The 223,813-nt window shown below is 45.9% G+C and overlaps 5 protein-coding genes and 1 long non-coding RNA gene across 22 annotated transcripts; 4 read left to right on the top strand and 2 right to left on the bottom strand.

Annotated features, from left to right (window-relative positions):
• Positions 1 to 14,006: 14,006 nt before the first annotated feature.
• LOC150059493 (uncharacterized) lies at positions 14,007 to 39,360 on the bottom strand. Of its 6 annotated transcripts, none has more exons than XR_016536371.1 (6): positions 39,237 to 39,354; positions 36,273 to 36,314; positions 34,942 to 35,167; positions 29,259 to 29,351; positions 14,208 to 14,331; positions 14,007 to 14,123 (listed from the first exon to the last, which is right to left on the bottom strand). It is a non-coding gene; the product is annotated as an uncharacterized LOC150059493 (long non-coding RNA). The 6 variants fall into 6 exon arrangements; XR_016536372.1 differs by having other exon boundaries at positions 39,287 to 39,354; XR_016536373.1 differs by lacking the exon at positions 34,942 to 35,167.
• A 360-nt stretch (positions 39,361 to 39,720) lies between these two features.
• On the top strand, positions 39,721 to 87,057 carry Snx9 (sorting nexin 9). The gene is made up of 18 exons (XM_090337909.1): positions 39,721 to 40,031; positions 55,262 to 55,348; positions 59,302 to 59,376; positions 61,831 to 61,959; positions 68,310 to 68,475; positions 69,713 to 69,857; positions 70,633 to 70,717; positions 73,572 to 73,697; positions 73,778 to 73,895; positions 75,995 to 76,125; positions 78,758 to 78,861; positions 80,295 to 80,398; positions 81,350 to 81,427; positions 82,116 to 82,192; positions 83,152 to 83,241; positions 84,581 to 84,695; positions 85,303 to 85,394; positions 86,852 to 87,057. The coding sequence occupies exons 1-18, from the start codon at positions 40,020 to 40,022 to the stop codon at positions 86,897 to 86,899; spliced, it is 1,782 nt and encodes a 593-aa protein (XP_090194035.1). The 5' UTR covers positions 39,721 to 40,019; the 3' UTR covers positions 86,900 to 87,057.
• Positions 87,058 to 100,791: 13,734 nt separating this feature from the next.
• Positions 100,792 to 177,395, top strand: Synj2 (synaptojanin 2). Of its 6 annotated transcripts, none has more exons than XM_090337903.1 (27): positions 100,792 to 100,970; positions 122,857 to 122,943; positions 126,467 to 126,737; positions 131,428 to 131,653; positions 136,132 to 136,215; positions 141,771 to 141,832; positions 144,509 to 144,605; positions 146,847 to 147,019; positions 148,242 to 148,323; positions 148,984 to 149,133; positions 149,207 to 149,372; positions 150,960 to 151,151; positions 152,079 to 152,160; positions 153,391 to 153,450; positions 154,807 to 154,999; positions 157,041 to 157,199; positions 159,779 to 159,935; positions 160,885 to 161,002; positions 161,965 to 162,183; positions 162,264 to 162,342; positions 162,708 to 162,876; positions 163,597 to 163,764; positions 166,852 to 166,986; positions 168,784 to 168,896; positions 169,740 to 169,848; positions 171,516 to 171,700; positions 173,686 to 176,185. In XM_090337903.1, exons 1-27 carry the CDS (start codon positions 100,847 to 100,849, stop codon positions 174,436 to 174,438), a joined length of 4,413 nt encoding a protein of 1,470 aa, XP_090194029.1. In that variant the 5' UTR covers positions 100,792 to 100,846; the 3' UTR covers positions 174,439 to 176,185. The 6 variants fall into 6 exon arrangements, with proteins under 6 accessions (XP_090194029.1, XP_090194033.1, XP_090194028.1 ...); XM_090337907.1 differs by lacking the exon at positions 173,686 to 176,185 and adding an exon at positions 177,231 to 177,395 and having other exon boundaries at positions 100,793 to 100,970; positions 153,391 to 153,531; XM_090337902.1 differs by having other exon boundaries at positions 100,793 to 100,970; positions 153,391 to 153,531.
• Positions 177,396 to 184,364: 6,969 nt separating this feature from the next.
• On the bottom strand, positions 184,365 to 216,150 carry Serac1 (serine active site containing 1). 5 transcript variants are annotated; one of them, XM_090337901.1, is made up of 17 exons: positions 211,378 to 211,561; positions 210,630 to 210,724; positions 209,826 to 209,862; positions 208,321 to 208,457; positions 207,037 to 207,126; positions 204,571 to 204,702; positions 202,125 to 202,246; positions 201,125 to 201,253; positions 199,757 to 199,870; positions 197,986 to 198,148; positions 195,098 to 195,248; positions 193,880 to 194,021; positions 192,904 to 192,998; positions 190,966 to 191,063; positions 188,528 to 188,710; positions 185,787 to 185,930; positions 184,365 to 184,996 (listed from the first exon to the last, which is right to left on the bottom strand). In XM_090337901.1, exons 1-17 carry the CDS (start codon positions 211,437 to 211,439, stop codon positions 184,860 to 184,862), a joined length of 2,031 nt encoding a protein of 676 aa, XP_090194027.1. In that variant the 5' UTR covers positions 211,440 to 211,561; the 3' UTR covers positions 184,365 to 184,859. The 5 variants fall into 5 exon arrangements, with proteins under 5 accessions (XP_090194027.1, XP_090194026.1, XP_090194025.1 ...); XM_090337898.1 differs by lacking the exons at positions 184,365 to 184,996; positions 211,378 to 211,561 and adding an exon at positions 215,564 to 215,924 and having other exon boundaries at positions 185,144 to 185,930; XM_090337897.1 differs by lacking the exons at positions 184,365 to 184,996; positions 211,378 to 211,561 and adding an exon at positions 216,019 to 216,150 and having other exon boundaries at positions 185,145 to 185,930.
• LOC150059490 (cx9C motif-containing protein 4) lies at positions 211,681 to 213,234 on the top strand. 3 transcript variants are annotated; one of them, XM_090337616.1, is made up of 2 exons: positions 211,681 to 211,766; positions 212,646 to 213,234. In XM_090337616.1, the coding sequence occupies exon 2, from the start codon at positions 212,818 to 212,820 to the stop codon at positions 213,022 to 213,024; it is 207 nt and encodes a 68-aa protein (XP_090193742.1). In that variant the 5' UTR covers positions 211,681 to 211,766; positions 212,646 to 212,817; the 3' UTR covers positions 213,025 to 213,234. The 3 variants fall into 3 exon arrangements, with proteins under 3 accessions (XP_090193742.1, XP_090193740.1, XP_090193741.1); XM_090337614.1 differs by having other exon boundaries at positions 212,640 to 213,234; XM_090337615.1 differs by lacking the exon at positions 211,681 to 211,766 and adding an exon at positions 211,773 to 211,898 and having other exon boundaries at positions 212,640 to 213,234.
• A 91-nt stretch (positions 216,151 to 216,241) lies between the features above and the next one.
• On the top strand, positions 216,242 to 221,655 carry Gtf2h5 (general transcription factor IIH subunit 5). Its single transcript, XM_090337613.1, has 3 exons — positions 216,242 to 216,334; positions 217,080 to 217,152; positions 220,959 to 221,655. Exons 2-3 carry the CDS (start codon positions 217,118 to 217,120, stop codon positions 221,137 to 221,139), a joined length of 216 nt encoding a protein of 71 aa, XP_090193739.1. The 5' UTR covers positions 216,242 to 216,334; positions 217,080 to 217,117; the 3' UTR covers positions 221,140 to 221,655.
• The last annotated feature ends 2,158 nt before the right edge of the window (positions 221,656 to 223,813 follow it).

Genomic DNA, 223,813 nt, shown 5'->3' with positions numbered 1-223,813 from the left:
CAACTCTAAACAAGGCAAGGAAGACATCAGAATGGCTGTTGCCAACAGGACTAACAAGACCTATATTTATTAGATGCTTCTTTTTTGAGACAGAAGAATGCTTTCTTGAAGATGACTCTATATGTACACTCTATACGTTATGCAATGAGCATGCACACATGCATGAGCATGCAGGAGGGCTGAGAGCATGCCCTCATAACCATGCCTCCTCCTCAACCTCTTAGTCAAACCAAGAGCATGGAGGAGAGGGAAAGGATCAGGGTATGTGTTCCCACACATTGACACCCTGCAAGGGACATGACCTAGAAGCCAGACCCATGACTGACAGGATCTTTTCCAACCTTCTACTGGACTTCCAATAAGCCAATACAAAACATTCCTGATTGCTCTCCAGTTTCCTTATCTCGGGGAGTAAAAGCACTTGTGGAAATAGCAACAGTCTCAGGAAAAGGAAGTGTTGCCCAGTAGGAGTGTTTGTGAAGGAAAGGAAAGGCTGGTCTCAAGATTCAGCATTTCTGAATTTAGCTGCTGGAGGGAGTAAACTCAATTTTCTTAAACTCAGTGGGTACCTCTCTGAAAATAAGGTTAAAAGAGTCATCTCACCTCATGTATTCATGTATCTCGAATCTGGAATAAAAAGACTTTAAATCTGTCTACAAGTAATCTGGTAAGAGTGAATATCTTCTGGCAGTAATCACCTCAATCATCTCCTGCCATGCAGTCAGGAAAGCACGACATGGAGAGAGACCCAGCAAGCTGCCTCTCTCTGCATACTGATGGGAAGAGGGCTCCCTGGATGACTGGCTTCCTACAAGCCCATAAATATATTTGCTTGCAATCACAAATGGCCATCCACAGGAACCAGAAAGGTCTGCTAAGCACAGGGGTTTGGGTTACAGTATCCACAATGGCAGCTGGCTCCTCAGTATCTACCTACCCCCAAAGAATCCTGCAGAGATTGAAATGGAGACATTGTAATACCATATTTCTGGGTGGTTTCAATGTGAACTCCAGGTGAGAGCCCTGGTTACTAGAGGTGCGAGGTGATGCCTGGGGGCTCCTGGAAAGGTGATTCTCTCTCTCTCTCTCTCTCTCTCTCTCTCTCTCTCTCTCTCTCTCTCTCTCTCTCTCTCTCTCTCTCTCTCTCTCCCCTCTCCCTCTCCCTCTCCCTCTCCCTCTTCCTCTCCCTCTCCCTCCCTCCCTCCCTCCATCCCTCCCTTGCTCTCTCTCTCTCTCTCTCTCTCTCTCTCTCTCTCTCTCTCTCTCTCTCTCTCTCTCTCTCTCTCTCTCCCTCTCCCTCTCCCTCTCCCTCTCCCTCTCCCTCTCCCTCTCCCTCTCCCTCCCTCTCCCTCTCCCTCTCCCTCTCCCTCTCCCTCTCCCTCTCCCTCTCCCTCTCCCTCTCTCTCCCTCCCTCCCTCCCTTCCTCCCTCCTTCTCTGCCATCTCTCTTTCTCAGTAGTCCTGAGTGTTAGTCCTTCTTTCCTCCTTGATAGGGAAGAGAATGTCCCTAAATTTAAAAAAAAGACCAACTAGACTTCGTGAACACTTCTCTTTGCATATGTGGACCAATAAAGACCACCAATAGACTATTTGGCATGATTTTAAGTTTGCCTTTTTATCTCTCAAGGATTAAAGAACCTTTTCCCGCTGTTCACTTTAACTCACCCAGATTGTCATTTAACAGTGTCACTGACTTAAGTGTGAATGTGAGAGATTTAAATGCAATTGCATGAAAGACATTTTGCATCCTAAAAAGAAACCACTACTTCCGAATGATTCTGACTTGGAATTCCCAGGAAAAAATGCAGCTCCATGCTTTGAATCCCCAAAGTGTCTGCTCTCTCAACCTGACCCCTGCGATCATGGCTACAAGAGAGAAATTGATGTCTCTACAATTATCACATCTACTTCTCAAAAGTTACTGAGGAAACAGGGGTAGGAAGTTTACCTGCTACTATGGGAAGATAATATGGTTGAGTCACACCCACAAGATGGTTTTTTTTTCCTTTGAAACTAGACTTTTGTTTCAAGGATGACCTTTGCTATGCTATATAACGTCAGTGGACTGCAAGTCCACTGTCACAGTCACATCCATGTCTTCCTCCTGGCACAATTTCTATTGCATTTCATATCACTGGCGTGATTGAAAGGAGCTACACTAGAAAACATACACCCTCTGTAAACATACATCCACTCTATAAATTGTGAAGCCCCACACAACTATAATTCTCCACCTTGCTTACAATCCAGGATACCACGTCAAGGCACAATGACTTGGTCATCACACTCATCTCATTCTCCCGTTTTTCAGTGCTGATGTACACTTTTCTGTGACTCTCGAAATGTATTGTTCTTCGAAAGCTGGACCTTGAGAACTGGAGTCACTTCTAACACCACTGTGGCTTCTAATACCACACACAGAGATGGCAGATTCTCCAGCATGCAAGTCAATATGCCTTGAAAATTGGGCCCTGGAGACGCAGAGTCAGGTCCCTAGGGGGCAACCTAGTCAAATACTTGGGAAGGATCCGCTTCTAACCAGTAGAGGGCAACGATCATGGAAAGCAAAGTATTTCCAACAGAATGAAGTCCTGCCGATATACAAACCAAGGCAAAGCTTCAGCTAATTTTGACAGGCATTTCCTTGGATTTTAGCATAATGGCCTTGTGTGTCATTCTATCCCACAGCACAAGACTAAGTTTTGGACTAGCAATTGATCTTCTACACCCAAACCCCTCCCTAGGAGGCAGCCAAAACTACTTTTATAATAAGTGGTTGCTCTAGTCAAAAGCAGAGGGATAAAATGGTAATAAACAGGATGATGAAGTTCAGAAAAGTGAGCTGTGAAGCACAACACAGAAGCAACCGCAGTACCTCAAAGCATCCAGTCATTACAACAGCGACTGCTCACACCCACAGGCCTGACAGTCATGGGTCTACCTCACGTTTCTTACCCATCCTAGGAAGCCAATCCTTGGCACAGTGATGATCCCACGTAATTACATGGGAGAGGCAACATTAGGATTCAGACTCAAGGGTCTGTGCCCTCAGCTACTTCTCCCAATCACCATCCGTTCATTCAGTCACTCATTCAACAAATATTTATGGATTACTCATTAGAAACCCCACCTACCCTTGCTTCCAGTGGTACACTGATAAAACATTAAGATGATAAATGTGGCCAGTGAGCAAAGGACTGAGTGAGTGGATTGCAAGTGTTGTACCTCCAATCAGGTGAATTAAAAGGTACCCAGCTGTAATATTTGCTTAAGTCATACTGCTAATTCCCCCCCAAATCATGGAGAGTAATAAAAGCACAGTTACAAGGCAGACATGATGGTTCGTGCCTATCTATAGTCGTGCGCATTGGAGTTTAAGCTACATGGTGAGAGTCTATCATAAGAATAAATAAGTAAATACACAAATAGTTTACAGTTCAGTATGACATGACAGTGATAGGAAGTGGCTCTGTTGATAGTTTTAATGGCACTATTTATTTTCCCATGTGACAGAAAATCATCCTAATGTACCCTGTATACAGATGTGGATGGGGCTTCTTACACTGTTTTGTGATGCGTATCTACAAAGCCACCTGGAAAATGGGCCCCTGAAGGCTGAAGAGAAGGAACAGGCAAAGGAGAGCATGAGGTCTTGGTGTGGGGCTGGAGGGATTTCACATGCACTGGTATAAGAAGAGGGGGAGGCCGGGAGTTTGGCCTAGTGGTTAAAGTGCTTGCCTAGCATGCATGAAGACCCGGGTTCGATTCCTCGGTACCACATACATATAAAAAAAAAAAAGCCTGAAGTGGTGCTGAGGCTCAAGTGGTAGAGCTCTAACCTTGAGAAAGTCCAAGGACAGTGCTCAGGCCCTGAGCTCAAGCCCATGACTGGCAAAAAAAAAAAAAAAAAAAAAAAAAAAAAAAAAAAAAAAAAAAAAGAAGAGGGGGAGCTGAGAAAGGATCCCTGAAGTCCAAGGAGGCTGGTGACAGGACACCAACAGAGACAGAATCATCCCATAAGGAGTATAGATGGCCTTCAAAGACTACGAAGGACATGACAACATTATAAACATGACTTCAACAACTCATTTTTCAGCAATGTGGAGAATGGGTTGAATGTAACAAGTCTGGCCCTGGGTTAAGCAATGAGGAACTTCCTGCCAATCCAGAAGGGAAATGGAAGTCCTGAAGGCTGCTGATGAAGGGGAGGATTCTAGAGCTGTGGATGAAGTAAGATAATCAGATTTCTTGGCTTAATGGCCATCCACGAGTGGGAGAGGTGGGAGTCAAGGATGACTCAAGAGTCTGGGAAGATGATGATATCATTTGCCCTTCATGAGCTCCATAAGGGGCGGGACCTGTGCTTATTACTCTTGCATTATTAGCATAAGGAACAATGACTAACATGTATCTGACCTTCATCAAACATTTATGGGAGGAATGGTTGATGGTTCAAGTGCCCAATGAGGCCGTATAGAATGAATTAGGAGGGGCTACTATGAAACATTAAGCTATTTGTGTGGCACCAGGCTCCAAGGAGAGATTGTCACAGAAGTATGCATTAAGGACACCTTGCATTTGAATCAGAGTATGCAGAACAAAAAAATCAAACATGAAAAGAAATATCATAGTCATATGCTGGGAAACACTAGGGTTAAAGAGCCAATAGAGAGACACTAGCCTTTAGTAAAGAGCTTTTTAAAAAAATGTCAAGAAAGAAGGGAGTTGAGCTGGGTACCAGTGGCTCATGCCTGTAATCCTAGCTACTTCAGGAGGCTGAGATCTGAGGCTCAAGGTTCAAAGCCAGCCCTGGCATGAAAGTCTGTGGGATTTTTATTCCAATTAACCACCAGAAAACCGCAAGTGGTGCTGTGGCTCAAGTAGAGCACTAGCCGTGAGCTGAAGAGCTCAGGGACAGCACCTAGGCCCACAGTTCAAGCCCCATGACCAACCAAAAAAGAAAAAAAGGAGCTGGAGGTAGAGTAAAAAATGAAGGGAATCCCTGGTCTCACCCCTGCTAGGCCCAAATGAAAGAAACATTGAAAGTTTGCTGGTGAATCTAGCAACCAGAAGGTCAGACGTTCCGTGCCTGGCCGGCAGGAGTACCAAGATGCTTCAGGGTGGGGTGAACTCCCACGGAAACTGTGTAAAACTGGAGCTGTGAAAACACAGGCAGTGATTTTCCAGAGCTGGCCAGGATAGGCTTGAAAGAACCAAGTGACACATTTTTCAAAGTCTGCTAGCTGGTTGTTAATATAGCCATTATAATTTTTTTAAATAATAGATAATCACCAAAGTAATACATTGTACTACCATCAAAGATAATAAACACTCATCACTTCTGATTATTTACATTTTACTATTAGCACTACTGTTGCATTATTTACATATGTTCTGTTCCTATGGAGACAAAACTGTGTAGCTTCATGCCGTTGTAGATCTCTTCCCAACTCCACATTTACTGACATCACACGGGTAAATTGAAACGGGCCCTGGTGTGAGCATTTACCCCAGGGGAATTGGCCCAGGCACATTGTAGAGCTTTTTTTCTTCATACCAGCATGCTGTTGAAATCAAGCCACAGGGAGCTACCTCATCCTCCAGAAGGTAACCAACGGTCCAAATTCACAAAGTCACGTCCAAGCCATAGTGGCTTGGAACTTGGCCCATGTGAGTCATAGGAGGAGGGGAAGGAGCAGGGATAGTTCTCAACTTTAGAGGTACCAGTATCGCAGCTCTGTCCAGAGACAGGAGTCAATTCACAGGAGCAGGTATTCGGGAAGCACCAGGAAATGGGTTCAGATGGCCTGGCCTTACCTTCATCAAGACAGAGGCCAAGCTGCATCATTGCTTGGGAGGAGACAGGAAGCAGCAGACAGACAAGACATCCCACTTCCTGATAGGGAGGGGTCTCTGGTCTATTTTCAAGCCATTTCTCATAGCTCTAGCCTAGCTGCTGGAGGATGTGGGGGGCCACACGGGGAGAAGTGGCACCTGACAGCCATGCAATGAGCCATGGGTAGTAAGAGAGATTAATAACAAACAAACTAGAAAAACTAATTTTTAAAACTTTTTTTTTAAATCAGTTGAATGATGTGAATCGCTACTGTATGAGTCACTGGTTGGTTATCCTTGGTGGCTGCTCAGAAGGAATGAAGGAAGCTGTGGGAGCAGAGCACATTGTCTCGAGAGAATTTTTTTTAAAAAAGAAGAAAACCACCCAAGTGGTGTGCTTTCTTTTATCACCCCATGTGGAAATCGTAGGCAACAATAGCGGCACCCACACAGCAGCCTAAATGCGAAGTTTTGAACGGTTCTATATAATCAGATGATTGTATTAGAAGAGCGGATCCAATCTTTTTTAGTTCCTTTCTCAGTGCTGTGTAGAGTAGATTATTTGGGTAGTGTTGGGGACATGTTTCACTTTTGCATCCAGAGAACAGCATGTATGCAGTAGTCTGCAATGCGTCATCCATCCATCACCCCGTCACACTTGGAGCTGGAGAGCAACGTTGAACTTGTGTGTGGAGTGAAGGAAGCCAGGTACAAGGTCTTAGTCATAGTTTTCTAATTATTCTAGCATTGTATCCTATACAGCAGAAAAACTGAAGCATTAAGAAGGGGCGTTACCAGGCACAGTGGCTCTCACGTGTAATCCTAGCTACTCAGGAGGCTGAAATCTGAGGATCACAGTTCAAAGCCAGCCCAGGCACAAAAGACTGAGAAACTCTTATCTCCAATTAATCTCTAGAAACGGAGAAGTGGGGCTGTGGCTCAAGAGGTACAAAGGTGGTAGCCTTGAGCTGAAGAGCACAGGGACAGTCCCAGGCCCAGAGTTCAAGTCCCATGATCCACAAAAAAAAAAAAAAAAAGGCTCTTGACTAAGGAGAAAACAAGAGACTTGACCTATGTAACTGTAACCCCTCTGTATATCACCTTTAAGTAAAAGGATAACTACTTTGTCTTCTTCTTCTTCTTCTTCTTCTTCTTCTTCTTCTTCTTCTTCTTCGTCTTCGTCTTCGTCTTTGTCTTCGTCTTCTTCTTCTTTCATGGGGCTTGAGCTGAGGACCTGGGCGCGGGCCCTGAGCGCTTCTTTGCTCAAGGCTAGCATTTTACCACTTTGAGCCACAGCACTACTTCCAGTCTTCTGGTGGTTAATTAGAGATTAGAGTCTCATGGAATTTCCTGCCTGGACTGGTTTTGAACTATGATCTTCAGATCTCAGCCTCATGGGTAGCTAGGATTCTAGGCATGAACCACTGCGTCCAGCTTGGCTGTATTTTTGAAGAGAGGATGTTTCTTCTATTGAGGAAGATGGTAAAATTCCTAAGAACTCCTCCAAATGTCCCAAACCAAATGGAAAATAAACAGGAACACATTCAGACCTCTTTCAGGCTCACTGCTTACAGAGGAGGGAAAATAAAATTTCTATAACCTCTTCACAGGAATGGATCCCTGAACCAAATGACAATGAGAATTATCATATACACTTTGTACGTGGCAGATCCCAACGTTAATGGTTAACAAGACAAAGAAGTGCCTGAATTCTGAATTCTAGCTTACATGGCATCATTAACCCAAACAGTACATTTCCAGAGAAGTGACCAGACAAAGAAAAAGAACTTTACTCTCTAGGGATGGCAGTCTGGAGGAAGGCAGATAAACCGCAGATAAGCTTGTTAGTACAGCTTGTGATTGCTGATTCCCTGGGTGCCACTTCCAGGCAGAGGGGCCAAGGTCTTCTTCAGAGTCGACCTTTGTCCTCCCTGGCAGAAGGGGGCAGGGCCTGTTCTGTCTCTGTGGCTTGAGTGTGCTGACTGAGGAAACAGCAGGGCCAGGAGTTCTCTTGCTCTGCTGCTTTATTATCTTCACCTCAACCATCCTTATGCCAAAGACGTGAGAGCTGATCTGCCCCTCTGTGCATAGATATACATCCCAGCATAAAACCCAGTCTTTCCTGACGGGTGGTTGATGTTAGCTTGGTGATGGTCTGCCCCAAGCATGATCTGCCATCTTGAATGTTCAGTGGGAAGTGGGCTGTTCTGGTGTAAGGCAAGCCCATGGAAGACCATGGAAGACCAGAATGAAGGGCTGGGGTGGGAGGATGGGGACATAACACACCTCCAGGCCTTGTCTATAGAGTTTTAATCAAAAGAAGCAGGGCATCATGGAAAATGGCCTGCTCCTATACATCTAGTATATAATAAAGAGGGTGAGGCTCCAAAGGGGCCAGTCAGATAAGATCCAAATTAACAAGCCACCAAGAGGACACAGGTGTAGGTGCGTGGCCTAGCGGTAGGTTGCTTGCCAAGCATGCACGAAGACCCGGGTTTGAGTCCTCGGTACCACATACACAGAAAAGCTGGAAGTGGTGCTGTGGCTCAGGTAGCAGAGTGCTAGCCTTGAGGAAAAAGCCCAAGGACAGTGCTCAGACCCTGAGTTCAGGCTCTAGGACTGGCACAGGGACACAGGTGATGTGGGACTCAGATGGCCCAGAATCAAGTCCCACAGGAAGTGAATCCAGAATTCAGTGACTCACCTGGTAGCATCAATCCCAAACTGGACCTCTGGTTCTCCACGAGCCACTCCTTCTCTTTGTACCTGCCTCATGCCGGCAGCCCCACCTACTTGTGCTACATAACTGACAATTCCTCAAAGCATCAAGGTGAAGCAATGCATAATTTCATCCTAGTAAACCGTGGGTTAAGAAACATGCCAAAGGAGCACACCTATAATCCCAGCCACTGGGGCGGCAGAGGAAGGAGAATCCCAAGTTCAGGGTTAGCCTAGGTCACTTAGTGAGATCCTGTCCCAAAATAAGGATTAAAAAAGGAAGGCTAATAAAAGAAATGCAAATCAAAATTCTGAGATTCCATCTCACCCCAGTTAGATTGTCCAACATTGTGAATCCAAACTACAGCAAATGTTGGTGGGAATGTGGGAGAAAGGGAACCGTACTGCACTGTTGGTGGGAATGTAAACTAGTACAACCACTCTGGACAGCCTCTGGAGGTTCCTCAGAAAACTAAACACAGACCTTTCCTACCACCCAGCCATGCCACTCCTGGGCATCTACCCACATCATCACAAGCTAAAGACACTTGTATACCCATGTTCACTGCTGCACTATTCACAATAGCCAAGATATGGAAACAGCACAAATGCCCTACAATATAGACAAAAATGGGGTACCTATACACAATAGAATTTCACACAGCCATTACAAAGGATAATATTGTGTCATTTGCAGGCAAATAGATAGACCTAGAACAAAACATGTTAAGCCAAGCTCAGAGAGACAAATGGCACATGTTTCCTCTCATATGCAGAAACTAGACTTACAATTCCCTGGGACATGATAAATTATACAGGACTCTAGGCATTCACACACAATAAGACCAAAGAAGGATACGCTTAGGGGAGGAACACAAAGGCACAGTGCCTGTGTGTCTCTAATCATATAAAATAATATTTATCTGAATGAATTCCAGTGAATAGAAACAAGAGGGTTTTTTTCTTCGTTGCTCTTCCTTTTTATTCTGTTTGTTCATTTGTCTGACTTTACAGGGACAAGGGAGGGCACAGAATGGAGTGGCAAGGGCAAGCAAATGCCACAATGGTACTTACTCACTAGACACTATGTTGAAAATGAGCTATCCAGCTTGTAGGTGGAAGAGGGAGGGAGGGAGGGAAGGAGTGACATTGTCCAAAAAGAAATGTACTCATTATCAGACTTACATACCTGTAACCCCTCTGTACATCAGCTTTATAAGTACATTTTTTAAAAAGGAAGGCTAGGGATGTAGCTTAGTGCTCGGATGCTTGCGTAGCATAGGTGAAACCCTAGGACTAGTCACCAGCTCCACAAAAAAGAAAGAAAAATGATTGGAATTCTGCTCATGACATTATCAGCATGGTACACAAACTTCCCAACCTTTTGCTGCTTCTTATCCTCCAAATACTGCCTGTATCTAGTACTCCAGTCTCTCAGCGGGCAGGATTTCTAAGGCAGCGGAGGAAGGAAAGCAGATGTCAAGGCTCATTGAGTTCGTCTGGTCCCTCTGGGAAAACTGACATGCTGAGCCATCCCGTTATGTCATAAAGTTCCATGCATACATAATGCAAATTTATACTAGTTTTGTATGTGTTCTGAATTAAGTTAGTGTTAATTCTGATATTCTGGACCAAAAATAATCTGCTGTGGCAGCCCCCACCTCTGCCATGTCTAAAGAATTCCATCACAACCCTGCTCTCACCCAGTGCCTCCTACATTGCAATGGCCAATAGACATCCCAGAATCCAATTATTATATTCATGGAGTCCACTAAGACCTTTTCCTTGGTAAATCTAAATGTCCTTGGTGGAAACAGAAGTTGCAGAAGCAGTAACTAGAATACAGATCTCCTCCCCACCTGCCATGAGCTGGCTCTGCCCCTAGCCATGTTCAAAAGCCGTTACTATAAATACATAGAGGAAGTAAGCTGTGACCACATTGGTTCTAAAAGCATCACACTGGGTTCTCTATGTGGCTTTTGTAAATCAGTTTCAGTCCTTTATATTTCCACCTCACATATACGATAACAAGAGCAGGATTGCCCGACAGAAGAACAGGAAAAACCCCGGATATAGTATCATTTGTCATCCACCTACTTGGTTTGTTTCCTCCTGAGCTGACAGTGAATCACGTGTTGACATGGCAGAATCACCACATGGCTGGCAGGAAATTTGCCTCTGAGGCAGACTCCTAGGATAGGAATGCAGCTGCAGGGAGTGTCCGGCACTTCCTTATGGAGGCCAGTTGGCAAGAAGACTCTTTCTCTACACTGTATGGAATCAAATAACCAGGCACCAAGTTTTTACAGTCTCTGCCTTGCAACACTAAGTTAGAAGGCATTCTGGAAATGCCTAACACCACTTGCAAAATATAATTACTCTCAGAGTTTGCATAAAATGATTCCAGTCTACTTAAAATAGAAACAAAGGTTGTGTATAAACCTGATCTAGATTATCTGCAAAGGCAGAAAGACAGGAGCTATGCAGTGTGCTAGGATCTGAAGAAGATTGTTCTTGACTCAACCATAGACTGGCCCCAAGTCCTGCATCTCTCCACAAAGAATTAGACCTAAAACCCAAGCATTTCACACTCTGACATTCACACGTGCTATACTCGCAGTCTTTCAATGCTCATTTTCACATGGATTTATTTTATTATTTGAATGTCATTGAGTAATATTCCAAAAAGGAAGGATCTGGCCATAGACAGGGCATCACGTAATATCAAGAGCTAGAAATTTCACATCTGCAAATGCACCATCCCAACTCTCCTGCAAAAAGACTGTATTATTTATTCACAAGGAGCTTTGGAAACAGAAGAAGAGCCAGGAAAGCCTGATGTTGCTCCAAAACCCTTATAAAAGGATACATTTCCCCTTAAATTATCCTTACAAAGTATCTTTTAAAAAAGATTTTGTTAATATTTATAGCACATGATGCATTTTCCAGAAGATTTTTTTTGATGAAACAACTAATCAGCTTATCTTTTCACTAATTTAGGAACCAGAACATGTTTTATTATAAGACTTCACCTTAACTTGCTTTGAATCTTGATCTCTGGACACACAACTGACACCTACTGAGTCCTTTGTCCAGCTCACACTGATGGACCTTGTTTGCCATACAATCTGCATCCTGTCAATAGAAGTTGGACCACAGTGCCTCTTCAGTACATGCTTGGCCACTAATTGGCCCTTTTGGAAAAATGAAATGGAACAAAGAAATACTTCCTGTAATCACAGCTGCTACAGAGGTAATGACTAGGCCAATCACAGTTCAAGGCCAGCCCCAGCAAAAGTTAGAGAAACCCTACATGAAAAACTAAAACAAAACAAGCTTCTATACTGCCAGCTAGGTTAGGGGCTAAGGTAGGAGGAGCATAGTCGGAGGTCAGTCCTGGGCATGAAGTACAAGACCCTATCTGAAAAAATAACTAAAGCAAAATTGCTAGAAGTTTAATTCTAGTGGTATAACACTACCATGAAAGAAATTTTTTAAAAAGAGAGAGAGAAAGAAGGAAGGAGGAAGGGAGGTGGGGAGGGAGAGATGGATAAAGGGAAAGGAAAAGAAAAAAGGAAGGATCTAAAATATATCAACAACTCTAAAAATTGAATCGCTCCAAAACTAACCTCCAAAGTAACAACCATCCCATTAAAAAATGGGCCAAAGACTTAAAGAGACTCTTCTCTGAAGAAGAAACAAAAATGGCCTATAGACACATGAAGAAATGCTCAACATCTCTGGTCATAAAAGAAATGAAAATCAAAACAACTCTAAGATTCCACCTCACTCCAGTTAGAATGGCCAGGATCAGGAAAACGAATGACAACAGATGCTGGAGGGGATGTGGCCAGGAGGGATCACTACTACACTGTTGGTGGGAGTGCAAACTCGTTCAACCACTGTGGAAAGCTGTATGGCAGTGCCTCAAAAGGCTAAACATAGAACTCCCCTATGACCCAGCAATTCCACTACTTGGCATTTACCCAACCATCCAGAAACAAGGACATACTAAACCCACTAGCACAACAATGTTCATTGCAGCACTATTCACCATAGCAAAGATATGGAACCAATCTAGATGTCCCTCAGTTGATGAGTGGATCAACAAGTTGTGGTATTTGTACACAATGGAATTCTATGCTGCTGTCAGAAAGAATGACATCGCCCCATTTGTTAGGAAATGGAAAGACTTAGAAAAAAATCATATTAAGTGAAGTAAGCCAGACTCAAAGGAACTTAGGCTCAATGGTTTCCCTCATTTGTCATAATCAGTAGAAACCTTGGGCTCTACTAGCAGAGATTTGCAATAGAGCAAAATCTTGATATATAAGGCCATATAATGTGAAGCTAATTGAAAGGACCTCCAGGATATTGAAACAAAAGCCATATAATGAATGATTGTTGTCCTTAATGTACTATGTTGTCTCTCATCTCCTTTGCTGTCCCTTGGTTATCTCATATTGGTATAGTATCTCACTTTGTTATCTGATATATTTAATTTATTTGTATTTGGATATTTGAAATTTGATAGGGAAGGGGGGAAAACCAAGACGGGTGGGGGTGTGGGGGGGGAGGGAAATGGGTACCAAGACATGTGAAAGGGTATCAATGTATGTGAATTAATGCACCTTCTATCTGGCAAATATCATGTAACCCTTTTACTAATTACAATAAAAAAAAAGACCAACAAAAAAAAAAAAAAAAGAAAAAAGGAAAGAAGGAAAGAAGGAAGACTGATTTCCCATCACTGGATTTACAATACATAAATCTGGATGCTGCCCTAACCATGCCCCATGCCCTACCCTTTGCACTGAGGCCTTGAAAGCCAGTCTCCAGAAAGAAGAGGCAAAGGCTCCACCCCCTGCCCGCCCCCCCACCCCCCCCGCCCCCCCACCCCCCCCCACCCCCCCCCCCACCCCAAGGTTTAGCTCCCAGCCTCTAGTCCAGCCCTTCCAGAAGCTGGCTTCAGCTCAGTACTGGTTTTGATTTTCCCGAGTACTTTTGCTTGTTTGTTTTAACTGTGGATGACTCTGACTCATGTGACTTAAACAGGCCCAGCGAGTAAAAGTTCATGCATTGGAATCAACCCTTTGGAGTTGCTTGGACCCTCCTGAGTCCTGGCTTGGAGCCTGGACTCAGCTTCGATGAGGAAGGCTTGCAGCTTCTCCCAGCTACAGGCTCTGGGTTCCCCGTAGAGGCTGTGGGTAGTTTGGGTATAAGATCCTGTCCCGTTCATTCTGAAGTCCTTAAGTATGGTGAATGGTTTCCTCAACAAGAAAATGAAAGAGACTAATTTCAAAATGATCATGTATTGAGTGCAACATGCTTGAACATGGGGTTTTCTCCTTGGGATAAGGCCACACTTGGTCACCTCTTGAAACCTTTGTTACCCATGCGATTGTTCTGAAAATTTGAAATAATATAGTCAATGCAATTGGCATGTGTCACACACTAAAATAAAACCATTTTTTATTGTTACTATTACATCTGCAGTTAAAACGACCACCTTTCCTCTTCCTCCTTCTCCTCCTCCTCCTCCTTCTCGTGAACATGATGGCTCTTTGTAATCTACAAAGAATTCAAAGAATTCCCTAAATTCAGGGCATACTTGGAGCATCTTCCTTAAATAAAGAGTGGCCTCTGACGGCTTACCTTTCTCACTCTGCTGGAAGCCTGTAACTTCTGTGTTCTGATCAGCTGGTCCATCGTTTCCCTCCTTGGAGGAAAAGCGATGAAGCAAAGCAGCAGAGAGGATGCTCTTGACCTTGAGACAGACCTGCGAAAACAGGAGGCTACAGGTGACCTCGTCCATACCCTGAGGTAGTGGGAGGAGGTGGTAGACACGGTGTGAGTTCTTTTCATGACAACCTCCTCACAAACATGTATTACCACTCTCCTAAACATGAGTCTGCAGTGTGCTTTCCTCTGCCAGCAATTTTCCTACTAGGTCATCATTTTTTTAAAGAAATAAAGTAATTGTTCTTCCCTTAATATTTCTTACTTTATTTGCTTCTTTTAGGAACTGAAATTTGCATTCAATGCAAGTTAAAGGGAACAGTTTTGACAGTTCAAATACATCAGAATCTCAGTTCATACCAGGATTCTGTTTTATCTTTAGAGACACAAATCATTCTAAACCTAAAACTAAAGAGCTTCATTCTAGGAGGGAAAAAAATGGTTTAAAGTATTATGCAAGGACAGGCACCAGTGGCTCACACCTACAATCCTAGCTACTCAGAAGGCTGCAATAGGAGGATGGCAGTTCAAAGCCAACCCAGGGAAAAAAAAATCAGAGACATTTCGTGTCAATTAACTACCAAAAAACAAAAGTAGAACTGTGGCTCAAGTGACCGTGTCATCCTTGAATAAAGAGAAAAGCTAAGGGATAGAACTCAGGCCCTGAGTTCAAGTGCTAGTCCCATGTTAAAGATAAAAGTATGGTCTGGGTTCCCAGAGTTGATTTTTTTTCCTGGAAAATAGTATGAGGCCCCTGTTGTGAGATCCTCAGGTAGCCATCTGGGAACACCTCGGAATGTGCTATGACACTGAGGTCTTTAAGTCACATCTGATGCTGCACAGGGTAGCAGCAGTAGGGACAGGTCAGGACAGATCACTGTAAGGTGATTGACTCATCTTGGCTTAACTGAGAGGCTATACTCACCAATAAGCGCATGTGCTCCCCAAGGCTGCTTGGCCTTTCAGTTTCACTGTATAAGGGAGCCTCTGCCTAATCTACCATACAACCTTCTCAAATTTGTTTCATTTTGTACCTCCAAAGCAGAAGACAAACAAGGAAAGTGTTTGAGAACAGATAACCACGGCTTTGTAATGCCATGACCTTGGGGTCAAAGGTAATGGCGCTCACTCTTCTCTTCCTCTGAGTGTCAGAATCGTACAGCCCTCTCCCCCCAGCTGTGGGTAATGGTTATTCTGGCTTTCTTACTTGTATAAAAACTTAAAGAGAAGATTCATTGGTACCATTTAGACTAAGCTTCCTTCCTCTTCACACTCCTTCTTCCGTGGTGGTGAGTAGGAGGGGAATATGCCATTTCCCCTTTGTAGCCAGAGGAAATACATTTGCAAACAAATTAAACTCAAACAGAAAATTTTTCTTGCCTGCTACTTTTTTTTTTTTACAAGAAGGCTTGGCTGGCCAAGAGAGTAGTGTGTGTGTGTGTGTGTGTGTGTGTGTGTGTGTGTGTGTGTGTGCGTGCGCGCGCGCGTGTGTGTGTGTGTGTGTGTGTGTGTGTGTGTGTGTACACAAAACTTGGGGCTTGAACTCAGGGCCTGGGCACTGTCCCTGAGCTTTTTTGCTCAAGGATAGCTCTCTACTACTTGAGCTATAGCCTCACTTCTAGCTTTTTGGTGGTTAATTGGAAATAAGAATCTCATAGATTTTTCCTGTCCGAGCTGGCTTCTAACAATAATCCTCAGATTTCAGCCTCCTGTGTAGCTAGGATTGCAGTCGTGAGCCACCCAGCACCTGGCCAGGAGAAGGTTTTGTTTGTTTAACTGAGGATCAAAAGAATGCATGCCTACTCTCATCCATGAGAGACCTAGAAAAGGAATTTTTCAAAAGCACACATAATGTAAAAAGAAGTTCTCCACTAAAACATCTAACACCAGCACAAACAGTGACATTTTCATCTAGCAACTCAGGATCAGATGAATTACACTGTTATTCATAGAATCATGGCTGCCCAAAATCTTCTATGGGCCTTTCACACTCGGACAGCAGCAGCAGCAGCAGCAGCAGCAGCAGCAAACACATTCCTTCATTGCTAAATGACTGATTCTTTCCCTTATCTTGTGATATAGAATTCACAGGAGCATCAAATTCATCCATCCATCCACAAACTATTCCAAAGTTCTACTATAATACAAACACCCTGGGAACAAGTCATCTCCAGGTGCTATTTTCATGGCCAGAAAAGTGAATTGCAAAAGAATAGTGTATTCCATCAATAGGAAGGGAGCATGTTTCAGGAGGAAGTAGCCTGGACTTGTATCCTTGTCAGGGCGGGGGTGGCGGGGAGGCAAGAAAAGCTTCCTGAAGATGAAGTGCTTAAGCTGACCCCTGAAGGCCAAATGAGAGGGAGATGAAGACAAAGAGGATGGAGACAGAAGTAGCAGAGCAGCCTGTGAAAGGCTTTGAGCCTCGAAGGTATCTTCCTTGAGATACAGAATGAGAGGCCACGCTAGACACATCTAAGACTGAGGAGGACATGGCATCACTGAGGATGCTGGGGAGGGAAGTGTCCTGGTCTGGAGTTTAGCCTTCTGTCTAGGAGCAAGAGAGGACATCTGGAGAGGAAGAGGGAGAAATAGAGTGTTCAAAGGGGCAGAGGCCGTTGGGACCGTGGAACCTGCTGATGCATTACATATGGAGTGAGATCCAGGCTCGGATAACAGCTTGCAGCAAAGCACTAGGGTCTGAAAGCAGCAAGGGCAGCCCCAGGGCAGGCTCTCTTTAGGCTTGTGACCTGAACTGCTGCTTAGATGGGCCCATACTAGGTTTCATTCTCTGTTGTGACCATCTTGAAATGCTTACCAGTTTTAAAAAAGTGGCAGCCCAGAGTTCTTTCTGCAGTTAGGCCTGAAAAGGAAACAACTGGCCCTGCCCCAGAATAAATGTTTCCTCCCTGTGTATGCAGAATCTCGCCTGACGAATGGCACTTGGACTCCATCCAAGGGCTTCAGATTGTGTATTTATCCCATCAGGAAGGACTCAAGCACAGAGAAGGCTCAAGACACCCAGCGCAGTGTGGTTGGTGACTGAATGTCAAGGTTGTTCCACGGATTTAGTTTCCCTCAGCAGGACAGACACAGAGGACCTACTGTACACTGGCCCTAGACATTAGGACACTGAAGGCATTTTAATAACAAGAGCTTTGAGTTGGCTGCTTGAATAAAACAGGAATTTCCTTCACACAGGTTTCATTTAGCTTAATGAGTCAAACTAAAAATTGCTTTGAGTTCAAGCCAAAGCCAAAGCCAATTGGGTCTGCCATTTGGCCAAAAGAACTTTTTTTTAAAAAATCAACGGTTTATTGCTTCACTTAGTGAAGAATTTCATAAGATGACCAAGTCTCCTGTAACATAAAATTTGCGTTTAGAAGCAAATTATGATTGAAAAGGTTTGGAAGAAAATTTATCAACACATCTATGCTTATATTTCAGAGAGTAAAAGAAAAAAGAAGTCTTTACCAGATTTAACTATAATAAGCAAAGTATTATTTAAGGAACAGTCTATAAAGTCCCTATGATTTTATGTAAAATATTTTATGCCAGGGCCAGGAGTGTGGTCTAGTGGTAGAGTTCTTGCCTAGTTTGCAGGAAGCCCTGGGTTCAATTCCTCAACAGCACATACATAGAAAAAATTGTAAGTAGTGCTATGGCTCAAGTGGCAGAGTGCTAGTCTCGAGAAAGCCCAAGGACAGTACTTAGGCCCTGAGTTCAAGCCCCAGGACTGGCAAAAAAAAAAAAACACAAAAAAACTATCTTATGTCTCCTGATGCTGATGGCTCACATCTGTAATTGTAACTCCTCCAGAAGCTGAGAGCTATGGAACACAGTTCAAAGCCAGCTTGGCAAACAAACCCAAAAGACTCTTAACTCTAATTAACCAGCAAAAAGCTAGAAGTAGAATTGTGGCTCAAGTGGTAGAGTGCCAGCCGTAAGCAAAAAACCTAAGGGAGAGCATGAGGCCCTGAGGTCATGCCCCAGTATGGGCACAAAACATAAATATAAATATAGCATGTCAGGTGATATATATCACCTGTAGGTTCTGATTCAAATAATTAAGAAGTGAGATGTTAGTTACTAAGACTAATGTATGGATCACCATCCTGAATTTCATCTAATGTTTCTATGCACTGACAGCAGCAGCTACAAAGTACTAAACATGAGAAGATAAATAGTAGAAGAAATTTGACAAATGCTCACAAAATATTTCCACGGCTCCATCCTCAGAAGTCCATTAAAGGAAAGAACTTTGAAGCCATACAGTTTTAGGTTTTTAGCTGCCCTAAATATAAAGTAATGAAATACCTACCCCTGTGTTTGTAATGTGTACATTGTAATTATTCAAGTGTAGTCACTGAAAGGAAACTGAATGCACAGATACCTAGGTAAATATTTGTGAATTTCCCCCAAAATAAGCTCTTACTTCTTTGATAAGTCAGCTGGGTTAGAGAGCATCTGAATGTAAGAATTCAGCCAGTAAATCCCTAAGTTTATCCCACATATAAAGAGATATTTGCATGGCATCATGTACATTTTCTCAGGCTGTTACAAACAACAAACAGAGCATCTTAACAGAAATTCATTCTCTTGCAGGTCAGGAAGCCAGATCCCAAATCAGGGCATGGACAGGGTTGGTTCCTTTCAGGATTCTGAAGGTACATCTGTCCTCTGCCTCTCTGGGCTTCTGGCATTTGCTGGACACCCCAGGTATTGCATGGCTTGTTATGTGCTTCAGTCTATGTCTTCACCTTCTTCTCACTGTGTGTCTGTATTTCCCTCTTTGGGAGTATGAAATGGATCCAAAAAGTCACAGAGCCATTCTGGAGTTCAGACAACAGTGTGATAGGATCTGACTCATTTACAAGGCACTCTAAGGCATCAATTGAAGGATTGATAGGAAGGAAACCAAACGCACAAAAAAAAGAGTAGAGAAAATGTTCTGGTCATCTAACTTGATGGGGGCTAAATGAAAGCAGTGGGAAACAAATTGGAATATTAAAAGTTAAGAAGACAAAGAGCCAAGGATTACTAGAGGGAAGGAGATAGTGGAATCTCTAGTTTTCTAGGCCCTGGCTACCCTTATCCTTTCTGAGACTCAGTTTTCCTAGCTCCAAAGAAAGATAAGGAGACCCTCTGAATCTGTTCACAGAATAATTGCCAATCCAAGAGAATAGCCCTGACAAGCATTTCTTGGTGCTCAGGCATGGCCTTTGTCCTGCAGAGACTTAGAATTCATAAAAAAAATAAGTTTTTAAAAGTTAATCTAAATGACATCTTAAAAGTCAAGTGATTTCATCAGATGTGGTTTGTCTGTATAGGAAGATCTATATATACCAAGAGTGGTATATGGACTGGGTGCCAATGGCTCATACCTGTAATTCTAGCTACTTAAAGGCTGAGATCTGAGGATCGCAGTTTCAAAGCCAGCCTGGGGACTAAAATCTGTAAGATAAATTAACTGCCAGGAAACCAGAAGTGGTGCTGTGGCTCAAGTGGTAGAGAGCCAGGTTTAAGCTGAAGAACTCAGGGACAGAGCCCCACCGTTCAAGCCCCATAATCAAAAAAAAAAAAAAAAAAGAAAGGAAAGAAAGAAAAATGGGACCGGGAGTTTGGCCTAGTGGTTAAAGTGCTTGCCTAGCATGCATGAAGACCAGGGTTCGATTCCTTGGTACCACATACATAGAAAAAAGCCGGAAGTGGTGCTGAGGCTCAAGTGGTAGAGCTCTAGCCTTGAGAAAGTCCAAGGACAGTGCTCAGGCCCTGAGCTCAAGCCCAGGACTGGCAAAAAAAAAAAAAGAAAAAAGAAAGAAAAAGAAAAGAAGAGTGGTATATGTACATGTTCAAGTCCATCCAAACCCAGTCTGGCTCCTCATCTACGTTGCTCTGTGGATCTTGGTGAGTCTTTTGAACTCTCTGAGCTTAAGCTTTTCCATCTGTAAAATCTCAGTGATTTCTTATGAATATTAAATGAGATATGTAATATAGCTGAGATGACAGATATCTGCTGTTATTACAAAATTGAACAATTTTGCTTCTCTTATTGTCATCTTTTTTCAGGTACTGCAAAAAAATGTCACCTTTGCTTTGAAACAGAAAGTAAGGAAGCTAGTCCTGGGGAAAACAGATGTCTTCTAGTTTATTTCCATTATACGAGGCTGTTTGGAACATGAGGGTTTTGCAAATTTCATACTATATTCTTATTCATTTCTGCATTTTACTTGGGCTGTAATATTCTCAAGGCTGAGCCTGAAGACTACAAGTAGCACGATGCCAACTCCCAGCCTATCCTGGCCCAGCTCGCTGGGTAACCGGGTGAATCAGCTTTCTGTTCTGTCTCTGTTTATTCCACTGAGAAGGAAGGCATTCGAAATATGACCAACCTCAACAGGATGTTGTGACAGCTAATGCATGAATAATTAGAGAGCGCAGTCACATAGAAAACTCCTGATAATGCTAAATATTATTTTCATAGGGACTCTCAAAAGAAAGAGTTTCCACTAATGACTGTCAGGGTGTCTTGTGAATTTGATTCTTTTCTGGGTGTGCCTCTGGCCTACCAGGGATGGAGCTGAGAGACCATGGCCCAGAATGTGGTCTTTCAGAGCCAGACTTGGGTCTTCTCCAGCAGCATTGAACGGAACACCCTGGTTTTTCTTTTCTTTCTTTTTGCTAAACCTGATAACCCTATGGGGTCCATGATGATGAGCAGAACCCCCTCAGGATGACAATGTTTAGAAGCATGATTATCTTGGTTTTGAGAACACACTGATCTGTTCCTGTGGAGTGAAAACACAGCATGGGGTATATACTTCATGGCAGCACACACATGCAGATTTCTTGCAGTGGGGCTGCCATTTTCTTCAGCCTTCTAGAGCTGTGGCCCACACCATCAGATCTAGTCCACTCTGTATGTCTATGTGTGTTAGAATAGAGTTTCAAGAAGATGAGAAAACAACAGGGGCTGAGACTCACACACTGTTGGAAACTATTCGGTTGAATTTAAACTATTCATGTTTTTCAAGGTCAAAGAAGAACACTCAAGAGTGGAATTTCCCATGTTCAACCTGTATGTACAGGCAGTCATTTAGAGAAGTGAGCACAGAGAACGGGGTGGGGGGGCAATCCTTGGCAGCCCAGCAGGGAGCCACTTCTGGGTGAGGGTGACCCCCAGCTCGGGATGGGCCTGCCTGCCAGACAGCCTCAGTCCAGCTCGAGCATCTTTCCAAGGTAGGGCAGGCTTGCTGATTTCAACACAGGGTGTTTTTCATTTCTTACAAGGTTCTCTGAAAAAGGCTGACTGTGGAAATGAAGCTCTGGCAATGACTAACTATTTTGTGAGACAAAACCATAAGATAGTGAGGACAATGTTTTTAAGGAGGTTTGAAAGTACTGGGGAGTGAGCAAAAGATGGAAACCAAAGAGAAACTAACCCTCCCCGTGGGGAACTATGCCTGGAGAGATGAGGGATGCAAAACATTGTTTTGTTTTGTTTTATGGTTGATTGTGAGGCTTGAACTCAGGGCCTGGGTGCTGTCCCTGACCTTCTTTTTGCTTAAGGCTAGCACTCTACCAGTTGAACCAGAGTGCGGCTTCTGGCTTTTTGAGTGGTTTATTGTAGATAAAAGTCTCAAGGGGACCTTCCTGTCTGGTTTAGCTTTGAACTGTAATCCTTAGATCTCACCTCCTGAGTAGCTACTATTACAGGCATGTGCCATTAGCACCTGGCAGGTTTTGTTTTTCTTGAGGAGACAACAATTATAAACAGAAAAATCAGTCATACTGGCCTAAGGCAGATATAATACACATGATATAGTAACACTATGTGTGTGCATGTATGCATGCATGCATACTTGTGTACAACATAGAGAATCTGAATTTGTCATCCCCAAATATAAGGCATAAGGACTATGTTGAGCTGGAGGCAAATGAAGAGCAACTGATAAAGAAAGAGCCTTTCTGGGGCTTCCCTTATCCGACCAAAAGAAAAAACTTTCGAGAAACCAGAGTTGTCACTTACCCCTCTCCCAAAGGAACTTAGTGGCCATGAAGTTTACAGGAAGTTAGCAACAAGGTGGGTTTGTGGCCTGCAAAAGCCAAACTCCCCTTTCCTTGTTTTGTGCTTTTCTAAAGATTGATTTTCCATTTGTTAAGGCAAATGCCTTGGTTGTAACCATCTTTTTGAGTCGTTCATGACTGTTTTCTCCTGTGTATTGATAAGTTGTTTGCTTTTCTCTTGTTAACATATTGATCATGTGGATTTCTAGGGCCCTGCTGCACAACGTCAGAGGGCAGAGGAACAAAGAGTCTTGTCTCTACTCCAGCAATGTGTGGAGTGGTTCTGCTAGAAGGTTCTAAAGAGGTATAAAAGCCCCAAGATCTACCCTCTAAGTAGATTATGATAAAGAAATGTATGGCAATACTAGGGTAACTATTAAAAATGCAAAAGATAAAAATAGTAAAGGATTTTATACATTTTAATAATAAAAATGTTTTATGTGAAATAAAAAATACTTTACACAAAAGAAGATAGGAAAGGAAAATAGGGAACACTCAGCTGAAACAATTAAGAGACAAATATGAAGACAGAGACAGAAACCCAACCACATCAGACAAGTAAGACTTAATTATATGGTGCCAAGAGAAGCAGGTTAAACATAAACATATAGGTCAAAGCAGAAAGTAAACTGGGATGGTCATATTAATTTCAGACCAAACAAGTACTGAGGTGAGGAGTATTACTGAGGAGAGAGGGGATTATGTTAGAGCCCCAAAGGGCCAAGACACAGAAAACCATAAGCAAACACAGGATTTCTAATAGCAGACAAAAAAGGGAACCAAGAAGCAAGAAGCAGACCCATCCCCAAGTTATGATAAGAGATCTTAATACTCTCTGCTCCAGAACTGTTAGAATTGAAAAGCTTCAAGAAAAATAGAGCTATCAGAGCACATGAACACACCATTCATATCTGAATGACAGTCAGTCCCTTGTTGTAATAGACATTTGTAGAACGTCAATCCAGCCCCTGTAGAGTCACCATTCTCAGGAATGCACATAAAACACAGACCACGCCAGACTGCCTACTTAGTCAGACATATAGAATATTTCAGGGCATACTTTTTAAATGTCTAGGTACTGGAGCTTGAACTCAGGGCCCAAGGGCTGTCACTTAGCTTTTTCACTCAATGCTGGAGCTCTATCACTTGGTCTATACCACCACTTCTGTTTTTTTGGTGGTTAAGTAGAGATAAGTCTCAGCCTGCTGAGTTGCTAGGATTATAGTTGTGAGCCACCATACCCTGGCTCAATGAATTCAAAGAGATCTAAAATTCTAGGGTCTACAAGTGAATTAAGCTGGGGGGGGATCCCCAAATATTTGAAAATTAAATATTCTTATAAATATTTCCTGGGTCAAAGAAGAAATCATAAGATGACTTAGAAAATGTTCTATACTGAACACAAATGAAAATACAACATATCATATTTTCTAGCATAGATAAAGCAATGATTAGAGGAAATTTTATAACTCTGAGTTTGTACATTAGAGAGAAAGAAAGTGAGGCTTAATACTGACCATTCGGGTATCAAGTATCTACCTTAAGAAGATAGAAAAGTATAATCAAACTAAACTCAAAGTAAGAAGAAGAAAAGAAAATTTAAAAACCAAGTATTCAGTGAAATAAAATTTAAATGAAGAGGGCCGGGAGTTCGGCCTAGTGGTAGGAGTGCTTGCCTAGCATGCACAAAGACCAGGATTTGATTCCTTGGTACCACATACATAGAAAAAGCTGGAAGTGGTGCTGTGGCTCACTTGGCAGAGTGCTAGCCCAGGGATAGTGCTCAGGCCCTGAGTTCAAACCCCACAACTAGAAAAAACATTAAATAAAGGCCTTGATCAAGATATATTATAACTACTTAATAATAAAAGATAAACTCACCTCTTTAACAAAACTAAACTAAGAGAAATTTAACAAAGCCAGCAGCTACTTCCCTGAAAAGGTTAGTAAAATTGATAGACCCCTAACAAGATGATCAAGAAAAATAAAGGAAGGAAAGATACTTTTTCAATATCACAGTGGCCGGGTGCAGTGGCTCACACCTGTAATCCTAGCTACTCAAGAGGCTGAGATTTGAGGATCAAGGTTCAAAGCCAGCCCGGGCACACTTACCTCCAATTAACCTCTAGAAAACGGGAAGTGGGTCTTGGCTCAAGAGGGAGGGCAGTAGCCTGAGCTGAAGAGTTCAGGGACAATGCCCAGGCCCAGGAGTAGGGTAGTAGCCTTGAGGTAGAAAGCTCAGGAACAGCGCCCAGGCCGAATTCAAGCCCTATGACCCCCACACACAAAAATAATGATAATATATGCAAAAACTGCTGGCACTAGGGATTCACACCTGCAATCCTAGCTACTCTGAAACTAAGGATCACAGAAAGCTGAAAGCTGAAATGGAAGGATGGTAGTTCAAAGCCAACATGGGCAGGAAAGTCTGTGAAATGCTGATCTCTAATTAATCTCCCAAAAGCTGGAATTGCAGATGAGGCTCAAGCAGTAGAGCATAAGCCTTGAGCAAAGCTTAGGGACAGCACCTAGGACCTGAATTCTAGCCCAGGACTGGCACACACACACACACACACACACACACACACACAAAACACAAAGAACACCTAACACAGATAAAATACAAATCTGAATAGCCCCATAGCTATCACTGTAATTGAATTCACATCTGAAATTTCTCCATATGGCTTCTCTGTTGAATTAGACATTAAAGGAAGAAAGAGTACCATACTAAATATTTAAGAAACATTAAGTATTTAAAGGTAATATTAAACATTTAAGAAATAAATAAAACCTATCTTTTATATAAACTCCAGAAAACAGAAAAAAGCATAGTTTATTCATTTTATGTAGCCAACATAATCCATATACCAAAACCTATAAGACATATCATAAAAAAGTAAAGTTTAAAGCAAAATGACTTACAAAAAATCCTTAAGAAAATTTAGCAAATAACATCCAACTACATAAGAAAACATATTGTTATATTTTACTATATCCTGTACTATAACAATATATACAAGACAAAAACCAAGATGTGGTAGTACAGGCCTGTCATCCAAGCACTTGAGAGCTAAAACAGGAGGATTGCAAGTTTAAAGCCAGCCCAGGCAAAAGAAATTACCTTAAAATAAAATAAAATGAATTTTTTAAAGCAAAAGGCTGCATGCATGGTGCAAGTGGCAGAACATGGTACTTATTAAGTATAAAGTCTTGTGTTCAATCTCCAGTAACACACACACAGACATATCAACAATAACAATACAAATTAATTAAAAGAAATTCATATTGAAAACAGTTTATTATAGAATTTCAAGAATAATTTAATGTTTTCTAATTACAGTGTTGTAGGGTACCTGTAGTTTCACAGCAGTAATTATAGATACTTAGGAGGCAGAGATCTGAGGAACAGGATTCAAAGCTAGCCTGGGCAGTAAAGTCAATGAGACTCTTATCTCCAGTTAATCACCAAAAAGCCAGAAGTAGAGCTATGGTTCAAGTACTAAAGTGCTAGCCTTGAGCAAAAAAGCTCAGGGACAGTGACTAAGCGCTGAGTTCATGCCTCAGGACCCTCACCACAAAAAAAGTATAGTTAAATATATTAACAGAATAAAGTATTTAAAATATGATCATTTTGCATATAAAAATAAATGTAGCCAAGTATCAGTGGCTAATATTTATAAGTCAAGAAACCAAGAGCTGAGGTTAACATTTCAAAACCAACCTGGGCAGAAAAAGTATGTGAGACTCTAAACAAAAAGCCAGAAGTGTTGGAGGGAAATGGGGATCAAGACATGTGAAAGGGTATCAATGTATGTGAATTAATGCACCTCCAATCTGGCAAATATCATGTAACCCTTCTATTAATTACAATAAAAAAATATGAAAAAAAAAGCCAGAAGTGTGGCTTAAGGAGTGCCAGCCTTGAGCAAAAATGCATGAAGTCCTGAGTTCAAGCTCCAGGACCAATACAAAAAACCATTCTTTTCTGAATATTTTCTCTTTATTTTTATTTTTTGTGCTGGTACTGGACTTGAACGGAGGACCTAAGCACTGTCTCTGGGCTTTTTTCGCCTCAAGGCTAGTGCTTTACCACTTGAGCCACATCTCTACTTTCAGCTTTTTGTGGTTGGAGATAAGAGTCTCATGGACTTTCCCATCTAAACTGGCTTTGAATGGTCATCCTCAGATCTCAGTCTCCTGAGTAGTAAAAGTTGTGAAGATTACATGTTGAGCCACTAGTGATCAACCTAGAAAAAAAATAAGTGTAACAGAAAAATAGTAGGAATCAAACAACATTAATTTTAAAATAAAAATAATGGATACAAAAGCTAGAAAGGGGCCAGGAGTTTAGCCTAGTGGTAGAGTGCTTGCCTAGCATGCACGAAGACCCCAGGTTTGATTCCTCAGTACCACATACACAGAAAAGGACAGAAGTGATACCATAGCTCAAGTGTTAAGGCTCTAGGCTTGAGAAAGCCCAAGGACAGTGCTCAGGCCCTGAGTTCAAGCCCCAGGACTGGCAAAAAAAAAAAAGCTAGAAAAACTGAACACTATACAAATCTAGTTACTTATTTAGATTTTAAATTAAACAAAATATAGATAAGTAAAATATAAAGGGTATTTGAGAAAATTTGAATATAGCCTAGGTTTCAGATATTAGGAACACATTATCTTGTTAATTTTATTAGTCAGAGATTATATTAGTTATACAAGAAAATGTCCCTTTTAAGAGTTCAAGTGGTAGAACAAGCTCAAAGTCCCTAAATTCAAAAAAAGAAGAAACCTTCTATCTGGCAAATATCATGTAACCCTTTTACTAATTACAATTAAAAAAAATTTAAAAAAAAAAAAGAAGAAAGAAAATACAACTTTTACTTTTGTTGAGATGTATAATGAACTACTTGAGTTAAATATCATGTACTTAATTTCTCTCAGCAAAGATAAACATGACAAAATATGAATAATTATATCAAAATCATAGCTCTATGATAATGTATTATTTTACTATTCTATTCACACATAAAATTACTGTTCATTTTTTGTGAAAATAACATTAAAAAACACATTGGGGACAGGTGCGAGGCTCACACCTGTAATCGTAGCTACTCAGGGGGCTGAGATCTGAGGATCCAGGTTCAAAGCCAGACCGGGTACGAAAGTCTGTGAGACTCTTAGCTACAATTAACCACCAAAAAACTGGAAGTGTTGCTGTGGCTCAAGAGATTAAGAGCTCAAGGACAGCACCCAGGCCCTGAGTTCCAAACCCACAACTGACCAAAAAGAAAAAAAAAATTGGGAAAAGTAAAATCTTCTTCCTAATTTAACCCTACAAGTCATTTCAGTGTGTGACCCACTTTAGCACCAGCATAAATGTATAAATGTCTTTGACATGTTTTATGTATAAAAAATGACAGTGGTAGATATTATCTCCTTACACACTGAGGAAGAATTGTCCTCCAGTTACTTCCTTAGGAGTCAGTGAAAAGGATGCCAACACTTAGAAAAATAAAAGCAATACTCTAAACAAGTATTTTCTTTAAAGAGGAAGTGGGACTTGAGGACTTGGCATTACAGAAATAAAGGAAGTTGGAATGGAAGTCACTCTCATGAGACAAGAGCTCCAGGAGCTCCGGCAGTACGCGATGCATCCCAGGAAACTGGGTGCTCATTTTTCAATCCGATAGCTTCCTCTTTTTTTTTATCACCACCTGCAAGTAACTAGGGCTGTTATTTATCCCTGCACACACTCATACCTCTCCCTCATTTTCTGTTCTTTTCTGCAGAGTGGCTTTTGACCTTCTCATGAGGGCAAATATCTCACTGCATGTGAAGTGCAGCTGCGAGAGGGAGGAGGAAGAGGAGGGACACATGAGAGTCTAGAGTGGCTAATTCACTCTAGGTACATTGGGAAGGTGGAAGGCTGGATGATAGACATGTTTTTGAAAATGCCAAGAGAGACAGGTGAGAATGGAGGGTGCTAAGCTGAAAGCATCCTATCACTGATTCTCAAATATCTCAAAGGCAGTCATGCAAGCTTTTGGATAGGCTCAGAGGGCCCCAGAGGATAGAAATTTCACCAATGGGAAGTTTCCAGAGAGGCAGATGTTAGCCCTACATGGAGAATGACTTTCTTAGTGATGTCTACAGCATCTTTCCCTCATGTTCCTAGCCACCACTGCAGCTGGGAGGTTCTGGTTTGCCATTATGACCTGGACAAGCTTGAAGGTGTATGATCTCAGAAACTTCCAATGTCCAGACTGTGTTGGCCACCTCCTAATGGAGTGAGTGTGTGACAACTCTCTTTCTCTCAACATATAAGGAGATGATAAAATCCACCTCCCTCTAAAACATCTAGTGGTATACATATACTATATACTCAATGCATGTCAGTTATTTCTATTAGTCTTTATAAAACACTACCAAGAGAAACAGTCATAAGAATAGAGTCCTAGAACTTTTCCATTTCCCTACTGAGACCCATTTACGTGCCTCCCATACCATATGAGGCTCCGTGAAACTTTCCTGTGTTCTGATGTGACAGTTTCTTTTTCTGTTAAAGCTAATTCAAGTAACTTTCAGTTGCTAGCATCCAGAGGTGTTTAAACCCATATACATGAAGAGGAATTAAAATAGGTATAGAAAACAGGGCTAAGGAATGGAGAAGAGCTGGCTGGCACAGAGCCAGTCCTGTGGATGGATACTGCTGGCAGCGGAGCCCACAGTTCCCGTAGGAGATCTACTTCAGACTTCCCACAGAGTACCTGAGCGTATGCAATGAGTAAGTAAGAATCTAGGACATGAGTGGGCCGTAGACAGGAGGAACCCATGTGTCAGAATGTGAGAAAAATTCCACAGACTGGTTAAGTAAGGCTGTGCTGAAAATGGTCCTGTGGTACTTACCTCCATGGTCACTGAGCCCGTATAGTAATGGATGGCTGAAATGACAGTACAAAGGCCTTCATTCGTCTCTATTAGAAATTCCTATTACTTCACCTGTGAAAAGCAACAAGATGGTCTCAACCAGGTGAGATCTGAAAAGATAGGCCATGACAAATTTTCCTGAAAAAAACCATTCAAAGAGGTGAGCCATGCCGTAAGTATTGAAACTATCTCAACATATGCATACTTTCCTGATATAGTCTCAAAATCAGTTAAAGGGGAAACCTTTCTTAAAAGATTAGTATGAGCAGATATTAACATACATTGTAATATAACAAATCAGCCCACAGGAAAGGGGCCCTGCATCTGCACCTAAGCAGAAATGCTATTCTTCACCTTAGTAATTTGAGAAATTGATTTAATTAAGTAGTTTGTAAACGTAAAGGTAACTTCAAATAGCCTTAAAACAGATGGTTTATTTCCAATCACTTTAGAAGATGAAAGCAAATAAAATATAGTATATATCCCAGATGACAAAGACATTAAGAAAAAAATAACAGTAAGGTAAAATGTTCCCTGGCTAAAATGTTCCCTTCCTTGCCTGTGCATAGCTCCTGAGGTATATCCTGCTCTCTAAATATTTATGTTATTTATCGTGTGTGTGTGTGTGCGCGCGTGCACATACACATATCTTTAGTCATTAGGCAGAGCTTCCTTGAGTGTCTCTTCTCTGTCAGATGCTGTGTCAGGTGCTGATTACACCCAGATGTTAAGAAAAAGATCAAGTATTGGAGCTCAGCACATATATCAATTTTTCCTGGCCTGATGCCTGGCGTTGAGGTAAGATTATTAAGTGCCTTCCACACCAATAGACATTCCTCTCACTTGGCTAGTCTGTGATGGAGGTTGCTATTTGAATATTTTATTGGCATTCCATGCACAAAAAAAGCTTAATAAAAATATGTTGGTCTCTTTCATCAGACCCTTCACAAGAGGGATAAACAGTCAAAAGGGTGATCAGCTCTAACTGAGCTGCTCTACAAAGAAAATCATCTTAAAAAGAAAGTAGCAGGCATCTCGTTTTGTTGGCTTCCTTCTCTGCTGTGTGGTAAAACCATCATCTCTTTTCCAATCCTGTGTTTCTGCACAGGCCCTGAATTGTGGAATCTCTCATCTTTAGCAGATATGTTTAACAGTGACTCAGACTCTCCAAAGCTTTTGGTCTTTGGAGAAAGAAGTCCATTGGCGAAACTAATGTTCCATGAGCATAATCTTAGCTTTTCAACTTTTAGTGGGAGAAGTAGGAATAATGATCTACTGTTTCTTTCTAAACACCCACAAGGTAGACAACTCTAAAGCAAGTAAGGTTTGCTTAAATGTAAAGCAAACCAAAATATCCCTCTCTGTTGCATTTACCAAACAAGCTTAAGCCAAACAGGGATCACTGAACGCATTTAAACCAACACTTTGTTTCCATGTACTTAAGTTGTCAAATATTTACTTTGTTTCTGAAGTTGAAACTCAGATTATCATGGTGCCAAACATTTGAAAAACCTGAAATTAGGACAATGACATTTTTGGTCGCAACTTCTTTCATATGTCAATCTAAACAAAATATTCTCTTTGGCCTTAGTATTGACAAAATCCAGTATAGTATTTACCAACTATTTTTGTGCTGGTACTGGGCCTTGAACTCAGGGCCTGGCCACTGTCCCTTAACTTTTTCCACTCAAGGATGGATTTTTTTGCTAGTTAATTGGAGATAAGAATCTCACTGCTTTTCTTGCCCAGACTGGCTCCTCAGATGTCAACCACCTGAGTAACTAGGATTACAGGTATGTGCCTATAGTACTGATCACCAACAATGAGAATATCTCCAGGCATCAGTACCTTCCCGAATCTGGGACCCACTTGTTACTCCAACTCCATTCCACTCCCCTGATTGGCTTCTCCTTGGTAGCCAGTTTCCATGGCCCCGGGCTTGTCACAAGTCACCAGTATTCTTACTTCCCTTTCTTGTCATCATCCTATGCCTTTCCACATTCAAAGAAATACCTTTCTTCTTCACACTATCTGAATAATTCCTTCTTGACTTCCAAGATGGGAGCCGATGGCACCCATTTTGAACCCCCATCCAAGTCAAAATCTTCCCTTTTTATGGAAGGATCAAGAGTGAAGGTGGGGAAGGAGATTCTTCAGTGACTCATCTTTAAATTATAGCTATTATAATTGTATTCTAACTGACCCTCAGGTCATAAATCATTTTGTTCTATAACCCACTCTTAGATCTACCACAGTTGTCATTGGAAAATAAACTAGATATTTCTCTCTCTCTTAAATTCTTTAGAAGTGACTTCTAGAGGCCGGGAGTTTGGCCTAGTGGTTAAAGTGCTTGCCTAGCATGCATGAAGAACTGGGTTCGATTCCTCAGTATCACATACATAGAAAAAAGCGGGAAGTGATGCTGAGGCTCAAATGGTAGAGTGCTAGCCTTGAGAAAGTCCAAGGACAGTGCTCAGGCCCTGAGCTCAAGCCCAGGACTGGCCAAAAAAAAAAAAAAGAAGTGACTTCTAGAATCCTGAAACTCAGGTTCTAAAATCATGGCATTCTGAGAACTCAGACCCTGCTGTCTCCTTAGCACTCAAAACAATAGAAAAAATATAATAAAATATTTTAAAGACACAGTTAAACTTATCAACTCTAGGTACTGAAAATGAAGAAAGAGTTTGATGTCTGAATGGCTTGTAGCTGTGGTCCAATATTAGATTTAATATTAGATCTCCTTGTAGTCCCAAAGGACAGAGGTGGGATTTTCATGCTTATTCAATGGCCCCAGAAGGTCAGTCGCTGGAACCAAGACATCTAAATAAACTAGTATCTTGAATACACTGTTCTTTTGACAGAAATAAGACTAAAATATTCTCCCAACTTTAGAAAGCAACCACTAAGTGTACCCTGGCCCCAGGCTCCAGGACTGGAATTCCCACTGATGAAATATAAAGTTCCAAACATAAACCATGCAGAAGTGTGGAATCACAATTTACAATCCTTTTACTATTATTTGTTTTTGTGCTGGTACTGGGGCATAAATTCAGGGCCTTCAGCTCTCACTTGACATTTTTTTTTTGAAAGGCTGACACTCTACCACTTGAGCCACTCATCTACTTCCAGCTTTTTGCTGGTTAACTGGAGATAAGAATCTCACAGAATTTTCTTCCCCAGGGTGGGAGGAAGAAGAGGGACAAAATCATGAGAAGGGGTACTGGGAGTTTGGCCTAGTGCATGAAGACCCAGATTTGATTCTTTAGTACCACATACATAGAAAAAAAGCCAGAAGTGGTGCTGAGGCTCAAGTGGTAGAGCTCTAGCCTTGAGAAAGTCCAAAGACAGAGTTCAGGCCCTAAGCTCAAGCCCAGGGTTAGCAAAAAAATAACAATAACAAAAAAAAACCATGAGGGTGAATATAATGTAACCCTTCTATTAATTACAATAAAAATATATGAAAAAAAAACATGAGAAGGGGTATCAATGTTTGAGAAATAATATACCCACTACCTGACAAATGTAACTGTAAGCTCTCTATACATTACCCTGACAATAAAATACAATTAAAAAAATATTTTCTTCTCCAAGCTGGCTCAAACTGTAAGCCTCAGCTCACAGCCTCCTAAGTCATGATCCACTAGAGACATGAGCCACTGGAGCCTGGCTCAAAGTTTTCTTTAAAAGGAGATCTTCACAAAAAGGGAAAGTTTTTTGTTAAGCCACTGAGATTTGAGGATTATTTGCTATAATCAATAAGAAGGTATTGCCGTTCAAAAAGGCAGGGATGGCCTGGACCCTTAATGGTGATTAACTGGTTGCTGACAAACCATATTTAAGAAATGGACAGAGTTGAAGCTCCACAACCAACCAAAAAAAAAAAGAAGAAAGAAAGAAATGGAAAGAAGTGAGAGGTATGCAAGAGAAAGAAAGAAGGTAGCTGGACTCTGTGACTCATATCTGTAATCCTAGCTACTCAAGAGGCTAAGATCTGAGGATCAAGGTTCAAAGCCAGCCTGGGCACAAAAGGACCTGAGACTCTTACTCCAGTTAACCTCCAGAAAACAGGAAGTGGGGCTTGGCTCAAGGGTAGGATGGTAGCCTTGAGCTGAAGAGCTCAGGGACAGTGCCCAGGCCAAGTTCAAGCCCCATGACCCACAAAAAAAAAAAAAGAAGAAAACAAAACAAAGATAGCATATGAAATCCCTGTGAAATTAGTAATTACCATCCAATGTCAGTTTCTGTCTGACTCAACTAAACTGAGAGTCTGCCTACAACTATCAGCCACTGCAACAGGTGGTATACTTGTTCAGTGTACGACTAATCCTGGATTGGCCCAAATGATCAGGAACTCAGAGCAAAACAGCAATCTGACAAGGAACTTATCCATATTTGGGGATCTGTGAGAAAGATAAGGAACCTCACAAGAGGTACACAATGCCTCTGCTGCCTTCCTGGGGTGGGGAGGGGTTGTCCTGGAAGACATCAATAGTATCTTTAAGGTTCTTTAATGGTCACCAGATACTGTCAAAGGAGAAAGCTTCTTGAGTAGCTAGAATTACAGGTATGAGCCACCACTACCCAGCTTGATAGGACATTTTAAAGTTACCAGGTACCACAGATAAACAAATTTTTGGATTAGTGGTGTGTGACTTCAGCATAACAAACTCCATTTTGGTTTGGTCTCTTGGGTCTAGTGTAGGAACTCAGGACGAACCAATGACTTCCTATAAATTTTATTTACCATGCAAGTTTCTGAAGGAAGGACACATTTCAGAATGGTGTGGCTATAACCAAAGGTCCTTTTAACTGGTCTCCTTACCATGGTATGTCTGCTCTAGTGTGTACTCCACAAGGCTACAAGATTTACCTTCCCAAAACACTGAAGTTTCCCTCGGCCTACCTCCTGAGACAGAAATCCTCAAGACAACTTCTGTTCCATGAAGCCTTGCTTGGCAGACATGCTAAGTCCCCTCGAGGAATGCAAGAGAGACAAAGTGGGTCCCCTTTGACATGCCCTACATTCTGTCACAGAGCCCCAAGAGGTCTAAGTTCCTTTCTTGTCAGCCTACTTTTCTGCATTGAGTCTCTGGTGATTTTGGCTTCTGAATCCAGGGTCAGTTGTATGAGTACCTGTGACCTTTTGTGGAATTCATTGCTGTGTATTTACATACACTGCTCCTTCTAGTTTGCAAAATCAAATGTTTGCCTGATTTTCAACATATTCCTCCAATTCCACCATCTTTTGAAAGCTTCCTGACTATAAGCAACAACTAACTTGTAGGGGGGAAAAGAATGACTGCTGCCAATGGGTAAGAAGGGCCTAAGGCCAATGTAGTCCCACCAGGACCAGTTAGTTTAACGCTCTTGTGCCATCTCTTAAAAATGATTTTGAATAAACATTCTCATCCCCACCTATTTTCATTTTGTTCTGGCCCACATGTGATGCAGCCAGTTGTGACACCTGTGTATGCTCAGGTGAGAACTCGCATCCCTCTCTGAGCTGCACAGATCAGACATATCTAAGTCCTGGCCAAGTTAGTAGCCAGTTTGCTAAAGCATTTACTTCCCTTTCAATTCAGCCAACCCAGTCAGTCCCAGACCAACCGCTTCTCAAACCCTCTACCACTCCCCAAATTACATTTGTAAAATAGCATACTACCTTGGATCTGGCTGCCATATTCCAGTGGAAGTCTTCTGAAGCTGAAGCTAGCTTCAGGCTGCTAGCCCTGGCTCAGCTGCACTGGGACTGAGGTGACAGCATTGTGGTTTGACTGATTCCCTAAAACTGTTCTGCTTTTACAGCTTTCTCCTTTTTGCTTCTTCACCCACAGGTTCCCTGAAACGCAGGTGCTTCTGCTGGTTCTCATCTCTGTAACAGGATACTTCTGTTTGCAGAAAGGGGCAGAGGACCCTGGCTAAGGACTGTCATTCGAGTGTCTTCTTTTCCTTGTAATTTAAAATGCTAGCAGCACACAAAGTTCATTCTTCCTACCTTTGACTTACCTACAATAGCTCATTTAGCCTCAAGAAATAACTTATTAAAAAAATAAATAAATAGCTTATGGATGAACCAGCCTAGCCAAAAACAAAAGCCAAGCTTTGTACCAAGGGATCCTGTGTGAATCTCTACAGTCAATAAACACAGTCATCACCAGAAGCCCTCAGCTTTTACTTTACAAATATTGTCATGGATAGATAGCATGTAAATAGTGACTGCTTCTAAAACCCATGTCTTCCTAAAGTTATTTACCTAATATTGTTAAAGGTTAAGCTTAGAACTTCTGCAAAGTGTAACAAACTTATTAACTATTTCAAAATCTATAAGACGTATGTTAACTAGTATTGTGATTTCCATATGTTTGCTCATTTTAAAGAAAATCCTGCGTTTTGACACTTCCTTGCAACATCAAAGTTTATTGATACTAACAAACAGAAAATTTGGAGGGTCAATAAAAATTCCAAGCTGCTGGACATAGGAAAGAAGAACTTCCATGTACTAAGGGACTAAAATGAAACACGATGAGGTCAAAGGAACAGAATTATGAAAGGATGAGGGTTATGGAAATAGAAAAGAAGAATGAAATGTCATGGGAATAAGCAAAGGCAGCTACTGGATATGAAAAATGCATACACTAAACCCACTGTATGATAGAATGCTGGGACATTCGTGATAGACAAGCAAAGGCCACTGAGTATGTGACCACTGATGGTTGCTGGGATCTGACAGGACAGCATGCTGCTATGGTTAGGAGCCATACCAATACAGCTTCCACACAAGCTCAGGGCAGCATCACGCTCCTGTAGGCTGGATGTCTGCCATCTCTCTGAAATTCCTACTAACATCCTAACCATAATGTGATCCTATTTGGATCAGATCATTTGTAAGACCAGTGCTCTCATAAAAGAGGCCTTAAGAGAAATGTCCTTCTTCCACCATGTGAGAATATGCCCATTACTGAGGCAGGGAACAGGCCCTCACTGGATGTCTACCTGCTGTCAGACGCTTGACCTTGGACTTCCCAGTTTCCAGACCTGTGAGAGAAAAATGCTTATAATTATGAGCCATCCAGTCTGCAGTGTTCTGCTACAAACAACCCAAGAAGATAGACAGAAATGGGTACAAAGGATTAAGATTAAGAAGCTTTCTCAAGCTCACACAGGTAATAAGCAGCAGAAGTGGGTTTCAGGCTCAGGACTGTCCAGCTGCAGTACCTGGCCATCTGTTCACCATCCAGCCATCAGCAATGGCTGGCCTTTCTGTCCAAGGGTCTGAGGAAGACCCAGACTCCCAGGGACAGAGATGATAATTACCATTAGAGTCGATATCCACTGGAGGAGAATGAGGAGAGTGTTTATGTGTTAGCTTGTTACATGGGATATTTAGCTTGAAACATAATCCTGTTGGGCCTGTGGCTTATATGGTGACGCATGAGCTAGCAAAATGTCCTTTAGTACACACAGATTCCTATTCCCTTCTTTGTGTCTGATCACTGAATGCAAATCTGCTTTGGAGTACAGACACACCAGAGTTTACCTACAAAAGGTCAGACAATCAAAACCATGATCCAGGACTATGTTTCAGGAAGGGTCAGGTTCCTACAGGCTGTGGCTCACTTGAGAAGGCAACTGGGAGACCATGTTACCCATGGCTTCCCTCACCTCTGGTTCAGCGGTCCAGGGGTTCAGATCCACCCAGACCCAGCAAACAACCACATTATACACCTAGGAGCAAATATTCCATGTTGTAGCCTTCCCTAGCACCCTCTGCCATCTGTGCTCCCTCCAGCCTCCAGCCCCTTCCAACCATTCCTTTCTGTGCTTCCCTGGCCAACTTCAGGTCCTAGCAATCAGATTCCGGCTCTGGACATGATGCCACATTGCTTTTGATGAGCCTGTGTCTCACATTCAGGACAGACAAAGAGGACTCACTTGAAGTAGAACAAAAATGAAAAACAACCTATTAGCCAAGGCTTAAACAAGAATTCCTTTTTTTTTTTTTTTTTTTTTTTTTTTTTTTTTTGCCAGTCCTGGGGCTTGAACTCAAGGCCTGGGCAATATCCCTTAGCTTCTTTTTGCCCAAGGCTAGTGGTCTACCACTTGAGCCACAGTGCCACTTCTGGCTTTTCTGTGTATATGGCACTGAGGAATCAAACCTGGGGCTTCATGCATGCTAGGTGAGCACTCTACCACTGAGCCAACCTTTCCAGCCCTGTATCTTTGAATTCTTATACAGAAGTAATACAAGGATAATTCCAGATGTGTATACAGTGCTGAGTGGGGTCTCATTTTTGCCCTGGCCACATAGCAAGGATTATAGATGCCTGCCACTTTTTTCTTGGTTGAGATGGAGAGAGAATGAATCTTAAGACTTCTTGCCCAGGTTGGCTTTGAACCATAATCCCCTGGATCTCAGCTTCCAAGTAGCTAGGGTTACAATGATGAACCACCACGCCTGGCACACTTGTGTTCTTTTTGGATATCTTTTCTAGTCCCTGTGTTTGCTAGATAAAGCATTCTTAACCACTGAGCCATACCTCCAGTGCAGTGTTCTACTGGTTATCGTCAAGACAGTCTTGCTTTATGCCCAGCCTGATTTACCTAGGTTAGGCTTTCCAGTAGCTAGGATAACAGGCATACCACCGTACCCTGCTCTTTGCTGAGAAAACATCTTGTGAACTGCCTGGGCTATTCTTGAGCCACAGTCTCAATAATCTCAACCTCTCAAGTAGCCAGGACCACAGATAACTGTGAATCACTGGTGCCTGCTTCTCTTCCTGCATAGTTTCAATCAGAAGATGGGAGACTGGGTCCCAGCATTTCATACATTTCTGAAAAAGTCCCATGACAAGTTTCTGTTGGGGCCTTTGGCGAGCAGTACGTTGAAGATTGTGCTCACGTGTGCGAGTCCAGTGGAAAGACAAAGTTATAGAACTAGAGCTACTGGGACCAAAGTGATGGTTATTGTCAAGTTTAGTAAGTATTATCAAATTTGTCAAGCTAAGCGAGCCTATGTTGTGTTCATCTTTCTCAAAAGATGCAATGGCAGAGAGGCATAGAGAAACCTAGCATATAACAGTAGACTGGTATAGGCCTCTGACTTCCCTTTTCCTGGATTTAGAGAACTATTACTATGCCATTGCTTTGATTGAGTTCAAGAAACACAACAACAAAAATGCACAGCAAACCCTCTACCACCATTTAAACACTACCAACTGTAATTAGTGAGCTCCATGGAGGCAAGACACAATGTTAAGACGACACAATCCAGAGTATGGGGAGACTTTAGGTATCTACCACAAATCCTCACACATGCTTGGGAAATGCTGAGAGCTCTACCGCTGAGTTGTATCTGTAGCCCAAAACACAAATTTGAAAAATCTCCAAATTTGTATTTCCTAGTCTAATACTGTTGGTTTGGTATTTTCCTCTTTCAACAAACATATCTCTCATTAAAAAGACATGTAATGGGGCCTGGAGTGTGGCCTAGTGGTAGAGTGCTTGCCTTAGCGTGCACAAAGACCTGGGGTTTGTTCCCTCTGAACCACAAATGTAGAAAAAAAGCCTGAAGTGGTGCTGTGGCTCAAGTGGTAGCGCAGCAGCCTTGAGAAAGCCCAAGGACAGTGCTCGGGCCCTGAGTTTAAGCCTTAGGATTGGCAAAAAAAAAAAAAGTAATTCCGTGGGTGAGTGGCTCATGCCTGTAATCTTAGCTGAGATCTAAAAGGACGGACACTGAGCTGTGGCTGGGAGTTGGAGCTAAGAGACAAGGCCCAGGCCCTGAGTTCAAGCCCCGCTGCCAGCACAGCGTGTCTGCCACACCCAGAGTGTGATTCCAGGGGTAGCTTTCAGTCATGAATTTTATGCTTAGGAATCTCGCTGCTCGATTTACTAATAAAACATATCATATATATATATATTGTGTTTTATCTATATTTATACACATTATGTTACACACACACAGAGCTCTGGGATGGGATTCGCTGACCAAACGATGGAACCAATCCCACCTCTTTCCACCTCGGGAAAGCCGTGTGCCCGCGCCCGGGGTCCTGAGCCCTCCGCGGGGATCCAGGCCTCGGGGTGCAGGCCCCAGGCTTGGGCCCCGAGTCCCAGCCGGGCTGCGGCGGCGGCGGCGGCTCCCGAGGCGGGCCGGACGCCATGGCCCCGCTCCCGGCGCTCCCGGGGATCGACCCTGCGGCCCGACGCCCCGACGAGGGGCCGGGGACGCGGGCGAGGACTCGGGCCGGCCGGCGGGCCTGGCCAGCCGGGGAGCGGGGCTCGGGGCTCGGCGGGGCGTGCTGCGCGCCCCCCCCAAACGGCCGCCGGTCCCCCTTCACGGTCCCGCGGGCGCGCGGGAGGGGCCGGGCCGCGGCGCCTCAGGCAGGGCGGCCCACGCGAGCGGCGGCGGCGAGGGGGCCGGGCGGGGGCCGGGCGGGGGCCGGGCGGAGGCCGAGGCCGAGGCCCCGGCGCGCTTCCGCCGGCCGCGCCGCGCACGCCGCGGTAAATGGGAGGCTCGGCCGGCGGGGGCGGGGGCCGCGCAGCCGGGACTTTCAGGAACTGCAGGGCGGGCGGCGGCCGAGTCGCCCGGCGCCCAGCGGCCGGGCCTGAGCGCTGAGGGCCGAGGCGCAGCCACCGCCGCCGCCGCCGCCGCCTTCGCGGTCGCCGTCCGCCAGGATCAGGCCGACCGGCCGCCACGCAGGAGATCAGCCGGCCGTCCCGGGCCGCAGGGAGCCGCCCGCCATGGCCACCAAGGTGAGGGGGCGCGCGGCGCAGGCCCTGGCCGGCCGCTCGGCCCCGCCGCGGCGCGGGGCGGGTCGGGGACGCGGAGGCCGCGCGGAGTTCTCGCGGGTCCCCAGCCGGCGCGGCCCGGCCGGGCCCGGGCGTGAGGTGCGGAGGGCCGGGCCCGCGGGAGCCCGGGCGGCGCGGCCCGGACCCGGCACCTGAGCGTGGGCTCGGGCGGGGGCGGGCGCGCCGACGGGACGGGAAGCTCCGGCCGCCCGGGGCGCCGGCGGAGCGCGGACCCCGCGGTGGGAGGACGCGGCGGCCGCGCCGGGCGGGGGGGACCGCGCTCCGAGCCCCGCAGCCTCCGCCGCCACCGGCCAGGGCTCGGCTTTCGCTCCGCTTCTTTTTCGGTTTGAACGGTTTGGCCGGAGGCTCCCGGGGCTGCCGGCGGCGGGGCCGCCTGGGAGGAAGAAGGTCCAGGCCGAGTTAGGTGGTGGGACCGGGGCTGCGGCTCGGCTCCCCCGCCCCGGGCCCGGCGCCGCGGTCCGCGCCCGGAAGGCAGGGTGTGGGGCACTGGCGGACCCCGGGGGCCTCCGCCGCCCCCTCCCGCCGCCTTTTCCGGGGCGTCTTGGGGAAGCTCCAGGGTCTCAAACCCGGACCCGGGACGCAGGGGCCCGGGGCCCCGTGGGAGGCGCCGCCGGCGCTCTGGCTGCATCTGGAAGGCTGCGCTCCGCGGGTCGCGCTCTCCGTCCAGGCCACCACCCCTCCCCGGGTTACCCTGGGGATCTCCCCGGCTTTGGGGTTGGGTGGTTGGTGGAAGGGTCGTGTGTGAGAGGAATGTCTGGAATCCCGTGGAAAGGGAGGGCGGCCCCAGCGCCGTGGAGTCTGTTGAGGTCTGGCCTCAGACAGATGGTGAGTGTCGTCCGTGGCCGGGTGTAGGGGGCATTCCGGAGGCCGAGCCGCGAGACCCGGGTGAGTGAGTGTGCAGTGGACACCCGGCAGGCAGGTAGGTGCGTGCCGAGCCGCCCCCCGGCGGACGCGATTGCACTGGGGATGCGCCGATCGGAGGTTTTATTAGTGAGCTCCAGCCTCCCCCCTCGCACCACGACTTAAAGCTTTTTTAAAGTAGCTGTACGATCAGTTGGTACGATCATGCCCCTAGGCCAACAGCACGCCTCTCCCCCAGCCCCCTCCCCTCACTCTTCTTAGTTCTGTTCGCAGGACATCCATTGACGTTTTGAATTGCCTCTTCTTCTTCTCATTCGTCTACCATCCTTCCCTGATCCCACCCCAGTACCCTTTTCAAGTACCCGCTTCCGGGTGTGTGTCTGTTTGGATGTGACCTTTGATTTAGCCTTCCTAAGGAATTACGTGGTACAGTGTTTGCTAATACATTTGTGTACACGCTTCCCGAAGTATTTTCATACACACGCACACACAGAGACACACCGATATGCAACTATAATTCTAGCTTCCATTGTAACTTTTGTCTCTCTGGGCCTGACTTGGCATCATTTTTCCAGGCCCTCCCATTTCTTGGCAAATGATGCAATATCATTCTTTCTAGTGGATGAGTAAAATTCTATATGGTGACTTTTGAGAAAAGAGCTAACTCAAGCCAACACAAAGATTTCTAAGGAAATTTGATTTTGAGGTTTATTACCCAACATTCCAGAAATGACCAATTTGCACATCTGTATTGCAAGGTTTTACAAGTGGTTTACAACACCGATGAATTTCATAACAAGTAGTGGGTTGGTGCTGTTTCACTCTGGTCTCAGCTGACACCAGTGTGCTTTGGGTGCAGGTATACGTAATGAAAATTCTTATGGTCAGATTGAAAAGGACAGTGATTCTTGTGCTAAACTTGAATCACCCGTGTCCTTGCTCCACACAGAACCTGTGAAAGCACTTCCTATTTTGTTATCTGAGCCACTCAAGGCAAATTCCTGCAGTTCTGAGGACTGGTGTAGTTCTCAGCTTTCTAATCAATGTGTTCCTCCTGGTGCTTATTTCCAGGATTCTTTTTTATTTTTCCCAGTCCTGGGGCTTGAACTCAGGGCCTGGGCACTGTCCTTGGACACTTTTTGCTCAAGGCTAGCACTCTGCCACTTGAGCCACAGCGCCACTTCTGGCTTTTTCTGTGTATGTGGTTCTGGGGAATTGAACCCCTGGCTTTGTGCATGCTAGGCGAGCATGCTACCCCTTGGCCGCAGTCCCAGCCCCTCATTTCCAGGGTTCTGTGGTAACAGGCCATTGTTATTTGAAGAAAGTGCACTTGTCAGAAGAGAACCCTTCCTCTCTTCCATGTGTTCTCTCTCCTTGGAGGTCTATGTCGGATCAGTCTGAATTTTTCAGATTGTTCCTAGGTTGTGAAGTTGTCGCTGGTGCTCCTCACTGTCCTCACTGCCACCCCTGCTCCTTCCCACTGCCACAGCCCAGTAGTTTGATTTGAGGGTAGGGAGAGTATACTTGGTGAATCATGAGGGATGACTTTTATATAGCATTGTAGGCCCAGGTGACGCTCAGACTTTTCTTCAAGCATCAGGAATGGAAAATAATCAAAATCTGGGATTTTACATCATGTTGGGTTCTCCTTAGCAATGAACAGAATGGCTTGAGTTCTTGTGGGTACAGTTTTATTCTTCATTGTTCTTTCATGTTTTCTGAACTACCATGACTTTTGAGACTCCTGGTAGATTCACAATAGCAAAAGAATAGGTGTTTTAGATGCTTAATTGGGCATTTCTTCACTGCTAAAGCCAGTTAATCAGTAATTGTACATTTTAAAGGATTATCTGGTTTTTGTCTGTAATCTTTCCTCAGACTACTGAATTCAGTTCAAGTCCCTACCCCATGCTAAGTCTCATTTAGCGAACAATGAAAGGTGTGAGTGTTTCATCTTGCCCTCTTTTGGGAGCTTCCAAAGGTGGTATTTTGGTGGTGATAAATTGAGTAAATTGACATGTACTGTGTAGTGAACTTGAGTAAATTGAAGTTTTATTTAGAAGATCAAGTCTTGAGAAAGAAATTGTATCTGTCAAAATACATAAAGCAGTTGCTGACAGTTCCGCCAGAGTCACATGTCTTGGCTAAAATTCTCACATCAGAGTTGCTCTTTGAATACTGCTTTGGACCTTTGTGCACACAGCCACTCTGAGGAGCAATCTGAACAAGGGGAGGGGATATTCTCCTTTCCCCTCCCTCCCCTCATCCTTTTTTCTTCTTTCCCTCTTGTTTCTTTTTTTGAAGTTTTTTGTTTTTGTTTCGTCTTTCTCAGCTCTAGCTCCTAAGCTGTGTATCTGTGTTATACAGATTGGTTGGTTGAATTAGAGAAGTATGGAACATTAAAAAATCTTGGTAGGAAATGAATGTATAACTTTTGGCTATTCTATGGAACAGACTTGTGAGAGCGCACTTAAGCAAAAACATCTTTATATGAACAAAAGAATAGAAAAATCATTTTTATGGGGGCTTAAGGATTAAAGTTGATTTTTCACCATTCATTTAAAGACTGGTATAGAACATGCTTGCCATTCAGTTATCTGTAATTATTTGGTGTTTTAAGTAGAATATCCATGCAGTACTTGTGTAGTCAAAGAAAAATTCTGTGGCACTAGAAAGATGAAAGTTTCTTGAAGAAGGAATAGGATAGAAAGCCCAGCAATTCTGCCATTTTTTTCTTCTGCTGTTTTCTTACTCTTGGAAAGATTTTTTTTTAATGTTTTTTTTTAATGTTTTTACTCTGTTCTTATGTTAACCATATGAGCTTTAAGTCATAGATTACTGAACTCCACACTTAAAACTGTACCTTATGTTTGCTGTTCCTTCCTTTCTGGACTGCTATTCTTGTTCCTCTTCATCTGTGTACCTTCTTTCTACACATTAGAACTCACCCAGAGGTCTTCCTCTTTACTTCCTCCGGAAAGCCTCTCTTGATGTCTCTGACCTCTGCTATAAGGGTCATTCATCCTTCCTGACTGCCAGTCGCCATTGTGTTCTGTGACTCACAGCTACCTTCTTTTGGAGGCTGCAGCCCCAGGAGGCTGGAACCATGGTGCTCACCTTGTTTCCTCAGTAACAGTTTGGAGGAGCAAAACGAAATTGCAGTGAAATTGTTACTCACATACCAAAGGTACATATCTAAAAGGTTTACACACACATACGTGACACACATACATGCACACACACCCCCACACAAAAAGGTACAAAGGTATGTGTGTGTGTATATATATATATATATATATATATATATATAAGTATAGATAGATAGATCCATCCCTATTGCATTTTTCTTCTTTAGTTTTAGTTAGCTTCTTCTTTTTCCTTTTCTCTCTCTCTCTCTCTCTCTCTTTCTCTCTCTCTTTGGTGTTCGTCCTGGGGCTTGAACTCAGGGCTTCACACTCTTACTTGATGTTTTACTAATGGTTGGTGTTCTACCACTTGAGCCACAGTTCCACTTTTGGCTTTTTGCTGGCTAATTGGAGATAAGCGTCTCAGACTTTCTGTCTAGTCTGACTTTGAACTGTCATCCTCAGCTGTGACTATAGGTTATAGGCCTGAGCCATAGTGCCCAGCCTTTCTGTTATTGTTGTTTTTTAGTGGTAAAGAACAGTCTTACTAGCCTCTACTGTTTTACTGAGAATCAGATTTAATGTTGACTTTCATAAAATTATAATAGTTGAAAGCATAGTACTTAGAATTGTTTTCCTTAAGTTTGATCATAATACCTTAGAGAAAGATCAAACAATTGGTTCTCAAATTTTAAAAGAATTGAAGCCATCCACACACTTCTGACATCAAGTAGAGTCGTCTTTTACCCACAACTTATCCAAAAGTGTAGGGTTTCCTGTTTGTCTTTCTGTTGATCATTTCTAACTTGGCTGCACTGTGTCCAGGGAATCTGTTAATAATCAGTACTGTACTTAGAAACCTTTTTTTTTTTTCTAGAAATGTCTCCCTGTGCACAGAAAGATTCTCAGGTTGTGTATTTGCAGTCAGCGTATGTCCCTAAGGTTGAACTAGGATAAATATACTGTTCATATCTATATCCTTAATTTATTTTCTCTTCTTGACCTCTTGGGTCATCTGTCTATTGGAAATCTTAAAGTAGTTGATTTGAACAATTGTTCTAGTATTAGTGTTATCTTACAAACAAATTAGAGTTCTGTCATAATGAAGTAACATTTATAATGACACTTTTATTGTCATAAAGGGAGTTTTCGTGATTTCATTGTGAGTTGTTTGGCATATATATGTGTATACATGTATAGCTTTTTATCCAATCTTTTTAGCTAGATGTTTTTACTTTAAAAAAATCCAATTATAGGCAGCACCTTGACTCACTACTCAGGAGGCTGAGACCTGAGGATCGCAGTTTAAAGCCATCCTTAGCATGAAAGTTCATGAGACTCTTCTCTCCAGTTAACCACCAGAAAACCTGAAGTGGTGCTGTGGCTTAAAGTGGTAGAGCACTAGCCTTGAGCTGAAGCAGGACAGTGCCCAGGCCCAGAGTTCAAGCCCCAGGACCAGCAAAAAAAAAAAAAAAATCAAGTTATATATTTTAATTTATTTTTGTGGTGATACTGAACTTAGTCTCACTTAGCTTTTTCCACTCAAGGCTGGCACTTGAGCTACCATTTGGGCCATTCCTTGACTTGTAGCTTTTGCTGGTTAATTGGAGATAAACATCTCAAGAATTTTTCCCCCTGGCTGGCTTCAGAACAGTCCTCAGATCTCAGCCTCTGAATAGCTGGGATTACAGGCCTGAGCCACTAGCTTCCAGCTCCCATTATACCTTCTTATCTAATCTGACTATCTTCCTTGCTAGATTTTTGTCTGCAGACATTGTGTGTATTGACATAGTTTGGATTCTGGACCTGTCTCACACAGATTGATCAAGGCTCAGTCAGTTCTTGGCTCTTGGGAAGCTTTAATCCTTTCTTTTTTGGAAAGTTTGGGCTGCATGACTCTTTCTCCCAGTCATTATCACTAACATGTCTAACATTTCCAGGTTAAGGTATTACTCAGTGTCCTTCCTCTTTTCCTTAATTTCAAAAAGATCTAAAGGTATTTAACTGTACTCATCTGTCTAATGTAGTTATTGCTTAGTGTTTTAGTTCTGTGCTTTCTACTACAAAAATTAAACACTTTTTTGTTTTCATACAATTAATGTTTGCTTAGATTTACTGCCATTGTACTATGTCTTCGAATAATATCTTTTCTATTTCTTCCCCCTTTTCTTTTTATTATCATCTTTAGATTTACAAAAGGGTTTCAATTCAACCTGTTGCTTTGTTGTTGTTGAACCCAGGTCCTTCACTCTCACTTGCCTTTATTTGCTCAAGGCTGGCACTCTACCACTTGAACCACACAGTTTATCTCCGGCTATTTGACTTTGTTTTTGTTGTTGTTGTTCCTTTTTTAAAATTTAATTTTTTTACTTTGGTTGTTGTTGTTTTTGTTGGTTGTGCAGCTTGAGGGCCTGAGTCCTTTCCCTGAGCTCTTCAACTCAAGGCTAGCATTCTACCACGAGAGCCACAGTGCCTCTTACATGGCAGTTATTAGAGATAAATCTTTGGACTTTTTGTGCCCTGCTGGCTTTGTACCTCAGTCCTTAGATCTCAGCCTCCTGCGTAGCTGGGATTACAGGTGTGAGCCACTAGCACCTGGCTCTACTTGACTTTGAATCTAGATTTTCAGATCTCAGCTAGGATTAGAGGTGAGAGCCATGAAGGCCTGGCTTAACATGTCAGTTTATGGTACAACGCATCTGGATCGGTGCCATCTGTTCCTTCATTCTCCCCCACATTTATTCCAGCCCCGCTCATCCCTTCAAGTTACCAGGTTCCAGTCCCACATATGTACATGGGAATGTTACAACTAGATCTGCCTACCATTCCTCTCTCTCTTCATTTATCTGAACCTCCCCCCCACACCCGCTCAGCTCAACCCCCTTCACACAAAACTTGTTTCAACTTCCTGGTGTTAATTTTGTTGTCAGTTAACTGTTCAAAGGAGTTACACCATTATTTCAGGCAGTTTTTCTTCTGCCTAAATGGAACTGGGATTTCCATTAAGAAAGATTAGTTGTGGGTGATTCTTCCATATGAAGTGTAGTTCACTCTATTCGTCAAAGATATTTTTCTGGGTGCAGAGTTTGAGGGTGACAGCATTTTCTCTCACCACAGTGGAACTCCCCTTGCCTTGTTTTTGGCTGGCTTTCAGATCCACTGCTGAGATTCATAATAATCCACAGCTAGATGAGTGTTCCTTCTTTGGGTTCCAGCCCTCCCCTCTGCCTGATCATCAGACCTGCCCGTGTTTTCTTGTTCTGCTGCTTCAGTACACACTGGTTTGCCCCGAAGCCTTCGGTCTGAGGACAGTGCTTAGGTGAAAACTAGCTCAGAGGTCCCCGAGGTGACGCAAGTGTCAGAAGAACCGTCCTGGGGAGCCAGCTACCTCGTGAGAGGAGGAAGTGGGGTTTGTGCTGCTGGGGAACTGTGCTATGCATTTTAATTCAGGCAGACCCATGGAGCTCATGGCTACTGTAGTGGAGCTCCCACTTCCAGAAAATTCTCCGCAAATTTCCTCCACTCCATTCTCTCTGAAACTAATTAATATGAAGAAATGCAACAGTGTCCAGCGTCCTATCCCCACGCTTCCTTTCCATTCTAGAGAAGTTCTTTGGTTGTGATCTCTAGTTCATATCTTTTCTTGGACCTAATCCACTCTTGTCCATCCATTTAATTTTCACTTTCACTTGTCTTCTATTTTTAGAAATTATGTTTGATTCTACTTTAATCTCCTTTGTCATTCTTGATAGTCTCTAAGTCTGTGTATGTTTTTTCCTAGCTTTGTGTATGTTGATCCTAATATCAGAAGTCTGATTTGGCATCTGTTTCTGCTCATTCTCACTCATGATCCTTGTGATTTTATTTTACTTTATTCCTAAGAACTTCACTCAATGCATTAGATTCCTTCTGATAGAGACTTTGTGTTTGATTATGCCAGTTCCTTGAAGACATTATATCCTTGGGGTTACTTAGTGAAACTGGGGTTTGAATTCAGGGACTTACCCTTGCTAGGCCAGTTTTCAATTACCAGCCGGGCTTTCAAAGCAGAGGATCTTGAAATGTCTTTTTATTTTTCTTCTGTAATGTATTGAGTGTTGGTGCTTCTTCTAGCATATCAGTTGCTTTAAAAGTATTTATATGTACCAGTGCTGGTAGCTGACAAGTATAATCCTGGTTACTCAGGAGGCAGAGATCTGGAAGATTACAATTTGAGGACAAACTAGGCAAAAAAGTTCACTAGATTCCATTTTCAATAGTACTAGCAAAAAGCAGGGTTGGAGATGTGGTTCACGTGACCAGTCTAGCAAGGTCAAGACCCTAAATTAAAAAAAAAAACAACAAAATTAAAACGTCACTGTACCTCAGTCTGCATCTTGTTATTTGATTGGATTCCAAAGAGTCACATGAGCAGACCTTTTAATTGTTTCTATGTGCTGCAAGTGCCTCAGATGCTGCAAGTGACGGCATTGACCCTAGGTATTGATGAGCTACTAAATGTACCAGTTAAATGTGAGCTTAAGTGTGTTTGTAATGAAGATGCAGAGGAAGAGCTTGAAAAGGTCATTGTGTGTGTTAGAAAATGGTTTATGTCCTGGTGGCTACATCTCAAGGTATTTATCATCTTTTACCTAATTTTTTCTCCACAAGATTTTGAGAAGTGAATATTCAGTGCTTTTTGCATAAAAGGTCATTTGTAAATTTTAAGCTGGAGCATACATGCATTCTCCTTACCATTTGAGCATAATTCTAGCTCTTTTTTGTTTTAGTTGGTTTTTTTGTTGTTTTCAGATAAGCTCTTGTACTTTTCACCTGGGCCAGCCTGAACTAAGATCCTCCCGTGCATGAACCATTACATCTAGCTTGTTTGTTATTTTGTTGTTTCAGTAACTTTGTTAAGCACCTACTCTGGGCTAGAAACTATTGAAGTATTAGGAATGTAGCACCAGGGAAAATTCTTGTCCTCAGATAAAAATCTTTGCCCTGGGAGCTTACCTTGTAGAGAAGGCAGATGGCTAATAAGCAGGGTGAGTAAGGAGTGCTCAGCTGGGAGGAGGGCAGATATGGGAGAGGACCCGTGGAGCGTTGAAGGAAGGGGTTGTCCTGCCATTGGGGTCTCTAAGAAATAAAGCTACCCAGCGCTGCCTGGAGCAGATCAGTGGGGAGTTGTAGTCCATGCTCAGCCTGTCACTGTGGTAAAAGCTGTTTCACCACATTGGCCTGCTGGCTTCCCTTCCCGCCTTTCTTTCTCCCTGTTGAGCTTGCCCTTGTTGGCCTGGGAGTTGACACTCCAGTCACTTTGATACCAGATTTAACTCGTACTTTATCCCTTCATAGAACTTAATAGATGATGTCTAATTCAACTCACGCTAGGAAAATCCTCACTGACAAAGCCTCCGAGGATTGATAGACTCCCTCTCTCACATTAGGCATTTCCGAGCACAGTCACTTGAAAAACATTTTCTCTTGTACTTTTTAAGTAGCCTACATTTGTAATATGAGGAGGTGTTGTTGTGATATTTCCATTCCCTCACACAGTTCATGTTGAATTCCCCCCTTCACCATATCCCCTCCCATTCCCCCCTCTCTTCTCACCCCTTTTTCCAATTCTGTAGATTTCATTATGCCTTTCACACACACACACACACATACTTACACTCACATATACCATCTTTGGGTCCACCTCACCTCTGTTTCCTTTCCTTTCCTTTCCCTTCTAGACTTACTCAAGTTACTTTCCTGAATTCTTGATAATGGTCATCATCATTTTGTGTCTCCACAACTGCGTAAGAACGTGGAATATTCATTTTTGAGCTTGGTTTATCTTACTCAACATGATTCTCTCCATTTTATCCACTTTTCCTGCAAGTGACATGAGTGTGCGTGGGTGTATGAGTTCCCGTGTGTCATCGTCAGGCTTGAACTCAGGGCTTGAGCGCTTTCCCTGTGCTCAAGGCCAGTGCACTACCACTGAACCAGAGCTCCACTTCAAGCTTTTGGGGAGGTAAAAGTTTCACGGACTTCCTTGCTTGGGCTGCTTCAAACCATAATCCTCAGATCTCAGCCTCCTGAGTAGCTAGGATTATAGGCATAAGCCACTAGTGTCCTGAAAGGTGACTTAAAAAATACACACACACACACACACACACACACACACACACACACACACACACACACACACACACACACACACACACACACACACACACACACACACACACTGAGGCTTGATCTCAGGACCTTACACTCAGCTTTTTTCATTATGGCTGGTACTCTACCACTTAAGTCAGGCCTCCAGTTTCAGCTTTCTGCTGATTAGTTAGAGACAATTACCTTTTGGATTTGTCTCTTCTGACTGACTTTAACTTTGATTCCCAAATCTTAGGCTTCTGAATAGCTAGGGCTATAGATTTGAGCCCCTGGTGTCTGGCTTGACTCTGTTTTTCTTTATGGTTGAATAATGTGTGTGTGTGTGTGTGTGTGTGTGTGTGTGAAAGAAGGAGGAGGGGGAGAGATTTTTATGCATTATTGGATACCAGTATCCAATGCATTATTGATTCCAGTATGTCTGTTGTGAACAAAGCTACGATAAACATTCAGGTGTCTTTCTTGCATATTGATTTGTTTTCTTTTGGATATATACCCAAGAGTGGTGTGGTAGGATTATTAAAAACTTTTTTGTTATTTTGTTTTTTGATTTGTGTGTGTGTGTGCTGATCCTGGGCTTGAACTCAGAACCTGTCCCTGAGAATGTTTTGCTCAAGTCTAGTGTTCTGCTACTTGAGCCACAGCCTCACTTATTTTCTTTTTTTTTAAGTTAATTGGCAATAAGAGTCTCATAGACTTTCCTGTCCAGGTTGACTTCAAACTGTAATCCTTAGATCTCAGCCTCCTTAGTAACTAGGATTACAGGCATGAGCCACCAGTGCCTGACTTATGAAAAGCATTTTTAAAGATATAGAAGTCTGTTGGGGTGAGATCGTGACCTAATGGTAGAGTGCTTGCCTGCATGCAGGTAGTTCTGGGTTTGATTCCTGGGTACTGCATACACAGAAAAAGCCTAGAGTAGTGGTGCTGTGGCTCAAGTGATAGAACTTAAGCCCTGAACTTTGCTTGGGAACAACGCCCAGACTCTGAGTTCAAGTCCCAGAACTGGTAAAAAAAAAAAAAAAAAAAGAAAAGAAAAAGAGGAGGTTTTATCTGATAGAAGCATCCAGGTCACATCTTCTGGCCATACAAGTATAATTTTATACAGCCCATCAAATCATTGCCTCTTTGAGCTATTTAGTCAGTTTGTCTCTGTCGTTACCATTCTGCTGGCCTGACTGGTGTCCACCTAGGCAGAAGCAAACTGCTCCCACACTGCCTGGTTTGGGCAGATTCCAGATGCATATCCTGGATCAGAGCTAATGGCTTCATAGTTGATAAGGATCATTGCTGCTGCTCGCTAGTTTGTGGAATAAATTCCCAAGGCCTGCCTTGGTAGAGGAGCAGCCGGAGAAGCAGCTGGAATACTAAGAACTGGGTCAGAATGTTCTCATGCGCTTAGAAGAAATGGCATTACCTTGGCCTATGATTTTGAGATTCAGTGACTGCATTCTTCCCTATACCCATGCAGCTTTTTTTTTAACCTGAAATGTATTGATGGAATTTCATTTTACTTGCCTTTAAAAATTCATGTCTTTGAATTTTTAATATATTAAACATTCTGGCATAATTGAGAAAAGTAGAATGTGCAGTGAACTTCCTTGGGCTTCCTCCCAGCCGCAGCGCTGGTCAGCTTCTGACTAGTTTCGTTTCCTCTAGTCCCTTCCCCCAACTCCATCTTTCTCTTCCTTCAGTATTTTAAGCAAATTCCAGGTATTTCATTGTAAATATTTCAGTATTAAATATCTCCAAAAATAAAAGTTAAAAAAAACCCGCATACTTAAAATTCTTGACATCATACTTCCATATTCAGAATCCTTAGCTGGGCTCTGGTTACTCACACTTGTAACCCTAGCTACTCAGGAGGCTGCAATCTGAGGATCCTAGTTCAAAGCCAGCCTAGGCAAACAAATCCATGAGACTGATATCTCCAGTTAACCAGCAGGTTCATTAACTCTCAGGTTCATAGTGTTCTTCTATATCTGAACACATTCTAACTGCAAAACACTAGCATTTACAGCTGTTCTGCTAGCTAGCCACCACCCTGCACTTTGTTCTTATTACTTCACTTCCTGTCCTGTCAAGAGGCAAGGCATATGCTGTTATCCTTATTGTATCCTTGAGGAATTTGAGGGGGAAAGGAATTGAGCCAGTTCAAGGCTGGCGAGATGGGGTGCTAAGGATCTGAACCCTCGTCCCTGGCTCCACAGTGGATGACCTTTCTTTCTCTGCTGGGTGTGGGTCACGAATACCCTGTGTCCTGGAGCAGTGCAGGTGAGGCCTCCCTCTGGAGAACTTCCTATCTGCTGTCCCTGGAGTTTGACATTTGGGTCCTTTCCTATCTAAAACCTGTAGCCTTACAAGCAGAATGAAACGATACAACCGCTTCAATTTGAGACTAGAGGTGAGGTGATTTTCTTAGTCACGGTGGATTTCCGTGTGCTTTGCCCTAGAGGTTGAAAAGTGGATTAGTGACCTTCTAGCTGTGATAAACAAGGGTCAATGTGCTGATAGGAGAGCAAAGAGTCAGTTGAAAATGAAATGTAGAAGGCTGTGTACTGTGGTTCTAGCCAGTTCTGTTTTTGAGTTTGTGTGTGGGGTGTGTGTGTATACAAATTTGGCAGATACATAGATTTAACAGGATACCTTCAGATCTCTCTCTGGAGAGGAGGAACAGTACTAGACTTTTCCAGCTTTGACTTACTTATTTTGCCTGTTATAGAAGTGTTCAGCATAACATGTAGCGTGTTTATGAGCACAGCATGGGAGCTGGAGGAATCGGGTCTAGTGACTTTTGTAACCGTTTGTATGGATTCTGTTAGCCTTCCCACAGGCCCCTTTGAGGGTAGTGTGATCCTGATCTCCTTGCCACCTCCCCCCCCCAGCTAAATGCTTCCCACTGGGAGCACATCTGCCCTACCTCCTAGATGCTGGATTGGAATTAAGGTTCAGTGTAAATGGTAGAGGCGATTGAAAGGTTCAAACCAGAGCAGTGAGTAAATGTTCACAAACATCTAAATGAGTATCCATTTTTTTTTCCAGTCCTGGGCTTAAGCTCAGGGCCTGAGCACTGTCCTTGCATTTTCTCAAGGCTAACACTCTACCACCTGAGCCCCAGCACCACTTCTGGCTTTTTTCTATGTGTGTGGTACTGGTACTGAGGAATCAAACCTTGGTCTTCGTGCATGCTAGGCAAGCACTCTACCACTAGGCCAGACTCCCTGACCTCCATTTGTTTTTTTGTTGTTGTTGTTTTGTTTTGTTTTGTTTGCCAGTCCTGGGCTTGAGCTTAGGGCCTGAGCACTGTCCTTGGGCATTCCTCAAGGCTAGTGTTCTACCCTGAGGCACCGCCTCACTTCTGGCTTTTTCTATGTATGCAGTACCGAAGAATTGAACCCAGGTCTTCGTGCATAGGAGGCAGGCACTCTACCACTAGGCCAAACTCCCGGTCCCTCTCCATTTGTTTTTTACTTGTGTCATATTCCATTTAACCAGTTTAGTAAACAGGAGGTTTAGAAATTCTGTATTTGGGGACTAATTGGGTTTAGTGGGGTTTAGAAAACGTCACCAGGATTCTTAAGGAACGGTAACACAGCAGGTTTCTCTCTGCAACTTGGAGCTTGGCTCAGTTAGCAGGCTGGGCTCCTCTCCAGGGGAAGCTCACTTCCTTCCTGAGGCACCCCCAAGCATTTATCTCCTGACTGCCCATTGCACGGTGACTGAGGTTGATGTGACATGTTTTTAAAAAATATCCCACAACATGACAAGCAGAATTCTATCTGCAGCTGTGTGAGAAAAATACCTCCACGTGATTTCTTTGTCCTTTGTCCTGACTCAGGGCACGCTGGGCTGGCAGTGTTTGCTTGCCTGCCTCTCTCCTTCAGCCCCTCCTCCTCTTGGGCTTGGATCTGATGAGATTTTCCTTTGAATGGCAGACTTCACTACCATTTGTTTCTTTCCAACATTTTATTAGTAAAAATGTCCAGTGGAGAAAGTAGCAATTCTTTTCCATCAAACATAGTAAATTTATTGTCTAAATTCTGTAACCTTTTGCAGTACTTGCTTTATCACATACTTAGTAGTCCATTTATTATCTTTTGTATATTTCAGGGTGGTGTGCCTTCCCGCTTTAAGCTTTTATCATTACTTGTGAATCCTTTATCCCCATTTGAATAGTTTCAGGCACAATTATACAAAAAAGGAGGAATGGTAGTAGTTGGCAGAAGGGCCTGGGAGCTCTTGCCATGTGCTGGGTGCTGTTTAAAGATTTGTGAAGTGAATACAGTTCTGCTCTCCTGCTTACCTGGTCCTGTAGGTACATTTGAATTTGCTGTTTAGACAAATGCTGTGTTACCTGGGCAAGTAGGAGGATGGACTTATGGAGGCCATCTATGAAATATACTTATTTTTGTAAATACTGAAATGGATTAGAAATACGTATTCATTATAAATTGTAAAGCTATGGGGCTGGGAAGGTAACTCAGTAGAATACTTGTCTGGCATGTATGAGCCCTTTAGGTTCAATCCTCAGCACTGCCAAAAAGAAAAAAAGGCATGTGACACCCATTTTCCTGGCAGTGTGTAAAGGAGTACTCATTTCTGCATGGTGAGAGTTTAATAGAAGAGGCTTCTTCTAAAGATGAACAGATTTGGTCGTGTGTCTGCCCCTTACCTTCTCAGTCCCTGCATCACCGAGAGTGTTCCCAGAGTGAGCAGTATCTGAAGTCCTGTTCCATACTCCTAAAAGGAACTCCTCCTCCTCCTCCTCCTCCTCCTCTTCTTCTTCTTCCTCATCTTCTTCTGTCAGTGAAAGGGATGCATGTGGAGTTACTTTCATTGAGCAGATCTCTAAATGCAATGTGGACAGCTTCTAGAAACCATTTCTACTTCCAGGGCTGAGTGAGGGGCTGTGGCCAGGAAGGTGCTGGGCTTCAGGACAACAGGTGACTCACGTGGGTGGCATGTCTTCCGTTCTTTCAAGTCCACCACAGCCCTGTTGGGGTTTCATTTGTAACTCTTTCTTTTCTTTTACCTGAACAGGCTCGGGTTATGTATGATTTTGCTGCAGAACCTGGAAATAATGAACTGACAGTTAGTGAAGGAGAGATCATCACCATTACGAACCCGGTAAGACAACCGGCTGCCTGCCGCCTCCCCTGTGGGCTTATTTTTAAGATCTGAGGTTTTGATAAATGGGTCATTTAACCCACACAATTTCTTTAAAAACCTGTTGCGTATGAAGTAAGTACTGGTGGTGCAGTGAGAAGCTGTTACACAAACAGAAAAGCTCAGGCCTCTAAGGACAGCTGAGTGCACAGCCGAGTTCATCGTGTATTATTTATAGCGGTTGGGGCGCTCTGTGGTGGTTCTGGGGCCTGGTGCTCCGAGCTTTCTCCTAGCACTGTCTCTGGATACATCCCAGACAGACTGACTTTCCTGAATGGCTTGCTCACTGATAGCTCTCTTAGATCTAAGCCTTATCCTTAAATTAGATTTCCAAAAAGCAGTGCATACTAAGACTGGATTAGCTCACCTCCTGGCAGAGTTATCATTGCTGAATTCAATAAAAAATAGTTCCATAGGGGGCCGGGAGTTTGGCCTAGTGGTTAAAGTGCTTGCCTAGCATGCATGAAGACCCGGGTTCGATTCCTCCGTACCCCACATACATAGCAAAAAGCCAGAAGTGGTGCTGAGGCTCAAGTGGTAGAGCTCTAGCCTTGAGAAAGTCCAAGAACAGTGCTCAAGCCCTGAGCTCAAGCCCAGGACTGGCAAAAAAAAAAAAAAAATAGTTCCATATTTCTGTATCTTTGCAAACTATATTTACCCTCATTCTCACATGTATGTATGCTCACATAACTGGATAATAATTCTGTCCTTTCTCAATTGTTACCCCAGCTTCTTTCTTTTGGAAATTTGGCATGTTTCTTTTCATAAAATAAAATGTTTGAATTTCTTTTCTTTTTTCTTTTTTTTTTTGGCAATACTAAGGCTTCAACTCGAGGCCTTACAACTCTCTTACTACTCAAGCCATAGCCTCAGCCCTTTTGCTTTAGTTATTTTAAAGTAGAGTTTTGTGGTTTACCTGGGACTAGCCTTAGACCGTGACCCTCCTTCCTGTGACATCCTACATAGCAGAGATGAGGGATGCAGGCCACTCTTCCTGGCTTGGTGATTGAGAAGGTCTCAGTCTCTGCTTAGACTGGCCTCAAACTGGTCATCCCCATCTCACCTGCACAATAGCTGTGATTACAAGTGAGAGCCATGCCTGGCCTATTCTTTTTTCTTTCTTCCCCTTCTTCCCTCCCAGCCTCTCTCCCCTCCCTCCCATTGGGTTTGAATTTAGAGCCTTCTACTTGCTAGGAAGGCACTCTACCACTTGAGCCATGAGCCATGCCCTGGTCCTTTTGTTTAAGTCTCACTTTTGTTCATGTGACTATGGATCCTAATCATCCTATTTACTCTTCCCATATAGTTGGTTTGACTGCTGTGTACAGCTGTGCCCAATTTTTGTTCGTTAAATGGAGTCTTGTGAACTTCTGCCCCAGCTGTCCTCAAACTGCAGTCCTCCTGCTGTGGGCCTCCCCAGTAGCTGGATGTACACACATGAGCCACTGCGTCTAAGTCTCTTGGATTTCTTTTAGGAAGAAAATGTGGTTCTCATTTTTTAAATCATCCTAAGCCCAACGTCTTGTTAATGTTTTCTGTTACCTTTATGTGATATTGCCTCAATGTTTAATTGTCCTTTTACATGAAACCTTATTGTAAATGTCCTTAAAGTAAATAACAAATTATGAGATAAATTCTCTTTGAAATACACTTCTAAGGACATTGTCCCAATTCCTAGGATGGTTTCACGGCAGGGCTTCTGCAGCCTCTGGTCTGTGTTCCAGAGCCCCTACCTCTGCCTCAGGATCTGTTCTGCATGGTGTCTTCTGGATCTTCTCCCTCTCTTCAGGCGTCCACACCGAGTACTGTACATGCAGGCACACTCCTTGCCTCTCTATAGAGAGTGGTCTGCAGCCCTGTTTTCCTTACAGCATGTGCCCTGCTTGGCAAAGCAATCGTGTTCGAGTCTGGGACTCCTCATTTGTCCTAGCCAGCCTTTTAGGAATCTTCATCCTGCCTTGGCAAGGTTGGCATTACCATGCCGCCTTTGGCCTATATCCCTTACACAGATTTTCATTCTTGTCAGCCATTTGCTAACCCTGTAATGTCTGCAGTGCAGCTTGACCAGACCTTAGAGTTTCCTGCCTGTGTGTGTCTTAGATATCCTTATGTAGTTCCTTGACAGGTGTGTCAGACTCAACTGTCTGTTCTACATACCAGCCCATCTCCTACACTGTACTAATTCTGTTTCTGAATTTTCTTTATTTCTACTGTAGTGCTTCATCCATTCAGTCATTCTAACTAAGACTCTTGATAAGTTCACAGGAAGCCGTTGGTTACTGTTGGTCTTGTTTACATCTAGGCTTTCTTTTCCCGTCAGTCTCTACTGTCAACACCCTGAGTTAAGCTCTAACCTTCTTGTATTTGACTGTCTGGCCTCTCTACTTCAAATCTACTGCTGTCTAACTAAACTCCTCTCTCATGGCTTCTTCTCACTGGTAGTTATATAAAACACTCCACATCTGACCCTGGTCATCTTCAGCTCTGTGTGTGTGTGTGTGTGTGTGTGTGTGTGTGTGTGCGCATGTGTGCGCGCGCGCACACGCAAACACTGTCCGGTCACAGGCACATGAACATGTCCACACACATGGCATACTCATGCAATGCCCACTGGTTTTTGGATATGAGAGTCTCGAGTGTTTGTCTGCTGGGCTGGCTTCAAACTGCAATTCTCTGGTCTCCCAAGTAGTGAGCATTATAGGTATGAGCCACCAGTGCCTGGCTTCATTTCTGTTTTTAATCATAGAAGAGGATAAAAATTCTTGTCTGCTTGAATTTTTAGAGACGTGTTTGTTTTCTCAGGTAAAAATACGTCTTCTAGGTGCTATTATAGTAAAAAAGATAAAAGTTGTGATGTGATTTCTTAAAATAATATGATTAGATAACTATAATGTAGCTTGTTCCAAAAAAGCAAAAGGAAAGATTGTGAATGTCTTCATCACAAAAAAAAGAGGAATAAGTGTATATAGTATGTATACATGCACATCTTAGGGAATGTGGGGAGGGCACAGAATCAGTGGAAAACAGCTGCACTGGACATGGATGAAAGTGAACCACACCACTCCTGGGCAGAGATGGGAGGGAGGCAGTGAGAGAGAGGGAACAGCTAATACTAAGCAAAAAAGAAATGTACATATCTCCTGATAGATGTAAAGGTAGCTCCACTATATATCACCTCTAAAACAGTAAGAAGGGATAAATGCTTGATGATATAAACCTGCCTACCCTGATTTGAACATGGTTAAAATGTCACCTGGTACACTATAAATGTAATTGTGTATCTCGATCAAGGAAGACAAATGTGGTTATCTAGTTACATATACTTATTAACTAACTATAGCATTATTTACAAATCTAATAAAATGTTTTACCCTTTTTGCAGAGAAATGGGGCTCTGCAGATAGTAAATTGAAAAACAGAAATCTCAGTGTAGAATTTACTGTATTATTTAGTCTGATACTATTCCACATCCAGAAGAACCTGGTGGGTTGGGTGGAGGTTATAGCTCATTTTTCCAGTGCTTGCCTAGCGTGTCGGATCCACAGCACTGGAAAACAAAAACAAAACGTAGTAGTTTCAACCAATACCCATGTGCTGCTAGCCTATGCATCAGCTGAATGTCCATGATGGGTGTCCTGGCTGGCAGTCCAATGGTGAGCTGCCTTTGGGTGAGTAGGGAGCAGGGAGCTTATCATTGGCAACTCAAATTAATTCTCCTTGTGTCCTGGGGTTCTAAGGCTCCGAACGCCCTGAACAGTCTCTACCTTATCCTGTAGGTGGGTAGGGAGGGCAGAGTCAGGTGGGTATAAGTGCCTCTGCCCGCAGAGGCACTTTGAATGAGTTTATAACAATTCCCAAAGGAAAATTTCAGCAGGAAATTCTAACCATCTTCTTTTTTTCTTGGTAACAATTAGGATATTGGTGGAGGATGGCTGGAAGGAAGAAACAGCAAAGGAGAGCAAGGGCTTGTTCCCACGGACTACGTGGAAGTAAGGACTCGTCGTTGGTCTTGGTCAAGGAACAACCAGGAAGCAACTTTTCCTTTTTCTTTTTGAACAGTTATGGGGCTTCAACTCTGGGCCAGGGCATTGTCCCTGAGCTCTTCAGCTAAAGGAGGAAGCAACTTAAAAAAAAAAAAAAAATAGGCGGGGCACCAGTGACTCACGCCTATAATCCTAGCTATTCCGGAGGCTGAGATCTGATGATCACAATTCAAAGCCAGCCTGGACTGGAAAGCCCGTGAGACTCTTATCTCCAATTAGCCACCAGAAAGTTGGAAGTGATGCTGTGGCTCAAGTGATCACTGGCCTTGAGGTCAAGAGCACAGGGACAGCGCCCAGGCCCAGTGTTCAAGCCCTATGACTGACAAAAATAAAAATTAAATTAAAATTATATAAAAAGTAGAAAATAAACAAGTACAACTAAAGAAAGGTATTATCTATAGACCCAAGCTCTGAAGAGTAACAGTGATGTTTAGAAAAAGTTCTTTCCAAAGATAGAATCTTCATTTTCCTAAACAGACATGACTATATTTCCTTTGCTGATGATGTATAATCACTGCTGCTCTCTTCTCTTACTTGATACATAATTCACATTTAAATAGATTTTTCTAAAAGGATATTCCTTCAGTTCCCTTCCCTGTTTCCATAGACAGAAAGGTATGTTGAATGGGCTTCTGAGGAGATGTCCTGGCATGAATCCAACATAGTAAGTGCCAAGGATAGTATTACCATATCCTGTAGGAGTGTCCCTCCCTGAACACCACTTAGCAGCAAAACCTTTTCAGTCAATCAACTGCCTAGCACCCCCTGCTGGTTGGCTTTGATCCCTGAAAACCAGTGCTAGGTGCATGGTAAGGTAATCTGAATCTTGAGTGACAAAAAGAAACCAGAGTTGCCTGGTACACCTGTAAATCAACTGCAAATAATTTGAGATTTAAAGCACTTTATTTGGTTCACGTCCAGTAAATGTTTCTGGATCTGTCTGCAAAATGAAGCTGAGGATCAGGATTGAATTTCTGTTATTCTTAATAGTGAGGCTTAGGCCCTCAAGCCCTCCAGAGAATCCAATGAAACCAGTAGATTTTCCTTAGAAAAGTGTGAACATGCATGTGGTTGCAGATGGTGCATAGGCTCTGAGCCCAGCCCTGGTCTGAACTTCACACCCTGCTGAAAGTCGACTCGGTGAGCATCTGGATCTCGTATGGACAAGGAATAGGAAAAAAGTCTGAGGACTTAAGTGAACATTCATTAATTGGCATTAATTTTTATTTTTTTAATCTCTGCTCCTAGAAAGGAATTGTTATTTCAGACATTCTCAGCTTTGCTTATCTTTTAAGACTAACCTTCCCTCACCATCAGAAATGGACAGGTAGAAAATCAGTGACAAATACAGTTGAACTCAGCAGTATTCCATCAACTAGCCAGCAGGATGGATGCCTAAGCATCCCTGAAAGTGGGGCTGTGGCTCAAGGGGTGGGTGGGGCGGTAGCTTTGGGGACAGCACCCAGGCCCAGAGGTCAAGTTCCATGACTGACAAAAATAAATTTAAAAAAATTTAAATATATGCTTTTTTTTTTTTTTTTGGCCTGTCCTGAGGCTTGAACTCAGGGCCCGACCACTGTCCTTGGGCTTTCTCAAGGCTAGAGCTGTACCACTTAAACCACAGCATCATTTCTGGCTCTTTCTTTTTGTTGTTGTTGTGGGTCTTGAACTCTGGGCCTAGGCACTGTCCCTGACCTCTTCAGCTCAAGGCTACCACCCTGCTCCTTGAGCCACAGTCTTGTTCCATTTTTCTAGTGGTTAATTGGAGATAAGAGTCTCAGGTCCTTTTGTGCCCAGGCTGGCTTTGAACCTTGATCCTCAGATCTTAGCCTCCTGAGTAGCTAGGATTACAGGTGTGAGCCACCAAGCCTGGCTATTTCTGGCTTTTTCTATGTATGTGGAACCTGGGTCTTTGTGCATGCTAGGCAAGCACTCTACCACTAGGCCAAATTCCTGGCCCCAATATATGCTGCTTTTGAGAAGGGGTGGGCGACAGTGGCGGGAGGGCGGGGAAGAAATATCAGCAGATCCACCCTAAAATGCAATAGAATGAAACTCAAAATCCCTAACAGGAAGATAACTGGAAAATTCTAAAATACTTGGAAATTAAGCTAGACACTTCCGAATTACACATGTCAATGGAATCTCAACAAGTCTTAAAACAATTTAACTTAAAATAAAAATACAACATACTGCATTTGTTGAATACAGCCAAAGCAGTACTTAGAAGAAAATGTATAGAAATCAAGAGTGTTTACAGCCCCTTTCCATAACAGGTGACAGACATTCAAGAGTATTAACCCCTTCATAATAGATGATCCTTCTTGCATATTCTTAGAAATTCTCATTCTGAAACAATACGAATCTATAAAGCTAATTCTGATTCTTTCTAATATTTAGATTTTACCCAGTGATGGAAAAGACCAGTTTTCTTGTGGGAATTCTGTGGCTGACCAAGCCTTTCTTGATTCCCTCTCAGCGAGTACAGCAGCACAAGCCAGTTCGTCCACAGCTAACAGTGCTAACCAGGTATGTCTGACTGGCGGCTATGATGAAGGCAGCTCTTGCATTCCCTGGAAGCATAATCAAAGTAGCTTTGAAGATTTTTGTGTGGTATTTCTTTCTGTTGGTATTAACAAAGCACTCACCTGTTAAGCCTGCTAAAGAATGTTCTCAAAACTAATTGTATGCCAAAAGGTATTGTTACTGAGAGTCAGTTGTGATATGAATACAGACCCCAGGAACAGAAAATAGTCTTGGAATGAGGGCAGGGAAAAAGGCGAAAGACTTGTGATTGAGGTGGACATCAGGCGTTGACTGGATAAGGACTGCGGACCTGGCTCCCTTTGTCAGAGCTCGTATCCTCTCACCCACTGACAGAACAATGCAGGGGATAGTCACGAGGGCATCTGGACACTTACACTGACATCATGACGTTTCTAGAAAACTTAGATCAGCAGAGCAATTTGAGAAAAATGGTGCAGCTGCCATTAGTTTTAATTAGAATTTGGTCAGTTTAGATGAATTTGAATAGTTCAGTTATTGCTGAATGCTTTTAAAGAATGACTGAATTAGAACTGTTTTGGAAGTACCTACTATTTGGAAGATTATAAAGCTGTTTATTTGTAAGCATTTGGAAAAATTATAGGTTGTATGTGTATGTGTACGTACATATGTATATATGTATGTATGTGTGCATATGTGCATGTGTTACTGGGGTTTTGAACTCAGGTTTTGAACTTTTGCCTCTTGAGTCATGCCCCCTGTTTTCTTTAGTTATTTTTCAGGTAAGATCTGTGTTTTGCCTGTGTTTGCTTGGGATCAGACTAGACTGCTGTCCTCTTATGTAACCTCCCAGGAGCTAAAAAAAAACAGCTACCACTTCTGACTTTTTAAGGTGGGGGAGGGGGTCTTTACTAACTTTGCTCAGGCTAGCTTTAAACTACATCCTCCTCATCTGTGCCTACTGAGTAGCTAGGAATTCAAAAAGAATAATATGAAGCTAGGAAAAATTTCTAACATCTTATGGATATGAGCTAATTTATTAAATACACAAATAACTTTTGTAAATCTCTAAAAAAAAAAAGAGAGAGAAACAGCTCAGGAGGAAAATAATGGGCCATGGCTATAAAGGGTTAATTGGCAAACAAGTATAGATAATAATAAACTTGGGGAAAATACTCATTTGGTTCTTCTTCCTTCAAACCAGCAGAGAATAAAAGTGTTTTTCTATACCTGATGGGATGAAAGCGGCGGCTGAGTAAGCATTCTGATACCAAGCTGGCAGAGGATACAGTGATGAAGCTCTGGGACCAGTTGTGGGAATGCTGTATATTTTTATCCACAAAATGCAGCTTCTCTAAGTAGTTCTCAGTTCAACATGATTGCGTTTCGATCCTAGAACACAAATCTGGGACGAGAAGCTTCCCGAAGCTTGGCTTCTAACGGAAAGCATGTTGGGGAGCCGGTACAGGGTAGAGCAGGACTCTCTGGAACATACCAGTTTGGATAATGTCCAGTTTCTTATGTTTAAACACAGACACAGGTGCACATGCTATATGTAGAAAATTTGTTGAAGGAAATGGAAGAAATGAACAAAATGTACACAGTTTCTCCCCCTGATCATCTGTGATTTTCTAAATCCACTTGAGCAAAAGCTCTGTGAACAAGAGAATAGATGAATTTTAAGTACTGTGTTTGAGCTAAAATGATTGCTTTACCTAAGGATTTTATAACCTAGTCTAGGCTCTTTGAAAGAAAACAGTTAAATCTGCATTCCTTAATTCTGATCAGAATCTTCTTGGGTATAAGAATCAGATATGGGCCAGGAGTTTGGCCTAGTGGTTAAAGTGCTTGCCTAGCATGCATGAAGACCCGGGTTTGATTCCTTGGTACCACATACATGGAAAAAAGCCAGAAGTGGTGCTGAGGCTCAAGTGGTAGAGCTCTAGCCTTGAGAAAATCCAAGGACAGTGCTCAGACCCTGAGCTCAAGCCCAGGACTGGCAAAAAAAAAAAAAAAAAAAAGGTGCAAGAATCAGATATTATTTACTTCCTGTTTTCTAACACAGTTGGCACCTGATTATTAGATGTTGAACGACTGAGGAATTTGTTTTCTTGGTCAAGTGAATGAGCTGGGGGAGGGGGGTTGGGGAATTCCTAACCTTCTTGAGACAGCCTTCTTGTCTTATGAGCAACAAATGGTAACCTCCATTTATCTTCCCTGCAAGCCCACAGGAAAGGCTTGCTGTGGAGTATCCTAGTTACCGAGTTCCTGCGCTCCCCTTTGCTTCCTTCTGAACAGCAAACTAACTGTTAGCGTGCAGCTGTTTGATAAGTCATGGCAGGAATGGCCAAATGACAGCAGGACAAACAGAATGTACAAGAATTCCTCATGTAATAAGAAATGTGGGCCCTGCCCTTGAACGCATGCAGTGTCTCTCCCTAAGATCCTAATTGTAAATGGTACATTTCATGCCTTTTGATTACATAGGCTTCCAAACTGTGTCTGTATTGTCTGTTATAAGTTCCACTGTCTTCTGGAAGGAAATGGTGCCCAGCACCTGTGTATACCTGGATATCTTTTGGGCTTTCACATTTCCTTTGTGTACTTGATTGCTGCTTTGATTAAAAAAAAACAAACAGAAAGCAGCTTTAATAAAATTTTTGTTCATTTTCAATCCTGCAGATTTTCTTGGCCTAGATTGGCTTGAACTATGATCCTCAGATCTCAGCCTCTGGAGTATTGAGGATTACAAGTGTGAGCCGCCAGTGCCTAACTAGTGATACTGTCTTGTAGTACAGATGGCAGACTTTGGAAGATACAATGCATTGGGCTAACCCATGGCTGCATGCCAACCCATGCCAGTTGGGGGCTTTTTGCATGTAATGTTTGTGAGTGAGTGGCATGCAGAATTTTCTAGTGAATTTAGCTCTGCCATAAATTTGCAGTGTTTAGCTAAAACTTTTGGCATATTTTTCACTCATTCACTGAGCACCATTTTTATTTTAAGGTGGATATTTTGGCTCAGATTGGTTGTGTTGAAAGTCTCAGCCAGTCACCACCTTCTTCTTCTTCTCCTTCTTCTTCCATAAATAAGGTAAATTTCAAACTTAAATCTAAAAGGAAACACATTTCACAACCCTTAAAAAGTAATTGTTTCTGGGCTGGGAGTTTGGCCTAGTGGTAGAGTGCTTTGCTAACAAAGACCAGGTTTGATTCCTTGGTAACACATACATAGAAAAGCTGGAAGTGGTGTTGTGGCTCAAGTAGTAGAGCTCCAGCCTTGAGAAAGCCCAAGGACAGTGCTCAGGCCCTGAGTTCAAGCCCCAAGACTAGCCCCCCCCCCCCCCCCAAAAAAAGTAATCATTTCTTCCCAAGTGAGGAGATTGTCTCAGGTAAAACATCTTGAGGCTTTTCTTCAGCATCTGAAAGATGAGGACCCTGCAGGCTTTTGTACATGCCCAGGGATTTGTCCCTGGGCAATGAGCTCTAGTGCATGGATAACATTCTGTGATAGCACTTATTAGGAAGGGCCAGAGAAGATGAGACTGAAAGTAATACTTGGTAGAAATGAGCAGTGAGGGGGAAACATGGAAGGAAAGACTGGAGAAGAAACTCACAAGCTAAATTGGTAGCCAACAGACAGAGAGGGCTGTAATGTGAACATGGCTGGAGTTGACAGACGAAGGAAAAGGGTCATTGAGAATGAGAGCTGTGAAGTTGGTGGCAGAGGGATCCATAAAGCAGGCCATCATAACCCCGCTCTTCATGGTAGGCCTTACTCTCAGCATTAAGCATACAGAAGATGTCAGTCAGTTCTGAGTTCTGCCTCTTTTATGTATGTGAAGAGAACAGTTCGTAAATGCCTAGTATTTTCTCCTATCATACAACTTAGTGCTGAACCATTTAAGACAAGTTCTCACTTCATAGCCCATATTAGCCTCAAACTTGTCATCCTCCTGACTTCTGTGATTGTAGACACATACCACTTTACCTGGCTATTATTTTTGTATTTTAGATAAATGAATGTATGCTATGGACTAGTATTATAAAGTGTTATATATTTCATATTATTATATAATTATATCACTTAATACTTAATAAAACCCCTATTAGGAAGATGTGTCACTACAGCCACTTTAAAAGTATGGAAGCGGTATGTGCAACTGGTGGGACTTAGATTGACTTCAGAGCTTAAATTAATCACTATGTTGGTATGAAGTTCACTTGAGTCAGATTCCAGTGGTTATGTCGGGATTTAAAACCCTCCTGGTGAGTCAGTGTTCTAGCCCCTTTACATAATCATATAGGTGCATGTTGTCTAGCAGTGCCTTGGTCAATGACCGAATACACATAAATAACAGTGGCCCTGTCAGATTACAGTAGAGATCATTCAGTTACGTTGTTGTAGCCATTGACTATTCAGGTGTTTATAGTGCTTCATTGTGCTGTCAGTCATAGAAAAGTGTGTTATAGGGTTGGGATTAGTGGGGCACTCATGTACTCTCAGCTGCTTAGGAGGCAGAGAGTAGAGTAGAAGTATCAAGATCCAAAACTAGCCCTGGGCTAAAAGCACAAAGCCTATAAAAAAATAAATAACGCGGGCTGTGGCTCAAGTAGTTGACAGCCCCAACCTACCTAGCAAGCATGAGGCTCTGAATTCAAATCATCGTACCACAGAGAGAAAGATGCGGCACTGATAACCCAGTGGATAGTATTCAGTACTAATAGTAAACAACTGTATTAATTGGCTTACATACTTAACTGTACTATACTTGGTATTCCATTCTTTTGGAATGCCATTCTTCAGCTTAAGAAAAACTTGACTGTGGAACTCTGCCATGTTACACTGACTGCAGCCTCGTGCATACCACGCTCACTGCTGCAGTGGACTGAACATTTTCTCTGGTTTGGTTTAACCTGCTGCTGCTCTGTTCATCATGGCCTGGGAGCCGTAGTGTCCACACACATGGAATTCCATGGCTCAGTGTGTCATAGCAGGATGCCACCTGGATTTGTGAGACCCGCGATGCGCACAACACAATCGCCTGGTGCTCTGTCCATTAGTAAGTGGCCAAGGGCTGTCATATGTACGGCTTTCCTGGGGTTATTGTACACAGTGCACACATCTGTCCCCTGGTGGCACTTTGAGCTCAGAAGACAGCAGTGGAACAGGTTTTGTTTCATTTGCCATTTTGTTAATATTTTGAGAACATAAAGTTTAAGCAAGTTCCATATCTCTACCTTCTAGATTTTACTGTTCCTGCTTTCTCACTTATCTCTGCTTGTCCCTGTCTTTCACCTTTTTTACAGTAGCTGAGATGAGTTTCCTAACGCAGGAGTTATTTTAACAGTTGGATGATGGCATGTTCTAAATACTTTTTTTCGTGTGCTTGCTTGTTGAAAATCACCTTTTCTAGATCGAACACAGTGAGCTATTTTTTTTTAAAGAATCCTGTTAGGATACTGAAAACAAGGTACACAAGCATTGACATTACTGATAACAGTTTCCCTGCAGGAGCTCTCACTCTTTTTTATAGGTTGGAGACTGCTAAATTCATGAATCAGGACAAAACTTGCTGTGGTTTTGTCTTTTGACCTTAAAAAGTTATCTTAGAAAGAATGCTTGGTATCCTAACATTGTAAACGGTTGCCTAGTTGTATATCCTTTCATTCTATTTGATTTGTTTTAATTGTTAATGTATTACTGTTTCAGATGAAAATAACTAGAAATATAATAGATTACTATACAGTATTTAAGAAGAATAAAACAGTTCCTGGTTATCAGCATCTATAATCTTAAAACATGTTAGTTAAAACAAAAGAAAAAGAACCTGGGCCAGGAGTTTGGCCTGGTGATACCACGAATGCTTGCCTAGCATGCATGAAGCGCTGGATTTGATTCGTTGGTACTGTATACACAGGAAAAGCCAGAAGTGGTTCTGTGTCTCAGGGGGTAGCGCTCTAACCTTGAAAAAGCCCAAGGACAGTGCTCAGACCTTTAATTCAAGCCCCAGGACTGGCAAAAAATAAAACAAACAACAAAAAAAAAACTTACTGGGAAAGACACCCGTACAGTATAGCATGGGCCAGTTACTTGAGTTGTGTATACATGGAGGAGTGAAGATGCTTCTAGGGAAATGATTACTTCCTGGAAGGAAGCAGAAAGAGCTACAGCCAAATTGGATGCTTTCTTTGTTTCTGTTTTCAAATTTGGAGTTCCTGAGCAAACACAGCATTAGTAATGTTTTGAGGGGGAAAATATTGAGATTTAAAGTTAATTTATTTTCTGCCCTCCTGTTCTGTAGTTACAGCCCATTACTGAATGGAGTCATTTCCGAGATGTCACAGTGTTCTTCTTCCCCTTGTCCCCACAGGTTGGTAGTGGTAATGACCCCTGGTCCGCCTGGAATGCCCCTAAATCTGGGAACTGGGACAACTCGGATGGCTGGGGGGCCAAGCCAGAGGCGACTGGTACGCAGAGGAACACTTCTAACAGCTGGGACGCAGCCTTCGGCCATCCTCAAGCCTACCAAGGACCAGGTGAGGAGAGGCTTCTGCCATGAATGAGTGAAGGTGAACTGGGTGGGAAACAGAAAAAACAAACTGGCCTTGCCTTTTCCCGCCAGCACAACAGTGACCAGGCCCCAGGCACTGGCCAGATCTCCTGAAGTCACTGCCTGGGAGTTTTGTGATTTCACACGGTCCTCCTGGCCCATCTTGCCTTCTCGCAGTCCCCTCAGACTCCATTCATTTGCTAGCAGAAGTCACAGAACTCAGGGGAATGTCTGCCCTAAGCCAGTTGATTGAAGAGTGGAACACCTGCGTGAGGAGATACAGCCGGCCAGGCTTTGGGGAAGGAGCAGAGCATCCTCGCCCTCTCTGGCACCCATAGAGTGAAGAAGTCCATACCGCAGGGCGTTTTTTGTTTTTTGGTTTTTTTTTTTTTAATGTTGGTCATAGGACTTGAACTTTGGGCCTGGGCATGGCCCTGAGCTCTTCAGCTTGAGGCTAGTACTCTACCACTTGAGCCAAAGCCCCACTTCCCCTTTTCTACCGATTAATTGAAGATAAGAGTCTCAGGGACTTTAGTGCCTGAGCTAGCTTTGAACAGTGATCTTCAGATCTCAGCCTGGTGTGAGCCACCACACTCGGCTCTGGAGGTTAATTTGAGATGAGAGTCTCATGGTTTTCATGCACAGGCTGGCTTTGAACTGCTGCAGTCCTCAGATCTCAGCCTTTGAGTAGCTAGGATTACAGGTGTGAGCCACCATGCCCGGCTCAGGAATTTTTTGAAGGCTGCATCATACAGGCATAGTTGACTATAAACTTGATATTAATATTAAGCCTTCTCAAGAGACTGAGATCTAAGGATCATGATTCTAAGCTAGCCTAAGTAGGAAAGTCTATAAGATGTATCTCTAGTTAACCACTAAGAAGCTGAAAGTGGAGATGTGGAGTGCTTGTTTTAAGCACAAAAGCTCAGGGACACTGCCCAGACTTAGTTCAAGCCCCAGGACCAGCACACACACATTATTAATGGACGTTCCATTCATAGTTGGCTTATTTCTGATTTGTCTTTTCCACTAAAAAGCAGAAATGTATCATTCAACTCCGAACACTGCTTGACATAGAGCCTTTCCTTTGCACATCCACATTGTACTGCACTGCACCCTTTTATCCATCTTTCTAAAAAACTCAACTACATCAGTCAGCTGTCATCAGAAAACTATTTGTCCCTCTTGTTCCCCACCGATTGATTATCTTCTCCCTCTTCTAGCGACTGGTGACGACGATGACTGGGATGAAGACTGGGACGAGCCCAAGTCCTCTTACTTCAAGGATTCAGAAGCCGCAGATGGGGGTGGGGCCCAGCGAGGAAGCATGCGGCCTGGCGCCTCGTCCATGAAGCTGCCACTTAACAAGTCAGTCTAAGTGCAGGAGAGATAGCCAGGATCTGGGTGCATAATGTATTTTTCTGATCGGGTGCATGCAGAATAAAATTAGTTACTGATTCTTGGCCATATATTGTTTCTTAAATTCAGATTTGAAGCTTATCACCTTGGCCAGTAGTTTTGATGTGCATTACTCTTCAATTTGTTAAACCTAAGTGTAAAGTATGATTATAACCCATTTAAATGTAATTTGCCTCTTGGCCCTGTTTTGACAAGCAGACTGCAGTTCTCGTTCCTCTCGGCACCTTGCCCACGAAACTTGCTCTGTGTGTTTGCTGACCCATTTGAATTTTCCTCAGCTCTTTCCTTAGTTAGCTTTAAGGACTCTTTGTGTCTTAAAATGTCATTCAAGCTGGCCTGTTTCGAACCTGTGTATCTGGCCAGTGAAGGGCCATCGCCCATGCGGCCAACTCACTGGTAACTCTGGGGGCTAGGAGAGAGAGTGGGTGGGATGGGAGACTTTGTCCAGTGCTCCTACCCTCTGTATAAGACCTGAGTAAGCAGCTATAGTACTCATGAGTATCACACCTGCTGGAATGGTGCTGCTTTCTTCCCTCTCTTGAGGTTAAAAGTGACTACCTGGCCACTGATCAATCTGATTACACTGGTTTTACTTACCACAGTTTCTAATTCTGGTTCACCTGAAAGAGCAAGTTTAAAACTTGTGTGTTAGAGTAACCTGGGTGAGAACTGTAGAATTCTTACGAGAAAAGGCACAAGACTCAACACTTATCTTCATGACTAGGTTTCCTGGATTCGCAAAACCTGGAATGGAACAATATTTGTTGTCCAAGCAACTAGCAAAACCCAAAGAGAAAATTCCCATCATTGTAAGTTTGTTCATTTGTTTGTTTGTTTCTAAATAAGGTCTTTGATAATACCTTAATGCTAAGAGGGTTATTGGTCTTTGAGGAGATATTTTTAAATATATATAATATTCCAAATAACTGGTAATATAGGTTAGCATTTTAGGGGTCCTAAATATAGTTAACATAAAGTGATGCCTGTTATTGTCCATATATTCTTTATTTTTTAGAATATTTTAGACTATTAATATTAAACCAACAATATTTATATATGATACTTTTCATTTTCTAGAATGTCATGAAGCATATGCTAAAGGCTATTTGTTTTATACTTGCTCCATATGTTTAGCTAATAAACTCAATTCAGATAATTAGGTTTCTGCCCTGGGAAAATGAAAACATGATAAGAGAAAGGTACCTTTTCCAACATGCTGGTACTAGTATTTCTTCCAGCAAACCAGCTGTCAAATCAAGATAAGGAGCAGGCAAATAAAAACTGGGAGTTAGTGACTTCTTTATGATTGATTTAGAATAATTTTAGAGAAATGATTATTGCTAACACAACACATACTCTTTGGTGTCATGCTATATTTTGATTTCTGAAAGATTTTCTTTCAGACAATATCTTGCTCTGTATTCCCCAATGAAATTCTGGAAAGGAAAACCAGGGCTGTTTGAGCCTGACGACCTGACTGTAAGCACAAGGTGATGCCTTGAATGTGATCATCATTGAAGCAAACAAGGAATCACTGGTCTTATTTTTTGGTCTTTGGGTCCTAGGAGATTTGATGAAATTTCAGGATTGATAGTGGATATATAATTGGGGCTGGGAGTATGGCCTAGTGGTAGAGTGCTCGCCTAGCATGCAGGAAGCCCTGGGTTTTATTCCTCGGTACCACATACAAAGAAAATGCCAGAAGTGGCTCTGTGGCTCAAGTGGCAGAGTGCTAATCTTGATAAAGCCCAAGGAGAGTGCCCAGGCCCTGAGTTCAAGCCCTAGAACTGTCAAAAAACAGTTTAAAAATAAATAGATAAAATAATTCAGCATCTTTGAAATGTTTAAAATCCTAGAAAGACCCTTTTGTCCTTTTTCCCTCAATGCAAATTTGGAGTGATTATCTTCTAACTATTTAGATTGAAAAATAATTTGCTTCTGCAAGGCTGTCTGTAAAAGCCTGTGCCTGTGTCCTTATTCTTCTCAGTAAATTTAAAACACCTCTGAATTAGGAGCCTGTGGTCTTTCACTTTGTGTTCTGGACTTTGTCACAGATGTGGCAGACCTGGTAGAGGTCCAGTCTGTGTCTTGAGTTTTAAGTAGAGGTGAGCATGAACCCCCATAGATGAGAGAAAGCAGAGACCAGCTTCTGTGCTTTGATAGTGTTTCCTCACCATCTCATTCACGGACATTTGTTCCCCAAGGCGGCATCATGGTTGCTCTGCATGTTTGGGAGCATTCCCTGGATCCCAGCCTCTGTGGACCACATAGTGTTTATACCCACAGATCTCTTTTGTCCCGTATTAAACGTCCTCAGTCACCTCCCTGGCCTCTGACCGTTGATATTCCATCCTGTTTTCATTCTTACCTTAAGACAGAATGAGGACTGGGTGTCCTTTCACGCTTCCGTCTGCTTGCCTCAGCATGGAGGTCCCGGCCTGCACGTCTGTGTTCCTTCAGCCCAGTATGCATGATTTTCCTCATCTTCTTTTACTTCCTTACCATCCTTGTATTAATTGTTTAACTAAAGCTTGTTTTTAACTGTTTTCATTCCTCTTCAGAACTCTGAATGAGCCTCTTTTTTAGAGAGTTTTTTACTCTTGTTACTATATCCCTAGTTTACTCAGGAGACTGAGATCTGAGGCTCTTGGTTTAAAGCTAGCTTGGTCAGACAAATCTAAAATGACTCATCTCTAATTAACTAGCAAAAACCTGGAAGTAGAGGTGTGGCCATCCTTGAATAGAAAAAACTAAGGCTCTGAGGCCTAGAGTTCTGGCCCACTACTACCAGCACAGAGAGAGGCAGAGGCAAGAAAGAAGTTCTATTTATTGACCATGTATTGGTTTTCTTTTGTTTTTTGTTTTCTTGTGTTTTTTTTTTAAACCTTGTTCCTGAACTATATAATTCAAGGTTTTGGTTTTTTTTTTCTATTACAACATGATATGATAACATATTTTGACGTTCCTATTGCACTGCATGTTTTCTGTAAGATCCATGGTTTTACAGATCTCTGAGATCTGTAAACTTTCTGTAATAAACTTTCTGAAAGAATTATCCAACTTGAACCCCTCTCTGGGGATGCAGAATACCCCAGGTTCCAAAATCCATTGCAGACACCTCCATGGCCTTGGGTGTCATTTAAACAAGTCAGAACAGCCACATTTGGGGTGGTAGGCCCACCTGCTACCTGGTGCTAGTGTAGGCTTGGCAGGGAAAGTGGGGGAGGAATGGGGACCTGCCTTCTTTGCACATTCCTTCATCTGGCTCAGGAAGTAGGCCAGCCCACTGTGCTTCTGCACAAGCAATACCAAGAGAAAACAGCCAGAGTGTGTCCTTCTGAGGGACGGAGTTCAGGGTAGCCTCTAATCCACAGGTTTCTGAGTACAGGGATTATAGGTGTAGACCAGCTTGAGATAGCTGGCCTAAAGAGGGTGAGCCCCTCCCACCCCACCCTGAGACCAGCCACTAGGTAAACAACAGTTTCCATCAAGCATGCTCCTTGGCTATGACATTTCCTAGATACAGACACCAGTTTCTAGCTCCTCAAAGAGAAGCAAGACAGGCTCACCAAAGGCCTCTTTTCTTTGAAAACACTCATGTGCTGCTTTATAGCAATTGTATTTCTCAGTTACAAAATTCTCTTTCTCTCTACCATTGTGTAGGTTGGAGATTATGGCCCCATGTGGGTTTATCCTACCTCTACCTTTGACTGTGTGGTAGCAGATCCTAGGAAAGGCTCCAAGATGTATGGTCTGAAGAGCTACATTGAGTATCAGCTGACACCCACCGTGAGTACCTCCTTACCTGCTTTCTCTTCCTTTTCTGCAGTTGGCATTGCTGACTTTTTGTTGTTTCTCTTATCTTACAGAACACTAATCGATCTGTAAACCACAGGTATAAGCACTTTGACTGGTTGTATGAACGTCTCCTAGTTAAGTTTGGGTCAGCCATTCCAATTCCTTCTCTTCCAGATAAGCAAGTCACAGGTGAGTGTGTGTAATGCTAAACACAGGGTGACAGGTAAAAGGAGGCAGTCAGATTGTCCTATGAACTTGTGATGCACTGGCAGGTTTTAGAGCAGTGAGATGCCCAAGGGCATGAGCGGCAGGAAGTACAGCTGTGAAGAGGGTCCCAGCAGAGTTCACACATATGGAAGTCACCTAACGCCCAGAGGACGCTGGATCGCATTTGCTGTCAGAGCCCCCTTGCTGTGCCCTGGATTCGCAGTGTGTGACCCAAACCACAATCACAGGATAGGTAGACATGCTTCTAGATGCCTTTCTGAGTGCAGAGGTGCTGTTTGGTCAGCAATGTCCACTTCTGTCCTTGCCTGTTGGGGTGAGGATTAGTTCAGGTCCTCACATGGCTGTTGCTGAAATTCCACCTTCAGAAGCCTGGGCCTCTCAGCTGATGGTGAATTTGTTTTGTAGGTTTATAAATGTTCAGTTTTGGTGTTGACTATTTTGTCCTTGTCAAGCAGACTTTGTTCCTTTAAAACAGAAACTGTTACCAAGTTCTACTTCTCATGGTAGAAAGGTCTAGGATCTGAGCTTTCCTAATAGCATTCAGGAAAAAGAAATGTCTTGCTACTTTGTTTAATTTATTTTTTATCTTTTTTTTTTTTTTTTTTTTTTTTTTTTTTTTTTGCCAGTCCTGGGCCTAAGCTCAGGGCTGAGCACTGTCCTTGGACTTTCTCAAGGCTAGAGCTCTACCACTTGAGCCTCAGCAACACTTCTGGCTTTTTTTCTACGTATGTAGTATCGAGGAATCGAACCCGGGTCTTCGTGCAAGCTAGGCAAGCACTCTACCACTAGGCCAAACTCCCGGCCCTTAATTAATTTTTTAATGGAGAACAAAGTATCAATCCTAAATCCTTGTTGACTGCCTCTTTTTCTTTTTCCTCCTGTTTTCTTCTTCCTCCTTCCTTCTCCTTCAACCTTTCCTTCATTCTCCTTGCTCTTTTTGTTTTGGCTTTTGAAACAGTGTCTCTCTATGAATCCCACTGCCTTAGAACTGGCTCTGTATAGTCCAAGTTGTACTTAAACTCGGGGTCCTCCTGTCTTAGTCCTGGGATTACGGCATTAGCACCACATCCACCTTTTCTTAGTTCTGAGTACAGATACTCTTTGTTCTAGAGTTTTACTGCATTGTGCTTCATATAGCCAGCCAGAAAACAGACCTTGTGTTTGTTTAGAAGTTAGAGATAGTCTTCTGTATTGAGATGAGACTTACTTTAAATTTTGTCTTAATCAGAAGAGTTGTTGGCCAGGGCTGGGAGTTTGGCCTGGTGGTAGAGTGCTTGCCTAGCATGCATGAAGACCCAGGTTTGATTCCTTGGTACCACATACATAGGGGAAAAAAAACGCTGAAGTGGTGCTGAGGCTCAAGTGGTAGAGTTCTAGCCTTGAGAAAAATCCAAGGATAGTGTTCAGGCCCTGAGCTCAAGCCCAGGACTGGGGGGGAGGGGGCGAAGAAGAGTTATTTGCTGGGCGCAGTGGCTCATGCCTATAGTCCTAGCTATTCAGGAGCTGAGATCTGAGGATTGTGGTTCAAAGCCAGCCCAGGCACTAAAGACCTTGAGACTCTTATTTTTAATTAACCACTAGAAAACCAGAAGTGGCACTCTGGCTCCAGGGATAGGATAGTAGCCTTGAGCTGAAGAGTTCGGCACCCAGGCTCAGAATTCAAGCCCCAAGACCAACCAAAAAAAAGAAAGAAAGAAAACTAGTCATTGAGCCAAGTACTGGTAGCTCATGGCTATAATTCCGGCTGCTAAGGAGGTTAAATCTTAAGAATTACAGTTTGAACCCATGTGGGCAGAAAAGTCTCAGAGACTGTGTCTCCAAAATAACCGGCAAAAATCTGGGCTGGAGGCTTGGCTCAGGTTGTAAAGTACTAGTGGAACAAGCAAGAAACAAACTAATGTTGCATCTCTCCTTGGAGGTCTTTGAGCATTTCCTATGAATGTTTTCAAGATAGTGATAAATCACTGTAGTTCACCTCTTAGCTTTCTGCGAAGTAGCTGGTAGTCAGAAAAATTTTGAAATATTTCAGTTCACTGTAGAGAATTGCACGTCTTCTGCAGGTCGCTTTGAAGAAGAATTTATCAAAATGCGCATGGAGAGGCTTCAGGCCTGGATGACCAGGATGTGCCGCCACCCAGTGATCTCAGAAAGTGAGCTTTTCCAGCAGTTCCTGAGCTTCCGAGACGAGAAGGTAGGGCAGCTCATCACTGGTGCCACATTCATCTCCAGTGTATGTCGAGAACTGAAGTTCCTTGGTTATTTGTCACTCCCTCCAAAGAGACAGAAACCTAGACCCAGCCGCAGGAGGCTAGTCATGCCACGTGAAGGCCTGCGGGCCCCGATGCATGGGGCTGGGGCGGGTGTACCGCATAGGTGAGTTGTTGTGGAGATGCGGATCCCAAATGAGAGTGCTGGCAGGAATGGGAGGACCACAGCGCCATGGAAGGAAACTGAGTCCGAGATCAGTGATTCTTCTGCGTCAAGTCATCATTTTTGTTTAACTGTGACTGCTGCTGTCTGCCCATCCCCAGCCAGCCCTTCTGTCATCGCTCATCTGTTCCTCACTGACATCAGGAAATACCTAGTCTCTTGACTTGTCAGCTGCTTGGCAAACAGTTGTCTCCCTCACTAACCTTTATTAGATTCCTTAGTGTATCATTTTATTTTCTGAAGACACCTTCTCTGTAATTTTACTTGAACAAATTTTACTTACAACAAATATTCTTATTTCAGAAAATACTCTAAAAGAGCAAAATCATGAGTTAGCTCAGAAGCACATAGATGCTAAATATATTATAACCATAGGAAAAATGCTACCTTTCTTCAAATAATAGAATACCATACACCCTGTTGGAATTTTCAGACAGATTTACATGGTGGTATTTTCACTTGTTGAAATGAATGCATTTTTAAAACTCTGTGTTTAAAGACAGATGCATATTCGTAATGTAGTATGCTGTCGGGGCCTTGTTTCCAGAGGGTCCTTTCTGTACTTGGTGTGTGTATCTGGCACCAGGTAGGGAATTAGGAAACACTGAGGTGTCTCAAGACTACTGTGTAAGTCTGACCGTTGTCAGTGAGCCTTGCCGCACTACGTTAGCCAACCTCCACTCCTGGAAGGAAATGTATGAGTCCTGGAGGTAGGGGGGCAACTGTTCCTGTGTGAGGGAAAATGTTATGTTAGATCACAATTACACAAACTGCACTTCTGAAGCACATGTTTATCTATAGTACAGTTCAATAATAATAATAATTGTTATATATCCTAAACACCTGTGGCTTTTTGTTATTGTTGTTATTGTTAGTTCTGGGGCTTAAACTTGGGAACTGGGTGTTATCCTTGAGTTTTTTTGTTCAAGGTTAGCACTCACCACTTGGAGCTACAGCTCCACTGTAGGTTTCCTGATGGTTAATTGGAGATAAGAATCTCATAGACTTTCCTGCCTGGCCTGGCTTTGAACAGTGATCTTCAGATCTCAGCCTCCTGAATAGCTAGAATTTCAGGCCTGAGCCACCAACACCTGGCAATCAGGAAATTTGATAATGTACTTCTTTCACAAAAGAAGATATCTGAACCATCACCATAAACAAACGTCTAGAGAAGCGCTTACCCTTACTAACAGTCAAAGAAAAGCAAACTGCAGCCACACTGGGTAAATAAGGAAGGACTGGCCATGCCAGGTGCCTTCTAGGTGGGGAGTGCTCGCCTAGGTGGTGTTCCACCATGCCCTGCTGGTGGGAGTGCAAACTGGTGGAAAAAAAATGGAATTGTAAACTAAGGTTGAGCACTCAGGACCACCGAGCATCTTTTCTAGGAATATGCCAAAGAGAAATATAGTGCAGACCTGTCAGGAAGCCCTCACTCAACAGCCTTAGTCATCACTTAGAGGTGGCTTCCACTAGTGCAGCAGGATATAACTAAACTAGTATTTGCCCCCACACAGCAGAGTGTTAGGCTGCCCTGAGCTGTACCTATTCACAACAGTGCAACAGTAGCTCATGACCCTAGGTGGAACCAAAAAAGGCAGGCACAAAACCAGGCATACTTGTGGGCCAGGAATTTGGCCTAGTGGAGTGGAGTGCTTGCCTAGCATGCATGAAGACCCAAGTTCAATTCCTCGGTACCACATACATAGAAAAAGCCAGAAGTGGTGTTGTGGCTCAATTGCTATCCTTGAGAAAGCCAAAGGACAGTGCTCAGGCCCTGACCTCAAGCCCCAGGACTGGTAAAAAAACAAAAAACCCAATAACAACAACAAAAATAAGGCATGCTGTGGGTTCTTTGCTGGTTGGAAAAGGTAGTGAAATTGTAAGGGAGGGAAGGAGTATAAATCTTTCCTTTATCCACTACATAAAGGAGATAGTGGTACCCCAACTCATCTTATTTTTAGCCAAAGTGATGTCTCATCTCTCATCTCTTGGGAGTTCCTGATGTGGAATCACTGCTCTGCCTTTGCTTGGGGCACCTTGTGTGTTTGTGTTTGTGTGGGGAGAGAGTGTGTCAACTAAATAAGGTTCATAGTCTTCTTTATCTTTTATCTTATATTTTGGAAAACCATGAAGTTTTTTAGAAAGCAGTTGTGTTTGTCGAATTGACTGTATTCACTGTGCCATTGGAAAAGGAATGGTGGCTGTTGTGTTCACTGTGAGAGGGTCTGGCCTCGGGAGCTGTCCTGGGGAATGCCCTGGGGTTTGCACGGGCGTCTTAGCCTTCTGACTACCCGTTGCTTGGTAGGAAAAGAGTATGGGCTGCTTTTGTTCAAGAATTTGGAAGACCAGTTTGACTCTGCTACCCCTTTAACATTGTCCTATTGTTCTCACAGGAATGGAAAACCGGAAAGAGGAAGGCAGAAAAAGATGAACTGGTGGGAGTTATGATATTTTCCACCATGGAACCAGAAGCACCTGACTTGGACCTAATAGAAATGTAAGTGCCACTGCGAAACTTCCCTTCTCTCCATCCGCATCTGCCTCCTTTGGCTTATGCACTTGGCCCAGTTTCCACAGTTGTAATTCACGTGGAATGAGTGGGGTTTGTAGTCAGGTAACAAGGTATCAGCTGCACACTTCAGTCCTGGCTTTCTGGCTGATCAGATTTTCTGGTTGACACAGTTATTTCCAATAAGGCATATTCTTATGCCAAAGTGAACCACCAGTACTCACAGTATCTAGCAAAGCAGATTTCTGGGGTTTTTTTTGCGGTGCTGGAATTGGGATCTGTGGCCTAGCATGTGTAGCCAGCCACGTGCTCAGCCACCTAGCTGCACCCACAGCCCAGCAGAAAGCTTGCAAGCACTGCTTTGCTTTGTGTTCTTCACATTGTTTAATCTTTGCTTACTATAAGTTCTTTTTTTTGTCTAAGATTAGTAAGAAAAAAAAGAAGCTGTTTTCTTTTAAATATATTGCTTTGTGTTAGCCAAAAATATAGACAAGAAAAAAAAAAGCATGCAGACTCAATTGGTGTTAATACATTGTATAGAGATTCCCAAACCCTTCTCTAAATATATGTACATTTGAAAAGTGTGCAATCTTGTGGCTCACGCCTGAGATCTGAGGATCCAGGTTCAAAGCCAGCCCGGGCACCAAAGAACCTGATTCTTATCTCCATCCAGTTAACCTCTAGAAAACAGAAAATGGGAAGTGGGGCTTGGCTTGAGGATAGGGAGGTAGCCTTGAGCTGAGACAGTACCCAGGCCTAGGGATAAGGCGGTCGCCTTGAGCTGAAGAGATCAGGCACAGCACTCAGGCCAAGTTCAAGCCCCATGACCCCCACCCTCCACACACACACACTAATAATAATCTTACTTTATACTCTTGGGGTTTTGTTTAGGTGGTTTGGTGCTTAAATTTGGTACCAGGGCTTGAACCCAAGGCCTGATATTTACTAATAAGCTCATCTTTACTACTGAGCTTTAGCACAGCCCCTGTATTTTGTCTTACAATCTTTTTTTATCCAATGGTATGTCCTGGTTTCTACAGGCTAGTAGAGCTTTCTCAAATCCTTAAAGAGGTTCTGTCTTGAGTATTGCTATGTGGTATGTTCTGCCCTTTTTTTTTTGTCTTCTTTCATTAAAATACCTAACTATGAACAATGAAGAATCCCAGCACTTACCTAAAGGACACATTCAGGGAATTATGGATTTATTGCCTTTAGAGTAATTCATTAGAATTGAGGAAGAAAGGAAGCAACATTCAAATGCACAGGGAAGATTTTTGAAAGTCAGAATCCAGCCCCTTGGAAGACCCACCTAGTGAGTTGAAGGGCAGGTAAAGCATGTAAGAAAGCAAGAAGCTGGGCTGGGATTGTGTTGTCAGTGCCTGTCCTCCTGTGTGACTGACTGGTGGTGTCTCTGCCCTCAGAGAACAGAAGTGTGATGCTGTGGGGAAATTCACCAAGGCCATGGATGACGGCGTGAAGGAGCTGCTGACTGTGGGCCAGGAGCACTGGAAGCGCTGCACTGGGCGTGAGTGCCTCTCCAGGCAGCCTGCCTGTCTGCTGGGTCCTTGGGGACCCGACGCTGACACAGAATGACATAGCTTTGGCTTGACTTCACTTTTCCATCCTAACGAAGTTAGATCCAAAAGCCTCATAACACCAAGATTAGTTTAATGTTCAGTTATCTGGGATTTTATTATCTGTGGAAAGTTAATTCTTTTGCTCATTCAGAGTGAACTTAATTTACTTTTTTATTTTGGACAGGAATTAGCCATGAATCCCAGGCTGGCCTCCAACACTCATTCCTTCTGGCTTAGCCTCCGGGTGCTAGAATTCCAGACATCCTGAGATTTGAGCCTGTTGGGTAGTTTCTTGTGCCTTATTTCCCTCTCAGTGGAGATAGCATCTCCGAGTGTGGGCTGGTACACTGAGCATGTGTGTGGAAGTGCCTCATCCCTGAGGAATATCCCTGAGGGGCATTCCTAAAAGAATGTTTTTTCATTTGTGTTCCATAGGCAGTGAATTAATGATTTTAAAAAAGAAAAGATGAATTGAAAGCCAGGCATGGTGGCTCACGCCTGTAATCCTAGCTACTCAGGAGGCTGAGATCTGAGAATCCCGGTTCAAAGCCAGCCTGGGCACTAAAGTCTGTGAGACTTTTATCTCCAGTTAACCACTAGAAAACTAGAAGTGGGGCTGCGGCTCAAGGGGCAGGCCATAGTTTTGAGCTGAAGAGCTCAAGGACAATGCCCAGGCCCAAGCCCCACACACAGCCGACCAAAAAAAAAAAAAAAAAGTTAAATGAACAGGTCAATAATCCATTATTCATTTTTGTATCAATATTTTATTAAAGACTATACACTATTTTGATCAGCCCTAATGTCTCTTACTAGGAAGTAACACCTATTAAATGACAGTTGCATCTCAATTCAGCCTGCTTAGAAGTGTAGCTAACCATTTCTTCTTTTTTCTCTTTCAGCACTCCCCAAAGAATACCAGAAGATAGGGAAGGCCTTGCAGGGCTTAGCAACGGTGTTTAGTTCTAGTGGTTACCAAGGTATATGTTTTGGGGGGATTGTTTTTGTTTTCTTGAGTAAGACATCATAATTATACACATCTGTGGATTACAGTGTGTTATGTCAGAGTGTATATTCCCTGGGAACTGATATTTTCTTCTCCTTTTGTTTCTGTTTGGAGCCTTCAAGCCCCTCTTCTAGCTTGTTGGAATATAATAGGCTATTTGGAGCTGTGGTTGCCCTCCTGGGCTGCAGGGTACTAGAACTTACTCTTCCTAACTGCATTTGGCAGCCATCTGCCCTCTGCCCTGCACCCCTGCCCAGCCCAGCTCAGCCATTGCTGCATTGGAGAGGACATGCCTTTAGTGCCTTAGCCAACCTCTCACTTCCTCAAGGTCCTGCACCCAAAGTAACCACACTGCAGTGCCCTTGTCACTGTCACATACCTTGGCCTCGTCATGGAAGGTGATGATCGTTTGTATTTTCTTTCTAGCCTGTATCTCCCCAGAGATGCAGTTGGAAGCACTGAGTGTGCGTGCTCAGCGCAAACCCCTCACAAGAAACCAGGCAGTGCTGGTAGAGATTCATGAGACCGGGCTTACTAGTTTGAAAGTGATTGAAAATTTCAAATATTTACCAATAAAGTGTGTGACAAAAATATTTATTTTAATGAAAGGCAAAGAAACTAATACTAAGCTGAGCTGCTGGTGAGACTATGAATCTTTTCAGGTGAAACAGACCTCAACGATGCAATCACAGAAGCAGGGAAGACGTATGAGGAGATCGCCAGTCTCGTGGCAGAGCAGGTACTGACACAGTCACACAGCCGAGCTAGCGCTTACGCTGTCAGTCCACACATATCAGACAGATCCAGAGAAAAGCCCTCATTTCCTGTCTCCATGTTGTCATTGAACATAGTGTGTCTCTGGTTACCACAGTGGATGGAGAGAGCTGGATGTGTCATCAAGACGCCTAGTGAGGTTGGCATCATAGCTCAGGGAAGAGTGCCTGCTTAGCACTGGTGATAACTCTAGATTCAATCTACAGCCCTAGAAGAAGAAAAAATCTAAATGAACGCCTTCCATTATGACATCTCTGAATCACTCTTAGCCATCAAGGTAGCATGATGTGCATGAGAGAATACTGCCTCAGATCTGCCTGGGCTGTCGTTGCCTTTCTCAGCCTTGGTTTCCTCATCCAAAATGGTAGGTAGTGCCTACTGTGCATGGTTCTTAGAATTAAAAATTCAGGAGTAGTGGTGTAGTTCAGTGACAGAGGGTGTGAGCCTGGCATGTAGGAGGCCCTGAGTCCTATCCCCAGGAACACACACAACTGTGTGCACACACACATGTGCGCACACACACGCACACACACACACACACACACACACACACGCAGCACAATCTTAGCCTAGGCCAAGCCTTTGTTATTTACTAGAGTCTTTTCCAATTTCAGTTCTTTGTACAGAGAACAGATAATAAGTTCTTGGAAAAGGATTATCATAGGAGTTATTTCAAATCCCTAAACTAAAAACGTACCAACTAGCAGGACAATACTGTCTCACTTCTGTCATTTTCTTAACACTGTCCAAAGTCTGGTGGTCTTGGAGACTGTGTTCCTGCAGGAAGCTAGTGTAGGCGCTCGCATGGCTCCTCAGTGCGGAACACGGGTGGTTTGGCTAATGCGGCCCCCACATAGGCCAGCTTCTTATCCTTGGCTTTCTGAGTCCCTCTGCCAATTACAGCCAGCCTGTGTCTCATTGCAGCCAAAGAAGGATCTTCACTTCCTGATGGAGTGCAACCACGAGTACAAAGGCTTTCTCGGCTGCTTCCCAGACATCATCGGTGCTCACAAGGTAATGGTCGCTGGTTTACAGGATGCCCTGCCAGGTGAATCCGAGTAGACCTGCATACCCCGAGTCCGTGTTTTAGGTGTTCATTTTTCACTGTTTGATTGTTCTTTGATATGTAGTCCAGGCTGGCCTCGCTTTTACCATGTAACTAACATAGCACTGGGGATCAATGAAAAAATAATTACAATTCCCATAACAAGAATTGTAATCTATATCTAATATTGATTTGGGGCATTCTCACATTTTAATTTCTGGCTAATTTTTTCTTGCTTTTTGAAATCTCCCTGTTATCTCGGTCCTGAATGAGTGCTTTATCAGCCTTGGCATGCAGGCTCCAGTGCATCAGGACCGCCTTGTGTCTCTTAGAAAAGTCCACAAAGGGCTAGTATGTAATCTTAGACTGCTGGCATTTGGCCGGCTTAAGATGTGCTTCATAATTTAAGAACCAAATAGACTGTATAACTTCAGATAACTTAAGATAAAACTCGGCAGTTAGCTTCTGGTAGGATTTAATGCTAGCACAGTTAGAACTCTAGGCATGGTGGCTACTATATGCATAGAATGTAGGGTGCTTCTTTGCTGGCACCCTAAATAGTGAGGACAGTGAGTGAGACACACTTGCCTCATTCTCATTGCTAACCTAGGTTGATTCACTGCCTCTTACAAATTCAAGGGCCAGCCAAGCCTTGTGGTTGACACATTCAAGTGCCAACTCATAAAATATTCAGAGAGAGAGAGAGAGACCCACTTATATGCACTACAATGTATCTAACCACATGACCATCTCCTGTCTCCCTGTTATATACGATTAATATCAGCATCTTACAGATATTACAGAGGCAGTGTGAAATTTGGTTTTCTTTTCTATTGTAGCATTGAACTAACTTGAACTTTAGATTACTTACATTTTTTTTCAAGTCCAGCAGTCTGTTGCCTTCCAGGAGATCTGAAGGAAGTTGAATGTAGAAGCTTTTCTCTATTTTGGTTGTTTCAGTGTTTTCCTGTTGAGGGCCAAGACAGTTATTGAATAGCTTGGTATTGCTGTCTGTCTCTCTGTCTGATCTATCTACTATCTAACTAACTTGGAATACAAACCCAGGACCCCGGACATTCTAGGAAAATATTCTACCTAACATCTTACCCACCACCACTCTTTTTTGTTGTTGTTTTTGAGACAAGATATTCCTAGCTTTTTTCTCCAGCTGGTGTCAAACCCAAGGTTCTCCTGTCTCCACCTTCCAGGTAGCTTTAATGACTGGTAGACATCACCGCTGGCTGTTGAGCTAATGACTGGGTCTTTTTGTTCTGCCTCATTAATACTGTTGCATTCTCTGCCTCACAGGGAGCCATAGAAAAGGTGAAGGAAAGTGACAAGCTAGTTGCAACTAGCAAAATCACTCCACAGGACAAACAGACTATGGTGAAGCGAGTGGGCACCATGTCGTATGCTTTGCAAGGTAAGGAGTAGGCTAGGGGTAGCCAGGGAGAGCTTGTGCTGGAAAGAGGCCAAATGTGGGCAACGGTCAATTAGAACCAGTTTAAAGGCCGCCGTAAGCCCCGCCCTGCAGGATCCACACGTTACTGTGTGACTGCTCACACTTACTCGAGAGCTCTGTGAAAGACAGCTTGTAGACACACTGAAATTCCCAAGCCCAGCTTGTAGCAGCCTAACTTCCATGGCCCAGGATGACGGAGTAAAGAGAATTTGTAGGAATCATTTTGGACATCGTTTGTTGGCAAAAGGAAGGCGTTAATTTTTAGAGTTGAGTGTTTTGTAGATGGGAACGGCGAGTGGCCATTGCCTGCATTTTCCTGATGCATGGCTGGCACATGCCTAGGCAGGTGCGAGGATGTCCACAGTACCTAACGGGCAAGTCAGTGAGAGCCACCACTGCCCTCTCACCAGCTCGTCTAGCCTCGTTCCAGTATTCAGCCATGAAGTGGCCCTGTTCCACTGTGGACAGATTGGGTCCTTTTGATAGCAGAGTCTCACCAAGCAGAGAAGCCAGCCCTTGCCATTGGCGAACTTGGGGAAAACTGACGGCTCTGTTGCTTTTGTTGTAGCTGAGATGAATCACTTTCACAGTAACCGGATCTACGACTACAACAGTGTCATCCGCCTCTACCTGGAGCAACAAGTGCAGTTCTATGAAACGGTAAGAGGCCCCCCAACTTCCCCGTCCCAGCCTCCTCCTTTTAGCCTCCCATCGCCTCTCCTTTCCCCGCCTCCCACACATTTACAAGCACAGGAGTGTTGGTGCTCAGTAACTGACTATTAAAGTCAGTCTCTCTTGTTTGTTGTTGTTGGTGGTTGTGTGGCTTAAACTCTGGGCTGAGAGCTGTCCCTGAGCTCTTCAGCTCAAAGCCACCGCCACAGCCTTGAGCCACAGCCCCACTTCCAGTTTTCTAGTGGTTAATTGGAGATAGAGTTTCACGGTCTTTACTGCTCGGGCTGGTTTTGAAACTAGATCCTCAGATCTCAGCCTCCTGAGTAGCTAGGATTACAGGCGTGAGCCACTGCGCCCAGCATCCATCTCTCTTAATTTCTAATCCTAGGAAATAAGCCAAGGAAGGCTAAATTTTGAGCAGGATTGAGTTTATTTATTTTTATCTTAGTTCCACCTGCCTTTTCCTTGCTGGTATTGCTGGGTTTAAGGGGCTTTTTCGGAGTAAGAGGCCTCAGACCCTGTGTTAAAGCTCTAAGAAATCCTGACTGTGATCTCACCTCCCTCTCAGTGCCTGGGCTCTCTCCCTCAGCTCTTTTACCCAAGACTAGTGCTCTGTCACTTTGAGCCACAGTGCTACTTCCAGTTTCTGGTGAAAACTGGAGGTTAACTGGAGATAAGAGTCTCACAGACTTTCCTGCCCGGGTTTGGCTTCAAATCATGATCTTCAGATCTCAGCCTGCTGAGTAGTTAGGATTACAGGCTTGAGCCACCAGCACGTGGCTGTTAAGTAGTTTTTAAGACTACATGTGGTATAATTATTAATGACTTCAGGATTCAAAATAGAAAACTGTTTATCACTGTTTCTGCATAAATGTAAACAGCTTATAGAACCTTCCCAGGCATGAGATCTAACTTAAATTACTGGTGTGCGACATGTCTGCCTAGGAAGCAAACATGTACAGAGTTCTACCACCTACCTCAGCTGTTCAGGACCCCAGGAATAACCGAGACCCCTGGGCCTTGTAGGCATGTCTGGTATCCCTGAGACCACACTGCAGCACCCCCTGCCCTGACTGCAGTCTACACCAGGCGGTCACTGGTTTCTGTGGTCCTCTAGGGAGACTCGGCCTTCATACTTGTCAGCGAAAGGAAGGGACCGAGGCCGGCAGGGAGGCCTTAGCCACTGCCCTCTGCAGGGGAGCAGTCCCCCCTGCAGCCCCGTGGGCTGGTTGGGAACAAGGAGGCAGGCTCCCTCCTGCACAGTGAGTACCACTGTCGGTCAGCTGTGGAGGAGGAGCTCTCCCCACCCCAGGGCAAACCATGTGGGTGTCAGGAGGAACAGGAAGCCGGAGTGGCTGCTGTACCTGACATGCGGGAAGTGGGAGTGATGAAAGGCAGTCGGGTTGAAGAGGTCAAGTCTCCATGGTGCTTTATTCTCTCACCAGATTGCCGAGAAACTGAGGCAGGCCCTCAGCCGCTTTCCCGTCATGTAGCACGGAACGGACACAAGAAACGCCGAAGTGCTTCTTCCTGACTTGGGCAATGCCACTCAGTCACCTTGATTTCCTCCCTCTCATGAAAAAGTACCCGAAAGAAACAGACAGAATGCAAACCAAAAACAAAAGAGAGTTTTCAGAAATGTTTGTTGTTGTTGTTACCTGAACACGCAACATGTCCACTGTTGCGGGGTCGTCATCTCCGTATTTAAACCAATGGAAATTGTCTCTGTTTTTGGAAGGACTTCAGTGTGTCAGGATTTTGAATGGAGAGTTAGGGGATGGCCTCCACCGATACTTTACATAGAATCGAAGTTTATGTTACAGTGATCTTATAGTTGTTACCCAATGTCAGATAATTACTAATTGCTTTCTTAAAATTATAAACTATGCCAGAATAAAAAAAATATATATGTTTGTATAATTTTATAACTTTCAGTCCTTTGGGCTCCTGGCTGCTCAGGACAGTCCCCCCCCCCTTCCCATAACACAGCTGCCACTCCAGGGCTCCCATCTCAGTAGGGGGAGCACAGGACCCCCCCCCCCCTTGCATCCTGCAGGTTCTGCATCCTGAGGCAGATGGCACGCCTCCAGAGCCTGTCCAGCCTGTGCACAGCCTGCGGGGACATTGTGCCATGCTGCTCTTACACAGAGACCAGCACTATCTTCCGGGTCAAGCATGGTTCATACTAAAAAGAGTAAGAAACTTTTTGAGAGCTTCTCTGGCTGTGCCCTCTGGTGGGCAGCCATCCAGATTCCTGTGCCCTTGAGCTGGAGAAAGAGCAGCTTCTCAGAGCTTCTGGCCTTCTATGCTTGATCCCCAGCCACCCATTGGCCGGGAAGAGTGCCGCTCACTGCTGGTGGTACAGAGCAACAGATGAAAACCAGGCTTTGGCACCTGTCCTCTTGCCCCCAAAATTTGAACATTCAGGGACTGCACTAAGTAGTGCCTGCACAGCCTACAGTGATATGAAGAGCAAAGCAGTGCTTGTCCCGACTGTAACATGGGGTTTCCTGATGCTGGTACTGATGGCACAGAGCACGCTGTAGGCTTGATTCTGCCCAGTCACTGCCTCCCTCCTGCAGGCTACCCTTGCCTTCCACCGCTGCCTTATGACCTGACCTGAGGACTGTAGTCTAGAGAATGCGAAGTCTGGGCTCACAGAAATAAATGAAACCAAAAAATAGATAGATGAGGAGCTCAGTGAACATGAGGATGAGAACTTCCTGTTCTCAGTATCACGGGTTTTGTTCATATTTTATAAGTAGTTTTCCCCACTTGATCTTTCTTTTATAAAATCTCATAAAACAGTGTTTATGACAGTCATTTAATATATGTACAAATTGTAAAGAATATGTATATTTTACACGAATGTAAAAGCATGTAGAAGCCAACATATAAATAAATTGTTTAAAAAATTGTACAGTAAATTCTTAAAACACTGGTGTTTTTGGCTTGTTGTTGTTATTTCTCACTCTAGAGGCCCAGAATGATCCCACAGCTTTTCCACTGAATATGAATCCATTACTTAAGTTCCGTAGATCTTTACCAGTCCTTAAAGCATATGGTAATCACCTGGGATGCTGGAAAGAACCAGTGCTGCCTGCACCACCTCCCAGCCCTGCTGACTTAACTGGTAGGAGGAAGGTCCTCAGAGCACGGGAAAGGAGAGGGCATGGGGGCAAGGAAAAGAAAAGCCAAACCAAATATGTCCATGAGACATTTGGAAAAGTCTCCTACGGGTGGCAAAATGTTAGTGATGTGATGTATATTTCTTTCCGTGAGCTGGTTCTCCTATTTGTTTGTTTGTTTGTTTTTTGTTTCAGTTGGACATGGGGCTTAGATTCTGGGCCTGGGCACTGTCTCTGAGCTCTTCAGCTCAAAGTAGCACTCTACCACTTGGGCCATAGCACCACTAGTTCTCTTATGTTAATGTTTGATTTTGAATTGTAGATAGTACTTTTAGATATCGCAAACTACAGGTCTCCATTAACTTCCCAGTGGCAGTGGACAAGCTATAGGTGCGTATTTAGAGGAAAGGTCTGGTGGAAGATAAGGTCAGTCCACTTGTGGAGCGAGTGATACCAGTGGGCCCCCCGCCCCAGCAGCAGTCCACCAAGCGGTCACACAAGGCCCCACAGGCCTTGGCTGGAGCAAGGCTGGCCTTGAGGTCACAGGAGGAGAGAACATGGTCAGCTTTGCTTGTGGTCAGCTTTGGCACACGTGGGCTTCGCAAGCAGAGTCCCCCTCTCCTCCCTGTGGGAGCCGAAGAGCGATGGCCAGGTGCTGTGAGACTTGGGCCCAGACTTCCCGTGCAGGCCAAGCCTCCTTAGCCTGGAGGAAGGATACACTTGGGCTCAGTTCACCGTCTGTCACCTTGAGCTTGCCACTCGCATTCATCTTCCAAGAAGGGATCAGGAGAGTGCCCAAAGGTGAGGATCCAAAAATATTGCAATACGTTATTGAAAGTACTGGGATTTTAAAACTTAAAAGCCAACAGGACACAGACCTCATAACCAGGTGAACAGACCTGTCACCAAAGGATGACTACTGTCACATTCCACCAAGGTGAAGGCTACAGGGCCGGCGGCAGCCTGGGAAAACCAGGGCAAGGCAGGGGGAAATCACTGTGTAATGGACCCTGTTTTCAGCTTGGTATCACGGGTTTGTTGTGAAGCCTTATAGAGGGAAGAGAGCAGCCTTTTAGCATGAAATAATTTTGTCTCCTACTAAGGTGACACTGTGCCAAGGATCTTGTCAGGTGACCTATATTCACATCTTCACTCTGGCCGGGACTGTCCTACATCCAGCCCCATGGGAATTCTGGTGGCATTCTGGGAGCATGTGACCTGCCTATTAGTTTTCAAGCACTCTTATCTCTGGCCTCACATCTTTTGCTCACACAAATGCTCAGAGCTCCTAGGGGATCGCCTGCTCTTGTGTGCACTGCTGGGCCAGCATCTGCCAGCCACGCCTTCAAGAGTGGAACCACTGCCTCTATGGAAGCAGCCACCACAGCTTATCTGCTCTGGGCCATGTGAGTCCACAGCCAGAAGCTGCATCTTACCAGGGTAGCCTTGATCTTGTACTTCCCGTACTCCAGGCCTGAGAAATGAGTGTTGGTTACATGTAAGCTATCTGCTTTAGGACATGTTGTTACAACAGCATAGATAAAGCTTCCTCCCATCTCCTTCCTTCATTCCTCTGCCTTCTTTCTTTTTCTCTGTACTTTAACTTCAAGCCACACTGAACTCCCCAACTCTGTCCTCAGGCCCCAGGCTCTCTGTTTGAGGCCTCTCTGTAGTAGGCCCTGAAACTGCATTTAGCAGGAATCTGTAGCCACCTGGAACTAAGCTTGTGTTTCTCTTCTCTGATTCAAGTCCTTCCCTGCCTCTGGCCATCTAGCATCAGAGCTGGCGGTGGATAATCTAACGTGGGGGTGGTTTTCTCAGTCACAGAAAACACTTCATTTTTCTAGCATTCTCCATAGTCCTTACTGCAGACATGGTGACATTTCTTTCCACTGGTGGATGAATATAGTCATAATAATACCAGCACATGAAAAAAAAATGGGAGCCTTGATGTGATGGTGAGGGAAGGGGTAAGTGGAGTGGAAAGAACAATAGAGGGGCAACGGATAAGACACACGGTACATATAAATGGACATGTTCAATTGTAATCCCCTTGTGCAACAATTTGTAGATTAAAATAGATATAAGCCGGGTGCCAGTGGCTCACGACTATTATCCTAGCTACTCAGGAGGCTGAGATTTGAGGATCATGCTTCAAAGCCAGCCTAGGAAGGAAGTTAAAGATGGGACTCTTATGTTCAATGAACTAGTAAAAAGCTGGAAGTGGAGCTGTGGTGATAGAGCACTAAGCCTTGAGCACAAAAGCTCAGGGACAGGAGTTTGGCCTAGTGGTACAGTGCTTGCTTACCATGCACGAAGACCTGGGTTCAATTCTTTAATACCACATACATGGAAAAAGATGGAAGTGGTGCTGTGGCTCAAGTGGTACAGCTCTATCCTGGAGAAAGCCCAAGGACAGTATTCAGGCCCTGTGTTCAAGTTCCAGGACTGATACATTTTTTTTAAGTCTAAAGTGAAATGGCTTGAACTCAGGGCCTGGACACTGTCCTTGGGTTTTTCTCAAGGCTAGCACTCTACCACTTGAGCCACAGCACTGTTTATGGGTTTTTTCCGCGTATGTGGTACCAAGGAATCAAACCCGGGTCTTCGTACATGCCAGGCAAGCACTCTACCACTAGGCCACGCTCCCAGCCCAAAATGGGAATTCTCAAGTGATGGCCTATATATATAATCAGGAAAGGAAAAAAGGAGAGTTGGATGAAACAGATAATAGGCAAACTTTATTTTTCTAGATCTTTAAGGGTTCAGTGCAGTTGCTTTAAAGACAAAATCAGTTTCCTTGCCTTGCAGACTTGGATATAGTTTCATTACTCACCTGGTCTCAGAATTGCATCTCCTGGCTCAGAGTGGAGGGAGCAACATGGGGAGAGGGCACGCAGTCTCACAAGGGGATGGGGTCAGTTTCCCCTCACCCTCAAAAGTCCCAGCTGACTCAGCAGTGCTAATACCCCAAAGGGCCCCCAGGGGCTCTTTCTCCCCAGAACGACTGCCAGCTGGCATTCAGGAGCCCCTCCCCCCGCCCGCCCCGCACCTTGGACTAGGAGGGAGGTGAGCAAAAAAATACCCCATGGTGAGGTGTTGGAGAGTGCTGAAGAGCCTGCTTCCCTGCCAGCAGGTACCCAGGGTGGCATCACGATGGCAAAGGTTTACAGAGGTTCAAGGAAGAAAACACAGGCTGTGGCAGAGAGGAGGAAGGGAAAGCAGAGAGATGGACAGAAATAGAAGTATTCACCTCCTCATTGCTTCCTGTCCATCCATGACACCGAGTGAGATAAGGAGGGCTTACTTAGCTGAGTAAATTCTTCCTGGATGCAGCACGAGTGGCAGAGTTCACCGTCCAAGCCCATAGGTATTGAACAGAGGCTCAGGGGGAGTGGATATGCCATGGATACCAACTATGGGGCATTTTCTAGGACAGAGCATGGTTGGTTGAGAATCCTCAAATACCTCCTAATTTAGCCAGGGCTCTTCTGTATATGTTGCTATGCCGGGGGTCAAACTTGGGGCCTCAAACATGGAAAGCTGACATACCATCACTAAGCTACATTCATGGCCCAAGATGAAAACGTTCTGACAGCTAAGAGGCTCTGATATCTAAGAAGCCCTTGAGTTCTGCCTCAGCTCTCTGAGAGCAGGGACACAGGGTCAGTCTGTGGTACTGGGGCTTGAACTTGGGCTTGCACTTTTGGTTGGTTTTGTTTGGCTCAAAGTTAAGGCTATACTGCTATAGTCCGGGCATGAGTCACCAGCACGGCCTGGCTTAGCCAGCGTCTGGAGGAAGCCAGAGGAGACGGGACTCCTCAGTTAGCTGAGCCAGCCTAGTGAACAATAGCCTTTCCCCTTCCCAGTGCCGAGTCCTGTTCAGTTCTGAGGCTAAAACAGTCACACAACTTCATCTGTGATTTCTCTGTCATGTTTGTTCAGCTTTTCCGTCCATCCCACCTGCTCTCACCATGCTTCCTGTGTATATGGCAGTAGTAACTCAGACTCTTCTTTCTGGATCCTGCCAGAAGGACCAGTGGCCTGGGTGTGAGTCCGTGAGCAAGGAAACTACCCTAGTCTGCTGAATTTGCCTGTGTCTACAGGGAAACAAGGCCCAAGCACAGCAAGTGCTGAAGCCAGAGACGCACTTCACTGCTTAGGCCACAGCCCCACTTCTGGATTTTTGTACTTAATTGAAAATAAGAGTCTCATGGACTTTCCTATCCCCGCTGGCTTCACAGCGTGATCCTGAGTACCTAGGATTATGGACGTGAACCACCAAATGCCTGGCTTAATGTATTATTTTTATTATGAATTTGGAGAATTCGTTTATACCTGAGTTTCTAAGGCAGTCTTAAGCCATATGCTAAAAGAATAATCTGATCATCAGATGACAGCTGTACTAGACAGGTCAGACACTAGTCATCCAACCAAATCCATTCACTCCCACCCTTCATTCTCAGGGACTGGAGAAATCTCCACTGAGCTTATTAAGCCCAGTTCCATCACTGTGGCCAATGAAGCTTTATTTCCCCCTACCTTGAATATCACTGTGGTGCCTCAAGCTGAAAGCGGGGTAATCAAATGAAATAAAAAGCCAGCCCTGCTCTGATTGGCTACCCATACATTCTTGTTGACTTCAGACTCTGAGCCAGGCACTGGTAGCTCTTGTCTCTAATCCAATTACTCAGGAGGCTAAGATTCCAGGATTGAGGTTTGAAGTCAGATGGGCAGAAAAGGCTGAAACACTTACCTCCAATCGGCTAACAGACAGAAGTGGAGCTGAGGCTCAAGTGGTAGAGTACCAGCCTGGTGAGGAAAACACACAAGCACCCTAAAACTAGGGGGCACTACCTGATTCCTAAGTTCAAACTCCAGTGACCACAAGAACACACACATAGACAACAAAGACTGAAGGCGGGGTGTGGTAGTACACTTCTGCACTCTCAGCATTTGAAAGGTAGAGCTAGGAAGATCTCAAGTTTGAAGCTAGTCTGAGCTATACAAGCAAGACCCTAGCTCAAAGAAAAAAAAAAAAGACATGGCTGGTTGAACTCTCTCGTACTTTTGCCCAAATTATCACAAAGTATAGCTAATATACCAGCTGTGTTACAGATTTATACATGTTGCAATATGTTTAAACCTAATTAAATTGATTCTATTACGAAAGGAATCAGTCACCAGATAGTAATCTTTTTGCAATATTACTTTTCAAAATTAGCCTTATGGTGAAGCAAAATTTAGACTTTTAGAATTTCTATTTTAACACTTTCAGGCATAATAAAAATAGAGAGCATCACATACCCTTTGCACACACCCACAGTGCAGGTGGTACTGTGCCCCTCTTGAGAGGGGAACTAGTTTTCTCCAGACAACTTCCGGGCCTCAGCATACCTCTGTTGCTAGAAAGGTCTTTGGGATGGTGAGTCAAAACTTACCTGCTGTATTGCTGCTTTGGAGTGGCAATAAATACACATTTCTTTTTTTTTTTTTTTTTTGGTGGGTCATGGGGCTTGAACTCTGGGCCTGGATGCTGTTCCTAAGCTCTTCAGCTTAAAGCTACCACCCTTCCCCTTGAGGCCACAGCCACACTTCCTTTCTAGTGGTTAATTGGAGGTTAATTGTGCCTGGGCTGGCTTTGAACCATGATCCTCAAATCTCAGCCTCCTGAGTAGCTAGGATTACAGGTGTGAGCCACTGCACCTGGCTGTACACACATTTATAAATACTCTGAAATGTCTCAGACCTGTAATCCTAGCTACTCAGGGGGCTAAGATGTGAGGGCCACAGTTTGAAGCCAGCCCGGGGAAGGAAAGCTCATGTGACACTCTTATTTCCACTAAAATACCAAGCAAAGCCAAAAGTGGAGCTGTGGCTCAAGTATTAGAGTCTGGAGCACAAAAACTCAGGGGTAGGGGCCGGGAGTTTGGCCTAGTGGTTAAAGTGCTTGCCTAGCATGCATGAAGACCCGGGTTCGATTCCTCGGTACCCCACATACATAGCAAAAAGCCAGAAGTGGTGCTGAGGCTCAAGTGGTAGAGCTCTAGCCTTGAGAAAGTCCAAGGACAGTGCTCAAGCCCTGAGCTCAAGCCCAGGACTGGCAAAAAAAAAAAAAAAAAAAAAAAAACAACTCAGGGGTAGCGCCTAGGCCGTGAGTTTAAGCCCCAGGACTGGCTCCCTCCTGCCCACCCTCCACTTTAAATCTTCTTTACATACCCATCTCAAAACCCAACCAGAAGAGGGGCAGGATTAAGGACAAGAAGGACACGGGCTGTCTCTGTGAATGGGCAGAGCATGCAGCTACCTTCCTCTTTCCCCTGACTGCCTGTTTGCCAGGTTTCCTGGGGCATGGGGAGAGGCATGTTTTATCAGAGGCCCTGCCAACCTCCTTAGGTGACAAGGAGAGATAGCCATATGCTAGCCTGGAAATGTCTGCACTTCTCCCCTCATCTGCCCCCACACCTATGTAGGTTAAGAGTTGTTTTTGCAGCTGTGGTGAGGGGTAGACATGGAGTCTGAGTGCCAGGCTGGCGTGGCTTGTGGGGCAACTTGGTCTTAGAGGGAATTAGGCTATCTTGTCCCAGACACACAGGAGCTGGCCCACATCATCTTCAAACTCGGTCTGCATCACTCCCCCCAGACAACAGCCTTGATTTTCAGGAATATTCTGGAAACACAGGAAGCTCTGGCATCTGGAGGCAAAGCAACTCTGGGCCTTGGTTTTCCAAGAACAAAGCTGTCCAGAACATTCTGGCTGGCGTTTGTGTCTGGGTATCCTGGGCTCCTGGAGAATTTGCTGTCCTGGGCTGAGTGGTTATAGGCTAAAAAGCTCTACTTCTGGGATAGCCATGAGACTCGTATCCATTTAGAGGGGCTTATGTCATAGGTGCCTGGAGAATGGCCAAGATCAGTGCTCTATGTGCCATTTTTATGGGGAATAACAACAAATGAACTTCTGAACCAACCACTCCTCTCAGCTGCTCTGCAGCACCTGGCCCGCCTAGCCCACAAGTCCAGACAGACTTTCTAGGGAGCGGGGGCCCTGGGCAGCTCTTCCCAGCACCCACAGGCGTGACTTTGCAAAGGCGCAGCTGTCTTTGTGATGACAGACACCAGAAACAACCAACAAGGGACTGGCTTGTTTTCCTCCCAGCTGATCACTGTCCACTCTCTGGCAAATAAAATCTCATTGATCTTTAGCCTCAGGCTGCCAAAGACAGAGAAGCCCAGAACTCAGACTTCTAACACTCCATTTTTTTTTCTCTTGCATTTTAAGTGTCACAGATTGGTGTTTGGATTCTTGACTTCAGTGTGGGGGGAAAATCAAAAACCAAGACATGACCTAGTCAGATTGCTATTTACCCATTATCTATCAAGTAGAATTACCTACCTTCCCTCAAACACATGTTCAAATCCCATGCAATTTCAGGCCATGGGACTCAACACCAGATGCTGTGGCTGTGGCTCAGCCTGTGCAGATGGGACCAGCAGCACAGCTGGGAGAGAGACACTGCCGTCATGGCTTGTGCTTATGCTGCCTGTGGTATGTCTGGCTCATTCTGAGCCTCTGGCAAATATTAGTTGTTTCATTCTCACAGCATTGCCTTCTAAGCACTCTGCAGTACCAAGATTGCAAGTAAATTGCTGAAAGTACCCAGGAAGGAAATGGTAGTGAGGATCCCAGGGTCTGCCTAGCTGCAGGACTCTTGCGTTTAACTTCTGCATGATTCCATCTCAAGTGAAGCACAGATTTGTGGATGATCCCAGAATGAGGCTGCCGACGAGGAAAAGGACGGACTGGGTCACATGGCACCAGCGTGGACATGGCACCGGAAAGCTGAGGAGGAAGTAGAGGATTGCTCTTAAGATAGGAGTGCCCTGAATTGGGACTTCGCACCATCTTGTGCCTAGGCCAGCTCAGTGCACATGGAACATGTGGGATGGGGGCATCAGGTCTAGGCCTGCCTCACCAGAAGTGGGCCCTGCCCAAAGCCTGTCTCTGCCTCCTGGAGCTTGTGTGCAGAGCTGTGTGTGTCTTGATGGGGGAGTTGAAAGTAGAGTCCCCAACATGAGTACTCACTGTGCTAAGAGGAAAAACTGCCCAGGAGAAGCTGGGCTTTGTTTGGTTTAGAACTGACCACCGATGCCCAGGGGCCAGCTCCAGCCTTGCTTCCTATCCCACCAAACAGTGCCTCTGCAGACCACTTCCTCTAGCTCTAAGACCCCCTGATAGGCCTACAGTGAGGAGGGGAGGGTTGGAGAGGGGAGGGTCCTCTCTTGGTACAAGTTATTGCAGAACACTGGTACCCAGCTAGGAACAAGCCAAGAGATGGGGACAAATGGAGACAGGGTCCTTGGGGGGAGCGAATGGACCCATGGGCAGGGTGACACTGGGGGAGTGAATACCTCTTTCTGAGGTGGGGGCTAGATTGGGCCTCCCTCTCTCCCCCTCCGCGGCCCCTTCTACCATCACCTCCTGCTCTGACATCTGGAGCTAGGACTCAGTCATCATCTTCCTCCTCTGGCTCTGGAGCAGCCAGAGTGGTCCTGCTGTGTCCATCCTTGGGCTCCCTCACTGTGGTGAGGCCTGTTCCTACCCTTTGCCTCCAAGCATCCATCACTGCCACCTCCATAGTCCTTCCTATCATCTCAAGAGCTGAACCTGCCTGAGGAGACTCCAGATGGGACACAACCTGCCATGCCAGATCTTCTCCTAGCCTCCGCCCTGCCAGCTTCCATGTGAGATAGTGCCCAGCCACTGTGGCTTATTTTCTAAACAAGGTCTCATAAGTCTGCCTCAGCCGGCTTGGATTTACTCTTCCCACTTGCCTAGCCTGATGGCTGCACCTCTCTTGGTTGAGCTGGATCTTCCCCAGGCTGGTCTGGAACTGAGATCACCCTGCTTTCTGCCTCCTAAGTAGATGGGGTTACCTGCATGAACCACCACATCCAGCTGTACTTATATGTTTATTTTTCCCAACTAGGCCTCCAGAACTAGCCAGCTGTACATATTGTACTATGCTTTCCTGCTTCCTTCTCTGCAAGCAGCCATTTTGCCCAGCCTGGGAATGAGATTCCAGGTGACTCATGTGTTTCCATCACCTTTCACCATCCCCAGGTTCTTTCCAGAGTTCTCATGCCTAGAGACCTGCCTGATATGTCTAAGGATCTCCTGTCCGAGTGACCCTGAGTGGGTCCTTGAAGGCTTCTCTACTTCCTTGCCTACTTCTTTTATTTTTTGTTTGTTTGTTTATTTATTTATTTATTGGTCAGTCATGGGGCTTGAACTCTGGGCCTGGGCACTGTCCCTGAGCTCTTTAGCTCCTGGCTAGTCCTCTACCATTTGAGCCACAGTGCCACTTCCAGTTTTGTGGTGGTTAATTGGAGATAAGAGTCTCATAAACTTTCATGCCTGGGCTGGCTTTGAACAATGATCCTCAGATCTCAGCCTCAAGAGTAGCTAGAATTACAGGTGTGAGCCAGCCTCCTTTCCAATCCTTTTCTCTCCACCCTCCTTGGGTGAAAATGCCAGCCTTCCCCTGTATTAGCTCTGGGCAGAGAACTACTGTATGTATGTCTGTCATTTCCCTCTGTCTTTAAACAGACAACTCAAATCAGATTCACAGGCACAGCCCATCCCATTTCCATTCTGTGGTCAGCCCAGCTAGGCCTGAGTCTCCTTCTGTTAGGCACTGGGAGCCTTTGTGATGCTTCAAAATCAGGCACCCAGTGCCCCTCCCTTGCTTTAGAAGCCCTCTGGTCTTCAGCAACTCAGGCTGCCACCATGGCCTAGGGACTTGAAAATAGATGTTTGTTTCTCCCGGCTGTGGACATGGGAAATCCAAAATCAATAGTCCTGGGGAGGGTCCACTTCCTGCCTTGCCTTTGGACTATGGCCTTTTCTAGCTAGCTCATGGGTGTGGTGTGGTGTCGGGGTGAGACTCGGGGCCTGGGTGCTGTTTCTGAGCTTTTTCACTCAAGGTCAGTGCTCTATCATTTTGAGCCAAAACTCCACTTCCAGTTTCCTGGTAGTTAACTGGAAATAAGAGTCTCATAGACTGTCCTGCCTGGCTGGCTTTGAACCCAGCCTCCTGAGTAGTTAGACTTACAGGCATGAGTGGCTTTCTTATCATGACATTCAACCTAACATTCCCTCCATATGGACCTCTCTCCTAGGTTGCCTCGGTTTGTGGGGAAGGACTCCACCTTCCGCCATTTCTCTGCTTTGGTAACTTGCCTACACTGTTGTTACACTTCCTGCTGTGGCTAATCTGGCAAGGTCAGCTTCTTCCTTCCCTGCCCCTGGCATCCCTCCCAACCTGCGACCTCTGGAGGAGGGTCAGACCTGCCCCATGCCCCATGCTCCAGACAGGAAGAGCCACTTGTCCTCAGGGTGTACCTGAGCTTTAGGTGGCAGAGCTGGCCTCCCTGCAGAGTGCCTCCAGTGTGTTACTCTCCACTGGTAGAGATGCCAATTGCCAGGTGTGGGGCCCACAAACCACAGCAGTGTGTGCTCAAGGTGTGTATCCTCTGCTGCTTGCTTGATTGTGCAGAGAAAAGAGGGCAGAGATCCAGAATCCAGCAGGCTCTTGGTTCCTCAGCCATTGCATTCTTAGACGCCAGGAACTGCTACTCTCTGGAGGCTTAGAAGGGGTGTGTGTGTGTGTGTGTGTGTGTGTGTGTGTGTTTGCATCTGTGCATGTATGCACCAATACTGGGACTTGAACTCAAGGCCTCGCTCTTTCCTAGCTTTTCCTGTCAAGGTTGACACTCTCCCACTCAAGCCATAGCTCTACTTCCAGTGGGTTTTGTTTTGTTTTTGTGGTTTTGCTGATTCATTGGCGATAAGAGTCCAATGAACTTTTTTTTTCTTTTGAGTAGGCTGGCTTTGAGCTAACTTAGATCTCAGCCTCCTGAATAGCTAGGATGAGGAATATGAACACCAGCGGGCTACTGGAACCAGGACAGAGCTTCCCAGCAGGGGTGGGTTAAAGTTTAATGGAAATTGTCCCCTCTCCCTGAAGTGCTGCAGTGGTACAAATACTGTTTCATCTTCCACACGTGCTGGTCTTGACTTGAAGAAATCTAAACTGTATATATAGCATGCCACAGTGCAGAACTTAAATTAGATGAAAACAAGAGATAAGACTTGATCTCCTCAGGTCCTTGCTGTCTGACTGGTAAACACAGAAATCCTTCCCAGCCAGTGAGAATCAGCTCATCCATCCAGTGTACAAACCCTGTCACCGGGGACCAAAGCGATCCAGGGAGGCTCATTGGAAGAAGGGATTCTGCGGGGAACAGGGAGGAACCGAGGCTCATCTGCTCAACCCACCGCCCCTCTGCCTTCCACAGGCTCGGGTCTCCGGTCTCAGGAGCAGCTGAGGCCTCTCACCTGGGTTTCCGCCCCGTCCTGGGCACCTGGGGGGGGGGGGGAAGTCCACCCGGGCCGTTCGGTGTACAGTGTCCCCCAGATCCCTGCCCGAGGGCGTCCCTGGGGACCGCTGTCCTGGGGCCCTCCGGAAGTCCGGCCAGGACAGGCCTCCAGAGAGGGGACTCCGCGCTCGGCCCGGGGCAAGCGCACCACGTTCCGGTCCTCTGTCGGGAGAGAGGAGCCGGGTATTTCTTTGGGGTTTGGGGATGGTGGAGACGCGCTGGCTGACTGTGGGGCCACACGCTGATAAGCCGTTACGCGGGAAGGACCCAGAACTCCAGACCCACCCCAGGGCCACTCCGCGCGCCTGGCCCGGGGCCGACCGCGGAGCAGGGCAGAGCCTAGGGCGCGGGGCGGCGCGCACGGGCGCCGGGGCAGCGCTCGGGGAGGGCCCGGGGGCCGCGGGGTCGGGGCTGCAGTCCCGTCACCACGTCCCGCTGGTCCCCCCGGACGGGGCGGCACTTCACCGCCAACTCCACCCGCACCTCGGCCCGGAGGGGGCCGGGAGGCCGGGGCGGGGAGCGGGGCGGCGGGCGGGGCCCCGGGCACGAGGCTGCCCTTATAAGGCTGTGGGGCTTCCCGGAAGGCTCCGAGCCTCCGCCTCCGCCTCGGCCGGGAGGAACGCGCGGCGTCTCCCCGCCGGCCGCAGCCTCGCCGGCGAGCGCGGGGCAGCAGGGGCGCGCGCGGCTGCCGGGGCGGCTTCGCGCCCTCACCTGCGGGGGGCGGCGCGAGGAGGGGGGGAGGGCGGGGCGGAGGGCGGGCGGGGCGGAGGGCGGGCGGCGGCCGGGAGGAGCCGGCGGGGCGGGAGCGGCGCAGAGAAACTCCGGGAACTTTCGGGCGGCGCGGAGCCGCAGCGGGCTGCGCGCCCGGCGCCCATGGCCCTGAGCAAGGGGCTGCGGCTGCTGGGGCGGCTGGAGCCCGCGGGCGGCGGCGTCCTGCTGGAGGCGCGCGGCCGCGGCGACGCTCTGCTGTTCGAGGCCGGCGCGGTGGCCACGCTGGGTGAGTACCGCGTCCCCGGCCGTCGGGAGCGCCCCGTCGCGCCCCGCGGGGGGCACCGGGGTGGAGGAGGGGGCGCGGGGGTCGGGCGCGCTCAGCCGGGCGCCCCGCGGGGCCCCGCGCACCTGCTGGCCCCGAGCAGGGGTGGCGCCCAGACACCAGCTCCGACTCGGGGAACCGGTCTGTGACACCTGGTGAGAGAGAGAGAGGCATCGAGGGCTGCCATCTCCAGAACCGGGAAGTGGGGATGGCGCGCCCGTGGACCTCAGGAGCCGGGGCGCTGCCCACGGCGCGCGAGGGGCCGCCGAGACCTCATCGCAACCAAGTTGCACCCTTTTCTGGGCGCCCTGGTTGCATCCCCATTTCACAGATGAGCAAACCGAGGCCTGAAGAGGCTGCTGCCCAAGGCCGCGGTCCCCCTGACATCTGCGTGGCTCTTCTTTGGGTAAGGTCGGGCCATCATGCACGGCTGGCGGGCATCGCCAGGGAGGAAGTGGTATACATGGCAGGATGGCTTTGTGGCTGACTTAGCTGACACCAAATGGGCGACACCGGGTATGGCTGCTGCAATGCTCACCAGGAACCCTGGAGAGCAGGCACGGGGGGCGGGGGGCGTCCAGCCTCGCCCTCTTCCTGGTGTTCTTAGCTACGAGCGCCCAGGACAGTCTGATCCCTTGTGTCTTCGGTGGCACTTGCTTGCACAAGTCTTCGTAAGCATCTCTGGTCTGGTTTCCCCGTTGGTGTGCATTGACTGCAGTTAGGATCCGTGCGCATGTATGTATATCTTGAAGAGAACATGTACTTGTGATTGCCATTGACTTTATCTAGTCAGGGGTGGTGCTGCATGCCTGTAGTCCTAGCTGCTCCTGGGAGGATCGCTTAAACCCAACCATGGACAGAGTACATCTCAAAACAAACCCACACGTAAAACAACAACAACACCAAAAAGCACAAACCCTGAAAACAAAACCCAACTCTTAGTTGTCTGGCTGGCTTCCAGTCACTTGATTTACTGAAACAATGTCTCCAGTATTCTCAGCATCCAAATGTGAAGCAAATGACGGATTAAACCATTACCAGATTACTCCAACTGGGTTCTGTGCTAAAAAAGTCCAAGTTTGGTCATTTGTCATGGCCTTGAAGGGAGAAAAAAAAAATCACAGAAATTTCCATTCCATTTTAGGTGTCTACTTCATACCCCACTTATCAGTATGCAGAGATTAATTTCATGGCACAAAAGTCCTGTTTCATCAGAGAGATTAAATGCCTTTCCGTTGGATGGCAGTGATGTTAAGCAAAATTGATACATATGTAAGAATTCCTTTGAAGCCACTTGGAACAGCGGGCTTCATTTTTTTTTAAGAGTGAGGATTTAATTATGATTAGCAGAAACAATGCACATGTTCCATTAGGAGGTTGAGTTTGGGCCCTGATGTTTTAATATTGAGTTGTGATTCCGTCCACAGGATATAACACCAGGAGGTGTGATCCACGTTTGTCCCTAGCATTTCCTTCATTAAATGAAATGGATCTATTCTTAAAAAGAACCAGTAACATTTAATGATATTGGTCCTCCAAAGGTTATAAGAGCAGAGCCTTCTGTTACTAGAAAGTTACTGATTCAAACTGTAAAACAACCCACTATATCATTGTTGGGTAGTGTGGCTCTTGAAATTCTCTTGTTCCTAGGGCCAAGTCATGTGTTTTCCTTGACAAGGTAAAAAGAGCTTTCCCCTTTTTACAGGAAGTTTTGCGTTCTCTCCTTTGGTTGGATCATACCCTGTGTGTCTGCCTAACCCATCTTGTCACTTTTTTCTGGAGGCCACAGGGTGAGGCAGCTTCCTTTTCTCTCCAGCTTTGGGTTTCTATGCCTTGTGTCCCCAGGGTGTGCTGGTAGCCTAGGAGATCGGCAGCGTGGACTCCTGCCATGTGGGTTGTGGTCTTTTCATCCCTGTGTGCTTTTACATTCCACCCAGCTGAACTGCAGATGTGTGTGTGCCACTGCCTAGGTTACCAGAATCCTCAGCCTGTGTCACCGGAGGACCTCAACCAGAGACACCTCTCTCACGAAAGGGCTCTGTGCTTCCTTCAGATATGGAGGCAGTACATGAAGTTAGGGGTCTTGAAGCCAGTTGGAGATTTTAGGAAAAGCCCACGGTGCGTGATCGACTGATGCATGATTGACTCTTCCAGTTCTAACTTGTTCTAACCCATCTTTACCTGTTCTAACCTGTCCTTTCTAACAGGACCTGTGCAGATGATCTCACACAAGGCTGTCTAGCTTGCTTGCAGTAGGATTACTGAAGGACTCATTCCAAATTTCTGCTTCTGAATGAATGAGACTGGGTATCTGAGAGCAGAAAAGCCAAAGGTACCAGCATCAGTTTAAAAGGTTTTCATCATCTTCACTGTATGAACCAGTGGTAGGAGCCTTCTTTAGTGCAGCTTCTTCCTCGCAACTTACCTTGCTCACAGTCCAGAACCAGTGGTCACAGGTCCCTCTGACTCTGCTTCTGTCTGTTTTAGACTTGGGTGGGCCTGGTGAGGGGCATGTACTGACCATCTGAGGAGTTCATCTGTGTTTAGCAGTGGTTCTCCACACCCCCCGGATGGGCTGCCGGTCAGCCTGTGAGTGGACTGCAGGCGTGGCTCTGGGTAGGTGGATTCTGGCTTGTGAAGTGCTGCCTCTCTCCCTCCTGGCTACTCAGCATCCAGTTCTCCTGGCATTTTTATAAGATACTGTTCAACTCTGACTAGGTTCTCATTTTGGCTTAGTGGCTTAAAGACTTTTCTGTTCACTTTTAATCACCAATATTCAAACACACAGAAGTAGATGGAAAAATCAACCTCCACGGACCTGCCTGTCTGTCGTGTTGATAGTTACCAGTACATTGTCAGCATTTTCACCCATTTGTGTGTGTGTGTGTGTGTGTGTGTGTGTGTGTGTGTGTGTGTGTGTGTGTGTATTGAGGCTTGAACTCTGAGGCTTGAGTTTTTACTCAACTGTTTTGCTCAAGGCTGGTGTCTTACCTCTGGAGCCATGCTTGCAAGCCCCTGGCTAATTGGAGATAAGAGTCTCCTGGACCTTTCCGCTCAGGCTGGTTTGACCCCTGAGCCTTACATCTCAGCCTCCCGAGTAGCTTGGATCATAGGCGTGAGCCACCAGTCAGTGCCTGAGTAGTCCCATCGCTCTGCATCTCACAAAAACAAATGAATACTTTAAAGTTCAGTTGGCTCAGTGCCAGAAGTTTCCGTTCACTTGGATTGAGGTTTTTTTCTTGACTTCTGTTTATCCAGACAAGATTTAAACATTATTGTAAATTGAGAAATTGTAATTCTACATGAGCATGGGGACAAAGTGACTGCACTGCAGTGATTCCATGTACCAGCTAGTACACATCAGCTCAGATAGTTATCATAGTTTGTGATGCAAACATTTACATTTACTCTCTCAGTCACTTGAAGATACCCAGTACATTACTGTTAACTGTAGTCGCCTGGCTGTGTAAGTTCATAATTTACCTGGCAGGTTTCAACACAGAGTGCTCAGTCCTTTAAACCACAGCTTAAAGAACACAGCATTCTGGGGGGGGGGGGCTCCCTCGGCCCGCCTTTGACAGTACTAGGATTGGGAGGAGAAAGTCTGGACCCTTCTGCAGTACCAACACTAGCTCAGGGATGTGCCCCTAGTCTCTGAAAGTGCTTGCCCTTCTAGAGGACACTCTACCATGAGACAGCACCCACAGGCTTGCTTTGAAGATGATTCAGTTTGCTTCCTGCTTTGGAGGGACCTTCTCCCTGTACTCCCTGCTGGCTGTATGGTATGGTGTCCACCCCAAGCCTGACTGGACCCAGGCCAGCTGGGCATCTCCTGCTCTGAAGGTCCTTGGTAGTCCAGAAGTTGGTTGAAGAGAAGAGACCTGGCCAGGGTGAGTCCCTGCCGGCCACATTCTAGACCTGGCTTCCAGTTTGTCAGGCATGGTTTTTTGTTTTTTTAAGGTAGGAGGAGGAGATGTGTTATATTCAAGCTCATTTATATTCAAGCTCATTTTTGTGACTGGAAACATAATAAGAGTTAAGCATGCAGGGTCTGCCCACTGGCTCTCTCTATAGGAGAGGTTTACAGACAGTAAGCTGGCATGTCTTTGGCATACAACAGTCTGTGTCCATTCAGAAGCATCCCTTGGGTGCCCAGGTTTCTCTGTGTGGTTTTTGCTGTTCAGTTGCTGTGATCCTGCCACCTGAGGATGGAGACTATATGCTGTCTCCCCTCGTCCACTTGAACTGAGCTCTGGGTAAAGTGTTCCATGCTCAGGTTTGGGAGTGAGATTGAGATCTGTAAGGATTTCTGGGTAAGGCTGGGTGCATGGTGGCTATTCTACCATGAGACATACATCAGATCAGGCCAGGAGAATGTTTGCATCTGACCAGGCTGAACATTTAAACCCCAGACCCCTAAGTCCCTTAAGCTACCTGACATTGCTGTCCCCACACTCAGATCAGTCTCCGTCCCTTTCAGTACAAAGCAGAGCAGATCAGGGCACTTCCTGTTTCCAGGGCCCCACTGGAAGTGGCTTTCCCCGACTGTCCATGCCCATGTGAGTCATCTCTCAGAAACTTCCCACAAGTGAATGGAAGCCACTGAATATATGCATGTCTCAACCCAGCATTCTACCTTAGAAGTTCAACTAAGAAAATATTCTCAGATCAGGCTGGCCAAGTGGCTGAAGTGCAAGTATAAGACCCTGAGCCCAAACTACAGTACCAACCAGTAAGAAAAAAAACTATTCTCAGACCATGATCCCTACTTTTACTATAAGGATGTTGGCTGCAAGCCATTTAAAAATTTTTTAAAGTTTAATAAACTTAAGTTGAACTTGTCAGCGGTCAATTTTTATTTATTTATTTTGTTGGTTGGTTGTGGGGCTTGAACTCGGGGCCTGGGTATTGTCCCTGAGATCGTCAACTCAAGGCTACTACCCTACCCCTTGAGCCATAGTGGCATTTCTGGTTTTCTGGTGGTTAATTGGAGATAAGAGTCTCAAGGACTTTAGTGCCTGGCCAGGCTTTGAACCCGATCCTCAAATCTCAGCCACCTGAGTAGCTAGGATTATAACTGTGAGCACTGTACCTGGCTGGATAGTGGCTAAGATTTTATTACCGTATGCCAGGTGCTATCCCACCTAGTTTAATCTTAATAACAAGGCAGATGTTAATAGCCTGCATTTTATACCTGGGGAAGCTGAAGCATTGGAGGCATAAAAATATGCCCAAGTTTCCCCTGTAGTTAGAGGCAGAGCCATGGTATGAGTCCAGCCCAAGGGCTTTTCCAGAAAACAATGTAAAATCTTGTTCTCAGCAGAAAAAGAAATGAAGATCTATGTGGAAAAACCCCTTTTGTCCCACTGTCTTTGAGCTTTGGTTAGGTTTTAAAACTCTCATGTCAGAGAAGTGGAGGCTTGACAGAGAATGGGCACAGCCACTCCTGTTGGGATGCGTGCACGGGTGCCTCTGGAACACTTTCTCATGGAGGAGGTTCTACCAGTTACCCCCAGAGCAGAGGGCAGCATAACCAGGAGGAGCTTCGTGTTTATGTGTGGCATTCAAGCCTATGGTTCTTTAGGCCAGAGTTGTCACTGCCCCTCCTCCCTCCTGCCTCCCTTCCCTCCCTCCCTCCCTTCCTTCTCTCCATCCTTTCTTTCTTCCTTCCCTCCTTTCTTCCTTTCCTGTCATTCCTTTCCTCCCTCCCTTCCACCCTCCTACCTTTCTCCTTCCATCTCTCTCTTTCCTTCTTTCAATCAGCAAATCCCAAACGTCACACGGGAAGGGGTTTCAGCATGACATTTTCATAGATGTGCATAATATCCTCTGATGGGAGGTACCCCCTCCTTTGCTATCCTTTCTTCTCTCTCTCTTCTCTTTTCCCCTGCTTGCCCTCCTTTTATTTTCATGATCCCGGCTATTTTGGTTTGTTTCCCCCTCACTTCCAGCAGTTAGAGAAAGCATACACTACTTGTCTTGGTGGGCTTGGATTATTTTACGTATCTCAGATGACACCGCTTCATTGTGTATAACATCTGAGTAAAGCATCCTCACGTGCAGACACTCATCCGTGCACGGGCACCGAGGCTGGTTCCATGACATGATCCTGTGGCTGGCGTGTGGGGATGTGTTCCGCAGAGCTGTCAGGTGCTTACATGTGGACACTGAAGCCTGACACCGCGCCAAGGTGCTGCAGACAAACTTGGTTCCCCAAGATCCTGCTTTGTGTGTGAGAACTACCAAACAGATGGGAGGGAGGAAGGCATGGTGTGGGCTAGGTCCCCCGACACCTGCGGGGTTTGAGTGTGGAGAAACTCCTTCATGAGGCGCTGGACACCATCTTGGGCAACAGCCCTCTGTTGGCTGCCAGGTGAATGTTCAGAACTTCGCATTGTGCTTTGCATGGAGATGTAGCTGGGCAGCCCCTTGCCGAGAGCCTGTACTGGAAGGCTGGCTGCACTGGGCTGGGCCTGTGGGCCAGAGCCGTCTTTACTTGTGGCACATGGGGCAGGCGGGATGCTGGCTCCTAAAGCTCCCTGGACAGAAAATGCCTCAGAGCAGGCAGGCGGATGCCCTGGGCCCCCATCGGCTGGCAGTTATATTGGACTTTATAAGTAGCGGGAGCTCCTCCCCAGAAGAGAATGTGGAAGTCAGAGCTCACGTTTAGGCAGATTTTTGAGGAAATGAGACCCCCACAGTGAGGTGCCTGTGGTCACTGGAGTGCCCCACTCCTTTTCTATCCTTTTACCCTCCTGCCATCCCAGGCCCCGTGCCCAGTATGGCAGCCACAGACCCCTGAGGGCATATCTATGGTAAAAGCAGGCAGCTGGTGCAGCTGGTGTCACCCAAACTTACCTCTGCCTGCTCACCATTGCCTGACCTTGGTACCTCTAATCACTGTACCCTGGATTACCAATGGAACCAAGAGATATCAAGGTTTTTTCCTAAGATTCAATTTAGGTGTTTATCACTTAGATACTCACACATCCCAGTTGAAACAAAGGATGAATTCTGCCAGAAGCTACTTTGAAGAAAGGAGTCCATCCTCGAGATAAATATTTTCCTTTGCAAACACTCTTTGTACTCAGAGGAGTCATTTTCCCAAGTGATGTTTTTCCCAGAATAAGTGTCTCCCTTTGAGATAAGATATTCTTGCTCAGTTCCCAGAGCACACTTATTACTTGGACAAACAGGCAAGGTCAGAGGAGAGAGCTGCCTTTTTCTTCCTTTGTTTCCAACTATGTGTCTTCCCTTAATAAGGGTGTGTGAAGTGTAGAACCTGTGCACTTTAAGTCAAGCTGTGTATTGGTTTAATGTTTATCTGATAGCTGTCCCTGATTCCCATGCAATCCTCTCCCTGATCTGTGCCGCCTGCCTCTCCAGCATGGCTTCACCCACTTCCAAGTTGGAACTGCTCAGAAACTGGGATGTTAGGGGACGTGACCTAGCTGGAAGTACCATCTCAGATGGCTTTGAGGTCTGAGCTGAACCTAAAAAATCTGATGTAATATATTTTTTTCATCAGTTGCTTCTGAAAACACGTGAAATCATCTCCTTAATTCTGCTACTTTCCTCTCAGAATATCAGCAAAGAGCTTAAACCAAGTGATAGCAATTTAAGTTTAAATTGGGAACTCAAAATATGGTTATTGTATCATCAACCATGCACCCTCCAGACAGTCTGGTAGTTATAAACATTGTTGATGACCGGATACAACAGGATGTTGTTGTCTACTTTAGTTTTATTGTTTATTGACAGGGGACATTATAATATCCATTAAAATATTTTTTTAAAAAAGTTGACAGGGAGTCTGTCTGAACCTCCCCTGAGGCTTTCAGGGTCTCCTCCCCTACCCTGAGCATCTTTTTTTTTTTTTGGTCAAGGTAATGTAGAGAGGGGTTACAGTCACATTTGCCAGGTGGTAGGTGTATTACTTCTCCCACATTGATACCCCTTTTCATGGTTTTGTCCCCATTTCCCTCCCACCCTGACCGTCTTTCAAAGCTGGGAGTCTGCTGGACTGGTGTTTGGGGCAGGGGTGGGGAGGCTGTTCCTTAGGCCTTCCAGGCCCCTGGAAAGCCAACTGCTAGGGGCTTCTCTGACCTCTGGTTATAAGAGGTTGTCCAGCTCTCTGCCTCTGCCTCTGTCTCTCTCTGGATTTCCAGCATGCTGGAAATGATATGATTTTTGGTTCAATATGGAAAGTTGTTTGTAATTTGTAAGACAGGATATATAAGTGCAGAAGCCTAAACATTTGAAATGTACAAAACACAATTAGACTCTGCTGTTTTTGTGTGAATTGCTCGACCTCCCAGTTTCTAAGTGTGTCTGATTTGGGCTGTGTCCTCCCTTTTAGGTTTCTGGTTCAGCTTACTGTCAAGAAAATTAGGTTACTGAGAGCTTATTGGAACTTTGCTGTCTGGGAGTGAATGGGGAGCCAGCTGTGGTGGCTTACTCCTGTAATCCCAGATACTCAGGAGACCAAGATCTGTACAATCACAAATTGAGGCCAGCTTGGGCAAAAAAAAGTTGGCAAGACATCATCTCCACAAACAAGCTAGATAGGATGGCATGTTCCTGCTCTCCCAGCTATATGGTAAGCTTCGGCAGGAGGGCAGTGGTCCAAAGCCAGCCTCAGCAAAACCCTGTCTGAAAAATAACTAACAACATTAAAGGACTGGACATGGATCTGATTGGCTCAAGTGGTGTCTTGCCCTGAGTTCAAATCCCACCAAGAGAAAAAAAATAGCAAATAGGCCCAGTGATGCGTCTACCCTCCCCTGGACCTGTGGAGGGCCCTCTGTCCATTCTGTGACTCCCATCTTCCTCCTGAACACACTGGAGACTTCAGGTGCCCTTGACAAGATAGTACACTCAGAAACCCCAAGAGCTGGGTCCTGTAGGATCTGAGCGTGAAACCATAGTGCCCTCTGGGCTGTTGGGTGTCCTGCAGGAGGTGGACAGACACACAGGTCGTGCACCCTGCGATGGGAGAGTTGATAAAGATCAGTGGGAAATGTTGGTAGCTCTTGGCGTTGTGGACACGCAGGACGGTGGCTCATTAGAGGGGTGAGTTCATCCATTGCCTGTTTTTCTCTATGCCCAGAGATAAAAATCAATAGTCCTCCTATAGACCATTGTCAGCCAATTGGAAAATGTAATGGGAAAGAGCCTCACTCCACAGTTTCTGGGAATAAGCAAAACGTGTGAGGCTTAGAAGAAAGCTGTAAAGCTGTGTAGAAGCTCTGGTCCTTGAAGCAGGACACACATTCTTGAGTGCCAAGATCTTAGTTCTCCCAAGTCAGCCATAAATGCAAGCAGCTATAAGCAAAATTCATTCAAGAACCAAGAGGGATTTTATGTAAAACTAAATAGGCTGTTGGGTTTTGTGGGAGGGGAGACAGGCTGGGGTATTTTTGTTGTTATTATTATTGGTTCCAATAACAACAACAGCTTGACCTAGGAAGCTGTCCCTAAGCTTTTTTTGCTCAGGTCTACCACTCTACCACTTTGAGCCACAGCACCACTTCTACTTTTCTGGGGGTTACTTTGGAGTCTCATAGACTTTACTGCTCAGGCTGGCTTTGAACTGCAATCCTCAGTCCTCAGTTTCCTGAGTAGCTAGGATTATAGAATAGGCGGGTTTTAAAGAATATTTAGAACTCCTCCACACCCACACCTGTTCTTACCTCAGTCCTTCTATTTTGGTTCCTGGAAGCCCTATCCAAGCAGTTAGTTGCTCACAAGAATCTGGGATGCATTGCAACTCCACCTTTTCCTCCACCCCTGCCAGCCTCCTGTTGAGTTTCACTGCTCTGTGGAACTTCAAAATGCCCTGTGAACCTTGCACTTCTTACTCTGACTGCTGGCACTTCCAGTGGCCAGTCCATGTCCACTGCACTGTGCAGCGGCCGCCTCCCCCAGCTTCAAGTCCAAGTGGACAAGATCCCTATACAGACCTCATACTGGTAGACTTTCAGGGTTCATGAAAGAGACGTACCCCAGTATAAAAGGAAATCTCCAGTCTGGTATCCTGGCAAGGGGTTATAATTTACATATGTCAGTCAAGGCATACGTTAATAGGTGATGTTCTACCTTTATGAGGTTCCTAGGGTATGAGTCCATTTTCTGTTGCTTTAGCTGAGCACTTTATAAAGAACAGAGATTGTGTAGCTCATAAGGTCGTCTCAGAGCTCAGTGCTTGCATTGGCCTCTGGATTCCAGAGACCTGGGGAGGGCTGAGCTCTCTTTATAATAACTCACTGTGGTTCTTGGGGAAATTAATCATTGGTCTTTCATGAAGTGCATAGTAGGAAATCACTTTAGGCAGTCACAAGTTACTATGCATTTCCTCTTAAAGACCCCATCTTCTCTCAATGCTCCCTCCGTGGAGACCTTGTTTCCTGCATATGAGCCTTTAGGGGATAAACCACACCTGTACTATAGCAATGGGAACCAGAGTCAGGGAATCAGACTTTCACTAAGACTGATCACCACTGTCCTCTGGGCACTTAAGTTAGAGTCCTGCCTTGTATCATGTTCTAAACTAAATTCCAGCTGAGCGGTGGTGGCTCACACATTTCATTCTAGCTATTCAGGTACAGAGATCCGAAGATCAAGACTCTTATCTGCAATTGACCTGTAAAAAGCAAGTGGCTAAGGTGGTAGAGCACCAGACTTAAGCGGAAAAAGCCAAGCTAGAATGTGAGGCCCCCACACACAAATTTTCCAGAGATTGTTAATATAAATGGAAACAAATTACAGCTGCCAAAGTACTAGAAAAAAAAATGTAGGATGCTTTCTAGCTTTATTATGTGGAAAGACTTTCTAAGCAATGCAGATGATACCATATTAGAAGAACGGTTTAAGAAATATTTTGATTTAGATATACAAATTAAGAAAGAGCCTACTTTGAGCACAGTTCCATGAATTGCATAGTCAGTGGGTGGATCTGGTTTGCTATGTCACAAATTAGACTACATAAAAATCTAAACTGAGGCTGGGAGTTTGGCCTAGTGGTAGAGTGCTTGACTAGCATGCATGAAGACCCAGGTTCGATTCCTCGGTACCACATACATAGAAAAAAGCCAGAAGTGGTGCTATGGCTCAAGTGGTAGAGTGCTAACCTTAAGAACCCAGGCCCTGAGTTCAAGCCTCAGGACTGGCAAAAAAAAAAAAATCTAAAACTATAGCCCATCAAAAGACACCATAGGGGCCAGGAATTTGGTCTAGTGGTAAAGTGCTTGTCTAGCATACACAGAGACCCAGGTTTGATTCCTGGGTACCACATACACAGAAAAAAGCCAGAAATGGTGCTGAGGCTCAAGTGGTAGAGCTCTAGCCTTGAGAAAGTCCAAGGACAGTGCTCAGGCCCTGAGTTTAAGCCCAGAACTGGGTGGGGAGGGGGAGATACCATAGGTATTATTAGAAGATAAGCAGTAGCCAGAAGGAAACCACACACAACCCTTTGTACACAGAAAGGCTGAGATGGATGACCATAGCTTGTGAAAGAGCACCTCGCCTGTAAATTAAGAAACAGACTGCTGAGGGATACAATAGGCGCTTCTCTAAAGGAGAAAGACAAAGGACAAAACACGGGTGCTGGGGCAGCTTGCCCTCGCTCTGCCTGGCACAGCCATCTGTGTGGCCAGGCTTGGATGGGTGAAGGCTGAGGGTCACCTCCTGTCCATGTGTCCTGGGATGTAGGCATGGAGTATAATTGTGTGGCATCATCCTCCCTCAGTCGCCTCAGTGCAGCTGTGCCTGCACCCCTGTCTCCATGCTCAGGGCCTCCCCTTGTCCCCGGGACATTTAGTTCTCCTATGTGCACACTCCCTGTGTGGGCCCTAAAGGCTTCTAGACAAGCCCAGACCGGGCTTTTCCTTCAGGGAGCACCTGCTTAGGTTCCAGCTGAGACCTCCAGCCTCAGGCTCAGGGCTGAACTCTGATGCGTGAGGCAAGAGCCACTCACCTGGGAGAACCTGAAGGGCCTGGAGGATGTGGGGAGTCCAGTGTGTGGGGTGGGGTGGGGGAAACAGGTAAAAGATAAGGCATCCTACTAGTTGATAGGTGAGGCCAGGGTGAGGCTGACAGTGCAATTCCTCAGTGAAGGCTTCTGAGGCGGATAAGGAGCTTATTTTCAAGAGGTTCCCCCTTGCCCAGCCAAGGGCCTCCAGAGCTAAAGGGGACCCCTGTGTCCCCATTATGAAATGCTCACCTTATAGGTAAGATATGTGAGCACATGAAAGATCCTGTGGCCCTGCAGTAAGGCCCTGCCCAAATTTGCAAACATGGTGGCCTTTGTTGCTAGAACTTGTGGCCAAATCCCAGGGGACATCAGAACCCCTGGTGTGGACATGAGTAGCTCTGAGTCCCTGGGCCTGGCCCCACTGGGGAGCCGCTCTTCATTCTGGTGGGTACTTACCCCAGGTTTCTTGTACTCTTTCGTGGAAGACAGGAAGCATGCACCTTTGTGATGTTAGGGCTTCTGTCACCAGCCCAGCATGCTTAGCTCTAGTCATGTACCGTGTAAGAATCACATGTGTCCCCAGATACAGCAAGACATAAGCCTGTGAACACCCCACATCGCGAGTGGGCAGGCTTGGAGTTCAACTTGGGCATTTAGCTGTCCTAGGCTGTGAGCTACTGTGCTCCCCCAGAGCTGCCCCCCACCCGGACTCTGGCTGAAGCACACCCGACATAGGTGACCACTCAGGTATGGCTCACTCCTGATGCAGACACCCGAACAAGAAACTTAATCTATCTTCTGGATTCAGACATGGAGCAGGAGGACCTGATCTTGGTGGGTTGTCCAGCTCCTCCGTGGGCCTTCTGGATCTGTCTTTTCTTTGTAACTCCACTCCTCAGCCTTGCTTCGGTCAGGTCCAGAGCATACCCCACCCTCTCCATGATTCCTCACCTGGTTCTCCCCAGGATGAGCCCTCACAGAAACCAGCTCTCCACGCACAGTCCTGCAGGCCACCAATCCTCAGGGCCTCGGCCCATTCTAGGTCCTCCTCTCCCTCCCTCTGCTGCTTGCATCCCTTCCCCTAGTTGTGGCCACAACAGAGGGGAACGCCTCTCTCCCTCTTTGCCTCCCTGCTGGAGATGCAGGAAGTGCCAATCTGCAGGGAGCCCAGCCCTCTTCGGCCTGTGTGGGCTTGTGTCTCTCATCGTGGCTGTTTGGTGTCTAGGGTGACACAACTGAGGCTCAGCACCTCATTTCTCTTTGTTCCCTGTGTTCCTGAGAAAGTCAAAGTGATTCGGAGAGAGCTGTCACTTGAAACGATCATCAAGCTGGGTTGACTTCTCAGCCTTCCCTCTCACCTTCCCTGTGCATGTAGGCTCTCCTTCCCACCATGTACCAACAAGCTGTCACACTTCGTGTTAAGAAATCCTGGCCTGGTCCAATGCTGGTGGCTCATGCTCGTAATCCTAGCCACTCACGAGGCTGAGATCTGAGGACTGTGGTTACAAGGCAGCCAAGGTTCTCATCTCCAAATACTCAGAAAAAGCCATTGCTGTCCTTGAGCAAAAGAAGCTCAGGGACAGCATCAAGACCATGAGTTCAAGCCCATGACTGGTGCCAAAAAGAAAAGAAAGAAACCCTGTCCTGCCCTGGGCCCCCACCCCCACTGCCTTCAGGAGCTGTGTTTGGGTTCCTCCTGCTCCTCTGTGGATCAGGTCCCTCCCGGCTCTGCCCTCACCATTTCTCCAGGGGTTAGGGAAGCTTTGGCCTGCTAAGGGCCATTTGGACATTTAGCACATCATTATAGGCCATGCAGAATTATCAGTGCAGGCAGATGGGCTGTGGGGAGCCTATAAGCATCTTGTTGGTCTCATCGTGTCTCCAGCTTCTATGGCCCTCAGGCCAAGTTTCCTCACCCTGTGGAGAACTTTCCATCAGGGTCCCCATTCAACCTGTGCGCCCTCAGCCAGCAGCACCCCTAGGTGTCCACACCTGCGTCTCCATGCGTTTCCTCCCCTAGACTGCACTTTCCCGAGCCAAGCTGCAGCAGGCACACACAAGCTGGCATGGTGGGGTGGGGCCTTCCCTTCCCTGGAGTTCCTTCAGAGCCTCATGGGGCCGGGATATGTGGACCACTCTGTGTCGGGGGTGGAAGTGGGAGTACTGGGGAGGAGACCGGGAAGGGACTTCCCCAGGGGAGGAATCACCTGAGCCAGTGGGGGAAACCCAGGAACTGGTTTTACCGGTCTGTTCAGGAAGAAGTGGTGGAGAAACTGGAAGAGCCACCAGCCAGGATTGGGGACCCAATGCTTTTCTGATTGGAAACAAAATGAAGTGAGAATGGTGAAGTCCCACTCCAAAGGACAAAGCCCCCACTAGTCTCAGAAATGGGGCTAAGTATGCATTGGTTTTTTGTTGTTGTTGTTGTTAGTTTTTCTGGTGCCAGTTCTGGGGCTTGAACTTTGGCCCTCACACCCTGCTTGGCTTTTCAGCACTACTACTAAAACCATGCCTCCACTTTCTGATATTTTTTTTTTTTTTTTGCTGGTTCATTGAAAATAAGAGCCATAAACTGTTCTGCTCAGGCTGGCTTCGAATCTGGATCCTTGGATCGCAGCTTCTTCTCATTCTCTGTTGGGTGGAAGGCCAGTAAAGAGGCCCTGCCCCTCCTCTACTGCTTGGTTCTGAACTGAGTGGGTCCCCTTTCCTGTTCCTCCCAGACAGCCCTGCTGGTGCCAAGTTTTTCCAAACCCACCTCCCCTCCACCCCCATATGTGCAGATGGCTTTTTTGAAATCTTTCGTTTTAAGGTAAAAAGGTTGTAGTACAAAGGTTTGGTGGCTTGTCTCTCATTCGAGTCCGGTCACCTCAGCCAGTCGCCTGCTGGAATAGGGCCTGCTGTGGACAGTGTGCCAAGGCCCCAGCCATAGCTGGTTTCCAGCTCTGGCCACAGGCAACTCAACCTCCCTCCTGTTTTCTCTGGCTGGGCTGTGACGTTCTGTAGCTGGTTGGAGGTGGAACATTTGCTTAGCTGATGCTTTTTGAGGTCTCCCCACTTCCCCCCGGGCTCTTTGTGGCCTGGATATTTTGGAGAGGGAGAAAGGCAGTGGCAGGACAGAAGAGTTCCTCAGTGAATAATGAGCCAGTTGGCTTTGTCTTGGACTCAGCTAGTGTTTCAAACAGATGTTTTGATTTCTACTTTGCTTAGCAACCCTCCAACAGCCTCTCAAGCCCCAGGGAAGCCATTGTCTTTCTGAAGAGCTTCCTCAGCTCCAGACCCACAACTCTACAAGGAAAGTCCCCCCAGCCAATGGAGCCAGAGCTCCAGATTGGCACCTGACCTCAAACCAACCCACTCTTGTCTTCTTGAGACCCTGAGATACAAGATCATTTTGCATCATGCCCCAGAGTGTGGCCACAAATGGTACCTCAGTCTCCAGCTGTGGCCCTGCTTGTTTCTCTGACCCATGCTCTGGGTTTTGCTGGTATTTCCTTATGGCATGTTCTTGTGGAAAATATTAAAGAAAGAATTGCCCGCAGTCTGTGTGACTGCCTGCCTGCTTCCCTGGAGCACAGCCTGCCTGGCCTGGTTCTTCTGAGAGCAGATGCTGGCAGCTCACACCCAGCCAGCTCTGCTCCAGATGTCCTGAATAGAATACCTGGGCTACATTTGCTCTTCTTGGAAGCAAGATTCATCCCCTGTCTCAAGCCCCTAGGTCTGGATAAGTAGTGCTTGTGTTCAGTGGGGCTTCCACTGTTTCTCTGTCCTGTGACCTAAGGCAAAGAACAGTAATGTATCACACCTGCTCCTCTCTTCCTCCTCTTGCTATGACTATGTCCCATCCGTGTGGCTAAGCATTCTGTTCTGTCTTCTGTTCATCTTGCTTCTGCAGCTGAAAGTTTCTGGGGTTTCCCTCTATCACATAGATGGTCTAGTTGCAAGTTTAGGATCTCTGGGTCCGCATGGGCCCTTCAGTCAGGCTTCTGAGCTCCCCCCACCCTCCACTGGTGGCCTCACTCCTTGCACTGAGTGAAAAGCCATCATGGTAGACCTTTCCACCAGCGCTCACATGCCGTCCCGCCCTCTGCTCATCACCACGGACTGTGTGAAGGCCAGCCCCAGTGCAGGGCCCTGAGGCCTCCTCAGAGAGTGCCACTGCCAGTCCTCACACAGTTTTTCTCAGCAGCACCCAGAGTCAGTGACAATGATGGCCTTCATCTTTTGACTGCACGTCGTGTCATGGATGCAGCAGTGGCCTCTGTCCTGCTAGCTACTCAAGTTCTGGAAATGCCTTTTTCCCCGGTTTCCAAGGCCCTGCCCTGTATTATTATATCACTCTGGCCCCACTGGCAGTGTCCTCACTGGCCAGAAGCCAGTGCCATCCCTCCCTGCCCCTCCTGTGAGGGGGGCCCAGCCCGTCTCAGTTCTCAGAGCCCAGTACTCATGTGGTCACATCACTGGGACCAGCTGGCCAATGCCCTCTGAGCTGCCTCATTTCATCAGAGAGGGAGTGAGGGTTTCCTGAGCTTCCCAGCTACCACAAAAAGTGACAAGTCCTTGAGATCTACTCCGGAAGAGCCTTTTTGAGGTGTTTCTCAAAGAGTTTCACAGGATAAAAGCTTTAGCAAGGATTTATTTTAGTAAAGATGAAAGTAGGGAGGAATGGAAAACAGAAAATCATTTCCTGCTTCCTCTTCAGGAAACGAGAGTTAAGGACTGGTGGCGACTCCCAATCTGAGAGTCCTCTATCACTTGCGCCATCGCTCCACCTCTGACTTTTTGGTGGTTAATTGATGATAAGAGTGTCACAGATTTTTCCCCCACAGGCTGGTTTTGAATGATGATTCTCAGCTCTCAGCCTCCGTGGTAGCTGGGATTACAGGTGTGAGTCTCTGGTGCCCAGCTGTGCTTCAGGTAGTCACAGAATCCTTGTCTTTCAGAACTGCTCACTGAAGTTCTCCAGATGGCGGTTGCAGGCAGAGGGTTTCACAGTTGTCAAGGCGCTGGCAGCATTACACTCTTCCGGAAGGAAGGCTGTGAGAATGCAGGCTTTGGAGTCTCAAGCCCAGAGTGTCTGACTCAGTGGCTTGGGGTGGAGCCCAGCCATTGGATGCTATTAGCTGGAGGACCAGGTTTGCAGACTGGTTTCCAGATCTGAGAGCTGGGGGAGAGAGTGGAGACGTAGTGAGCTGGGTTTGGAGGGCTGCAGTGGTGGGGGGCTGTGGGGACATAGACTCCATCCACTGATCTGCTTTGCTCTGGAAATTTCTACAAGGAGATGGACAGGCAGACATTGTCTGCTTGCTATCTGTTTCTGGCATTTGCCTGCTTCTTAGCGGTCCCATTGCTACCAGCCTGGTGCTTGGATAAAGCAGGTAAAGGCTGAGCGCCCAGCCCCCCCCCTAACACCTGTGCCCTTTGATCTAAGCACTGAATGTCTCACTTTGTGATCACCTCAGGCTCCAGGAAAGACAGGATTCAGCAGTAAGCAGCTGTGTCAGGCAGGCAAAACTGCCATTTGCAAAGAGAACTTCCAGAATCCCAGGGCAGGTCACCTGCCAGCAGCAGTGACTAGCTTGTTTCTGCTCCACTCAAGTGATAACATCTTTTCTAGAACCTTCCACAGGCAAAGATGAAGATATATTACCTGGGTCTGTCCTGTGCCAAGTGCCTGCTTGGGCTCCGTTCCCTCTGGTTCCAGCTGGGACCCAGTGCTGAAAGTGTTTGACCACCATCTACACTGAGATTTGTTTTTGGTGAGGGGTGACTGAACCTCGGGGCAGGAGGTGGGCAGGAAGAGGGCTGAGGCCAAACAAGGAGAGAGAAACAGGACGGTCCCTTGTCCATGCAACAAAAGCTATGGGACAGGGAATGAAGGGAAAGCCCATCAATTGAGATGGTAATGAGAGGCAGAAGGTACCTGGCCTGCAGAGGTATACCATCTATAATGTGTACTGCCAGGAGAGGCCTGGCGCCCGTGGAGTTCTACAGCCTGCAGAGGTAGGCAGTTGGCAGAATGTGCCCAGTAGAGGCCCTGGCTGACGGAAGTCTGAGGTATGCAGAGTGCATCCTACCTATGGAGCTCAGCAGTAACGGACACTGGCTGCCAACGTTGAAACCTCAAGAGGTCACTGAAACCTGGAGGGGTCACTGAACCCTCAGGAGGTCCTGTTTCTCCTAAAAGCTCTACATTGCAGTCCTGCCAGACATGTCCACCTGGTGGTAGTTGCCAGCTGGGGCAACTGGGCCCAGGTGGCAGCTGGGGCCAGGTGAGTGTCCTGTCATCTGGGCCCCTTCCCCTAGTGGCTTCCCTGAATATTCCTTACTGTCTCATGCTTGCAGGTGCATGGCCTGTGACCTTCTGTTTGGACAGCAAAGGACTCTCTCCTTCCTTCAGACATACTTGTGAAATTCAGCCTACACGGTCAAGTTGGCTGGGGTGTGCTGTGGACCTGGCACTGAGGGGCCAGGCCTCTGGGTGCAGGTGAGGGCATTGTGAAGGTCAGGGCACCTCAGCCTGGAGGTGGGGTCCACAGGGAGCCCCAGGAGGTATAGAGATGAGGCACTGGGAAAGAAGAAAAGTTCTCTGGGGAGGCATCTGCAAGGAATCCAAGCCTTAAAGGGAAGAGTCAGGGGCTGAATGAAGTCCTCCAGAAAGGTATGCTGGGGTTTTTGTCCCAGAAGTTTAGAATGGGAGCCTGGTAATCAGTTTTGTGCTGCTGTGACAAAATGCCTGAGAGAAATGGACTTTAAGGAGCAAAGATTTGTTATGGCTCATGGATAGTTCCAAAGCTCTTGGTCTACCTGTCACTTGATACATAGCAAGACCCCGCCTCAAAAAATAGTAAGGTGTGAACAGTAACGGCACCTGATTTGGAAATAGGGTGATTGTAGCCATGATGGGAGGTGCAGTTATTTCTGAGTGAGAAGACAGTGCTGTGAGGACAGGGGACAGGGTGGGGTCAGCCATGGGACTGAGAAGGAGATTGCCAGCAGTGCCACCTCCCTCGAGAAGGCCTCTGCAGGCCAGGGGATGCCCCACAGTAGGCCATCCAGATGTTTTCACTGGGGTCAGTCATTTACAGGAATAGAATAGGACCAGGTGGCTCTGCTAGAGTTTCATGTTTGTTCTTAAAATTTGGAGGTGGGAAAGCTTTTTTTCCATTGGCATTTGTTTAATTTACCTGGTGTCAGGGGACATCATGTCTAAGCCTTCTGATCTTGCAGGGTCAGGGGTGAGTTAGGCTTTTCCCAGAGCCACTTTCCCAGCCCCGAAGAAAGGTCTGGACCCTGTCACTTTGTTTAGCAGTTTCCTGGTTTTGTTTGCTTTGCTCAGCTATTGGCACAGCCAAGTGAATGCACAGAGGCGTCTTTGTTTTAAGGTAGACAGAGGCAGTTAACACTTAGGGTCTGGGTGAAGGTACTGTGAAACCTCTAGGGCTGAATTAGAGGTTAGTGGTGTCAACATTCTTTTATTGTATCTATCAGCTCTTCTATAAGAACTCTCTTCCCTCTTCCCTCTTGGGGAGGCTGGTGGGCAATGTGTGGCAGGCAAGAAGAGCCCTTGCTCCTTCATGGTTGTCACTTCTACAGCCCCCTCCTCAAGGACACTTCATGGTAGCGCCCCAGTGTCTCTGGAGCGGAGATGGAGGCCTCCTCTTGCTTGCTCTGCTGAGTTTGCAGGCAGAGAGGCAGGAAGCCAAGGACTGGAAGAAGTACAGCCAGCGCATGTGGCCCTTGGGGCAGCGAAGCCCCTCAGAGGAGGGGTGACCCTGTCTGCGTGGGTCCAGTGTAGTTACAAGGCCCCTAAAGGTACCAGAGGGAGATGGGAGAGGAAGACAGAGGGAGACATGAAGGTGGAGGTCACTGTTTCCCCCACTGACCTGGGAGAGGAAGGAACGGCTGGAGAGAGGGCAGGCAGGCACTGTGCCTGGCAGCCTCCAGGGGGAATGCAGTGGCATGCACACCCTCAACTCAGCCAGCATGGGGCTTCCCACTGCAGGATGGTGACCCAAGCACTCTGAGACCACATGCTTGTATTGTTTTAACCCTCCGGCTGTGTTAAGTTATGTGCTGTGTTGTTTTAAGTTATGTGCTATGGTAATATGCTGCAGAGTCCTGTATCATTCTGCTACCCCTTCTGCTGTGGGGGTGGAGGGCAGGTCAACAACAAATGTGGGGCTGTGGCTCCCGAGACCTTTTCTGAGGAGCGCTGAGACCCTAACTCCATAGGTGTTTTGTTTGCCGTGACAAATCCCCCCAGTAAGTATGCTTAGTGATCAGGATCAAGGGATTATGGATGCTGAGAATTTCCTGTGATTTCCTTCATCATCTCTAGACCAATCTGACCTCTTCCGTTTTTTTTTAATCCACTTAAATTTTCTAGGACATTTAATTTATTGATCTGGTTATTAACTTTTTGGGGGGACGGTGTTACTACGCTTTGAATTTAGAACTTTGCACTTGCTTGGCAGGAGCTCTACCACTTGAGCCACACCTCTGGCCTTTTTGCTCTGGTTATTTTTAGATAGGATCTACTCCCTGCCCCCCTCCACACGCAGGCCTAGGGGCTGCTTCACTAAGCAGGATTCCTGATAGACCTTGCCACATTCTTGACTTCATTATTTGTACATGCTGCACTTAAAAATGACTCTAAAATGTGCCCTAATCATCAGCATGCATAGCCACTTCAGCTGCCCTGTCATTTGTGGACATGGGCAGAATGGTGAAAATTCACATCTCCCCGGTGCTCATGTTCCCAGCTGTGGTGTGCCAGATGCTGCTGCCTCCCTGTCTCACACCACGCACAAGGATTTATCATCCAGTGCCACATTTTGCCTGTTTTGGGGGTGGTTTATGGTTGCTTTTCCTGTTTAGTGTGGTCCCAGCTCTGTGCTGAAATGCTCTCTCACATGTCTAAGTACAAGAAGGTGGAGTGAGCCTTATAGAGGAAAAAAGCAACCAACAGACTAATGTTTGGCATGCTTTATTCAGCTCTGAGTTACTGTGCTGTTGTTCCTGAGTTCAGCAAGAGTGCATCCACAACCTGTGTTAGATATGGCAGGCATCTTTAAGTGGCAACCCATGTGTAGTGGGGTTATCTAGTAATCCTTTTGTGAACACGATAACCAGGGACTTGCAATAGTCACTAATAATTTTGTGCCGGGAAGAACAAGACCTGCATGCAGGTTGGGTGTGGTGTCCAGGTGGTCTAAATAAGCCAGCTCCAGGCTAAACTGGGTCCCTACTTCTGCCTGTCCACTTAGCTTTTCTGTTTTGAAAACGTCTCATCCTCACTATGCCTTGACCTGGGTGTGTCCTTCCAGCGGGCGTGATCTGCAGCTTGTCTTAAGACTCACTGGCCCCAGGCCTGGCGCCCTACCTCCTGCATAGCCCCCAACTGGTGGACGCAGATCCCAGGACTTCAAGAATGAAGACCTTGCACAGGGCTAATGTTTCTGTGCATGTGCAGTGGGATGTGAGGGGATAGGCCAGGCTAAGAAGCCTGTTCCCAGCCAGAAGCTGCCGTCTGGGCACTGGCAGCCACCCTGGGGCTCCCCTTCCCTAGCTCTCTGAAAGCCATGAGCACTTCCTAAGAACAAGCCTTGGCGGGAAGGTCTGTGAATCCTTGCAGTTCTACCATGCCAGAATCCAGAGAAGCCTCCACACATGGGGTTTGTGGGCTGAGCTATTGTCTGTGTGTTTCCTTTTTCAAGTGGGTGGAAGGCAGATTGGCAAGCGCAGTGTGAATGAAAGGGTGGGAGCTCACTTATGCCTCTCTCTCTCTCTCTCTCTCTCTCTCTCTCTCTCTCTCTCTCTCTCTCTCTCTCTCTCTCTCTCTCTCTCTCTCTCTCTCTCTCTCATGTGCTTCTTCTCCAGCTCCGGAAGAGAAGGAAGTCATCAGAGGGCAATATGGCAAGCTCACCGATGCTTACGGCTGCCTGGGGGAGCTCAGGTTGGACTCGGGTGAGTAGCCGGCCCCTTCCCTGTCCAGGGCGTCTCGTGGTTGGTTTGGCTGGGGTGGTGATGTCTTTTTGTATCTCTCACCCTGCTCCTCCACCTGGGAGGTGTCTGGCTGTCACCTGAACGAGAGAAGGCAGCTGTGGATCCAAATGTGTGCCCTGCACTGTTTGCCTTCCACACCTGGTTTTCCAGTCTGTTGTGGGGGAAGAGATATTTGTTATTTGCAAGGGATCTGTGTTCATTCTAAGGGGGGGTGGGGGGTAGTGGGTGGACATGGACTGGAGACCAGGGCATCACTCAGGGCTCCTGGCCTGCCTGGAGAGAGGAGGCACTGGCCGGAGACTGGCAAGCCAGTGGAGAAGAGCCACCACCCACGCTGAGTGGGTGTGAGGTACAGGAAAGGAAACTGCGTCTGAACTGGCAATCTGATGTGAGGGAGAGAATTCACCGGAAGAGGTGGGCTGGCCTGCGTCTCCCAGCCAAGCCAGGTACAGCCACCTCTGCCCAGGGTCTGCTGTTCTGCAGCAGCCCTTCCTCCCCATCCAGGCACACCTGCTTGAGCATGGCCCCACTTGGTGACACATGGCTGTGGAGAAGTTGGGTGTGGGCCGTCTTCCTGTTGGGAATGGCTGTGGGAAGTCCAAACTCAGCCCATGGGGGCTTTTCCTGAGCCCTGCATGTAAAACTCCTGTACATGTCATCACACACCTCTGTTTGCAGACAGAGCTGCTCGTGTGCTGGCCACTGCTCTTCTGGGTCTTCCTATTATTTCCTGAGCTACGATGATTATACTCATCATAAACATTTCCAAATCCAAATAGGAAATGTTTAGGGAAAATACCTGGTATTCACATGACAGGGTGCACTTGTCTATGTGATTATTTTGCCAGCACTGGGGCTTGAATTCCATGGCTCAGGCTTTTGCTTTTTCTGACCTGCTGCTCTGAAGCCATACCTCCATTTCTGGCTGTTTTGCTAGTTCATTGGAAATGAACAGTGTCATACTTTACTACCCTGGCTGGCTTTAAACTGTGATCCTTAGATCTCAGCATCCTTAGTAGCTGGGATTACAGCTGAGAGCCGCCAGTGCCCCACTCAGAATGCATTTATTAAACATAATTTTGTGCCAAGGGTTAACTTATTTCATCTCGAGAATAAGCTAATGTGGCAATGTATTTGTGTACCCCTTTTCAGTAAGGAAAACAGACTCAGAGGGTTCAGGTAAAGATTTGCCTAAGGGAAGAAGCTGGGCTGGAACTCAAACCCACCTGCAGCTGCCCTCAAACACTTGCTTTTCCAGTGTCAGTGAGCTGCCTGCGAGTGGAGCAGGATCTTTCTGACTACCGAATCCCTGGGGTCCTGGGCATGTGAGGAGGTGAGGTTGCTGACCAACACTGAGTAGGACCTTAATTACTAACTTGGTGGAAGAGCTAGGCATGGCCACTACTCAGCTTGGCACACACTGAGCGATAAGTCTGCAAGCTCCTGCTCTGTATTCCAGTCTCAGACCTTCTCCTGGCAGGGTAACATCCAGGCCCACCAGACAGCTTACAGTCAAATCTTACAGTTATAGCTGGCATATTTTAGAACATGAACAAATGATTGATTTTACATCTGTCAGGGACGTGGACTCAGGGATGTACAACAGCTAAAGTAACTTTATGTCCTCCTCAAGTGGTGACCTGAGTTTAAACCCATGTCCTATGGCACCAGAGGCTGTTCCTCCACCAGGCTGTCTGGGCCATAGGCTACCTCACCTCCACAGGCCTCCTTAGGGGGGTGGGGACATCAGCATGTGAATATGGGGTGACACATTCAGTTTATAGCTGGGGCATTGGCTGGCCACACCCTTCTGGAGAGTGGTGACCAAACACTGTTAACTTCAAGTCAGGTAGAGTGTGGACTTATGGTAAAACCGCAGGTTCCTAGCTCTGTTCTAGCCCAGCCCAGCCCAAGACTATGCCCAGGTAGTGACTCAGATTCCCTGGGGACCCCACTCATTTGTGTCCTGGTGTCTTGGTAGTTACGGAAGTCAGGGTGGTACTGTCCTCTGAGGGGGTGACAGTGCCGGGCCAGCCTCAGCTTGGGCCACACCCAGGTGGTGTGGTAGCCTGAGAATGGGTTTGGACCCCAGCTTATCCCCACCCCATCATGTGGGCAGGCTACTCAACCTCCCTGTGGCTGTGGCCCTCAGTAAAATGGGCTGACAGCCACCCATCCATCCTGTGGGACTACAGGGAGGATCAAGCTTGTACATGTGAAGGCTGTCCGGCAGAGGGCGCTCTCTGACCCCAAGAAGGTGCCCCTCCCTTTGCCTTTCAAGGCCTAGAAGCGTACCCCAGCCTCCCCCAGGCGGCTAGCCTCTGTTGGAGACTCAGGCTGTCTTAAAGCAGCCTGGGACTCCTGCCAGGGACCTGGAACCACGCAGAAGCTGGCGAGGGAGTGGGATTAGAAATCTGTCCTGGCTCATATGGAAGGACAGAAGGCAAAACTTTCCACGCCTCTTCTGGAGGCTCTAGCCTGCCACTGGTGTGCCCTGTGGCCGCATGAGGAAACTTGGCCAAGCGCCCCTTTTTTTTCCTGACATTTGAGTTCAAGGCAGGAGGGTGCTGGGGATTTCAGCCCTGCCCCAGCCCCAGCCAGCGGTCCTGCATGGCCGTCACAGGCATGGTATGCCCGAATGCCTCTGATCTCCATGGCTCTGGAAGGGAATCATCTCAGATACCGAGCTATGGGGAGATAACCTGTGCTACTGGCAGAGAGTTGTTGTCACATGGAGGGGCCCTCAACTGTGTCTCAGGAGACAAGGGAAGGCTTCTTAGAGGACATGCTGTGGTGGGCCAGGAAGAGGAGGAGGAGTTTGCACAGTGAGGGGAGGGCAGAGGCTGCTCTAGAAGGTAGGAGGCTGATGGCTTTGTCTTCTGGCTCTTAAGGGCAGAGCCTCTGAGCCTCTAGTGAGTCTCTGCTGGGTAGGTGACATGGGGACTGTCAGCTTGGGGCGGTGAAATCTCTGCAAAGCCACAGTCAGGGAACAAGTGGTTTGAGGAGGGTCAGAGCCTGGCGATACCCATCTGGTAGTGGTGGGGGTAGAATGGGAGAGCCCTGCGTGGAGTTTCCCTTCCAGAGCTGGGCCCAGGCTGGCCATGGAGATCAGAGGCATTCGGGAGTACGATGCCTGTGGCAGCCATGCAGGACCGCTGGCTGGGGCTGGAGCAGGGCTGCCCAGTTAGTGGGGGGAGGGGGGGGAATCACGGGGTGTCCCTTTGGGATGGGTTTAGGGTCTCATTATCCCAGTCACTTCCCAGGGTGGTTGTCCCTATCCCAGAGATCTGGGTTGGGTGAGAAATCCCATATCTAATGAGCTTCTGTCACCCCTACTGGCTGGGCAGGCCAGCCTGAGAGGCTCCGCCTGGCTTAGGTGACAGGCCCCAGGAAGGCCCCAGCTGAGACATCTGGTTAGGGTTGGTTTGTGGCAAGGGAACCCTGAATGAGGGCCTTCAGCTCTGCTGTGTGATCTCCCGTGCAGGTGGCACCTCCCTGAGCTTCCTGGTGATGGTGACAGGCTGCACGTCCGTGGGCAGAATCCCAGATGCAGAAATCTACAAGATTACGGCCACCGAGTTCCACCCTCTGCAGGAAGAAGCCAGGGAGGAGGACCGCCTGCTCGCCTTGAGAAAAATCCTCAGCTCAGGCGTGTTTTATTTCTCCTGGCCCAATGACAGCTCCTGCTTTGACCTTACCGTCCGGGCACAGAAGCAGGGTGATGACAGCTCCGATTGGGGGGCTTCTTTCTTCTGGTGAGGATCTGGGTCCCACCAGGGGTGGGCTCTGGGTGGCACCCATGCTCCCTGCACAATAAGAAAATGAATCTTGACACCCCCACTCGCTGTGTACTTGTGGAAGGTGTTCACTGGGTCCCAAGTTGATTTAGAAGAGAAACTTCCCATAGCAAGAAGCACTTCAGTGTCATCTGCAGGTGTTTTCTGAGGGCTGGACACAGCGCTTCTTCTTGGATTTGCCATTCAGGGTACCTCTGTGCTCTGGTCATCTGCCATGTCCAAAGTATACCTGTGACATTTATAAACTCTCTGCACAATGTGTTAGCTAGAGTCCTCATGCTTCTCTATGGGGTAGTCTTTGTTACTCCATTCTATAGACGAGGAAACTGAGGAACGAACAGTGAGGGGATTTCACCAACTCTGCATGCCTGTTAAGAGGCAGAGGGAAGATTTGAACCTATACATTCTGGGTCTATGCCCTAAGCTGGGAATCACAAAGCTAAACTGGCCCTACCTAAGAGGAAACTGAGAAGCAGGTAGGAAGCATCCTGTAGTACCAAGCTGGCTGGGTTTCTGGATGTGTTGGATCATCTGGCCTTCAAGCCACATATGGACAGAGCTGCAAGTGGACAACCTTATAAATTCTTGATGTCTATGGGTCTTTCTAGGCCTAGCTGAAGGGTCCTCCTGAAGGGTCCTGTGGAATTACTGAGAGGGACAGTGCTTACGTGGGCTGGTGTCTGGCCTGCTGGCCGTTAGGACTGTCCAGTTCCCTCAGGGGTGGGAGAGAGGGCAGCAGAGGCAGCGTGGATTCGTGCTGCAGAGGGTGTACACACAAGCTGGTGCAACGCCATATTTTGAGTCTCAACATTACCCCATGGAACCACACGGCTCTCCATCCCTGAGTGGGGGCTGTGGACGTACATCCTGCCTCTCAGTGCCTCATTTCACCCTCTGTGGACTGAACTTCCAGGGCAGGGTAAGAGCTCGGTGCTTGGGTCCTCAGTTCCAGATCAGGAATTCTTGACTTTTAGTTGAGAAAGCACCTTAACTGCATCTGTCCTCATCTTTTTTGGTTCTCTGACTATGGCCAAAGGGTTTTTGTTTTGTTTTGCTTTGCTTTGCTGGTAGTAGGGTTTGAACTTCAGGCCTTGCAATTGCTCAGATGGTGCTTTACCACTTAAGCCATGCCTTCAGCCTATTTGATGATTGTTTTAGAGATGGAGTCTCTTAGACTTTTCTGGCTTCAAGTCTTGTTCCTCCAGCTCTCAGCCTCCTGGTAGCTAGAATTATAGATGCCTTGGGCACCTACGAAAGATCCTAGAAAGGCCCATAGACATCCAAGATACAAAGCTATCTTGTTTGTTTTTTGTTTTTTTGTTGTTGTTGTTGTTTTGTGGGTCATAGGGCTTGAACTCTGGGCCTGGGCGCTGTCCCTGAGCTCTTCAGCTCAAGGCTATCATCCTACCCCTTGAGCCAGCGAAGCCTCATTTCCCCTTTTCTGGTGATTAATTGGAGGTCAGAGTCTCACACATTCTTCAGTGCCCAGGCTGGCTTTGAACCTCGATCCTCAGATCTCAGCCTCCTGAGTATCTTGTTTGTTTGTTTGTTTTAATGAAACTTACTTTTACTAAGTACATATAGAAGGGGATTTTGGTTCCGGAAGTCAGATTATGAGTACAATGCATCTCGGTCAGCATTACCCGCTCCACTACTGTCTGCCATTTCCCCCTTCCCATCCCTATCCTCAAGTTACATAGTTCAGTTGTTGCATTAAGTACATTGAATCTGTTGACCACATGTACCCATGCTTCTTCCCTCCGTGTGTGTGTGTGTGTGTGTGTGTCCTCCATTGCAGTCCCCCACTTCCAGTTATTCATTTTGCCAAATGGTTCACTAGTTGTTCAAAGGAGTTATACCTTTGGACTCTTCTTTTCAGTATAGCATCTTTTTGTGTATGTGTGCATATAACCCTGTATCTGTTATCCTGAATATTTGTATTTTAGATCTAGCTTCCACATATGAGAGAAAGCATGTGCTTTTTGTCTCTCTGAGCCTCATTTACTTCACTTATCTTTTTCTAGATTCATCCATTTCCCTGAAAATGACATCTTCTTTTGAATAGATGAACAAAATTCCATTGTATATATGTCACATTTTTCTTGATCCTTCCTCCATTTTTTTTTCCAGTCCTAGGCTTGAGCTCAGGGCCTGAGCACTGTCCTTGGACTTTCTCAAGGCTAGAGCTCTACCACTTGAGCCTCAGCACCATTTCTGGCCTTTTTCTTTGAATGTGGTATCGAAGAATCGAATCCAGGTCTTAGTGTATGCTAGGTAAGCACTCTACCACTAGACCGAACTCGCAGCCCCTCCATTGTTGGTTTTGTAACTGTGCTCAGATTCTCTGGCATCCAGAATCCTATGATCTTATTAAGATGCCAGATATTGGCATTTCTTCCTATCATGGCTTCCATTTTGGGGGACTAACACATATTCCCCAAGGCTGGAACCTGTGGATGTGGGGATAGAAGCCATTTTAAACTGGGGCAATGCATGAACATAGGCCATGGCACCACATGGAAGCCATTTGAAACCCTAGATGTGTGGATCTCCCAGGATTCCTGTCACTGCCCTTCCGGGGTGCCTGCTGTGTGGCAGGACATGTGAGGGACACACATCCAGGATAAGGAGACTCAAGAGTGGAGGTGAAAGGGGCTAGGAAGGGAGACCCCCTTGCCCTATGATGTTTTTGAAGTAGGCACAGCTTGATTTGAGGTTGGGAAGGAGGAAGGATCTGTGGAGGGCATCTGGAGACTCAGCTCTGGATCTTCCACCCAGAGAGGAGCCCATGAAACAGACTAGAGCTGAGTCACTAGCCTCATTGCCTAAAATGCTGTGTGTGGGCATCCACACTGCTGCTGTGGCTAGAGAACAAGAAAGAGAAGATGGCAGGTAAGGCTCAGGTAGGCCATCCATCTCTGAAAAATGCATCCTACAGTTGTATAAGTCCCGCAGGAAATAGCTCTCTTTCATGGAGTGGAGTCTCCTGTCTTGGCATGTGAGCTCTCCTCCACAGAGGGCAGGCGTGTCTCACGGGAATGGATTGGAGTTGTCTGCTTGGCGGACAAACCCTGCTTCTTGGTGACCGCAGTGGCTGTGGAGTTGGCAGACTGTGGAATCTGTAGTCATGATCTCAGTGCCATGGTGGATTTAATATATTCGTTATTAAAGCGGTTTATCATCTGAGGTTTGGAGTGACTCACAGGAGGATCCTGTTTCTGGGGTGTGGCACTTCTGGATCATTCTTCATACAGAGGACTGCCTAGAGTCACCAGGACAGATATGGGTTAGGATCCCTGAGGGGTGACAGTGGCTGTGATTACAGTCCAAGGGGACTGGCTAGAGAACAGAGGAGAAGCTCTTAGACACCCCCATACCCCAGCTTACAGCTCATAGATTTCCTGCCCTGTTGCCTTTGTGGAAGTTCTAGGGCAGAAATCATGTTCACTTGGGTTAGACAAATAAAGCATTGTGATCTAGACTTGACCCAACCCAGTAAGAGAGTTCCCTATTGACTGGCCTTAGGATAGCACTGTTGAGGCCTTGCGGGCAGAGGGGAGGGAGGAGCTTGGAGCTAGGGTGGGGCTCAGAGATGAACTGCTCACCTAGCAAGGTAGAGGCCCTGGGATTGATACACAAAATAAATAAAATAGAAGAGGAGCTCAGGCAGCAGAGCCCTGCACTGCCACTCGCTGGCCTGGAATGATGAGCCACAACTTCTGCCTATTTCTTCACCTGTACCATGGGTTTTGCTAACACTTTAGCCCATCCCAAAGCCCTGGGCAGCAGGCTCTGTGTGCCCGTACCCAGTGCTGTTTCAGCATCGTCACCACCAGGTGTGAGTTTTATGTTCCTCTCAGAGTCTGCTTATTTTGGACTGCCGTGTGGTACTTTCTCTAGAGTCACCTTGTGGTGTGTTAGCATGTATTTAAATTTAAAGTACACACACACACACACACACACACACACAGATATCCAGTGCCAATGTACTTATTTTTATCATTGATGAGTATTATTTAATCAAAACACAAATATATTGTTTGTAGTCCTGGGGTTTGACCTCAGGGCCTTGCATCTACTAGGCAGGCATGCTGCCATTTGAGCCATGCCTCCAACCCTTTTCTCGCATTAGGTGTTTTTTTCTGATAGGGTTTCATCTTTTTGTCCAGGGAGACCTGGGTCACCATCTTCCTACCCTATGCCTGCCAAGAAGCTGGGGTCAAAGGACTGTACCCCGTGCCTGGCTTTTCCGGTGAGATGGGGGAGGGGGTTCTCACTAACCTTTTTGCCTGATGTTGGCTGGTCTTGAACCATCCGTCTCCTGATCGTTGCTCCCTGAGTAGTTGGAATTACAGGCATGAGTTATCACACCTGGCTTGTGATTATATTCTTTTATTGACTGGGTTATAACAACAGAAAAAGAAAACTAGCCAAAACAGAGGCTCCTTTGAATGTCCCCAAACCACGGTGAGTGTTTAGCTTTGGGGAAGGACTTCGGCTCCATCCTCCTGGAGTCTGGGTGAAGCACAGGAGCCTCCTAGTTCTGAATGGCCCGGGTGCAGGCTGTCCTGGAGAGCGGCTCCCACAGGCTCCTCTCCTCACTCTGGGTGCCAGGCTAGAAGGTGACCCCCGGCCATGTGTCTTGCAGGAACCAGCTGCTGCATGTGCCCCTGAGGCAGCACCAGGTGAACTGTGGTGACTGGCTGCTGAAGGTCATCTGTGGAGTTGTGGCCATCCGCACAGTGTACGCCTCTCACAAGCAGGCCAAGGTCTGCCTCATCTCTCGCATCAGCTGTGAGCGCGCCGGTGCTCGATTCTACACCCGTGGCGTGAACGATGATGGCCACGTGTCCAACTTTGTGGAGACAGAGCAGGTGAGTACCCAGCCTGTCCGTGGCACCAAAGTCAGCAGCACATGGCCTGTGTGGAGAAGAGGCCTTGGTGTGTGTGAGCTGATTCCTGATCACCGGCCCTCTCTGCATTTATATAATTTATGAAATTGCAGCTCTGCCTGAAAATGTTGGCATGGTCTATTTTTGTTTTTGTTTTTTTTTTTTGGTGTATAAGGGTTTGAACTCAAGACCTCACACTTGCTAGGCAATTACTCTGTCTTTTGAGCCACACCTACATCCCGTTCTGCTTTTGATTATTTTTCAGATAACTTTGCACATTGATGACCCATTTGGCCAGGACCAACATCCTTCTCTTTGTGCCTCTCTGGTAGCTAAGATGAAGGGTGTGTATCACACCACCACTCGAGCTTTATCAGTTCAGATAGAGTCTAGCACACTTATTTCCTGGGCTGGCCTCAAACATCGGTCCTCCTTATCAGTGCTTATGTAGGCATGAATCACCACCATTTGGCCTGATTGTCTTTTTTGATTGATGCATTATTATTGGAAAACCTTGTTGAACTAAGGTATTTTTAACTAAAGGGAATCCAGAATGGTTTCTGTCTGACAAGAGTGCCTCTAATTCCATGAGCATCTGCCAGATGATCTACTAAAGGGTGAAAAAATCATTTTAGGACAAAAAGAGATCAATACAGAGGAAGGATGAGAGGAAACAAGCTGAAGCTCCGCCCTAACTCATGTTAGACCTGGGGGGCTGAACAGCCCTTCCTGAGCCCCCACAGAGTAGAGCCACCTGCACAATTCCTTCTTGCTTCTCTTTCCTGGTCTCTCTCCCTGAGATGCTGTCTGGACACCTGTTGTTGCCTTTGGCGCTGACTCACACCCTGTAGGTTAATGAAAACCACAGGTGTGAACAGCTGGGAGGGAGAAAGCCCCAGAGAGGCACAGGTGGGACTCTGCTGTGCATAGCCAGCTGCAGCTTCCTTGCCTGTCTGGTGAGGCGTGGCTGGCCGCATCCTGCACTCCACTGCTCTGCAGTGTGCTTGCTGTGAGGGCGCTGGCATCTGTGTTCTCACTGGACGGGGCAGGCCACCATGGGGAGCCCAGCCACCATGATGCTAGGGGCAAAGGTGGCTACCTGAGCTGAGTCCCAGACCTGGACCTTCAGGAAACTCTGCTGTGAGCCTGCAGGATAGGAATGAGGCTTCAAGGCTTCAGTTCTCAGGTGTGTGTGTGTGTGTGTGTGTGTGTGTGTCCGTCCGTCTGTGTCACCTGCTTGCCTCTCACTTGGCTCTCTGGCCACTTGCTGACAATGGTGGCTTCTGATGGCATCAGGAGATGGGAGACGGAAGTAGATGAGGGTCAGCAGCTGGGGAGGAAGCACCACACCATACCCAGGGGTCCTGCCTGTGACCTGATTGGAGTGTCACATGGGAGCCTGTCACACTCTCCTCCCTAGGATCTACAGAGTCAGGTCTGGGGGTCTCTGGGTCCTGGTGGTATCACCCTCAAATATGCATCTTGTGTCCTCGCTTATTGTGAATCAGCAGGTGACACTCTGCCCCCTAAGGTTTGGTAGCAGAGTGGGGCCTGTTCTCCAGATGATGATGAGGTGTGACACTTGGGGTGCTGGCAGCCCTGAGGACATGGAGGCAGAGCCAGGCAGGAAGGAGGACTGGACTGCTGGGGGCCCAGCAGACTGGCGTCAGTGGGACTCAGGGCAGAGTGGGGCCACTTTGTGCGAAGTAGCTCAGCTCTCCCTGAATTAATTCCCAGGGTTCAGGAAGAGGATCCTGAAGAATCTCCATATCTATCCCATTTCAACATTTTTCTCAAGAATAAAGTCTTTCTTCTCCTTCCATTGGGGTTACATGTGTTTGGGGGGGGGTCCATGCTTTGTGCACTGGGCTTTTGCATCCCTGTGTCTGTCACATATGTTGTATATCATGCGGATTGTAATGTAAACTTATTTCTAGGTTTGTGTGTTGTGTGTAATAGTGTCATATGTGCTTGTCAGCATGTGTGAGTAGTATGCACATGCATGTGCTGTGCTTGTCACATGCCCTGTGTGAGTGTGTTTTGTAGGTATATATTGTTGGGGTGTGTGTGGGGGGGGTGGCCTTGCAGACTGCTCAGGGAGGAAGCAGTCTGGATTCCTCTTGGTCAGCTATGACTCATATGTGGTGGCCCCTTCAGCAGTGACTCACTGTCACCAGCAAACCCTCAGCCTATCAAAGAAAGGAGCCAAAGAAAAGTCTTTGGCTATTGCCCATCAGGCCCCTGAGCCAAGCAGGGAGGTGAAGGTGCTGTGGGGGTTCGTGGACGAAGCTGTTTGAAAACAGTGGATCTGGAAGTGGAAGCCCAGCCAGAGCCTTTCTGGAGGAAAATCTGTACATGCAGTTGTGTAGTCTAGATTTTGCTGAAAAGGGACACTCAGGGTGACCCCCTGGCTGCCCTGCTCTGGGCTCCAGTCTTCCAGGAAGGCACCTGCTTGCCTTCGGGGCTGTTGTTCTTCCTGGTCTCCCTCCCCTTCTTGTCTCTGTGGTATGCTTCCTTCCTGCGGCCTCGCAGCACCTGCTCTAGTGTCTGCCCCGCTGGGCCCTCCTCACTCTTGAGTGACCTCATCCAGACCCTGCAGTGACTTTTTTGAGTGACTACTCTGGGCTTGGAGTCTGCCTCCTTGTTTACCCTGTGGGCACGAGAGGACCTTGACTCCACTGAGAGAGAACCAGAGGTTGATGTGGTTCCATGATGTGGTCAGGGCCATCCTGCTACACAGATGGGAGTTTGCAACACTAAGCCAGACTAGGGCCTTTCCCATCTGCATTACTCACTACCCTGCTCGCCTCTGAGGGCCTCTGTAGGCTGGGAATGGTGGAGCATGCCTGCAATCACAGCTACTCTGGAGGTAGAGGTAGGAGGAGCATGGTCCAAGGTCAGCCAGGGCAAAAGTCCTGAAGTCTAGAGGTATAGATGCAAGTGGTAGAGCACTTGCTAAGCAAGAGTGAAACCCCAAGTTCAGATGCAGTCTGTCCCCTACACACACACACACACAGAGGCATACATGAAGTAAGACAGTCCCACAAGTGTTCACGCTCTTCTTTTGCCCAGGACAGCAGTCAGGTGCTTCTCTGGTGTGAATGGGGGGCAGGCATGGCCAGGGAGGAAGGCATGGACAACTTGTCCTCGCTCCGGGCCCAGTAGGGGAGGAGTTCAGGTACTCAGTGCCCGCTGGTGTTCTCAGAGCTGGCTCTGGGCAAGCTACGGGAGGAGCCAGGCTGGATCAGAAAGCAACACGTGGTGGTCTGAGTGCAGCGTGAAAGCCGCTGAGCCAGGTCAGATCCTGGGCATTGTGAGTGCCTCTTGTCCTGTTAGAACATGGCCCGTGTGCATTACAGAGCTTTACCGAGTGCATGAAGGCTGCAGTGTGTTGAACCAGCCGCCATGCTTTGTGCTGGAAGTTAGTACCTGGAAACAAAAGGCATCCTCTTAACCCAGTGATTTTTTTTCCCTTTTCCTTTGGTGTCTAAGGCTAGAATTACAGCATAAATACCAGGCTTGCGCCGTACTTGTGGCCTGGACCACGCAGGTCTCATGGTCAATCCCCCCGGCCCTGCAGAATTACTAATGCCTGTGTGATCTGAGTGCGATCTAGCCTGCGTGGAAAGCTACCCTGTAAGGGAGCAGGCTGGTGAGCAATGGAAAGGACTCGAAGAGATGCCCTGCCAGGCCAGGGTAGGGTTGCTCAGATAAAGGCTGGCATCTGATAACCACCTCGGCTGTCCCTTGCCAGTGCTCAGAACTGTACTTTCTGTTCTATTCTTTAAACTCTGTATGCTCCCAAATCAGCAGAGGCCCACAGGCCACTCTGGATAATACAGGAGCTGGGCGGGGGGAAGTTAATTTTTTTTAAGTATAAGAAGCATTGTTTCTGCGCAAGGAAAGAACATTAGAGACTCATGGTATGTGTTGACTGTAAACACAATGGCACAAGGCCAGGCCCAAAAAGCAAGTTCGAGCTGAGCCTGAGTTGTTCAGCGTGAGACCGACAGGTGCAGTCAAGTAAGGACTTCCTGCCTAGCTGGCTTGTTTTATTTTGTCCTGTCCTTTCACACTAGCTCCCTGCTCCCTAGCTATTGGGCAGGTAAAAATAGAGGGCTCTAAGGAAGGTCTTTAGTGACATTCCAGGCACATTTCCTTCTTCTCTTCTTCCCCTGGGAGGCTGGGATGGGGCTTTCCAGGATGATGGAGCATACATTCCCCCAGATGCCCAGGCCTGGGCTCTTGTTGGGAGGCTATCCGGTGGCCTGTGCACACTGCTGCCTGGCCACTGGTTGGGGAGCAGTTCCAGCCACGCTGGGTGAGAGCAGAGGGCGCTGGAGTCCACTGGCCGCCCTTCATGGCTGGTGTCAGGTCACAGGCACCAGCTCCTGTTACCAGCCCAGGACATTGGGTTTCATTGAAGAATGCCTTTCCTTTTCTGTTTCCTTGTGCTGCAGACAATTTACATGGATGATGGAGTGTCATCTTTTGTCCAGATCAGAGGCTCTGTTCCGCTGTTTTGGGAGCAGCCAGGCCTTCAGGTAGGTGACGGCAACAGAAAATATCTCACTGAGCTGCCCTTCCCCTAAAACCCCTTGGTTTGCTTGTTTAAACAGTCATCTTTTGTGGTATTGTTTCTAGTCTTTTTTCCTCAGGTACTTGTATTAAGATAAACTGTCAAAAGTGTACTGTGTGTGTGTGTGTGTGTGTGTGTGTGTGTGTGAGTGAATGTGTTCACAGTGAAAGAATACACAGGCCGGTTCCAGTCTGGGGACCGAATACGTGCTGCAATTTCTATTGCTCCACAGCAGTGTGGGGTATCTGCTGAGGCTAGGATGAACCCTAGGACACTTGAGTAAGGTCACCCCAAGGGAGACCCTGATGTCCGTGGATTGAGAGTGACTCTGGCTTTCACAGAAGGCTTCAGAGGGATCGGCGGGGCCCTTTGTGGCCATGTCACCGGAGGCACTTGGTGCAGCCACGTGAGAATTGTGTGGAGCTTTCCCATGCTTTCTAAAAATACCCCTGCGCCATTCAGAGCGGGGCTGTGGTCAATGCCAGAAGGAGTTGCTCCCGGTGTCCTGGGGAGAGTTCAGGGCTCAGGGGCAGGGGCATGGTCCAGGAACATGCTTGTTGTCAATGAAAGGTACATTGCTTCTGCATTTGGGCCAAGCAGACTGGACATACCTCCTTCCTTCCCGATCGTCTTCTCCTTCAGCCTGAGGAAATGTGGGGACCTTCAAACCTCCTTCCTCTACCCTTTGTGGTCTCTAGCTCTTTTTACCAAGAGCTTTTGTGGCTGCTCTGGCTCATCACCAGCAGCTAAGGACGGTTTCTTAGGGGTGTATGAGGGAGCTGGACTTGACCCCAGGTCACCCAGAGAGGAGTCCTCTGTCCCCCGAGCCATCAGCATGTTGTGTTGAAGATGCTGACCGTGTGCTATGTCAGCCTTTTGTGTGCCATGGGTTGAGCATCTCCTCTGGGCTCTGAGGAAGACTTTGCTTACCTTGCCTTTCCACGAGAAAGGAACGGCTGAAGAATGGATGGTGGCAGCTTGAAGTTGATCTGGATGTTACCATGGAAAATTCCTGTGGAACTTTTCCCAAAGGAGATCTTTTGGACCCGAATTACTGAGATGCCACCTCTGTGTCATAAACTCCACCCGCGTGAAGCATCCAACTCTGTGGGTTTTAGTGCGTTTATAGATTTGTGTAGCAGTCTAATTTCAGAACTCTTTCTTTTTTTTCCCCCACTTTGGTGCTGATTACCAAGTCAACAGTTTCATGTATGCTAGACAAATGCTGTACCACTGAGCTCCTAATGTTAAGACCTCTCATCAGTGCTTGAAGTTCCTGTATCATTTACAGACAGACCCTTCCCCCAGCTTGGACTCAGGCCTACGTAACCCTTATTCTACTTTTTGACTCTATAAGATTCGCTGCCCTGGACATTCTACTTGAAGGGGGACCTTGAAGCTTGATTTTCCTTAAATATGAGATTTTTCTGTAGAAATGTCTTGACCTCTGAATTTAGCAAGGCTTTGACTCAAAAATAAAACAACAGCAAAGCAAGCAAGTAAGCAAACAGAAAGAAAAACAACCAAACCCTGTGGATCATTGCGTATAGTATAAGGAAGAAGCAGAGTCCGTGGCATGTGTGCTGCAGAACTCATGAGGAGTCCAAAATTGGTCCTGACCGTGGGTTTTTTTAACTTGAGAAGGACACTATGAAATGTGCCAACTTTGCCCTCTCTCCCGGCATAGGGGTCCTTTTCCCAGGACCTTACGTAGGCCGTGCTCCCATACCTGGGCATGGCTTTGCTGTTTCTAAGTCCCTCCCTGCCCTAGACTCTGTTCCTCTGAATCTCCAGGGTCTTCAGGAATGTACTTTGCCCCATGGCTTTCCTGCAGCCCTGGAGTTGGGACCCCATGATCTCCCCCTTCTTCTGTTTCCTCTGAATCCTTTCAGATCCATTAGCCATCTTCTAGGACTCTTGATATTCTGATTTCCCTCGTGTAGAAAGCGAAACTGGGAATGTTTGTCATTTCCTATATCATTTATTGGGAGATCTCGGCTTGCCCTCTATGTTGGTCCAGATGCAGTCTGACCCTGCCACGGGATGGCTGTGGCCTATTCGGCGTGACCCCGGATCATGGGGCATGGCCCCAGGCTGACACATGCTTATAATTCTCCAAAGCGCTTGTTTTGTCTTCAAGCAGTTCCAATGCCTTCCTGTTCTCAGTCTTCCACAGGATCTGCTCACTTTGAGGCCCAGCACCCATGTATGCCCTCTGAAGTACCACCTAAGAGAAACTGAGTCATCTTCAGAGGGGTCTGGGCTCTACAGTCACCAGTATCAAGCTTAGAAAGTCCGGTTCTTTTTCAGTATTTTGAGCCTCTCTCCATTCTTCTTCACTTCGGCAGCATGGCAGCGTGAATGTTGTGTGTCAAGCTGTTGTGGCGTACCTTCTTAGGGCTGCCCCAGGGCACCTGAGCCCTGATGGGGGGGGGGGAGGGAGGAGTCAGGCAAAGCATGGTGATCATCCATCTGCCTGTGGGCTGGGGTCTGATGCCTTCAGTACACATGCCTAGATCCGTGTACCTTTAGTCTTTTTCATCTTTACCATGTGAACAGATTGTGTAATAGTTACAGTGAAGTGTTGCCTTTAAAACTCACATTTCCACTGAGATAGCTCATTGCCCTCCTTCCTCCCTCCCTCCTTCCCTCCTTCCCTCCTTCCCTCTTTCCCTCCCTCCCTCTCTCTCTCTCCTTCCTTCCTTCCTTCCTTCCTTCCTTCCTTCCTTCCTTCCTTCCTTCCTTCCTTCCTTCCTGTGGGAGCAGAGGGTGCTGGGAGAGTCCTGTGCTACGTGGGATTGTGGGGCCTAGCTGAGATTGACCACTGGTGTTCGAGTCTCAATATGTAGTGTGCAGGGTTGAGTTAATGACTTTAGGGACCAGAGGATAATTGGCTTCTTAGAAAGAGACAGAAGGTTGGGGTGGAGAACAGGAGAAACCAAAATAAGCAGCTCAGTCAGTTCAAGGGGCCCCCAGCCAACCCTGGCAGCCAGTCCTTGAGGCTTCTGAAACCTAGGACCTCAGCAGTGGCCCCAGAGACGGGCAGAGCTCCATGGTGTTGCAGTTGCTCAGGGCTGGAGGGACTGGCTAGAGGCAGGCCCGAGGCGTCTAGACTAAAGAGATGCCGTGCACTGAGGAACCAGGGGCTCCAGTTCCCTTCCATTTCCCCTTTAGGAGATGGAGGTCACGCTGTTTGAGAGGCTAGAGGCCAGTGGATCTACAGTGAGGACTCAGAGCCGCCCTCTCCTGCTGGGCCTTCTCCTGCCCCTGACTGGGTGTTTGCCGCTCTGCAAAGGGGAGGAAGAAAAGGGAAGTGAGTCCCGAGCAAGCCTGCTGGCACTGTAGCGGCTGGGGCTGCGTGGGGTCCTAGGAGCCACTGGTGGGGCAGAGCGGGGCAGATGACTGCACATTCCTGGCCCCGCCCTCAGCTGTTCCTTCAGCAGGTCTGAGCCCGGCCCAAGACTGAGTGTTTTCAGCAGGGTGGGGTGAGCCACTTCCTTGTCTGTGCGCCCTCACAGCTGAAGGCTGGGCTTCTGAGCCTGGGCTGTTGACTTCTGCTCTCTTCTAGGTGTGCTTCCCCAAGGACTGCCGCCTGGCCCTGAGCCAGGAGAGTTCTTGTGCTGCCTGGCAGGTGACACAGAACTAGTTACCCTCACCTTGGGCTCAAGCCCTTGGGGATCTCAGAGGGTGACTGAGGGGTGCACACTCCGTGAGGCCCAAGAGAAGCAAGAGCTGAGAGATGAGCAGTTCTCTCAGTACCACAGGCCCATGGGTGTTTTTTAATTTGGTAGCTGACATTTTCTCAGTGAGGGAGGAGAGCAGAGAGAAAGCATTGAAACGAAGGTACCTGCGGAGTCTCTTGGGAATTCCCATAGCTCAGGCCCACTTTATAGGATTGTTTCCTTTGTGGCCATAGTTTTGTAGGGCCACTGGGATTTAGACTTTGTCATTTGTATAATCTCTGATTTCTAAAACTTCTCCTGTAATATCTAAATCTCTTGCTAGGGAACAGGTTTGTTAGATGGGAGATTTCTCAAGCCTCAAGTGGGACTCGTGGCCTGTGGTGTTGCTGAGCCTGGGTGATGGCTCTACCTATCATATGGATGGTTCTGATGACACTGCTCATCCAGCCCTCAAAACCAAGCTCCTGAAGATTTGTGAGTTCACTAGAGAGAACTCCAGATCGGTGGAACTGTCAGCTTGTATCACACACAGGCAGGCTGTCAGTTGTTTCCCAGCCACTTGAGGTTGTGTACAGTGTTCTCTGCTGATAGTTTACGGATGTTTCTTCCCTAGAACAGTTGCACTCTTGCAGTACCACAGCACAAGTACACATTTGAGGAATTCACGGTGGCATAGTATTTTGGCTAGAGTGGTGGCTGTTTTCCAAGTCAGTCAGGTGCCTCAAGAGCGTCCTCAAGCAGCAGCTTTGCTTCTTCAGGCCTGCCCTCCACATATACCTGTCCAGCTCTCGAGCATTCTTCTAGGCTCATGGTATCCATTTGCCTGCCAGTGGTTTTGGTTACCTGTCAAGGTGCTATCGCATTTTGTTGTTGTTGTTGTTGTTGTTGAGGTTTTTTTGGCCAGTCCTGGAGCGTGAACTAAGGGCCTGAGCACTGTTCTTGGGGTTCCTCAAGGCTAGCGCTCTACTATTTGAGCCACACCACCACGTGTGGCTTTTTCTGTGTGTGTGGTACCAAGGAATCGAATCCAGGGCTTCGTTCGTGCGAGGCGAGCACTCTACCACTAGGCCACGCTCCTGGCCCAACTATTGCATTTTGCTACTTACAGTTGTTTTCCTTTCCAACTCATTGGCAGTCTACGACAGACACCATGAGATCATACAACTAGCAAGTTCCTCATCAAACTCGATTTCTGCTGTTCTTTATTATCACGGTTGCAAAATGATGACTTTCTGTTCTGTACAGAAGAGCCTGCCCTTGTTCCCCTCCTACTCACACACCTCACACACCTCCATCCATCCATCCACCCGCCATCCATATCCCATCCTTCTCCACCACCTCATTTTCTGCTCACCTCTCTAACCACCACTACCATCAAGGTAGACTCAGAGTCCTGTTCTACTTACTAGGTTATGATCTATATCATTTTATGCTCAGACTGCCCCAGATTAGGTCAGTGAGAGTCCCTTCAAGCTGACTGAAGAAACAGTACCTGTTTTAAAGGGTTGAACGTAAGTAAGTTGAGTATTAAATAGGTAGCTCTACATGTTCCAGCACTACTTAGGACAGTTGGGGAATTAGGAGACTGGACAGTGATTTGGCTGGACAGTCTGGGGATGTGATTTCCGTCTGTGTTCTCCCCCTGGGATATCCTGTAGCTGTGCATCTGGGCCGGGAGCACTGCTGGCATTGTCCAGGGGGGCTGACCCACTGGAGTAGGGAATGTGCCGCATGTAGCTGAATCGCTGCCAGCTATGCTTGGCTGGTGGAGAGTGGGCGGGTGGGAAGACCGCAGGTCACTCAGCAGAAGTATCACCTTTATTCTCTCTCATTGTAGGTTGGCTCCCATCATCTGAGACTTCAGAGAGGCCTGGAGGCCAACGCCCCTGCTTTTGACAGGTACAGATTGTCAGTTGCCACTTGAGGCCTGCGTACTCCATTCAGACACAGAGGCACAGGGGAAGCAGGAATCAATCCTGAATCCAGATCTTCAGTATATTTTAGTCCTTTATGCAAGAAAAGAGTTATAAAAAGAGTTCTATTGTTGCCAGGTTTCCCTGAAGCTCGAGTGCGCGCGCGCTCTCTCTCTCTCTCTCTCTCTCTCTCTCTCTCTCTCTCTCTCTCTCTCTCTCTCTCTCTCTCTCCCTCTCTCCCTCCCTCCCTCCCTCCCTCCCTCCCTCCCTCCCCCTTTCCCCCTTACCCTCTTTCCCCTCTCCCTCTCTCCCTCTTTCTCCACATCTCTCTCCTTTTCTCCTTGTTGGTCATGGAGTTTGAACTCTGGGCGTGGGCACTGTCCCTGAGCTCTTCAACTCAAGGCTAGTGCTCTACCACTTGAGCCCTTGGAGACAAGTATCTCATGGATTTTGGTGCGGGACTGGCTTTGAAGCATGATCCTCGGATCTCAGCTTCCTGAATAGCTAGGATTAGAGGCATAAGCCACCAGCGCCCAGCTTCCTGAAGCTCTTGTTGCAGTAAGATTTCATCTATTCATCCTGATCAATTAAGGGTTAAATTATGTTACTAGTAGATGCTTGTTTGTGTGTTTATTTTTGTTTGGACTCCAGATTTTGCACTTATTCCTTCCCCCCCCCCCTCATTTATCTGGTACTCTGTCACTTGAGCCACACCTCCTGTTTTCAAGCTTTTTCCTGGTTTATTGGAGACAGTCATATGGACTTTTCTGTCTGGGGTTGGCTTTGAGCCTCAGTAGTTTTGAGTGGTTATAGGTGTGAACCACCAGCAACCAGCCTTGTTTTTGTTTTACAGAGCGGGAGCCAGGAGTTTGGCCTAGTGGTAGAGTGCTTGTCTAGCATGCATGAAGACCTGGTTCAAGTCCTTGATACCACATACATGAAAAAAAGCCGGAAGTGGTGCTGAGGCTCAAGTGGTAGAGCTCTAGCCTTGAGAAAGCCCAAGGACAGTGCTCAGACCCTGAGACCAAGCCCAGGACTGGCAAAAAAAATTACAGAGAGATGTGAAGTGTAAACCTCACACTCTTAGAGATTTCATTGCTAGCTCGTTTTTGTTTTTATTTTTGTTTCCACTTTGTGCTGATATTGGGACTTGAACTCAGGGCCTTTTGCTCTCACTTGGATGAGCCATTGCAACCTTGTATTTGTAAAAAAAAAAAAAAAAAAAAAAATCTATGGGGGCAGAGTGCTTGGCTAGCATGCACAAAGACCGTGGTTTGATTGCTGGTACCATATACACAGAAAAAAGCCAGAAGTGATTCTGTGGCTCAAGTGGTAGAGTCCTAACCTTGAAAAAACCCAAGAATAGTGCTCAGGCCCTACCTCAAGCCCAGGACTGGTTAAAAAAAAATCTATGTCCAAAATGATTAATATTCTTAAGTGATCTTCGCCTTTAACGTAAGTCCTTAGTTTACTTGCACGTTTTGTGACTTTGTTGTGAGCTCATCAGTCTCGGAGCATTATTTCTGAGAAACTTTAAATGACTCGAGGATTTCTGACCATGCAGATGAATTAAGACTGGGTTGTAAGCTCATGTGAGGGCTTTTATTCTTAAAAGTTATCAGAGGGAATTCTCTAGCTTTTCTTAGCACTAAGTATTTTGAAGCAAGTGCTTATCTTTGTATTTCCTAAGGGCCCATTTCTTGTTTTCACACCAAGAGTTTTACCTTTTGGGGTTTCATCTTTCGGTGGGGATGTTCTCCTTTTAGGTTCCTCAGGCGGCGGCAGCTTCCTTGTGAGAACTGATGCTTGGGTTTATCTAATTCTCCAGATGTCCTTAAGGTTAAAGCCAATGCCAACGTTCCCCCTTCGACTTGACCTTTCTGAATATTCTACAAATTCACTGTTTTTGATGTGATTAAAATATTTATAGCAATAGAAACTGTCACTGCAGAAATTTCAAAAAGAGAAAAAATGTATCAAGAAGAAAATGGAGCAATCATCCACTGTGCTGCCCTGTCTGCACCTTAAATGATTCTCCTTTCATCCTTCCATGTGAAACATGTGGACCGCTCACCACTGAGTTCTAATTCCATATCTGCTTTTTGCACTGTATCTTTTCATTATTCTTTAAAGCACCACAGTTAGGCATTTTTAACAAAATCTGTAAGGTTACCATTAGCAAGCCAGGGACGAGGCTCTGCTTATTTGAACGGAGTCTCCCCAGAGCCTGCAGCTTTGCTAGGCTGTCACATTTGGGTTCTATGCGGTGGAACGTGGCATGTGGAGGACAGCTGAGGGGTGGGGTGTGCGGTTGGGCTCTCCTCGCAGGGCTTCTTGCTCCAAGGACATCACCAAAGAAAAGAAGAGATTTATATCAGTGACATGCATACAACATTTACAAGACTTTGTGGAGGTCAGGGGTGCTACCGGAAAATTGATGATCGTTCTTTATAAAAAGACCAGCACAGCCTTCTGCTGTGCATTATTCCTGTCCCTGGGACTGCAGTGTGCAGAGGTGGTGGCTGGGAGAAGGGAGTGTCTTTCTCCCCACACACTCTGGGCTAAAGACATGGTGGGTCCTGGATAGTCCTGTCCCTTCTACACACACTGCTGGGTCCCAAGGAGTTGCTGTCGGCTCACCGCTGTCGTGCTGCTGTTGCAGGCACATGGTTCTTCTGAAGGAGCAGTACGGGAAGCAGGTGGTGGTGAACTTGCTGGGAAGCCGAGGTGGAGAGGAGGTTCTCAACAGAGCATTCAAGGTAATACCTCCTCTCCCCCACCTCTCTCCCTCCTCCACAGCTACATGGTGATAGGAAGGAGGACAGGGGTGGGGGGAGAGGGTCCCAGAGCAGGTAGTGGAGCCCTAAGGTGGGGAGCTGATTCCTGGGGACAAAGGACAGCAGTGGGCTGATTTAGGCTGTCACTCAGGCTATCTGTTCAGCCAGTAAACGCACAGCTCCAGGTGACAAGTGTAATTTTGATGAGCTAAAGGATGGGAGACACTGCTCCAAGTCAAAGCTGTGCTTCCCTAGCTCCTGTGGGCAGAGAAGCCTTCCTGCTTCTTGAGTTGCTTTAGTGCAGGAGAAAGAAGGGGGAGCCCTGTAACTGCCTGGCACCTCCTGAGGCCTCCTTCCCACCACAAGAACAGAATCAGCGTTGATGCTGATGCTCTTCAGACCCTGCTAGGCTCCAAGAAAGATGCAGACGAGTCCAGCTGCCTGGGCAGCCTTCAAGACTTGTGGTGCCATGTTCCAGCTCCTTCACTTCTTAGGTGCCCAGTGCCAGTCTGGGTCCCTGACAGGGCAGGGAAGCACTGCAGTTGAGTCCACCCTGTGAGCAATCAGTTTGCCATGGAAGACTCTGGAGTGAGTATCAATGACCTCCTTGTTGCTTGCCCAGGCTCCAGTGGCCCCTGCTTGTTAGTGAAAGACCTCTGGTTAGTAGAAGCTCAAGAAAGCCCCTATGGAGAGAGCCTAAAGTCAACTCAGCGTAAGGTCAGGTCAGTCTAAGGTTGACATATGCAGACTCCGCCTCCTGACCCCTGACCTCTCACTGGAGGAAGCCAAGTGCAGCAGGAACACTTGTTTTATTCTGTAGAAAAGTCATGTGCTTGAAACAGGGACTTTCTGGTTACCTGTTTTCTTTGGCCAAACCTGCCTTTCCTGTTTGGTTTTGTTGCTATGAGCAACAAGCTCAAGAAGTCTCTCCTCCTACTCATCTTGGCAGTGATGCTGGCTGCTTATTTTAAGGAAGAAGTGCGGGGAAAGGAAAATTCCCAGCAACAACCCCAAATTTTCTTTCCTTTGTCTGCCTTGTGGAGAAAGGCCACGCTTGGCCCCTTCCCCAGTGCTGGCTTCGCTGCCTCTTAGCACCGGGGTCAGTGCTACTTTTCTACCCAGAGGGCAGGAGTCAGTCCAGTGGGGAGTGCAGGTCCCTGGGCAGGTGGCAGAAGAGGCAGCATTCTGGGTGGGCACGAGGGCCTGGCTCTGACTAGGAAGTTGCTCAGCTAGACTGAGGCTGGTGCTTGGCCACCTGCCTGAATCTGGAGGTCAATCAGATCACAACAGAGTAACACCCTACGTCACTAATCACACGGCTGAGGTCCACAGGCTACTTCGTCAAGAAAGTCTTGAAGATGGCAGTGTAGGTCCAGTTATAGTCTGACCACCCGGGGTCATCAGAGTCCTATTCTGTTGGTCCTCAGAACTTTTGGCTCTGCATATGCTGGCTTGGTCTTACCTGACCACCCCCCCCCAACCCCACTCCAGTGTAAGGGGCAGCCTGGTGGCATTCAGTCTGTCTTTGACCCTGGGGAGCAGGCAGAGGCATTTCTGGGCTAGGAAGCATGATGTGGAAGAGGCCTTGTGTCTGGGAAGAATATTCTGAGCTTCCAGCAGCCCCAGACTCTGCTTCTCCCTCTTTCCCCACCTTCACTGTGGCTCCAGGGTCACTGCCCTGTCTCTTGTCACCCACATCCTAAAGTGCCACCATTCCCCATGCCCCAGTTTCTCTCTAAGCCAGCACCAAGCCACTGCAGGGGCCACCCTTGCTGGCACTGGTGCCTGTCAGCATGGGGCTGGTTACCAAGGCAACAGGAACTGGATTGTGAGCTCTGTAGCCTGCCACATTGCTGCTGTCCTGGAGGGCTGGGGCACTTGGGCCACCTGAAGAACAGGGCAGCCCTTCCCTGCCTGTGCCTCCAAGAGCCCTGCAGGGGTGGGATGTCCCCAGGGTGCCACCCCTGCTCCGGGCTCTTTTGCCCAAGGGGAGGCCTTCTGCCTTCGTGCAGGCAAGATTTTCTTTGTAGCTTCTGTCTTCCTAGGGCCTCTGTCTGGTGCTTCCCTTTCAAGGTCAGGCTGTTCCATGGCCTGGTCGTCTGTGAGCCTCTTTGCTGGTCTGTGCACACTAGTGGGCGACTGAGGTTAGCTGCCAGAGGAAGTGTGCTATCCCCGCCCTGCTGATGCCCCTGTGCCCTTACACCTTCCTCTTTCCTTTTGCAGAAGTTGCTCTGGGCTTCTTGCCACGCCGGCGACACGCCTATGATCAATTTTGACTTCCATCAGTTGGCCAAAGGTGGGAAGCTAGAGAAATTGGAGAACCTGCTGAGGCCTCAGTTACAGCTACACTGGGATGACTTTGATGTGTTTGCCAAGGGCGAGAATGTAAGTCCACGGTGAGTCTGGTCTGAGCTTGTCCTCTTGCTGGATGAGGGCCTGGGGCTGTAACCCCAGGGGCAGTACTCCTCAGGGCACGCCGGATCATAGCCTGGTTGATGGTGGGCCTCTGGCTCTAGTCTGCTTCTCTCCTTTCCTGCCAAAATGAGCTTGTGTATTTTGTGAGCAGGTGGTTCACTGGGTAAAGAAGCACCCTAGTAGAAGAGGCTAGGTTAAAACCTAGCGCTTGGATGACCACAGTCATGATCCCGGGGGGAGAGCTGGTGGAAGCCACCATGCCCAGGGAGGCTATGGTGACCTCGTGCAGGGCTCAGAGGAGAATGAGCAGCTTCCTCAGCCTCCAGTCCATCTTCATCATTTGTAGATTGCACATGGGTGAATTCAGCTCTTCACTACAGCTCACTTATAATTTTGGAATCACATGAAAAGTGAAAATGAAAAGTGTCTCCTAGTGCCTTCGCCTCTCAAAGGCCCAGCTGACATACGTGTTCTTGTTTGCTATTATTAGATAGCACACGATTCGTTTTCGTAAGTGCTTTTCTTGGTAACCTCGTGGTTTAAAAAGGCTCTACACCCAGCGTGAAGGTGCTACTTGGTATTTCTAAGAAGGCAGCGATGTGCCTTCCACAGGACACACAGATAAACTTCCTTCGGGCCTGAATAGTAGTGTCTTTGGCTGAGTTGAGTGTAAATGAAGCAGCAATCTGCAGATGTCCTTCAAGCTTCAGTGCTGTAATGTAAGTCATGTCCCAATAAGCTCACTGTAGGTTGAAAACATCCTAAGTCAAAGGTGCCTTTAGTACTCCAGTCAACCATCAGAAACCATCCTAAGTGGCTAGCTGTCTATATACGGTAAGGTGTCTTTAAACAGAAGCCGTAAAGCAGGGTTGTTAATGAGCAGCGTACCTAACTACTCTTTTTCTCAGGAACAAGGTGGCAGCATTTGGTAATGGAATGTTTTCACAGTTTTATAGAAAGGCACTGTGGGTAACAAAGCTGCCCTTCCTTTCCAGGAAGGATTAGGTTTACTGAAAATGTGCCCTGGGGTCTGACTGTCATGTCTGCAGGGCAGGATTCCATGGGGGCATTCCCACAGGGAGGAGGCCAGGGGTTCTGTCCTGAACAAGATTCCATAAAGGTTGACACACTTTGAGCCATGGGTTTAACTGTTTTCCAGATGTGTGCCTTACTTGATTCCATGTTCTTTCTTGTGGCCCTAAGTTTTCAGAAAGGCACTCTGCGGATGAACTGTCTTGACTGCCTAAACAGAACCAACACTGTCCAGAGCTTCATCGCACTTGAGGTCTGCCTCCTGGGCGTCTGCATCAATACCCCATTCCCCAGACCCGGCCTTGCCTAGATATCTTCAGCTTCCCAGGATGGGGCCTGTGACAGGGATGTATTGGGGCCTCTAGGACAGGTTCCCTGGGTGGTGGCATGCCTGTGTCCTCTGTATGTGTCTCCCTGATCTAGGCTTGCTTATTCACACACTTTCAGCCTCAGTATCCCAAAGGTGCCAGTCACCCTTGAGAAACAGCATTTCTGCATAGCGATTGTCAGGCCACAGGGAGGTTGGCTGAGATGGGGCTGGATCTGAAGCCAGACGAGGTGTGCCAGAGTCTGTTGGTGTGGCCCAGCTGCCCGGCTGGCCTCTCAGCTCCATCGGGGTGGGGGGGACTGGGGTCACTTCCTTCTGCCCCCCTCAGTGCATGCTGTCTACCGTCAGTGATAGTGGGTGGTCAGCCAGGGCTCACAAAGAAGGCTGGGTAGCTCAATCTGAAAAGAATCAGGGGGAGTTGGGTCAAGGAGCCACTTTCTGTCCTGTGAAAGCTCCCCATAGTGCACCCGCGTAGCGCAGGCTGTTCCAGGGCCCAGAGCATCTACAGTGTGCTGGATATAGCACTCACTTCTGGAACATTCCCAGTAGGCAGTCAAGTATAGCTGTCCCCTCTCCCTCTCTCAGGTCCTTCACCTGCAGCTCGAGAGCCTGGGGCTGAATTCAAAACCCACTGTTGACCGTTTTGTGGAGTCCTTCAAAGCCATGTGGTCTCTGACTGGGCATAGCCTGAGCAAGGTGTTCACCGGAAGCAGGGCCCTAGAAGGGAAGGCCAAGGTAGGAGCAGGGTAAGAGGGCGGGGAGGGCAGCCTCACGGGTCTCTCTCACACCTGCGCGTGGGCTCCTGCAGGTGGGGAAGCTGAAGGATGGGGCCCGGTCCATGTCTCGTACCATCCAGTCCAACTTCTTTGACGGCGTGAAGCAGGAAGCCATCAAGCTGCTCCTTGTTGGCGATGTCCACAATGAGGAATCAACAGACAAAGGGAGGATGCTTCTGGACAACGCGGCCCTTCTGGGTAATGAGCTCTGCTCTCCTACATGGGGGGCGTAGATGGTGGTAGTGGCTGAAGCTAAGAATCCTCGGGACCCTAGCAGGAAATCCAAGATGGTGGGTGGAAGACACGTAAGAGCTTTGCATCTGTAGTCTCGTCTCTCCTGGTCTGACCGGTGGGCTGACACAGCTTTTAGTTGACCCTGTGCAGCTGTTCCTTACAACCTACAAGGATCTCTGTGGAGACCATAATCTGAAGCCCCTCCTGTCCCTAATGAAAATGGCACCGTCTTTGCATAGAACATCTACCCATCCTCCCGTACACTTTTTCTAGGTACTTGCCACCTCTAGAGCTATGGAAATCATTTTTCTACTGTATTGTTTAGAGGAAACTACATGAATAAAGTCTCTGTACATGTTTAGTACAGCTGTAATTTTTTTCCCCCACATAATTGAAATCCATGGTTGAGTGGATAGGATAGGACTGTGGGTACAGAGGTGGCTATTTTCTGGGAGCTGGCCCTTCCGGACTCCATTATTTTCTTGGAGTACACTTCTTTTCACATGGAGAGGAAGGAATGGGGAGGGGGGCTATGAGTCTGCTTTGTGTCTGTCCCTGAAGCTAACTCACTTCAGAAATGTCCTCAGAGACCTGGGCTCTTGGTCTCCCGGATAGGTGCCTGGGATCAAGGCATGTCCAGTGCCCGCAAGGCTGTTAGGAGTCCAATTGCTAGAGGTCTGTTTGGGAAAGTTTCAATGACATGTTATTCCCAAGAGCATGTGACCTTTGTAAAGAAAGGAAGGGGAGGGGAAAAAAAAGAGTGAATTTTAGGCTTTTTTTTTTTTGTATGTTTGAGAGAGAAGTGAGCCCATGTTTACAGTGGTTCCATAGGCCTTTTCTCTCTCGTTCTTCATTTATTGAGGGTGTTTTCTGCTATGGGGAGACTTCTAGCTCAGAAAAGCTGAGCAAGCTCCACATTCCATAGTGAGGTTTATTTAGTGGCAGAGCAGGGAAGATTTGGGTCAAGTCACTAGAGTAAAACACAGGATATATTTTGGTTAAGAGGATGGGGATGATGATGTTCTTGGTTCATTTTTTTTTTTTAATGCCTTAAGTCTGAGGTCAAATAAACAAAACAGACCCTTTCAGGTATACAGGATGGAAGGTAGAACATGCAAAGATGGGGCTTTGGGTTGATGAGGCATGTAAAGTTATATGTAATTCATTTATTATGCACATTCATTTATTACAGATTTATCACATTTCATTTGTACACACATACATACATACATACATATAGCACATTATTTATATTGTCCTCTTGTTTTCTTTTATTCCTATGCAGTGTTCTGTAGGTAAGAATGTGCAAGATTGTGAATACACACTCTTGGTGTGTCCAGGAGATTTCCTGCACTCTGATCCTCACATGCCCTCTGTGACTAATGGCGCCAGGGCACAGAGTGGTGAATTTCCGGTCCTGTGTTTTTGTGCATTTATGGGAAGGCACATGTTCTGGTCCTGAGCTGCTTTGGCAGGCCACTGCTCCTGTGTTTGGGGAGGTGCCTGGGGTTTGGGCAGGAGAGAAACCTGCCTCTTCATGCCTCCTGACAGTGACTCCCAGGATCCTGAAAGCCATGACAGAGCGCCAGTCAGAATTTACCAATTTCAAGCGGGTTCGAATCGCTGTGGGGACCTGGAATGTGAATGGAGGGAAGCAGTTCCGCAGCAATCTCCTGGGGACGGCGGAGCTTGCAGAGTGGCTGTTGGATGCTCCCCAACTGGTGGGAGCTGTGGACTCTCAGGGTGAGGCCAGTCATATCACATAGGTGAAGACAAAGCATTTGACACTGTGTCAACCCTGTAGCAGTGGGTTGACTGCCCCAAGAGCTGCTGCCTTCTGCAACCTTAGCGTTTACATTCTTCAAAATGCTTAAAGCACTGTGGGCTAACCTTCTGGATTGCCACCTGTCAAATAACTCTGTGACTCCTTTTCCAAATATTTGGAAGAGATATCAGAGAATGGCATTCTTTTTTACGGGGGTGGGGGTGAGTATTTATTTGGGTCCGTATTAGGGCTTGAACTAGGGACCTTTTGCTCAAGTCTGGCCTCAAACATTTGGTCCATACCTATACACATACCTTTTTCTAATTAGAGATAAGAGTCTCTGGGGTTTATCTGCCTGGGTTGGCACTGAATGGTGATCCTCAGATCTCTGACTCCTGAGTAGCCACTAGCACCCAGCTTCTCTTTCCTTCACAGGCAGAGATTTTGCAGTTTAGCTTTGGGTCATTGGAACCTGATTGTCATTGGGAGATGACAACCTAAATGCCAAGCTGCTGTCTAGAGCTGCCAGAGCCAAGCATGCTGCAGTTTATGGCACTCCTGTCCAAGCCAGCCACATGCTATGCCTCCTAATCTGGTACTCTGAAACCCAAAGTGCTCCCACATTCAAAACTTTCTGAGCATTAGCATGACATCATTCCACATCTGACCTCATAGGATGGGTCTCAGTGCATGAAAAATGCTGTATAATACCACCTTTGGGCTATAAGTTATATATAAAACAAATGAAATTTTACATTTAGACCTAGGCTCCACCCCCTCCCCCAAGTATCACATCAGGTCCTGGCACTGAGTGGTCCACTGTGGAAGAAGGAAACTGACCTCATGAACCACCAGGGCAGGACTTGGCGGTTCTGATCTCCTGTGTCTCCTGCCCTACTTCCCAGGTGACAGCACCCCAGCTGATGTATTTGCTGTGGGGTTTGAAGAGATGGTTGAGCTGAGTGCCGGGAATATCGTCAATGCCAGGTAAGGGGCCAAGTGTGACATCCCTGAACTAGGAGCCTGACTGGGAGCCAGGGTCTCTAAGTTTGCTCACGTCAGCCAGCCCTGGTCCAGCAGCCTGCAGCTCTGGTACCATGGGCACTTCTGGCTGCTCTCCTTCACACTCGCCATGCTGTCCTATTGCTCTCTCCCTGTGAGCCAAGGAAATAGCCGAAGGGCTGGTTATCACTGTGTCTTCCTGTGGGAGCCTGGGCCATGGGGTGCATGTGTAAACTGGTATCTCACGTCTGGAAGGGCTGGGGGAGCAGCGGGAGAGAGATGATTCATATTTCCTAGGGAGAGATGAGAAAGCATAAGTGTGTCCCTCTTTATACCAGGCAGGAAGGAGAGGCCCAAACCATCAGATTAACTGGCACAAAGCCAACCACACATTCCCTCTAAGCTTCTCCAGTTTTATTTCAAGGAAATTATTTAAAAAAAAAAAAAAAACGAAGAAAGAAAAAAAAAATGCCTAGCCAGATGCCAGTGGCTCACACCTGTAATCCTAGCTACTCAGGAGGCTGAGATCCAAGGATCGTGGTTTAAAGCCAGTCTGGGCACTAAAATTCATGAGACTCTTTATCTCCAATTAACCACCAGAAAATAGGAAGTGGTGTGGTGGCTCAAGTGTACTAGAGTGCTAGTGTTGAGCTGAAGAGTTCAGGGACAGTGCCCAGGCCCAGAATTCAAGGCCCCAACCAACAGGGGGAAAAACAACAACAACAACAACCACCTCTGTGGAGCTGTTCTGAGCAGATCCTATCTAGGAGTCAGGGGTTCAGGAAGGACCGCTGTCAGGTATGAGACATAATTGGAAATATTTAGCTGGTTCGAGGGTAGAATCAAGGCACAGTAGTCACATTGGATTATAAAATCAGTTTTCTAAGAAAGAATGGATATAGCCAGGTACAAGTGGCTCATGCCTATAATCCTAGCACTCAGGAGGTTGAGACCTAAGGATTGTAGATCAAAGCTATCACAGGCTGGGAAGTCCATGAAACTCTTATCTGCAAGTAACCAGCAAAAAGGAGGAAGTGGGGCTGAGACTCAAGTGATAGAGCACCAATCGTGAGCAAACAAAAGGCTAAAGGATAGCACTGGGCCCTGAGTTCAAACTCTAGTACCAGGACCAAAAATTAAAAAAAAAAAAATAGAGTGTTGGAGGGACTGGTCTGGGGGAGACTGTCTCACTTCTTGCCCTTCCTCCTTGTCCAGTACCACCAACAGAAAGATGTGGGGTGAGCAGCTTCAGAAAGCCATCTCACGCTCTCATAGGTACATTCTCTTGACTTCGGCACAGCTGGTGGGCGTCTGTCTTTATATCTTTGTGCGTCCATACCATGTCCCATTCATCAGGTAAGAACATTTAGTTTATTAACCTCTGGGGAACTAGGGATGTGAGTCTTTGTATTTTGTTATGTGACTTCCCCACCCCCAAAATCCCTGACTCCTGTAGCATTATTCTAGGTAAATGGCGCAAATCTCCCAAGGAAAAGAGATCTGAATAGAATATTGTCTGGCAATTTAAGAAAAAAAACAAAGCCAAGACAAAGAACTCCTAACTCAGGAAGCTGGCCTTCCTTAGGCAGAGATAATCTTGATGGTGATCAAGGCTATCATCAAACCTAGGTCCCGTGCCAGGAAGGGCTTCCTTGGAGTTTTACAGACAGGAAACCACTGAGCAAGAGTTGAGTAACTGGACAGGAAATGCCAATTATTATATTTTTTCAAGTTGGATCAACCAAGGGGAGGGGTGAAGTGGAGGGTCTGGGAGATTTCCCAGAGGCAGCCTGAGGTCACCCTGCTATACCCCCCTCTACCTTTTGTCTCCCGCTTGTTTAGCTCAGCTCACAGCCCTTTGACGTGTGTTACCTTACCTTGTCTACCAGCAGCAGGGTGCTCCAACATGCCTCCATCTGTGGCCTGGTTATGAAAACATTAAATAACTGCATGTAGGATCACATATGTTCACGTGTATTCCAGGTTTCCATTTGCATGCAAGCATGAACAGTGTGCTCCAGTGGTACTCCCTGGACACTTGGTGGAAAATGAACTGTACACCTTGTGGCTGGAAAAACTGGAAGAGAGCAAGGGAAGGGGTGACACTGTCCAAAAAGAAATGTACTCTTTGCCTGAATTATGTAATTGTAACCCCTCTGTAAATCACCTTCATAACAGCAACAAAAGAACAGCGTGCATTGCAGGAGTCAGCTCAGGATCACCTCTAAGACCAGCCTGAATTGCTGCCTCATAGCTCTCAAAACATGTCAGTGGCTGGCCGGCCCCTCTCGTCCCTCCACGAGTGCTGTGTGGGGCGGGCTGGGCCATAGGCTCCTGGCTGCTGGGGCAGACACTGCCACAGTGTGTCTGCAGCTTCATGGGGAACTTGGCAATCTCTTCCGAGGGGGGCTCTGCCCTCCCATGGGACGGCACTCAGCAGCCAGGAGAAGCAATCTCCTGACCATGCAGGCAGCAACAGCCATGCTGCTCTCCTGGCCACAGAGGACGAGACTGAGCAGGCCCTGAGCCCAGCTCGCAGTGCACAGGCCTTGTGCCGCTCCAGCCTCCTCCCTGTGGCAGGATGGTTTGCACTTTTCTGTGGCCCGCAAGAAGGTTCATGTTCTGTTGCAGGGACGTGGCCATCGACACGGTGAAGACCGGCATGGGGGGAAAGGCAGGGAACAAGGGCGCCGTGGGCATCCGCTTCCAGTTCCACAGCAGCAGCTTCTGCTTCATCTGCAGCCACCTGACGGCTGGGCAGTCGCAGGTGAAGGAGCGGAATGAAGACTACCGGGAGATCACGCACAAACTCTCCTTCCCTGCAGTGAGTGGGGCCCCCTGCACCGTCCAGCCACCATAACTCCAGGGAAGGGGCCCTGTCACTGGGGCTCCAGTGCTGGGAGAGGGGAGACATGGTGGCATGCCTGGGAGTGACAGGAGTGCAGACAGCCCTCCCCCATGTTCTAGCCCCTCCCACTCTCCCTTGTTGGATGTCCTTCCGTGCCCTTTTGTATCACTTGGGCACGTTTTTCCTGGTTTTCTAATTCAGATGGTGGAATGGGGAGAGAAATGAGTATGTCTGTGCCTGGTTCAAGTTTGTGAAAAACATTTACATCCAAGCAGTCTAAGAGTGCATTTTCTTAGAGGAGAGATATAGACTTAGTACCTTGGGATGTATAATCATCACACTTACCGCTGCTGCTCAGCTAAGAACTTTCCTTTTCACATCAGCCAATCATGACAAAGAGCCTGCCTTCCCTGCTGCCACTACCACTGGCTGCCCTGAAGTTACCAGGAGTGCAGGGCAGGCTACCCTCTAGTGGCAGTCCAGAGGTTTCTATGTGGAAGGTGGTAGACTTTATTTTCAAATTTATATTCTGATGTTCTCCTTTTCATGCAAAGATGATGCCCTGATCGCCTTCAGCCTGGGTGACCAGGACCCATCTCTACCCTAAAGAGAGGTCAGATATCTCCTGTCCTGGCCACAGATTTTCTGGCCTCAGAGCAAGACTGACTTGGACAATGGGATCTTAGAGAATGGATCTGTTCTGGTCCCTGTAGGAACAAATCTTTCAACTAAGTCTGCAAGGCAGAAAACAAAACAAACCCAAATCTGTAGTTTTCAATGACAAGTTCTGATCCTTTCTTTTATTTCTTGAGTTAAAAGAATAGACAAGAAAAGCAACCTGAGAAATTTTAAGTCTTGTGTATAGTTAAAAACCAAATCTAGAGCTGGGAGTTTGGCCTAGTGGTATTATGCTTGCCCAGAATATACAAAGACCCGGGTTCAATTCCTCAGTACCACATACATAGAAAAAAAAAAGCTGGACACGGTGCTGTGGCTCATGTTGTAGAGCTCTAGCCTTGAAAAAGCCCAAGGACAGTGCTTAAGCCCTGAGTTCAAGCCCTGGGACTGACAAAAAACAAATCTAACTTTTGGTTGAAAAGAACTATATTGAAATTATATACTTGGAATGCATCCACAAATAATTAAGAGTTTATAATATGCCCCCCACCATAGCAGAAGTATCAGGATATCTATATTTTAATTCTCCACACTGCTGATTTCCAATGCAAAGCAATGGGGAAACTAAGGGACATCACATAGTGGGGAGACAAATGAATTTTGGAGCAAGGTGGATCTAGGTTCAGATATCTATCATCTATTACTGGTAGCTCAATCAGTGGATCTGGTGCTGGTAATGAGGCTTGAACTCAGGGTCTGGGAAGCTGTCGCATAGATTTTTTTTTTTTCTCAAGGCTGACACTAGTGTATCACTTGAGCCACACCTCCATTCTGAGTTTTGGGTGATTAATTGGAGATAGAGTCTTGTGGACTTTTCTGTCTGGGTTGGCTTTGAACCACAACCCTCAGTTTTAGCCTCCAGAATAGCTAGGAGGTTAGCCAGGAGCCACTGGCAGCCGCTGTCATTGGAATCGGGGAAGAGCTCTCTAGCTCTGAGCGGGGTACTGAGGCTTCTGGCAGCCAGGCTGAGCTGGGAAGAGGTTGTCACAGGGCATAAGCTCAGGGAAGTCTCGGTATTATGAATGTGTTCCCTTCTGGCTTTCCTAAAGCGAACACTTCAGTGTCTGGTGCCTACATCTTAGGATATGGATAAGAAACAGAGCCCAGCCTGGTCATTGGGGTGGGGATGGATCAGAAATGGCAGACTAAATGTCAGTCGTTATGTTTCCCATTAGAGTCAGAGTGCTTTGTTTGAACTATTCAGGAACCATTATTTAAATGAGACATAACCGAAAGCTTAAGAGAGGTGCTTGTTTGTCCTGGTTTGTGAGAGGTTCTCTCCCCTCCCATCTTCTGAGCAACATGGGCTGGGATGACTGTGGTTTTCTTTGCAACTTAGGGGAGAAACATTTTTTCTCATGATTATGTGTTTTGGTGTGGTGATTTCAACTACCGCATAGATCTTACTTACGAAGAAGTCTTCTATTTTGTTAAACGCCAAGACTGGAAGAAACTTCTGGAATTTGATCAGCTACATCTACAGAAATCAAGTGGAAAAGTAAGTTATGCTTGCCGTGATGTGTCATGAATATATAATATAGTTCCAATATAGAATGATTTCTTCTACAGGTATATGCCAATTTTCACAAGTGGATTGATGTTTTTGAGACTGTAGAAAACTGGAGGATTTATAAAGTTAGGGAAACGAGAGTGTCCATTCACATGTGTACACACACACATACACACACACACACAGAGTCTTTATTGGTTAGCCACATAAAGGGTCCATGTGTCTTGGGAACTGGAGAAGCCATCATGGTAACAGATACCTGAGAGCATTCAACGCAGCAGGGGGAGCCAGCAGCACCCAAGAGCTGTGTCTTTCCTTTACTCTTTTGGACACACCATGCTCTGCTGGGTTCACTGGGGAGAGGGTCTTCCACACTGGAGTCCAGGCTGCCTTGAGGTGGCAGGGATGTTGGTGTCTGATGAGCTTGTCACTGTGGGTGGTAGCAAACCCACCCCACTCCTTCGTACCCACATGCAGCAGCATAGGAACCACTTGACAGAAGTTCCTAGAACCACCTGGGATACTTTGGATTTGAATATTACTCAAGCTCTTTTGGTGACATCTCTTTATCTTGTTGGTGAAAATACTAGCAAATTACAATAGTATTTAATGTACTCTACATACCAACTTGTACCCTACTATTGTGTTATGCCAGTTAATTTCTATTATTTTTTTTTCCAGTCCTGGGGCTTGAACTCAGGGCCTGAACACTGTCCTTGGGCTTTCTCAAGGCTAGAGCTATTGAGCTACAGCACCACTTCCAGCTTTTTTCTATGTATGTGGTACTGGAGGAATTGAACCCGGGTCTTTGTGCATGCTAGGCAAGCACTCTACCACTAGGCCAAACTCCCGGCCCTAATTTTTATTAGTTTTAAAATTAGATTTAAGTAGTCATACAAAGAAAGTGCCATATAACAAAGTGGTTTATGAATGCAGTACATCTTGATCCATGTCACCCCTTCAGCATTCTTGCCCACCTTCAACCGACCCCATTCCTTACATGTTTTAAGATTTGTGGAGAATACAATGAATTCTTGACTGCATTCTCCCTTATTCCCCCATTCATTCATCAGCCTTTCTCCCCTCGGCCCCATCCCATTCCCCCCACACACTTTTTTTTTTTTTTTTTGCCAGTCCTGGGCTTGAGCTCAGGGCCTGAGCACTGTCCTTGGACTTTCTCAAGGCTAGAGCTCTACCACTTGAGCCTCAGCACCACTTCCGGCTTTTTTCTATGTATGTGGTACCGAGGAATCAAACCCGGCTCTTCATGCATGCTAGGCAAGCACTTTAACCACTAGGCCAAACTCCTGGCCCCCCCACACACTTTTTTTTAACCAGTCCTGGGGCTTGAACTCAGGGCCTGAGCACTGTCCTTGGGCTTTTTCCTCAAAGGTAGCACTCTGCCACTTGAGCCACAGCACCATTTCTGGCTTTTTCTATGTATGTGGTACTGAGAAATCGAACCTGGATCTTCATGAATGCTAGACAAGCATGCTACCACTAGGCCAAACTCCCGGCCCCATTCCCCTTTTTGGGTGTACCCATTTCCGTTGATTTTGTTGGGCTTTGATCTAATTTTTCTAAAAGATTAAACTACTTGAGCTCTCCATAGAGTCTATTATAATAACTTCAGTTAATTCATTTTACTTATAGGCTTATGGGCACATTCTGTCTACCACAGATGAAGGAACCCATGCCACTTTGTTTCTCTATACCCTTTTATAGTCAAGGAAGATTGAAAGTAAAGTCAAATTGCTTACCAGGCTGACAGGGCAGGTATCCCAGGCTATAATTTGGTCCCAGACTGTCCAAGTTTTCCGTCCACAGACTCATGCTAGGGGTGCCTCAGGCCCAGGCATGAGATTCAACTATGGAATCCGTGCTTCTAGACAATGCCAGCAGCCTCCAGATATCCTCAATTGTCTTCTCCTCCAGGGCCTACTATTGCTTATAGCGGTGTCTGTTAGACTCCTAGAAGGCTGGGCTGAGAAAGGGAGGTGCATATGAATGCCACTTGCCTCTTGAGAGTGGGGCTGGTTTATGTCTGGGGAGAAGAGTAAGATGTCTTTCTGTGGTAAGACTTCAGTCATCCTTGGAGGTTTGCTCTGCCTTTGCCTGCTAGGGCACGGACAGCGGACAATGGCCATGTGGACGTGGGACTCCACTAGACCTCCCTGAAAATGACTTGCTTGCTTCTTCCTACAGTAGTCTCTTCTCTAGCCAGATCCAGGGTCAAACAGAAGTAAAATTACTTTCTATCCACAAGTACTGACTGGGACCTTGCTGGGCCTGGGGTGGTGTTTTGTGGGCCTGGGAATACTTGGGTGAGCCCCCCTCTGTCCCCTGGGGGAGGTAGTAACAGCTGGCAGTGGGAAATGCAGGTGTGCCTGTCAGCCTGAGGAGTGGGCATGGCCACATCGCTGCTAATTGGAAGGCAGCTCAGCCTAGTAGAAGGCATACTTGCAAGTATAACATAGGCTGTGCTACTTTTCAGAACACTCTGGAATATTTCTTTTATTTTTAGTTCAGGTGACCGTATGTCTTTTTTTTTTTTTGCGCCCCCATAGATTTTTAAAGACTTTCATGAAGGAGCCATTAATTTTGCACCCACCTACAAGTATGACGTTGGCTCTGCTGCCTATGACACAAGTGACAAGTGTCGCACCCCAGCCTGGACAGACAGGGTGTTGTGGTGGAGGAAGAAGCGCCCCTTTGATAAAACAGGTGAGTGCATGGGGCCACCCAGAGCCCTACTCTACTACTGTGCTAATCATGTCACAGAATGACACTTGGGAATTTGATAACTGCAAAGACCAAAAATGTATCCTAGGTGTCAAACCCTTCAGAGGTGCAGGGCAGGGAGCCCTTCTCTGGACTCTTTCTGGACTGTGACATGCACATGAGCCAGCACTGCTGTCGCTACCCTAATGCCCCTCTGTGGGCCCCACTCCACACTCTGCCCATTGTTCGAGGAGGAGAGAGGAGCAAGTATTGGGGTGCTTCTCCTCCGTCCCCATATCCGCTCAGATGCCTGACCTAGCCTATTTTAAGACCCAGTTACAACTTTGACACGCACCAGGCACAGGAAGGGTTTTTAAAAGCATTTAGTGAATTGTCTAAGTATATTTTGAATGGTTATTGCTGGGAAGCAAAGTTTATTAAACTTGGAACATCTGTAATCTTGTGTATATATGATGGCTCTCCACTTTGAGAGCAATGTTTGCTGAGATTTCAGCACCAGGAGATGCATCTGCAGACAGAAGACCACTGTTCCCTTGAGAGGAGCCTTGAGAACATCTTCATGGCTCCAGGCCACTGAAGGGAGCAAGCAGAGTAGTCTGGCTTCGTGGACTATGCTCCTGTCCCTGTGCAGAAGCCACAGGTAGTTCTGCTATTCCTGGGGTCCTCTGTGGAAACCCAGAAACCTGACAGTACAGCTACATGCCCCCCCACCGTTAGCCTGCCATGGGGAAGGGAGACAGTCATGTCATTATTAGTATGGCAGTCTATATAAGAGGAACTTTCAAACCCTAGATCTCAAAGCAGTCCAAGCCCAGTTCAAGTTTAGGAGAGTAAAGTAAATGAGCCTGAGTCATGAGGTTCTTGGTGACAGATCTCTATCTGCTGTTGATATTCATAATTACATTCATGTGTGATTTTATTCTATGAGCAGCTGGAGAATTCAACCTTGTAGACAATGATCTAGATGGCAGCACCAAAGTTAGACACACATGGTCTCCTGGCACCCTCAGGTACTACGGCCGTTCCGAGCTGCAGGCCTCTGACCACAGGTAAGGTTAAGGTCCCTGCTTGGTCAGGCAGTGCCTCTTCCTTCTCACAGGCAGCAAGCCTACAGAAGCTAATATCCCGTGTGTGTGTGTGTGTGTGTGTGTGTGTGTGTGTGTGTGTGTGTGTGTGTATAAAATATACTACAGCACAAAGAGGAGCAAAAGTCTGTTTCTAGCAATAATTAGTACTTGTTAGCATTTTGTCATTGCTCTGTATAATCAATGGCATCATGTGTGAAAAGTTCAGTGCTGTCCCCTGCACACTTTCCAGCTTGCTTCTTGGTGGCATTTGGAGCTGCAGTCAGTTGGTACAGACCTGGATTACTAGTTTGTGACAGACCCATGGAATTAGCCCATTCAGTTACTGATGAAGCATTTCGTTTGCATTTCCCTGTTATAAATGTCCTAGGATGTTCACATCTTGGCTTCCGGGCTGTTAGTGCTTTGAGCTGCTGGCGTGGCCATGGCACCAGCACTAAGCATGGAAGGGAACCAGGTGTGGGAAGCAAGTAGTGTCTGGATTGGCCTACAGAATAGCTCCTGAGAGACAGAAGGGGTGGCATCTCTGCTTTTGAAAAGCAGCAGGAACTGTCACACCTGTCACCCTAGCTCCTCAGGAGGCTGAGATCTGAGGATCACAGTTGACAGCCTGGCTCCATTAAACACCAAAAGCCACAAGTGGAGCTGTGGCTCAAGTGGCAGACTGTCAGCCTTGAGTGAAAAAGCTAAGGGAGAGTGCCTTGGTCCTGAGTTCAAGCTCTGGTGTCTACACACACACACACACACACACACACACACACACACACACACACACACACACTTGGGAAAGATAGAGCCTAAAGCTCAGGCTTAAGGTGGATGTAACATCCTCCAGCCGTGCTGTGCTCTGCGGCAGGGGCTGGTGGAGGCTGGGCTGTGACACTGCCGAGGGCAACAGTTCTCTGCTCTCTCCCTGTCTGCTGCAGACCCGTGCTGGCCATCGTGGAGGTGGAAGTGCAGGAAGTCGACGTGGGTGCAAGGGAGAGGGTTTTCCAGGAAGTATCCTCTTTCCAGGGGCCCCTGGATGCTACTGTTGTCGTAAACCTCCAGTCCCCAACCCTAGAAGAGAGGAATGAGTTTCCCGAGGACCTGCGTGCCGAGCTCATGCAGACCTTGGGGAGTTACGGGACCATCGTGCTGGTCAGGTAACCGCTGCCCCTGGGCTGTGGGTCCAGGAGCGTTGCCCAGGCCCCGCTGGGGCTGACTCGGCCATTCTGCATTCTAGGATCAACCAAGGGCAAATGCTTGTGACCTTTGCCGACAGTCACTCGGCACTCAGTGTCCTGGATGTGGATGGTATGAAGGTGGGTAATGCGTGTTCGTCTGTGGAGTGGGACTGACTGATTTCCACCTTCCCCTCTGGGCCAGGTTGTCCCCAGACTGTCTGCGTGTAGCCACTGTGTGGGGGAGGACCAGGGACCCGCCGGCCGGGTCTCAGGTGTCTCGGAGCTGGCTCTGGACAGTTGCAGGGGCCTGGGGTATGGCTCTTCCCTAGTTCCTGGAGTATCACTGTGCATGCCTGCGTGCAGGAGACTCTCCCTCCTTCTCCTGAGGTCCCGCATGTTAGAGCATGCGTCTCTTAGGTCATTCCATTCTGTACTTCATGTACAGGTTGTGACCAAAGGGAGCTGTGGTGACTCTTGTCCTCTCTTGCTGTCTGTCCTCCCAGGTGAAAGGCAGAGCAGTGAAGATTCGACCGAAGACCAAGGACTGGCTGAAAGGCCTGAGAGAGGAGCTCACTCGGAAACGGGACAGCCTGGCCTCCATGTCCCCAACCGCCAACTCCTGTTTGCTGGAGGAAAACTTTGACTTCACCAGTTTGGACTATGAGTTAGAAGGTTAGTGACCAGTGGGGAGAGGGAGAGGCAGGTGACTTCTGAGATCCTTCTTCAACACCACCCCCCCCCCACAAAGGTTAGGGCATTGAAGCTTGGCTGGCACACTGTGCTGCGTGTGTTCCTGCCTGGGAGATGAGGGAATGGGAGGGGAGCCCTATATGCATTGGTCATGGCAGCTTTGAGGCTGTCAGGGCTGCAGGCACGGGTGGAGGTGGTGAGCTGGCCCTGGAGACGAGGCTCACATGGCTCCTGAGAGAGGTCCTGCAGCATCCTTGTACTGGTGGCTTTTGCTTCATTGTGACCAAATGCCCACCATCGACAAATAAAGGTGAATAATACTCCAGAGCCTGGATGCCATTGTCCTTGGGCTCCTGGGAGGCAGAACATCCTGGCGGTGGAAATGTGTGGCAGAAGTCACTCACCCCATGGCAGATAGGAGGAGCCAGACAGAACCCTGGATGCTGGGCTATCTCCTTTCCCCCCTTTTATTCCTGGATTATGCGATGGAGTCACCCACATTGACGGAGGGTCTCCTCCCTTACTTAGTCCCTCCTAGAATGCTCACAGGTACTCCAGGTATATCTGCACTTGCCTTCTGCCTGCCTCCCCACCAAATCAGAATGAACCAGTGCCAGCCCAGCCACACCTCTTGATGAAAGGCTGGGCTGCTGCATCTTAATGAAGTGTGTTCACCCAAACCATGATTATTCTGCTTCCCAGGGGACGTCCTGGAAGATGATGAAGACTATTTGGTGGATGAGCTCCGGCAGCCTGTGGCCTCAGACAGTGAGCTGGGTGGTGAAGAGCCCTCGGATAACCATGGCTCCATGGCACCTGTCAGCAGATCACCTGCACCGAGGAAAAAGAAGCAACGTCCTACATACAAAGGTAGCTCGACCCTCCTTGTCTCAGTGGGGGTGGCCCAGGGCCAGCCCGCCTGTGGGCCTGTGGTGGTGCAGCCAGGGACTGGGGAGTAATCCAACCTCCACACTCTGGGCTCCTAGGTTTTCATATTTTATCATTTGTACACTCAGAACACACCAGAGTTCACGTCATCCTGTCTACATTGTGTATGCAAATGGCCACAGGTCTCAACTGGTTTTAGACTTGTAACTTCCCCCATCCCTCAAAGAATATACGTATATGTATATATACATATATATGTATAGGAATAAAGGGGTGAAAAAGAGATAGCTCAGCACTCCAGGGTTCTAGAGTATATGTATATATGTATATGTAATATAGATGTATTAATATACATGTATAATAATATATGATATGTATATGTATAGCCACAGGTCTCAACTGGTTTTACACTTTGGAACTTTCCCCATCCCTCAGAGAATATATGTATGTATATATATATATATATATATATATATATTCATACACACACACACACACACACACATTCTATCCAGAGACTTGCGACTCATGCAAGTTACTCAAGAGGCTGAGATCTAAAGATCACTAGTCAAAGCCATCCCGGACAGGAAATCTATGAGACTCATCTATAGTTAAAAGCCAGAAGTGGAGCCATAGCTCAAGTGGTAGAGTGCTAGCCTTGAGCAAAAAAGCTTGAAGACAGGGTCCAAGCTCCGAGTTCAAGCCCCTTAAGAGATATAGTCAATATCTCTATCTGGATTATATAATTATCATCATCATTATTATTATCAGCATATGTGATACGGTCATATTATACAGTAGCATCATTAAATCATTTTAGACTTAGGAACTAAAAGGTCACATGGACTGAACTATACACACATACATCTATACACACATATATGTATATACACATACATCTATATAAATATAGCTATATAGTTGTAGTTCTATATCCCTGGACCAAATGATATTCTTCCAAATAAGTTTAAAATATTTTTAACTTTTTTTTTTTTTTTTTTTGCCCGTCCTGGGCTTGAGCCCAGGGCCTGAGCACTGTCCTTGGACTTTCTCAAGGCTAGAGCTCTACCACTTGAGCCTCAGCACCACTTCCGGCTTTTTTCTATGCATGTGGTAAGGAGGAACCGAACCCGGGTTTTCATGCATGCTAGGCAAGCACTTTAACCACTAGGCCAAATTCCCAGCCCCTTTAAGTTTTATTTTATGTAATAATTGTAGTTATACAAAGGGATTTCAGGTCATATTTTGACTACAGCGCATCTCCATCAGCGTCACCCCTTCCATCATTGCCTGTCTTGTCCAGTCCTATCCACACCTTCAAGTTCTGTAGTTCAATGCTTGTATGATGTACCTCGAATATAGTGACTATTCAGATAAGTTTTAAAACTTGAGAGAACCAGGAGTTGTGGCTCACGCCTGTAATCATAACTATGCAAGAAACTGAGATCTTAGGATCATGGCTCAAAGCTAGCCCAGGCAGGAAAGTCTATAAGTCTCCTATCTTTAATTATCCAGCAGAAATAGAAGTGTGGCCTAGGGGCTGGGAGTTTGGCCTAGTGGTAGAGTGCTTGCCTAGCATGCACAAAGACCCGGGTTCCATTCCTTGGTACCACATACATAGAAAAAGCCGGAAGTGGTGCTATGGCCCAAGAGGTAGAGCTCTAGCCTTGAGAAAGCCCAAGACAGTGCACAGGCCCTGAGTTCAAGTCCCAGGATTGCCCCTCACCATCCCCCCCAAAAAGAAAAAAAATGAAAAATTTAAAAAAGTGTGGCTCAAGTGGTAAAGCATCAGCCTTGAGTGAAAAAGCCAAGGGACAGCACTCAGGTCCTGAGTTCAAGCCCCTTCCCCTAAACAACAACAACAATAAACAAAACTCATGAGCGCCTCCTGGCTGGAGAGAAGGCAGTTTGTATTTGAGCATCACACATGTAGGTAGTGTTCCAACCTTCAATGCCCAAACTGCTTCCCCTTGGGGGTCGCTGTGTCCCTGGTGGAGGAAGCTCTTTCAGCAGGTGCAGGAACTTAGCTGCGTGTCAGGACACTTGAGCTGGATGCAGAGAACAGGCTGACGAGGCAGGAAGGTGCTTCTATGGAGAAGGATGCCTGGCTAGGACAGGCCCTTGGGCCAGAAAGACTGGTCAGTTGCTTATCTTCCTAAAGCCACTGGGAGTTGTTAACCTTACAGGTTGCTGAGCCCCTTCATGGAGATTTGGATTTGGCGGGGGTGAGATGAGGCCTGAAATGTGGCATCTCATGATGCTCACAGCCAGGTCCAGAGCAGAGGCCTTGTCAGTGTGTGGAGGGGTTGTGTGTGGCCAGCAGCCTGGCCTTGGCGGGGAAGCAGCGGAAGGCAAGTGCCCATCAGAGAAGAACGCAGGCTTTTCTGCAGGGGTGCCGAGGTGCCAGGGCTTAGCCGAATGAAGAGTGGGTAGACGTGGGCATCTAGAGGCCCTCTCCATGTTGTTCTAGCAGAAGGAACTTTGTCTCTCAGCTCATCCACAGATGTGGCTGAGCTGTTGGAGTTGGGCACAGAATGAAGTGAAAAGCGCTGTGCCGGGTCATCGGAGAGACTGGTCCTGGAAGTCCATGTCATGACACAGGAGCAGTAGTAGCCTCTTAGGGCCCCATGTGTGATGTGCAGAACCACTCATCATGGCAGCAGAGGGAAGGGCTGGCAGAGGCTTTATGTATCTGGAGTTTCAGGATGGCAGGGAAGGCATCATAATCTGTTTCTAAAACGGGGGTCATGTTTTAGAGCGTGGGACAGAGAATGTGCCTTCCCCACGGTGGGAGAATCTCTAGGGTGCTGGCTTTCCCCTGTCCTCTGCTTTGTGTGGGCTCTGGCTGATTGCTCTGGACAGAAACACCTCCTCTTTTTTCAAGTACAGCAGTATCTCTCAAGCCTGGCCAACACATGGTGTCCATGGCACAGTGAATGTTCTGAGCAGGCACTGGGTGACCTCTGCTCTGGTAGAGAGCGGGTGTGGTCCTGAGTGGACCCCCCCCAGCCATCTACTAACCCTCCCGTGTGGAAAAGACCGTCTTTCTCACCCTGCCGTGTCCTCCAGACGACGCTGACCTGGTGGAGTTAAAGCAGGAGCTGGAAGCCGTGGGGGATTTCTGCCACCGTTCTACAAGCAGGTCTCTGTCGGTCCCCAATAGGCCCCGGCCACCTCACCCACCGCAGAGACCCCCCCCTCCAAGTAAGACTTCGCTTGCTTTGGGCTTGCCACAATGCCTGCTGGGAATAACCGCACACCTCCAGCTGCTGAAAACATGGCTCTAAACCCACTTCTTCCTACCACTGAGTGGCCCCCCATCCCTTTCCCATGGCCCAACATGCCTTGGACTCTCTCTGTCTAAATCTGGCACCTGTCTGGTCTAAAGGTCATTGGGTTTCTCATGGCAAATGAAATGAGACCTTTGGGAAGCTGTTTATCTTATAGCTCTGCCTTTGCTTCCTGTTCTTTTCAGTTTGAAACTTTAGAATAGAAAATTGAGCTGGGCATGGTGGCATACACCTGTAATATCAGCCTCTGGAGGCAGAGGAGGAAGGTCAGAACTCAAGGCCAGTCTGGGGCACGTAGCATGACTTGTCTCAAAAACCAAAAGGAAAAGTAGAGTGGAGAGAGAGTTGCAGTGCCATGAGGGAACTTTCTAGCTTTCCAGTGCTACATTCTTGCTTCCTCGCTGGCTGCCCAGGGCCTCTGCTCAGTAGGAATCTGACACCCCCAGCCCTAATGTGCATGCCTCTGGCTCAACTCATGACCCAGGCCTCCTGTCCTCCTGTCCCCGGCCTGCCTAAAGGTTGGAATAAGCCCTGCCTGAGGATGATGGTTTTCTTCAGGCTCTGCAGATAATGCTTTTCCACCAAGCCTGCCTTACTAACCTCAAGGTGAAGTTGTGACATGTTTTTGATCTGTTTATTTTCTCCTCCAAAAACCGTGACAGTCAGACATTAACTTTCTGAATTTTCTTTCAGAATTGAATTCAGAATCATTTCTCTCACAATAATCCATGGGAAGTCAGAAACACGGACTTTTCAAAGCATGTTTTTGCTTTTTCTAGGTCATACTCAGAATGCAAAATAAGATATAAAATGAAAATAACACAAAAATAAAATTTGCAAGCCAGGTATGGAGGCATAGACTTGAAGTAGATGCTGGAGCATTGAGTTTGGGGCTAATTTGGGCTACATAGCAAGACACCATCTCAGAAGTAAATTAAAATTTTAGAAATAAAATTTATAAATCATATATTTTTATAGAGGGTTTATAGAATTTATAAAAATGAAAATTTTAAATTTATATGACTCTATTGATAATAGTTGTTAACTAGAAGGCTTTTCCCTTTTCCAGTTATATATATTATATATATGTATCTATACACAATTTAAAAAAATTGTTTTGAACAAAACTGGTATTTGTTTGTTCATTTGTCTTCATCAAATGTGTCTTATTTTCTGTGTCATAAGATATTTTTAAAATGCAACTTGTTGCAGATGTCAGAATTGCTTATTTCTCTGATTTAGGACTTTAGACACTTAAAAACTTGATTTTGATAATAGTTGTGTTTTAACCACTTAAAAACAAAGAAAAACTTAGGACATTAGAATTCCCCACGGTATCAGATTTAAAATTACATTCAAACATTACTTCTCCAGAGAAGCTGCATAAATAGGTCAACTTGTTAGAAAATCAAAGGCAAAATTGGGTGGGGGGCTTTTCTGGAGTCAAAACCAGGACTACCTGCATGCCGGCACGGCCTTTTCCTCTGCGCCCCAGCCTCTGCCTCTAAATGGAAGCTCTGGAGGTTCCCATGGGCCTGCCCTGCGAGCCGGCACCGTGGGTACCACGGGGTACCACGTGAGCGGGCACACTCACCACTCCTCCTCCAGCCCTCTTCCAAGCTAGCTGGCTACTTGAACCACTGCTCAGGCTGACTGCCTGCCTCTGTTTTATGTGTTGTTGTTTGTTTTTGTTTGTTTGTTTTTCACACAGCTGGTTTAATGGTGAAAAAGTCAGCTTCTGATGCATCCATCTCCTCTGGCACCCATGGGCAATATTCCATCTTGCAGACGGCGAAACTTCTGCCCGGAGCACCTCAGCAACCAGTGAGTTCCTCCACGCTGAGCCCGCTCTCAGCCACAGGCCGGGCCTCTTAACCCCAGTGGGCTGACCCAGGCCACTCAGGATTTGGGTGCAGTGTGTGTGTGTTTTCATGAGTTTTGCCTTTGCCTCTGGTCTACAGAACATTGGTTGCTAAAAGGGAAACGAGAAGAAATTGAGATAGGTTTGGCCATTCCAGTATGAAGTTAGTGAGAGAAACTAAAGCAAGTTCCACAGGACCTGGGTCATGGGGCGGGGGACCACTGGAAGAGGACTGGGTGACAAGTGGTGGCAGAAGGGCGGGTCCAGGACCCCTGAGCTGGTGCAGAGGGAGGTGAGTTAGGGGGTGGAGGCGACAGAGCCTGGGATGCTGCACACGCGTGGCGAGTAGGGTGGGGCGGTGTGTTGGTCAGGGCAGTTCGGGGGAGCTGGGTGGCCATGTCACCCATGTCTGTGATGAGGGTGGGCCTCTGGCCGGCCAGGAGAAAATGCCCTGTAGGAAGCTGTGTATCTGGAAGGTTTTTGCACACACAGGAAGGCCATGAAGACGTGGCCTTCTCCATGCTAGCTTGTATCTGGATATTGAAAAGATCATTTGTCCACATGACTGGCAAATTCGTGAGCTCTGATTATTAATGCTTTTCCTCTTGGAATAAGCGTTTCCCTCCTTTGGGAAATGGAGGGAGGGGAGTGGCTTCCATTTTCAAATTGCTGTCTGATGGGGCTGTGCATGGCTCATGGCCACGCATAGAGCACGTTCTACCTGCACAGATTGGAGGGGGCACACACAGTGGAGGCTCCATGCCCACTCAAGTTCACAAACTTCTCTTCCCAATTCTGCCCTCAAGCCCAAAGCTAGGACTGGAATAAGTAAACCTTACAATGTCAAGCAGATCAAAACCACCAACGCCCAGGAGGCAGAGGCAGCTATCCGGTGTCTCCTGGAAGCCAGTGGAGGTAGGTGATACCTTCTGGCCCAAGAAGAGTGCAGACTTCCTTCTTATCTCCCACTGAGGGTGGCCACAAAAAGGAAAGAGCGGGCTGGGAGTTTGGCCTAGTGGTAGAGTGTTTGTCTAACATTCACGAAGACCTGGGTTTGATTCCTCAGTACCACATACATAGAAAAAGCCAGAAATGGTGCTGTGGCTCAAGTGGTAGAGCTCTAGCCTTGAGAAAGCCCAAGGACAGTGCCTAGGCCTTGAGTTCAAGCCCCAAGACTGGCAAAAAAAGAAAAAAGAAAAGAGTTTTTTGTTTTTTCTTTTTTGGTGGGGAGGATGCCATTACATGAAAGTGGCCTTTAGCAATATTTATTTACTTATTTCCATCTATTCTCAATTTCAATTACATATTCCAAATTCAGTACATTTTGTAGAGATATTACAAGACTATGAAGCAGCATGTAAGGGGGAGAAACAAAATGAATTTTTTACACGTTGAATGTTTGGTGCCTGAATTCACTTGGCTCTGTGGAGTGCAGTGACTCACCCTTATGAGCCTAGCTGCTTGGGAGGCAGAGACTGAAAGGATCAATTTGATGCCAGCCTAAGCAAAGAAGAAAACACAAACAGACCATTTTCATGACCCTGTGTTATCGAATAAAATCTGAACATGATGGTGAATTCCCACCATCCTAGCTAAATGGGAAGCATAAATAGGAGGATCAAGGTCCAGGGTAGCCCAGGTGCAAATATGAGCCCCTACTAAAAAATTAACTAATACATAAAAATGGCTGGAGATGTGGCTTCAGTGTAGAGCTCCTGCCTACCTTGCCCTCAAGAGAAAAGACCTACCTTTAAACTCCAGTACGACAATAATAATGAAGTAGAAGAAGCAGCTGCCAACAGATAGACTGCACTTCAGGCACAAAATCTACCTCCTACATCTCCGTTGAGTATAGTGAATTCTGTACATCAGAGCAGGGACCTCTGGAGAAACTAATATTTCTCCATGCTTTTCCTTGAATCTCCCTCCTTCATTCACAGCCTCTGGTAACTAACAGTTGTAGGTTTTATTCCAGAAGAATCTCGTTTGAAGGAGAGAGAATTTTTCTCCTTCAAAGGGCATATGCATTTATAATTGCCTAATTTGCTTTTTTAGCAGTGCATTTAACCTACTGGGAATTCTCATATAACATTGAAAGAGATCACGAAATAGGAGGCGGAAAACCTAGGAATGCACAACAAAGTTTCTTTCTTTCTTTCTCTTTCTTTTTCTTTCTCTCTTTCTTTCTATTGGTCGTGGGGCTTGAACTCTGGGCCTGGGTGCTGTCCCTGAGCAATTCAGCTCAAGGCTAGTGCTCTACTACTTGAACCACAGTACTAATTCTATTTTTCTGATGGTTAATTGGAGATAAGAGTTCAGGGACTTCTGTGCCCAGGCTGGCTTTGAACCGTGATCCTCAGATCTCAGCCTCCTGAGCCACCGGCAATTGGCCAGCAAAGTTTTTTTGTTTTTGTTTTTTAATTTTATTCATAAGAGGACTAAAAGTATGATTGAAATAGCTCTCCTGCCCATCGACTGATAAATGGATAAATCCATAAACATAACAGGGACTACCTTATGGACAAACTATGAAATGTCTGATTGTCATGAATCTCCTTGAGCCCTGCGGTCCTCTGTTTCAGGTACCACAGAAATGCCTAACTCATCCCTGAATGCCATGGCCCTGCCAGACCAAGCATCCTCCAAACCAGATCTTGGCCCTGGGGGCACCAAACTGGAGACTTCCCAGGGGGTCCTGATCCTGCCTCGTCGGCCTGCACCCAAGGTTCCTGTCATCAAGAAGCCAACCTTGAGGAGGACAGGGAAGGTAAGAGAGGGCAGAACAGGGCAAGATGCTCACATGGCTTGCTAGATACAACACCTCGGACAGCACTCTAGTCGGCTTTCATGTCTCTGCTCACAGTCCCAGCGCTAGCCCAGTCCTTGAGGAAAATGGTTTGCTTAACAACCACTTTTCCTTCATCTCCGGGCTGGGTCTCAGCCCTGTTGAGCAGAAACAGAACGGACTGTGCTGGGACAAGGGTTGCCTGAAGGGGCAGTGTCTCCTGACCACTTGAGCCTTCCCAGGCCCTAGGGGTCCATCGTTGTCATCCGTGTGTGCTGCGTGCACATGTGCAGATTGTATGTTCACGAGGAAACCTGCCCTGGTTTCTGGATGAGCGGCATCCCTTCTCTCCCACACAGCAAGGCCTCCCGGAGGCCCCACAGCTCTTCTCGACACTTTTCTTGCAGATTGTTTTTTGCTCTCGCTCCCAAGCTTCTCAGCCTTGCTTACTGCTTCAAAGACATGAGTTCGTAAAGACAGTAGCTGCCCAGAGACTGGCACCTGTCGACACATCTGGAACTGCCGTTTGATCTCTGTCCTAGGAACGGCACCCGGTAATCCCCGCCTGGGCGCCAGAGTGACCGCTGCTCTCTGCCTGCACTGCGTGAGCACGGCTCTGGCCCAGCCCTCTCCACTGAGCATGCGTTATCTTTGCCCAGTTGTGTTTCTGTCCATGCTGGTGCATTGTTGTCTGTCCATTTGCCATGCTTTCTCATCAACCCTTTCCCTCGTTCTCTCCATACATTTGCCTTGTGTTTTCTTTTAAAAGTCAGGAGCCAAAGTGGATTCATTTTCCCAAACAATCGCTCAGGAGTTACTATGGAAAAGAGCTTAGATTTCTAGTTTGCTTTCCAAAGAACAAGGGAAGCATCAGAAAGCCACTGTTTAACTCCTGATAACCACTTTCTTGCATATACACAACATGAAATGAAACATGCACGTACATATATACGTATATATGTACATATACATATATGTATATACATACACATGCTTCATTTCATGTGATATAACAACGAAAACCTAGAGAGAACTGGGTGCAGTAGCTCATGGCAATGTCCTGGATTCAATTCCCAGTACCAAAAAGAAAAAAAAAAAGAAAAGAACTTGGTGCCAGACGCTCATGCCTATAAATTGTACCTTCTCAAGAGGGTAAGGTCTGAGGATGCAGATTCAAAGCCAACTGAGGCAGAAAAGATTGTGAGACTTTTATCTCCAAGTAACCACGAAAAAGCTGGAAATGGAATGGTGGCACAAGTGGTAGAGCACTAGCCATGAGCAAAAAGCTAAGGGAAGCTGGGTATGGTGGCTCTCGCCTGTCATCCTAGCTACTCAGGAGGCTGAGATCTGAGGATCAAGGTTCAAAGCCAGCCTGGACACAAAAGGACCTGAGACTCTTATCTCCAATTAACCCTAAAAAACAGGAAGTAGGGCTTGGCTCAAGGGTAGAGTGGTAGCCTTGAGCCACAGAGCTCAGCCGAGTTCAAGCCCCATGACCCAAAAAAAAAAAAAAAATGCTCAGGGACAGCGCCCTGAGAAAACACAGAAATGATGTCCCTGTGGGAGTTTCTCCCTCTTCTGTACCGAAGTAGAAACAGTTGGAGGGATATGCACCCTCTCATCCTCGAGAGAAGCAGCCTTTCAAGGGGTTCCCTTTGAGTGAGGGAAGACCAGGACCGTGTCCTGTGGCAAAAGACAACTTTCTCTCTGAATTCTCCCTGTGACTCTGGTTTTAAAATGGCGATGCACATTTCACTTGATGTGTCGGGCTGACATGATGGTGTGTGTCTGCCATGTTTTCTCGTACCTGGTCACATTTCTGGCATCCCAGAAATTACTTCATCCTTGATCTGGCCAGGATGCCAGCACAGTCTCGTCCTTCTCTGTTTCCTGCTGACACTGAGCATTCAACGTCTCCTCTGCCCCGTGCTGGCTTCTTATTACACTCTTGTCTTGCCTTTTCTCAGCTCCTGTCACCAGAAGAACAGTTTGAGCAGCTGCCTGTCCATTTTACAGTTGGTCCCCCAGACACCAGTCTTGAATCCCCTCCTCCGTCAGTAGTCCCTCGAGCTCCACCTGTTCCCAAACCGAGAACATTTCAGTCGGGGAAAGGCATTGAGAGGAGACCCAGCAGTGGAGCACCAGCACCAGAGGAGGCTCCTCCGACGGCAGGAGTTGTGGAACTGCCACCCTCAGAGGTTCCAGTCCCAGTGCCCAGGGTGCCCCCCCGGAGAAAGAAATCTGCGCCCGCAGCCTTCCACCAGCAGGTCCTGCAAAGCAACAGCCAGCTTCTCCAGACGTGCATCTGCGGTGGCGTAGACAGATGTCCACCCAGACTCCAGCCCGACGCCAAACCTCCCTGCACCCAAGTGGGCTTTCCTGACCCTTCATCTGTCACCAGCCCCCAGACTGACGCACCCAGAGAGCCAAGGCCAGAGGCAGCATCTCTCCTTGATGAGTATCAGGATCGCTTCTGGGACCTTCTCCACCACCCTAAATTAGTGAATAAAGAGTGGCTTTCCCAGAGCTCAGACCCCCTGCACTCAGAAGCCAGGAGCCCTGAGAGGCCACCCAGGGACCCCGCACAGATCAGCGCCTCTATGGCTGAGGGGGACCTGTTGTTAAACCTTGAGGAAAAAAACTCCCGCTATTGGGTGGCCATCAGCAACAAAGACAAGAGGACGACCTTGCAGGTGTTCGACCCACTGGCAAAAACATGACGCAGCACCCACAAGGCACTCTGGACCCCAACCTCCGCCGAGACACTTGCGTGAACGCACACTGCAGACCCCATTCTCACTTCCGCCATTCTTGTGTACTTTACAAAAGCTGTGTCTCTTATTCAATTACATCTCAATTCAGTCGCCCCAAATGTCTTATTCAAGACGTGTGCATTTGAAGTCTGCTTTCAGGGAAAGGGAAGCCTCCTTGCTCAGGGTTCAGGGTTTGTGTCGAAAGGCAAGGAAGTCTAGGCAAGGCCCAGAAGTTCTGTCTTGTTGAATTTTAAATGGTTGTTCAATTCCTGTGTGTATCGGTAGGCTTTCTAGATGCTGTTGTTTTCTTGTGCTTGCAGGTTTGGGGCAGTGCTTTGTCAGCCCACCTAAAGGTGGGTGTACGGGTGGTACTGACAGTGCTTGGGGCTATTCAGAACTGTCTGGTTTAAAACATCAGACCAGCCCGGCGTCCCTGGAGCCCGTGTTTATGCCGGCAGCCCCTCTGCGCAGCGTCCACCAGCCACGGATCAAAAACACTGAACACAGACTTTTCTCTAAATATTACAGCAACCTATTTGTACAGCATTTATACAATTAGGGGTTACACGCGATGATATCAAGTATACGGGAAGATCTACGCACAGACTATGTGCAGGCGCCATGCTGTTTTCTGTAAGGAACTTGCTTTTCTGTGGAACCCGCCCCCCCCCCAGTGCCACAGTGAGGGACACCTCACTGTGTGCATCCCCTGGTGTCCCACACAATTAGCTTACATTTGGTTTAAACTCATGAGAGTTGTATCTACATTACGATCTTCTTGAGCTGCGGTGTGTCTACCTAACTATAATCCAGTTTGTGTCCACCATTTTGTGTCAGCCATACAACTCCACAGGCCCCATCATATTCTACACCCCATAAGGGGGAGGGGGAGGAAGGTCATGGGCCACCTGCCAAACCTAGGCGCCTTTCACATACGGGGATGTTCAGTGTTATCCTTCCTCCACTTGGGAGAATGTGAAGGAAATGCTGAGTGGGTCGCCTTCCCGGGGCAGGCCCTGCAAGCCTCGAGTTCCATGCAGAGGGGACCAGACAAAAGAGGGTGTTCCGGTGGTCATCTCCTGAGATACTTGCCTACTTGAAAGGATCATGTTGCTGCAGAGGTAAAAGGTCTTACATAGCTGAAGGGGAGGACGCAAGGTAGATTGCTTGGAGAGGGGAAATGACTGGCCAAGATGTCTAAAAGGTCTAACAGGCACAACGAAGGATGGAATCGATTTCTTTATTCAAATGCTCCCTTCCCTGTACCCACTTTCCCCCTGAAGAGCAGCACGCCATGGTTCAGAAGAGCAGGAGGAAGCTAATTCCACAAAAGTTGCTTGTGATGCCAGCAGCAGGAAGCTTTGCTTTACGAAGCAAATAGCTAATGCCAACTCAAGAACCTGACGGTGGACACTAACGGCCAGGGTTGTGTTCACTTGAGGAGGCATGTCACAAGAAAAGTGACGGCGGCACTGGTGGCTCATGCCTCTAATCATAGCTACCCAGGAGCTGAGAGCAGAGGATCTTGATTCAAAGCCAGCTGGGATAGGAAAGTCCATGAGACTCCTATCTCAACCACTAGAAAACTTGAAGTGGCGCTATGGTCAAAGTGGTAGGGTGCTAGCCTTGAGTAAAAAGAGCTCAGGGACAGCGCTCAAGCTCAGCCCCATAACCAACAAAAAATGGAAAAAGAAGAGAGGAAAGAAAGAAAGGAAGGAAGAAAAATGATGAGTAATGCCAGGTGACAGTTGTCTCCCACCTGAGTCCCAGTGACTGAGGAGGCTGACCTAGAAGACTGTGGTTCAAATCTTAGCATGGGCAAAAAAGTGTACAAGACTTCATCTCCAAAATCACAAGCAGAAAATTCCAGGAGAGAGGCATGGTTCAAGTGGTACAGCCCCAGCCATGAGCAAGCACAGTTCAAACCCCTGTACCAGACCCCCAAAATAATTATAAGTGCTTTAACATTAACAACTAAAGTGGGGCCAAGAGTTTGGCCTAGTGGTGGAGTGCTTGCCTAGCATGCATGAAGACCAGGGTTCGACTCCTTTACCACATACATAGAAAAAGCTAAAAGTGGTGCCGTGGCTCAAAGGTAGAACTCTAGCTTTGAGAAAACCCAAGGATAGTGCTCAGGCTCTGAGTTCAAGTCCCAGGACTGGCAAAAAAAAATGTAATGAGACTGAATTTGAGCTGGTAATAAGTATGATTTTCACACAAAAGTTTCTCTTAGAAGTAAAGACATCTGGAATACCCTTCTCAATTTTTGAAATCAGTTGGAAGGCTTCCCGTGTTAGGCGTCGACTGAATCACCTTGCCTGTGAGCAGGGACCACCAAGGCAACTGCATTCTCTAACTTGTACTCTTGTTGCAACTAAACCATGATGCAGTTCATCACAGAATGTTTTAGGTACATCATTGGCTCTGGCACATGGTAAGTCTTTTACAGGGTACTTTTCTCAAACCTCCTATTTAAAAACAGTATAGTTCTAGTGATTGCAGTTAGATAATCCATAAAAGTTTAAAGTTGAAGCTCAAGACACATAAAAAGTTCTTCCTGATTTTGCATAAGTAATGTATTAAAGCATTAATTTTATAATGAAATCATTTCATTGGATCAATACAAAGATTACTTATTGGGGGATTAGTGTTAATAAAAACCCTACAGTGTTTTTCCACTTACAATTTGTACTGATGTTGTACAGAATACCTAATAAATATTTTTTTTCTTTTTAAAAATTGGGCTTGTTTTCTTCCAGATATCAAGAGAACCTTGGAATGTCTTCTTTGGCTAGCCTTCTGTTTTGGACCAAATGCAATTGCTACTTATACCTCAGTGTAAGTTTTTTGACTCATCAAGTGAGGTTGAAAAGGCAGGAAGGTAAGGAGATTTTCAGAGTCAGAACTTGAGTCATACTAGGTTAGATGGGAGGCTGAGATGGGAGGGCTGTGGTGCTGACCAGCCCGGGCAGCAGAGTCTTCAAGACTTCACCTCACTGGACCTGCTACCCCAGCAATGACCGGAAGCCTAAACCAGGCAGATGGCAGTCTGGGTATGTACCCAGAGAGGAAGCAAGACCCCCACCTACCTAAAAGGGCTGAGTGGAAGAGAAGCACATGACACCTTGCACATTGGTAAGTGAAGGCACTGAGTTAAGACCCCAATGCAGGCAGAAATGATGCATGGCTTGTAGGCTGCTGACAGGGAGCACAGCTGCCCTGTGTGATGCATGGTTCCATTTTCTGTGGGACATTATAGCAAACCAAGTACAGCTTGAGATACAAGGATGGCTTGAATGCAGCATTGCTAGAAGCTGGGGAAGGAAGTATACCTCAGGTTCTGTCCAGGTACACTAATTAATACACTAAATATAGGTAAGAGTGTTCTCTGGTGAGTTTCAGGAATTGTGAATACACTGAAAATCTCAGAATGGTAAATGCAGGCTGCAGAGGACTTCCGCCTGTCCTAGGAAGGACTGCGTTGAATTCACAAAACTCCAGCGTCCAGCATTGGAACCTGGATGCCACAGAAGAAACAGCTGGTTGTAGGACCTTCTTTTCCAGGGTAATGGGGGTGGGAGTGAGCTTAAAACCCACTCCTAAATCAGGCAACCTGCTCCTATCTGTGAGGCAGTGAGCACTACAATGAACGATATCAACAGTTATCAAAGCATCAAGATTTCCTAATGAGTTGCTTAAATTTCACAAGTTTTTAGGGTCACAGCAAAATTGACCATAGAATACAGAATTCTTGTGTGCACACTGCCTCCACACACATTCTGCCCAATGGTCTTGCCATTTCCAGAATGCCAGAGTCGGAATGGTAAGGCTTATCATCTTTCTGTGCTGGCTTTTACTGAAGGATGGATATTTAGGTTTTCTACATGTCTTCTTGGGGATTGACAGCTCATTTCCTTTTAGTGGTTAATGCTCATCATTTTATTTGTCCATTTCACCCACTAAAGAATCTCTTCAAGCTCCCCAATTTTGTCAATTGTGAGGAAAGCTGTTCTGCACCAGTGGACAAGTTTTTATGTGGCTATACAATTTCAGAGTATATATCAGTGAAGTTGCTAGCTCAGAGTGTGCTTTGAAAGAAACTACCAAGTGTCTACCAAAGTGGCTGCTCCATTCTGCATTCCCACCAGCAACCAATGAGAGTTTCTTTGCTCACAGCCTTCACATTCGGCATTGTATGGGGTGTGGGTTGGGCCCTTCTAGTTGCGATGGAATGGTGTCTTCATTTGCAGTGCCCTAGTGTCTTCGCTTGTTTCTTTATACATTTTGGTGGTAAGTCTAAATCACTGACTCATTTTTTTAGTTGGATGTTTCCTTTTCTTATTGTTTAGTGTTAACTTCTCTGTGAATTTTGAACAACAGTCCTTTATTAAAGGTGTCTTGTGGGGCCAGAAGTTTGGCCTAGTGGTAGAGTGCTCACCTAGCATGCACGAAGACCTGGCTTCAATTCCTCAGTACCACATATATAGAAAAAGCTGGAGTAGTGCTGTGGCTTATGTGGTAGAGTGCTAACCTTGAGGAAAGCCCAAGGACAGCACTCAGGCCCTGAGTTCGAGCCCCAGGATTGGCCCCCAAAAAGAAGGTATCTTGTTTGCTGTTGTTAGTTGTGGGGCTTGAACTCAGGATCTAGGCGCTATCCCTGAGCTCTTTTGCTCAAGGCTAGCACTCTACCACTTTGAGCCACAGCACACTTCTAGTTTTCTGGTGGTTAATTGGAGACAAGAGTCTCATAGACTTTCCTATCTAGGCTGGCTTTGAACCATGATCCTTAGATCTCAGCCTCCTGAGTAGCTAGGATTACAGCATAAGCTACTACTGCACAGCTTAGCAGCGTCTTATGCAAATACACGTGTGTGTATCTATATCTATCTATCTGTGTGTATACATACATATATATATATTTCTAGTCTGTAGCTTGCCTTCTCATTTTCCTGATGCTCTCTTTTACAGAACAAAAGATTAAAAATTTGGAAAAAGGAAAGTAATCTGATAGAAAAGGTATTTCAGAAACTTGACACATTAGTATTTTAATCTGTAGATGATAGTAAATATTGGGAAATCCCTAAATAGATCCATGGTAAATGGTTCAGAGTACTGACTTTACCTGGATTAACAGCACCTTTACTAATAAACAATGGGTGGCATGAGGCTGAGCTCCAACTCCTTCAGGAGTATGGATAACTACCTTACTGGCAGTTACGTAGGCTTCTTATATGGCTAATTTTCCTGACATTTTAAAATAATTTTGAGGTTTTTATCCCCTAAATTGCTTTTAGTTTTTTTTAAACCTCCTCAAATTTGTATCTCTTTATATTTCATTACAGGTTTTTCTTATTCAGTGAAAGTCATCCTCGTTTCTATTAATTTTTAACCTTGTATACTTGACAATATTCATATGGACTGACTTTTGGAGTGGTGTTATCAGTGTCATTTCTTTAGTTGCAGGGTACATGGATGGTGTGAGGATGATTTGTCAGTGCGTGTGCGTGTGTGAAAGAGATCTAGAGTGAGAGCGAGTGAGAGCGAGAAAGAGGAGAGAGAGGAGAGAATGGAGAGAGTTCTTCTACTGGCAGATTCTCTGCGAGGTAGATTCAAATTTGAGCCCTATGACTCTGTGCCAGTTTTTGGCCAGTTTAATAGAACTGTGCTAGAGAGAGGTTTCCTTGAGCTCCTCATCAGAATTCTACCTTTTGTGGTTCTTTGTTTGGTGCTGTTGGTCTGCTTATCTTTCCTTGTGCCAACCCAACATTGTCTCATACAATTTTGAGAGCTGGTAAAGTAAGCTTTCCCTCCATATTGTATTCCTTTAAGAGTGTTTTAACTTTTTGTCGGTCCTGGTACTTGAACTTGGGGCCTGGGTGCTGTCCCTAAGCTCATCTGCTCAAGTTCTCCACCACTCGGAAACACATTTCCACTTCTAGTTGTCTGGTGGTTAATTGGAGCTAAGAATCTCACAACTTTCCTGCCTGGACAGACTTTGAATCTTGATGCTCAGATCTCAGCCTCCTGAGTAATTAAGATTATAGATGGAAGCTATCAATGCCTGGCAGTCTTTGCTATCTTTGACTTAACACATTTCAAACTGTCTACCATCTATCTATCCTTCATCCATCCATCCATCCATCCATCCATCCATCCATCCATCCATCCTACTGTCCAGATTTAACAGTGACTAGATTTCTCAATAACTTTTTATTAGGTTTTTTTTTAAAACAACTCTACTTGGCTCCTAAAAACTTTATATTTTCAAAATTTTTTTCATAATCTTAATACTATAACTATATCCAACAAGTAGCATTTAATTTTTATTTTTATATGCTTTTGCTAGTAATTTTGTATAATGAGAACATTGGCAATCTTTCCAACCTTTCAAAATTTCTTACTATTTACTGTATTAATACACATAACATGCCATTGGATCCATTGGGTCCATTTATGAATCATCATCTTAAGGTTTTTGGTTTGTGTTGCCAGTCCTGGGCTTGAGCTCAGGGCCTGAGCACTGTCCTTGGACTTTCTCAAGGCTAGAGCTCTACCACTTGAGCCTCATCACCACTTCCGGCTTTTTTCTATGTATGTGGTATGGAGGAATCGAACCCGGGTCTTCGTGCATGCTAGGCAAGCACTCTACCACTAGGGCAAACTCCCGGCCCCACGGCAATCATTCTTATGTTATTCTTATTCCCAAAAGTTAGTATATTTGCTCTTTTGTTGTGCCTTTACTAAAGTACCTTCCTGAGTTGCAAAATTTTTTCTTTTTTTTTTTTGCCAGTCATGGGCTTGAGCTCAGGGCCTGAGCACTGTCCTTGGACTTTCTCAAGGCTAGAGCTCTACCACTTGAGCCTCAGCACCACTTCCCGCTTTTTTTTTTTTTTATGTATGTGGTACCAAGGAATCGAACTTGGGTCTTCATGCATGCTAGGCAAGCACTTTAACCACTAGGCCAAACCCCCGGCCTGCAAAATTTTTTCTTAAGTGATGGTTAAATCTTATAAAAAATTCTCCATGTATTGAGATTATTGATTTTTCTTTATTTTGTATGCAAATATGGTAAATTACATTGATCAATTTTGCAAAACTTGAACTTTTGGCATAAACTCAACTTTCGACAGCTATCCTTTTAAACATTACTAGTGTATGTGTGTGTGTGTGTGTGTGTGTATGAATGACTTGAACTCAAGGCCAGTTCACTCAGTTTTTTTCAACCAAAGACTGGATCTCTACTACTTGAACCTCATTTCCAGTTCTGGGTCTTTACTCATGGAAAAGAAGAGTCTGTCAGATTTGTCTGCCCAGGCTGACTTTAAACCATATTCTCAGATCTTAGCTAGGATTATAGGCAAAAGCTATCAGTTCTTGGCTCATGTCAGTATTTTAGTTTAGGATTTTTATGTCTGTGTTCATAATTGAAAGTAGCTAATTACCTTTTTATCTTCGTAGTGTCTTTTCATACTGTATCCAAGTTGAATTAACCTCATTTCCTATGAGCTGGAAGAATATGATCACAGAATCAGGGAATAAATTTTTCCCTTAAGTTGTTTACCTCAGACATTTGTTACAGTGATAGAAAAGCTAACATACTGATTTATTTTTTGTGGAATTTTCTATTTCGTTTAAAATGTAATATATTGGGCCGGGAGTTTGGCCTAGTGGTAGAGTGCTTGCCAAGCATGCACAAAGACCCGGGTTTGATTCCTTGGTACCACATACTTAGAAAAAGCCAGAAGTGGTGCTGAGGCTCAAGTGGTAGAGCTCTAGCCTTGAGAAAAAAAAATCCAAGGACAGTGCTCAGGCCCTGAGCTTAAGCCCAGGACTGGCAAAAAAAAAAGAAAATAAATAAATAAAATAAAATGTAATATATTACAAATATTCACACATGCTTTGTTGTTTCTGGCAGTATAAGGGCTTAAACCCAGGTTCTATACTTACTAGCAGCTGCTTTTAACCACCGGGCCATACTTCAATTTTTTTATTTTTGGTCAGTCCTGGGGCTTGTACTCAGGGCCTGCACACTGACGTCTGTAGGCTTTCTCAAGGCGAGAGCTTTACCACTTGAGCCACGGCGCCACTTCCAGCTTTTTCTATGTGGTACTGCACACACGTCTTCCTGCATGCTAGACAAGCACTCCCACTAAGCTAAATCCCAGCCTTTCCAGCTCTAATTTTTACTGATTATTTCTGAAACAAGTTCTTGTTTCCTGCCCAGGCAGGTATCTGGGTATAATCTGCCTATGCAAGGCTTCCTGTTAGGGCTAGAATCAAACCACCATGTGCAGCTTTTCACTGAGAACGGAACTTGGAGACTTCTGCCTGAGCAGGCCCTGAATCGTGATCATACAAATCTCAGCCACCCAAATAGCTAGTGTTGCAGATGCAAGCCACCAGCACTTAACTCTTTTTAAAATGTCTTCATAAAGCCAGGCGCTGATGGCTACTGAGAAGTCTAGAAATCTAAGAATCATTGTTCAGAGCCAGTTCAGGCAGACAAATCTTTGAGATTTTTCTCTTTAGTTAACCAGCAAAAAGCAGAAGGGGAGGTATGACCATGTGGTATAGTGCTGGTCTTGAGTGAAAAAGGGCAAGAGGACCTAGCCCCCCCCAAAAAAACCCTACATTATAGTGATCTCCCCCTTTCATGACTAATGTAATAATTTGTCCCTTTTCTTATTGTGATTGCTCTGTTAGAGGTTTGTTGATTTTACTCATTTTTTTTCCCCAAGAGTCAACTTTAGATTTATGAAGACTTCTTTCTCATTTCATTAGTTTTTCTCTTAAACTTCCTTTATTTTCTTTGGTGTTCAGTGTTCTGTTGTCTTGGCAGAGTGTATGTTTCCTTTGGCGCACATTTTGGAAGGGTGTGTGTTAATTCTCCATCCTTGTGTGCAGCTGTGAGTGTCCAGGTAAAAAAAAACCCTGGAGGAGGGGATTCTAGAAATCATATAGCTCACATCTTATTCTGTGACCCCATTTTTTTTGGGGGGGGGTTCTTGTTTCTTTTCTTTTTTCTTTCTTTTTTCTTTTTTTTTTTGTCAGTCCCGGGGCTTGAACTCAAGGCCCAGGCACTGTCCTTGAGCTTTCTGAAGTCTAGCACTCTTATCACCTGAGTCACAGTAACACTTCTGGCTTTTTCTGTGTATGCGGTACCGAGGACTTGAACCCAGGACTTCATGCATGCTAGGCAAGCACTCTACCACTAGGCATGCATGTTCCCAGCCCTACGGTCTTCTTGTTCTTTCAGTTCTAAGACACATGTCAACATCCTTCTGTAGTTTTCTACATCTGTGTATTATATAATTATAGATGACATACAAGTAATTTTTTGAAACTATTTTCTATTGAAAGTAGTCATACAGCGTTGTGATTATACTAAAATCCAATGAAATGAACACTTTAAAAGGGTACATGTCGGACTGAGGGCCTAGCTCAGGGGTTGAACATCCGCCTAACAAGTGTCAGGCTCAGGATTCAGTCTCCAGCACCACACACAACACGCACACAGACACACGCACACACACACACACGCACGCACGCACACACACGCACACAGTAGATTTTCAGGTATGTGAATTACATCTCACTAGTGCTACTAGTGCTCACTAGTGCTACTTCTACATGAGCAAGGAAAGAAGCTACACTTTATTTAGCCAAAGAGACTATGAAATTTGATACTAAGTTCTGTTAGCAATCTAATGGTAGAATAGTCTGTTTTCCATACTCTGGTGATCAGTAATGGACTACATGCTTTATCCTTATTCCAAACATATCACAAGCACACCAGCTACAATCTGGCGAGAATTCTATAAGCTAGAGTTGGTTTTGTGGTTTTAAGAAAGAGCTGGTTCTCAGCAATATGAAAATAGAAACATACAAGGAACTGCCCATGCACAACACCTGGCCTAACAGACCACGTGTCAAGGACTTAACTATTAAAACGTTCTGAAGAACGATACTAAAAGTTTACAACACAAAGCTGGAGGACGGTCTTTCATGTTCCAGTTCATTGCCTCTCACTTCAGGTACTCTTCTAATGGCGTTGTCATTGTACGCTGAGTGGCCAGAGGACCAGGTTATCCCGACTTCCCCCACCCCCACACTGGCTCCAGAGTGAGCCCAGATAGTCAGAGGAAAGGCACTCCACCTGGCACTGCACTCCTGTCACCGGGGTGGGGGTCGAGTGGGGTTTAGCTCCTCTTCCTGCAACCTCCAGTTCTACGTGGAGCTTCTCAGTGTGCCAGTGCAGTCACAGTCTGCTGTCTGCCTCGACTTCCAGACCATGATGCCATGCTGACTGCTCACAGGACTGCACAGAGACCAAAAGGAGAAAGGACACCAGGTTTCTTGCACTGTATTTACGTGAAGAATGGAAAACGTCACTTTTCAAGGTCTTTGGCTAAAGTTTCACGAATAAATTGCAATGTACGCTGATACAAAAAAGCATCCTTTGTCCTTGGCTTACAAATGTTCAAGTGGTTAACGTCCACAGGAATTAGGTCCCCAATGCCTAGAGCTGGAGAAAACAGAAATGTCAGTAAGCCTAAGCATAAGCAAGTTTCCCAATTGCTTATGAGATGGGACCCAATAGATGAAGGACCTTCAAGTTCAACTGTGGCTAAACTACATGAGAGCAGATACTCCAGAAATGCTGTGCAAAGTCTTCGGGTGAGTCCTGATCTGCCCCACCTACATGAGGAAACTGCACCAGGCTTGTGACTGTCTCATGAGGACCAGCCTGCATTCCGCTCCCTCATCCCGTGACTGTGCACAGAGCGATACTGCAATCAAGTGGATCTGGTTGGAAGGGACAGATTTCACTGAGATCTCTGAGGTAAGGATGCGGGTGGGAAGAAGCCACAGCCTCTTGGTGACATGAAAGAAGGGCCACAGAACTGTGACAAGGCTGCCATCCATAAGCTTCCCAGATAGCAAATAGCCATTCTCTGGTTCCATTTGTCTGAGACAAAGATTTCTTAGGCTCCACTATCAAAGAATAAGTGCTTTTCATTTTCTTCAGGTAGTATGTAATGTACTATAATGTAATACTCATGCTGCATCTTCAGGCAGCCACTCTGCACAGTGTCCTGGGCTGTAAGCGACTCAAGAAGGCTGTGCAGTAGCTGCCAATGGCACCTGACCCAGACTCAGGAATGACCAGACAGGAGACACACTCAGGAATGGAACTCATTCCTGGTCTTCATAAAACTCCTCAAAGTAAGAAACTAGATGTAAAAGCTGATACAATTACACGTGAGGGTTCACCTCGCAGGCGCAAATCAACAACAGGTTTCTACAGTCAATACCTGCCGAATCCACGGGCACGATGTGGAGTTTAAGCATGCTACCAATAAAGGTTGGTTGGGTTTCTACGAAACTCAGCACCTGGAAGTTTTTGTCTTTTGCGAACTCCAGAAAGTCATCCTGTAGTGTTTTAAGTGCAGGAGAATCTATAACGTTAACAGAGAACAGGGGTGTGATGAGTTTGGGTTACCCAATTCAGAATAAAATGCACCCATCTTTCTCATCTAAAAAGGGCACTAGGATTCTGCCTGAAGAAAGGTGTGAGGATTCTGCTCCCCAGCACCACAGCCACGGCCAGAGGAGCGGACAGCATGACCACAAGGAAAGAACAGCCGAACGAGGGTGCAAGGGAGCCTTTCAAAACACTAACTACTATGCTCAGAACCACTTGAAAGGGCAAGGGAGCCACTGAACATGCTGATAAGAACTAAAAACAGCCACAGAACAAGAAAGGACTTACGGAAAATTAAGTTGACTTCATTCAAGGAAGGACAATTTGAACATCAGAGCCAAGATGGCACAATGACAGGTGCACTAAGTAAGTGGAAAAAAGTGCCAGCCCTGGGGCCGGGAGTTTGGCCTAGTGATGGCGTGGTTGTCTAGCATGCACAAAGATCCAGGTTTGATTCCTTGGTACCACATACTTAGAAAAAAGCCAGAAGTGGTGCTAAGGCTCAAGTGGTAGAGCTCTAGCCTTGAGAAAGTCCAAGGACAGTGCTCAGGCCCTGAGCTCAAGCCCGGGACTGGCAAAAAAAAAAAAAAAAAGTGCCAGCCCTCCGGCACAGCAACAGGGTTCTAGTCCAGTTAGGGAGCTGACTGGCCTAGGAGTCACTGCTTGTTTCCACAGGAAGAGCTCACTTTGGCCTGCCCCTTGCCCCAGAGCCCACGCCACTACACCAGCCACTGCTAAACCCTAACATGCCTTAGGGACTGGCAGCCAGTGCCCTGATGAGTTGAGACCTTGGCTGGCACATGCCTCAGTGAGTGGAAGATACCCATGTCCCTCAGAACCAGCCACAAGCCTGCGTCCTAGCCACACTTGCCTCAGGGGAACTGGGGAAGACCTCCTGGCCTGCGGATTCCAGGAGCCACGGCTCCCGATCTTCCGTCCTGCCGTTACCCCACCTGTCCATCAAGAGCTGGGAAATCCCAGCTGTATCCTACCTCTAGGAATGGGGCTATGAAAACCCCCAGCATTTGCCAAGCTCATCCCTGCTGGCCAGGGAGAGGGCTCACTCATGTCTCCGAGCCTCAGGACTTTAGCTCCCAATGCCAAGTCTTGTCCCAGATCAGCCTGACCCATGAGACGTGGGACCATGCCACATCCTGCAGCTCCGGAACTGCAGATCCTAAAGCCATAAAGCCACAAACCCCAGCACCACCCATGTTCAAGCCATGGGACCTAGGGAAAGTCCCCAACGTACTCTGTAAACCAAGGACATGGAAACCTAATCAGAGGAAAAGCCAAGTTGGACATGGTTCTGTTCACCTGTAACCTCAGGTCCTTAGGAGGCAGAGGGAGGAGGATCATGGTCCAAGGCCAGCCCCAGAAAAAAGTGCAAGACAGTATCTGAAAAACATGCTACCGCAAAAATGGCTAAGAGCAGGGCCAACTGGTAAAGCATTTGTTGAACAAATGCAAGACTTGGAGTTCAACTCTCTTAAAAGGAAAAACCTACACATAACTATACAAAGTTCACCATTAGACCAGATAGATGCCCCAAACCTCAGCATGGCTGAAAACGATCAAATCACAAAATAAAAGGGATAGAGGAACAAGAGACTTATGAAATAAGCAGAATAAAAGAAAATGGTAGGAGGATGCTCAAACCTTGACTATAAGTGGATTAAGTTTACCACAGATACTTAACCAAAAAAACTTGCTTTACTGTAAAGATATTAAAAGTGAAGGGTTTGAAAAAGATAAATCACATAAATGGAAACTAAAAGCAAGCAGGAGTAAGACAAGAAGGGTCCTTATATATTGATAAAGAATCAAATCAAGCTGGGTGGGTGGCTCATACCTGTAATTCTAGCTACTCAGGAGGCTGAGATCTAAGGATTGAGGTTCAAAGCCAGCCCAGGCACTAAAGAATGTGAGACTCTTATCTCCAATTAATCACTAGAAAAGGGGGAGTGGGGCAGAGGCTCAAGGGGTAGAATGGTAGCCTTGAGCTGAAGAGCTCAGGGACGGCACCCAGGCCCAGAGTTCTAGGCCCTGTGACCCCCCCAAAAAAGAATCAACTTAAGGCCAGACATGGTGTGAAGGAAGTGAGGGAGGGAAATACGAGCAAGAAGACAACTAGCACACTCAGGCTACAGGTATTCCAGTCAAAGAGGACTGTAACAAAGATAGTGCTGCATAACGATAGACCAAGTATCAAATATTCATTTCTCTTTTAGTGGCTGATGATTTTGCAAATTCATAGAAGAAAACAAAACTTTTTTTTGTGGATCTCATTTTTTTAAATAAAACTTTTTTAAAAAATATATAATTTTTCTGATATTTAGTACCTAAAATAACATTAAAATTATAGTTATACTTAAGTAAATAGTGCCTTAAAAACAAAAAGTAAAGTATCAAAGAAAAATTAAGCCCAAGTCTAGGTTCTTCCATGGATAATCTAAACACAGGTATTAACAAAGAACGAATGAATGCGCTTAAGGAGGAAACTGGATTTTCTACCTTCTCCTTTTAATCAGTGTTAACGCAGCGCGAGTCCCTCCAGTAAGAAAGCATTACCTTTGCTGAGCTCTTTTACTTCCAAAGAGGGAAACAGAAGATAGCGAACATTAACAGAGTATTCAGCCAACCGTGACCCATGATGTGGTACGCTGAAGAAAATGATTCCTCGGGTGTTGTTGATAATTGTGCTCAGTTCTGGCATCTTAGAGGCTTCTAACAGCATCTTCTTGACAAGGAGACCTAGCCACAAAGACAAAAGAAAAACAGTGGATAAGCTATTTTCTTTTTCTCTAGTATTCTTTTTTTTTTTGGTCTGGGGCTTGAACTCCGGGCCTGGGTGTTGTCCCCGAGCTCTTCAGCTCAAGGCTACTGCCCTACCCCCTGGAGCCACAGCACCACTTTCACTTCCGGTTTTCTGGTGGATAAGAATCTCATGCACTGGCTGGCTTTGAACCACAACCCTCAGATCTCAGCCTCCTGAGGAGGCTCTGAGCCTCTGAGCCTCTGGGCCTGGCTCTCTCTAGTAGTCTTTAAAAAGTGTGGGGGCGAGGGGCTCGGGAATGGGAATTTGGCCCAGTGGTATAGAGTGCTTGCCTAGCATGCACAAAGGCCCGGGCTCGATTCCTTGGTACCTAGAAAACACCAGAAGTGGTGCTGAGGCTCAAGTGGTAGGGCTCTAACCTTGAGAGAGTCCAAGGACAGTGCTCTCAGGCCCTGAGCTCAAGCCCAGGACTGGCAAAAAAAAAAAAAAAAAAAAAAAAGAAGCAAAACAAGACAGAGAGATGTTTTCCTTACACTATTTTAAAATAAGTCAGGTGCTGGTAGCTTGCACCTATAATCCTAGCTACTCAAGAGGCTGAGTTCTAAGGATCACAGTTTGAAGACAGCCTGAGCACGAAAGTCCCTGTGAGATGCTTATCTCCAACCAGAAGTTTTCTCCAAGACAGAAGTGGTTCTATCTCAAGAGGTACAGCACAAGCCTTGATCAAAAACAGGCCCAGGGATAAGGACACCTGCTCAGCTATGTTCATCTGTGCACTATTCACAATAGCCAGGCGATGGAAACAATGCAGATGCCCTACTGCGGATGAATGGATACAGACAACATGGTATATATACACAATGGAATTCTACATAGCCAACAGACAAGATAAAATAATGGCATTCACAGGGAAGTGGATGAATCTAGAGCGAATCATGTTGAGTGAGACAAGTCAAGACCTAAGGAACAAAAGGCACATGGTATCCTTAATATGTGGCTATTAAATCCAAAGAGTACAAGAGCGAGGACTCAATATTTGTATACCCAATGCTATGGACATGGTAATGGAAATATAAACATAACTATACAGACATAAAAACCTATGACTCTATAGACATAATGTTTTATTTCATAAATTAATGTTTCTATGACATACAAACCCTTAGCCTAATTTGGATTAAGTTCTAAAAACTAAGTCCCAGTGATTGTAAATAGAGATTCCCTTCTTGAACACTTATTTGTTAAACTTGTCATTTGAAATATGATGCAAAAATAACTGTTAATAAATTCTTTAATTAAAAAAAAAAAAACAGGCCCAGGGACAGCACCCAGGCTTGAGTTCAAGCCCCAGGATGAGAAAAAAATTTTTAAATATTTCTATGGTACAAGAAACAAGGCCCTAAAAATATAACCACCCCTCATCCTCTCGATGTGTAGTACAAGTAGCCTATGAAAAGGGAAATTCCAGAAACAGACTCATTGAGTAGACCCTGTTTCAGGGTCCTGGGAGGAGGTGGGGCCCTGTCTGAGCAGGCTGCCCACACCACCCGGCAGCAGCTGCTCTCCCTTCTTGCCAGAGCAGCCCACACCCAGAACAGACACACTGCCAGTCCTGTGCTAGGAAGACCAGCTGCCGTGGGAAAGCAGCTTTTCCATCTTCATCCTCTACCTCAGTAATGCAAAAATCTCAGATGGAGGCAGTGGAATTTTGGGAAGAAGCTTTCAGCAAAGGGCCCCAGCTCCAGAGTGCCTTATCAGATAGCCCAGGCTGGAGCAGGGCAAAGACTGTGGTGTGGATGGGGTAGGCCGCCAGCTGGGGTTGGAGGCAGTGGGAGGTGCAGGGCATGCAGCTGAACAGCAGTATCAGACCCCAAAGCACTGCAGCTGGAATCACATCTCAGCAGCTCTGGGAATCTGGGAGCTGTGGCTGTGGACCAAGAGGCTGCAATGGGGGAGAAAAATGGGTAGCCTGAGACCAGCCAGCCAGGAATGCGGGCTTGCTTATCATGCCCAACATGCAAACATCTAAGTGACCATGACAGGAGAGCAGTGTGTTCTGAACACAAGCCCTCCTGCATAGTTTGTTACTACTTTATGTAGCAACTTGAAAACCTTGAGCCATAAGCACAAACAATAATGGCTAGAGAACTGCCAGAAATTTCCCCCCACCCCCAAGATGCAAACCATTCCGGCTGGCCTTGTTCTGGTCACTGCAGAGATGAAACCTGCTTACCTCCCATGCTGTGTGATATCCAGATCAGTGGCCTGTCCCCAACTCCTGCAGCTGTGAGCTTGCTAAGAAGTTCACTGCTTCTGAATGCAATGGTCTTTCTGAATGAAAGGAAAGCAGCAGGTATGACGGCGGTTCGGGTCCCCAGACCTTTTTACCTAACTTGATGAATCAAGGACTGCTGATTGGATGAATGCTATGAACCACTTTTTTTTTTCAGCCCCAGGGCTTAAACTCAGGGCCTGAGCACTGTCCTTGGGCTTTCTCAAGGCTAGCACTCTACCATTTGAGCCACAGCACCATTTCTGGCTTTTTTTCTATGTATGTAGTACCAAGGAATTGAACCGGGGTCTTTGTGCATGCTAGGCAAGCACTCTACCAGTAGACCATGCTTTTTTGTAGGTTGTGGAGCTTGAACTCTGTGCCTGGGCACTGTCCCTGAGCTCTTCAGTTCAAGGCTACCACATTACCACTTGAGCCACAGCACCCTTCTGGGTTTCTGGTGGTTAACTGGAAATAGTGTTGCAGATTTTTGTGCCTGGGCTAGCTTTCAACCTTGATCCTCAGAACTTAGCCTCCTGAGTAGCTAGGATTACAGGCGTGAGCCACTGTGATGGTTAACTGGAAATAGTGTTGCAGATTTTTGTGCCTGGGCTGGCTTTGAACCTTGATCCTCAGAATTTAGCCTCCTGAGTAGCTAGGATTACAGGCATGAGCCACTGGCTTGGAGTGAGGAATACCCCTTTGTTGGCTTATTTTCTGACACTGTCACTCTTGATCCAAAACCAGCACTGACATAGGACTGTCTAAGACCAGAACACACCATGCATGTAGTAAGCAAGCCAAGTTCAAGCAACAAATGTGTCCGGCAATTTCTATGTCAAACTTGATCTCACACCCCAACTACCCTCAGGACCTGGGCTGTTAATGACCCTTCTCGTCCTGTGGTCTAACTATATAAATGTCCTTAGAGCATCAGTTGTCTCTCCTGAGTTTAGTTCTATCCTTGTATTTGTGTTGTAAACATTAAGCTCTCACCATTTTGGCTTACCTAGAAATACCAAGAATTATTCTAATCAGAGTCCAAAATGAGTCATTTTCAGAATAAAAAGACACTTCGAAGGCCGGGAGTGTGGCCTAATGGCAGTGTGCTCGCCTAGCACACACGAAGCCCTGAGTTCAATTCCCTGGAACCACATACACAGAAAAAGCCAGAAGTGATGCTATGGCTTAAGTGGCAGAGTGCTATCCTTGAGCAAAAAGTGTCCAAGGACAGTGCCCAGGCCCTGGGTTCAAGCCCCAGAACTGGCCAAAAAAAAAAAAAAAAAGAAACAAACAAACTTCAAAACTACTCAGTCTGGTCTTTTCACAGTTTCGCTGGAGACATCTTTGCTTAGAACAAAGTGTAAGCCATGGGAGGGAGACCGGGGACTTCAGTGTGCCCAGGGCACTTCTTCCTCCGAGGCTCCACGCAGTATGCAGAGCTGAGCACCTCCGTCCTTGGACAGGCAACTATGCAGCCAGTCACCGGACTGGGCTGCAAGGCGGGTTCTGGAACCCAGCGGCCCAGCGCTCCTTCCTGCTCACTCAAGCGGTACATGGGACATAAAGGGCCAGAGGGACACAACGGCTCAGCATCTTTTCCTTCCCTTCCTTGAGTCACCAGGACTGGAAGCACCATGACAACACTTTCCCTTCCAGTAGAAATGAGGGCTTTGATCTGGAGTATGGTTTTTCACGACTGTAAGTTAAACCAGATTAGGTGAGCTGCACTGACCTGTGTCTTAGCCTTCTTTACTACTTCATTGTTCACTTAGAGCTAAGTCCTCAGAGAAAAGAGATGGCAGAGGAAAATAATCTACAGCACCAAAAGAACCCCCCCCCCACTCCAGAGGAGCCAGCTGTGGCTGAACCCCTCCCCAGCCAGCACCCTCTGATTACCTTTCCACGGGGCACCTCGCCCTCCAGTCACTGAGGGCAGTGTCGTACTCCACAGATATGATCCGGAGCGCAGGACAGTCTTTTGCTAACCATGTCTGGGTGAATGGAGAGGTATGTAAGAATGTGCATGCATCTCCACCAACCCAATTACTTCCTAGGAACTGACATTTGTAACTAAAGTTATCTAGCAATGGACAAGGACATTAAAAAAATCTAGTCATAAAGCAGCGTGAATATTTATAGCGTAAGTCCAATGGAGGTGTGGTAGGAAGAATCTCAATGCTAAAGCACTCTCCAGGACACTTGGAAGAACATTTTCAGATCACGAAACTAGGACCTCAGGGCAGATTACAGCTGACAGCAAGCATGGAAAACTGAAAGATGCAAGTGACAGTCACAGTTTCTCTCTGGGGGCCTGGGCTGACAGAGTCTCCAGACATCAGATCACCTGAAAGGAAGTGCAAGCATTCTTTCCAGGTGAGAAGGAGGGAAGCAAACCCCAGAACCCAGCACACAAGTATGCTGAATGAGCTTCTGACACCTTCACTCAAGGACTCCCTCCAGAGTTAAGGCTCTCTGGGTAAAATGGTCTCAATGAAATGCAAAGCAGAATTACTTCTAAGCATGTCTAGTTTTATAATTATTGAGATTATAAAATTGGCTACTCTGAATATAAGCATAGTTTTGTTATTTTCTATAGTATGCTTCAGTGGAAGTGAATCATTATGCTCCAGCCCCCTTATTTTATTATAGAATATTTCTTTAGAGTCACAATTCCACCCTATACTGCAATTATACTACATCAGCTCACAGGCCTGGCTGTTACTATGATATCACACAGGTATAGTAAAAGGAAAGAACTTCTTGGGGGAAACAAATCCCAGTAAAAAGGGACAGGAAACAAGTCCAATGGGGCTGCGGTGGCAGTACATTTCGGTGTGGTGTCAGAGGGCTGGCCCCAGCTGCTGCTCCTTACCTTGGGCCAACATGTAGTGTACCTGTTTTCATCCTCCAAATCCTTTTCAGCTAGAACTTTCTCGCTGTCGTGCTGTCGCCAGGTTTTGAATGCTGCTCCCATAAGGCCATGAATAAAAAGGACATCGGCTTTAATGGGCTGACTAAGGAGAGAGAGTTTTAAAAAGAAGCAGAATAAGTGCATTACTACGATGGTCAGAATGAAATCTGCCTTCTCTGTGGAGGGGGCGTGAGCAGGTCTCTGTGACGTAAGCAGGCTGCTTCCTAAGCACAGATTACAGCGGGTCCTAAGAGCTGCACAAAGGAGCCCAGGGCACTCACTGCTCCTTCTATAAAAAGCAGCACCGGGGAGCCGGGCGCCGCAGCCACAGCTGACTTAATAAACGCAGCGGGGACAAGCGACAGATGCTGCCATCTGACTGCCCTCAAAACAAGCCCATGAGAACTCCACGAATCAACTAAAGTCACTAAGAAATCAGGTAAGGCTATCCTGATGTAGTTTCATGGTTACATGTAAAGACATTTCAAAATTAAGGAAAATAATGCTTCCAGCAGCTGCGATTCTGAAGTGACATTCTTTCGCTGGATATGACATACAAAACCTATGGAATATTCATTGCAAGCTATTTGCAGCAAACATGTACACACATACAAAAAAAAAATCAGAGTATTTTATTTAGGAATTGGAATTAACCGGGCAGTTCATTTTTCCAATGTAAAGGTTTCTGCGGAGAGCTGGGTAAGGTGGCTCACATCTGTAAGCCTAGCTACTCAGGAGGCTACGATCTGAGTATCCTGGTTCAAAGTTCATCTGGGTAGAAAATCTAGGAGACTCTTCCCAACTGACCAGCAAAAAAGCTGAAAGTAGAGGTGTGCTCAAGTGGCAGAGCATCAGTCTTGAGTAAGAAGCCAAGTGAGGGCAAAAGGCCCTGAGGTCAAACCCAAGAACTCGCACATGCAACAATAACAAAAGTGTTTATAACTGGGCATGCTAACACATGTCTATAATCCAGTACTCAAGAGGCTGAGGCAAGAAGGGTGTGTGTTCTAGGTCAGGCTGAGATATAAAGCGAGATCCTGTCCCAACAAATAGTACATTTTTTGTTTGTTTTTTAAAAAGCCATCTGTAAAGCATTGGATCTGTAAACTATCAGAAATACATAAATTAAAATGGATTTATGCTGGCAGAGTGGACGGAGTGACCGCTCTGCCTGCCCACCTTGTTCGGTACTGGGGATGCAGCACATACACGCCGTCCTGGTACTTCTCTTTCACCGTTTCTCGGTCTAGATTAGCCAGGGTTCTGGCAGCATGTGAGGCTTCCATAATCTGGTGAGATTTCAAGGTCTCAGCCATTATAGAAACCCAGCCTACGAAAAGAACAGATCTCTAAAATACTGACATGAATCCATCTCAAATTTTAAGGAGAGTTCAGAAGTACAAGGTTAGAATCTAAGAGCAATGGCTCATGCCAACTACTTGGGAGGTCAAGATATGGAGGAAGAGTTTGAGGCCAGCCTGCAAGGAAGGTTTTTTTTTGTTGTTGTTGTTTTTTGTTTTTTGTTTTTTTTTTTTTGCCAGTCCTAGGCTTGAGCTCAGGGCCTGAGCACTGTCCTTGGACTTTCTCAAGGCTAGAGCTCTACCACTTGAGCCTCAGCACCACTTCCGGCTTTTTTCTATGTATGTGGTACCGAGGAATCGAACCCGGGTCTTCATGCATGCTAGGCAAGCACTTTAACCACCAGGCCAAACTCCAGTCCCTAGAAGGAAGGTTTTTAAGATCCCATTTCAACCAAAAACAACTGTGTGATGGCATACACCCGTTACCCCACCTATGTGAGAAACATAAAAATAACAGTCTAAGCCAGTTGGACTATAAATATTAAGACCCTGTTGTATTCAAAAAAATAAAGCTGGGGGCATGGCTCAAGTGATCAAGTGCTTGCCTAGCAAGCACAAAGTTCTGAGTTCAAACTCAGGTTAGAGAAAGGTGAGTCTCAAGTATTTGTCTTGGGTGGGGAAGCCCAACCACTTCAGCTTCTTTCTACCCTGAACAATGTCCCCATTATAGCCCCCTTGAGGAATCTATTAGAAGATCGAACACAACTTGCAATGACTGGAGGTAAAGTCACAAAATAGAACTAAATACCATGTTTTGCATTTACAAAAAAGAATAAAGCTAGTAGGTGAATACTATGTCATCCTGATCAATGATCATATTAGCAGACTAATACACATCTAAAAACTATTTTCTTTTTTATTATCTTCTGTTTATTCTTCCTAAGCAGGAGCTTTACCACTAGAGCCACACCTCCAGCCATAAGACTATTAATGGAGTCACAAGAAAAGAAACCCAAGAAAAATCATAGCACAAGCCTTTTCTGGGATATTTTTTAGATACAGTGCTGGTGATGTTATATCTTATTTTAAATATTTAGTGTTTTGAAATTATATAACACCTGAACACAAGCTATCTTTTTAAGGAATAACAAATATTAAAATAAGATTCCAAATTCCATTTGTATCCTCACAGTAACTAAAGCTAGAACTTTGGTAGACATCCATATAATCGTTTGAAAAGAAAGCAACTATATACCTATAATTTATACATATACAACATTGAATCTATGTGCATTGTGTGTGTGTGTGTGTGTGTGTGTGTGTGTATGAGTGTGCATGCGTGCATGCACACCCATGTGTATACTGATACTGAACTCGAGCTTGAACTCAGGGCTTGGGCCCTGTCCCTGAGCACGACCCGTGGATAAAACAGAATCAACTTTCATTCACACTAACCTGGAGGACTGGCAGCTTCCACCCCTCCCCCACTAGTGAGCACTATTATTATCTTTTTAACTGCTGTAAACCCAAAGGAAAACACTGTCTTTCTGATGCCATTCTGATGGCTCAAAATACACAACGATAAAATATAGGGATGCGAAAGTAGAAAGAGCAGAACTCAAATTGAACTACTAGGAACTAATGGAAGCTGAGCAAAAAGCAAGCACAGAAAACTCTTCTAGAAGAGTGATGAAAACTGATTTGACCAAGTAGCTGTAAATCCTTCAGTCTCTATCTCATCAGTGAACCTCAAGATGGGCAAACCAAAATGGTCCACAGTACAGAAAAAAAAATTAACATTGTCTCAGTGATCTCCAGAGCAGAGTCAATCAAGAGGTCTACAGGAAGCTAGGGGGTGGTGGCTCACATCTGTAATCCTAGCCACTGAGGAGGCTAAGGGCAGAGGATTATAGCTCAATGCTAGCCTAAACAGAAAACTCCAGGAGACTCTTAACCTCAGTTAACCAGCTAAAAGCTGCAAATGGAGCTGTAGGTCAAGTGGCACAGCAGTAGATTTAAGTGAAAAAGCCAAAGAAGACTATGAAGCCCTTAGTTCAAGCTAGTATTGGCACAAACCAAATAAAAAACAGACAAAAACATTTAGTGTAAACTAATTCTTTAAAATGAAAGCATGAGAAAGGGAGGGATGAGCAACTCACTAGAAGATAAATTAGAAAACTCACTTAAGAATTTAGCACATCTTGGCCAGGCACAGTGGCTCACACCTGTAATCCTAGCTACTCAGGAGGCTGAGATCTGAGGATCATGGTGCAAAGCCAGCCCAGGCACAAAAGGACCTGAGACTCTGATCTCCAATTAACCTCTAGAAAACGGGAAATGGGGCTTGGCTGGAGAGTAGGGAGGTAGCCTTGAGCTGAAGAGCTCAGGGACAGCACCCAGGCCGAGTTCAAGCCCCATGACCACCAAAAAAAAAAAGAATTTAGCACATCTCTTAGTATGTGATGGAACTAAGGAAGAAAGGAGGGAGAGGACAAGACTTAAGATCTCCCTCAAACCATTTATTATTGCAAGTGGAAAGCAGTTATATATTGGGCCTTCTAGTTCTTTGGAAACTAAATCACATCGAAACTCTGAGCAATGACACAGCCATCGAGACAGAGCAGCTGTCCCAAGTGGGAACCTCTAGAGTCTCCACCAAGTCCTCACTACTCCCCTAACACCATGCTGTAGAGACCTGCAATCATCCTGAGCAACACAAATCTGCAAGGATGGCCAGGCGAAACAAAGGTGTGGTGAGACCATTACCTGAGCGGACGATTGGAGTATGCAGCCGCTCACTCAGAGCCATATTTCCAACGATCCGCATTATGTTTCTTTGCACTTTAGGGCAGTCCCTGTAGAGGTAGTGCAGCCTCTGGAGGAGCTGTAGGCCGCCCTTGGCTTCAATCTGGTCACAGTGTGTGGGTATCTAGCACAACAAACAAGAAAAGTGGTGTTAATGTTGCACACTACGCAAGATGGCACAGCGAGCTGACAGGAACAGCCAGGTGGCTCCTGTCACCCTGGGCATGCTCAACGAGGCAAACCTCTGTCTCCACTTCACAAGCACTGGGACATAGTCAGGAGAAGGCACATCTTGCCAGAACTTCTACTTGTTCTTAAAGTGACTGTACTCTTGCACAGATGATACCACAATATTATCATCCCAAGACTCTTATCAATTTATAGTGACAGTTTGACTTAAAATGGTTCTGTACTCTTGAGTAACTTTCACCTGGTAATAGAAGTCCTCGGTGCAGGCAGCTGCATCTGCCCTCAAGTGAGGTCTCCGGTGTCAGCCATGTGACAGCTGCAATCTTACCGCCTACCCCTACCCCATACCCACAGCCACCCAGCTGGCCTGCAGCTAAGGAACTGAAAATGCCTTCAAGAAAGGTTAGGGGTTGAGGATGCAGGCATGAGATCTTGAGTCACAGAAAGAGAGAGAGAGACAGACAGACACACAGAGGAAAAAGAGGAGAGGAAAGGAGGGGAGAAGCAAAAAAGGGAATGGAGACTTGAATAAAAATTCAAGTGGAAAGAAAGCAATAAAAGAAAAAGCAAAGCCAAGGCATAGATATGAAGGGAACCAGTTGTTAGCAGCCGCTCACCACCATAGCCTGCCCTTCCTCTTCCCAGCACTAATTTGACTTCCTAACACGATGCCCTGTCATGAATCCATCATCATTCTTCCCATGTTAAAAGCCTGCGCAGTGTGTCCTTCACATCGGAGCCACTGACAGTAGTCTCACAGCTCAGGCTGAGCTCCACACTTCCTCTTTTACCACAGGGCATTATCTGCGCCGCTGCCCCCCCCACACACCTCGCCCGCCTCCAGCTCACTTCCTCATCCCCCAGGTGGGACAGAAAGGTGACTAGGCAGCACCTTGTTTTAATCAGATTTAACATTCCCAGACTTAAAGGGAGAAGACCAGTCTCCGCCCTTGCTTGCACCAACCTCACCAGGGATGCCGGCTACAAACACAAACTCCCTGATTCCATCACAGAGACACTAAGTTAAAATTGCCAGCAGTATGGAAGAAACATTTAACATATTCTTGGGGTAATATGTATGTTCTGCATTTGGAAACCACAAAATTTGTTGTTTTAGCTAGGCACTGGTGGCTCATGCCTGTAATCTTAGCTACTCAGGAGGCTGAGCTCTAAGAATCGAGGTTCAAAGCCAGCCTGGGCAGGAAAGTCCATGAGACTCTTATCTCCAATTAGCCACTGGAAAACCAGAAGTGGTGCTGTGGCTCAAGTGGTAGAGCACTAGCCTTGAGCTCAGGAACAGCGCCCAGGCCCAGGTGTAGGGTGATAGCCTGGAGCTAAAGAGCTCAGGGCCAGAGCCCAGGCCGAGTACAAGCCCCAATGACACCCCCCATCCCTCATTTTAATTCTGACCATCAAAATGAGGAACAGCAGAATTTAAAATGCTGTATGAATTTTATAATATAGGTGGATTTGCATGAATCAACTTGTGTATTTTTTCAACGGAGTCACATAAAGTAAACCACATTTTGGAAATGTAAGTTACCTCTGAGTGTTTCACTATTGCTTCTAAGAAGAACGTTTCCACCGTGGCTGCAGGAATGTCTCCAAAGCTTTCGGCGTAGGGCAACCCATTTCCTCCAAAGCACCACAAGCCTCCCTGAAATGAAGACGGGAACTCAAATGGAAACAGACTAATCTCTGTACTACATACAGAATTAGAATACTCCAATAGGTAAAGGCCTCAAGATACTCTGGAAATTTAAAGAGAACTTTATACAAATGTCTGCTGCTTATTAGAATAAGAACATGCAAAGAATTATTTCCCAAAGAACATCGCTGTCCATTCTCTTCTGGAAGTGCAAACCTTGAGGCTCTTTCATCAGATCAGCTTCATGTTCTAAGGTCATCTCTTCCAGTACCTCATAATTCACACAGGGGTCACTATCCAATCATATCCACAGAAGGGACAGAAAGCCTAGAGACCAAAATCCTAAAACAGAGACCATGATGACAGTGATCATTGAATCTAATTCTTCCAAAGCTGAAATTCAAGTTCATCCTTTTTTTTTCTTTTTCTGGAGTCTACACCCCAGTACCACCACTGCTACAAAAGAACATTATCAAGGGCAGGCCTGAAGTCAAAAGTCACAAGCCATGTAGAAGCAACCGTCACTAAAGGAGTAAGAGACAGCACAAACGGGAATTGTTCCCATGAACAGGGAACCAATGTAAGAACCTGAAAGACTTTACGTTCTTAGGGAAGTGAAAAAGAGAACAGAAGTCAAGATGAATGATCCAGACAATGCAGAGGAGTGCCTGTGACCATGAGTGGGTATTGGAGACAGCTGCTGACTAGCTGGGTATGAAAGGAAAGAATTGAATGATTTCCTAGTGTTTGGCTCCGCAACAAAGTGGGTGTTCTATTAGTCACTGAAAGGAAAGACCAAAGAAGAGTTTTACAGAAGGAGAGCAGACTAACCGCAGTTCAAAGTTCCTACTACACAGACTCCAGCTAGGGAGCTGAAGGCTCGATTCATCACCAGTATATCTGTGATACTTAAGATCTTGTGAATTGTCATCTGTTCTTGTTTATTGCAGTGCTCAGCTTAGAACCTAGGACCTTGAGCATGTTAGATGAGCACTGTACCAGCAAGCCATTGCCAGCTGTCTTCAATATGTAATTTCAGCATTCTTTCCTGTAAAGTCAGAAGGACTTTATAAACTGAGTAAAGGGCTCCTGGAGAAACCACATATCTCTGAGCACTTCTGTGACAGCTGGCTCAGTGCACGGCACAAGCAGAAGTCCGTATGTGCATTCAGTAACTGAGGGCTGTGAAGTGCTAGGTCCTGGCACAGCGTCTAGAAACAAGTAAGCACTTAAACTTGATTCTGAAGAAATAAACAAGCCAACCTTCTGAGCAGCCAGACTCTGACTGCTCTCATTAAGAGCCAAAGAAGTGTAGTACTGGATACATTCATCTAACTCCGTTTGAGGTAAAGAAGCCAACAACTGTCTCAGGTCCTCTTCAATGGAAGAATCCTGAAGTACAAAGAAAAGAAAGTTTTCAGAAACAGACTCAACAACAAATACCCAAAGACTCAAAGCCAAGATAAGCATACATGTATCTACAGTATACACATGTGCAGAGATAAACTAGCACTTTCAATCTTGAAAACAGTTTCCCACCCAGGTAAATAACCATTTATTTTTTAGTTCTGTGCTCTTCTGATGGTTACTGTATTGAAAGACCTATTGTGAATTATTAAGTCACTTTTCATCTTACAAGCTTCTTGACAACTTGATTTCAAAGGAATTATTGTACCTTCCTAATTAAAACTCTTATTAAAAAAATCCAGAACTTGATACTATCTCATTTTACCTGATAGTCATTTTCCTGCACTTTATCTTTTCCAGTTTTCAAAACCTGACTGTTTACAGAGGTTATAAGCATTTCATTTTCTAGTCTAAGTTTCCTAGGGCACTAATTCTGTCATGTTCCAGGAAACAGAGACATTTGTTACAATTGTAGTAGTACTGGCACCAGAGAGAAGTCTCCAGACATACTGCTAACACCGCTACAATGTCCACAGCAAGCTTCTCTAACCAAGCATTATTTGGCCCAACATATCAGAGAGTGTTGATCTGACCTAATCCATGAAAACTTAGGATCAGTGTGCAGATGCTAATGTGCTACGGAGTCTTCCGAGGGACACAAAGCAAGCAAAGGTGAGAGCTTCCACTGGGCAATGAAATCAGTGCATGAAAACAGAGATCATAAGATCATACTTTTCTGACCTAGCTGACTTGCTCGTGAAAATAAACCAGCAATTACTTTCTGAAAGCTTAATTTGAATACACGATAAAGATAATACACAGGACTGTTTTTCACTCTCTAGATGATTTTACTTACTTCTTTTAAAGATGGCAGAGGAGGTGGTGGGAGGAAAAAGCGGAGATCGCTCTCCTTGCTTCGCGCCAGTCCGATGAGAGTTCTCGGGTCACAGGCTTGTGCAATGACCCTATACTGGTAATCTGTTATAAAAGTAGATGTTTTCTTAACATCCAAATTAGCTTATTGTAGTTGCCACAAGGAGCAAATGAGCAACCTGCTTGAAAGCACTAAACCTTTGTACAGGTTTGTTAATCCAAAGTTTCTCACATAGTGTTTCATGAGTACCTTTCATGGACAATCCCTGTTAGCGCAAAGCCCAATGATGCCTCCACTGATTTCAATGTTTACCTGGGGGCCAGGTCATGGTCTAAGGAAATTATTGAAAAAATGGAAGCTCCAATGGGAAAGCTGGAGAGTCAGAATCAATTTAACATCTTCCCTTTTAACACTTTCATTTTAGAGTGTTGATTGTCACTCAAAACACTTGAGGCTGCAAGTCTACTGTGTGGTGGTGATGGGGTCATATTTCAGCCCCCATGATATGCAAGTGTGTTAACACTCAGGTTTCAAGTAAAGGCACCTGGATGTAAACATGCCATCTGTCATATATCAAAAACAAAATACTAGCTGGTTACTTGTGGCTCATACCTGTAACCATAACCACTCACGACGCTGACACCTGAGGATTGTGGTTCAAAGCCAACACCAGCAGGAAAGTCTGAGAGACTCTTATCTCCAACCAACCAGTATAAAGCCAGAAGTAGAAGTCTGGCTCATGTGGTAAAGTGGCAGCCTTGAGCAAAAGTGCTAAGCAAGAGTATGATGCCCTGAGTTCAAGCCCTAGAATTGGCACACATGTGTACACACACACACTACTTCAGAAGTACTCTTTTCAATAATACAAGCTCATGGCATATATGAGCATTTCCGGATTAATGAGGTAGAGAGCTTTTCAGAGTCTACATGACAGAAGGATTAATGAGGTAGAGAGCTTTTCTGAGTCTACATGACAGAACTCCTCCCCTGATATTTCTGATACAGCAAATCTGTAATGGAATTCTGGAAGACTTTTTCAAAACAAGATTTTCATTTTAAGTCTCCACTAACTTTAAGTAAGTTTATATTTATATTATAAATTATTACCATCATCCATGGGCCAGGAATTTGGTCTAGTGGTACAGTGCTTGCCAAGCATGCAAGAAGACCCAGATTCGATTCCTCAGCACCACATACATAGAAAAAGCCAGAAATGGTGCAGTGGCTCAAGCTGTAGTATTTTTAGGCTTGGGAAAGCCCAAGGACAGTGCTAAGGCCTTGAATTCAAGCCCTGGCATTGGCAAAAGAAAAAAGCTGGAAGTGGTGCTGTGGCTCAAGTGGTAGAGCTCTAGCCTTGAGAAAGCCAGCCCAAGGACAGTGTTCAGGCCCTGAGTTCAAGCCCCAGGACTGGCAAAAAAAATTATTACTATCATCCTTACCAACAAATCAATGAATTGATTTTCTCAGATGAGATTTAATTTATCTTCACAAAAATTATTCTCGCTGGGCACTGGTGGCTCATACCTGTAATCCTAGCTACTTAGGAGGCTCAAATGGGAGGATTACATTTTGAAGCCAACCTGGCAGGAAAGTCCATGAGACTCTTATCCCCAATATTCAGAAAAATCCAGAAGTGGTACTGTGGCTCAAGTGGTACAGTACTAGCCTTGAACACAAAGAGGCTCAGAGATAGTACCTAGGCTCTGAGTTCAGGCCCTAGGCTTCCTTCCCTCACCCCACCCCCAAATATATTCTCTAATGTTTACCATTTTTTCCTTTCATTGTGAGCTTGAACCCAGAGTCTCACACATACTAAGCAAGTGCTCTACCACTAAATTATGTTTTCAACTCTACAATTAGTTTTACAAGATGAAGATTCTACTAATAAATTATAGTTTAGTCCAAGTACTAAAATTAGAGCAGCTTTTATTCAAGTACTTTTACTTAAAAGCTATGATTTTTCAAATACAACTATTTTAAAATATTCCTTTAAATATTTTTATTTCATTTATATATTTTAAAATATTTTTAAATACTCCTTAAAACTTATTTATGCATGCTTCATAATACACATGTACACAAATCAGGTATTCTTAGATAATGATCAATATTAGAGCAAGGTAAACTGTCAGTGAAAGAAAATAAATTGAATATAGTACATCAAGCAATTAAATGTATTTCATTAGTGGGTGTCAAAAGAAAATGCAAACAAAATGCTGCAATTGATGAGTTTCTCTTGAGGAAATAAAATTTTTGTTCTGGTAGAAAGTTATATAAATATACATACACATGCCTGTTTTGAGGCTGCTCTTACCAAATGATCCTGGAGCTGCTTCTCAAATTTCTGAACGGGTTTTATACATATCAAGACTGTGTGAATTATTTCCTTTTCTAGCTGATGGTGCACCATGGTTCTGCTGCTCCTTACCGTGCCAGTGGTGGGTGTTCGACATTTCCTGCACAGCCTCTATTCGCTCTGTCCTGCTGTCTGCCTGGCTCTTCCTCAAGAGCAGCCACATGGCACATTCATGATCTTCTATGTCAACTGTGCTGAAGGTTCCTACAAAAGAAGCCAAACCCAGGGCCGGGAGCATAGCTGTGTGGTAGAGTGCTCGCCTAGCATGCAGGAAGCCCTGGGTTTGATTCCTCGGTACCAAATACACAGAAAAAGCCAAAAGTGGTGCTGTGGCTCAAATGGCAGAGTGCTGGCCTTGAGCAAAACATGTCCAAGGACAGAGCCCAGGCCCTGAGTTCAAGCCCCAGGACTGGCAAAAAGAAGAAAGAAGAAAGAAGAGGAAGAAAAAGAAGAAGAAAAGAAGGAGGAGGAGGAGGAAGGAAGAAGGAGGAAGAAGAAGAAGACGACGACCACGACCACCACCACCACCACCAACAACAACGCACCAAGAAATGGCAGCAGTGAAAGCTGTATTTTTACTCTTTATTTGAGGCGATAACTTATCAATATTTGGAATCTATTGGCACCTGGCTGTATATTTCCTTGTGTTTTATATATTATCATATCTTTCTCTAGAGTCATTTGTTTCTCCCTAATATATTGTTTTGATCTTTTCTTTCTTTATTCTTTTTTCTTTTTTTGTCGGTAGTGGGGCTTGAACTCTGGGTCTGGGCATTGTCCCTGAGCTCTTCAGCTCAAGGCTACCGACTTACCCCTGGAGCCACAGTGCCACTTCCAGTTTTCTACTGGTTAATTGGAGATAAGAGTCTCACAAACGGGCCGGGAGTTTGGCCTAGTGGTTAAAGTGCTTGCCTAGCTTGAATAAAGACCTGGGTTCAATTCCTCAGTACCACATATAGAAAAAAGCCGGAAGTGGTGCTGAGGCTCAAGTGGTAGAGCTCTAGCCTTGAGAAAGTCCAACGACAGTGCTCAGGCCCTGAGCTCTAGCCCAGGACTGGCAAAAAAAAAACAAAAACAAAAAAAGAGTCTCACAAACTTTAGTGCCCAGGCTGGCTTTGAACCATAATCCTAACATCTCAGCCTCCTGAGTAGCTAGGATGACAGACATAAGTCACTGCATCTGAATAAAATACTGTATTTTGAAGCCAGAGGCCATGACTCTCATCTGTAATCCCAGCTACTCAGAAGGCTCACGTGGTAGAGCACTAACCTTGAGCTGAAGAGCTCAGCGATAACACCCAGGCCCAGAGTTCAAGCCCCACATAAAAAAAAAAAAAAAAAAGTATTTTGAAAGAAATGGAATACACAAAGAGCTGGAAGTACAATGTATTAGTAAGCAAATGCCTATCCCATCTCCTTTCAATAACTGTTGTTCTGCCATATTTACTTCATCTAGCCATGTTATGGGTCTAAGGACTTTTGACCCTTTTTTACCCTTTCATGGCTCAACCTCTGTTCCTCAGAACACTTCTAGGTTCTCTCCCATAATTACCTAAGAGCGTTAACAAAGCTCATCTAAAATCTAGTCTAAGTCCTATTTGAATTTTATCCAGAAATAACTCTAAAAACTTTTTTTTTTTTTTTTTTTGCCACTTCTGGGACTTGAACTGCTTTCTCAAGGCTAAAGTTCTACCACTTTTAGCCACAACACCACTTCTGGCTTTTTCTATGTACGTGGTACATAGGAATCAAACCCAGGTTTTCATGCATGCTAGGCAAGTAATCTACCACTAGGCCAAACTCCCAGCGCCCAAACTTTCTCTTTTGTTGGTCTCAGGGCTTGAACTCTGGGCCTGGGTGCTGTCCTTGAGCTCTTCAGCTCAAGGCTAGCACTCTATACTTGAGCCACAGTGCCACTTTCAGTTTCCTGGCCTCACGCCATCTTTTTAAAGAAATCTGAGATCCAGTCAGCTTTTTTTAGATTGTGTACTGTAGAACAGACACACTTAGTGGCAAAGTCTACATTTTTGATGCAAGAATCTCTTTATGAGAAAGACTCATGAATTTTCCAGTTAACCAGTAGAAAACTGGAAGTGGCACTGTGGCTCCAGGAGTAAGTCGGTAGCCTTGAGCTGAAGTGTGCAGGGACAATGCCCAGGCCCAGAGTTCAAGCCCCACTACCGACAGAAAAAAAAAAGAAAAAAGAATAAGGAAAGATGGGGCCGGGAGCTTGGCCTAGTGGTAGAGTGCTTGCCTAGCATGCACGAAGACCCGGGTTCAATTCCTGGGTACCACATACATAGAAAAAAGCTGGAAGTGGTGCTGAGGCTCAAGTGGTAGAGTGCTAAGCCTTGAGAAAGTCCAAGGACAGTGCTCAGGCCCTGAGCCCAAGCCCAGGACTGGCAAAAAAAAAAAAAAAAAAAAAAAAAGAATAAGGAAAGGAAAGAACAATACAATATTTTAGGGAGAAACAAATGACTCTAGAGAAAGATATAATAATATCTTTAATCCTTAGACAGTTACCTGTCTGATACTTACCAGCAAATGGATTCCGTAATATTTTGGCTGATGCTGCTAATACTTTTCTTACTGCTTTGTGAAGTTCTTTTCTTGCCTGCCAGACAATTCCTAGTATGATAACAAAGTTTAATAAAAACATAGATAATATTTTGTAAGATTTCTTGGCTTTTTTTTCTTGTCTCCACATATTTCTCTTCTCCCTCCTTCTACCTCTTTCTTTCTCTCTCTCCCTCTCTTCCTTTCTTGCCCTTTCTTTTTCTTGGTACTACAGTTTTGAACTCAGGGCCTCATACTTACTAGACAGGTACCCTATCCCTTAAGCCACACTCAGTCCTTTTTTCTTGAGTTGTTTTGAGATATGGTCTCTTTTATGTCTGGGCTGGCCTAGATGGCAATCTTTTTATTTAGGCTTCCCACACAGTTAAGATACCAAGTGTATGCCACCATGCCCAGCTTTTTTGCTAATTGATAGAGAACCTCATAATTTTTTTTTGTTTGTGAACCATAATTCTCCTAGTCTCAGCTTCCTCAGTAGGTGGGATTATAGGTATAAGCCATCATATCTGGCTTCCAAATATATACATTTAATGCTATTAAAAAGATGTAACAGTATGTGAATTAGTGCACCTTCTATGTGGCAAATATCATGTAACCCTTTTATTAATTACAATTTAAAAAAAAAGATGTAACAATAATCCACATGACTGGAATTACAAAGACAGGCTGAAATACAAGAAGAAAAAAATAAATATAGTGGATACTGTGGTGACATGGAGAGCTCAGATAGGAGCTGGTAGTCAAGTGTGGTGACTCAGTGACCCATAGACGATGAGAATACCCACCCCTGCTCTAAAACGTCTTGTTCACCAAGCAATCAGAGAGCCTATGTAGGACCTCAGTATTGAGAGGGGGGAATGTCCCCACTAGTAAAGACACTGATTGTGACAGATAAGTTGGTATTCATGTTTATGAATCCATCTCAAGTCTGGTTTCTATGAATTACCCTCCTAAAGCTAAATGACAAAATCGTGCTTTTGCCCAGCCATCAATGAGAAAGATCCCAGGTTCAGACTTGCTAGTCACCCCAGTTCCCTGCCTCTTAGGACAGCTGCAATTTGTGAAATACAGAAGTTCAAAATGTGATCATCAGTTAATGCTTTAGAACTTGTTTCTCACAGGGCTTGGGGTTTCTGAGTTAGTTATCACATTAATACTATAGTTTAAGTAGACTTTCAATTCAGTAACTAGCTTCTGGTTTGATTTTGTTTTCAAAAAGATGAATTTATTTTACAACAAACTTACCATGATTCTCTGGTTTGTTGAATGAATCTGTATGCACATATATATATGACTTCATTTTTTCTCTTTCTACCACTTCAGTATCTAGTGTCAATGACTTCTTCAGGGCCAGAACTTCATATGTAAAAACTAAAGAACCTCTTAAAGAAGAAACAAAATATTCGTCATAAACAGGGATGCAAATATCACCTAAGTGCTTTTCATAGTAACATTTTTTTTTTTTTTTTTTGCCAGTCCTGGGCTTGAGCTCAGAGCCCGAGCACTGTCCTTGGACTTGCTCAAGGCTAGACCTCCACCACTTGAGCCTCAGCACTACTTCTGGCTTTTTCTATATATGTGGTACCAAGGAATCGAACCCAGGTCTTCGTGCATGCTAGGCAAGCACTTTAACCACTAGGCCAAACTCCCAGCCCAGTAACTCCTTTCTTATCTTTAAAAATAATAGCAAACAGATGGCTGGGATGGGCAGGAAAGTCTGTGAACTTGTACCTCCAATTAACCACCAGAAAACTGAAGTGGTACTGTGGCTAAAAATGGTAGCGTGCTAGCCTTGAGTGAAATAGCTCAGGGACAGCACCTGGGCCGTGAATTCAAGCCCCACCACCAGCAGGATGGGGGAGGAGGGCGGACATGCTTACCCTTTTGCCCAGAATGAGTCAAAGGGAAAAATCATATAAGTATGTTTTGCTTTATATTACAATGTCATAAAGGAATGCATGGAGTTGGATAAAATGCAAAATGTATCTCCTTTATCATTTTAGCAGCTGAGTTGATTTTATATTGGTATAAACAAAGTGTTAGCAAATATAGTAGTATTACATATCTACTTCACATACTTATCCTCACTCAGTACAGAAAAAAATGAATGAAAACCAGTTACTAGAAAGAGGGTCACTGCACAAATACAGCAGATGTCAATATGTTGGTTTTCTCTGATAGCCTCAGTTTTCTTTCAAGACAGCTTTGTGGTCCTGTAAGGGACTCCCAGAAATAACCACGCCCTGCACAAGCTGTGACTTTGGGAACGGATGGAAAGCTGTTGTGTGTGACCCTTCACATCAACAGAATAGTCAGAGGATAAAATGCCCAGTGCACATTTGGGGCCAACAAAAGCGACCCTCAGAAAGCAGAATGCCTAGATCAAAGTAACCTGAACTAGGGCCGGGAGTTTGGCCTAATGGTAGAGTGCTTGCCTAGCATGCACGAAGACCCGGGTTCGATTCCTCGGTACCCCACATACATAGTAAAAAGCCGGAAGTGGTGCTGAGGCTCAAGTTGTAGAGTGCTAGCCTTGAGAAAGTCCAAGGACAGTGCTCAGGCCCTGAGCTCAAGCCCAGGACTGGCAAAAAAAAAAACAAAAAAAAACAAACAAACAAAAAACCTGAACTAGGAGAACTCGTCACTAAATTCACATCCTTTGGCAACTCCAAGCTACCCAGTAGTCATTTCCTTGAGATTATGAATAGTCTTATAATGAAGCCAGGTAATAGTTTGCAGAAGACACGCACCCTAAAATAAGGGATCCAGTCACTTTTATAACATTTCCTGCAAAAAAGAAAGAAAGAAAAAGTCAATATGATGACATTAACTTTCAAGAGTATCAGAAAATAGGCAACAGTATCTTTCATATATAATTGGGTAAAAGTTAAGGTTATTAATATTATCTATTGTTAACTACCTATACTCCTATTTTATAAAAATAGGAAATAGTGCTTACAATAGGCAGATTATTTCATTCTTCAACTCACCAAATACAACTTAAAGAACCACTGTATGTATGGTACCGACCAGTAACGGGTAATAGAACCAGAGATGAAAATACACTGCCCTCACAGAGTTTAGAGTTCATGGGAGAAATCAGATAACTAACCAAGTCATATATGGACTGGATGGAATGACAAGGACAGATCTAACCCAGCTGAGGGCTCCAGGGAAGTTTCTTGCCACAGTCTGGGGTAGATGAGGCAGATCATAAGTTCACTGGGCAGAGGCAAAGTATTCCTTGCTCTAGAACCAGACAGTGATGCCTGGCACCTTGACTTGTGTTGCAAGACCTTAATATAGAAGAACGTAGGGATATTTACATTTAGGAGTATGAATTTGACAAGAAAAATGGAGAAGGAAGAACTTGCAAGAAAAAGGATTATGTATGGCTCCAGGCTTAGAAATTTAAAGTAAACCACTAGTATAGAAAAATGAAATAAACTGGAGACTCATCATAGGTTATGAGTTTTTGTGTTCTGCCCTGGAAATGTAGCCACAATTCCACCACTGTCCCTATTAGAAAATTTTGTCACTTAAACTGTACTCACGGATATCTTTCCAGTACATCATGTGGCTTTTTGTCAGGGGAGTAGAGGTTCCTATTCTTCTACAACTCAGGACACAACAAGCAGCCAGGGACATCCTGTACAAGTAGACATTATAACAACGTTAATGTACATCTAACTGAAAGCATGTCTTTGACCTATAAGAACATTCCAGTAGACTGTCCACAGAGTTAGATGAAAAAAAGTTTTTTCAATTAAAACAAAATTTATCCCTTAAACTTAAAAGATTTATGAGAAATTACTGGGTACTTTAATTTTTGTCATTCAAATTGCATCCAATCATGAAAGGTAATTAATTGGAAGCTAGAAAAGTACAGGTTAATAATCAGAATATAATTTAAATTTTTAATAAAAATACTTTTAAATACACACAGGCATATATAATGCATATATATCCTTGACGGCGGAAGACTTTTTTCTGCCTAGGGCCATTATTGGAATATTTAAAAAAGGGGGGCCAGGAGTTTGGCCTAGTGGTTAAAGTGCTTGCCTAGCATGCACGAAGACCTAGGTTCGATTCCTTGGTACCACATATATAGAAAAAGCCGGAAGTGGTGCTGAGGCTCAAGTGGTAGAGTTCTAGCCTTGAGAAAGTCCAAGGACAGTGCTTAGGCCCTGACCTCAAGCCCAGGACTGGCAAAAAAAAAAAAAAAAAAAAAAACATAAAAAAGAGCTATACAAAATTAAAAATGCAAGTAGTTAGGCTATAGGCAGTTATTGAAACACTTACATCCCTGTCATATCAGGAACTAAATGATCTTGCAGGCCTTGCATGGCCTGTGGGATAGACATGCCCTACCATTGCCCTATAAATGTGAAGAAATTCTGAAAAACCCATTTACTACTCATAGAAGTATTTAGCTTTTCTCTGACTCCTTCAGGATAGCATAAGACATTAAGAAATTCTGAAATTTAATTGCTGGCATACTATTCCAAAGATCTATGGCCAATGAATTCATCAACTAAGCAAAGCTGCTCTAAATATGATGTAATCATTTCTATAACAACTCACTATTCTAGAATCCTATCTCATTGTATGTGGAGACTGAGGCTTTTACTACAAGGGAAAAGAAGGGAGGAAGGAAAGAAGGAAGGAAGGAAGATGCTTGAAGGACTCATGTGAGAAATAGTCCCTTGGTTTAACACACTAAAAGTTTCTGGGTTTGGGAAAGCTACTTGCATGAGCTTTTACATTGTTTATGTATGATTCCATCCATCAATTGGTGACTAAGCAAACCATTAGCACAACAGGTAAACTTGTGAAGGTTACTGTTTTAAAGGTCATTCTTTTTTATTTTGTCACTTGTTTAATGTGTTGCTACTCTTTCTCTGTGAGACTTAAATTCTCTGTGCACGTTATTCTTGATTTAAAATCTGGATGTGTTTCTTAAGAATTTGGTCTCTGGGGCCAGCAGTGTGGCCTAGTGGTAGAGTGCTTGCCTAACAGGCACAATGCCTGGGTTCAATCCCTTGGTACCACATATACAGAAAAAAAAAAGCTGGAAGTGGTGCTGTGTCTCAAGTGGTAGTGTGCTAGCTTTGAGAAAATCCAAAGACAGTGTCCAGGCCCTGAGTTTAAGCCCTATGACTGGCAAAAAAAAAAAAAAAAGTCTCTGAGCTAGGCCCTGGTGGCTCATACCTGTAATCCTAGCTACTCAGGGGGCTGAGATCTGAGGACTGTAGTTCAAAGCCAGATCAGGCAGGAAACTCCCTAAGATTCTTATCTACAAAACCCCCAAAAAGCTAGAAGTAGAGCTGTGGTTCAACACACACACACACACACACACAGAAGGGAGGGAGGGAGGGAGGGAGAGAGGGAAGGAGGACTTTGGGCCACATGGCATGTGAGCTCAGCAATTCAGCACTTCTGCTCACCCACCAAGGAAGGTTGTGGGTGGCCCATTGCTTTGGGGACAGACTTACTCAGGGGGCACGCTGAGAAGTCAGTCCAAAAACAGCTCATGTTTTATCTTATTTTGTTTTATTTCTAAGCGACAGCCCCTGAATCTCGAGTCTCCAGCAACTTTGGCTCAGGTGCTCCTTGGCCAGTTCTGGGCCTGCACTGTGATCTCGGCTTTAGTGGCCCAAGGTGGAAGGCCCAGAACTTGTAGCCTAACTTTTCTTGAAGTGGAATCATTAGTCCAAGAAACATTCATTTTCGTTTCTCAATATGCCGCAAAAGGATCCATGCCAGAAACAAGCCTGTGAAATCCAGAAGTGTTTACAAGCCAACAACTACATGGAAACAAAGTGTCAGGATGCCATCCAACAACTGCGCAAGTGCTGTGCCCAGTATCCCAAGGGAACGTCCCTTGTCTGCTCAGGATTTGAGAAAGAGGAAGAGGAAAAACAGGCACTGAAGTCTGAATCAAAGTAAAGTTCTGTTGAGCAGTTACATGCTGCCAGGTTCCCACCAAGCATGTTCTGTTTCTGTTTCTGCCAGGTAGCAGCAGAGAGTAAATGAGGATGTCAACTGTAAGAGTTAAAGGTACATTCACCTATGCAGGACAGAAAGTTACATAAACTAAAACCCAATATGTAGAATGGAATAAACTAAGCTGCTAAAATAAACCTGTCTTAAAGGAGAAAAAAAAAATAGCATTGTATGTTACACCTCACAGGTTCAGGATGGAAAACCGAAGTAAGAAATTAAGTTCATAGCTGGGAGCAGTTGCCCACGCCTGTAATCCTAGCTACTCAGGAGGCAGAGATCTGAGGATCATGGTGCAGGAGTGGGGCTAAGGCTCAAGGGGTAGGGCCGTAGACTAGAGCAGAAGAGCTCAGGGACAGCACCCAGGCCCAGGGGTAGGGTAGTAGCCTTGAGCTAAAGGGCTCAGGGACAACACCTCAGTTGGGTGGTAGCCTTGAGCTGAAGAGCTCAGGGCCAGCGCCCAGGCCAAGTTCAAGCCTCAAGACAAAGACACAAAGACAGACAGACAGACACACACACACACATAGACTAATATTTATCCTTTTATTTTCTTCATTTTTGTCAGTCCTGGGGATTGAACTCAGGCCTGGACACTGTCCTTGGGCTTTCTTGTATTCTTTTTTTTTTTTGGTCAGTTGTGAGGCTTGAACTCTGGGCCTGGGCTCCGTCCCTGAGCTCTTCAGCTCAACGCTAGCACTCTACCTCTGAGCCACAGTGCCATTTCTGGTTTTTTGGTGGTTAATTGGGTTCAATTCCTCCGTACCACACACACAGAAAAAGTGGAAGTGGTACTGGGATCAAATAGCAGATTGCTAGCCTCAAAAAGGCTCAAGGACAGTACCCAGGCCAAGTTCAAGCCCCAGGACTGGCAAAAACAAAAACAAACAAAAACCAATTCCAACAGATTTCATTGTTCTTTCTTCCTACATGCAGATAAACTACTTGGACTACATCCATTCTCACTAGCCCTCTCCCATCAAGCTGGTTGTCCCCCAGCCTGTTTCACTTTTGTGTCATTCATTTTTGGGCTTTTAATTGCACCATGGGGCTTCGCTATACTATTTCAGACAAGCATACATTGTTTTCTCAGAACACCCACCTCTCTGCTTTTTTTTCTTTCCCCACTTCCCAATGCTCTCAACAGCTATCAATGTGTTCCTATGCCATCCACACACAGATGCCCTTAAAATTATTCACTATCCATTTTTCTTTGCTTCCCTTCATTCCCCTAATCCTAGGCAAGCACTCTACCACTAGGCCAAACTCCCAGCCCCGATCAGTCCTCTAATCCTACCGTTAGAATCATGTTGTATGTGTGTGCGTGCGTATATTTCTGAATGTGTATCTAACTCTATATGTCTACGTGTCTTTCAGGTCTAACTTCCACGTATAAGCAAAACTATAGGGCATTTGGTCTTTTGAACTTGGCTTTATCTCCCCCTTCATGTTCAGTTGTGAGAGTCCCCAAAGCCAAGCTGGAGTTCTGAAAGGATTGGAAGGATCGAATGTCTCTTCCCTTGAACTCTTGGAATACTGAGTCTCCTAAAATAATCAGCCCCTGCTTAAAGGACCTAACCTAGGTATAGCATAATTCCACACCCAACTTTCTGGCAAGTTGGGGACAAACATAAATCTATGCTAATTATACCTGCTTTATCACTTGAGTATATCACTGTGACCTCACTTTTTCTGCTCATACACCCCAGTACCCTTCTTAATACCCTGTAAAATGGACCCTGAAGCTGGAGGAAGACTTCAGGTCCCTGGTGCCCCAAACCTCAATTCCATGGTTTAGCGTCCATTGTCTTTTCCTCAGTTGCCGCAGTTTGCAACAGCCAGTTCCATTTATGCTTGTGCAAATGACAAGTGCAGTTTTCTTTATGGTAGTGAAATATTCCTTGGTATATGTGTATCTTCCTTTTCCATTGTGGGCGCCTTCACTAATTCCACAGCTTAGCTATTGTGAACAGTGAGACTCTTACACTAATTAACTAGCAAAAAGCCTGAGGTGAAGCTATGGCTCAAGTGATAAAGTGCCAGCCTTGAGTGAAAAAGCTAAGGGGCAGCTACCAGGCATTGAGTTCCAGTCCCAGAATTAGCACAAACTCAAATTTGTCACTTTGTTCACCACTACTATACCCCACTGGTCTAGTTTGGAACATATCAAGTACACATAAGTGTTTGTTGAGCCAAGTGGATGCTTTAAGTCTGGATGGTTGGGAGAGGCACAGAAGAAAAACAGGTTTTGAAGTGAGAATGAACTCAACTTGAAGGCGGAGTTCAGGTCACCCAACAGGTCATTAACGTGCAGGCATCAGTCTAACACCTGGAGGCCGGGAGCAGCCGCAGGTCGAGGTGAGGAACCGCAGTGATGGGGGAAGGAGAGGAAGATGTGTGGGATGGAGCAAAGGAAGTGAGAGTAAGAGCTAAGTTCATCCGAGATCACACCCATACACACCCATGAAGCAACCCCCCATGAGCTCGCCTGGGGAGGACGGCTTCGTCCAAGGAGCAGAAAGCAACCACCTCTCGACCCGTAGGAGCCGCTCGGACTGCAGATCCGCACCTTCCGGAGTCTTTCCTGGCTCTAGAGACATAGCCGCAGGCAAGCGGAGCCGTCTCCCGCTCAGGGCGGGACTCCCGCGGCCGCCACTCCTCCGTGACCACCCGGTGCGGGACGATGCTGCGCGCCGGGCCTCGTCGGCAAGCGGGAGAGTCCCGCGGACCAGAAGGAGGCCCACACGCTGGGGACGGCTGGGGTCACGCTGGGGACGGCTCGGGGTCACGCTCGGGACGGCTCGGGGTCACGCCCGGGGCGCGCGACCTCACGGGGGCGTTCCTGCCGTGTCGGGTCACCCCCTGCTCTGCTTCCCCCCGCGCCCCCCGCCCCCGGCCTCGATGACACCCGTGCCCGCCCGCGAGCTGCTCTCCGCTTCCTACCTGCCGGTGCGCAGACCCGGCCGGCTACCAACTGCTGCCTTCTCCAGACCGCGCGGCGGCGCAGCCCCCCACCCGCAGCCGCCACAGGCGGGTCCGCGCGCCTTTCCACCCGGGATCCGCCGCACGTGACTCCGCCCCCGCCCTGCCAGCCCCGCCCCCAGGGCAGCAAGTCCCGCCCCCGCAGGCGCGCTCCACCCCCGAGAGCGTCCTGGGCGTGATGACGTCGGCGCAGGCGCACTCCGTCGGTGACGCGGAGCGCTGCGGGACCGGCCGGGAGGCGAGCGTGTGGGTCGTCTGAGCGACTGGGACGAGTGAGGTGTGTGGATGAGGGCGGGGTCCGGAATCAATTGCGGAGGAGGAAGAGGCCCCAGATGTTGAGTGGGGTGCTGGGGTGAGGGAGGGGACCCGACCGCGTCCGGAGCCCTCCCGGGGGCGGCGGTGGTGTGGCCGGGAGACTGATCCGCCCTCCCTGGCCGATCCCCCTCCCCTGGGTCGGAGTTGAAGGGCGGTTAAGTGGGAGGCACAGTGCGAGGCCCCTCGGGCGCCCACGGCCTTAATGCAGCGAAGGAGCACGCGAGCTGCAAACCTCCCTTGCCCTTTTCTTTGGCCGCAGGGATTGCGGCCTACATCCACCCGCTCCCTTCATTGGCAGATTGCGATGGTCAGGTCCCTGCGAGGGTTGAGACCCCTTTTCCGAACTACCGGTGTATAATAGAGACTTGTCCAGGTCCTACCCTTCATCACCCTCCGGATGGGAAGAGAAATCATGTAAATAATGGACCTGTTTTGTGCCCGCCTCCTTCCTGTACCGGGTACACAACGGATGTGGCCGTAGGGCACTTGGCCTGCTTTGAGCTTAACTGGTTGTGGGTAGAATTGAGTGCAAGGGGAGATGGATGTATTCTTCATAGTATTTTGTTCAAAGAGTTGAATGTTTTGCGTAGACTGAACTTGAACGTTGTCGCTTATTTGGTCTCCTTTTAAAGTTAAATCTCCGAAGTAAATGGAAGTTGGTGCATATGGATTTGTGTGATTTTTATCCTTTTTGATATTGTTATCAGCATTCTTGAGGCCGTCCGCACCTTCTGACTGGGAAAAGATGGTCAACGTCCTGAAAGGAGTGCTTATAGAATGGTTAGTATGTTGGTACTTCCTTGGATTTATTTGTGTATGTTTTCTGCCACCCTCTCCGATAAATATATATATATATGAATGAAATCAATTCTTTTTACATTTTGGAGATTGTTATGGTTTGGCACTCAATGGGAGCCATTTTAATGGAGTGAGAATAGATGCAGTACAGTAGGTCTAGTTCTCCCCTTATCCTTGGTGGTCAGGTTCCAAGACCCTCCCTCCAGAGTCTTGCCTACCGCAGTTTATAATACCTTCTCCATCTTAACTAAAAAGCATTTGTCATGCACTGTGGTCATATATTCACATTAGAGGGTGTCACAGCTAAACTAGTATATCTTTTTTCCTTTTTCATAATTTCACTATAGGAAATTCATGATGAGCATGCAGTTTTTTCCCTCCTCTTGTTTTGTCAGTACTGAGCATTGGACCTAGGGCCCTGAATATACTAGGCAAGCACTCTACAGCTAAGCTGAATTCCCCAGCTCAAGAATCTTCACTTTTTCTTCCTGAAGAAGGTGGGAAGACAGAAGAATTACTGTTAATTCCTAGTTCCTTTCTTTTTTTTTTTTTTTAAATAAGAGGTAAAGCAAAGGCAGTTCATTATCAAGCCAATTTGAACCAACATACTAAGGAAATTAGGCTGTTGTCTCTGACACTGATTTCTCTGCAGACTCAATAAACAGCTTAAGTGATTTGGTAGTTTAGATTGAGTGACTCCATTTATCATCTTCACCTGGTCTGTATAGGAAAAGAACAATAAGCTAGTCAGGCTCCCTGGCTCATGCCTGTAATCCTAGATACTCCGGAGGCTGAGATCTGAGGATTGTGGTTCAAAGCCAGCCAGGGCACAAAAGAACAGGACACTCTTATCTCCAATAATCACTAGAAAACAAGAAATGGGGTGTGGCTCAAGGGGTAGGGCTGTAGCCTAGATCTGAAAATCTCAGGACAACACCCAGGCCCAGGGGTAGGACAGTAGCCTTGAGCTGAAAAACTCTGGGACAAAACCCAGGCCCAGAGTTAAATAAAAAGCTTCTTGACTAGGGCGGCGGGGAGACAGAGAGAGAGAGGGAGAGAGTGGGAGAAAGAGAGAGAGGGGGGGGGAGGGAGGGAGGAAGAGAGGAGAGAGAGAGAGAGAGAGAGAGAGAGAGAGAGAGAGAGAGAGAGAGAGAGAGAGAGAGAACGCACGCGTGCGCACGCAATGAGCTAGACTATTATGGTGGCCATTTAAGCCTGGCAAGCCAAGGCACCTGGATGTAAGATTCTTTCCTGTCAAGATTTATCAAATACCAAAATGTAAGGCTAAGGGTCTGGCTGGGTCCAGGTCTGTGGTAGAGCTAGTTCTTACTTGGTATGATTTCTGAGTTCAATCTTTTTTTTTTTTTTGGTCTGTTGTGGGATTTGAACTCTGGGCTTGGGCACTGTCCCTGAGCTCTTCAGCTCAAGGATAGTGTTCTACTCCTTGAGCTACAGTGCTACTTTCATTTTTCTTGTGGTTAATAGAAGATAAGAGTCTCACAGACTTAACAGTCGTGGGCCATTGGTGCCCTGCATGAGTTCAATCTTAAAGACCTGAAGAAAAGAAAAAAACTAACTCAAAACAAGTAAACACTCAGACAAGCCAGGCTCTGCTGGCTCACACCTGTAATCTTAGCTACTCAGGAAACCTGAGATCTGAGGTTTGCAGTTCAAAGCCAGCCTGGACATGAAAATGCATAGAAGTCTACAAGACTTCCCCCCCCCCTTTTTATTGTAATTAATAGAAGGGTTACATTATATTCACCAGATAGAAGGTGCATTACTTCACATATTTTGATACCCCTTCTCATGTTTTTGTCCCCATTTCCCTCCCTCCTCCTCCCCTCATCTTGTTTTCCCCCCTTTCCTTTCCTATTTCAAATAAACATATGTACAATATACTGTAAGGTCTGCTGAAAGGAAACTCCACAAGTTCAAGAGAAGAGGGTTTATTGTGTGAGGAAAGAGCTGTCTCCTGCCTCCCAAGATAGATCGGGTGAGCAAGAGAGCATAGGGCAGGAAGTGAGAGATTATCTAGGGGAAGGGGTGTGGCCACAGTGGAAGTGGATGTGATCTCAGAGGATGGGGAGATGCCTCAGACTGGGGGACCTTCCACTGCCCCCAGGCTTGCAGGTGATGGGCAGGGATTTCCAGGGTGCAGGAGGAGAGAGCCAGGGAAGAAGTCATTTCTTCCAAGTGTACCTAATATCAAAGTAAAATACTGTAACAATATGAGAATAACCAAGGGACAACAAAGAAGGTGAGAAACAACATAGTGCTTTAAAAACAACAATCACATATTATATAGCCCTTGTTTCCATATCCTAGAGGTTCTTACATTTAGGCTTATCCTATATGGCTTTTTATATCTAGGTTTTTAGCTATTGTAATCCTCTGCTAGGAAAAGTCCAAGGTTTGTACTAATTATTACAAATGAGGGAAACCATTGAGCCTATGTTCCTTTGAGTCTGGCTTCACTTTTTTTTTTTTTGCCAGTCCTGGGCTTGAGCTCAGGGCCTGAGCACTGTCCTTGGACTTTTTAAAGGTTAGAGGTCTACCAATTGAGCCTCAGCACCACTTCTGGCTTTTTTTTTTAATGTATATGTTACCAAGGAATTGAACTTGGGTCTTTGTGCATGCTAGGCAAGCACTCTACCATTATGCCAAACTCCCAGCCCCCACGACTCTCTTATCTTCAATTAAACGGACTGGGAGTTTGGCCTAGTGGTAGAGTGCTTGCCTAGCATGCACGAAGACCCAGGTTCAATTCCTCGGTACTACAACATAGCAAAAAGCTGGAAGTGGTGCTGAGGTTCAAGTAGTAGACTGCTAGCCTTGAGAAAGTTCAAGGACAGTGGTCAGGCCCTGAGCTCAAGCCCAGGACGGGCAAAAAAAAATCTCCAATTAATCACCAGGAAACCAGAAGTGGCACTGTGACTCAAGGAGTAGAGTGCTAACCTTGAGCTGAGAAGCTCAGGGACAATGCCCAGGCCCAGAGTTCAAGTCCCATGACCAACCATAAAAACTCAAAAATTTTTTTATATATCAAAACAAGATTAGTGAAAGTATCTTCTCTTTTGGGATCCACCATCAACTGCGGGCTCACACCCAGAATTTTTCTGAATCTAGCCAACCACAGCAATTACTGAAATAAGTAACATATGCCCAACATATGTCCCTGTCCAATTCCAGGTGCTAGAGCAGTCCTCTGGTATACAGGGAGCACAGTCATGGGCAGGTGTTTTAGCAGGGCAGATTTGTTACTAGTTCACAACATAATCACAATCTGGAGTGGTAGGTATTATTAAATCTACCCTATTTTATGAATTTGGCTCTTAAACTTAGTCGTGAGAAGCAAAAGCTACACTATTGTCTACCAGTCTAAGTCTTGTCAATCTTTGCTTCTTAGTAGGGCCATGCTCATAGAAGTTTCTCATGCCTCCAAACACTGCCTGGGAATGTGTTTGCTAAGTATAATTGTTAACAGACTTGAACTAGATTTTGTGGTCACAGCCTAAGTCTAGGTTTTTAGTTGGTTTTCTTAAGTTAATTTGTCATTGGCAAGATATTGAACAGTTGCTGGGTTTTTTTTATTGGTCATGCATTAAAAATTAATATTTTGATCAATTACACATGTAATTCAAGACCTTATCAACTTTGACTATTTCAGTTTTTCATTTCAAATTTTTCTTTACAAATCCTATCATTGCTGTCTCAAACTTCTGCATGCTCAAGTCTCAGTGGTGTGGTTTTGAAACCAGATGTTTGGCTGTGTGCTTGTCCCACAGTGATCCTGCCATGAAGCAGTTTCTCCTGTACTTGGATGAATCTAATGCCCTGGGGAAGAAGTTCATCATTCAAGACATCGATGACACTCATGTCTTCGTGATAGCAGAGTTGGTTAATGTGCTCCAGGAGCGAGTAGGGGAATTAATGGACCAAAATGCTTTTTCTCTTACCCAGAAGTAAAAATATTAAACGTTGACTACTTAGGAATTACAAGCAGCGCATGTAAAAGATCATTCCCATTTCCAGCTATGTAATCAGTTAAACCTAGAAGATTGTTTAGGAGCGTGTTGTGGGAAAGACTGTGGGATCATTTATTCAAAAAAGCCCCTGAACTGATTGTGTTGTACTTTAGAATTTAAAAACAATAACAACAAAGAACTTCTCTTAACTGTAGCCTGTTCTTTTAGTAAAATAAAATTGTTTCTCTTACTTTTTCAATAGTAAATTTAATGCATTAATAACACAATGGAACGTACCATAAGATTTTTAGTATAACTTGGATAATATGTTACTTGTTCCTGTTCATAATTGTGAATTTTGTACTATAAATGCTGTTGATTTTGTTTTCAGTTATAAATTTCATAGATTCACTGTTTAAATTAAAATGCCAGGGCAGAAACTTTGGTAATGTTTATGTCCCCCAAACATGTGCTTGCTAGTTTGTCTCTATTGATAAAGATGTATTGTTAATATAAACTATAGTTTGCCTTTCCCTAAAAAAAAAAAATTACTTCATAAGTGCTAGAAGTTAGAAACAAGCAAACAGGACCGGGAGTTTGGCCTAGTGGTTAAAGTGCTTGCCTAGCATGCATGAAGACCTGGGTTCGATTCCCCAGTACCACATACATAGAAAAAAGCCGGAAGTGGTGCTGAGGATCAAGTGGTAGAGCTCTAGCCTTGAGAAAAGTCCAAGGACAGTGCTCAGGCCCTGAGCTCAAGCCCAGGACTGGCAAAAAAAAAAAAAAAAAAAGGAAACAAGCAAACAATCCACGCTAGTACTGGTGGCTCATGCCTATAATTCTAGCTATTTAGAAATATGAGATGTGAGGATTCAGATCCAAATCCAATCCAGGCAGAAAAGTCTCTGTCCAATTAAGCAGTAAAATGCTACGAATGGAGGTGATTCTCAAGTGGTAGAATATCAGCCATGAGCAAAACAAAGAAGATAAACCAGAATGAAAGAGGCCCTGAGTTCAAACCGGAGTTCAAAAAGGATACAAAGAAGATTCTTGGGTAGCTGCATACCGGCGGCTCACCCCTGTAATCTTAGCTACTCGGGAGGCTGAGATCAAGAGTATTTAACTTCCCGGAATGTGGCCTAGTGGTAAGAGTGCTTGCCTAGCATACAGTAAGTCCTGGGTTTGATTCCTTGGTACTATATACACAGAAAAAGCTAAAAGTGGTGTTGTGGTTCAAGTGGTAGAGCGCTATCCTTGAGAATGCCCAAGGACAGTGGTCAGGTCCAGGATTGGCAAAAAAAAAAAAAAAAGGTATTTAACTTCCAAGCTCGCCTGGGGAGAAAAATTCAAGAGATTCTACCTTCAAAATAGCCAGCAATTGGGCTGGGAGTTTGGCCTAGTGGTAGAGTGCTTGCCTAGCAATTCCTCAGTATCACATACATAGAAAAAGCCGGAAGTGGTGCTGAGGCTCAAGTGGTAGAGCTCTAGCCTTGAGAAAGCCCAAGGACAGTGCTCAGGCCCTGAGCCCAAGCCCAAGACTGGCAAAAAAAAAAAAAATAGCCAGCAATGCTAGGAGTGTAGCCTAGTGGTAGAGTGCTTGCCAAGCATGCATGAAGGCCTGGGTTCAATTCTTTTTTTTTTTTTTTTTTTTTGTTATGGGGCTTGAACTTGCCTGGGTACAGTCCCTGAGTTCTTCAGCTCAAGGTTACCGCCCTACCCTGAGCCAAGCCCCACTTCCCATTTTCTAGAAATTAACTGGAGATGAGTCTTGGGTCCTTTTGTGCCCGGGCTGGATTTGAACCTTGATCCTCAGATCTGGGTTTGATTCCACAGTACCACATACACAGAAAAAGCCAGAAGTGGCACTGTGGCAGAGCACTATCTTTGAGCATAAACTGTATGAAAATAGTGTCCGGGCCATGAGTTCAAACCCCAGGACTGGAAGAAGAAAAAAACAACAAAAAATAGCCAGCAAAAAATAGAGTTGGAGGCATGGCGTGCAAGTTAGCAAGTAAGCTAGGGGGGCATGAGACTCAGAATTCGAAGCCCACAAAAAAAAAGTTTGTTGGATAAACATGATTTTAAATCACTATAGGTAAAGCAGATGTGAATTTCATTTGGTTACTTTGAATCTAGAAAAGCATAGTGATAATGGGAGTAAATTTCAACATCTCCACCCTGCCCACACACTACATTATCTCCCTGAAGTTTAGAAGCAGGGGAGGTAGGCAGGAAATGTCTAGATAAAGAGCCCTGGGCAGATTTTTCACTAGGACCCACTGCTGTCCTCTAAAACTGTCTCTTGATGGGGCCGGGGGTTTGGCCTAGTGGTTAAAGTGCTTGCCTAGCATGCACGAAGACCCGGGTTCGATTCCTCGGTACCACATATAGAAAAAAGCCAGAAGTGGTGCTGAGGCTCAAGTGGTAGAGCTCTAACCTTGAGAAAGTCCAAGGACAGTGCTCAGGCCCTGAGCTGAAGCCCAGGACTGGCAAAAAAATAAATAAATAAATAAAATAAAAATAAAACTGTCTCTTGAGTATCAGGAAAATGAACTGGATGATTTAGCATTTCTGAGAACTTTCTTGTCTTTGCCTTCACTCATCAATGATAACTAGTACTATATAAAATTCTTGGATGGCCATCCTTTCCATGTGGACTGGGTTGTGTACGTGTG

The sequence above is a fragment of the Megascapheus bottae genome, chromosome 8, assembly GCF_031878675.1.
Source record: "Megascapheus bottae isolate mThoBot1 chromosome 8, mThoBot2.hap1, whole genome shotgun sequence".
NCBI classification, from domain to species: Eukaryota; Metazoa; Chordata; class Mammalia; order Rodentia; family Geomyidae; genus Megascapheus; species Megascapheus bottae.
This window is presented reverse-complemented; position numbering and strand designations above follow the sequence as displayed.

Coding starts and splice junctions, on each gene's coding strand:
- Snx9 (XM_090337909.1), top strand. Junction 69,858..70,632: donor ATGAAGCTGCCACTTAACAA/GTCAGTCTAAGT, acceptor CTTCATGACTAG/GTTTCCTGGATTCGCAAAAC. Junction 85,395..86,851: donor AAGTGCAGTTCTATGAAACG/GTAAGAGGCCCC, acceptor TTCTCTCACCAG/ATTGCCGAGAAACTGAGGCA.
- Synj2 (XM_090337902.1), top strand. CDS start 100,847: ATGGCCCTGAGCAAGGGGCTGCGGCTGCTGGGGCGGCTGGAGCCCGCG. Junction 131,654..136,131: donor ACTTTGTGGAGACAGAGCAG/GTGAGTACCCAG, acceptor CTTGTGCTGCAG/ACAATTTACATGGATGATGG. Junction 161,003..161,964: donor CTGCAGGCCTCTGACCACAG/GTAAGGTTAAGG, acceptor TGTCTGCTGCAG/ACCCGTGCTGGCCATCGTGG.
- Serac1 (XM_090337901.1), bottom strand. CDS start 211,439: ATGTCTATCCCACAGGCCATGCAAGGCCTGCAAGATCATTTAGTTCCT. Junction 209,863..210,629: donor GATGTACTGGAAAGATATCC/GTGAGTACAGTT, acceptor TCTTTTTTGCAG/GAAATGTTATAAAAGTGACT. Junction 188,711..190,965: donor GATATCACACAGCATGGGAG/GTAAGCAGGTTT, acceptor CTTTGTGGCTAG/GTCTCCTTGTCAAGAAGATG.
- LOC150059490 (XM_090337616.1), top strand. CDS start 212,818: ATGCCGCAAAAGGATCCATGCCAGAAACAAGCCTGTGAAATCCAGAAG.
- Gtf2h5 (XM_090337613.1), top strand. CDS start 217,118: ATGGTCAACGTCCTGAAAGGAGTGCTTATAGAATG. Junction 217,153..220,958: donor AAAGGAGTGCTTATAGAATG/GTTAGTATGTTG, acceptor CTTGTCCCACAG/TGATCCTGCCATGAAGCAGT.